General features: G+C 40.4%; 3 protein-coding genes and 1 long non-coding RNA gene across 12 annotated transcripts in view; 2 read left to right on the top strand and 2 right to left on the bottom strand.

Annotated features, from left to right (window-relative positions):
- LOC113151972 overlaps positions 1-1,607 on the bottom strand; it is a 1,747-nt gene extending 140 nt beyond the window's left edge. Inside the window, exons 1-4 of one of the 2 annotated variants that reach the window (XR_003297880.1) lie at positions 1,255-1,607; positions 867-957; positions 647-785; positions 1-557 (exon numbers count right to left, since the gene is read on the bottom strand). The exon at positions 1-557 is cut by the window's left edge and continues 140 nt beyond it. This is a non-coding gene — a long non-coding RNA (uncharacterized LOC113151972). Of the gene's footprint in view, positions 558-646; positions 786-866 lie in introns of both variants that reach the window. The other variant, XR_003297879.1, reaches the window with a different exon arrangement.
- Positions 1,608-59,544: 57,937 nt separating this feature from the next.
- Positions 59,545-253,857, top strand: ptprsa (protein tyrosine phosphatase receptor type Sa). 7 transcript variants are annotated; one of them, XM_026344822.1, is made up of 37 exons: positions 59,545-59,803; positions 92,247-92,334; positions 140,811-141,032; positions 152,839-152,984; positions 155,289-155,430; positions 172,815-173,003; positions 175,326-175,334; positions 180,052-180,069; positions 187,406-187,516; positions 189,855-189,866; positions 197,407-197,676; positions 197,889-198,470; positions 199,562-199,698; positions 199,795-199,939; positions 206,175-206,495; positions 208,872-209,065; positions 211,697-211,814; positions 217,867-218,460; positions 219,512-219,606; positions 220,332-220,582; positions 220,815-220,902; positions 221,510-221,722; positions 221,861-222,024; positions 223,932-224,047; positions 227,762-227,809; positions 231,527-231,624; positions 234,264-234,387; positions 236,552-236,727; positions 238,733-238,852; positions 240,983-241,137; positions 242,080-242,365; positions 245,802-245,980; positions 246,177-246,303; positions 246,447-246,572; positions 249,936-250,090; positions 252,858-252,993; positions 253,132-253,857. In XM_026344822.1, the coding sequence occupies exons 3-37, from the start codon at positions 140,936-140,938 to the stop codon at positions 253,198-253,200; spliced, it is 5,811 nt and encodes a 1,936-aa protein (XP_026200607.1). In that variant the 5' UTR covers positions 59,545-59,803; positions 92,247-92,334; positions 140,811-140,935; the 3' UTR covers positions 253,201-253,857. The 7 variants fall into 7 exon arrangements, with proteins under 7 accessions (XP_026200607.1, XP_026200609.1, XP_026200608.1 ...); XM_026344824.1 differs by lacking the exons at positions 59,545-59,803; positions 92,247-92,334; positions 227,762-227,809 and adding an exon at positions 101,445-101,861; XM_026344823.1 differs by lacking the exons at positions 59,545-59,803; positions 92,247-92,334; positions 175,326-175,334; positions 180,052-180,069; positions 189,855-189,866 and adding an exon at positions 101,445-101,861.
- Positions 253,858-269,214: 15,357 nt separating this feature from the next.
- On the top strand, positions 269,215-276,868 carry tbxa2r (thromboxane A2 receptor). Of its 2 annotated transcripts, XM_026346054.1 has the most exons (4): positions 269,215-269,453; positions 271,643-272,510; positions 273,823-273,956; positions 274,864-275,169. In XM_026346054.1, the coding sequence occupies exons 2-4, from the start codon at positions 271,704-271,706 to the stop codon at positions 275,039-275,041; spliced, it is 1,119 nt and encodes a 372-aa protein (XP_026201839.1). In that variant the 5' UTR covers positions 269,215-269,453; positions 271,643-271,703; the 3' UTR covers positions 275,042-275,169. The 2 variants fall into 2 exon arrangements, with proteins under 2 accessions (XP_026201839.1, XP_026201838.1); XM_026346053.1 differs by lacking the exon at positions 273,823-273,956 and having other exon boundaries at positions 274,864-276,868.
- A 422-nt stretch (positions 276,869-277,290) lies between these two features.
- Positions 277,291-285,882, bottom strand: gipc3 (GIPC PDZ domain containing family, member 3). Its single transcript, XM_026346020.1, has 6 exons — positions 285,464-285,882; positions 282,394-282,579; positions 281,980-282,160; positions 279,684-279,793; positions 279,067-279,145; positions 277,291-278,094 (listed from the first exon to the last, which is right to left on the bottom strand). Exons 1-6 carry the CDS (start codon positions 285,755-285,757, stop codon positions 277,943-277,945), a joined length of 1,002 nt encoding a protein of 333 aa, XP_026201805.1. The 5' UTR covers positions 285,758-285,882; the 3' UTR covers positions 277,291-277,942.
- Between the last annotated feature and the right edge of the window lie 2,476 nt (positions 285,883-288,358).

Here is a 288,358-nt window from a genome sequence, read left to right as displayed (position 1 = left end):
ATCATCATGATCAAACGGACAAGGATTGGGTTGGCTATGCTGCAGAGCTGGGGTTAAAGGTTGATATTCAACACTATTGTCCAAAGCAAGACTGTTTATCTCATCAAACAAGGCTTGATAAGCGTTTTGCTCAGAAGCTAACTCTGATTGAGAGCTACGGACAGCGAGTTGTTCTAATAGAGCGTCTATTTGACTGAGATTATGAGGGGTCACGTCATCATCATCATCGTCGTTGCTAGTGTGAAGGTTCAGGTTGTTAGGTTGCTCGTCAGTATGCTGAGGCGGCGTTGGCTGCGATAGAGCGCTGATAACTCGAGCCAAATATTCTCTCAGATTATTAAGCTCCATTCTCTTGACTATTCAATCTACATAAGCAACGGTAACATAAAACACATGAAACAGCTAACAACAGAATTCTTTGCCCACAACCAAACATAGGGCCTTCATTCTATACATTAAATCAATATTGTAACATAAACATTGATGAATTATACAGTCATGACACACTCCTGACAGTTTTTCAGTTGGGTGTACCCCGAGCTACACACCAGGAGAACCTAGAGTAGATGAACAGTCTAGAGTTTAGGATCTGATGACACTCTCGCTTTTTTTCATTATGGAAATGTGAGGGAAGACGCAGGCTTACATCACATGATCCTGTTTGCAGGCACCGGACTCATCCTTCGATCGTCATCCAGCGGGGGAGGAAGGAAGCTGGACTGAAGAAAATAAAGGCTTCTTTTCTTCAAAATAAAGCGCCGACCATAATACATGGGGATCCGTCCCTAAAATCATATACATTGCATCAGTTTTATGACCGAGATTTTTTAGTTTGTGATTTCTTAAAATAGACTGAGAGGACTTACAGCGTATGTTAGTTTTTTACACCCAGCGTTGTAGACTCTTAGGTTTTTTTTTTTTTTCTTTATCTGAAGTCAAGCACAGCGCCGCTGATTGCTAAAAATAAAAGAATGTGTGCATCGTCACAAAATTGTAGAACATTGTTAGCTAGAATTTGTACTCAAATTAAGGATAAAACTTTTTAAATGTTTTCATCAGACAATATAAATTATTGACTAACAGGCTCCTAACTCAAATGGTCAGTGGACGTTTGGCGTAGCGGTTAAGCATCAGACTTTTTAATTGGCGAGCTCAGGTTCGTATCCCACTAACTAATGACATCATTATATATTTATTATTTAATACATTAATTAAACCCTACATTTAGACTTAACAATAATTAAACAAACTTACCGTTTTTACAAAGTCAGCGTTGCACAGCATGGACCAGTCTCGTTAGACTCCACCAGACGGCTGCTTCTATGTCAGACGCTTGAACAGAACTGAGCTCCGATTTTTTGAAGCTTTGACCAAACTTCCAACTTTTATGGACTGGTGAAATTTTGGCGGGCGTAACGCTTGATGCAAATGTGTGTGTGTGTGTGTGGCACCGTTCTCACGGATTACCAGACAATCTTGAACTTCTAAGTTATTCCTTTGTATATTATCCCTGTCTTAGACGGGTCTGACGGATGTCTGAAAGTCAATAAAAGGTCATCTAGACGTAGTGAAAGGTCATCTAGACGCCATTACAATGACATCATTATACCCTTAATGGAAAGGGGGGGGGGGGGGGGGGGGGGGGGGGGGGTCCGTGGGAAAGTAAGTTCACAGTGACCTTTGACCTTAAGATCATCAATCATAATTAAACAATAGATCCTGACAGGAAGTGGTCAGGAGCATCTCTAACAGATGTAAGAGCTCATCATTCCTGTGTAAACACCTAGTGGAGAGGATGTTAATTTAACACCCTTTAGCAACACAAAACTGGAAATGTACCTAAACAATATTTCACCGAGGTCTCTGTTGGAAGCATGTGCTTGACATTATAAACAAGACTGTTTATTGATGGCACATCGAGACACATTACCCAGTGGACCTGTTTCACAGCCGATGTTTTGACTTGTCAAACAGGAAAAGCATAGCCGCAATATTTAACATTAATGATGGCTTCATTCCGTTTAAGTGCTTTACGCTCCCCAGCCACACAGTGAGCCAGCACTCACAACATCAGGGCTCAGAACCTGAAACCTAAAACAAATGCAGCCATTATTAATGTTATTAATTACACCTGTGCTTATCCTGCTGTTTAAATCTGTTGTGAAAAAGGACCGCAACGAGAGCAATGGATTATGAGTGTGTTTTGGATAAAGGGACCATTTGTTCTGCAGCCAAAATCCCCATACTATAAGTGTTTTAGAGGTATCATGCATGAGATTCATTATTTTACATGGGCGCAATTCATCACATTTTATGAAAGAAAAGAAAAACGCAAACACACTCACCCATGAGTATTTATCATAAATAGAAGATGGCTGTACTTAGCTGTGCTTTGTGTATTTGTGTATATGATGAACTGTCAGAATATCATTGGTTGGTCAAACTCGAACAGCTTTCTGTGCCCGTGCCTCAGGTAAAACTAAAGAAAAACTTGTGTACATTTACAATGAATAGTCTAATGATTTTCTGAACATCACGATTGAGATAAACTTGGGCCACTGTTTTTTCAAGAGGCAATAAATCACTTGGGTACTCTTTTACATTGATTTCCATATTATACATTCACGGCTGCCTTCTAGAGTGTCTCTTACTATTTCTATTGCAGTGATTAGGGTAAAACTAACATGTCTTACAACAGTCTAATCGCAGCTAATCGCCCTATTAGTGGGTGAACAATTCAAAACTTGGTAAATTCTATTCATATAGAAGAATCAAATAGTGGCATCACTTGTATTCCTCAATCCACTCTGCTCTGCCCATCCCAGCCCCACAGTACTGCTCAGTACAATCTACTACGACTCACGCTCTACACAGTAGCACGTATGTAGTGCAGTATACTAGTACATAAAGTGACAGCAATTATGTATTTTCATTTTTAGCCACATTTTCCCTCAGGGTTTGGAGAATTTTTGCATCACGTAATTAGACATTACATAACATGAAAAAGAGTAATTTGTCCTAAATAGTGTTTTCTGTCCAGCCCTGACGTACAGTGACTCTGTCCTACAGAGGTAGAGTGTGGTGCACTACCCTGCAGACAAATAGACTCACTGGTGGCAAAGTGACAGCAATTGTGTATGTGTCTGTGCCTGAAGAGTTATTCCTTTGTTAGTATTTGGACACCTGATTATGGCCCTTGTGGTTGGAGTGAGATGAACATGAATGATTCGCTGCGTCGCCCTCTAAAGGGAGCAGCTGAAAGAAGAATATATAGAGTATAAAGGAAAGTTAAGGTTTACCTCCTGATAATAAAGTGAAACATTTAAGTTATATTTCATGAAATATGTAGATTTCATAATGTAGTTTGGCTTGATAAATGTAAAGCTATCCATATGTGACAAGGAGCCAAACACAGGCTGCACATGTTAAGATTTTTAGATTTAAAACCATACAAAACCTTCTTTTATAGCCCCTGTTGATGTTTCTGCAAAATGGATTATGTTACCGCTTGAAATGCACGAGTTGATTTCAAGCTTCAAGCACTGCAAAGCTCTAGCATCTTTTATGAAAACCCGCCCTCTTTTGAAGTAAACTATGTCAAATCTCATGAAAACAGTCTTAGAAAGAGTTCTTATGGTAATGATTGAGTTGATCTGCTGCAAAGTGGCCGTGGTTTCTTTTGCTAGGCACATAAAACACCCAGTTTTAAGCCTTTTAAATAATGAATCAGTTTTTAAATTGAAATTGAAATCATGTTATACCAGGAAGTGGAAAAAATACCTTTATTCATATGAAAATTGTGTGTGTAATTGGTGTAATTTCTTTCTTAATGTAAAGGCAGTGAAAGTTACAACAACTTTGATGCAGGACTGAAAAAAGATGGAGAACTTGCCTTTGGGAAAGATGAAAACAAAAGGGAGTTGGGTTCATTGCATTGGCCACTTTTGGAGTTCCACTATCCAAAAACATGAAATGTGATCAAATGTTTTTGGACAAGAACACCTGCACACAAGTATCGTTGATGGAAAATGCCCCGTCCAGGTCAGAGATTCACACCAGTGACCTCATGGTAACAGATCAGTTCCTTTATAGCTCTTTATATATCAGGCTCATAAAAAGTTTTATACTCAATAGTCACGTATAAACCAATGCAGAATATATAACAGTTCATGTTTCTAATTCAAATTTACCTCTATAAATGTTCCTATAAAACCATCCTCTGAGTCTCTGAGTAATGGAGTAAGAACAGTGAAAAGGGAAGACAAAGGTTCAGGATTTGACTAACAGTGTCAGCAAGCTTCTGCCCTTTGCTCAGGTGTCCTTGAGAAGACACTGAACCTTACCCAAACCCAGATGATTTATTCTACTACTCTCTTCTGTGCATGTGGAAAAAATCCCAATGGGGCCAAATTGTGCTATTTTACTTCCAATTATCTGTCACATAACTCAAGTAGATATACTCTCCTGTAGTCAGTAAATATCAGAAATGGCTAAAAAATTGGTCTTATCATTCAAACTTGTGAACAGTTGTAGGTCCAGGAGTAACAACGTTTAATGAAGAGAAAAACGAACAAGTATGAGTCCAGACTCTGCTAGGTATTGTTGAATTGTACAGTCCGTAATATTATATTATGGTTGCTTACAAGAAAAGTAGTTTTTTTTTTCTGAAATAATAATAATTACCCTAATTACCAAATAGAAAGAACCAGTTTTGGTGAAATACATTAATAACAATCTTTAAAGAATGTGTCCATAAGGCCAACCAGTATATGAATAACATGTTTTTCCCTGTTTGTTCAGCTAATTGTATGAAGATAAATGAGCGCTTTTCTCTCCATGACTCCACATTTGCTGAAGACCATGAATGAATGATGAGCTGTGCAGACCCACTATGTCGAAACCTTCTGCTGCTCCCTGGGTGCGGTTGGTCTGTTATGGCTGAAGGATACAACAGTTCAGACTGTAGTTTCAGCATCCAGTCAGACCTCCTTTAGGATCCTCAGTGCTTTGTTGTTGACAGGTAACCACTGTGACTGATGTACTGTCCTATGGCTGTGTGTTGTTGATTTTACAGTTTTCGCTTAACATTGAAAGGTACAGTATGTATTTGAGTCTATGCCACACATATAATGAGGGTAACAAACATTTTAGCTTAGAAAATTCAGCAAACTTGGCTGAGTCTGGATTTGGCCAGAGGTCCATTTCTAAAGCTCATAAACCCCAAATGAGACCCATAATTAGAATATCAGGTCCTCTTTGTCAGCAGAAATATCCCGTGTCTGGCTTCCTGACAAAATCTGTATGTGTGTGTGGGCTAAAAAATAAAAACTAGAGATGAAGCCATGTTGATTACTAGATTTTTTTCTCTCTCAACCTTGATTGGTTTCTGCAATTCCAGTTGGATGTAAGTTTTGATCAGCCACAACATTAAAACCAGAATGGGCACTCTGAGTGTGCTGCAGCCACACAGCCCAGTGCACAGCGAGCTGTATTACATTGTGTGTTCTGAAACCTCCAGTTGCCAGTTCACCAATTGCCCTTCATTGGGCCACTTTTGTTAGGTATTAACCCGTGCATACAGGGAACTCCCCACAAGACCTGCTGTTGTGGATTTGCTGTGACCCACTCGTCAAGCCAGCACAATTTGGCCCTTGTCAAATTCATGCAGATCCTTATACTTGCCCATTTTTCCTGCTTCCAACACATCAGCTTCAAGACTGCTTTCTGCCTAATATATCCCACCCCTTGGCAGCTGTGATTGTAACTGAGGAGTGATTGAGATAATCAGTGTTATTCACTTTTCTTGTGAGTGGCTGGATGTTATGGCTGACATGAACATTTTAGAGCAAGCTGCGGTGCAACGGCGGTTCAGAATGGTGGCACAGAATGTAAAGTAGTTGTGTGCAAAATATATAAATGTCATTTTGGTTGGACATTGTAATCCAAGTCTCCAGGTGTGCTGCTTAGAAAGCAAAAAGCAGTATTGCTTTAAACATCTTCATTTTGACTCCACGGTGCTGGTTTATTTTGTTATACAATTCTCTCCAAAAATGAAAACATGACAATAGCTTTCCTATTAAACTGCGAAGCAATTTTCAGAGGCTTTTATAAAGTTAACCGGTGCCACCTGAGCTCAAATCGAAGTGAAATTAGGAACATGCATGCTCCACGTGCATGTATGTCTCTGCATCCTTCGGTGAGAAACAGGAGTCGTGTGAACATTATTGTAAAGGACAGCAGAGGCGAGATAAAAGATTATTCAAATATGGTGAAAGAATAAAAGTGGCTTTGTGAACCTGCTCATCAGCACTGGTAGCAGAGAGAATAATTTGTAGTTACGACACATTCTCTCCCATCACCGTCACTGAAGTTTGGCTTGAAAATGTCAAGAGTGGCCTTGTCCAATTAAAGAGCAGTCGTCTACGTTCTCTGTTAATTCTCATTTCAGGCATTGGCTGTCTGAATAGGCTGACAAATTACATTTTGTCCTCTCTGATTCATTCGCTTCCTTTTTTCTTTAGCTGCTCTCTCTCCTGCTCTCACAGTCCCCAGCACTCCCTCCCTGTCTCTGCCCCTCTCTCCTTGTCTCTCATTATTTCAAATGAAATGAGAAATGTGCATTGAATATTTGAATAAATTAAAGGGCTTATTTAAAAACATTTCTTAACCTGATTAGCTAGATCATTAAGGGATCCGGAGGGGGTTTGCGCTGCATGGCTTGATCTGAGCAAGTCTGTGGCCATTCTTTGAAGGTCAGCATGAAGAAAAGGAAGCACTAAGTCATCTGCTCAAGTCTTCAATAATTCATTCTTTTTTATATCCTATTTCCTTTCCATCTGGCCTCTTTCCTTTCTTTATATCATTCTATCTACTGAATACTGTATTTCTTTCTGTTCAATTAGTGGCCTTACTGTCAGGTTGAATGGATGTATTTACAGTACATAAGTCTTGAATTAAGTATTAAAGGTACCTTTGAATGCTTCAACCTTAGTCCTTCACTGGGTGTTTCATAGTCTTTTTTTCTAAAGAAATTAAAATGCAACAGGTAAATTGCAACGTCTATAACAAAGAAAGCTTTAGCGCCTTGTTGACACTTTTTCTTGAATATTTATGCTCAGTAACGTGCCTGCCCATGTAGCGTGCAACTCAGAAGGTTGTTTTGCATCAGAGTATATGAATAATGCCAGAAGTGATGACTGACCTCTTGTACGAAGCTCATATATCAAGTTCACCTGCTAAAAAAACATCCTTTGTTATGATTTTTATACATACAGGGCTGCACGGTGCCATGCGTGGCGCAGATATTTTGTTTACAATAGGAAATTATAGTGTTCTGTCAACGTGACTGCCCCGACCCGTAGGTGACGCGTGCATTCTTATGTGCTTGGTTCTCACCTGGAAAACGTACAAGATCAGCTGTTTAAATTTGTTGTTACATTTTCTAAAATCACTATATTATAACATGAACACCATACCTTTAGATAGTCATGAGCAAGACAAAGCATTTTCTGCTTTAATAATTTTCCTAATTTTACAGACCTGTGACTATATATAACTACTGTGCTGTCTTCTCTACCTAATAAGTTGAAAATACATGACTCCATCCTTCAGACTGGACTTCCCAGATCGTATTTTGTCGATGCATGAAACAAATCACCCTCACTAATGCAGCCTCTTTCATTGCTATAACCTAGAACAAATGTCTGTGTCTCAGGCCTTAAAGTTAATACTGTAATCTTTAAAAATAATCATAGTCTTCTTCATGTTAGTTACAATGTCCTTTTTTACAATTAAAAAATGTATTAAAATGTCACTGGATGCTTCTCAAACCACAACAGGCTGCATTTGGTCACTATCTTATTGTAAACAGTTACTGTATACAGTAGTTTTGTGTACACTACTCCAGCATACTTAATGAAGTTTCAAACACAATTCACACAAATTCATGCCTCCTCTGTGTGAATAAACCATCAACTCATGTGGAATTCTTCACAGAGCAGCCACCAGTGATCTGCAGTTGGTCTAATATATCACATAATTGACGGCACTGCCTTATGGGAAAGCGTCTCCATTTCCTTTTCTGGTTGATTGCCTCTATTTACATCTCTGAAGCAGTGTGGTAAAGTGTTTATGCAGTAATGTGTTTGACTGTTGTATATACAGTAGATTGTCATTTTTAGGCCTCATCCCACAGTGACCTTCTTCTTACATATGAAGTCCCAGTCCTGCTGTAATATATGGAAGAATGCAATATACCTCTATCAGATTAGAGGTCAATCCAAAACAAATTATTCACTGTAAAAGGGAAAACAGAAAATAAACCACTAAATTCAAAACATCTATATCTCAAGAAAATTATTTACAGTTAATATATATCACGTCATATGCATATTACACAGTAATAAGACACATACCTGAGCGCTCAGTGTTGTAGATTGGCCACAGTGCACCAGGATAAAATAATACAGTGTGCCACTTTCCCTCCCACACTAGATGTATAGTATCTCACTTTTCTTGTCATTCCTAAAGAAATAGTAGGAATGTCTCACTGCTTGAGGACCAGATGGACCAGACAACTGAACCTGTTATTTTCCACAAGAGCTCCAATTATAGGACAGATGGAGTCATACAGTACACCTATGCCAGATACCAATTAAACTAGGACTCTGTGTGATCCTTGGTTTGGATTGTTGCAGCATCCTTATGTACTATAGTGTCTTTGCAGAGATGCCTTGTCACTCAAAGACTACATTTTGCAATAAATGTAAAATGCGTCACAGCCTGTTGACTAGAAGTTCTACAATAATGAAGGAGCTCACTGTAGAAGCCAATGTGGAACCCAAAGTACAGTAAGTAGAGTGCACTTGCATAGCAATGTCTCATTTCACTCCATAAATCAAAATCAACAGGTGTAAAAACAAACAGGAGAAAAGAAAAGAAACTGCCGATGAAATTAGATTTAGAGGAGAAACGATGAAAGAATTACCTAAATTGATCTTAATGTGTGAAAATAGCTATTGTGACATTTTATTTAAATTAGTGCCAAATCCATCCACTTTTAGTTGGCAGGGCACAAGCTGACTCATATTTTAAGTTGGTATATGAAAAATGTATGTAAATGCAGGAGCAAATTATGCAGCGGGGATGTGGAGGTTGTTGCCTGTTTTCACATTGCCCTGTTGGATTCTCTTCCTGGAGAGATGCTAATGTGTGCTATGGTTCAGGTAAACAAAATAAACACACTCATACAAAATGCCACACACCCTTTACGGTATTGGTTTGTTAGTGTTTGTTATTTATTATTAAAAGCACAAATTTTAATCTCGTAAAACTGATCTATGTCAAAAAATGTACAGTATTTAGTGAATTAATGCATAAATAAAGTCTATGGAGCACTTACACTGGGTTTTTGGTGGGTTATAAGGAGATGGACACTGACACCTGATAATTATTCTGTGTGTTGTAGAGATGGAACAGCAAGCACAAGCAGCAGTGATCAGTAAGCAGACTGGCATGATGCTCATTATTCAGCAGTTTCTTCGTGTATTCTCATGGGGAAGAGTAAAACAAGCCAGCGATGTTTATCTAAACATATGGAGATGGGAAGTGTTTTTGATTTAACCAAACACCCCACTCTTGAGTTTCTCACAGCAATCTCTATTACATTTCATTCATTTGTCATTTCACATCAGCACTAAAGCTCACGACACATTTCACATACATTTTATACAGTATGCAGTAAAGTTTATGAAACGTTATGGTCACTATGACACTTTCGCTGCACTCTTGCTTTGTATTCACATACCTCGGTTTGAAACATGACTTCATGTCTTTTTCTTTAAAAACATCTTCTGTCATAACTATCACATATTCCTGTGCTAACACATGATTTAACACATCTGGCTGCTGGTGTGAAAGTAATCTCACAGTGTGAAATTAAAGGTTCAAAAATCAAAATCAAAATTAAAAGAACCCTTTTCTTCAATAGTCCAGGCTGAGGTAAAAGAAAATAAAGGTGTGAAAGCACCAATGGAGCGTAGTATGATGGTGATCACCTGCTAATTCTGAAAATGTCACTATGATTAAGAACAGTTGAATGTCAAAAATATATAGTCAACACTTCCTAAACCCTCCAGAATTACCAGGATTCATATTTGTTTAGCAGCTGACATTATGTAGCTCCATTTTCAATCCTTTACATTTCCATTGGTATGGGCACCAGTTTGAATTTGAACTGATGAACACACTTATAAAACCTGAATGCTAAAATGCAGAGTATTATGTTCACTTAGACTATTGCCATTAGAGAAATATGGTTCTGATCAAAACAGACATTTAAATGCACATGTGGATATTTCATTTTAAAGGCTATTTACACACAGTCGGAATGCAAGTAATTTAAAAGGAGACACTTTGCCCGGTCAGTTAACCTGTGTAAAGGAATTTAAAATACGAAACTGATTTGTAATTATTACTCCTGTTCACTTGTTATAAGTTGGATGGTTCAGGTATGTGTGGAATGCACAAACCATCCTAGGTGGCTAAGATGTAATGAGCCGACATGAGAACTAATCAGCTGCTTTACATACTGTAGGTCAACCAAGTAATGTGCAATTAAATGTTGATGATGACTCATTAAAACTCATTACAGACTGAAAATCCCTATAGATATTTGTTTTTATAGAAGTATTTCCTGCAGACCTTTTCAGGCTCTCTGATAATGTTGACTGTATCCTCGGGCACTAACGTCCTCTGTTCCACAGTAAAAGATGTTCTGACAGCAAATGGCCAGCTTCCTCCAGTTTAAAGCTGGAAGCAGGGACAGCTAGAAGGACACTGTTTGAGGGGTCCAGGGTATAACCAGGCTCAAACAGAGTCAAAGGGTCTAGGAGGCTTCTTAGTACTAGGCCTTTCTAGAGTTTTTCCAACAGTAACAGTCCTAAGTCCTAAGTAGAGTTTTGGGAGCCAGAGCTTGAACATTATAATGGAAAAAAAAACGCCATTTTATTCGAGCTGTAAATAGCTGGGGGAGTTCAACTTTAAGCAGGCAAAAAAGAAGAACTGTGATGGTTAAGTTGCTGTTCTGATGTAAAGTTATGATATACTTTTTTAAGATCATCTAAAAAGAGGAAAGGTCTCATTTTGGCAGCTGGCTTTAAGCTGCTGGAAATAACTGAACCTGAAAATCTTCAGTCGTGCACAACTGCCAGATTTCTAGCTGTGGTGATGTATGCTTCACAAAGAAATGGTTAAAAATTCAACCTTTTATGTATTTTTATTTTAAATAAAGGGCACATCTGAACTTCGAACACTTTGAACTGACAAGTGCCAAGACTCTAGACTCATCCTGTAATACAAAAGCTGTGTCCCAAGTATGTGCTAAGTGTTTGCCACTGTTAGCAGACCTTTACTACACTAGATATTTTCACTCCACAACGTGAAAAAACTGCATCACATTCAGATTATTACTCCAGCGTTTGCCCTCAGTGGCACACACTCTCCAGATGAGTTTTGCAGAGGTCTAATTACTTAAGTGCTTCAGATTTGACTTTTTCTTCTCTTCATTATCAAAACAAGGAATCTGAATTTTTTACTATAAATGAATAAATCGTTACAAAAACTAGTGGCAATTGGGGACAATTGTTTTGTTTAGGATATGCTTTGGCCCAACTAATGGGTATAATTATAAAATAACAAGAGAAATCACATTCATAAATAAATAATAATAATAAACAAAAAAAAAGAGTAGAAACTCTAGCTTTTCTAGCAGGTTACATTGCTGCTGTTGTTTAATTTCTTCGACTGCACTTTTAACATTTACCAGAAAAGAGATAGATGGCCTTAGCAGAGCCTGCACAAAGTTTCGAGATGCTCAGAGGAGGAAAAAACATGTTAGGGATTTTATTATTATATTTAGATAACCATTTATATCATGGTTATCTTAAATTTTCAGTTTGCATGTCACTGCATACTGAACCCACATGTATGCACCCAAATCTAAATCTTTGTGGCCTTTAGGCCCATTCGACAGGTCACCCATCTGCCAGACGAAGCCTTCTGCAGCACAGACCCGCTCGACCTGCACCCATGCTGCACTCAACAGGCAGCGCCTGTTAGCTGCAGTGACAAAAGACTTTGTTGGGTTTGTGTTTAATGAGGCGCTATTGTGTGTTCTTTCAATAATAGCAGCCATATGGTTGTCAGCACTGAACATGCCCCCCCACTTTGTTAGGAAGTTTGGTGGTGTCTCTAAGGGGAGGACAATTAGCATGGTGTTGTGCAGTACACTAGGGTGTGTGGGGGTTGCTTTTTTGCGACTTTAAATTATTGGTATGTAATGCAAAACCAGAAGACGGCTTGATATTCAATAAAGAAGGCAAAACATAAAGACAGTATGAAAAACATTTGGTTTAAAACAGGCATCTACTGAATGCTTTATTCAGTTTGTATCATAATGTCGGTTGCTGTTGTTGTTAGTTTGATAGAACTTCCCAGCTCATGATGAAGCCCACATTTGTGAAAATGTATTTAAGTAACTTGATATTGCAGTGAACCAGCAGTGTTTCAGTCAGCATGTTTAGTTTTCACTGCAGTGGCTAGTGGACTTTAGAATTAGCACTACCAACTTTTTATTTTCTCTGGAAGCCCTAACTCCTATTTTCCTCATAATCGTCTTCTTCTTCTTTCGGATGCTTCCATTAGGGGTCACCACAGTGGATCATCCATCTCCATTTCACTCTGTTGTGGTAGCGAATAAATAGATTACATTATAATGCTTTTCCTCTTGTCAGTCATCTGGAAATTCAGTTCAAATGTGTTCAACGTTTTAATTCAAATCACAGTATAGTGGTAAAACATTCTAATCGAAATACTCATTGCAAAACAAACCCTTTCCTTAAATATTCGAGCTATGTTTGAGTCACAAACCTGTAGAAAAGATTCAGGTGTCTGCTCCACAGACAGGGTGCAGTATATTCTAACATTACACCTCTCTTCTTTCTGTGTGTCTCAGGCCATAAAACATCCCCCTATTAGCATCCCACACACTTAGCTGAAGAGCAATTTTTCTCTTAATATGCAGGCTCAGGCACATGATCATTTCCATTACAATCATTTGGGTGAAAATATGCGGCAGACACAAACATGACATTAATTTTAATGTGGTGCCACAGCTCTGTTCAATTACATTCCATAAAATATTCACAGGGAATCTCACTCTGATTTAGGTAAAGGGGGTAAAGCACAGCTGGAATTTCATGGCAGTGCTAATGCAGAAGGTAATGTACAGTATAAAGCAAAACTGAGAACACTAATGGTCAAAATCACTAAATTGTTATAAGTCCTGTCCTTTTAATGCAATTTTATTTGTTTTTAGCCAAAGCCTAATAAGAATAAAGGCACATAATAGGTAGATAAACATATACAATTTACAAGGTGTGTCACAAAGCCACACTAAATGTCATCTCCCCTTCACCCTTTACACTTACACCACCAGCATATTAGCATGCTGCCACCTCTCAGTTGAGAACCGATACTATCTTTGCCATCTTAATGCCATCGCAGTCTGGTTTCTCACCTATTCAGCTAAGTCATATCAGAAACGTAGACACAGCCTGAGCCAAAATAGTTAAACTAGAAATATGAACTACAGTGCTCTTATTTTTTGGATTGAAGAAACATGCCATGCATTTATAACTGACCAGCTTGTACCAAGACTTACACATTACCACAGTTCCACCACCACTGTACCCCCATTATACATTGTACCACCCCCCGTCTCACAGCTCTCATTTAAGGGGTTGATGGGAAATAATTGTTTTTATACACGGTTGCACCTGTTTTGCAGTCAATGACTTCTTGAAGTGTGAAACCCATAAATTTCACCTAACACTTGGTTTCTCTTCCCCAGTGACGCTCTGCCAGGCCTTTACTGCATCTGTCTTCAGTTCCTTTTTTTTTTGTGTGTGTGTGTGTGTGTGTGTGTTTGTGTGTGTCTTCCATTTTGCAAGAGAAATGTAGAAATTGGATTTAGCTGATGTGAAAGACATTTCAAAATATTCCCCTTTTCTGCCTTGAAGAAAATGTCTTGGGTTACTTTCATAGTACGCTTCAGGCCATTGTCCATCTTCACTGTGATGCTGTCTATCGAGTTCTGAAGCATTCTATTTAATATTGTCCTCAATTCCTCAGAATTCTTACTTCTGCTTTTATCAGCAGTCACATCAAGTAATACAGAAGAAACTGTTCCTTTAGCAGCCAACACAACAACACCTTCACCCTAATTCACAGATTAGGTGGTGTACGTCAGATCATGAGCAGTCCCTTCCTTTTTCTCACGTCTCTTTGAATTTTTCTGGTTAAAGTTGATAATTTGTCCATCGGATGCTGTTCCCAAACTCAACATGCTTTTTGTCCCTCAAACTCTTTGAAGTAGTTTTTACAAATTTGGTACAAATGTCCAATTGGACTCAGTGATGAACTGAGTCTGTACAGACATATGTAAACTGCAATGTTACTGGCATAAAGCCACAATGTTGTATCTTGCAAACTCTAATCTGGCCTTCCTGTTTTTGAAATTTACCAATGCCGAGGTTTTCTTATTGCTGTGGCATCAAATGTTGGTGTACAGCCCAAAAATAATGAAAATAACGTCAAGATATATGCACCTGTAGTGGACTTCTACACCTGGATATCCACTATTGCTTAGTTACTGTGTGGAATGCCCTCATGTACACTGTAGTCACACAAGTATGTGTTTCAACAGTGCACATACAATATCAGTGTAACAAACAGCCGTTGTAAGCATCTCACAGCATCCCTCAGAGTATCTAAATCTGACGTGTCAATCAAATGGAATACTGTACATTATAAGATATATACAACATGTATTAGTAGTTTGACAATGATGGAGGTCTAGTCCTCTCCAATAGTTACATCAGCAGGTACTGTCTTTGCCATTTATTGCAAATAAGAATCTGTGACTGAGAGGGAAGGTTTTTTATCAGAGAGCATCACTGATCTACGCTTTTCGACACTTTCAAGAGTGTTTAGTGGGATTCTCAATTTGATCTGTCAACCACCAGCTCAGCAAAGTTAAGTGGAGTGAAATGGAGCTGAAAGAAAAGACAAAGGTTTGTTCACGAATGACAAACTCATCATAGAGTCTATTTTCTGAATGGGCTGATTCACACGTTTCACTTGTGGAAAGAGTCTTAGTGGCCAGAACAAGTGTTGCATGTGGTTATTGTTCGCAAACAAATTGCCTTGACTTTCTCTTGCCACTGGCATTTTACAGCTCAGACCAACTCAGCATCATTATTGTACCAGTTATTAATTTGGACGTCTAAGGTCAGTGATTATTTAGCTCATAGACCTACAAATAAAAAAATTGAAAAATATCATTAGAATGCTCTGCTGAATGGTGCAATTAAGAAAAATAACTGAATGAACTGAATAAAGTGCATAATATACTGAAACAAACTGTGATTAATAGATGCACCAAAGTGAAGTGTGCTATTTTCTACCGTGTTGAATACGGTTCATAATTTAGTCCCCTTCTGAAAAAAGGCTTTGAATTCTGAAATATCATATAATCACCTTCTTTAATTATGGCTCCATGCTGGCAATTGCCAGGACCAGAGGAATTATGTATCGGGTTGTCCTTCCGTCCATACGACCACCCGATTCTTGTAAACTCAATAATTCCTTCAAACTTGGCCAACTAGAATTTGGTTGCTATAGGTCAAAGGTCAAGGGCAAAGTCCCATCATGTTCATTCAGTTCTGGTGAACACTCTATGTAAAAAACACTTTGAAGGAACTTCTTCATATTTAGTACAACTGTCAAACAGGAGTTGGTGATTGACTGATTACTTTATGGTGGCCAAAGGTCAAAGGTCAAGGTCACAGGCAACTCATTTTCATTCAAATGCTGTTGTGAATGTGAAGTTTCAGGAACAGTTGGAGGGATACTGTGGTTATTTGCACTGTAACTATTTGGCTACCAAGGACCTCCAGGTGTTTTCCTTCCTTCCTTTATTCCTTTATTTACAGTACATCTGTACTTGTCTTTTGTTTTGTTCAGTTGACAGTTTAGCTTCCAGCTATCTCTTTACTTCTAGTCAGGACTTAGTTTGATAAATCCTAAATATTGCCATAAGACGGTTAAAACATTTTATTTTAACCACCAGTTCAGTGTCCGCCAGCACACATGTCCATCTGGTTTGTATTCTGCACATCTCTTTGTTGTGAGTGCATACACACACACACACATACTTGTGTAATTACATCGCAGCATTTTGCAGTTATATAATTACACTGGCTGACATTGCAATTGTGATTAGATTAATTGGGTAGCACTAGTTTTCTGGAGTATGTTCCCCACTAATGCAACTTTAAATAATCTAAATTGCCAAGACACCTAATGATGCTGCTGGAATTCAACAGAAGCACTTCACAGAGTATTCCACGAGTACACTAGGTTCAATAAACAACCGTGTTTCTCTCAGCAAAGACACTGACTCTCATCGCATTTATGGATTCAGTGTGAAGTCGCTTTACGCCTAAAACTCAATGTTACAATTTTAACAGAATAGTTCTGAACTGAGGAAATTCACTCAAGCAACCACGGTTACATGTGTAGCACACGTCTTTACAAGGGCAACGTTGAGGCTTTTTGTTCATAAGTTAGTATCATGAACAGTAATGAGAGCAAAAGAATAAAGTACCTGTGTGTAGTCCTGCTCAACTTGTTCTGAGTGAAACAAAACAAAACTCAGTAAAGATTTTAAAAGAAACGTTCATGATATGACACAGCACACATGCTGCTCTACAAGGACTACTCAATGCTGATGGGGAGAAGCTGAAAATAAACGTCCTGCTCCTCTGTCACACACGCAGGCTTTCAGCATAAATCATCGTATTCTGTTTATAAAGGTGTAAGGGTGAATGACTCTGCTTACTACATAGACTGTAATGTCAGCTAAATCTACCAATTCCCCAAAGTTCACCTGCGACAAACCTCTTCTATCAGTATTAGCAAGTGTCCTCTCCCTGCTAAAAACAGACCTGCTGTTAGTGTTGGCATTTGTGCCATCATTTTTGTTGAGTGGATGTGAGCGCGAGGGAAACAGGGTTGTTCTTTTCATGGGGACGTGATTCAGCATTTTCAGTAACCGTTGCGGTGAGGTCGGAGGAGTTGTTAAATTAGACGTCAAAGTGTAACTGAGATGTGAAACTTTTTCCTCTGGGAGACTGGTGGTCAGCAGTGGTCATTCCAATATATGTGACGCAGTGTTTTCACTGTAATATGTAGTGTAACATCACTGTTGGTGACAACTACTGTGCATACATCTGTCAAAAAGGGAACCTCTGGCTGTAGTGACAATCAAATTGTATTTGGATTATGCTTGCTAATGCTGATTTGCACAGTATACCCTATAACTGGTTAGCAAAAAGTTTCTAAGCAGGTGTAACAATCTCATTCCACATTTCTCTTTCCGAAATCTTAAAGCTCAATTTTCACATACATCAAAATTAAGAGCATTACATCTTTCATTAAATCTGTGCTCATATCAACATGTACAGTAATTACCACATGATTTACAAAGGCAGTAGCTGCTAAGTATTTTTATATTACTACAGGTGCACTCTACTGGTAAAGTCGTTGTCTTTATCTTTCTAAGAATCGTCTTTAACTATGTTTTTTTGTATTAGTTGATTTATTTGAAGTAACATACCTTTAGTTCCCTGGACATCGTGTCTCTGTCCTTCCTTTTAAACTTAGTCCTTGGTATTTTCGTAGAATGAGGGTTTATCAGCTCCTTATTTCTCAAAACAACTGGTTTCAAAGTGCCTCTAACTATGCGCACATGCTCTTCAGAAATGTGAAACTTCATTCGTTCGAAATGGCCTCTGGCAAATTCCACCGATTCCACTGATTCACTTTGAATGTGAATTGTTGTTATTAGATCTCGTACACTGATTGTACTTGTGCAGACATCACATACATATAGGAGTAATGCCACTTGTTGAACTGAGTGTACAAAAATCCAGGTACAGGCTGCATTCAGGATGAGAGCCAAAAAAGCAGCTAGCTGGCTTCTATAGTACATAATATACAAGACACCATCATATTTTGTCTATGGTGGCAAATGCAGTCATGATGTGACACGCCCAGGAAATCTGTGAATTTGTTGACTAACTGCAGCTAAACACATGCTTGACATACAGTGTATCCTTATGAGAAATACACTTTTTCTTTTTTATTTTTATTTTTGTCATAGTCTGCATCAGAGCATCTTATACGATGAGGTAATGCTGTGATGTTCTGCACCTTCTGACGTCAAGTGTGCATGCCCAGCTGACAGCTTGTCTTTCACCGTGGCTGACAGCCAAATGATGCCACTATGGTGATTGGCTCTTCAGCTACCCCAATCCATCTTGTTCCTGGCAAGAGGTTACTTAGAGGACACACCAGGTAGCCAGGCTAAGGGACACTGGCAAAGACCAAATGCCAGGTCATATCATGTGTACTCAGACCCTGAGACAGGCATCCCAACTGTCTGAGCAGCCAAGCATGTTTGTTTGCTCATGCAGGTCATCCTATCAGTGCTTGGCCTGCATGGTGCTGGGCGTAGTCAGAACACATCATGACACATTATAAGGCATGAATATCCCAAACAAAGACGTGAGTAATCTCAGTGCTCTGGACCCCACGACAACCAATTATCTTTGTCAACCTTGAACTCATTAACCCCTGGATCTGAGCCAGAAAATCATTTGTGTACCTTCAACGGCGAGACAACTCAAACTACCCATGCAAAGAAAACATACAAAAACTACCTGGTAATTTAAAAGTAAAGAGATTTTGTAACAACATATGTTAGAATATGAACAAACCAGAAATTACAACAAATTAAGTTACAAGGAGAGAAATATGACAGCTGTAGATCAGAGTCGCTAAAATCCAACCCAGTGACACAATAAACCTCTAACCTTTTAAAACATCCACTTTCTGAATCTGAGCTAATGTGAAGTGTGGATGTATCAACAACAACAGCTTTGCAGTATTTAACAGTCTTCACAGAGAGAATGTCAGTTAACATGCAGGGACACACAAAAACCGGTGATGAGCAGATAAGAAAAAGCAAGAGTATAAAAAGTACTCCATGAAGAATGTCATGGTGGACCCTGAAAATTCAGAATAAAAAGGATCTTGTGTATTCTTTTATAGCCTTCATGTAAACAAAAAACTGAATTTTGCAGAAGGACCTGACTCCCTCCTGTACTGACATAAAGAAAAAGAAGAATCTGGGCTACATGCAAACCAGCTTTTCATCCTGTCAGTGGAACGCAACCAGACAACCAGACCAGACAGGTGGAGCAACTCTAAAGTATTGTCTTAACAGGACAGACTGAAATACACACAAAACAGTGAGAAGCCAGTGTTACACGTGTTACAGCCCTTGCATTATGGACAATGAGCACAAAGGAAATATTTATACTAGCCTGACAAAGAGAATTTGGCAGTCTGCACATGAGGGATCCCAGAGGACGCCTTATAGCTGCCCTTCAGCATGTTGACAGATATCATAGCAGACAACGGCCCTGCTGAAAAGCTCCTCACTTGTTTGGGACTGTAAATATGCAGTTAGGACGCCTTTTAAGCAGCCTGACTACTTGTATTGGACAGAACCTAATATTTGCGCAAATCGCAAGTGGAGAGGTTCATGTCTACACACTAATTGTAACCTGTGTGACATCAAAAAATGCATGGTTCTCTTTTTCCAGCATTATTATCTTTATAGAATCTTTAGTATTCATTTACATGTCGGTGTGAGGCTGAAAGGTGAAAGGTGAAAAGAGGAAACCTTGCATAAATAGAGCAAATTTCATTCATCTCTTTTTACGTATTGAACATTTAGGTTTTACGTTGTGTTTGAGTAAACTGCAAATGTGATTATTTTTTAGTAGGAAACACAATGAATGCCACATATCTGTTGAATGAATGAATCACTGCATGTATTAATGAACAGTGAGCTGTGAGGTGGAGGTGGGTGTGCAATGTGCAGTACTGTCAAACAGCAGACCAGAGTCCTGTGTGTTTAGCGTTTTCGTTAAAGGTGAAAAAATACATTGCATGTGGAGAGATGTTGATGTTAAATGTTTCGAATTAAGCCAGACCACAACCTAATCATAACCATGACAACATTTAGTTCCACTCTTGTTCATCAAACTACTATTTTGGTTCAGAAAAGAAACCTGGATGTAGTATGATGAATTTTCTGGGAACATTTTATTAATATGTTCGTGTCCAACCATGTCCAACTGTCTGGACTGTGTTCAGAGACATTTTTTAAAATAGATTTTGAATCTATATATTTTGTAAAGGGATAGATGGCAGCCTAAGAGCTGCATGTTGACACAAGTGTCTAGAGTTCACGTCCGGATATCCAGATTGCTGCAGGCATCATGCTTGTTCATTTAGCTCTTGATGGGCTCTTAACACCAGGATCTTAAGAACATTGCAATCAAGATAATCCACTTATTTTATGGGAAACGTTGGCAGAGTGGCATGAGCAGAACGTTCGATTGGATCTGTATGAATAAAGGTGAGTAAAAAAATACATGCTGCCTTGTCAAACAGAGTTTTCATCAAGGTAGTGTGAGCAGAACACCTTGTACACTCCTGTTGTGACAGGACAGAGAGAATGAAATAGACAGCAAGTACTACAGAGCAGTAGCTTTAAGATCATATTCCAGTGGCTATTCTCTCTATTTTCATGGTTGTTGCAGACAGACTCCTGGAAATGTCAACCTACTTCACAGATGTCAAGTTCGATCCAGTCCCGCAGTTTGGAACAGAATATAATTGACTAGATATGGACAATGCATTTTGTAATGATTGATATGTTGACATGTGCGTCTGAAGAATATTTATAGGATGAAGAGTCTTTTAAGCGTAGAGCTCTCACTGGGTAAAGTGACTTCTTCCTAGTTGGAGTTCTGACGTCTTTAAAAAGTCAAAAGCCACTTTTTTCAGCTGTTGGTTACCTTTTAGATCTTTTTTTTATGTTTACCTTTGCTCCGATGCAGTTTGAAGAAAACACGGACACCGACTTGCACCAGTTTTTCACGATCCCACCAACACATATAATGTTTACATGCCAGATGTTTCACATGGTCACATCTGCACTGAGCATATGCACTAGCTTCCCAGGAGTGATAATGAGTTATATTGTTGGAATCACATTTTATATTTCTTGTGTCTGAGCATCTGCCCTGTGTACTTCAGGTGAAATTATGACTACCCATCGACAAAGTTTCACTTCTTGTTGACTGAGAAGTGTATAGAGTACATTAGACACCTGAGATGCACTTATACAAAGTGGGCTAATCTGCTGGGTGTCATTTTGCCATTTAGTGCATTGAATGGGTGTCCTTGCCTGCTTCAGGCTTACTTTGTGATTTGCTGCAGGACAATTTGCACATAAAATCTTGATTAGCGCAGCTGCAAGGTACATGACTTAAACAGTGCTTTGAGCTTAATTTTGTCAATTTAAGACAAAATATGAAATCAGGAATTCAAGAAATCAGCTAAAAATAACAGGACATCTGTCTTCTCCTGTCTTGTTTTTTCTCTTTTCTACCATGCAGCCATTCATTCATGCCTACTCTTGCATTTCACTTCTCACCCGCCTCCCATCCACCACCTATTTCTGTTCCTTCCTTTTAGTCATCCGTTTGTGACAACCTACACCTCTCTCTCACATTTTAAGTTTGTCCATTTGTTGCTCCCTCTCTCGCTCTCTCTCACACACACACACACACACACACACACCAGACATAAACCACCACTCACCAATTTTGTATGTCTGCCTGTTTGTGTCTGTTCAACCTACACACACTCACACTTTCCAGCCTCTCTCCTGACACCTCTCCACTGTCGTTCCTCCTGCACAGCATTTATTTTGTCTTCCCACGTTGTGGGTGGTATCAAATGTTTGTGTTAGAGCTATGAATGCATAATTTCTTAAATATTCCTTACACAGCTAAAGCCAGCCCAGTGTTTGTGTCTGTGGATGTGGTACATCTATATCAAAAGGAGGGTTTGTTTGTCTGTTGTAACATTATAGCCATAACATACTGCTGTCATTTGAAATGACATGAAACTAGCAGTTTAAAATACACGTCTGTGGTGCAAATTGTATCAATCATAATATTTATCAGCTATTTAGGGAAGCTGCCTTATTCTTAGAAACTCTTTCAAATTCTTTCCTTCTTGTGTCACTTGAGAGTATACTGTTGATTTACTTGTTTATCATGTTATTGTTTACGTAGATATCGTAGTATTATAATCTTCTGTTCATTGTAGAAAAATATTTATCATTGCATACTTTGCTTCTTAATCTCTGCCATCTTTTGCTGATAGCTTTGGGCCATACATTTATTTTGTTGTGTCATCTTGACTGCTTTATCTGCTCTCTCTTTCTTACTGAGGAGTTAGTTGTCACTTAGCTGTCACTCTGCTTCAGTGGAATCAGCAGAAAGTGACAGTGGCACAAAAAAACATTACATTTTTTAAGTACATTTTTTTTGTCTTCTAAATTTTCACTGACAACCTGAAAGAGAACCCCTATTTATGACTTACCTGTTGTCTTCTTGAATGTTAACAGTGACATACTTATGCATACAACATTAGTATAATACCTCAGATAAAAAAAACATCACAGCCATGAGCTACGAACAATAGCTATACAGTTGAAACCTGTAAACTGTACTGATGCACCAGGATGTAATCATAATGTCAGTCAGTCTTACCCTCAGTACTCATAATTACATGTATTCTCGATTTTTACACCAATATCCTTTTTTTTTTTTTTTTTTGTATTACAAATCATTTGTCAGATAAGTTAAAAATCATCCTGCACATGTATTGTATCTGTCTGCATATTAATGCTTTATGTCAAGGATGCAATGTGGTTTCATTTAGTTTAAAGGGCATACAGGGACACATGAGGGGCCCCATGGACCTCACAAAAGCAAGTTCTCTTAGAAATGAAAGATATGTGGAAATTGGGAGTAAAATGGAGGTGTACGAAAGTTATTTTCTGGCGAGATGAAAAGGAAGGCTTTATTTTTTTTCCTTTTTTTGAACTCAGTGTGGCTGGGGCGTGTTGGATTGAAAATATCTGGGTGTTATTCATTGGGTTTCTGGACACACTTGGGATAGATCAAGGCAGGGGGGCCATTGTAGTTACTTCAGAGAAGTAGAAAAAAAAATCTCCAATCTTTTTCTTTCAGTATTTTTATTCCTCTTCCAAACTTTATAGCTAGAACATAGCATCCATCCATCCAGAATACAAAATATCCAAATGTCTTCTTCCAGCTCAATAACAACAATGGAGTGTCATTCCTAAATGCTAAGTGACATAGGTGTATATAGACGGCATCTGGTGAAAGGAAATTTGGTTAAAACAGGTATTAAACACCAAGCAGCATTATGACGTCAGAAAATGTATCATAAGTCTCATTGATCGGCACTGCAGTGAGTCAGTTAGTCAGAAGCTCTAACTGCTCACCTACTGTAAGTCATTGAACATGAGCCTCTCAGCTTAATGCCTTCAATATTACAGTGGGACACATCCTCTTGAAATATAACAAAGAGATTAAACAAATAATGATCCACTGCAAATGCCCATGTGGGTCCAATAACAGTACAGTGATATAAATAATACCACTATGAAACCCTGTAAGAGTATGAAGCAAGTACGTTTGGTTGCTATTGGAAACTGCCTTGCAAGGGAGTGGTTGGTATTGTTCCTAACGCCTCTAAATGCTCAAACACAGACATGCCCAAAAACAGAAATATCCTCATTCCACCTGCACTATACACACGTGCAAACACCATACACACCTCAATACTCACCAGTAAATACAACCAAAGCTAAACCTACATGCTAAAAATCCACATCTAACTATTTAAATGATGATTTCCTTCTAAAACATTAAAACATTCCTCATACATAAACCTGATGTCTCAATCCAATTTCTCCAGCCAAATAATTAAAACTTCCACATACAGCAACACTTTCCTAACAGAAAATTAGTGTGCTTATTGACCTGCAGCAACCTTGGAACATTATTTTATTCTCGTCACATTTTATTCTCACCTTTATGATGATTGATAGATGCATCACTGGTAGCAGTCAGACAGTCCTTAACTCACCTTTCTCTGCATTGTGGTGAAGCAAGGCTCAATTTGTCCTGCAGAGCTGTTTAGTATAACCTATCCCACCACCACTACCACCCACCAGGAGCTGACTGGCCTTGACAGCCTCCCATTGTGGACGTCCAACCGTCACAGAGAGGGTTAAGCTGGGATAAGGAAATGGCTGAAAAAAAAATTGGTGAATGTTCAAAATAAGTATTAGTGAAGCAATGAACAATTGAATTAATTGTTTTATCCACACCACTTCACCATTTATTCTCCATGGGATTAAAAAGCTTTTTTGGCCAGTATGTGTGTCACTTGAGAAGTGGTTTGGCCTTCTTCACTGCCCAGCACGACAAGCTTTTTTGGGGTATAGCCTGATTCATCAAGAGTTCTTCTCCTCTTAATATCCACTTACACAGATTTTGCAAAGATTCTGACATCAGCCAGTATCTGCTTGTGTGAATCGATGCACATTCAAGAGCACATTTGTGTAAATACAGTACATGGCTATTGTTTTTGTCAATTCTATAGTTGTGCAATATTATAGCATTTAAATTCTTATGAGATTTAAGTGTGTACACCTGGCCTGCCAAACATATGAGGATATTAGGATTCATTAATGTAAGAAAAAAGGTACAAGTAAATTTGCAGTTCAAGACATCAATCCCATGTAAGACTGAACAAATTTCAGAAAAACTTAGGAAGACAGTGAGGCCCAATGTCTGTGTAAAATGTCAGTGTCAGACTGAAGACGTGCAGACAAATACACCCTTGTCTGCAGCAGGTTAGAGGTGAGAGATCAACGAAGGGTAAGAAAAAGACTAATGGGTGAGAAAGAAAGGTGAGTGGAGAGCAGAGGAATGGAAAGTAAGGGGGACTGACAGAGAGAGAAATGAGACAGGCGTGGGAGGCAGATGGATGGACAGATTGAGAAAGTGTGTAGCGTTAGCATGATTAACTGCCATGCCACACTAAGTTCCCTCACGCTCGCTTTTTCTTCTGTATTCTTGCACTACTTGTCCACCTTAACCATGCATTTCTCTGGAGGAAGGTCACATAGCTGGCCTAGTCACTGAGGAAAAACCTGCTGCACTCCGCTCAGGTGTCAGCTGGTAGGTCACAGTTACAATGTCTATATATTTTAACATGGGTAACCAGAGAGTCAGTATCGACTAACAGGGAACAGGAAACTCTGTTAAAATAAAGACTAATATTACTCAACTGTTGGCTAACATATTCTCTGCTAATATGTCATTTTTGAGTGGAAAACCATAAAACAATAGTGGCTAAACCGTGTTAGTGCAACTGTGTTTAGCTCTTAACACACAGTGGAGTGGTACTGTGGTACTGTAATACATTTTGTGAAATCTTGACTAGCTGTGAAATGATTTTACTTTAAATCATGTGGAACTCAAACAGAACCCACCCAGAAAGTCAGCTCTCTCTGCTCAATGCTCTACAGGCCAAGAAAAAAAAAAAACTAAATGGATGCAATCCAGAACCAGCTGGACAAGGGGGTAGGCAGCTCTCGTCCTAGACAGCCACAGTCCTGCTTGACTGGATAACCATGATGTCATTTCATCCACTGTCGATTGCCTCCCGCTGCCTACATGGCCAGACGGCACCCTACCTTGGCCTGTCTAGCAGCAGGCTTTTTCATAGATTACCTATCACATGCAATCACATCACACCTGACTGATCTCCTCAGCAGCACAAGATGTGTCATCCAGCAAAAGGGAAAACTTACAATTATGCTACTGTATGTGCGTTTTGTCTACAGCAGGTGTTATAATAAAATCATGTTAAAAATATGAAATCTCGTGTTGAAATGAAAGATTCTTACTAACATATCTGATCTAACATACTATTCTAAGAATATACCAATATCATTAGCAGAATTCTGACATTTTCACACAAGATTGGCTACATCTGGGACAAGGAGATGAAGGAAGGGGAAAACGTAACTGGGCGAAAACAACCATTTCATAACTGGATAGCAGCTTTGCCAGTATTTTTCCACATGAGCAGAGAGATGGTGAACGAGGAAAGAGACAAGGGATAGAGCTGCAGAGAAAGGGAGAGAGAGAGGAACATCTGGGTCTGCTGGAAACTGAAGAGGTTCCCAGCTGTCAGAGTTTCCCAGCTGCTCCGCTGACCTTTAGTGGGCCTAAGAGAGGACCATGGGAATGACTTTGCTGGATCTACATGCCCTATAATGACTGTTTCACCTCTTATTTCCATCATTTCTTAGTGTGTTTGAGAGAAGTGAAGTACTGTTCTCTCAGGATTTAAAATCATGATAGTTCTCTGTCATCAGTATTTTATCACCACATTAATGCATTAGGAACAGCGCAGACAATACTAACGCAAACCTGATGTGAGCAAAAGCAGCTTGTCATTGCACGTCCTGAACTCAGCAACCAATTGAAAAACTACGCACAGCAAGGTTAACAGAAGCAGCAGCTGATAACCCTGATCAATTAAGACACTTTTACAGTAGCAGTAAGTTCCTGCAAGCAGCTCCTTAACCTGCGAGCTTAAATTTCAGGGAATAACTCCTGAATCAGCACCATGGACAGCAGCCATGAAACTTTTAGGACTGGACTCCAATAACATCCCATTAAAGAGTAATTTAATGGATTCATATTAAGTTTTATGAGGAAGGATTCTTAGTGTTACCACTAGAACTGTCTATTTATTAAGCAACTGTTGCTGCTGTGTGTGTGTTCTCAGTCGCATTGTCCTGCTCATACATAACAAATGGGAAATGTCATGTAATTTATCGGTTGTGTTTGTTTGAATTAGACAAACAAAGAACAAAGATGTGTTGCCACATGTACATCTAAATGTTATGTGTAATTTTCATTGGAAAACTAAAGGACTTTGGGTTTAAAAAGCAATAATGATTTACTTTATGTTTTTTCAGTTTAAAAACACAGGAGTGTACAAATCTTTAAATGACATTTTAAATAAAACTGGACAATATGGACATATACTGAATTTTAACATAAAAAAATGGATTTACAACAGTTTACAAAGTCTCTGTCTTTCTTTCCCACAGCGGCCTCTGAGGGGTGTGTCTCATGCAAGTCCTAGTTTAAACATAAGCATCTGGCTCAATTGGCGAATGCCGTAGTTTTATCAATGTTGGAGATGATTCACTTAACAGGAAAAATTTAAAATGTCTCGCACTGTCATCAAGCTACAAATGCTTAAACCCTGTGTAGATTTTACTTATACCTGTATGGGAAACAGATTGGAAGCAGTCATAATAAGATTGGGAAATACCCATTAGCTCCCAAGGAGTCAGCACATTTATGCCAAATTAAATCAGAGACTTTTGTCGCAACGTTTCCAAATTGTCCAAGCTGCATGTACAAACAGTTGTCTTCCAGCACAGATTTCTGGCTCGATGTCACCTAACTTCGTCCCAATTTATAGGATGATTACTGGTGCTAGAGGCTGCCTTACTACATAATATGTTACTGTTGATGCTAATAACCTCCTGACGCAAACAAAGGTAATGCCACTTTCACAATTTCAGTCTTGGTAAAGGCTGTGTCACTACAAAGTAAGAACCTACGTGCTGGAATGAATGTGCGTGTATATGAGCGTGTCTGTATTAGCATTCATAAGCACACCATAGCGTGTTCCCTCAGTGTAACAGGCTGTCAGAGGGGAAAGCAGACGTATAGTACTCTCGCATTGTGGTTGGCAGCGGGGTGGGGTGGGGGGGGTCAGCTGGGTACAAGGCACCCAGTGGGAGAAGCTGGCACAGATGGAGCTCCAGACTCACTGAGCAGCACTCGATGTCAGCTGCACTGCTCAAGAGAGCCCTTGGGATCCGTGGGGCCTTTGGCAGACACGAGCACTCTCTGTTTTAGTCAGCAATTAGTCTAATGGAGCAAAATCTAAAATCACTTCAGACCAACACAGCTATAAAAAATGACAGGGGGAAACAGCTTTTGGTCATTACTCTGGTCTTAGTCTAATTCAGGTTAAGCTTTTCACATAGATGTAAAGACAAATTGGCCCTTTTGGGTCTCAGGAGTCTCTAAATACATTTTTGGCACCAGCACTTAAGTTGTGGCTGTTTGGTTCTGATACATTCAGGACAGCAATGCTGATTTTTTTTTTTCTACAATAGCAAAAAGTTTAAATATTGATCATGTACAGCGTGGTTTACCAGTGTGATCATCGTCAATCAACAAATGAGTCTAATCTGAGAAGAAATGTTTCAAATGGTGCAATATAGCTCCGTTTAAACTCAGCACTTCATGCCACATAGATTTCCATTCAAGTAGCATGTGCCTCACTTCTTTTAATAGGAATGTTTGTCAGGTTGTTCTCCTACTTGTCTCTCTCTGTGCACATCTAGTGCAGCTCAATACTCCTTATCCTTCATGGAACAAGATCGCTTGAATGACCATGAAAACACGGGAGCAGGCAATGCAGCCAATTAGACCTCATTCACATCCCTCTATAGAGGAGGGCTGCAGACAAGGGCCAAGTGTGTGTCTGCGCGGAGAGCGCGTGTGCTTATGTGTGCACACGGGGGACTGGGGTTCTCACTGTTCCACACAACACTGAATGGGATTTATTTCTTAGTAATTCATCTAGAAGACATATACATGGGAATAGCGTAGTGTAGCACTAAAAAGCAAGTTACAGATAAAAACAACTGGTGCTTTAATATACAAAAATACATTAGTGTTACAGTATCAGGATGCAGGTTACATGTGACAATGTGTATAGCTTTGTGACTTTCAAGGCAGTATTCTGTTCTTGACGTTATTTCAAATGTACTACATCAAAACTTTAAAAGTGATATACACTCCCAAAGTATAATCGTGCACTACATGCTAATCAAAAGCTTCTCACATTTATTTATATATTTTCTCACACAGGTTTAGTTTACAGTCTCTTACGCGGTCTTAAGAAGGGTTGTACTACCTTACCACTGAACGTTTTTAACCTGCAAGAGAATTTCTGCTGCAGTCTCAATTTGTCATCTTCTCCTACTTCAGCATCTGTGCCGCAACAGACATCACACAATTTCATTTCCGTTAATTGACTATTTTGAAGTGGATCGACGAGAGTTTTCCATCATCATATTGTCAGGAAGCAGCTGCCAGCTGCATAGCAAGCCCATAATGCAATCAGCTACTTTGTGGAGGTCTTCAGATTCTCATTGTGTTAGGCATTGCTTAGACTGCTAATATCCCTCCATTGGTCAAAACATGTATCATTTCTCTCAGATGGAATGATGCGTCTGCAATTCATCCTGCGCTTAATGTATAGTTTTATTTCATTGCTGCTTTGTTTTTTATGGGCTACATTTAAATCAATGCTTTGAAAGTGCATTGTAACATGTTTGCCTTAAATGATCAGCAGATGTAATGCACATTTTGCCTGAAATCAGATAACAAGCTGATTATTTGTGTTTTTAAAATAAAATTAATGAATAATGAATAAATAATCATGAGAAATTTTTTATGTAAAAAAAAAAAACTAATTTGAAAAATGATTCTGTGTTTTCCTTATTACTTTGTGGCCACACAACAACTTCCAACACTAACAACAACAACGACAAACACTATTAAGATTTTTCGTTGTTCTAAGGGCCTAGAGGCATGCAGGGGTTTCACAGCTATTAGTTCGAGTTTAATAGAACCACCATCCCTGGACATGTCTTTGCCTTCATAATATCATGACTGCCACAATAAATGTGTACAGCATCTTAACCCCTGACCTTGTCACACACTAAAATGCCTTTGCTGTATATATTCTTTGCCGCCATTTATTTATTTGTATCATCATGCTATACAATAATGAGTAATATTATAGATAGACAGATTTGTTATTATTATAATTTTTTTTTTAAGTTGAAACACATTAACACATCTTAAGTTGTCACACCATGAGTATCTGGCTCAGAGTAAAGAAGGAGGCAGCTTGTGGATGAATTGTACTGTAAGAGAAACTGTGGATAATTAGTAGAGGCATTAAAGCGAGAATTAATCGCTGCTGAAATGTACTGCTGCGATGGTAACATGGACAACACAATGAATTTTCCATGTCATTAGTAAAGTAAGGTGACACTGAAGAGCTTTTCAGTTAAAAATGCAGTATATCCCACCACAGCGGCATCGTTTCAATAAGCTTCTGCAATGTCACAATATTTATTCCCGTCCAGAGTTGCTCTAATTTTTCGTCAACTGCAGCATCCCCAGATCATAGCACTGCCCCCACAGGCTTGTACGGTAGGCACTAGGCATTATTGGTGCATTACTTCTCCCGACTCTCATCTTCTGCTGATGGACCCATCACTCGGAAACATGGTCAATCTGGACTCATCAGACCACATGAGCTTCTTCCACTGATAGTGATTTTGGCTGCCTGTGCTGGGTTGTGGCTATCGAGACTGGCAGCTGAGGCAGTCAAAGCGGCAACAACTGAAAATGATGTTAAATGTGCAGCAGACAAAATCTGCTGCAAAAACAGATTGGCTGCACTCCCCATCTGCTTTTTTTGGCACCTGTCGAGGTGGAGGATGCCAATTAACCTCGGCTTCATAGATGACAGCTCAGCAAGAGTGACGAGAAGTGTTAGGGTCAAACTTCACCAAATCAAGCGCAAGGAGCAAGAAACCTATAATAGACATACTGCTTTGAGATGGACAGATGCAGATTGCACCCTGATGGTGTGGTTATTGTATCCTGGAAACAATCTTTGGCTCTTGGGTCCAATCTTTTAGTCTGAACCTCTCTCAGCCCAGACTGTCTTGTTCCTTTGGTTGAATCCATTTTCTTCTCTGAATGCCCTCACGTTTCACTTATTCACCCGTACACTGCCCTTATTTACCAGGCTTGTTTCATCTTTTTTTTTCTTTTCATGATTTCCCCCTTTCTTTCTCCTCTCATATCCCCATTAAACCTTCTTTTATTTTTTTTCAGGCACATATTGCCTTCATCTCTAGAAGTCTTGTTACAGCAGGAAATTTAGAGCCAGTTTCTTGGCTGCACTATGACCAAATAGTCCGAGAAATGTTCTATTGACCAAAATGTTCAATCTCTGCAACACGTTAAGTTCTCAAAGAGCAGGTACTGTACTTGTGGTTTGTTTTAACAAGCGAATAAACCTAAAGTTGCGTGAGAGTGCACACAACTTCTTCTTGGCTTCACAGAGTTTTGCTCATCAACTGTCATACATATCCAAAATGTCAGAAAATAGGCATCAATAGTCAGGGGAGGGAGAGTGGTCCTGCAAGAACCATTGATCCAGAGTGACTGAAGAGTGAAAACATGATCTGACCCAGTGTTTGGCTACCAATTATCCATTACATCCGGAGTTTTTATTCTAAACAATTATTCTCCCAAGGAAATTTATTAAATCAATTAAATGCTGGTAATTATAATTCCGAGGTAATTACAAAATTACCAGCTTGTGTGTGATAGTGTGCAGACAGAATGATGAATAACATACATGGGATACCTGTAAATGGTGTTTACTCAACAAGGCTACAGTAAACACAATTTGCATCCTTTTTTCTCAGCAAGCAGGATTTGCCGGGGTAGTTTATAATTGAGTCTAGCGGTGCATGAACTTTCTAAGGCTGCAATCTGTCTAAGCGCAGCTATTTCTCCAGGCCCCAGCTTTCTTTTGTCAACTCTGCTTCACATTGCAACAGCTCCCAAATGTGAGAGATCTTGATGAAAGCAGAATGTAATTATTAGTGCGGTAGTTCTAGTATGGTGGCAGGATCTTTACACGGTTCAGCGAACAACACACTCCCCTTTCAAATGAAGAACATTCGCCTCCTTTCAAGGGCAATTATTTCAACCCTCAGTCACCCTCCTCCCTCTTCCCTTGAATGTCAATGAAATGAAATTGGAATGATGTAGAAGTTATCCAACAATCTCATACGAAATTGGGAGTTATTAAAGCTTTCTCCCACCCTACATCAACACTGGATTACTGAATATCTTTCATCATGTGGAGCAGAGAATATCTACATTAGATATATGTGCAGTAACATGCCATGTCTCTTTCCAGTCTATCTCACCACCTTCATAAAACTGTAAAACTGTCAAAAGAAAAAAAACAACGAACCAGCAACATGAACTATTGTGTGTCTTCAGTGGTTTAGTTACTCAACAAACCTTTCCAAAGCACTTTTTAACCTTCGGCAACACCACTTGATTGCCGTATGGATTCATGTTTGCCTTACTTGAAAAGGTCTGTGTGTGATGGATGATGCGATCTATAAGGTGCAGTAACATAGGCAGTGGCGTGCTGGTGGCAGGACTGAGGTGTTGGCACAATGGCTCTACAAGAGTGAAAATGTCTGACAGCCAACAGTGCCATACTCACCCAATAATGGGAAGCTGACTAACACAAAGTAGTTGAAATTCAGTGAACAGAGATTATGGCAGTGTCAGGCTTTTTCCCCCATTGGTAGATGGCATTGTTCTTTACTTGAAGGTACGCGTTTTTCCAGGTGAGAGGATTTTAACAGTCCTCTGAGAATGCAGTGGATGATGACAGACAAATATAAGTGCAAAAATAAAGGTAGTGGCAACAAAGGTCATTCTATAGGACTGGTGCAACATCTGCATTAGCTCAGTGAGTCTTCTTGTTTTCTGTTTTGCTATGATATTTTTATGGCTGCTATGCATAGCTTTGTAAACAAGCTAGCTGTCTGTTGTTCTATCTAACTAACTGAACACATGGAAACCCCAAAATAATTAAAATAATTAAATTACATATTTTATTGTGTACATACAGTATGATTGTGTATTGTGTACATATATATGTGACATTGTGCAGAAAGAGAATGCTAACTAACCCCATCAAGACTGCTAAGACACAGAAGTGCTGTCTTGCCAATAAAACTGCCAGTGATAGTGCTTTCTAGAAGTAATTCAGTATAACTCAGTCCTCTGGGAACTTGGGAGACAAGAGACAGCGAAGTGACAGAGCTCAGAGAATCCTTTCTATTCACTATCTAGGCAGAGCACCTCATCAGTCACTGTACGCAGTCAGAGACTTTTCAAAAACAACCAAAAATAATTAAATCGCTCCAACAGAAGAACCCACAACAACAGTTCTGCACCAAACTGGATGACCTACATCTTTTTGACTGTGGCTCAGGTAAAGTCAATCCCTGGCTCCTTCTGTCCATCCATTCCTTGGACAGGAAACTGCACTAATGTACAGAACTTACAATTTTTTAAAATTGGATCATGTTATTACCTTCACCAGGAATAACAATTCGAATTGTCTCTTCTCTTATCAAAAAGATATTTGAAATCTATTGGACTACTGGAAGGCCATATTGGTAGATTGACAGAAGACATTCATACAAAAACATATTTAATGGATCAAACTAAAAATGAAGAAATACCTAAACAAGTTTAGTTGACCACATCAGAATTCTTGAATTGTTCAATTATACTTTGCACTTAGTCCATCTTAAGTTACAATAAATAATTCACACGCTGCTAATCCATGTCTGGTCTGTGTCTAGTGTGAGGTCCAGCAGTGTTAAAAGGTCTGAAGGAGATGGGCTATTTCTGTCCGCGGCTTAACTCAAAGCCTTTCTTTGATTTAGCATGAAGCACAGGTAGATTAAAGATGAGTTTAACAAGAGCTGAAAAGACTTATCACCTCTTCTCATTGTTCTTGTCACCTTTCTCTTTCTCCATTAGATTACATCAAGATTGACAAGATGGTGATTTACCGAACTGTTAAAGTCAAGTTAAAGGAAATGGGTGGTGGGTTTTTCTCCATTGTCCTTTACCCCTGCTATTTCTGTTTAATTTATAAACCAATACTTTTCCTTCACATTGAGTTTGGAGCTTTTACCTTGTGGAAAAAAGACAAAAGAAAAAGAAGAAAAGAATATTCAGGGTAGCCCAGGGGTCCTTTGCCTCAGTAGCTTGCTCCAGCTCCTGACAGGACAGCTAAAATATATAATCCCTACAGCATGCCCTAAACCTGCACTGAAATATGTTCTCAATCAGTTGCACCCCTTCCAAAAGGCAAAAGGTTTCAGGGGGCTTACAAATAGGTGCCTGACAGCTATGTGTAATTCGGGGATGATAAGTAAAACATCCGATCTGTCCTTATATTGATTTAACTGTAAATTAATGTAGAACTATGCAGTCATTTTGTCAATAAAGGACTCGAGCACTTTAATGCAGAGTGATTATGTGCTCGTGATTGACTGATCAATTTGTGGTCTTCAAATAAAAACTGCTAAATTCAGAACATGTTATCAATGACCAGTCTCAGGACCAGGCAACATCTCAAACTTTCCACATTTGGATCTATATGCTACTCAGGTAGCAAAACATTATTATAATCACATAAAACACACAGGCTTGGTGTCTCAGCTCAGTTCCTACACTGACCCTTCTGACTTCCTTACTTTAAACTTGGAGTTATGTTCTTCACCCAGCCACCAGGTGTTTTCACACTTTCCTCCCCGTCACCTCAATCACCACGCCCACCTGCGCATCTGTCTCTCATTCCCCAAATCATTCGTTTCTTACTCCCACAGCCGTCACACCTGTTTCCATTTCCCTCATCAATTCTAAAGTAAATAGATCAGCCTTCCCTCCACAGCCATTTATCAATTCCTTTATTATACTCCGGACTTGCTCTTGCCAACCTGTTTCCTGTTTTCGTCTGCCTGCTCGTGACATTGTGCTACAGTGCCTTTTGCCTCTTCCATTTGGATAATCTGCCTACCCTGGACATCGGACATTAGCCACTTTTTTGATCTCAACCTTTTGTCCAGTTCCTGGACATATTGCCTTTTTATCTAGATTAATTGTCTGTGTTTCCCACCACTCCAACCCTATTAGCATTTATAGGTCTGTGTCATATGTCTGTGTATGGGTACAACAACAACTTGTTGGAGGACTTGGTCTTAGAAAATGGAACATGTTCCTATTTGCTCAACCACTGCTCACTACCCACCACTAAGCATGAGAAATCTAAGCCATGACAGATTTGTTTCTCGTATTACAAAACTCCCACCTTAGTTTGATGTTTAAAATAATTACACCCTAGTGAAAAGAAAGAAATGATCCACTACCGTTATATTATCACTTTAAATGAATCACTGGGGCAACATCTTCTTTTAGATTTATAGCTCAAAGCAAAACACTGAAAGCAGTTGTATTCAAATGACAAATTAGTTCCTAAGGGCTATTTGGCTAGAACGCCTTTATAATATGGTAACACAAATGGATTGCGCTTTAACATCACGCGCAATATACAGGATGACAGGAAAATGAGTCTAATGTCGAGGTTAATACTGCACATTACCTGTTCATTGCTGAGGCAGTTGTGAAAACCAAACAACCACTGTTGTTTATTATATAAACACATGCACACCTGAGACCACTGCTTGTCTTTACCTTCTTGACATTCTGTTTGATTGTATTGGGAGTAACAGTAGCAAGAATTACAACCAGACATGGAAATGTACCCAGATTTGGGTTTTAAATGGAATGTTTATTTTATGTAAATGATGTTTTAGAACCTGGTTAAAGAACTGCTCTAAACGTATTTTTAACATTGTAGTTGTGAAGAAACAAAAAACACTCAAGTTGAAAACTAAGCTTAAAAAAGTTCTGCACAGACAAAATGAGACTAATGAAAGTGGAGTGTTAATTTATTTTTTAATTGCCATGAGCATCACATATTATAAAAAGCCACTTAAACCGAAATGTAATGTGACTGAAAGAGTCGAGAACATGCACAAACATGCAGCACCTGTCTAGCCATCATTTTTTACAACAAACGATCCTGTAATTTTGATATAATAATGTCTGTCTAAAGTAAAGCTAGCTCCACTGGATCCTAGTGGTGCAGACCACCATAAACATTCAATCACTGTGACAATATACCAGGTCATTTCCCACTATGACCCATTGTTAAAATTTAGCTCCATGGTTTCTTCATCCTTGTACTTCTTCTATTTGTGCCACAGCAAAAATAACTAGTTTCTCCTGAAGTCAAGCCATTTTCTGCTACTGTTAATAAACACCACCAAAATTCTCTGAATGTATGCAAAGCTCCCTCATCTGATCCGATGCTTGAAATAGCTCCAAAGGCAGGGATGCCGGCAGAACTTGCTTGTTTTGTTCAACGACATTCCCCAAACAAAAGCTGAAAAAGAAGCCTGTCTACTTTAAGGGGGCAAACAAAAAATGAGGATATCTTCCAAGAGGTGCCAGAGGGATCTGTCTCTCTTTCCTTTCCATCTCCCTGCCGTGACCAGGGGGGTGTTTTCTGTGGAAAACAACGGTGCTGTCAACAGCTAGTGCGCCGAGCGCTACAGGCCAAACGGAGGAGGAAGCAGCACTTAATGTAAGGGAATGGATTAGAGAGGCTGATTATGCCTTGAAGGCGAGACAAAACAAAGTGAAATAAAGGAAAAGTTGGAGTGAGCTAAACGAGCTGAGTGAATTTGTCTGAATGTGAGCGTGCCTTCATTGGTTGCTGGGACTTGTTCTGTATGAATGCATGCGTTTGTAGGTTTGTGTGCACTCCTGTGTCTGGGTATATTAATATTTAAGTACACTGGTGAGTTTGGCTCATTTATACATTATGTATATGTTTATAAAAGTGTTTGTGTGTCCATTTTTGTGCTTATGGAAGTGTGCTCAAATGTAAACATAACTCATAGTATAGTATGAGTATGTGCATGTATGACACTGCATGTTTGCTTTCCAAGTCTGTGTGTGTGTGTGCATGATGTGCATGTGTGTAACTGTTAGCCAAGAAAGACCGAGCTGGTGGTAATCATGCTTGTATTCGCTTCTTCCATCATAACCTTTTATCTGTCTTGTGTAAAACTGAAGAGGCAGACACGTTCCTCCAGAGAGTCTCTGCAGACACACTTGCCCTAGGACGTAGCATGAAACGGCAGCACAACCAAACAATATTATGCAAAGCCAACAGTGCAATTGGAATTGACATCTACTGAGATGTTTGCTGAGATTGATGACAAAAACAATCCATGATTGTTGTGTTTGTTTGTCAGAATTATACTTGTGAGACGCACGTGTTACCTGATATGTCCCACCTGTTTACACTGCAAAAAATAGTCAATAATAAAAAAGTAGTGGAACTTTTTACAATATATGGATCCAAGTTGGATTAAAGTTTCAAATTTCAGTAAATCTCTCAATTCGAGTTAGTTTGCAGGTTTTAGGTGGGGGCTGTGGGTCAGCTGTTAGAGCATTTGTTTACAAACCCCAGGGTTGGTGGTTTGATTCCCAGTCCCAGTTCTACTACTGTAGCCTTGCATGTGATTTATACTGTAGTTATAAATACAACAAATGACTATAAACTAAATATACTATAGTGAAAACAAGCTTCTACTGCATCGCTTGCTGCTTCACCTGTTGTGTGGTAGAATTTCTCACATCGCACCCTTTAACTTCGTGTTTGACATCATCCTGCCGTTGCTGGTTTTTCCTATGCTGAAGAAGATAAATGTGTGAGCAATGACTTTCCTACTGGATTTTCATTCCTCTCACCATCTGCCATTGTGAGAAACTCTGAAAACTTTAGGTCCATTCAAGCTGGCCCTGGTGTAAGTAGCATGTCATAAATCAAAAAACTGAATTCCTGCCAAATGTGGCACACAGTGAACTGCACAGACTGGGAGAGGATACAAATCTCCTGGTGATGCTCTTTTTTTAGTGACAGTTTCTGTAAATCATCATTGCACTAACTCAAAAATCTATATGCCATTGACATATTGATGTTACCAAACGATTTACATAATGTATTAACAAAAGCTGATGCTAGACGTTTCACAAAATAAAGCTGAAAGACTAAAGGTTTGATTTCCCCTGGCTTTAGTTTTGCTGCATTAATGAGATTAGTAATCTTGGCTACGTGCACACAGTATCTTGTTGGACATGCAGACTCCATGTTCTGAGGACATGATCCTAACACCATCAAGGGATGAAGAGAGCTCCTTTAAGCATTCTGTCACCCGTATTTACATCAAATAATAGTTGCCAAAAATGCATTAGCAGGAACTGCCTGGCTCTCTGTGACATCCCCAAATGGTGCCTTAGGGTGCAATGTCATTACAGTGTGCGTCCTAAATTTGCACAACACATTTGTAATCCAAGCATCACGATTTACACTTTATCTCATTACACATTTCATCAAAGAAAAAAAAATATGTGTCCTCAAAGATAAAGGAGAAAGTGCTCCTGAGAAGTAATGATTTGGCAAAAGCTGCGTTACAGGGTTTACAGAAGTATCACAAACCCAGCCAAACCTGATGTGACTATGAAGTACGACTCATATTATGAAAGGGATGTTTTTTTGTGGTGACTCCAAAAATCATTTTCAATCCAACACTGCACGTGACAGCCTGCAAACCTGTTGTTCTCCTCACTATGCCAGGCATAAAACCACATTCATGGAGTGGATTGTTTGAACCACATCTATTTTTTTTCTCCTCACATGTTTCTAACACGTTAACTCTATTTAACACTTCATGAAATAACAGAAATTTAGCTGAATAGTTTATAAATATTGTAATATTGTCATTTTGATCATCTTTGTTCTTTTTAGGGTTACTTGGATTCTTTACATCCCTGTATGTATACGCATATGAACAAACAAACCATGGCCACTTATAAAAGATTCTCCATACTTTAATATGGAGGAAACCACTAGTGGTGAAAAGCTCCAGTTCCTCAAACACGAGGTAAGTCGGTGGTTAGAGAGGTCAAAAGAGAGGTGAAACCAGTGTTAAAGTGATTGTCAAAGCCCTGCTCCAATCAAACAATGAAAACTAGTTTTAGAAATATGTGAATGTTGCAGTTTGAACTCGCAGCTTTTAGCATATTATTGCTTGGATATGTGACAATTTAGATAAAAATAATGAGTTCCATGTTTACACTCTTTACCTCAAGTCAAAACACAGAGCAGTTGTTAAAGCAGAAGTGTTATTCATGGCAGTACTGTGGTTCTACAGGCTGTGCTGTTAATGTCACGTTGTGCAGTGTGTCAAATACAAATACGTTGGCCAGAACCAAGTTTTTAAAAACGTATATCATTGTAAGTAGATTTTAATAGATGTCATTATATGCAGTATATGTTACTCTTACTTTTTATGGAGAAAATGTCTTAACTGGACAAGGTGTTCAGTTATTATGGATTTTATATCCTTGGTAATCATATACACCTGTCACTGCCTATGTTTCTTTATGAAATCTATTATTGTTTGCAAGAAATACTGTATTGAGTTTCATTTACACTGATCTTACCTCTGTTTTTACATTGTCATTAAAATGCTACTTCTGATTGGAATAAAAATAATTTAATCGCCAAGGCAACAATATTTGCAAACGTCAGTGTTTATCGGTGTCAGAATAAACTTTACACAGCGTAATTAGACCTGTCGGACTTTGTGTATTACTTCTATAAGCATACAATAAAAGTGTTGTTCATCTTAGCAAATTACTGCACAAACATGGCTTTGTATATTTGCAGTCCTTGGTCTTCTTCTGCTTTTTAAAGCCAAATCCAGACTACTGCAACCTGCTGGTATTGTTTCCCAGTCAGTGTTTCCTAGTCCCACAGACAAAGTGACGTGAGGGGATATGATGCTCGGTCTAAGTCACTTCTAGTTCTACACTCAATAAGCATCTCCCCACTACAGGCCAACACACTGATATCTGTTTTGTCTGCTTTGGCCTAAAGGCAGCACAATTGTTCTTTGGTTAGTTTTGTCACCTTCAATCACAGAATCTGAACAAAAAACCCCCAGTAGCAATACGGAGCATCACTTTACAATAGAGGAGACACAGCAGGGCTTTTATTGAATGTAACCATCTCATTTGTTGTGTTGGTGTTTCCGTTGCTGAAATAAAGCAGATGCCAGGTGCAGATTCTATCTTTTATACTGAAGAAGGAATGGTTGGTCCATCCTGATTGGCTTAAACAGCACAAATGTCACTGAGGGTGTGTGAAACTGTGTGAAGCAGTCCTTTTCATCAGGAACATCATTATGTGAGGGCGTTCCTTTTTCCCAAAAAGTGGACACCTGCCTTCAGAACCGTTCACTACACCATAAAAGACTGTCCAGAGAATAACAGTATGTTAATCTTTATATATTTATTTGATTTACACAGTTAAATATACATTACAGTACATCAATATACCAGACACCATTTTGAGTTTTAAACCTACCGAGTTGGCATTTTAGGTAAGTGAGACTGTTTGAAGGTGAACACTTGCTTTTAGGGTTTAGGTTAAACACAGGAGTAGAGGGTGGTGTTCTTCTGTTGAGATGGTTGAGTTTGGAGTAGGGGGGCTATTGAGTGCATTACACTATATTATGAAATATTTATACAGGTAAAAATACAAAGGTTTGTGTGTGTGTGTGTGTGGCATAATCTAACTGAGCATTTGTTCCTTCTCAGTGTCAAAAAAAAAAAAACTAACCAACAGAAATATCAATGATTCAGTTTTATCTTCCACATTGAGACAGTGTGTTTGTTGGTGTCTCTGAACTCTACCAACGGGGTGGTCACTGTGCAGCCTCGCTGTGGTAATACTTCGAGTTTCCCTTTGGGAAAAAGTGGAAACAACATAGTAAACAGTCATGTATCTCAGAGGTGTAACTGCAGATTAGGTAATGTTGCATGTGAGGGAATCCTTTTTTTTTTTTTCTCCTGTATAGATCTTAAGGGGTTTTAAATACCACAAAAAAACAAAATCTAGTAGAATTGTAAATCATCCAAAAACATTTAAGTAAAGTCCCATAATAAAAATATAAATCTAAAGTGATGGGTAATATGGCCACTTTAAGTTCAGAGCTGTCCTCTTAGGCACATGTGAAGAGATCAAAACTAATCAAACTAAAACGCAGAGAGGTTACAAATGCTTTCTTCTCCCTGTGTCCTGACACCCCTGTGGCTTAAGCTGCAGGTTTCTTCCTCTCTTACATCTCCCTCGTCTTCCTCTCTTTCAATCACTGTATATTTTTCAATCACTCCTCCTCCACATACGTTCTTCTTGAATTTGCATAACTTACAATCTCATGTCATTCATTTTTTATAGCACACTCACGCTTTACACAAAAGATGGGGGGACAGACAGACAGAGTGTGTGTGTGTGTGTGTGTGTGTGTGTGTGTGTGTGCGTGCATGTATGTAGTGGGTGTTGGTGGTAGTGGGGTGCTTAGGGGGTGCCTGAGGCAAAACAGAATGTAAGCACAGCATGAGTAATGAAATAATGACTGAAATATAAAAGGACGAGACAGGCCGTGCTCTCTCTATCTAGGGGCCGACAGGTGTTTGCCGGAGTGCCGGTGCAGAATCCATTAGAAGGCTGTCAGAGGATGGTTGCCGAGAAATGAGGGTGCTGTAATTACAAGCAGATTCTGTCAAGACAATACCTCATCCCCCCCCCCTCCCCACCACTCACGTGCCACTAGGAAGAAATGGGCAGAGGGTGCCTGTGTGGTCTGTCAGCTGTCTTTCTGTCATGTCCTTTTATTCTTTACTGCTAAAGCACATAAAGTGCATACTCATGAACAAAGAAGTGAGGAACGGTGCATGAATTTAACGGTGGCACATGGTCACATTTAATTTTTAGAGAAGCAGGTCAAAAGGCCATACAGGAGTGATGATAACCATGGCACAGATTAATGAACAAATTAATTAGAAGTCATAAACATATTGGAAGTATGTCTACGTTTGTGAAGAGCTGAGATTCCCCTGTTAAAGTATTGACTGGTTACTAAATTGATGGCTATAATAATGGCTGGGATTCATAGTCATTTGTATTATCATTGAGTAAATGATGTCTATCGTTAAATGACTTGTACATGAGCTGGTACATCAGGACTAGTTAAGTGAACAATAAACTCTGCAAATGTCTGCTTCTCATAGTCACCATTTAAGCATTTTATTTTCCCTGTTCATTTTAGGATCTCTTGACTCAGGTAATTTATCAACAGAGATTCTAACCTGACACTACGCATGTGATAGTGCAAATTGTTTTTCCCACCAGCTATTCTTTTTCTCTTCAGTCTATTGCTCTTCAGTGTTCTTCTGTGTTAGGATGCTTTATTGGTGATTTCTTTGTAATGCTTCACAATATGACATTGGAATCAACCTTGATTAAACATTTACAAACACACACAGATTTCAAGAAGAAAAGGAAAGTTTCATTTTGGAAAAAGGTCCCTCCAACTAAGATCTCATCTCATATCACCCTAGTCCTAAAACTAGGAAATTAGTTTTGAGACTAACAATTGACAGAATTACTTTTATATCATGTCACATTAAGCATAAAGGCTTTTGTAGAAGAAGTAAACTCGCTAAATGAAATGACATCTTGCAAGAAGAAATGGCAAGAAAATGCAATGTGCCAGAGTGAAACTATTTGTTCAACTCCCATGATCCACAGGGAAAGCTATTGTGGTGGAAATGCCCTTTAAAATTCCACACACAGACTGACCATTGTCTGGTACAGTATACCAGAACCAGAGCTGCGAGCAGCAGTTCAAATCCACACAGTCCACAGGTTCCTCACCTCATTCTCCAAAGAGAATCGCAAACTCCAGTTCTAAGTTTAGGGGATGCTTGTGCATATGCAATTGTTTACTTTCCTTGCCCAAGGACATCTCAGGTGGCAAGTAAATGATGAGAGAAAATAGAGCTGCTAATTAGCATTGCATGCATAAATCAACTGTCTCTGATGTTCCCAGCTACCTTTCCATCCCACCTCTCACCACCTTCTTTGTGCCGTGTCCATCTAATTAGAAACATTATTAACAATGCCTCTTTTCAGCATATTTTCCTCATTCCATTCTTGCAAACAACTTCTTTTCTAATTTAAAATTTTTGTTGGCTAGCTACACCATGACCCATCAAAACACAATTTATATTTGCACTAAAGCTACTTAGGCTATGCTTCAGTTAAGTAAACTAAGATATGCGGGGTATCTCACTGATATGGCAACAGCAAGGTTCCTGTTTTTTTTTCATGACACAGACAGAAGAGAAGAAGTCATGAATTTATATGAGTTTCAACAGCAATGAAGCACTGGAGAGCATTGCCAGTGCCAGGTTTACCAGGCCCAGGCTCGACACAGTAATTTTATGGGTTCATCCAAAGCTAGTGAGGTGTAAAATAGACTGTGGTGATGGACCAAACATACTCAGTGGCAGCCCTTGTGTCTCCACTAGGCTCTGAAATCATATTCAGGGATAACAATGAGTTGTGCTGCGCCGAAAGTCATTGCAACCTGAGACATGAGAAGTGTCAAGAAAAATGTTTGCATTGCATAACAAGTTGTGGTGTCCTCAAAGAGGCAATGAGCAAACTCCTCAATAGAGATGAAGCAGTCTGTGAGGATGTAATAGTTAATGTAAAGGATGTACATTAAGCAAACATATATCGATTTATGGAAAACAGCATTTGTTTCATAATTGGTGGTGAGATTTATTTTTAAATTTTCTGAGATGTAACATCTTTGTGATTAGTTTGTAAAATACAAGGAATGGCAGCTGTACCATCACGCCTGTAGCCAGTGTGTAGGCGTCTTCTCACAGGGTCTTCTTCTCACTGTGACAACATTTTAAAATCTGATTAAGGCATATGAAATACACTTTAATCAGTTTTTCTAGCATTTCACCCGCTTGCATCATACACACCGCAGCTGTCAACAAGCGCATTTGGAACCAAAGTGGGTTTGAACATCATTGGCCATGGACTTAAAAGTTAGAAAAATCTGAGGTCAAAGAGCGTCACTTGGCAGGTGACTCTGCAGCAGCAAGTGAGCATCAAAACATTTGCAGCGTTCTAGTAGTTTTTGTTAAAAAGCGAAACCCCTACCTACTCTACTGGTCCATCAACAGTCATCCACAAACCTTAAGGCAATTCACAGGGTCCATGTTGAAGTAACTCTGAATTCAAATGGCTCCTGTGTCCCTGACATGGTTAAAAGTTTCTACCAAACTTCTTAATAAAAATAAAGGATTAATATTCACTATAGCATCCACCGTCATCTGACAAAGCTTTGGCTAGGCCATAATGAAACATACATTGCAGTTATTTTCCTCAGCAAGGCACACCCTATACAAGTTCACGACCCGGTAGGCAGGAGACATTCACCTTAGCCTCCCCTATCTGATCCACTGTGTGAAATACAGCGTTATGGTAATGCTACTTAGCTCTTGCGCTCAGGATGAAAGGATTCATTGCTGGCATCCAATATCAGAGGGAAAGCCAGAGCAAATCCACTGCCATGTCAGATATGTCTCAAAGAGTCTCAAAAAAAAAAAAAAAGAGTCGGGCTGTTTCACTTTTCAGGATTTTCTGCTTGCCCTCGTATTCTCTGGGAGATCTAGAAATGTAGGTAAACTGTTTCTAAGTACTTCACATGTGTGGACTAAAAATAACTGTTCCTGACCTTTGTGTGTAGGCAAGGACTACTGAACTGTAAAGATTTTGTTACACCGACCTTTCTATTATTGCTCTAATGTGTACCACAAGATATGTAACATACCCATGACAAAATCAGAAAGATTTCTTTTGTAAATATTCATTCTCACTGTTCTCCTGTGTCTTATTTTTTCTGTTTCCTCTTTGACCTCACCCCCCTCCTTTTTTTGTCCTCTCTCACCTTTTTCTGACCTGCTGTTGAAATGTTAATCCCTTCACTTGTGATTGGACTTCTAAACTTTCAAGGCAGTGTGTTTTCTCGCTGCTCTGTCATCTCTTGCATCCCAGGTGACGTCTCCTTTAGCCCTCTCCACCTGACTTTACCCAGAAGTAAAGTCAAACAGCACGTTCTTTTTCTCCATCCCGTGTTGTTTGAGAGGGAAATAAAGCTGATTTAGAGACAGCGCTGTTCTGATTTTATTGCTCTGTCTCCAGCATTCACAATGTATTTTCAGATTCGAGATAACTCGCATAATGTGCAGATCTATTCATTTTTTTCTCCACAGATTTATGAGGGTTTATTTTAAGGTGTGATACTTTCATAAACACCTTGAGTTTTATTGTCTAACCTGCACCATGGGATTTTTTGATGTGTTATTACTTTCTTGATTGCAAAACCTTAAAGTAATGTCATGGCATGAATAAATTACTCAAAAACTTATTCACAAGCAGTCCTATTCTGTTTCATCACAATAATATCAAGTGACAACAGCATATACTGCACATCTGATATGACATTCCGTGAAGTCTGTGTAGTATTTCAAAGCTTCTTGCTGTATTTAAGATTTTATTGGTTTGTTGACAGTAATTTTCCACTGTCTTGCTTATACGTTCATTTAATACACAATTTATTTGCTTATAAGCAAGCAAACAAACAAACAAAAAAACAAATCCTGGATAAAAAACTGTCATGAGCATTATGTATATTGTATTATATTTTTATTATATTATTGATTGTATTATTGATTGCACTACTTTACAGTAGAGTCATGAGGCTTCCCAGGCTCCACGTGACTAAGTATCACTTTATGCTTTCTTTGCCTCGGAGAGTGTATTTAAAGAAACTTGGCATGGTATAAAGAGTGGAGGAGTCACTCCTCTGCAACCTGTGGAATATTAAACTCCAGTAAATATCATGAATGATAAAACATATTAGTTTAACCGGACAGCTTCTCACATGTAGTGGATTCTGCAGATTAAATAGGATTAGGTAGACTGGAATAAGTGGCAAAGATAAAGTATGGATAGATCCATCTGGACATCAAATACAGACTATGTTAGACTACTGGAACCAGGTTGAGTCAGTGTTTGCATCAGATGTGTGACAACAATTGTAAGTCAGTAAAATCATAAGGGCATATAGCACAACTGGTTAAGACGGTGTTAGATGTATACCTATGTAAAATAAAGCAATTTAGTAGGGGGAAGATCTGTGAGCAGCAATGCTGCTCAAGCTATTATTAATATGAGATATTCAAATCCAAATGAGAAGCCAAATATTCAAAAAGACAACAAACCAAATCCCAAAACAAGTGCTTACATTTGCTGTCCACATGCTGCTTAGCTGCAAATCCAAGACCCCCACCTGTTACACTGGAACAACTCAGTGACCAGCAGTGGACTGTGGGTGGGCATCTAGCAGCTAACTTTAATGAATGTGCAGGCTGAAAGAACTGGACACAACTCAAACAAAAGTCAACATTAGATGAAGATATATATTTAAATACACACTGCTCTTTATACAAGGTACCATATACACGTTATTGTAGATTATCCTTCCAGAATAATGCATTCATATTCGTAAAGTACTAACTGTGGTTTCAAAAAATTAAGATTTTCTGATTCTGAATTCCTAGTCATTAAGACCCGCCCTAAGCTGCTTTGAAATTATAACCATCGAAACCAAAGAGGTCTCTTCTAACATATTTATTTCTGTGTTGTATAACAAACCAATAAACTGTGTGATGCCTGGAGCCAATTCAGAAAGCCACCTAGAACCAGGGTGCATGGTGCACATGATATTCTTTGCTGTCTAGTCATATCCAGTGATTCTATTTAAACTGTCAATCTCTGCTCATTCTTTTTTTTTTTTTTTTGCCATGCTTCTGCTACCACACTTGCTTCAATCTACTGCTGCTCACGTACAGCATTTTATGTAATCAACCTGACCTACACCCCGGCATGCACCTCTAGCCTCTTACTAAGCACTTGTTTTTCTTAGCAATAATGTGGGACCTCTGTGATTTCATCTTAGACTATATTCAGCATTTTAGTTTTGAAGTGTGGGTAATGCTGTGCTTTGATTAATGCGTTTCCCAGTCACCAAGCTCTGTGTCAAGTATAATATGCCCCTGCTCCATTTTCTTTATGACCATTGCACAACACATACACACTCACAGTCTATCAAACTCATTATATTTTTAACCTTGGACGTTAACACTGGGCATTGCACACTTTCTGTGTTAGACACACACACTCCACACTCCCTCTTTGAACTAGCCGCCAATTATACATTGTGATTAGGATTCAGTGACAGGCTCTCCTGCCACTTTCAGTTGGCACTAACATGGCAGTCCCCTAATAAGCTAGGTCTGCTGGGTCAGCAGTGAGACATGGGGTCACATCAGCCATCTGATGTGATGTCAGAAGTGCAGCCCCTGGGTTCAGCAGGCCTCACAGAGCAAGGTGGGGGCTTGGGAGGATGAAGAAGGGTTGGGTAGGATTAGAAAGTTTCATGTGGAATAGTATGATAAATGTTAGGTCATGCTACAAATGATGGCAAATATGGAGATGTGAGCAGATGTTTTTTATGGTGAGAAACTGAAGATAAGACACAGTAACTTATCTGACAACTATGAAATTCAGCAAAGACCACCCACGATCAGACCAAATCAATACACATATACAATGAAAGCTTTAAAACATACAGAGATATTTATCAATTAAGTACAACCACGACAGAGAAGGCAAGTACACCAAAGATCATTAGCCCAAAATAATGCAAAAATGTACAAACTGAGATTTGAAATAAATCTAATAACAGATTAAGTCAGGTTGAATGATTTATTTATTCATGATATACAAATATTTGCAGAGCATCAGTCACACACACATATATCTGATAACATGAGTATAATGATGCCCAAACTCTCGGTGTTTCTTTGTTTCCTGTAAAAAAAAGCAGCCGCTCATACATGATAGATTTCCTGCTGCTACAAGTTGAGCTAATACATCATAATGAGCGAACTAGTGAACTAGTGAAGCGTAAAAATTAAAACATAAACAGAAGTAATATTGTCTTCATCGCGCATTAGTAGTCAATCATCAAGTGCACAAAACCAACTTTTTCCCTCTGATGAAACACTCGTTAGAACCTGTCACAGTGGGATAGTTCCAACTTCTTCCTTTCACATTTTACTCCTAATATCCTCCACAAGAGACCAGCACACAGCTGAGTTGTTATCTTTAGCAGTAACTGGCCAGTGGAGAACGAGGGGCCCAATTTGGTGCATGTGAAATCTTAACGTTGTTGTTGTCATCAGTCACGTTGATGATTGATGATCCACGTTCACGTTCGATGCTGCTCGTCTCGACTTGTGCTGAGGTGACCGGGTCCCCAGGCTCGACACTTGTGCTGCGCGGCACAGAATATGGTTCCGTGCCATTGGTTACAATAAAGTGGTTTGTCACCACAAAGCTGTTCTCAAACCACAAGTGAGTTTTCATCTTCATGTGTGCCATTGCTAACCAACCGCTGTTGCCTAGCAACAACCATTTGCTGTTGTGTGACGTCTTGAGGTTATTTGCATTATTTATGTGGTCTTCTTGATTTAATTTACATAAAAATAGGACTTCCTCCATTCTCATTTACTGTATATACCTATTTAAACTAAAGTGGGGTTTTTTTCTGGCAATGATTTTATGTAACTTCACTTTATGTTACTATTATGTTCACAGGACATTATAAATAAATAATAAATCATTACATATTATAAATCTATAGATACACTTGAATAAAGTCTAGTGTCCGACCAAAGAGATACTTTTTGAAGGAAAACACAGAAGGTAACATCATTTGGTGACTTCCGCAGGCAAACATCAAACATTTCGGAGGTGATAACACCCTGATATTCTCACTTCACATGTAACAGTGTATGTGAGAAAGAGAGCCGTAAGGGAAAAACCATGGTTACATGGCAACTGCAGTGCATGTAGAGAACATACCCATATGGTCAGAAATGTACGTGTGTGTCTGAAATTAATTTGGATGAATGTCAATGTGTAAAAGTGCTCGGATTATTTACATCTGAGATAGAGCAAGCATTAGATCCCAGTGATGTATTTGTTTTGTATGTAAATGTTGTGCACGTGCTCTCGTGACGTATATTCTATTGTGTGCTTGTCAAAGCTGCACCTAAGTGAAACTGTCCCAGAGCACTTGTTGTATGGCTGGAGATGATTAATGATTGGTGACACAAACACAAACACGGGGAAGCACAGACAGAGTGAGACAGATGAAGACAGATAAAGGCAGAGGGAGAAGCTCAAGTTAAATATCCCCACATCAACATTGCAGATGCTGTGGATGATAGGCCTCTAATGCCACTTCTTTTTCACCACAACCACCTCCCTAAAGGGCTGGAAGACTACAATTTGTATAAGAGAGAAAGACAGAGAACTATTGCAGAGGAGAGAGAGCAGCGCTACAGATAATGCTGTTAACTCCTTACTCCAACACTTAGAATACATTTCACTTGTCAGTCCTTCAGCTTCTGCTCTTGTCTTTTTAGTTTTGTAATTTGTTGCTTCCAGTTGTCACTTGGATTCTTGCACTTTAAGCACAAACAAGAAAATCATTTTAAGCACCCTCTTTTTTATTATTCTCTTGTCATCCTTGTTTTCTTGATACATTCGTAAGTGGAGTGTATACATGTGTGTCAGGCTGACTGCAGCATGAGGGTTGAAGAGTTTAGGTATCAGTGCAACAGTAGTATCAGTGGCAAGGCCCTATCCTGCTGCTTATTCTACCAGAGTGAGCCAATAGATCCCATCCTAACTAGATAACTATGTTATTTAGCAATAGTTGTAAGGCTGTTGCATCTATTGTGCCAATTAAACAATATGTGTTCATGGTACATGGTTGATGTGTAACAATAAAGTATAGGCACATCTTAAAAGTGAAATAATTATATGTTCCAGATTCATTAAACTTAAATTGAGATGGGTTTTTTTTTAAACCTTTTTTTGTTTGTTTGTTTGTTTTAATTTCAAATTCAGCATCAAAATCCAGTCTCTCTAAACATTTCCTAAGATCATTCATAAAAGGATTTACAGTGCAAAAACGTGAAGCTTGTCAGGAGATGGAAGCACAGGGTGCTCTAAAATCTCTAACTTCGGACTACACCTGCAGATGACACAGCATCCCAGAGCATCACTGACTGTAAGAACTTTGAATTGGACATGCAGACTCTGAGACCTTGATTTTTAAATAAACTACAAACTTCATCTAACCATTGAACAACAGTGGCTCGATACTAGGAATGCAACACTTGTAGCTCCTTTCCTGAAGACATCTGTAAGTGGTGGTTCTTGCACTGGCTCCAGTTTCTCTCCACTCATTGTGAAGCTCTTCCATGACAATCTGCAGTCATCCCTGTAGCTTATGCACCTTTCCTTACCACCTTCTATGGTTTACCCTCACAGTGAAGACTGTCGATGATCATCTCCTGGACAGCTGTCAAGCCATGTCTTCCTAATGATTGTGGTTGTATGTACTGAACTAGATAGATAGGTATAGAGGATTTATACTGAATGAATAGTAATTTATTCAAACTCTAAATGAAATACTGAAATATTTTTTTTAGATGTTTTCTTTTCATGAGCTGCAAGTGAGTGAGAACTCATCTCACGAGCTTACAGCTCATAATCATGAGATGTAAGTGAGTGAGTGAATTTGTAAGAATATTTAAATATTGATTCATTTCAATATCTATTTTTATATATGCATGTGTGGTAATTCTTAACCACCTACATTCCCCTGAATGCACACAGCACAACACATTGTGTAATTTCTTTCCCTCTATTTGTCATTCTGTTTACACAAGGAGCTCTGTGTCTTTTTCATAAGAAAAAGCCATTTCCATCTTCATATGTTATCAGCAGCCCGGCCACTTTATCTGCTGCTATCATAGTTCTCTGCACATACACAGGCATCAGTTCCCATTCTTTTAAACAAAAAGTCCACATATCTCTTTGTCATCTTAACCTCAGTCACAACCGTTCAGCTAACAACAAAATAAGCAGCCACTGGCAAAGACTGGTAACTGACCTGTCTTTGCTTGTTTGGGGAAACAGAGCAGAAATAGCTGCTGAAAAAAAAAACAGTACACTCCTGTAGCTGTTTTATTTTCATCCTACTGTATCTTGTGAACTATGCAATGCAACATGACTAAATGGCAGAAGCTAAGCATTTATTCATGAATATCTGGCACCTGCTTACCTTTAACGTTGACTGCAGGTTTATCACTGGGTTATCAAGTGGCCACCACCCATCACAGATGTTTCATTGATTCAGAACCCGTGCATCTCCATAAGGCTCTACTGTGACCTCCGTCCCAAAGTGAATTATTATGTGTTGTAATGTATTCCATCTGACAGCTGCTGTCGTATCTGTACTCTCACAATTTTTCATTAACTTTTAATTACCATTCCAGCTAAAGGGGATCCATTTAATTTTAAATTCCTCAGGATTTCATCTGTTATTAAATCCTTGAATAATAGCACGTCTGCCTTCATCATTACTTGTCAGACCCAGGAATACAGAATTGTTAGTGAAGGCTGAGGGAGTTCTTTTAAGAAGGAATAATAGCTCATATTTATGATAAAACATGTGCAACACTTGTTAGCTTGAAGTATTATTCAAATCATATCTAGGTTTGCAACGAACAATTGCAAAACATCGAAATGTTGCTTTTATTGCTCTCATTGTTCCAATTTCATAAATGCTAAATGTGATACAGCAACAATGTGAAACATTTCATCAACCATCCTACATCCTGAGTAAACATTCAAGGTACAATGCATAAATGTCTCTCCATATATATAGAATATAGAAGAAGATAGAAATGTATAATGGATGATGTGTGTAATAGAAAATGTAACTAAACGGGAGACATTCTTTTTACAAGGTCACTCAGGCTTCTTTTAAACTTTCAAGTAAGTCAAATGACTCAAATCGAATGACCAGTGATTATACAGTAAAGAAAAAAACATTTTTTCATTCTGAAAATTGATGAGACCCAAGCTGGTGATTAGTCTGGACCAAAGAGGTGAGTCACTCAACAGAGGAGCTTCCCCAGAGCCACACTACAAGCGTAACTAAAAATGTACAAGCACACACTGACCACTTTCAGACATGCACTGGAACCGTGAACATACTCACATGTGCATGAGAACGCACACGTCAGTTTCATTCACTTTCATTCTAACAATTTCAACATCACCTATTTTAGCAAGTTAGCTAAGACTCACTGAAGTATTGTTTTAACATTTAAAAATAGATTATCCTCAATTAAATACTGCGTTCCCAAAACTGAAATGAAACTGTTGAGCGAAGCTCCTCTTCTAATAGTACTGTTACCTCCTGAAGGTGATGTTCTCTAGTTGTGACAAGGTAGTGTTATTGTTGGAGGTGATGCACTTCATCAAGGTTAAGTCAGATCTTATCACGGCGCTGGTGTGAGAAGGACGCTGTTTCGCAGGCAGTTGTAGTGGAGCGGACAGGGTAGGCAAAGGTTGGGTGACAATGTACTGACGAGCTGACTCACTCACTCGCCTGTTCTTTGTTTTTTTCCTGGTGGTCCTATATAAAGCTTGTCTATATAATGTAAAAGTAGGTCAGGGTGGCTCCTGAATTGTTTATTGGCACATGGAACTACAATTTCCAGGGTTAAAGGTTTCATTTTTAGTGCTTACAGTAAAGCTGCTGTGAGGCATTGCTAAAAAAACACCACTTGAATAGCAATTTTCTTTTTACAGCATATTTATTGTATTTGTCACATGGTCATTAAACGCTGACATCACCATTCTGTGGCACTGAGTGCAAAAAAAAAAAAAAAAAAAAAGCAACTGGCATGTTTAATGGTCTCGAACTTGGACTACTTGAGGAGGTGATTGATGAATGTCTCGTACCTGCTATTAAAATCGCCGTTTAACCGTGGGAGCATGTAACATCCTGCACTGAACTACACAGTTCTAAGATCTTGTTAAGTTGAAGCTGATGCTGTTGTGCGGATGTGGCTAAGTTTGATTGCCATGGTAACAAAGAATCTCCCCTCAAAAGCCATATTCCTGCTTTATCTCTCAAACTCCACTAACAGCCAATCCTCCAATGTATATTCAGGCCACACACAAACTTACAAAATGATGTGTTTTTTATTCTTCTCTCACAGGAATAAAGAAAATCACTCCACTACACTCTTTTTTTCTAGATGCGAGTCATTCACAAAGACCCATTTTTTTCGGTGAACTCAAAAGTTTTCATTCATACAGCATTTTTTTTTCATATGAAACACTGTTGACCAATCAAATAAACAAAAAAACACTATGTCATGTACAGTTTAAGGCTTAAGGTTCATTTCTTTACATATTCTGCAACAAGCATCCACAGAGTGCCAGTCTCCACTGGGCTGTTTTCTTGCCAACTCTTGCACAGTCCCACAAATAGTCTGATGATGACCACCTCCTGTGGATACACAATCACGCTCCAACAATGTTGTAAATCTGTCCAATCCTGTAAGAAAATAAGAAACATAGAACTATTTGGCTTTTGCTAAGGCCAGTAGTAACTAAAGCTTGGCTTTAAAAAGTGTTTTAAAAGTGCATCGCAAACAGAAATTTTAGATAACAGACAAAGTGGGAGACGCTCAAGTGAAACACTCCTATTAACGAAACTTAAGAAATCCCTCACTTTGACTATTCCCTCCAACCCTGCAATCTATTTATGTTCCTGGGTGATTGTAAAGGAGAGAATGATACAGGCATGAAGACAAGAATATAACCTGAAGATCATATCAGCATTTGTTGAATACATGCCCAACTGGTAGACCGGTCCAAATACAACAACCATCCTGTGGGCACAGATTTGTCATTCGCACTATTTTCCACTTGTTAGTGCACTTTCAATCCTAACAAGCTCACCCAGAACTATTTTAATCAGGTTATACTCTAAATATCTAAACTGCTATGATGACAAGCCAGCCTTGTGAAGAACCTGTTTTTATGTAGGTATAGCTCAGTTTTTTCTTACTTTTTTTTTTTTTTTTTCTGACGGATGTTCGCACCTTCGCCCACCTGAATGTCCTGTCAGGCTGTTGCTATAGATATCCACGCAGAGCACAACGAGAGGCAGAAGGCAACAACTGAGACAAAGTGAGACGAAAAAGCAAATAAGGAGGAAATGCAACAGAAAAGAGGCAAAGTCAGGAAACACGTAGAGAGCTTAGAGAGAGTGAAACGGTGAAGGGGGAACAATAATCCAGCTGGTAGTGAGTTTATTAAGAGAGACAGAATGTAAAAAAAAAAAAAGAGGGGGGAAAAAGAGCGAAAGATGACAGAGGAAGAGCAGGAGAATGAGCTCTCTACCTGTCAGTGCATCAAAGCCTTGTCATGTCGCATACTCACCCGCTCACACACCCACTCATCCACTGAATGCCTCAACCTAATGAGCCAAGTGTCTCTCAATGGCTTCTGTATACACCAGCACCTCACACAGCCATTATAAGTCTGTGTTATAGACGATTTATCGCCCTGTACAGCAGTGCTTCTATTTCCATTTGCCGTTGTCACGACTTGCAGCCTTCCTACTGTCATGTTACCTACCACCTGACTTTCTCCATAGGTGATGATAAAATCTTTACTTACATCTCAGCAGCCTAGATGCCAGCAGGTGGGTGGTTTCTATCCATTCCACCTTAAGCTAACATGAGTGAATATACTTGGGTGGATGTGTAGTTTTGATGGGAGGTGATATCTCTGTACTGCAATTGTTTTATAAATAAACTGGCCTTTCATATCTGTTTGTAGATTGTGAACTTGCTAGTTTTAATGGCAATAAAAGCATCAAGACCAGAGCAATGAAAGGATCATATAGTCGTAGTTAAAGGTCTAATGTCAGTCATATTAGTCGACTGCTCCACAGCTTCACTCAGCTGCTGCCCCTAGTGTGAGTCTAAGGCAACTTCAGTGCTCCTCACTGTAGGACGTTTGAGACTTTTGTTCAACTTTGAATCTACATATCACACGTATCATTCACAGAATTGGACCAATTTCTAGTAAAATGCATGAATTTGAACATTTTCCTTGCAACTGTGGAAAGAAGTTTTACTTTGAAATAAGCAACAAATAATGAGCTGGATTATGAATTTTAAAGGGAGTCGGTGTGGCTTTGAAGAAATGGTTGTTTGTATAGCGACTACATGGTGCCACAGTGTTGCTTCCTGTGTGAAATCTGAGTTAGAGCCATTCTCCTCTTGCTAAATGTCACAACAAATCAACCCCCATCCCCCCAACCCTGGTAGCATGCATGCCAAGCTGTACTAATTGAACTACACAGAACACATAGGAACTGTTAGGACTATTTTTTTGCCGCGTGGACAGGGATAGCTTAGCCTGCTGGTTTGCAGAATAACAAAGCTCAAGGTAAACAGCTAATGAGCTTCTGATTATTACGGCAAATTAATCATTTAAGCCCTCATCTAAGCCTGTATGCTTGTGACAATGTCCAAATGTAAATTGTAACTCTAAATTGATGTGTACAGAATAGATTTCTGTTTACTAAAGGAATTGAATGGAAATCCAATCCAATAAGTGAGTAATTGAAAGACTATTTCATTCAAAAATGCTATTTTGTCAATGCAATCATGTTTTCCACTTTCCAGCTCGCAGCTTGCTGCAATCACTTCTCTCTACAAAAAAAAAAACATTCTTGTTTACATTGCGTGTGTTGCATCAAAGCATCAAATAAAGTAACGTATAGCAGGATCAGAGTAATGATGGATGTGTCTTGGAAACTGTTCAAACAATATGCTCACACTGGTTATGTGAGCTGCCACTCATTCCCTCATGATCATTCTGATTTTCTTTTAAAAACACCTGCAGTTTTATCTTTGTGTGGTGCAAAGTTCTCCAAACCAAGAAACATCTTTAAATTTAAACATAGGACAAGAGGTTTGGAACCAAAAACAATACTAACAGATAGAAACAGTAGAAAAAAATAAGTTTGATGAATTCATACAGTACCACTAGTGACCTGTGGGGAACTCAGTCACTAACTCCTGAGCCTGAAGACTAATTATTCACTACCTTGCATGTCCGAGTGAGTAAATCTTTACAATAAGTTGTATTATATATATTTTGTGCACAATCTTTACTGTTAGTGTGATTTTTTATTGCACAGGCAGCAGACAGACATGTGTGTAGCTGCAGTAAAAGTGAACTGGAGTTGCACTGTGTCTCTCCTTAGTTACAGAACATTTTACTGTAGAGCTAAGTCCAAGCTCTTCCAGCGTATCATGTGGACTAAGTAACACTGAGAACGCCAATCAGAGAATAGCCTAGTCCGACTTTTCTTCAAGCCGGTGGCCCTTGATTACCAGTGTGCAGCACAAGGTGACAAGAGCACTACTTCTCCTCTAATTAAACCACTAATCCAGCCACTCTGATTGGCGTGTGTTTCCCACACACAGGCAAACATAATAAGGAACGAAAGAAAAAAAAAAAAGGGATTTAGGGAGAGGCAAGGTTATCTGAGCAGGGCGAGGTGGAAGAGGAAGGGGATCGATGGAAGGGATGCAGGTGATGGGAAAAGGAGAAGGAGTGAAATAAAAGGAGCAGAGAGATGCTGTGAGAAAATCAAAGACAACATGCGGTCTCTCTTGTTTTTAAAAGCAAGTGGGTGGACCACTTGTCTTTATTTAAACAGAAAGAAATCTGAGAAGAAGCAAACAGCAGAGAAAAGTCCAGCTATAGGTGTTATTGTATCAGGAAAAAGAGAGACACATGAGCTCCTGTAATTTAATTCGAATCGTGGGTCCCCAACTATCAAAGGCAATGTCAGCCCTCCAAAAATATATAAGTCACACTTAATTCACTTATTAATATTTGGCCATCTGACTTGTTGAAAGCCCATATTATTGTTAATCAGCCACTATAGCAGCCTGAATTGTCTGCAGTCAGGTCTTTTTAATTATTTCCTGCTTAAATAACTTTGGTTCTTTTGCATCATATTCCTGGTAGGTTCACTCTGGGTTCATACAGCTGGTGGAGAGAATGAGATAGCCTTTAATATGCTTTTAGATTGACAGGTTAATTGACTCAAAGCACAATACGAATGAAAGAATTTGGCTTCTCTCATTCAGAGATTAACTGTTTCCCTTTCATTGGTTAATGCTGCAACCCTGAAGAAAATCTGCTGCGGCTGAGACACACTGGCTTCTATTAATAGATTGTAGTAGGTGGCTTTTTGAGAGATAGATAGATAGATAGATAGATAGATAGATAGATAGATAGATAGATAGATAGATAGATAGATAGATAGATAGATAGATAGAATATTAACTGTTCAATTGATCAGTATCATGGATGTAAATGTAATGTATGAAATGTAGAAATCTACAGTAATGTCAATTGTAATAAAACTTAAACATCACTTATAAAATCCGAACTTTATTCCTTACCATGTTGACTTTAAAGACCCCTGATGTCCCCTTACTGACCTGAGCTCCCATTATCAAAGGCATGTCTAATTATCTGAAGTAAAGGCAAAGACATCAGGCAAAGCTCGATCAAATTATCAGTCCAGAGGACTTAAATGCTTTAGTTTGGCTGAAAGGTCACACGTGGTCCTGTCTACCGCTGTCGGTGGAGAATGGCTCGAGCACTTCCAAGGTTAGAAGTCTTATCCCTGCTGGGAACACAAAAGCTGAAATAGTTGGCTCTCTGTGTGGCTCTCTCCAGTACTTAATTTATGTACATCCTCACCTCTTTGTTCCACCAGCCCATGATACAGAAATCGATTGAGGCCTGCCATCCCTGAAGGACCCTGCACATATTTATTTAGCATGTTTCCACCAATTTTCTACAAATCAGACTTTTTGTTGTTACCAAAATATCAGCTCGTGTCAGCTAAAGACGACAATTACTTTCCTATAAACAGACAAACAATCACTTCAGTTTAATTTGACCCCTTTTTTTAAGCAGAAAATACCAAAGTACAATCTGCTGTATGTGATGTTCTGGTGACATGGGGCTTTCGCCTTTGATCGCAAAAAAATTCATCCAAGTGGACGTTTGTGTTACATTTGAAGAAACTACAAGGCGCAATATTGCATTCACAGAAATGGGACAGATGATAGGACAATAGTAGTGTCTCTGCTCATGGCTGCACCAGTGCAGTGGCACATCAAAAAATTGGCTTGGTTCATATGGTGGCTTGGTAGTTAGCAGCTGCCTCACAGGAGGATGATCACCAGAGTGCACTGAGTGAGTTATGAGTTAACCGTCTTATATTTTAGCAAATCAATGGCCTGTCCTCTGTCTTTGTCTTTTTTCTCTTTTCTATATAGCCACTTCTTTGTACTTCCCCTAAAAGAACAAGTCCATGCAGTGGGTTAAGCACGAATGGTCATTCTCCAGCAGTGCTTACATTTCAGCTTGTCCCTGTGAGAGCATGTGTGCACTGATATATGGAGCAAGGGAAAGCCGTACTGCCACTTTAAAGATTTGATTAAGTAAAACCTGCAGCTGAAGTTGATTGATTAAATGCCCTTGCAGTCTTTTTCTTTTTTCTTTTTTTTTTTTTTTTCCAGCAAGCAGCCAGCAGCAAAGTCAGGATGCAGAAAATAGTGTGTAACGTACTCAGTCATTGTGAGGAATTGAAATGCATATGATGATACTTTCAATGTGCCAGAATCAGACTCGAACATTTTCTTAAATGAAACACGTCGACATGTCAAAACCTCAAATATATTCTGCATTGGAACAATTACCAGGAGCTGCATATCCCAAATAACTGCACCTCCAATCATTATCAAGGGAGTTCATTAAAATGAATGTTTGTTTGCAGTGTAGTGAATGCACAATGCGCCTCACCTATGATTTCTGATGAGAAGATATGATGCTTTATCTTTAAGAAGCTCCCGCTGCACGGTGAGAGGGAGGCTGTCTTAGCACAGCGCGCAGCCTGCATTGGTCTGTTTTATGCAGCCTTACCTCCCCTCTTATCCCGGGTAAAGGCAGGCTGACGACGCTACTGGAGGATGGCTTGAGTGAAGCGTGGGGGGAGCGGTATGACTTCATCACGTCAAACGGAGCACTGCAAAAAAAAATATGCTTAAAGGAAAGTTGTCAGCATCATCTTATCTCTAAAACCTCTTTATATACGTGAAATGTTTTCACTGCTCAACAAACTAACACACGCTGTTGTGAAAATGGAAAACACTCCTCTCCATTCAGTTGTGGAAATGTTGTACCATTATTTCAGCAACTGATTTGAAGTCGCTCAAAATCAGCATCTGAATAATCACTAGATTAAATCCTTTTTCTGTCTTTTGTCAGTCTAAACGTCCAAACCACGTGCCATAACGAAAGAGGGGGACGATGAGGAGAAGGGGTAGAGATGATGGAGAGCGCGGTGAGATGAGGGGTGGCTGGAGAGGGAGGGCCGGACGCATGACATCATTCCCCCCAGCTTCCCTGCGCGGACAGAGCTCTGGTTTCTCCAAGTGCGCACGGCGGCTGCTGCGGAGGGAGCGACTCTTCCTGCCGTACCCAGACGCGTCCTGAGCAACCTGCGCTCTTGGGGTGGATTTAAAAAAAAAAAACACACAAAAAGAAAAACAAAACAACAAAAAAAAAAACATTATTTAACCTGGCAGAGGAGCCTGTGAACCGCTGCTCCCTGGACCTGCCGCAGGGACGCACAGATTGAACACAAACCGGGGGATTATTGGTTGTTTTAAATATGAAGATGTGAGGGTTTATAATCCGAAAAGAAAGAAAGAGGAACTCCGAGGCTGACAATAAGGTAAGCACACTTTTCTCTCTGTCTTTTCTGATGCAGCTACTTTTGCACGGTAGTTGTTCTCCTTTATTATTTTTTTTTAAACAACACATTAGATCTTAAATCAAAGACATTTTTATGTATTAAGTCCTGAAACATAAATTAGGCGTGTGGGCATTTGATGTTGGGGCGCACGCTATGTGCGTTATTCTGCCGTCTAAACACCCGCACAGAGACGCAGGCAAGTGGCCAAAGAGAAGAGAATACTGTGAAGAGGAGAGGTGCTCGATAGTTCCGGACTCAGCTGGAGACCCGACTCTGCCTCCGCGGAGCTGCTGCTGCTGCTGGTGCTGGTGGAGCACATCTAGTCTGAAACATGTCCATCATTCCGAAAGACGGTCGTAACAGGCACGACTGCCCCTTTTGAGTCCCCCAGTGATACTTATTTACAATTTGGATCTCCTAGAGAAAAGAAGCGTGGGTGGTTCTGTAGCGGAGTCCGGAACGAACAGATTCTCAAGGTGTGTGTGTGTGTGTGTGTGTGTGTGTGTGTGGGGGGGGGGGTTACGCTGCGCTGCTCAGCTTTAAAGCCTGATGTATATTTTCTGAATCACCTTTTTTTTCGGGCGGAGGTGTGTATGTTTGTGGTGGTGGTGTTGGTGGTGAAGGAGGGAGGGACGGGGTGTGTGTGTGTGTGTGGTGGGGGGGGGGGGGGGGGGGGGGGGGGATCCAGCAAGTGCATCTCCCCCCGTGTTTCATTAACCAAGTCAGCCGTGCCGTGTAGAATCCACTGATATGCCCGTTGATCCCCACACATTCAGTTCTTGTTGGCTTCGACTGGAAATGCCATTTTCGATATTTCAGTTCCCTCTTTTGCTTTCTGACCCCCCCCCCCCCACACACACCCACACACACACACACACACTCCCCTCTCTATGGTTCTCTGTCCGTATGCGTCTGTGGATGCGAACCGCTGATGTGCTGTTCAAGCCGGAGGTTTAGGCTGCACGCTGGACTTTTGAGAGTGTTGGTCTGGACTCTCTGCCTTTGCGCATCACGTTGCCAGATGCATTTAAAAGAAAATGAGCTGATTTCGACGTGCGCCACTCGAGCTCCACCGAGGTGGAGTGAACACAGCAGCGACACTGACTTTTTGTGATGCTCCTGGTGAATACTGGGAACTCTGACTCTGGTTAAACGCACTCCGTTGGATATGTTGGATATCTTTGAGGTCGTCTTTTGCTCGGAATCAGATTTGCTGCCACATAAGACTCCATTAGACTAATGTGGTGCAGCATCACATAATGATAAAGTTTGAAAAGACGCGCAGGAGCCCTGCTTGTGACTATTATTTCTAACAGAACCACACAGTTCTGCTGTTCTACTGTTCCAGGGAACTTGTGCGTTCTCCAACATGCACCGTCCCTCGTTTCGATGGCGATGAGCGCATCGCAGCGTTTGCAAAGCTCATAAAAGCCAGAGGAGAGAACAATATCTGCAGCGCCCGGGTTGTTAAAAGAAAATGGTTTTATTCATTTTTCTCTGTACCCGTGGTAACTTAGTTATAGCTTCTTTTTTTTTTTTTATGGTGCCTGGAAATGGCTTACAGGCTCGCAGCGCAATGTAATGTAATCAAATTTATGATGTTGTTGTGCATTACAATTCCCAGTTATGCTCTGTCAATGAGAAATTTGGAGTGACCCCCTCCTACCCCCACCTTCTACTGACATACACGCACATACACAGAGAATAATGCCCCTGGAGCATCAGCACAAAGCAGGTAGCATCCAACTGTGAACTCATTTGAAGAAGAAGCACACACCCCTCTCGTGCAACCGGCCTCCCTGGAAATAATCCACAGTCCTTTCTAAATTATATTCAAACTTATGCCACCACAGATTTATTCTGGCAACCAATCATATGCTTCTAAAAGTTTGCCTTTTCCATATTTCATGCTCATTTTTTCAGAAGCTGTAGGAAGTTTGGCCTCTTGCAGGCAAGAGTTGTACATATGTGGAGCAAAGCCACATAGGAATGATGCAATATATGTACTGCATGAGTTGTGTACACAAAACACACACAGAAGTGTACACTCCTTGCATTTGCAATGTTACATCTTCTTTTTATGTACAATAGCACTCGTGCATTTACGTTACTATTTATAAGCTGTTGATATTTTAGTTTAATTTACAGGCGTGATCCATCCCGCAGCACTGATTTGTCAGTTCTCCTCTTGGTGTTAAGATCAGAGCGACAGGATTGAGTCACTCGCCCTCTCTTTGCTGTCTTAAGAGGCATGCCTGTTCAAGGATAGCCAATACTGGAGTTCTTCCCTCAAATTTAATGAGCTGGACACATTTTATGAAGCATCTCCTCACTCAGTGTTTTTTTCACGAAGCAATCAGAAAGCCGTGTTAGACATGCACGGAAGCCGCACACTCTAAAAAGTGCACACACACTGTTGGTTCTTCAAAAAGCTGGATGCTGCCCTGAGGACCATAAGGTTAATCACAAATTAAAGGATTTCTATATGAAATTATATAAAATACACAATAAAAACATACATCTCAAATGATAAACCTTCCATTATGAAGCCAGTTTAATTTTTAGAGTGCAGAGCGCCGTAGGTCACCTTCTAGAGGGGGCCGTTGGTAATGGAGATGAGTCTGGTTAGCATTTCATTCTGTACATTTCTTAACCTGGCATCAATCAACCAGCCTCTCTTTTATGTATGAGATGCGTGATTGGATGGCAAGCTCAAGCATTCATAGTTTTCTCCTGCAAAAATGCACTTCAATCACTCTAACCTGTCACCAGCTGGACAGTGAAGAGAGAGCGGTGTGAGAGAGTCGCCCCTGTTAAAATATGGGCTGCACTTAGTGCAAATGCAAATACTAATGAACTATAAGTCAGGTTCTGCCCGGTCATTACAAGCCAACTGGCATACCTGTGTAGCTCTGCCTTTAAAGAAGTCAAAATGGAAATAAATGTGGATACCTGGCGTGTAAAGCAAGAAGAAACACTAGGGAGAGAGAAGAAATATTCAATCATAAGCACACTGTATGGACAGCTTCGCCCATGTGCACTGCCGCAGTCTAATTACCAGGAGAGTGCTTGGTAGTTGTTACGTCCACATAAATAGTGGGCATTTTTTTTCTTTCTTATGTTTTACACCTGCTTGTAGACGAAATCCCAGGATCCCATCTCATCCTGTCCTCATCTCCACCTCAGTTACATGAAAAAGCATAAACATAAATTGTTTTCAATCCATGTATCTGATCAGGAGAAATTAAGGCAGTAAATGATTTACAGTTATAACCTAAACTCCAGTACTGCAGAAATATTGGAGAGGGAGTAATCATTAAACGAGAGGTAGGATAATGCATATATGCCACATTGTACTGTAAGTCTTCATACATCCATTTATGAGTGTTGGAATAACAAGAAACAAGAAAGAAACTGGTTTCAAATGGCTTAGATATAAGCTCTTTAAAGGAAGTCTTGACTGCCAGAATGAGGGCAAAAAATGCACTGTTCATAAGTTTTCCATGGACACTTTGACCTGGTTTGAGCCCACCATGGAGCTTGACACTTTAATGGCTTTGATGTGTACACATTTTCCTGGTACACGTCAATATGTCAGGAAAGGAGAAGAGGAGCAGTGCTGGGGTAATGTAAGAGAGAGAAGATCGCTCACTCGGCCTCAGTGCCCCTCTGTCTCGCTGCAAATATCTTAAGCCTTATTTTGAACGTAAACCAATGTTAATTCATATTTGCCAGTCCTAATGCCAACCAAAACAATGTGAAATATGCTGAAGCTATATTTCCTTCTTATGAGGTGTTATTGTGTTGTTTTCATAATCACAAAGGTGTGTGCATAATGGAGGGAAAAAACTGTAACCTCGTCATGGCTCATTTTCACCGGTGAGGAGGACACATCATAATCACTGAGGGAGTCTTAGTTCAGGTTAAAGCAGTATGATAAATGTTCAAAGGCTCTTTGCTCAGGGATAATTGCAGTGGTAATGTGTGTGTTTAGCAAACCTGAGTATATTCACCAACAATTAATGTATTCAGATTTAGTCTAAAATACACCGTTAGCAGAGGAAAGGAGGAAACTGTGAGTCAACCAGTTAAATACATTCTCAATTTCGGTGTTCAGCATGGCCCAATATTTCGAATTCTGTGTCCCATAATGCTTTGGGAGCTTTAAAACAGGACGTATAATGTTGCACTGAAGTTTTTTACCCGTAGGGGACCAACCTTAGCCTGTTGGCAGTTTCTGTTTGAGCGTATCTATTGGTGTAAAAAGAAATATAACGGGATCACTGTGACACCGAAAGGAAAGCCAAACGTGATTATTCTCAAGCAAGTTTGAGTGTTGGAAAGATTTCTGATGGACATCAGAAATTGTAAGTCACATTGTCTCTAAAAATACATGTCTAATGTCTGTAGGTACAGATTTGCGTAAGTTAAACTTCAAGAAAGAGTAGGAAATTTGAGCAAATTGCAGCAATTGGTGGCTAAGGGTTTAAAAGTAGCAAGTTTAATTGCTTTTCAGCTCATGCAGTATCTTTCCCTCACATGTCACCTCCAATCCCAAAGCCTCTCAATTTGAAAACGTCTGGTTTACAATAATTGTGACTGAAGATATTTTTCAGCGTGTATAGGCCTTGAGCTGTTATTGTACGTCCAAAGATTGTGGAAAACCAAGGATATAAATGAATGATGGCTTTGATCTCTACTATAGCTGCACCCATTGGAAAAATCCATACTTTCCATTGAATGCTTGTAACTGTTAGTGTGTAAAAAAAAAAAAAAAAAGAAAGCAGAAACAACATGACATGACAATTACAGCAATTACAATAAATGGTTTGATGATTAAGTGGTTTAGAGACAATGTAGTTTGTTTGGGCCTGTTGAAATTAACCTTTAAATGTATTTTACCCTAATATTGAAAAATTAAGAATAATTTCCAGGATGCAAAACCCCGAAGCATTAACTCAGTTAAAGAATAAAGGGAAATTGTTTATTTCTTCTCTTTATTTAGCATTGGACCCCAGCAGATCCAAATCACTAACAAGCTGTCTGTGGTTGCCAGCTTGGCAGGATGTTTTCCGGAAAGCAGACAATTAGGAAACCTCTCAGTGGATGAGACAGATGTAAATCTCCTCAGGGAGAGAAGCTTGCAGAGGTTTATTTGCCATTGTAGCCACCACCCGCCCCCAAGGATTGTAACTCTTGAAGGTCACGATAGCATTTCACCTCCCCCTTTTTCTTGCCCATGACAACTCCAGTGGGTATTGCCGGATGTTTCCCGCCATGCTGGTGAGCGGGGGCTGATGATAGTGGGGGTCTGTGAGGATGATGCATCGTGACAACGGCAGGAATAACAAAACGCTGTCTCGCCTGTTTACTGCTAGTCTGCATCATAGTCAAAAGCATCATAAAGAATGAATGATTCATACGCTGTTTTGAATAGTTATGTATGTTTAATTCATAACTGTACTGCTGGGTGTTGGCCATGGTTATCATCATGTGGTGTGGTGGATTGTCGATGGGAGTGGGTGGATGGTTGAAGGTGCAGGCAGGGAGGAGGATGAAGGTGGGAGGGTGTCAGGCTGGAGCAGGAGAGAATTAAGACAGAGAGAGGAGAGCATTGGTGGTGGCCTTGTAACTTTCATCTGCAGGCCCTAATAAAACCCTCACAGGCCAGCATTGATTTCTCCCAGAATAATCCATTTAGACTGAGTGTGCCTGGCCATGTGGGGCGTCTTCAATTATTTATGGCAGAATGCTGCGCAAGCTTCCGTTGGGATGCAACAATGTGCCCTGGGAAACGTGGGAAACCTGTGAACTGCAGATTGCAGGACAGCAAGTGAGAAACTGTGGGTGGGTAAGGAGAAATGGCAGAAGGAAGGCGAGGACTAGCTGGAGAGAGATTGGAGGTGAGACAGAGGAAGTTAGGAACAAAAATGAGGTAACAGAGATGGCGATGAGATGGATAGCGTGGAGGGGAAGCAATGAGAATGGTGGGAAGCGCAGACTGCAGAGATTCATGAAAGAATGAGAAGCTTAGGAAGACAAAACTGAAACGGAACAGATCAGAGAGGAATTTATAAAATAATGCAAAGACTAAACTTGAAGATAAGGCAGTAATGGAGAGAGGACATGGAGTGGGAGACTGATGAAAGGGAGCACAGAGAGAAGGAGGAAGAGAGAACGAAAAGGTGGCATTAAGGAACAAGTTGTAGGGGCATGGAGGAGCAATAGTGATGAAATAATAATGAGGGAAAGAGAGAGAAGGCAAAAAATTAGCAGATGAAAGAAAATTGAGAAGCAATACTTTGGGAGATAAGGCTAAAAGACAGGATTAGAGTGAAGAAGATCGTAAAAATAGGCTAGATTGGGTGAGGAAGCAATGAGAAGAAAGAAGGTAGAATTATAAATGATGCAGGGAGGTGATATGACTGGAAATAAGGTAAGGATAGATGGACAGGAAGAGGGAGGAGGACGGGACCTTTTTAAAGCAAGTCATGAACATCTATTGATCATGGCAGCGTTACGGTTGCTACTGTGTTAAGTGGAGACATGTCGGCTTGACTGCCTTTACAGACAATCATTATTTCAGCTACACACTGGGTGTTTTCCGTGACAGAGTTTTGTGTTGTCTAGTGAGGCATGTTCGAAAAAGTTTTCCCTTCATTCAGTCCCACTTTCTGTGAAGTTTATACACTGAGCAATAAAGCGTATAAATTATGTAACTCCACCTGTTTCAAGATGTCAGAGGGAACATGATTACTATAGCAGGAGGATTTCATCCCACTGGCAAATTTCTTTCCGGATGTATCATGATTTCTTTGTAGCATGCTGAAACCGTACCGTCGGAGCTAAGTATCACGAACTCCTCTCTGTTTGCCTGGTCTTTATTTTGCTCTTAGCAGCTCACAAATAAATCCAGAGAGATTTGTCTTACCTGATTCCCCCAGCATTCACCCTCAAACTCTCCTCCTATTGCTGTAATTCCCCTATTTGGCTTTCCACCCATCGCTTGCTGCTGAATCCGGATATCAGATCTGTTAGAATACACCTGGAATTGAAATTTCCATCTCTACGGTTGAGTGATTATGTCTGGCATATACTGTACCTTTAATTCACAAGGGCTCTAACCCCTGTGACCTCTCTGAAGAGTCTGCTAAAATATAACAGGCCTTTTAAGTCGAATTTCACCAGTTTAGATGTGAGTTTCCCCCATCATGACATTTTTCAAGTACCTTTCTAATTTGTTTTGTCTTTTGTATTAATTGTCTACTTTAGAAAGCTCACCTCATTTATCTTTATTCTACCTCACATTAATTCTACAGACATTTAATATATTAAAACACTAATTCTTTAAGACAAACAGAGATTTGCAACAGTGAACAAAAGTAGAAACATTTCTCTTCTCCTTTCAAAGCCCTGAAAGGAATCGAGCTGTTAATCCACCTTTACCTCAGCATGCATGGAGTAAGAAAAAGGGGAAAAAGGACGTTGCATTGGCCTCTGTCGAGGGGCTGTGTAATCAGATGGGCTAAACGGTGTAGAGACATCGCTATTAGCTAACGATAGCATATCAGCAGGTTTCTGTTTAATTAGTAGGACCTCATTTCCCACTACTTGCCGTTCTGTGAAGCAGCCACCAAGGATTTACTGTTTGTCCACAGGCATTGATTATAGGATTCTAGTAATTGTTTTGCCTTCGCTACATTAACAAACCTGTGTTTTCTTTAGAGCATTGCTCAATAGCAGCTTTAATGGCAGGACCCCAGTCAAAGTGAATACTAACAGGGTTTTTGCTATGATTACAATAGAGGTGTGTGCATAGATATTCAAATCTTCTTGATCTAGATGGGTGAAGAGCAGAGGGTATCCCATCTGCAGCTGGCATTGTTTCAATATGAGACCACTTTCGTTCTGTATGTTAACCAGAGATATGGTTTAGGGAGGAAAATTGCTAAAATTTGCCACAAAATCACCTTATTTGAACTTTATGGATCAATGTTTTCTGTTTTTCTCTTATTTATTAATGTAAGAAACTAATCCTACTGTCTTACTCTTTTATATATTCTCCAATTAAAACTCTACGCAACGACTACATTTTCACTCAACAGTGTCCATCAATAGGGTAAATGCTGGAAGGGGGAACCTTCATGCTGGCTACCACTATGACAGCAAACTTAAGGTCCTTTACGGCTGCCTTGTGTTGTTGATTTTTACCTTTTCTGCTGTCTGTCAGTTTTACGCCGTTAGCTCAAACCAGTCAGTGAGGCAAGGACAGGATCCTGAGGGGCAGGAGGAATGAGGTCTACTTAAAGGTAATTTATTTCTGCTGTCGCTTTGTTGGGTGAAGAGGAAGTGACAAATGCGAGCTGGTTGTTTATGAGGCCTGGCTAAGTGCTGGCTGGGTTGCTTTCCTCTGAGGTAGCCGGCTCTCTGTTTAATTCATGTCCTTGGGAGGTGCATTGTTGCGTATTGTGTGGCAGGCCAGGTAATGAGAAGTGAACCTACCTGCTTCTTATTCTCCATCTGCCTCCTTTGCACTTTCTTCCCACCTTTTGCCCCTGTCCGCTTATGTTTCTTTCCTCAGTCTCTGTCTTTTGTACAACTCTGAGGAGTCAGAAAAGAAAGAAATCCACACATTTTCTTAAGGTTTCCTGCAGCTTGCCCTGCTTGTCTGGAGTGAAGATACAGCAAAGAGCCCTACGTCCCATCACTTCCTGCAAAATGAATCCATCAAACCTTTAACAAACGTCAAATAGTGCTGCCAATTTTTCAAAATTGGCCCATTCATCACTTTGATTCATGTTCCCAGAGATGGAAGTTTTCTTCGCATGGCATCCTTTTCCCTCTTTTCCATACATTTAGAGTCAGTTATCGAGTGAGGCTAGGCCATTGTTTTCAGTCTTCAGTGTTTGAAAAGTAAAGCAGTTCAGCGCAGCACCAGTGACCAGACGGTGAGCTCTAAAACACTTGGAAGGACAGACAGCGGAAGGACAGGGTGAGCTGAGAAGTCAACCTCTCTGCCACCTCAGCTCAACTGCATGCTCTGCCTCCTCCTCCTCCTCCTGTGTACCTTTGTAAAGTGCTGTTTTAATTGACACTTAGAAAAAAAGAGCTCTCTCGTTATCTGGCTGCCTGCTTCTGTTTCATGTCAATTGAATTGATTTTTTTCCCTCCTGTTCCTTGTCCATCATTTCTCTTCTTTGTGCTTTTGTGCCTCGTGAGGTGTTTCTTGCTCTTCTCGGTATTTCTCTTTTACTCAAGCTCTCTCTGCCTCTCCTCTTTCAGCTCAACAGCATCACATTCCCCACTGATTGTTTCTCCCTTTCTCTGTCCTCATTGTCTAGTTATTTACATCTCCTTGTTATCTCGCCCTCTCCCGGCTTGTCTCCCCTCACATGCTCTCGCGTCAGCTCTGACTTCTAAAGTTTTATGTTTGTTTTGTGAAATCTGAACTGAACATGTGAACTAAAGTATATGGATATAGTTTGGTAAACAAAACAGTGAGTTCATTAAAAGGCTGGTAAACTATTCCACAAATGAATAAAACTTGCAGACATTTGTACATACTGATAAATATGAATAAAAGAAACATGATCATAGTAATAAAGCCTTAAATCGTTATTTTGCTAACCCTAACCCTAATGTATTTTGCAATAAGATGTAAGTAATCATAATAGTTTGTCATAATAAGGTTTAAACACATCCTGACACCATCTAGCATGTATGCATTGTAATAATCGTCATACATTTTGTAAAAGTTAATAAATTACTTTAAACTGAGCACCAGGTAGTACCAGGTAGTAAATCATCATGGCCAGCTGTGAAACTCCTGACGTTCGCCAACTCGTCCTTTATTACTGAGCTATCTGTACATCCATCTCGCACCACGGAGGTACAGCCAGCTCGGCAGTGTAATGCATTCCCCTAACATCCTCTGCTCGGCCGTGCTTGAAGAGTTTTGTTTGACTGACATTCCTTGTATCCTAGGTTCAAGCCCTCCAGCTCTGAAAATTAAAGTGTTAGATTTTCAAATAGGTCTGTTAAGATAAGCACGGGAAACATATCCTTCTGCCTTAACACTCCGTGTTGTCATCCATTACAGTGTGGTCACGAGCAGGTGAATCTCGTTCATGACTGCAGGCGTACTTCGTCCTGCGACAGGAGACAAGACTGACAGGTGACAGACAGATGGGAAGCAGACTGTAGAAAATGGTTTTCAGTAAAAAACTGTTAACAACCGCGACTGTAGATCACTTTGAGTAAGTGTGGAACAGGTGTTTGTCAGGTGGATTTTTCGCGCATGTTTGAGTGCCACAAAATGTCACAGAGCTTGATTAGTATACGTGATGTCATGACATCTTTATGGCTGTTATTACACAACAACAGATACCACTCTGTTTCAAAATAAAGCCAATTCTTTTTCACACAGTAGCTTATTGTTGCATTAATGACTGATGCTACCATAATTCTACTTATACAGCACCTTTTAAAAATAGCTTCACAGTCTGTCATGGGATCCTATATACTGTCCCGGAGTCAAACACCAGTCCCGCTTAACACAAGCACCTGTCATGTATTTTTTATAGTTCTGTGAGCCCTGCTCTTTTTCTTTCATTCCCTTCTTCTCCTCCTCCCCTCGCAGCCTGCCCTGTCACTCCGAGACACGGCTTTAACCTCTGGTGCAGTTTTTCACCGACAGCCTTTGTTTTCATCCATTGTTCTTAAAAGCGATTATAACCACCAGGGCCATTAAATATTTAGCTCAGGATGCTGCTTTCACTGGCTTCACAGGAACACACGCCGCAGATGTTCAAAGGGTCTTTCTCTGCAGCGGGGATGAGCGCGGATATTCTGAGGGACATTTTCTCAATCCAAAAAAAAAAAACTAAAGAAGCTGCTGTTTTGACAGGAGGGCGTGTGCAGGGCATGTTTTTGTGTGTTTGCGTGCTTGTGGACAGAGCATACTGTATGTGCGATGTGAGTGTTAACACAGTTCAGGTAAAGCTAAGATATTATCCAACCGACTGGATTTCCAAATATTATTTCAACTTTGCTTCAATCTTGGCTCGTATTCGCTATCACATTGGCCGAGATTGTTTGTTTAAGGACTCCCTAAAATAGAAAGAAATTTCAGGTTGAAAGGTTGCAACTGAAAGGCTGATATATCATCATGTTCTTGCAGCCCAACAGAGCTTTGTTGTCTCAGCTGTTATCGTTCAGAAGGATTTGAACTGAGCGAGCAGCCAGGGGTTCAGTATCTGGCTCAAGGATGTTTTGGCTGCTCTAAAAATGAAATGCGATGTGACAGTTATGAGACTTCCAACCGCAAGTCCACCCTGCTAGTTTATACTCTTACTTACTCTTTTACGGCAAGAGATTTAAGAAATGCTTACTTCTGCCAGATAGCGTGTTTCCTGTTACATCTTAAAATATGGTGCTGCCTGCCTACATCAGCGCCTCACCTTCTTCAGACGCACTAATCGACTGGCTATATGTGTTTCCTCCCATAGTCCAAAGGCATTCAGGTTGGTTGAAAGGGGAGCTTTGTTTGTGTGTCTGTTTAGCAGTCTGTACAGGTGTGACATGTGTCTGCCTAAGTGCCTCCAACCAGACGTTTAGATAATGGATGGATTGTAGCGTGGAGGGATAGAGGAAATACAGTTTGACGGGAAACGAGAGGATAGAAATGTTCTCACGGCTCTTGCCCAAATGTCTTACTGGGTATAAAATCAATATGTTAAAGTAGTTTGACGTGCTTTTCAGACATTTTCCTACTGATCCATGATAAGGTCATAACCCTAACTGAACTACATACACAAATACACAAATTTCCCCTTCTTAGTGGTTGTTGTGGTGGAGACAGACGTTCGATCAGTCTAAGTCTCTCTGGCTTGGAGTGCCCATTCCCCAGTGGTGTCACTTCCTGCTTATGGATAAGATTTCCTGCGAGAAATTACCTGCAGCAAATTGAACACACATGGCAAATTTTTTAAAAATAAAATACAGAAATAAACACAAAGCAGACAAAGGTGTAGCTTAAAGGCTGAACTGTACAGGAACCTGTTGCAGCTAAGAGCCATTTGTCAGACTGTGAAGAGCAAATTCACAGTTACTGCATACCCAAGTGAGGTATGTTAATAGACGGAGTCCTTGGTTTTAATGGCTATCTAGTGGTGGATATTGAGAACAAAGTGACAAGCCATGATATGTACCTGTATGGGGCAGCCAGGTAACCTTCTTTTGATTTCTCTCTCTCTCTCTCAGTCTCTGCCTAATGGCTGATAATGAAGAGGGCATCTTTACAGGGATGACATGTGCATGTCCTCCACTGGACACACACACACACACACACACAAAGGCTGGGCTGACTGCCCTTCAGAATATTAGGCTTGGCATTAATCTTTAAATGACTGTTGCTTCTTCCTCAAGACTTTCAATCCATTAGTGACCACGTCTCGAGATGGAGAGAGATTGCAAGAGAGACAAAGACGGTGAGGATGCAGGCGGTGTCTCTGACTGTGTGTGTGTGTGTGTGTGTGTGTGTGTGTGTGTGTGTGTGTGTGTGTGTGTGTGTGTGTGTGTGTGACTGCGGGTGGGGTGAGACTGTGGAGAGAGTGCAGCGGAATGGATGATGTCAATGATAATGGAGTATGTGAGAGAGAGACAGAGGAAGGTTGAGGAAACACGGACATACTCCAGAGAGACAGAAAGGCAGACCAAGGCAGGACACAAGTCATTTTAAAATCCTGTGCACGTTTGCTCCTCCATGGACAATACAGGTTACAAAGCATCCCCCTCCCAATAAAAAGACACTGGCTTACTCTTCTGTGAGTTATGGTTCTTACTCTACTAACTATGAGCTGTGTGGTTGCAGCCACTTCTCATTTTCGCCGTCCTTATTTTTTAGTAATTTCCTTCGTTTTTGTCCTGTTTACTCTCTTTCTCTTGTCCCCTTCTACATTCCCCCCCTACCTCCTCCCTTAATTTCAACTCACTCTACTCCTCCCTCCTTCCCTCTCCTCGACCATCCTCATTCTTCTCCCACCCCGTCATCTTCCTCCCTCTGCTACTCCAGCGGTGAGCTATAGTGACTCTGACATCATTACCCTTGTTGTGACAGGTTTCATTTGTACCCTGTGGACCTATACATCAGTCTGACTGATAGTCCGGGGCCGAGGGCCAGTGGAACCCCCACCCAGGCTAGGACAGAGTAGCAGACAAAATTGTCTTTAAATCCACTCCGGCTTGTGTACCTTTTCCATTTTTCCATTACTCGTTCTGATGTGTCACACTTAATGCAAGATCAAAACATGCCCCAAACGTCGCCTTTCTCAAAGCCACAATTTGCAGCCGTTTCTTATAAATAAATATCCACTGTGGCTGGAAGAGAAACTGTAGAGGACACATGAAAAAGTAGCACTCGCACCGTTTGATTGACAGGTGATCTAGTGGTTTATGGCAAAAAAACAATCAGTGCGTAGGACCAAGGATAGATGCAAGCTATTATATGTGGCATTTACTCTTACATTCTTAGGAGTTTTTCATGATAGGTTTTTTTGGAAGTGATAACTTACTTATTTCTATTGAATGTGTCATGAAAAGAAACTTAGTTTTAACAAGTTCCTTTAATTCTATGGTGACTCTTGAAATGTCATCATATTGATTTGTATTGTTACAAAAGCAGTTTCAAGGTTGATCAATCAATCCATTTCTCTGAACCACCCCAGAGGTGTAGATTTCCTCTGCAACTGCAGCCTCTTTTCAACTCAGTCAATAGAGCGCAACTGTATAAATGTCCCAGATTATGTATGTACACTATGTACTTTATAGTATGATTTTAATTGCAAACACAGTGTTTTATGCCCCATTATTCTAAATAATGTGTTGAATTTATTTTCTTTTGTAGATGTACTAGCAGTTCTAAGTCAACTGTTTTATAGCTGGTAGTCTTGACAAGACCTTTGAGTCTTTTAATTATACGATATCCGCTCCCTTCAGTTTAGCTTTACTGTCCTGCAAGAAGACATTTGTTTTTGCATTATAGTAGCATTAAAACAACTCAATGAGACTATTAAATATGAAATCTATAATAAAAAGGTGAGTTTTTAATTTAAGGCTTAATAATAGGTCTGACTAAATAGGCTGCTCTTAAAACTACACGGCATTGAATATTACAGAAATTAAAAGTGAAGTAGCACAAGTTACAAGTAGCTGTAGTCAAAGTAAGATAACCAGACAACTGTATTATTTTACACTGATTATATAACAACTAACATTGATAACACAACATAGAATTATCTTTTTTTTTTAATAGAACATGAAAACAAAATTATTTTCTATATAAATATAACTATAACTATATTCTACTGATCAGTAAGACTGGTTAGTAGTGCTGAAGGACAGGAGGTCTTACAGTCAACCATATCCATCTGGGCAAGGTCATAAATCCAGCCAATAGATCAGCAATACCTTCAGACTGCTCACAGCCATTGATCTGTGGTCATAATAATGTGCGGCTTATGAGCTTGCCGGTATTGTTTGTGGTCAGACAAAAATGAGTCCACTTGATTGTAGAGCTTTTAATGGCCAAACTACCCTGTTCCTTCACTATGGAACAGATTCATAGTGTATTCATCCAGCAGTGCAGACTAGAAAGCTTGAAAAAAGGACCATCATGGAAGAATCTGAAGAGCTCTTCATTTTACAGGCGCCTGGGCCCTCGTCAGTTGTAAAATGGAAGTATTTAAGGGCTGGAATTGTGGAGAGTTTTGAACATAAAACTCAGTGGCATACGCAAGCTAAAATCCCGCGTCACAGTACTGTTGTCATGATGTATCATTATTGGATTTTTCAAATTTCTTGTTTTATTTTTCTCCTTTACAAATAATTACTATTTCTGTCAATAGTGAACATACCTATCACAGTGCAGCTTCACTTCAGGTCACAATTATGTTCAACTATAGGTTCCTGGGAGTTCAGTAATGGATTACCTGGTAATGGGTTTTGGATAGGTGCAGTCATTTTATTTGATTTGATTTTTATTTCTGGTGACTGTGTGTGCTCTTAGTATAGTCTAGCTTGCAGTTGGCTTATGAGGGGCATTTATAAATAAAGGTTAGCTGTCTCACTCTCTGGTCCAAACCCCTCCGTTCACCGCGGAGGTTGGCCAAAGGATGGAGTTGAGCTCAGACATTTTTCATCTGCTCTCCTCTGGAATATAGCCCCATGATGATGATGATGATGTGTGTGTTCATGTGCATGTTTGTACTCGTGTGCCAGCACCTGCGTATCCAGTACTTGTGAATGTCCACGCGTTTTTATGTGAGCACAAACACATCTGTGTCTCTTCTTGTGTGCATGTGCTGAAGAAACGGACTGACCACACAGAAGGCACATTAATCATCTTGTTCTTTCCCCCCCTCTGCCTCATGTAGTGTGAGTTGAATCCTGATGGATGGCTCGTCTCTCTGTCTGGATTGCAATAGAAAGGCTGTAACCTATCAACAGGTCAGAGACTCCTTGGGGAATCCCTAGTTTATCCTACAGCTCATACATCTCTGCACACTTAATGTGGATGCACTGTCCCTGTCTTAAAGTTGCAATGAGGGATCACAGTCATGATTTCTCACTGCAATCATATCATATGTCAGTTTGTCAATATACTGCACATTCATGCCACCATTTACCACCCCTGCCTGTCTGTGAACCATTTATTTTATAATACACACAAGTGATCGTTTATATAGAAGCTGTTGTACAAGTGAAAATAGATTTCTCTGGATTGAGTTCAGTGTTGTTTAGGATAAATTGGTGAGTGTATGACACCTGGACTATCTGATGCAGCTTTGGTTCGAAGCTGTTGAGTTGAAATAACTAATATACAATAGGTGCATTTTAAGTAACTGTAATTTGAAGGAGATAAAGATGGATACAGATTTATGGCACATGCTGAAGGTGCCCTTTGGCATCAATATTAAACTCTCTGGGAAAGATGGCTGCTGTGTGTCATGCCTGTCATCATATATTCTCAGTTGCAGTTAGAAATGTGGTTTGGTTCAGTTTAGCTGCAGCTGGGCTGGGGTTTGGCACACAACAAAACTGGGTTAAGTGAAAAGACAGTAAAATAAATAAAGTGAAAAGATAAAATATGTACTTTCTGGAATGGTCTTTGTTACAACATAATTTCTTGCGTTAAACTCAAACTTGTGTCCTGCATGTTGTTAACCCATCCAACAACTTCATCCTTCCCCCTACTGAAAATAAACATATTTACAATGTAAATGTGCAAAAAACTTAAGCAGGCTTGCTGTTTTAGGAACATTGGCAATAATGGAGGTTTTAAAGCCCAATATAAAAGTTACCATCCGACACTTTCCACACATTTAAAAAACTGTTTTGGTATGCGGGCACAGTGCAATAAGTCTGCCCACAATCCCTCATGAGAAACTAACCCAGATAACACATTTTGTCACATTTACCCCGTATTTTGTATTTATGTCAAAATTTATTTCTACAAGAACCTAAAGCAAGAAGAAATATACCCCCTCTATGATTTGTTGTAGTTTAAAAAGAAAATTGTTTAAGGACAGATGTGTATACTATATATATATTCACATATAATAGATATAGTATAATATAGTATAATAGCAAAGCATAATGGGAGTTAGAGTTGTGTTGAAGGCATTTGTGGCCAAAATGGTGCTGTGGTCAAAAGACGTTTCTCTGATTGTACAAAAGTCAGCTAATATTTGGAGAATCTCCTTCAGTTTACAGTGTTAGAATATGTTCTGTGTTTTCCAGGCGCTCTCTTCTGTGTCTCTACCAAATTACCCAAGTGAGAAGCAGTGAGGAGTGAATTAAAGAGAAAATAGAGAGCAGCTAGGTTGGCTTTCTGGCCCGACCAACACTCCTGTTTGACCTTTCTTTGGAATATTTGAAGCACCTGTTGCTGCTTGTTGTCTGATGATTAATAATGCACAGACAGCATTAGCTCACCTCTCACCTGGACCTAAGAGCAGGACAGACCGTGAGTGGGAAGGGGGGGGCACTGTCTTTGTATTTTTAAGTGGTTTGAAAGATACGTTGAGAGAAAAAAAAACTGTGGAAAAAAAAGCTAAGTGGTATTGCAGAGGCAAAAGAAGAGGCTAGTAATTCAAGAAAAACATGGAAGGCAAAGGGACAGGAAAGTCAGAAAGGACGTGATTGTAAACCTACTGTAACCTAGTGTTTTATTCCCTGTATAGCTGCATCCTGCCTCCTTTTGTGTCTCAGTAACTCAGTGTTGTCATTCACCTAACCTTGGTGGCAAAGTGGAAGGTTTCTTGGCGCCTGCCAGTTGTTCTTGGCATGGCAACACAAGGGAATAAACCTCGGTGCTTTCATGATGAGGCGCTTAGCAGATGTCTGATGAACAGCTCGACGAAACTTCGATCTCCCAAGGACACGGTACCTTAGGGATATGTGACGAGATGTGCATGCTTATGTGTGAATTTGAGGAATCAGACTTGACTGAAATATCAAATAAGAATCTTTGTTTACAGTTATTTGGCTGTGTGGCCTTGGTGCAGAGAGAGAAAAACACAGAACTTACAGTAAAGAAGTATACAATGCAATCACATTCACATCAGGACAGATAACTTGCAATGGTTTTAAGAATAAAACAAAAAAATCACAAAGGACAGTATTTTATGTCATCATACATGTCTGTAGTTGACTATTACCCCCAAAAGAACATCAGAGCAGTTTTGTGCATGAAAGCTCTGGAAAAAAAAACCTTCACGTACCACATGCATTTTTTTCAGTTAACTAGAAAAATCAGTTTGCAACAAAAGAATAAGAAGATGAGTGACGGTTTTAAAAGCTTTGTGTATTCTATGTATGTGCATCCCTAAACTTGGTTCATCCATGAGCTCTCCCTCGTCCCACGTCTAAATCACTGTGTGTATTTGCACAACACTGACGCTGATATTATAACCTTACTACAACCACATGGGGAAGTCTATTATTTACAGTAAATTGTGTCCTGTCTTCATTGTATATGTAAATGGTTGTTGACAGACGCTTGTGTCAATCTTAACTGACAGAACTGATGTTGATAGTATGGGTCAATGTGTCCTGAGAGCGAAAGGGAGGAAAAACCATCTAGATTTCCAGGTACATATGAAGAATTTTGCTTAGTGGCATATTTTAGTCCCTTCACTGCCAAGGTGGATGGACTGAGAGCTGAAACCGGCTTTGAATTGGTTCCAGCAATAACTGCAGACTATTGCTGAATATAGGTTTAAAAACAAAAGGGCAACAAAACTTTGATTTTGCCAACTAAATAATCCTAAATTGAACATTTTGGTATTTAAAATGTAAAAGTTCTTCTAATGGTTATCATTTAAGGGTGAGACACATCCTAATGCACTTACTTCCCCAAACTACCCATTAAACCCTAATGATCAGTGTAAAAGTCTTATAGCCTGTTGTTGCAGACTATTTTGTTACAAAATGGTCATATTATAAAAATCAATTGTATTGATTACTGCAGTTTCCAAATTACAGAATGCCAAGAGAATCTAGATATCTGATATCGTTACCTTCCCATGTGCAAAAATGATTTTCTTCCAAAATGTCTAAATAATTTTTCCCAAGAACACAGTGAAGTACAGCATATAAGAATATATATTTGAAGCTGAAAGAAACATCTGAACCTGTATCACAATCTATAACTGCTCTATTAAGTCATAATTTCTGAAACAGCCACTGAAGGAAACATTTTTCAAGTTGTTTGTTTTACATTTTGGAGTGTTTAGCAAGTTCCTCGCTCAGGTTAAATACCTTGTTCCTCTATTGATCCCTTTCCTGTTTCTCTGTCATCGGCGTGACCAGCGTATTAATTTGATTGAAATATTGTGACTGATATCAGGGGTTAGAAACAGAGGTTAACAGCTATTGGGATAAAGCCTCGTTTTCTTCCAGCAGGCCTCTCCATAAGAATCACACCAGCATTTCAGGTAGGAGGTGGTTTACAAAATGCTTAATGGGCTTCTTATACAGGCATTTCCAGTGTGACTCAGAATGCAAATTGGTCAGGCTCTCAAACCTATCTGAAATCAGCTAAATGACAGGGGCACACAGACGCATTCATACGCACACCCACACCTTGCTCTCGCTCAAGGTCGGGTAATATTTGCAAATAGTAAGCTAAAAGCACAGCATCACTTACAGCCATAAAGTATTCTGCGATAACATCACATTTAGCGCTAAATGAAACACAAATGTAGCTTCGTATTTAGGCTGTGTATTTATTTATTTATTTATTTATTTATTATGAGAGCCTGTCTTCTTTCCATGATATTAAGAAATACTGCAGCGTGGCCATGAAACTTACACTGCTGATAAACTCTTTGCGGATGGCTTTTTATCTGTTGGCATTTGATGTACGACATCTTTGTATGGGCAACGGTCGAATGCAATCACGGGCCCTTTCATTGCATGCACCCCCCCCTCAGATTGCTTGCAAGTTCTCGGGGGAGACCATCCTTCAGAAAATATTGACTGTCGGACAGTGAGCGCCTCTGTGTGTATTAGAAAGGCTGCTTTAGAGCGAAATTGCAAATGCATTAGTGTGTGTCTGTGTGTGTGTTGTGCCTGTCTGTCTCCTTGTACTCATGGAGAAATAGGGGGAGAGGGCCACCCAGAGGGCAAAGGTTTTTCCCCCTGTGCAAGGGAGAAGGGAAATTCCATTTTCCTCAACATTTGCTCCCAAATGCACCCGCTTTCCCATCTCTGTGTTTTCCTTTGCTGTTGATGGCCTGCACTCACACATACAGTATGTGTGGAGCTCATAAGCTTTCACCTGCTGCATTCACATCTTTCAGCAAGGCTGCCCACTACCAATCAGCAGGGTTTTCCTTTCCTTTTAACAAGTAAAAAGCCACACTTTTAACAAGCTTTTATCATTGTCTACATGTACTTTTCATCATGTTAGGAAATGCTGCAGGTTTTTTATAATATATGCCGTGATAGTGTGAAGAAAATGGGTGCACCCATTGTTTCTCAAATGGCAAATTGCATTTTTTTTATCACTTATATTCAGGACTTTGGAATGAAGATGTCCTAATTGTTTGATTACTTCAAAATGCGGAGACAAAAATGCTCCTGCAGCCACAAATGTGTGCCCACAGCAGGTAAATGCCTACATGCTTAATAGTTCAGGGGATAGTTATGAGCCGACACAACTGCTAATGTTCCGCCATCAACAACATGTGCTCTCTAATTGTCCTTGAGCCAAACTGTAAACCTGCTCTCCACTGTAAATTTATCCGATCAAGAAAACTAGCGAATTGCTAACGGCTTTGGCACGACTATGGCTAAAAGGTAAATACAGCTGAACCGGAGTGAAAAGACAGTTTGCAGTTTCCGAGATGAAGCCTCAGACAGCTGGTGTGCAAGTTCATCTTACAACGACACAGTCACTAGCTTACACACATTAATTCCCACGTGTGCTGTGCAGCTTTTTGCTTGAATGACAGTAATTATCACTTCACTCTTGACACGTAGACACCAACACTCTTGACGTCTTTGTTTAAAGCAAAGTGAGAACCATGCCTTGATCGCCCACACACACGTAATTCTAGTCGGATGGCTTGTCTGGCTTCTTTTGTGTGTGTCTGTGTGTGTATAATCTTGACATTAATGAGAGGGAATCTTTGGGAGTTCCCTAATGAATTTCAGTTGACAATATTCACCTTTTGGGATCATTTGCACTTCTTGTGAGGCACGTTTCAGTTCTGTTTTGACCTAATTATACAACATTTGTCCCCCAAAATCATATTTCTAGAAATCCCCAGTTGTGAAACTATACTTAACCACAAATTCCAAGCCAGATATCAGTTCCATTCATCTGGTGTCTCTGGAGGAAGGTTAGATGAAGGCTGGGCAGTAGAGCAAGGTCACACCTCAGGATGCTGCATTTGAGCATGGGCTAAAAACATGTCTTTGCCCTGTGCAGAGAGGTATAGTATGTCATGTAGTGAAGCTCCCTCGCTCAAATGATGAGAGTATGTCACGGGGAAAATATCAAGGTCTTGCCCTTTTTGACCATATCCCTCTGCTCTAGGTAACAGCCCCCAGGGTAGATAATAATGGAGTAATCCTCTTATATGTTGCTGCTTCCCTCAACCTCACAGATCATTTTTCTTCTGCTTTAGTGTGTCATTCCATACTGAGCTGGGACAGTGGCGAATGTTTTCCCATTTGAGATTTGTGCACAGTTTAGCTCGGTTCAGATTACATTGAAGAGAAATGCTACTGAAATGCAAAGGTACAGAACAATTTCCAATGATAAGACAGACGTGTACTGTATTCATATCACTAAGACTCTTCCCTCCTACTAAAACAACTTAATACTCAGAGGAGACAATTTTAGTCCTCTTAATGTAAAGATGATGCCAAACAGAGAAACTAAGGGCTGTTTCTCAAATGATGATATTTTGGTAAATTTGTTGTTGATAACACTTAATCACAAAATTGCAGCGAGCGCAGACATGCACTCAGTCGTTTACAATACCCTGCAAAGCTGCACACGTTGGCACATACATATTGGCGCCTCCATCCAGGCGTGTTGGACATGGTGTGTGAAAGGTGCCCTGCTGTGTGGTTGGTGACAAAGACTATTTCTGTACTCGCTCTCAGACAGAGAGACAAGCAGGATGTGAAGGAGATGAACTCTCATCACACTGTGCTAAATAGCACCAAGGGGCACAAACCACACCTAACATTAGCATGTGCCTTTCTAAAGCTGTCATGCCTTTGGGCCACCAGTCTGCAGCTACTGAAAGGTCATATGAGACCCACAAACACGTGCAAATCTTAGTAGCTGGCTGTAGTTGCATAAGATTTTTGTTTTATCACTTTTATGTGAAAATGCACAAGAATTTTTTCATTTTTTATTCAGGGAAGGTTGATTTACTATAGATAGTTGCATGTGTGTACCTAAACACAGTACACTGTAATGCAAGTGTTTGCATTTCATTTAAAGGTTTGATGTTTTTTTTACTAATTATTAGAAGAACTGTGCTCCAGAATTTAGCATGGTGTTGAGAGGTGCTGTGAAACGGGTCTGTATCTCATCCCAGTTTATCGAGGTCAGCTGGATTTATTTGTTATCATTATTGACAAATGATAAAGGTGACTTAAAGGGTTGGGCAGAGTGTAGCACAACACATTGGAGCAGGGAGCAGGAAGGCTCATTCGACTGCTAAACTGATTTAATAAAACCTACATGTAATATATTCATTCCAGCTGCTACTATTAGTACTTACTTGTTGAACCTAAAAGTGTTAAATTAATTTGTCAGTTAGCCAGCCGACTATGAGAGTAGTTGTTTGCCTGTGCAACATGGACTTCTTCCCTCTCTATGGAAACACGTGTTTATATTACCCCACTGTGATGATGGGTTGCAAAGAAAACTACCTTGGTGTGATGATAGCTTTCAACTAAATAGCAGCATCAACTCTGCATGCGTATGTTTCTATGATAAGTGTTTCTGAAAAGTTTTTGAAGAGGTGTCTCCCAGAGGGCTTCACTTTAAACGAACACGCATTCTGTGTCGTACTGTGGCAATGAAATTTATGCATAAATGTCAGGGATGATAGCTAACCCCCTTTAGATTTGACCTGGAGAGTCTGGATCTCTCTGTGCTCCTGGCTGGAGCACAACATTGTCATATCATACCCACAATGCCTTTGTGTTTGCCCCAGCACTTCCTGGTTGTAGTCAGGCAGGGTGTGATATCATATCACATAATAGAATCTAATAGAGGTGGGCGACAGGGGGACATAGGGAGATGTATTGGTTGTTAGAGGAGTAAGAGCGGGACCCATTTGTCAAGCCGTTATCAGCAGCATCCTGGAATTTGTCAGCATCAATAACAAGACTTGGCTGCGCATTGACAGACAAGCCTCTAACATACAGTGAAACTGTAATTTTTCGGCAGACGTCAATGTCTCTGCATTAACTTTATATATATCATGGCTTGTTTTGGCATTGAGGAGCTACGGAGGGGACACCAGCAGCAGGAGTGGAATACCAACTAAGTGTGGCCTGGATGCGTAAATAGCAGGAGAGCAGTTCAGTTTAGACACAGCAGCCCCTTCTCTTCTCAGCTTTTTGAAGAGCCAATATTGAATTTAGACATAATGTGGCGAAGATGAAACACTGCCCGATCAGACAACTAGTAGCTGCATCCTGCCACTACTTGATTTAAGTGTTTTTTTCTCTCTTCTCCTCTTATGTATGCACTTTGAGGAGTGTATTCCTATTGAATGTTGGGAGAAACTAATCTTTAAATAGAACAGTGTATGTAGGAAGGGCACACGGGGTGGAGTGGTGCAACGAAAGACAAGCTGCGCTTTGATGTCTGTGTTTTACTTAACCCTCCAAAATAAGCCTTGATGAGATTCCACGATCGATAAAGCTCCGGGGAGTGCTTTTTTCCTCTTATTCCCAGTTGCATCGATGGCTCTCCCATATGTCTGCACCTACGCACCCAAAGGAGTGTATGCATTTGCTCTTTGGATCCAGTTGTATTTTCAACCCTTTCTTGCAGCCACATCCAGAACATAATGATTACTGGTTGGGAAAGGTCTCCAAGAGACATAGTTGAAAAATGATTTCCCCAAACAATTACGAAAAGGATATGTTTCCTGCATCTTTGGGTCAACTGACAGAAAGAAGGAGAAAGATGCTCCCCGTAGGCTGAAGATCTGAGGTTGTAGTTGGAGTCAGCAAGGTGTGCCAAGTATCACAGCTGTATACTGCAATCGATGACCTGGCTACCAGAGAGCTGAGATCAATGCCGCCCTCCCTGTTCACACTGCAGGTTTCTCGTTTTTCCTCATGGGCATGTGCTACTTCTGTTTTTCCCCCCTTTCCTGAGCCTAGGTGGGGAGATTAGTTGGAGTAGTAGCAGCATAATTTAAGGTAGACAGATGGAGACCGATAAGTACTTACTGGGATTTACTTATTTATTTATTTATTCAATGCAGATTTACTGAAAATACCTTTTTTTCCCTCTGCCAAATTTTCGAGGGCTGCTCATCAACATGTGGTCACCGGCTTAAAAATAGAAAGTGCCTGGCCATTCTCTCAGATTTGATCCTTTATTACAGGGTTAGGCAAACATGCTTGGCAAGAGCTAATTTCTGCCGGTTTCGAGGGCAATCGGCTTAAATCGCTGTGAGGAAGGAGGATTGCACTTTAATAGCGGCTGATACCCTGATACCTGTTGTGTTGAAGGGGTAGAGATCACAGATGAGTGCTGCCCTTTAAGATTTTGCATGCAAGTAAACTATTGTGGGCATGTATCCACTGAGTGGGACCTGTTCCTTAGATCAGTTTGAAATGAGTGCAGTTCATTGGCTTTAGACTGCGTTTAACTGTGTCTTCTATGATCTATCAGTTCATCTATGAACCTTCACATGAACCAGGGGACATAAGATTCAGAAAAGTAAAAGGTCACTATAGGAACTTTTCTTGACAAATTCTTCAGGCAGGTAAACATGGTTCCTGCTGACTTCAGAATGTTTATGCCACGAGTTTCTACAAGATGATTTTGATAATGCCTACACTCAGTCATACCCTTACCTTGCATAAAATGCTGGCAGTGGAGCTTAAATATTGAACTGGTAAGTTCTTGTCTGAATGATAAGAACATTTTTGCAGGAGGGACCCAGTTCCAAAAAAAAAAAAAAATAAATAAAGCGATGGAGGCTAACTGGGATCTTCTAATTCCCCCTCTGCCTCTGAGGTCTTTTGGCAAGCAGAAAACTCTAGAGAGAGAGGTTGTGGGAATGACATCTCCCTCCTCTCTATCCTAATTCTGCTGCCGTCGGATAAAGAGGCCACCGGCACAGCCTCCAGTGTTTCAAGTCTGATTAATCTTTTGATTGGGTTAATCCAGCTATGCTTCTATGGAGGCAACCCGTTCCACTGTGGAAAGTCTCCTTTGTGCGAAAAAACTATCCTTTTCCTATTCTCTTCTTCTTCAGATCGTTATTCTTGGGCTAAAGGTGTTGTTTTATATCATATGCCGCAGCTTGCGTTGCCGTTTTTAGGGTAAACTTTACATGAAGAATGCACTTCGTCTCAGGATCTTTGCTGAATTGCCTCTTATTTGAGTTTTATTTCTCTGCAGTAAAGTCTCCCCAAGACAAATACGTAAAACCTGTGTTTGAATGAGGCTCGGGTTATTGTTTAAAGAGGCAAAAGCTAATGAAAGTCTGGTAGGGGAGAATGCTTTACTACACACCACAGGAAGATACAATAGGAGCCATTTCTTGATTTATCACCAGAGTCAGAGCAATGAATAGAAGATGTTAATAAAGGTCAAATGACAGAACGATCTCTCTGGGTTCATAGTGAGGTTCGGTCTATTAAATGGTTCCCCCCCCTCTTCCACATGCACGCTTTTCTCACACACACACACACTCACAAACACACAAACTCATTTATTTAGCTCTCCGCTGCTTAATGATTGGAGGACATTTACTTCACACAGTGTCTTCTGTTTTACTGGTTAATGTTTGTTTTAAAGAGTTCCCACCTAATTAGCCTTTTTGGTCTTTACCCATCTCTAAATAAATAGGATGTGCTTTGCTGATGTGCAAGCCTCCCAGGGAACCCTCTGGTGTATTTAATTTATTTTTAATAATTAAGCGTTAGGGATTGCTGGTAATCCTGTTTCTCTTGGCATGCCGCCTTTGTCTTCAGAAGGACAAATGCTTTGTTTAATTTATATATTTAAATGTATTTAGTTTATTAATTGATTCGAATGATTCACATTACTGTGGTTATTTGCGTTCATTTTGGGGATGATTTCTGTACTTCAATTGATTGTTCGCTGCTGATTTGATCCTTTAATTCTGGATATTTGAAATGTTCAGACATTTCACTTTTCGTTTTTTAAACGTGAAGTCAGTCAACGAGTTACTGCTGTATGTTTGACTTATTTTGGAAGCATTGCTCACAGATTTGAACTTTAAAGGGTCAGAAAAGGAGTCCACTGTTTGCAGTGAGAGACGGAGGCAGACATCTCACAAAGCAAAGTGTCTAAAAAAGAAAATCCAATGAAAAGTAACTTTAGACTTCTCTATGACACTTACATTGTTGTGGTCTTAGCCACACTATGGGTGGACTTGATGTAAAAATGAGGAGACTTTGCTCCCTGTAATTATCTCTCCTTTCATCTAGCCACTCCTTGCCCCTCTGCAGCCTTTTGCCATGCATATGCACTCATGTAAAAAGCTGATTAGACACCTTGTGCATATACCTGGCAGACAGATCTGCTTTCTCCACCTGGGGGAAATCGTTTCCCTTGAATCCTCTGCCTCCATTAACCAGGTTCTGTGTTTACATACAGTAGTTAAGAAATCAGCTTGCTCAGGAAAGTTGCATGTGCATATAAATGCGCTGTCTTAGACGTGGCATGTACATGTAGCTGTAGGTAGTAAAAGCCTTGCTGCGACATCAACCCTGCGACCTTTTAGCTACACTGCATTCTCTCTAACATCAAGGCCACCTCGCTTCCTCTCCCGGATACAGGCCCCAGAGCAACAAGCATCACTACTAAGTACTGCTGTGACACAACTCTGGTTGGATATCACCCCTTGCAACCACACTGCTTCAAGTTACACAGGGCACCAACCTAAATGGGCTTAAATTTTTAATTTGCGCTGGAGAACAGAGATCACATCTTGGGAGGATAGCATATCTGTAATTTATTTAAGAACCCCACAGAGGGAGAGTTGTTTTGGAGGCAGGGAGCTGGAAAGGAAGTATCTGCGTGGCATTTTTTGTTCAGCCCAAGGGGCCTGTAGGTAGACTCCACTCCGCAGTGACCTTCTCAGCGACGTAGATGCACATTCTATTTATGTTCCAATCCTTGGGTAAAAACTGTTGAGTGCAGAGTATTTTCTTCCATGCAGCGGAACAATGGAAGCGGTTGAATAATTGATTTGAAGTTTTGCAAAAACTCTGAATCCTTTTACATTTTTTTCAGAGGAAAGTGACGGCTCTGTCACCACACAGACGGTGTCCTCTCGAATTGCTCTCGTGTTTGATGGCGCTATTCTCTAAAGAGAGGAGTGAATGGTGCTCCACATCGCTTGGTCAAATGCTTATCACCTTCGCTAGTGTGAAATAAAAGCTTTGTCACTCTTGATTAAACCAGACCTGATTATCTGGTGTGGCAAGTGTTCTGTTTACTCAAATAGCAGCCGAACAGGCATGCAACAATCTGCAGTAATTTATTAAAATCACCATCAAAGCTGCCACTTATCGATGGCGGTGGGGTGAGTGTGTACGCATGTCAGCGTTGGGGTGAAGTGGGTGGATGGGCTGTTGGTGATGACATGCTATCATGCGCCCCTTAATGAGCGAGGATTAGCGGGGATGATCCAGGCTTTGCAAAACCCCTGGTCCAGGGACGGTGGAGGTTGTGTGTGTGTGTGTGGTGAGAAGGAGATGACATCATAGCACACGCAAAAGTCAGTTTGGAAATCATTCCCAGAATTCTCCGCAATGGTAGACGACTGTTATAATGCAAAGCATGGCCGTGTGTGTGTGTGTGTGTCTGTCTGTGTGTGACACCCATCCTTTTTCATACAGTGCATCAGCCACCCCCCTCTCTCACAGATGTGCATAAGAGCTGCTTAACATTTTCTCTGCAGTAATTTATTAATTCATTTAATTATTTGTGAGCTGTTGCCTTTGAGGGGAAAACAAAAACATTTGTGTCTGTTTTTTTTTTTTTCTTAAATTTTCCAACATTGCATAAAGAAAAAGTACCAGACATGGGAATTGGGAATACGAATCTTATGATTATTTCATGATTGGACTGTGCTGTGTTTTTGGATGCTTTGTTAATAATCCTACCCCCTTAAGGCATGAATTGTTGAGTGTGCTACTGCCCAGAGCACAGGATATGCCACCGCTAGTTCAGGGATTTGTGACCATAACATCACCAGTTTGAATTTGCATGCTGGAAACTCACTGATTGGGTAAAACTCCATCCCTAGGCAGGTGTTGATGAACCAGTGAAGTTATTGAAAATTCAAATTTGGTGTCACAGTGGACTCACAGACACTCACAGTTTTGCTATGATGTCAGGTTAACAAGCTGACCTTTCAAACACTCTGTTTTCCCAGTTTGATGACAGCCATCTTTATCCAGCCAATGGCTAATCTAAAGATTTGCAGCGACCATATAAAGACGCTGCAGTGATATGTTTGCCGTCAGAATGAAATATGGACCATTGTCACAAAACAGCACAGACATTCTTCTACTCAACCCGAGACCTCTCCTGTCATAGACACACACACACACACACACACCTACACACACAGTGTATACGCTGCAGTGTACAAGATGGAAATTGGATAGTCACACAACAGTTTTAGTAGCGGCCATAAACATGTGGCCTGGGAGATGATTTATAATAATTAATCCAGGCTGTCCAGACTGAACAGCCTCTCGTTCTAACCCTCCACCAATCCACCACACACACACACACACACACACACACACACACTCAGAAGCTCTAGATCCCCCAGCTAGTCAGGCTTGGGAACACAGCTGTGATCACCTTGGTGCCTTTCCAACCCCATGTCACCAACGTCCCTATCGAAGGACACAACATAGAAGTGACTGTAGTGTGTTTCTCCCTCTCTCCCTGCACCTGCACAATAGAGCATTCACTCCATCATGCCCATCATATCTTGAACCATTAACACGAGGGCCTACAATAACATTATTTATGGAGGCGTTAATATTAACATCGACCTGTGTTCTGTCAGGTGAACTGATTTACTAAGCGCTGGAATGCTGGGACGTGTAGAGGTGCCAGGTGGACTAATTGAGTATCAGTCACTGCACACAGCATGCTGATAGACACCAACTTGCCATTGAACAAGCACACACGTGCATTTTAGATCCAGAAATGCAAAACAACACAAAAAAAAAAAGACTCACATGACCTAGCTTCCAGCTCAAGTAGGCTCTACAAACTACATTCGTAGAGACACAAGTCTCCCAATAGTCTTTTTAACCATTTTTGCATGGTAGTAATTATGACTGGAGCTTTGCAGAGCGTAGGTTAGTATAATGGATGCTGTGGCACTTATCTGCACAAAACAGGCCCCACTAATGAAACTTCAGTCAGAGTGGCTCATTGCCAGAGTGTTTCATCTTTGAATGGCGTTGTTAGTGTGTTTGGAGTTTCTCTGACAGAGCACAAAGGTACAGGATTAGTTAGCAGCCGCAAGGAATAATGAGGTTGCTGGACAAAATGTGCACCGGTTGAGAGTGGAGTTTATTCTGAAGGCAACTCATGCCAATTTCAGTGAATGCGAATGCTCTTGAGCAGATTATAGTGAATGATTAGGTGGAAACTTGGTCAAGGACACTACAACAGAAGAGCACACATGGCAATTACTGCGAGAATCCTACCTCTAATATTTGAGTTACAGTTTTACATTTAGTGCCACCCTAGCAGTGAAGTGCTTCTAAAGGAAAATCTGTTACCACAATAAAGGTAGCAAAACCCAGTGCATTGTATCTGTAACAGGAGTGAGGTGGGTTTATTATGACTTAAGTGATTTCCAGGTGCATCTGTCTTTGCATTGTCAAAGGCCATGAGAAAGGAATGTTTAGTATCAGCAGTACAAGTAAATTTGAATAAAGGCACACCGCTCGGCTTCTCTGAATAACTTTTTAATATACTGTGTGGATTCATTGCAGCACTAAGCAGTATTTGTATCATAGATTCAGGCATAGGTGGATCAGTAGCATGATAATGACATCCCATTGTGAGACCACTTAAAGGTAAATGGTGTCATGGGAACAGTAACAGAAGCCAAGTTTGTAATATAACCACTTCCTCCTGATGTTTTGACAAATTGTGATTTTTCAGGAAGGATGAAATGATAGGTACGTCGCCTGTCCATATCGGTTACATGGGAATTTAGTACAGGATCCAGCGCATAAAAGTCAACCAAGGATTTACATTACCTAGTCATTTTTCAAGAATTATGATTTGTATCATAATTGATTTGCATTTACTCTTCTCTCCCCCGTCCACTTCTTCTGTCTCTTCCTTTGGCTTGTGTTAACCTGTCGTCTCCTCACTGCTTCACTATCACTCAACACATCTCGTCTTGCTTCCTCCCTTCTCCTCCTGACTTATCTGCTCCTCCTCTGTCACTGTCTCTTCTCCTTACTGAGAACTCATCCTCCTCTTACTTCCGTCGTTTTTCTCCCTCCACACATCCCAATCTATCGATTAAATGAACTTCATGTTTTTCTCTTTTTTTTATGTTATGCTGGGTGGACGGGGATAAGGTTAGGGCAAGACAAGACTACATCAGGTGCAACCATGGCAACATTTTTTTTTTACATTCGGAACAAGACTCTTTACTTTTGTCACACCAAGGTAGAAACTGTGCTGACATTCAATCAACTGAGTTTGAAAGGTGCATTTTTTTTTTCAGGGAGCAGACCTGTTGACATTTGCACAGAATAGGTCAGCAGGGTGTTTGTGCTCAGTGTGTCTCAGTTCCCTGTACTTCTATTCTGAATATACCCTATGTGGTCCTGTTACATAGACCCATTTCTGAGCATGCATGTTTTCATTTCCCAATTTGCCATGCGCCATGACGTTCAGCCATCTGTCTCAGCACAGTGACTAAACTCAATGCCAATATGTTAGAGGGTCATGAGAAAACAAACCTGAGCGCCTTTTTTCACATGAGCGGATGAAGCAAAACTTAACCCATGTTCTGCGTCGTAAAAACACGCGCGAGGTGTGAGTGTCCACTCTCACCTGCGTGCGCTATTGTGATGACGCTGGGTGAGGTTTCCAGCATCACAGAAGTTGGTCTGGAATGATTTTTTTTTTTTTTTTCCGTGCTGTTCGGCTAACCCTTCATTCCGGCTGATTAATGGCAGCTCGCCCAGTCAAGGGAGTGTCTCATGCGACGGAGGAAGCGGTAGTGCAACAGCGTGTGTGCAGTGAATAAATGCTGTACATTAAACAAATTCCCCCGCGCTCGTCTTGGCAGCCAGGCATGTGGGAGGAGGGTGTATTGCAGAATTGGCCTCACTTCTTTTGCATCTCTGTTTGACACACGCATGCATGCTCGTAGATATTAAAAGTGGAATGACTAAACCAGTGCTGCTTGTTTTCAAACCCATCTCATAAAAATACATACCCTACCAAACCCTGTCTAACCTGTTCATAGACCCACTTTGTTACATTCAAGCAGCTGGTACACAGTACCAGGTACCTTCTGCAGTCAGCCTGTTAGTTGACAGTGATTGGCCAGTGAGAGCTAAGCTGACCCCAGTGGCCTGACAGAATAAAAGATCATGGTGACTGTTGGTTGTCGAGGTAATAATGTCCACAGAGGATGCTGGGACACTCTGTACAAGCAGGACCCAATTCATGAGCCAAAGATGGAGGAGGAGAAGTGGAAAGAGCAGAATATTTGACCGCACCAGTAGTTATCATATCTCAAAGATCAAATTCCTGAAAACGAGAAGCAGTCAACATAAACTTAAGATTGAACAAAGATTTTGTAAAGGTGTTTTTTCGACAGCAAACCATGTTGTGCATAGGAGCCTTAATGTCCATGTTAATCGATCGTGCCCCTTTTGAGCATTTCAGTAAAGATATTCATATTGTTATCTTGACTCGGGCTCCTCTGACCTTACACTCAAGATAACCTTCCTCATCTGCTCAGTGGAAACTCCTTAGGGTGGATTCATCGCCGCACACAGTGGCAAAAACCTGAGTGAGAGTATCGACTTAATATTGAGTTAGTCTTAAGATGCAGTAGACATGCGACGTGGCCTGCAGGGTATGAAAACTCCCATAAACTCATATACAGTTACATGTGCAAGTACACAGAAAATACACTCACACATTTATAGTGTACACGCACAAATATGGACGCATCCCTCCACAAACCTATAACCTTACAGATCTGTACATACAGGGCACAGGTGAACATCCACACACGCATCAACCATGATCATGCACATGCCCACACACACGTAGACTCACACTCATTAGAGATGTGAAGGAGAAAATGATAAAAAAAAAAAAAAAAAAAAAAATCCAGGAGGGATTTCATGCAGATTTGCACTCCACCGCTCTCAGGCAATCAGTGGCAAGCCTCCACTTCGCCCGAGAACTGTCATCCTGTGGTCACAAAGGGCAAAACGAGAGAGGGAGGGAGAGAAACTCATCTCAGCGTTTGTCAAATTCCCCCACCTACCACTTGAGGAGGCAGTTCATTTAGTAGTCCCTTTCATTAATGTTTCTCTTTCATTTTCCCCCCTTTTTTCTCCATGTCCCCCTTTTTTTCTAACTGCTTTAAAGGTACGAGTGAGCGAGTAATAAGAAGAACAAGAAGCCACTGGAGCAGCTGAAGATATGAAGCTAAAGAGATTTTGAAAACAACCAAGTGGTAAGTGAGTTCTTCAGTTTTTGCACGGTGCACCACAATTTCAGGAGTATAATTTGGTTCTCAACATCTCAGTCTCACGCCCTGCGTAATAACTGATTTTACTTTGTAGGACACAGATTTATGGTTTCTTAATCCATCCCCGTCTGCTTTTCAGTCCATCTATGGTCCTTCATTTATCTGTTTTGCCTCCCTTTTATCACCTTTCGGTTTTAAACAGTGTCAATGTAAATGAGGTGATTGTTCCTTCATATGTTGCACGCTCAACACAAAGAAAAATACAATGTACATAATGACCATATCTAAAAATAGGTCCTGTTGCTTGATCAAAATGGTTACTTCCTTGCATTCATAAATCAGTACAATGTCCTTATTTCTCCTTACTAATGATCAGTAACACATGATACTTTACCTGGGAAAAAGTCATTTTCCTTCAAGCATTTCATTGGTCCCAGTACTTAACAGATGAGAGACCTATCATCGACACCTGTCACAGCAGGCTGCCACTGAGGGGCCCCCCTGTGCTTCTGCGACACTTCTATTCAACACCTGCATTGGTGTGTTTCAGATCTGGAATCTGTCACACATCCGTTTAGAAGTGTCATGTCGCCCAACTTTTAAGGTTTAGTCACATTTATCACTCCACTCTGGTGCATATCACTAAGTGCAGGATACATTTGAATAATTTTTGCTCTGTATGCAGCATAGACATGACATACAAGTGAGATTTAAAACCTTAATTGTAAAACATTCAACTTTGTATCTTTATACACTCCTTGTTTTTATACATTGCAATCTCACCGTTTCTGAATTGTGATAAAAAAAAATCTCCAGAGCTTCAGTTAACATTATCCAGAAGTTTTTACTTCAGTTGACTCAACTGTAATTACATACTCTGCACACCCCATCCATATTTCCATATCATCACTTGATTTTTAGTGCTGCTGGCAGAGGGACAGGCATGCAGAAACTGTAGATGAGTATGAGCAAATGGGTGTCACAGCAGATGCAGGACCATGCACAACAGGTTGCTGTATGCAGAGGGTCAACTGCATCTCATTAGCTCCCCGCAGGGGCCATGAGCACCGTAACAGCTGTATACGGCATATTGGGACACAATGATAGCGAGGCCTCGGTAACCTGCTTGATTTGACTGCTGGAATGGTTAAGAGGCATGATGGCACATCTGGACCCCCCACCGCAGCCTCAACCAGCTGAAAACTGCGAGTGCACGGAGAGGAGACCATTCGCATTGCTGCCTGACTCTGTGTCATTTATGCATCAGCAAACAAATTCTAGAGAAGATTTAAAGCTTTCAATTTGATGGCTTTTTTCTATACTTGTGTTTCATGATTTATTCATCAGTACCCTAAAGTTTTAAACAAAGCATGACATAAGGTGGTCTCCTGAGCAATTTAAAAGAAACATAGGTGGCAGTTGAGTCATGGAAACAGTTTTTTCTTTATTTGTTGGGTCAAAACATTTCACTGCTCAGCTACTTGGGTGGGTGGTGGAACATTTGGACCCAAAAAGAAGCCGAAAGGTCTGGTTGCCATGATTCCGCTTCCACGTAACTGTACCTGGATGACTAAGAATTGGGTGAAAAAATGTACTATGCACTAAAAAGCACATAAAAACGACATTTCACGGTATCACAAGCAGAAACACACATGATAAATAAAATTGGCATCACACTATATTAAAATATCACCGGTGCCTCACACTTTTTTACACCTTATGTGTTGATGAGAATTGCCTGCAGCCACAGATAAAACATGTAGTGTGAGCCTTGATATGGCAATAATGTGTTTCACATTGTAATAATGCAAACAGATTATGAACTCAGTGGCTGTTATCATGAAGACTAATACCGTATACCTTATCACAGTAGATATTCTCTGTTAGATTTAGTCTTGGATTGCATGTTGTTTTTAAATTTTACCTTTAGGGCTCCATTTCAGTTTGATGTCTACCTGTTGGGGCACTGCTTCCGCCGTATTGCTGATTCAGGCACCTTCCACAGCGGGAGGGAGGAGTTTCTCTGAATGCACCCGACTCTGGCAAATCCCCGAGGCCTTTGCACCTGAATGAACAGGCAGCAGCAACTGTTGGCTGAGTTTTAAAGACAGTTTCTGAGGAAAAGGGAGCAGTATCTTTTAAGTGGCTCCTAGGATGTTAGCAGCACAATTAAACAAAGCTCAGCTAATCTGTACAGCTGGCGTCAAGAGGCACTGTGTTCTTGCAGAGCAGGGTTATCCGTAGCATGGCACTGAGAGTCTGACAGGCTGGATAATGTGCCCTGCAAGCCGCCACCACCCACAGCTGTGCCTTCACTGCACACATACTGTACAAGCAACAGCCCTAATGTACTGTACATCAGAAAGAGTGAAGACAAAAGCACAGCAGTGAATTAGCATTATTCAATTAAATACGCTCCATTTATTAGTGGTGGAATTATAAGAAACTTAAACTGACTAAACCGACCTCAGGTTGGGAGATAATGAATTTCATTATACCAAAGCAAGTAATTTCATGGTATTTGGGAATGATAGATGTTTTGCTTATTACACCTTCCACACACTGATGGTTTAATGCTATAGACTGTGCTGCATTGTTCAGGTCTCCTTTTTGCGTGTTCTGTCTTTTTTTGTTTCTTATAAAGTGACTTGGAACTCACTCAAGCCTAATTTCTTCCAGGACTTGTTCAGTTCAGCTCAAACATTAATGCTGTCAAACCTCTTACAATGAGCTTGAACTCATTTTTATACAGTATAGCACCTGAGGAGCTTTGGCTGACCCTTCAAACACTCATAATTTCCACGCTGAAGTTCTTCCAGTAGTTTCTATAACTATCTAGCCAAACTTTAGGAAGGCTGATGGATGAAAATAAACAACCTGCTGATGTGTCCTAATATAAAAGGCTTGGATATATATTTTAGGGTGGGGTGGAGAGATGCTAACTTAGGTCTATTAATGCAGTCATTGCTGTGTTGCCCCAGGCCATAGGACCTAATCCAGAGGAGTGAGAGTGAATGCAACTGTGGCTCGAGCTTGCCAGACCTACTTAGGTTCTGGTTGAGAGCACAGTGCTGTGTGGGCGAATCTATTCTGTCCTGCACAGGGCACAGCATAAACATTGCCCAGGGAACACAGGCAGGCAACCAGGCAGGCATGCAGGCAGTCAAGCGGACAAGAGCAAAACTATAAGGATGGTTGCCTTTAATTTCCTTTCTACTGACTCCCTTCAACTGTCCAGGGCCCGAGAGCAAAAGAGGGGAAAGGGAGAGCGTTGCGTGTACATGTGTAGAAATTATCTGTAGACTTTTTTTTTGGAGCTTGACCAAACTATGTAGTGTTCATCCTACTTTCTCTAACACACACACACACACACACAGATGCTCTCACACACACAGACACATTCCATCACACTCTTTCACAGCGAATCGGCCCCCGATCCATCCAGTTGATGTCTGTGAAGCGATTGCTCGCTCGCTCTCTTACTGTCTTTAAGTGATCTGTGTTTGCTCCATGGCACTCTGGCACTCCGACCTCCTGACCCTGCTTGTAAACAGAGCACTGCTGCTCCCACATCAACTTCCCTGCCGTCAACACCCCCCCCCCCCCCCCCCAACCCACCCGCTACTACCAAATAAGGAAAACAGAGCCACTGAGAGACAGCAACCCACTGCGGAGGCTATTAGAGAGCCAGCAAGCCAATGGAGAGGTTGGTAGAAAACCACCTCTGGCATCACTCATCACTCCTGGCCTCTCTGGACCTACCCCCCCTCTCCACAGTGAAGAAATGCCCATGTACTCACACCATGCGCACAAACACTCGCTGAAAGGCACACTTATGTCAGCACAAAAAACCACGCGCACAGTGACCCGAAAGCATTAACGGCACTCACACAGAGTAGACTGTATACAATGGCACACATTGAGAGGCCCATGTGCTTGAACATACTGTACGCACAGTTAAAGAAACATATGCATGTACAGAACGTTAAAAATCCCTCAAAGGCACATTTATGTACAAAGGACATATTCAAAGCATACTACAAATACACAGGACATGTATGCAGAGTAAATATATATTACCTCATAAAAGATCCCGCCATGCAACATGAGCTTACTCACTGTAGGCTCAGTAAAGGCCTTCAAATGGTCAAAGGTGTGTTTCTAAGTTTGCAGAAAGCTGGATTTATATGGTGCTACATAATTACTAATATATATTTACATTTAGTCGTTTATCCAAAGTGAGTTACACGTGAGATACAAGGTACCGGCACCCCTACTAGAGGTAGACCACAGCCAGGATTTGAACCCTGGTTTGGATCTGCTATGGGTGAGGTATAGGTGAGGTTTTACTCAAGTACACTAAATACAGGGAGGGGAAAATGCAAATATATATACTGAGCACACATAATGTGATTTATGAAGACATGAGTCAATTTGCACTGGATATGTAGTACCTTTGAAAATCAGGTGCAATCTGTGCACAGTTGACTGATGTTATTCAGGTGAAGAAGAGGCATGGGAGAAATGAAAGGATATATCAAAAACCCATAATTACCTGTGTTAATATGTTTGGAACGACAGAGGAAAAAATAATACAAACATATCGTCTGTCCGGCGATCCAATTTTAAATGCTTATTTAGAACCACTCAAAGGAAGGAGCCACACTATACCCGTCATGCCAGAGCTTCTCTTTCTTGCATCTGTGTCACTCCAGTGTACTGTAGATATGGCTGCTGCAATCTCCCAGATTTAAATGTGTGTTTCCACCCAGTCAGGATGTGCTCAATGAGGTGACGAGTATGGAGATGGCTGGAATCAGGAATTGCAATAATGAAAGGAACATGTATGTATGGTCATTCTCAAACTGACCATGAGGCACGAGTGAAACATGCAAAACTCTCTTTAAATACAACCACCTCCACCATGTTTGCATCAAACTTGCATACACAATGTAGTACTCACTATTTTGCATTTAAGTACATCAGGCTGTTTACCTTTAATATAAAAATCTGTTTACACCAGTAGTTGTATCACAATGAAAATATTCCCTTCAATACACAAACTGAATTAGACAAATCCAGTTTACTACAGATCCTATGTCAGTTTACCAGGATTCACAGGACACAGTAATATGAAATGCTCCCTCCCGGTCTGTGCCTTTGTCTCTTCTTTTCTTTTTGCTTCCTCTGGAATACTTTGGTTTATTTGGCTGCACTCTTTTACCTGCATCCAAATGTCAGCTGGGTTCAACAGAGCTAGAGGGAAAAACACTCTGAGAGAGCGAGCCATATCGAGAGCGAGTCGGTTAAAAGAAATGCACGAGAGATGAAGGCGAAAGAGTGAGTGCACTGGGTAGCTCTCTGAGACGGTTGCATTGATTCTTGTGCATTGTGCAAACAAACACAAACACAGACGCTATAATTTAGGCTGTTATCTCCACTGTTGGTCATTGTTAGATTAGTTAAGTGAGACTCATATCACTTAATCATACCAGGATGCATTAAATGACAGAATGGATTTTTTCAGATGCATGCAGACTCACTAACATTCCAGTTAATGTCCCTACTGAGCTGCAATGAAACCTGTCCAGGGGCACATCATTGCACTCTAATAGGCGTCAACCTGTGTGTGTGTGTGTGTGTGTGTGTGTGTGTGTGTGTGTGTGTGTGTGTGTGTGTGTGTTTATGTGTGTGCATTTTGTGAACATATTAAGCAAACATCTATGCACCATTTTGGTATTTAGGGAGAGAAACCTGACTCTTACCCAGAGCACGAGCCACTCATCAGCTAAATGTTGAAGCTGCATGTCCACCAAAGACAGCAAATGTCTCAGACAGAGGAGCGTTAAGCACTGGTCACTTTGTCCGAGTGTCTTGCTTGCACTAAAACACCACATAGCAATTTCCAATGTAACTTACTGACAAACACTCAATCACAGGAAGAGTAAATATCCAAGAGGGTGGGGTAGCCGCAAAGTAACTAAACGGGTGATGGGGGGGTGGTGGCACTCGAGGACGGCAGACTGACGCGTGTTTTTAATTGTGTTTTCGGTGGGGTGATGAAATGTCCTCTATTTCAGCGCGAGCTGGCAGTAAGTGGGCTGTCGCCTCCAGGGACAGAGTGAGCGATGGCCCGCTGCTGTTGGAGGTGATTGTGCCTCAACCCCTAGGGGTGACATAGATGAACAGAAGGAAGCAGCGAGACAATAAGGAAAGATGTAACAAGCAGGACAGGGGGCACGGAATAATTACAAGTATGGCTGAAAATATGGACTGGACGAATTAAAAAAAAAATTTGGGTGTGTTTACAAGTTTGTTACTGTTTTATTGTTGCCGGTTAAGCTAAACTCTATTTTTCTCAACTTTTTTCTAACGAGGCTCCTCTGACCCTCTTTTATTGTGGCATAGTTCTTTTTTTAAGTATTTGCATAAAAAAGCTAATTGTGTACTCCATGTTTTGTGGCTTTTTGTGGAAAAACTATAAAGTAAAGCAATTGTTCTATAGTGTGGCTACGTGATTTACTTAGATTATAACTCCAGCTGGCAGAATATACTGCATATGTTTTTCTAACTAGTGTAAAAACCCTTAATGATACCAGCAGATCTCCATTCTGAATATGTTTCATGTGCATTTGCACTATATTGTTATTTAAATGATCCCGATGCTAAGTGAGTTTCATGTCATTTAAAAATCAACTACTGAATTTCACTTCTGTATGAAGTGAAATTCTTTCATATTAGTGTTTCCCGTTAGACAACGGTGATACGGAGAGAGTAAGGAGGAGATCACCTTCACTTGAAAGCACAACAGCTGACAGAAGGAGGCCAGTAGTTTCAACAAGGTTCACTGGTCGTTTGGAGTGTCTTTGCACAGTACATGCTGTTACACGATTCAGGAACGATTAAACTCGTTTCCTCGAGCACTCGCCACATCTTCTGCTCTCTGACTTTACATGGCGTTTATGAACACTCACAAGGAAAACAAAAAGTGGAGAGGGAGAGGAGGGGAAGAGAGCTCCTAGCGTGGAGAAGTCTCATTATTCCGTTATGGATTGCACATGTCAGGCAGTAAGTGCTCTTTTTATCCTTCCAAAGCACTAGCCTCTGCCACTGAGAGCATTTCCCTACCCGAGTGAAATTTACCATGTTAAGGCTCACGCCACCAGGGGAATCGTGGTGAGAGCTCTCTGTTGCTGCAAAGATTTACCGGCTTGATTAAATAAGAGGCTGTAGTGTGAATAAGAGGCCAAGGAAAAAAAAAAAAATCTACGTAACATAAACGCGTGTTTTTCACTCAGCAGCTAAATTGATTATACCACCCCCCGCACCCCTTTACACTTCTTCTACACGTCACGCTGGGTTTTAAACAAAGAGCAGAGAGAGGGCAGTGGAGGATTGCTTGTGGCTCAGGGTGGCTCTCTGCCAAAGACACAGCAAAGATGGGTCTTTTTTTTAAACGTGCCTGTTCCCAGCCAATGCTGCCTGCATGGCTTGAAAAGTTACACCAAATATATATTTCTACTCTTTCTCCATTTGTTGCTACGCTCCTCACAAACTGTGAGCACATTGCTACGAATGGCTAATTCAGTCTCATTTCCTTCAATTTTCCATCATACACCTTGGTCCATAACACTCCAGGAAGTTGATGTACCCAGCATTTTTCAGCTGAGCACTTGTAACTGAGCTGGAGGACAGAGTTTTATTTTATTTTTTTAGTGGCATGTAGGTAATTCCCAATTCACTTTCACTCCTGCCTGAGACGGAGTCGAGATTTGAATATAATCTCAAAAAGCAAAGCAAACTGTGCTCAGTGCTGCCCGGTGGTGACCGACTGTCGGGTCAGTCGATTGATGTGTTTCTGGTCTGTGTCTCACCTCCCTGCTGGACAGAGTGGACGCCAGCTGCCTCTATTCAAATTCAAATCCCGTAAGCCAATGAAAATAGCTTTGCCAGCTCAAACCCAGCGTGATTGGCTAAACTCACGTTCAGATCCCACCTCAAGTGAAAGCCGTACGGTGAAGGGTGAAGACTCTCACTGAAAGTTGTTGAATAAATAATAGTTTATTTGATTGTGACGTATGAGCGAGCGATCACTAGAGCAAGACCTGTTTTTATTAGAGTTGATTGTTTTGTTTTGTTCTTGTTGCTTTTTGTAGCACATTAACTTTTTTTTTTTATTATCACTTAAATTTTGTTTTTAAATGAACATTTATGTTCATTTAATTTATAAAAACATATTTAAATAATAACAAGGACAAACGTGACAGCTTATGGAAGAGTGGCCACTGAAATTAAAATCATTTATTCATTAAAGTGAAGTCATTTTCTAAATTGTGATAATGCCACACAGAAGAATGCTTGTTTGTTCCAGCAGAGGATTCAGGATTTACACTTTATTCTGTTGATGAGTTTAATCACGATGCCACCTAATCTGCACTAAACATAATTAAGTTATCTAAAAGTATGTCTAAGTTATCTGAGCATGTGAAGAGATGATTTAATACATACATAGCATCAGTTTTCATACTATATTCCAATTTGCAATTGAACATTGTCTCCCAACAATTCTTCTTGATTCTTATTCTTATATTATAAACTTAGTTTTACTTGCATCATGTATCTCATGCAAAATATGTTTTCATAGATTAAATGTTTTACCACTGATTTGTTTTGAAATAGGTCTGTTTTTAGCTTTTAAAATGCAATTTTAAACAACTGCTTGGTCTCAACAGTGGTGAGTAAAAGTGCACAAACTTAAGAAGACACTGAAAAAAGAAGAAATACATCCCCAATCAGTGAAATATCACACAGTTCTGTGCACCAATGTATATTTTCACATCATCCTTTCGCAGCAGTAAAGATTTATAAAACAATAAAGCGCTACAGGCCACGTTGTGCTGTGATTTCCGACCAAACGCGCTTGAACGCACCAAGTAGCACGATTTACGATTCACGAGAAACTGAGAGGCGGAATTTATGAGGCGACAGTGAACGCAGCAGAGGGTTCCGTATTTTTCTCCTGCTATAGAAGGAGGGAGAAAAGAGGGGGGGGGGGGTATGTGACTCCTGTCTCCTGTCTCCCCACCCCCCAGTCAGTACGAGGTGGGTTTAGAAGAAAGGAATCCAAACCTGGGACGCGGAGATAACGAGCGTCACCAGCGAGCAGAGGGAGGCAACATTTGGAGATCCGGATTATTAGAGTCGATTTTATTTCTCTTCCACGGCGGAGATCCCGCTTTTGGAGCGACTGGGAATAAGGACGCACGGGGAATAATGGGGTTTTATTATCCGCGCTCCCTCCGTTAACAAGTGAGTTCCCTTCCAGATCTGTGGAATACGGCGTTTTATTTGTTTGTTTCTTTGTTTGTTTGTTTGTTTGTTTTTTTCCTGGTGCTGTCGGGGATGCAAAGTTACAGTTTTTCTGAGGAGCTTCGACTGCTCAGCTCTAAGAATACGGATTTTAAGAGCTGTCCCTCGTAAGCCAAGCAGGGGGTTAGACTCACGTTGGGAAAGTAAGTGCGTAAAAGTTGTATTTTTTATTATTTTTATTATTGCAAACTGCAAAAAACGCGTGAGAAAAGCGCACAGGGCAGGTTAATTCTATCATGAAGTGAGTACGAGTGTTGTCTGAACTGTGTTATAATGCTGCATCGTTTTGTTTAACGTTAACTTGCTACTGCAGTGTGCTTGGAGGGGGAAAGTGTATTGTGTGTGTTTGTGTGTGTGTGTGTTTTAAGGTGTTTTCTGTGTTTATAAAAGGATCCATAGCCATTGATCCTTAATGCACAAACTTTGTCATGCTGGACCCCCCGTGGAGACAACCTCAGATTTTTCCTATTCCATTTCAAAAGCTTCACTCTTATCTGGTGGCCACATTCAGCTGTGATGTGCAAACCTTCATATGAATGTTAAAATAGGAAATAACTTAAAAAAAAAAAAAGTAATTAATATCTGGGGGGTTGTCTGTACTGTGTGCGTGTACATCACAGATAGTAAATACAAGTGTTTCTGTAGTATGTAGTAGTAGTAGTATTAGTATTAGTAGTAGGCTTTGTGTCTCGAATATCAAAGTTGAATGGAGCTCTTTTGTTATCCGTGTGCTACAAAGAGCGTCTGCAAGTTATTTCAATATCCTTTTGAATATTTTAGCAGTGCTTCTTTTTTCTTAAGGGTAGCCTTCTGCCTTGAGAAGTAAGTTTTGTCTGATTGTGTTGGAAAGTTTAGACGTAGCCCCAGGCTGTGGTTCTGCTTTTTCCCCCCGCTTCTTCTTCTTCTTCTGCTTCTTTGTTAAGGCAGGCTACAGTAAGTCAAGTGAGTCCAATCTGAATTGTAATGGGTCTTAATTTTATCAGAACATTTAAGGCTAAATCTTCCCCAGGCAACTTACACCCCGCTACCACCCCCCACCTCCATCCTCCCGCCCCAACAGCAACTGCAAGCCAAAAAAAGATTAGTGATGCATTTCATTTGCTGTGGCTTGGTGTTCAGACGAGTTCAAACGCTGCTGTTTTTGTCTTGAATTAGGGAAAAAACACAGGAATATCTTGACATTAAGAGAGTTCAGAGGTCATGACCAGAGACGTAAGGATGAGGAATTCAGTTTGAGTTACCTGTTTAGTTTTATTTGTTGTTCTTGGTCAGTGTTTTCCAACCTGGTGGTGGATGAATATGTTTGGAGTTGCATGTTGCTAAAGCCCCCTTTACTGACATCTTCTCAATGTTTCCATTTGTAAAGGAAATTCACGTTTTACCTATTTTGTAACTCCAGCTCATCCGTCTTCCAGTATTCAGTCGCTCCAGTGTTCAATCAGCCTGCTAGCTTGTATAAATAAACTCATTTGTCTTCCGATGAGAGTCACATGTTGATTGTCAGTAGCAAGAAGGAGTCTTGTCCTTCAGAGTAATTGGACAACACATATACCAAGAGGCTGTGCATTCTGGATTCTTAATGAGGCTTTAATTGAACAATTTATCACCCCTGATCACTGTCAAATAAGTGGGCAAGAAAGACGAAAGGAATTGAAAATGCCAAGGATAAGCTGCTGGGCACAGTCGGCTAAGCGTGACCGGCATGTCTGTGATGACGGCATCAGCAAGGTGTTTTATTCGGTTTTCCTTATTTATTTATTTGTTTGTTTGTTTTTGGAGCATGCAGATCGATGCATTTGTGAGTGGCAAGCTTGTAAACAGTGGTAATGAATAGTTGGAGGCGGAGAGGGCAGTGAGAGCATTACATCGTCGGAAACTTCTTTTATTGGGCAAAACTTTTGATTTCTCCCTGGAGCTTCTTTCTGTAGACTTCGGAGAAAAGCTAATTGAATTGTGCCCCGGATATGATGTTTTTCCCCCAAGTATGGGGGTCTTGGAGATGTGTCCTCCTCAGGGTTTTGAAATTCATTTCCTTTTCAATTATTATTTTCTGAGCTGTTTTCTTTTATTTCCCCTACCTCGACAGTAGGGTGTATTCTCTCTATTTTTGACAAGATCAAAGCAAAGAGGAGAGGGAGATTCTAGGTGGCTACGGGCCTAGCAGACTGAAAGCGATTCAAAATCGTGTATTTTACTTGTGAGTGTTTAAAAGAGTTCAGAGGTTGTCATCTTTCCTACTGTGTCATGTAGTGTTTGTGCTTTGGGCTACTGGGTGATAATAGATTTTTATTGAGGCAAAGCAAACAGATCTGTTGATACTTTAAGAGCTTTTTGCTGTTAGAGATTTGCCAGATGCTGCTCTGAAACTGACAGTGAGACATTTCTCTGCCGTTTGCAGAGATAAACTCTTGAAGTCTGATTTTTTTTTTTTACTTTTCAATCACTGTTCGTCATGGTCCAACTAAAGGATATAAAATGTTTACTAATTATAATGAGACTAAAACATGAAACAACCAACAAACCATTTACTGGACGTATATGCCTGCCCATTTGTTCAAGGCTTTTAGGCCTAAAATTTCACATTGACGCATATTTTTATGCGTCAACTTATTATACCACCCTGTGCCATGTTCATTTCATTCAGTTTGAAATTACGAGCATTTCGGTGGCATCAAGTGCTTTGCAATTAGTCACATCGCCCTTGATGCAACCACACAGTTAATAACAGCTGCTCTGAAGTGACTATCGTTGCAGAGAGAAATGTTCGCTGTGCAGCGGCGCTGTTGCACTCACAGCTAATTGTGTTTATTCATTTTAATTTGCTCCAAGTGCTAAATCAGTGCTCTTCCAGCGACACGAGGTGCAATTAGTCTGGCTGTGAAAACAGGAGGCAGTGTATCTTGTAAAGCGTTCCCTCCTCTACTCTTTGATTTGTGGATTAGCCATTTATTGTCATTCACATTTCTTTTATTGCTACATAGCCAGGTTAAGGAAACACTCAATGGAAGTAGCATGTGACAACTTAATAGAATAAAAGTCAACATGATGACTTTATTTGCATTAACCTCATAGATCAGGCAGCTAGTGTTACACAGTTAAATAATATTAAATATATTTCATGCTTCAGAGTAGCTCTTTTATTAGTTCACCACATTTCCACATATCCCGCATGTCCCTTTGTGTCTGAGAGTATGTATGCTGTATGGCGTTGTTATTACCATACCAGTCTTTAGAGCAGCAAAATTTCAATTGAACGCCTTGATGGAAAGCTTCTCATCTTGGTGCTTATGTCATTTTATTAGCTTTGTCCTGTGCAGCGAATTGCACTGTATGTATTTCATAGCTCCATGTTCTGGGCATTTGTTGTTTGCATAGGATTGCAGATAGGGTGGATATCTGTTTTTGAATTTGGAAACTAGTCATATTTTGACCTTTGTCAGTGCAAGCCTCTGCAAGTTGGATTTACCCAGAAACATTTCTGCCTTCCTTCAGTTTTTGTTTACCTTCACATTCTGGCTTTCTGTATGAAAACACAAAACGTCTTGTGCTGTGTTGAGTACTGTGCTGTGTTGAGTACTGTGATTTAGAGGAAGCCATGAGAGATAATTAAAGTTTCTTGTTGTCTGGTTCATTTAGGAGTGCTAACCACTGCATGATTTAAAACAGGGTTGGGCGATCCTGGTCCTTGAGGGCCACTATCCTACATGTTTTCCAACTATCCCTGCCCTACCCATGGCTGATGACCTGCATCAGGTGTGGTCAGTGAAGCAGAAGTTCAGGGATGGTTGGGAAACAAGAAGGGCAGTGGCCATTGAGGACCCCTCCAGTTTAGGGAGTTAATTTGTAGTCTCCTTTTTGAATTTACACCCCCAGGGCCTTTAATCCCAGAATTCTTACACTTGTCAGGAAGTTGCTTAATTGGCCAAAGAGGAAAACCAGAATAGAAGTCATTACCATTTAAAACATCATCAAGGTTAAACTTCCAAGGGCCGATGTGTCCTTTTCACTCTACAGACCTAGATTTTCACTCTGGTCATAGGGGGAGAAACACGAAACTGGTGGCTGGCAGAGGAATTATTGACCACTCACTCAAACTCCCCTGCTGGTTGCCTTGGGTCTAAAATAGGTATCTCTGTCCTCAGCAGACTTTGTTGGAGTTGAGAAACAGCCAAGACCCTCCTAGCAGCATCCAAAAGTCATATTTGCACACAAACTCCCCTGAACTCAAAAGGTCAGTGCTCCAGAACAAACGAGCAATGGTTTGGGCATAAATGGAGCAGGTTGAGATGCAGTGACCAGATAGGACAGGGCAGTGAACTCTGCAGATTGATCTATTGCTGGATGAGTATCCACATTGCAACTTGGCTAACTGTCATACCCCTTCAGTGTTTTTCTGTCTGTTTGTCTTTATCATTAAGTTTAACTTTGTTTTATAGTTTATTAACGTTCTGCTTGTTTTCTCTCTTGTCCACCCCTCTGTCTGTACTTTCTCCGTCTACCTATCTTTGACACTAACTGGATCCTGACATTTATATAGACACTTGTGCGAGACAGCGGAGCAGTAGCAGCTCACCTGAGAGTGTGGGGGAGATAGCGTACTCGGTCTGTGTAGAAGTGCGTAGGAAGAGATGACCAGTTACGTTAAGTTCTACAGCGCCTGATATCAGTTGGTTTAGCATTGAAAAGAAACTCTGGAGAATGAAGCAGATTTGTGAGACTAAAACCTGGACATTTCACTGCCAGCCAGCATGCAAAGCCACGTTCACTTCAAGTGTTGGGTCTCTGACTATATATGACATGGGCACCTAACTTCACCATTGTACATCTGTAACATTAAAACATGTTGTTACATACAGTGGTAATCACTGATCAGAAAAATAAAACAATCCCTGCCAGAATATCTGGTAAAACCATGGTGGATACATCGACACACTGTCAGCTCCCCAGCCTACTATCTATTCCCTTGGTACCTCCAGGCTTTACAAAAATGATTCGCACCACCTCCTTCTGATGAAATGACAGTAATCTGCTTTTGACGATGAGCAGGCGCAGATCTTCTGTTGATGCCTGGTACTCCCTCATTCACTCTAGTCTGCCTCCCTCAAGATATAACACACATGAACAAACATAGTTCATAGTTTGTTAAAGCCAGAGAGGAAACTATTCTAAACACAGAGTATTCACACAAACAACCATTCACTCTCCTTTCCCTGTGGCCCTGATCCTATCTGCTTTATGGTTATGGAGTTAATGTGAGCTGGTATTTCATGATAGGAAGTAATTAACACTTAACACTTGTCCACGAGGACAAGAATCAAATGGGCGAGTCTGTTCCTGTCTGGATGTCTGCATCTCCATTGGACGTCTCCTGATGCTTGCTCTTGGGCTGTTCCTATGTTAAGTGTGATTACCAGCTGGCCCCCACAGATTGATGCACAGAGGTTCCCCTTGGGGCGTCTGCCTCCTCCTCTTTTTTTGTAATATAGGTCTGGTAGGAAGGGCTGCACTCCGTTGTGGCAGCTTGACCCCTGTGCGGACCCAGACACGTGGGTGTGGTGGCGTGGGGATAAAGACCCCCATTCTCACGCTTGAAGGGTTCGAACAGGTTGCAATGCCGTTCTTGCAGTCTGTTAGATGGTCAACACCAGCCTGTTGAACAATCTGTATGAAGTGAAGGAGGATGCAAAGATTTTTTTTTTTTTTGTACATGCACAATTTCTTAGTCTTGGTGATTAACTTTTAAACACTACAACAAACAAGTGGCTATTTACAGCATTTATTTATTTATTTTATGAAAAGATAATGTGACACTAGCAATTCCAGAATCTGTCATGAAAAAAATGAATTTAACTTTAAAGGTACCCATTAAAGGTACCCATGTATATGAACTACTACTTAAAACAAAGATAGTTCAATAGTTACTATGAAGTAGAAGCACATAGTAATATTTTTATACAGAGCAGTGTGTAACCTTCATAATATCCTCAAAATATCACAGTCCAGTAACCAATTCTAATTAATTAATTAATTAACATAGACTTTCCCAGGTTGTTGCCTTAGAGTGAAATTGTTATTTTTAAAAGAGGTGAGGGGCTTTTTGTGATGCTACCTATTGTGTGCACACAGAAAGCCTAGGGCAAGATTGCTCAGCCCATTCTGATCATCCCCCACTCACACCCATTCACTTTGCCCCAGCCCACCACCCTATTCTTTTTTCCACCCCTCTCCACACATGAAAACCCTCACCCAAACTTTAGGGACATCTGGTATGAGAGAGAGCTACAGGAGGGGTGAGCTTTGGGCTAAGAGAAAAGGGAAGAAGGGGAAAGAGGACAAGAGTGTGGGGAGGTAGACTCAGCTGCCCCAAGGGGTGGGAGGTGAGACATGGGGGTGGCAAAGAAAGATGTGTATGCAGGATAGTGGGGGTTGTTGTCATAGAGCAGAGAGAGGGAAGTGGGTTAGCTAAAGAGGAGTAGGCATATAATTGATGGATGGAAGTAATTGTGTGTAATGCAAGAAAGGAAACATGGGCCTCTGGGTAGGAGAGATATTGAGAGGGTGAAAGAGAGGGAGCCAGTGAATAGGAGTACAGAAACGAGATGGAGAGGATAAAGAGAGGGAAGAGAATAATGAAGACAGGGAGTGTGCAAGAAATAGGAGCCTTGGGAGAGGAAGGGTGCAGAGATGAGAGGAGACTGTAAGAGAAGGAAATAGGAGAAGGAGGAATGGGAGGGGGCCTGCTGTTCTGTTGCATCACTCACCGTTAGCTGGGGTTAAGAAGGAGTAACTACCTGCCTGTCAGGCTGATTGTTCATCCCTATGCATCAGGGGATACACGTCCTGGTTTATGAGAGATGGTGCGGATTCACTATGTGGGGCATTTAACTACAGAAAATGGCTGCCTGTGAATCTCTGGGAATATAAGCAGCATTACCCATTTGGACTTTGTGAGTCATTGATGGCTGTTTTTATGCAGATGACACTATCATCTCTGCTACTTCTAGATTCTCGTCACATAATTTTTTTTGTGTTATTGTCAGTTTTCCTTCTATGTTTACACACTGGCCCACTGAAATAGTCAGTTTTGTATTAATAATTTCCCCTCCACAACACAAATCCACTATTGAAAAACCCAATCACAAGGCCTCCTCAGTAATTAACTCCGGCAGCCTGAGCGCCTTTTTAAACAGCACACTGCCTCATCTTTCAGTGAAATGGAAACAAAGCCTATGTACTCCAGTCTGGAGACACAAATTACAGCGTATCAGTGGCGCGTAAAAGAGAAAGAATACAGAGAGAAGGGACCAGGGGCAAAATGCATTGAGTTTCCTCTCACTTTCTTACTGCGCATCACAAGTTTGTCTCGCAGTGGGAAAGAAAGGTTTGTCAAGCGCATCACAATGAAGAGAGTAAAACCTTCCCCAGTCCCTGGGAAGATAGAAGGTGACATTTGTATGTAAATGGAGACAGTCACTCTCCACTGTATTCCAGCTGATGTAAAGCAGAGTGGGCAGTTGAAGATGTAGTTGTTTCTCTGACATTTGTTTTTTTGGATGAAAATGCACATAAAACTGCTGTACAATATGTGGTTGTGTGTATACATTATACTACAAAGGACTGAACTGCAGCTAAGACCCCATCCCACACACAGGGCCAGACTATTTATTTTTTCTCTTTTTCTCGGTTTTTAATTTTTTATTTACTGAGATCAAAATAATCTAAAGCAGAAGAAGAATATAAATAATCAGAACAATTTCAAATGCACTGTAGCACAGTGGCTGGCCCCTAAATAACTATTTTGTCTCTGTATTAGAGAAGATAATCCTGACATAAAGATTTTGGGGGCTGGTTAAAGAATGACAACAGCAATCAGAGATATCAGCTATGGTTGGTGAGATTAGCACCAGAAGTAGGGTGGCTACCCCCTTTTCTGTTTTCCCCCTTTTGTTTATACATATATTAAATCCATGGCATAATAATACTTTAGAAGTCTGCATTTACTTTTATTTTGGACAAGAGGAGGACACTTGTGTCTAAGTCAATTGCTTTACAAGATATAGACACCTTTCAAGTTATTTAAATAGTGACTGATTTACCAGTTGTTTGACCAGTTGGTCACTAGACAGTAGGTCAGCTAATTGGATGTCTCAGACTAGTTTTCCAGAACAGCATGTCAGCAGGGTTATTATGGACTCTCATCAACCCCCTGCTGTGAGAGTGTCACTGTTACCCAGTTAAATCAGTATTTCATGTTCTTGGACTAATTTGACATGTGCCAATTGATTTAAAGTATTTTTGAAATTCTCTCAACTGTCTCACGTAGTTGATCATTCTGGCCAAAAAAAAAAAAAAAAGACAGAAATCCAATTCAACAACACATGGGAAGAAATTGAGAACTTGTCTTTAAACTATTTAGTCTTAATTATCTTTGCAAAAGCAAATTCTGAGCCAATATCTGCACATTTTGACAGTGTTGTTTAAATCCATTCTGTATGAAGTTTAAACTGTGAGAAGTCACCTGTTTTTCCGATGAAAGAGGGAAATGGCCAAGCAGAATAGAGCAAAGTAGGAGGATTTTTATAAGGAAAATAAATAAGGTTGTTAGGTTGTCTTTTTGCCGTTGATCTAGGGAGATAGTGTTGACACAAACGGAAGTGGGGGGCCACCACTGCTCCAATTATGCTTGTAGCCTAATGGCACCAACTAGAAGAGAATAATGTCAATAATCAGAGAGAGAATCTTATTTGACTGAACCAAGTACCATTGCAAAATGCACAGTATATAATACAATTAAATGTTTTTGTTTCTCAGACAAACGGGGTAACTGGTGGTAAGAATTAATATATTTCAGTGTTTGACCACAGCAATGCACAGTGAGTGTCCTTGACTAAAAAGCACCATCTGCAGTATTTGCATGCTCATTATAAGTTAGTCTACTGTACATAGATGTGTCACAAAGTAAAAATGGGACCACAAAGCTGAAGTCTTGAAACCTGGCAAGACTGTGTCTACTGCTGTGTTTTAGTCTTTTTTGTTACTGGAACGGGTGGGTGTGTGGAGATAAATTCATCCTCCCCCCTCAAGGCAGCCCCTGTGACATTTGTCGTTTTACAGCCCCCAATCTGTAGTCTCAACAGGGTGGAGTTAGGACTTAAAACACAGGGACAGAAGGGAAGACAAAAGCTGGTCTGGCATGGAAACAGGGGTTGCTGTTCATAGTTGCACCATACTTGCCCTTGAATTAGTGTAGTGGAAAATGAGTGAGAGGCAGAAACAATGTAACGAGGAAGGACAGTGAGACGGTAAGAGATGGAAGTAGTAAGAGAGAAGAGATATAGGGGGTAGGATGGGGGTGGGGAGTGGGTAGGGGTGCTGCTGGCAAGAGGGAAATGGAGACTGCAGCTTAGAAACAGGAGGTAGATGAAGAGCAGAGGGTCTCCCATTTTCATGGAGATAAAGGAGCGCTAATGAATTTGAACCAGTGCCCTCCTGGGATATAACATAAGGCCAAAAATAGGGTGGGGCAGATTGGGGTTTAGTGGATTTTTAAACTATATCCAAGCTGACTTTTAGATGCACAGGGGTGCTCCCAATTCTGCAAGCACTAAGATGGCCGTTACCTCGCTTGCCAACTGCCATGGGTGAGGCCTGTGCCAGGACTCAGAGAGGATTTGATGCCAGTGGAGATGTGCCTAACTGGCCAGGCTAGAACCACTCATCCAGCCAACGAGATAATTTATCTGCCCACATAACTGGGTTTTAGTTACCTTGTTTGCACAGCTCTGGGTGTGCTCAAGTGCTGTTTGCAGTTTCTGAACCTAAATGTAAATCAGCTAGAATCCTGCCACATACATTACCAGAATGTAAACATAGACAAATTTTTTGCATTACAAAAGTTGTCAAACTATTAACACAAAGCTAATGTTTATCAGTATGTTTAGAACACCAGTGACTCTTGCCTGGAGCCTCCACCTACATACCACTTCTATCATTTTTACAATGTGTTGTTTTACTACATGGACAGACCAACCGCTGCCTGTGGCATCTACACCCATGTGGAGATAATGGTCTGGCCCCAAAGCTGTGAACTTACACAGTTAATAATGAAATGGTTCCATTGTAAATCACATGGGTTCACGCCTTTAGGAGAAGTGCATGGGAATAACTTGTGAGCAGCCTGGCTTTAGTGTAGTCAAACACTTGGTGAAATTACAAAGATGGCTTTGGACATGATGGATGGTGGTTTGTCCCTCCCATTGTATGTTCTATATCTTAATCTAATCCTAAATTGCTAAAAAGAAACTGAGGCAATGAGACATTGCCTAAAATGCTATTTATAGTCGGATTCAGTTTTTAATGTTTGCTATGTTTTATCTTTTGGTGGTATTGGCATTTTCACTCAAAATGGCACTTGTGTGAGAAACGTTGTGGCCTTTTACAACTTTTGCTTTTTAAAAGACTGGTATTTGGCAGATGTGCTTATCTAGAGTGCCTTACATTTACATTTGTCAGAAGCAAGAAAAGCATAACTTCAGATCATTAACACAAGCAATCAAGTAATAATTGGAGTGTCATTTTCATATTTGGTAGGCCTTAGAGTTATGATGTATTATGGTGGGGTGTGCTCAGGAAAGAGGTGAGAATGCCTTTTTTTTTTCTCTGCACCAGGCAATGACTTTACCTATTTGGATGAAATTTCAAGAGCAGCAACTTTACTAAATTGCCTCTTGCACACTGACAGCCAACCATAAGCCTCTCAGGCAGAGTGGAGTTGAACATAGTATGTTTATAAAAAGAAGCCAGGAGGAATCTTGAGGAACCTGGGCCATTTCTTTGAAGTCAGCTATTTTCTTTCACTTCAAGTGCGTCACTCACTTCAAAGCAGGAATTTCACACAAAATGTACTGATCCACCACCCCCTCCTTTGTGTAGAATTTACAGCACATAAACGGGTCTGGGGAAGACTTTGTCAGAAAGTATATGTAACCTGAGATGACTCCATCTTTGTGTATGGGTATGAGCGTGTTTGTGTGCCTCTGACAGCTTGCAGAACCCACATAACTCCGTGTGATCTTGTCCATATCCATGTAAAGAGACCTGCAGACGAAGCATGGTGGTGGTCCAAGGCTTTTCTTTCATTAATGAGATGGAATCCAGAGTGCATGAGCTGCATGTGGAGTCTTGGTTAGACAGGTTTGACCCCTGAGGTTTATGGTTAAATGGGGAATTGGTTGGCTGTGTGTGTGTGTGAGACTCTCCACTAGTTAAAGTTGGCAGCCTTTCTGAAAAAGTTATCAAAGCCGCCATATCTTCAAAGTCAAGTTCCAACTAAATGACATGTAATATGAAACATGCACCTATTCAAAGATAACTTCCTATGTGCTAATGAATTTGATGTCAATGAGATTAAAGTCATGCACAAAGAAAATGTCTGGCATACCATGAGGAATCAGCTAGTTTGTAATCGTCACATCATTTTTAACAGCATGTACACTTTACAGCTGCAACTCTGTGTGTGTGTGTGTGTGTGTCCGGCTGGGCAGTGAGGTGTCATCACTTGCCAAACATGAATGATGAACAATGGAGAATTGTGCCATATTCATCTTTGCGATTAGAGAGTAAGGGCAAACTATCTATCAGCTTTCTGCACTGTCTCGCATGCTATCCCCCCACAGTCCATCACCTCCCCCATTTTCACCTACGACTACGAAGCACAAACAGCTGCACATCTAACACAAGTCTTATTCCAAAGGTGACATTGGCCCCTAGCTCTCCTGGCTTCAGTTTATCTGCTGGCCAAACAACACTGTAATTGACTCTTGAATAACAAACAGAAGGATACTTCGTCCTTCACAAACCACGCAAGACAGAACACAATTTAAAATCTTCTTTTCTTCACTTTTAACACTGCAGATTGAACCTGATGCATGTAAGTTGTTTTGTAAGAATTCAAATCCTTGTCCAGCAGCAGTCAGTGTACTCCAAAGTAACCCCTTCCCCACCCATGAAGCCAATTTGCACTTTGGCTTTGAATAGCAGGCAAATGTTCGAGATATTTTTACCCAGACTTCATGATCTTGTTTGATCTAAGTCTGCGAAGGTTGTTAGCTGAGGTGATTGCATGCACTTGACCTGCTGGCATGGGTGGAGTGGGCGCACAACACTGGCTGCTGAGACAGGAGGGAAGAGATGAAGGGAGGGAGAAGAATGCAGTGTGTGTGTGTGTGTGTGTGTGTGCATGTGCGCGCTGTACAGGCGGGCTCTTTTTCTATTAGGAATGAAGGCGAGGGAGATGGAGGCAGGGAGTAGAAGGAAAAGGCAGGGGAGGAGGAGGGTTAGATGCAAGGATTCCTTTGAGACCAAGGCTGCCAGCCCTGTCAAGGCGAAGACTGGAGAGGGAGGAATAGAGTGCATGAAAACTAGAGAGGAGGAAGCATGTGAGCGAGAAACAAGAGCGAAAGGAAATTAGAAAGTGTGAGAGAAAGAGGAGGAAAAATGACAAGGAGGCATTATTACAGTGATGCTGAGCATTTAACCGAAAAAAAGGCAACTGCAACCAGTTTGATGGACTTAATAATTTGACCTTGTCGTTTGATGTGGTCATCATCAGATTTTAATGATGCTCCACTTTGCCGGTAGGCAACTGTGTACCTTTCTTATATTAGCATGTCAGCATATTGCAGAGCAGGGGAGCAAAGGCATTGGAAGGACATGGGTAGATACCCCACAAGAGAAGCCCCCATCCCCCAAACAGTCCCCATTTCCTCCCCTGATTATCCCATTCTTTCTCCTGCCTCACCGCTGATGGATGTGAAACAATGAGAGTGAAAAGCCGTATTGCTCTAATCTTCCCAATTCAATGACAAAGTCTTCCCCCCTCATTTCAGGACTAATGTATTACATCCACTTGTTCTTACCTCAGCACCCCCATTACTGCTCACTTTGACTCAATTGCAGTTGCTGCCTTTGGAAGATACCTGTGTGAAAAATGTCACAAATGGAAAAGCATCAACTGATTTAGGTAACTGATGATTTGATTCCTTCCTGTCTGCACCTTCAGAGGTTGCATTTGGACTATTATGGGCCTATTTGATTCAGTTTAAACTCTTCTCTCAAGTAAACATTTCAACATGGTGCAGTATCATTTGCTTTGTCAGGACATGTTTTTTTATCATGTTTTGGGATGATGTCAGGCCGGGTTGCAGTGTTGTTGACACCAGGTGAATTATCTTCTCCTCCTGCCTTCATCTTTTTAGCAGCGCTCGACTCATCAACTGGCACTCCACAAGAAATCAGATGACACCTCTTGATATTATCTTTGGTTTCTGCAGTCCTGTCAACGAATGTCAGCCCAGCTTTCATTGGACATGATGTGCCACCACCAAGCTCCTTCTCCCCCCTCTCTTTACTTTCTTAAATTGGCCTGTGCTTGTTCCTAGCAAGTTAGGCATGATGGGTATTGTAGTTTGCACATTCTCACTGCTCATATCACACAGAATTGACAATCCATAATGGTACACTGGCAGTCACTGTCACCTGATGCTGTCATCTTGTCCTTCACACGTCAGCTCTGATTTCACAGCAGGCTGCAGTTTTGACAAACAGGGACTTTACACTGTCGAACAAGTCAGTCCCTCAGAGAAGGCTGTTGATTGGATTAACATTGTGACATTGGCGTTGATGTCTTGGAGAAGAAGATAGAACCCCAATAAAGATATTCAGTGCAAACTGCTGTTGATGATTTCTGGGTTGTTTGTGACACAAATGTGCTTTGGTGTGGCTGCATTTTTTGAAGCTAACCTTGCTATACACACACCCTGGCCCCTTATGCCTTTAGCTTACTGCGTCTCTGAAAGCCTTGCAACATGGAATGCCACTACGACCCTTCATGTGGCCAGGTTGTTTTTTTTTTTTGTGGGGGGGTTTGGTACCCCATCTGCTGCACTGAGCCTAGAACCACTAGCAAGCAAGATGCAGAAATTTTTTTTTGTTCTATTGTGATTTGAAGGTGTCTAAACTTGGGACGTTCGAATCTTAAATGTAAAGCACTCTGTACATATAGTTCCTTCACAGCTACTTACAGTCTGACAGCTATTGTAATACCAGTCCCCATGGGCTGTGGTATTGTGAAAGGCTTCTGTCTCTATTTCTTTTATTTAGCTAGGGGGATCTGCGATTGCAGGGGAAAATGACTGATTTTTAAGCCTTGTCTGACTTTACATTTATCCAGTTCCACACATTGCCTCCTGGGAGCTGCCTGTTAGATACACAGATACTCCTTTTTATCCAAAAGAAAATGCACCTTTATTCCAAGTCTTCACAAGGAGATGTGAAAGAATAGTTGCAACAGAATATGGTAATCAAAAAGAAGAGCAACTCAGGACATAAACACACCACAGTCTGAGATAGTGGAGCACTGAACACTTTACTGGAGCAGCTTGGGGTTGATCATCTTGCCAGATCTCCATCCTAGAGTTACTCCAGCTCATCTCTAAACAGAGCCATGTATTCTGTTACACGTAGAGGGAAAACCTGTGCCTTAACATATGATAAAAAAAAAAAAACAGATGGACACAAGACACTGTAGGATAACACGCATAACTCCTGCACCACACTATCAGATTGTTTGAGAGATCCTAGTTTGGACCATGTAAAGGAGGCGGGCACTTCTATGGAGAAATTACGTTATATTTTGGACCAATAACTGCTTAAAGGGTCGTGAAGAGAAAAGCAGCTTTAACGTTGAGGCCTTTGTTGCCCTTAATGCCATGTTGTGTTCCTAAAACAGTGCAAACAAATGTGAGGCAGAATAGCATGCTCTGGATAAATTTGTTTGGAGTTTTTATACCCTGGAGTCACAATGTTTTAATTTGGCTTCGGCCCCCCCGGTTGTGAAATTTCCGTAGCCTGCTGCCGTGTAAACAAAACACATTTAGCATAATTGCACCTTTGGTGTAGGCCTCTCTTCAAGGCAAGGTATTGATTTTCTCTCTCTCCCTCGGTCTGTCTCCTGCTCCGCTCTTTGTTTTTCTTCTCCTCAGTTTTATTTTCCCTTTTGCATTCCTCTGTCAGAGACCTCCCTTGTTCACTCCTCTCTCCATCCCTTTTTGCCCTCCCCCATCACTCGCTCTGTCTTTCATGGGTGCAGCTAAAGATGAGACTTAATGGTAACAAGAATGCATTAGATTACACTAGCTAAAATAATGCTCATCTTACTGACATGAAAGCCTGGCTTACAACCAGCTGTACTCTCAGTTACATGTTGAAGTTGCAGTTGCAGAACCCAGTGCCAATTAAACGTCTGGAATCAAAGAGAGCATCAAGCACAAAAGAAAAACTTTCATCATGTTGATTTTTATAAAAAGGGTGCTCTAGCAACTCTGCACCACATGGAAGGAATTCTGGAGATGGCATCCTCTAAAACTGGAGACGAGCGCTATGGGGCTGTTTAGAGCTTTGGAGCGTCTGGCCCACAGGCACGTGTTGTTTTTAGACATACTTGCAATTGTTCATACTATATACTGTCTACATTTTAAATATCCATGTTTATATGATGTGTGCAGTAATTATACATCATTTTAATTTAGGTGCATTGGCTAAAACTCTTAAAAGTATTCTCCACTATGCAGCACTGCTGTGGTATTAGAAGTCTGAACATATTTAGACAAATTATATATCTGAGTTGCATGTGACAAGACAACAACACAAATGTCCAAGTCAGATGGCCCAGAGATTAGCCGGGGCCCCCATGCTTCACTGAAATCAAGCTGAGTTTCTCCACATTAGTGTAAGAACAGTGTCCCGCTGTACTTTACACATATGAATGCACTGCCCCACACAATGTCCGGCCATGATTTTCCCAACTGCTCTATGTGCTTCTTGTGCTTCCCCCCTCCAGCTCACCAACTGCAGTCTCATTGTCTTATCATTCTCCGAAGATCAGATCATTTTCCTCCAACAGTTCTGCACTGTTTAAAAAGCTCAATGGTGTTTCCTATACACTAAAGGCTTTTTTCCAGCCTCTGTTTGATAGCTCTTTTTCTGTCTTTATACATTTTCCAACTTGATTGACTCTCTCTTTGCTTTGTTGCATCATCCTATGTCTGAACGTGGTGAAACCTTTTTTCTAAAGTGAACCAGGATGTAAATAACAGAAAGGAAAGAGTTTCTAGGTGATGGAAGTGTGCCGCCTTATTGTGCAAGTTAATGGAAAAGTCAGGGAAATTTGCATCAGTGCTACAATGGAAACTATGCTTTAACTTTTTTGCAAACAGATAAATTAATAAATCTGAAATAGATTTTTTATTTTTCTTCACATGCAGCTTTAACTGAGAACCAGTGTGGCAGATGATTTTGGATGAGGACCACAGGGCAGTTTCTGTTCTTTTCTTGAAATTTTCAAGGTCTGAAATAGACTTATTCCAATCCATTTTCAGTGCTGGGGGGAAACATTACCTGTAGCATGTATATTCTTGTTACTGATTTTCATAGTGTACCTATCATTCCCCTACCTCTTGAATGTCAAGTGGGTGTTGAGTGGTGCCAGTGGAGGTAGAACATTGGTTGTGTAGTCTTTTCTATAAATTGTCAGCTTCTCATGACTTTTTTATTTGCAGAGAGAGATTGAGGCAAAGAGAGAAATATGAAATATTGATATATTGCTGTGTACAGTGCCTGTGCTTGTGTTGATCCATCCATGGTGCCTCTGTGTCAGTTTTCATCTTTTTCTCCCTGTTACAGTTTGAATTTTAAGATTTCAAAAGAGATTTCCAAATACGTCAAAAGATCTGTAATAGTAGCCCCTTTCTCTCTCTACATCTCACTTTTTCTTGCCCTCAGCTACATTTTTAGATTCACTGAAAAAATAAAGAAGAGAACCTTTTTCAAATATTTAAATACATCCCAGACCAAAGCCATGATATGAAAGGTGAATTGAGCAGGTTTTACTATTAAAAAACAGAAATTATCTGTCTTTCTCTTCTTTTATGCAGTGTGTGTGTGTGTGTGTGTGTGTGTGTGTGTGTGTGTGTGTGTGTGTGTGTGTGTGTGTGTGTGTGTGTGTGTGTGTGTGTGTGTGTGTGTGAGTGATTCCTGATTTCTTGTCTGGTTGCTATTCAAGACCCCCTGCCAGGATTAACCTCCAAACAATGTAACAGAGAGTCTAGCTCTTCTCCCCTCCGGACACACTTACAGAGTCTCACGTGCATATGGCCAATTATCCCCAGTCTATTAGAACAAATTATATCCCTCCTGTGTCTTATACCCCTTTTAAACATGGTACGAGTCCAACGAATGAGCGTCCGTCCCACAGCTCTTCTAATCTGACTTCTGTCACAGGCTTATTTCTGGTCACAAAGCCTCAAGTTGTGTAATGTAGAACCACAGAATAACATAATTTCTCATTGCCCATTTATAATTTCCAGCAACGCATTTTTTGCTAGGTGTACACAATCACACGATATTATCTTTGATTTGATACTAGATGATGCCACATGGGTCATCTAACGCAGGCTAAAACTGTTTCATTCACTGTTTTTGGGTGTAAACCGCTTGAAGGTTGACCACAAGTTAAGTACGCACGTAAAAGTCAATGCATGGTCCCCGTCATCTGATTGAATGCAACTGTGCACCTCTCAGCGTCAGCACATCATCTAATTTACGCCATGTGTAATAACATACATAGTACATACTTGCAAGAACGGTGTAGATAAAACCGTCTAATGACTATGTCTGCATACTCAAAGTGCTGTGTTCCTCTCTGCTTCTACTTTTCTATAAATACACCAATTTGCACACTCAGTATGTGTGTATATGTAGTACATGTTCGAGAGTGTGTGTGTGTGTGTGTGTGTGTGTGTGTGTGTGTGTGTGTGTGTGTGTGTGTGTGTGTGTGTGTGTGTGTGTGTGAGAGAGAGAAAACGAGGGGAGCAGCCAGGAAGTCATTGAGGGGCCCTCAAGTCGTCTAGTGGAATGTAGAATGAGGGGGATGGGTGAACATGGTTTGGTCTAACACACACAGAGAGAGAGAGAGAGAGAGTCAAGCTGCATTTACACAGACATTGTCTTTGCATTGAAATACAATTTTGTTTCATGTGAGACAATGAAATATCCTTCTGCAAGTCCAGAGTGTATCTGTTTTAAAGCAAATCAGAGCAAATAAACCGAATCACACTATAATTATGATTTAGCTGTTTTGTGTTTCACTGTTTTCACAGAAACATTATGTGTGATTGATACAAATTATTCATTGGGAATGCACTTTTGTATTTGGTGTGTTTGGCCACCACAACATCTTGTGACATCACAGAAAAAGTGAAGCTGATTGAAAAAAGCTGCATCACTTTGAAAAAAAAAAAAAAGCCACCCCTCGAGGTCCTTTCAGCAAACGTCTCCATTTTTTTTTTCCATGCAGAGTAAAAGTCTGTCTGAACACAGCCTGAGAGAGACTTACAAAGTGGGGCGTGGTTCTCCAAACACACACACACACACACACACATACTACAGTCTACTATAATTTTACAGTATGAATAGGCTCTCACAGATGTTCTCTGTTTATATGGCCCTCATCAGCTGCGATTCAACCCTCCCTCTGAGCAACTGCGGCAAGCACACACACACACACACACACACATTGGTCTTTCTGTGGTTGTGAGCATTCGTAGCCCCCAACCCTGACTTTTAAGACCCTTAGTATAACCTAAACCTTACTCCTCAGTTACCTATTGAAGTTGCAAGGATCAGCCAAAACGTTCTCACAGGGAAATAAGATTTGTACAAAGACATGTACCCACGCACACATACGCTTAACAGGCTGGAACTTGCTATTTTTAGTCATAACCTTGGGTGATGAAAAAGCAAAGAGTGCAGCAACAGGCAGAATCTTTTATTGGAAGAAAAAAAAAAAAACCTCATTTGCAGTTTTCTCTATTCATCTTACACCTTCCCTTTGTTCCTTTACTGTGCCTCACTGGATAAAACATTCACCCCACGAGCAGATGGAGTTTCAAAATGACCCCTTCCTCTCCTCATTTGCTTTGGACAACACAGAGAAAACATTCGATTTAGATTTAGATTTAGATGTTTTTCCTGCCAAAGAGAGGGGAAAAAAAGGATTTTGAAACTTTTCGGTGAGTCAGAAGATGGTGGTGAAAACAAAAAGTGGATGATATTATGTGTTAATAAATTTAAACTTCAGCTCATAAAAACACTTCAGTCTAATGACGCTGTCTGTTCCTTTGCATGCTTGAAGGGGTTACTCAAAATTCAGAGGTAGTTGATATGAACTGTATTGTAGGTGTAAGCTTTGTATTTATGAGGGAGCGTGGTAGATGTGCTACTTGTCAGGAGACGCCACAGTCAACGAAATCCTTAAATCTTGTCATGAAATCAAAGTAAAGTATGTAAAAAGTGTAAAATAGTGCATGTGAAGGAAACTCATCTCATGTTGCAAAGTCTTGTGTTGCATAGAGAACTTGATGGTTAATGCAAAGTATCAGAGTGCTGGGATGCCTTTGAAGCGACGTGCTGCTGGTCTCTTAGCATTTCCACCTGTGTCCAGTTATTTAGCTCAGCAGCACAAAAGTAATAAAGAAATGTGTGTTTTGAGTGTTTTGAATTTAAATGAGGCTCAGATGCGAACTGATCACAGGGAGGAGGGGGGATTAGGTAAAATTGATTTTCAGCTGAGCGAAAGCAGATGCATGTGAGCCGCACGCAAACACACACACACACACACACACACACACACAGTAAGAATATGTCATCGCATATGCACAATCACACACGCTCATCCAAGCTGCTGCTACTCTCAGGAGGAAGGTTGAGGAGGAAGGTTAATTGAAGGTTATAACTGCGTAGCTGAAGACGAGAGGCTTTCAGCACGAATGTGTGTGTGTTTTAGGCTCTTTGCTTGTCCTGACCTCCCCACTCCCCATCTTCTTCTCCCTTTCTCTCTGCCTCTGTCCTCATCCAAAGCCGAGTCAGAATGTGCAGCCATGCAGATACCTACAATCTCATTAATTCAACCCACCAGCTATACTGCAGTGCTCGCTCTCCCTCTCTCTCTTTCTCTCTCTCTCTCTCTCTCTCCCTCCCCCTTCTCTCTTTTCCCCCGTATGCAGACGCTTCTTCTAAAAGGTTAATATAATCTGCTCTGACTGGGGTTAACTATCTGTGGATACACTTTAAGACATTCTGTGTCAACCCATCTGTCCATGAATCTATGAATCTGTTTACATTTGAAAAAAGTATTGTTTTAGCTCGATATGTAAAATATCATTGATAACATTATTTAAAACTGTTTCACAAAGATTATAATTAAAAAAAAAAAAAAAAGGGGGAATGGAACTGATTAAACATGGAATTCAGTCAGTGATGTGATGTGATGTGACTCAAAGCAGCTGAATAATAGTTAGTTAACACCATCTTAAAAAAGTAGTGCTGCTCTGCAACTGACCTTGACCTCTGACCCCCTCCTGGGGAGCAGAAAGGGGATACTTTTCCGTAAGCATCAAAACAAGACAACGTTTTCATTATTAAATCTTCTCTAAGTAGTGTACACAGTGACTTCCTGTTAGATGTTCACAGTGAAAATGGTTCCAGGAAAATGCTAATGCACTGTAGTTAGGTGTCACATTATATTCCTAACTCTGTCATCTAGTGACAAAACATGTTAATAGAGCAATACTGGCTAAAAACCCGTAAGCACTGGCTAGTTGTTTGCAGTGATTATTAAATAATTGGTATGTGGAGGAGACTCGTGTCATTGAGGATAAAGCCCTTTCCTCCGTGTCAAGGATTGGCTTTACGTGATAGGAGGCTTGGATGACTGTGTGTGTGTCTGCTAATGTGCATATGCGCATAATAGCACTTTGTATTCATGTGTGTTTGTCTCTGCATGCATTCAAATACGCGCGCGCCAGCGTGTGTGTGTGTGCCTGCGCACTTGTGAGTGACACTTGTGCACAGTAACTCTTTGTATCAGTGTGTACTTTTCCTCGTGTACCTCGGCGCTCATGTGCATATGTGCGCCCTTCTATCGTCGCCCTCTTAGAACCCCTCTCCCACACACACTCATTAAAATGTCATGCTAAGCAGGGCCATCTATTCTATCTGTGGAATGCAGTGCGCTGGGAGGGAGCGAGGCAGCAGCCATATTGAGTTTCTGGAAAAATGGAGCGGCTGTGAGGCTTCGCAAGGTATAATGTACTTTTTCCCCCAATGTGTGTGTGTGTGTGTGTGTGTGTGTGTGTGTGTGTGTGTGTGTGTAATTAAGTCTGTGTGTGGTTAAAGTTATTGAAATCAATCAAATCATTCCCAAAGCTAAGCAGTAATTTAGTTTAGTCATTTAATTTAGTATTTATTAAATATACAATAAGGTATGATGATGAAATTACATTATACTATATATATATAAAAAAAAAAGGGAAAAACAAACAAACTAAGGTTCTGGTCATTTTAAATCAGTTTGGTTTGGATTTCTTTCTTTCTTCATCTACGATTCTAAAGTTCCCACAACTCAAATTGGTGTAAAACAGCTTTTTTTACTCAACCATTAGTTACAAAAGCCAAATACATTCACTTTACTCTATACATATAACAAAGAAAGGCTTTTTTTTTTTTTTTTTTTTTTTTTTACCTTTTACAAGTTAAAACAAACAAGATCGATCATAAATGTAACATTCGGCTGCATTTTATGCAACAGTGAATTGAAAATGTTTCTTTAGGGAAGTTGAAGGAGTTTTACAGTTGTGGGTCAGGCTGTAGAGTCTCTGTGCATCGAGCTACGCTGTAGGCGATGCAGTAGCTGACGTGTGCTGCCTCAAAAATGTGTCTACATGTTGGGGCCATGCTAACATAGATTCCATGTGGAGAATGTGTGGGATTTTACTGGTCAGCTTTTACTTTGGTTTTCTCCCAAGTTTGTGGCGCCAGTGAAAAGTTGTTGATGTTGAAAGCAACATAAAACAAGCGGTAACGATAACGTTGGAGACAAAGTGCTGCAAACTAGAAGGACGCTGCACAGATTAATTATGGAATAATACTGTTGTGGTAACACAGGACATGAGAACCTCTGCTGCTGCAAACTCTGCTCAGTACCTCTTGTTATTATATCATTACTGTAGAAACTTCAAATCAGAGCTTTTATCAGCTTTTTCACTCTCCTTCACTGCGTCTTTATAACACTCCATCCCATTTCCCTAAAACCCTTCCATTTCCATTGTAAACAGACAGATGAATAATTTAATCATGATTGATTCGTTTGTTTCTGGCTCAAATGTCAGGGTGTCATTTGATCCCCCCCCCACAATCCCCACCCTTCCCACCTACTCATTACTCCACGGGGCCAAACAACAGGCTTTCCTCCTTGATGATGTGAAGGACGTTTCTCTGGCATCAAAACGTGTTTATTGAAGAAACTACTCTTTGGTTTCAGCTCTGTTTCACAATTGTTTGCCATCTGTGTGGGTGTCTTTGTTTCTGCAGTGTTTTACCTAGCCAGAAATATACGACTTTGGTGTGTGTGTGTGTGTCTGTTCTGACCCCTTCACTGTTAGCACTGCTGTGTGAAGTTCAGTCACCATGTTATTTTCTTCCCTTCCTCTGCTCACAGAGGAGTGAAAGCCTGGCAGACAGGGGGTGGACTGAGGGAAAGAAGTAAAACAAACAAGGAAAAAAAAAAAAAAGCAGGCAGACGAGTGATGTTGAGATGAGATGGAGGGGAGAGAAGGATGGATCGAGAGCAGCAGGGGAAGTTTGGGAGAAACTAAAGAAAACAAGTGATTGTCAAAGGAATTAAGAGACGGCGTGCAGAGCAGGAGAAGAGATTGAATGACAACAGTGATAGGAAAAACAGAAAAGAGCAGAAGCGTACACATGACATAGAAAAATCTGAGATGTACTTTCTGCAGCATTACGGCAGAAAAAACCTTAACCCAGTTGGAGAAAATCAAATACATTAACCAGTCTTTGATTAAACTGTGGATAAAACCGAATTCATTTAGAATATCACACGATTGGTTGTTGTCCCGGTTTCTTTGTGGTGAAGACGCTGATGTTTACATCCAAGGCTGCAGCAAATATTCACACAAAGTTTGATCAGGAGCTAATAAATATTTGTTGAATGCCAAGTTAAAAACTACAGTTAAAAAAAAGTAGTTATTATTTATTTATTATTGATTAAATAATGTGAATATCGCACATCCATAAGAACAGCGCAGCAACAGAGCTAGGCGCTCGCTCCACTAGTCGTGTCGACAACCCGGGGAGCTTCTCCAGGACAGAGCTACCAGAGAACAGCAAATGTCAGACTGAAGGGTGAGAGTGGAGGTGGACTGAAAGAAGAAGTAAGGAAAACAAACGGCAGTAAACCAAAAAGGGCAAGGGAGAAAGGTGAAGTGTGTGTGTGTGTGTGTGTGTGTGTGTGTGTATTGGGGGTACAATAGCTCCTGTGTTATTTGCTGCAGATGATGAGGGAAGAAGGGAGAAGGGGCAGCTGGTTCACATTTCCATGGTGCAGGGAGATGGCACCCAGCTGCACTACTGCTCAGGAGTAGCCTGCCACTCTCTCTCTCTTTTTCTCGCACGCACACACACAAACACGCACGCACACACACACACACACTGTCACTCTGGTGGAAAATGCTGGATATTTCTGTTGTTGCTCCGGGTTCATTCATGAGTCGACCTGGCTACGAGCTATGCTGCAGTGCCCAGGTGACTGTGGAAGCCTCATGGGATCTTGTTAGTGACAAACACACATGCACACACACACACACACAGACAGACACACACTCCCCATACACTTAATACATGCCTTCATTTAACATCTGGGGCACAGAGCATCCACTAAATGAAATCTAGTTGCACAACTCTATAAAGATAATTTATTTATGTGAAATAACTTCCTGAACTTTATTGTTTGGCATCTCTAAAATAATGAGGATCCTCACTGATGCTGCCTTTCCATTAATAAAGTTATGCACTGTGCTTTTAAAAGCCTTAATTGGCTTAAGGTGAATGAAACTTGCAACAAAAGCACCCACTTTTATATACTGTATCTTGGCATTTTGGCAGCCTCTAGAGAGTGAGATAATTGTGATAGCAATAACGGAGTCATCATCACAATGATTGGAGGAAAACATAATTTAGAATCATGAATTTTTTGTTTTGGTTGCCCTTGTTGTCTGTCTCCTTGGCTCCTACTCTTCTATTTCTCTCTCGCGTTCTCTCATTTGCTTTTCTTTGCCCTTTCTTTCTCGCTCACTTTGTCACTCTGTTTCAATAGCAATTGGGGCTTTTACTTTGTTCATGTAAATAAGCATGTTACTCATCATTTGTAATACAGTGGTGTAAGGGGTTAGCGCTGTCACACCACAGCAAGAAGGACCCGGGTTTGAATGCACAAGTTGGGTGCCTCTCTGTGTCTACATCGGTTTTGACCTGCCACCATCCAAACACGTGCATGTTGGGGTTAATTGGTGACTCTTAATTGCCCATAGGTGTGAATGTGAGTGTGAATGGTGTCAGCTCTCTGATAGACTGGTGACCTGTCCAGAGTGTACCCCGCCTCTCGCCCAATGACGGCAAGGATTGGCCCCAGCATCTTCAGACTTTAAAAAGGAAAAGCGGTTAGGATAATGTCTGGATAGATGCTTAAATGCTCCATAATGTTTAGTTAATGTTAAAGCTATTACAAACAACTACACCGGTTTCTCTATATATTCAATAATCCTTATCACCCATTTCTGCTGCACACAAATTATGCTTCACTGAGCTGGGAATGAGCCACTGTGTTAATCATATACAAGTGTGCCGAGCCCTGGGTGGGTTTGAGGCTTTGTCTTGTTGACTCTCCATCCTCTCATTTTGTGTCATTGTCTCTAATTTACCTCAGAGGCTGTCCTGCTATCACGCCAGCAAACACTGGGCTGAAATGAGGGATGAAGGGGTAATAGAATACTGATTAATTTTACAGTACCTGTTAAGCTGTTGTGTATGTGTGTGTGTGTGTGTACAAGGGATAAGTGGATATGTAGTATGTACTCAGGCACATTGCATAACCCAGATAATGTACACCCAATTGTGCATGTGCGGACGTGCACATTAGTGCACGTGATTGTTAAAAAAACATGCTCGTGCACACACCCACACACTCGTACGCGCCGCGTCTCTAGAGGCGACAGAGAAAGGGTGGGTTGACCAGATGGAGCAGCCTGCTTCTGAGCGAGCTTGACGACAGCTGAACAGCTTGAGGTGTACTGGAGTGGCAGGCCACTAACACACACTCACTGTACATGCAAATGCTTCGACACACACCTCACGCGTTCAGTTTCTATAGGTCTTGTCGCACACAGAGACACATGCACTCATTTGAATGTGCTCCGAGAGAAAAAAAAGCTGAAGTATAGACGGTGCACTCTCCGTAACACGTTCCATGAGACGAGGCCTTCAATCACGCCCTACTTGTTTATAATCACAGCAATAGTGTCGCTGTTATTAATCACTTATTGGATAATGCTTTGTCTAGCCAACTGCCTAAGAACACATTGTTTCGATATGATAGCCGCTTCCTTCCTTCTCTCACTCTGTCTCTCTTCATTTTCATCCCTTCTCCCTCCTTGCCTCCTCTCTCTTCCTCTCTTCCTCTCTCTCCCTCTGCACTCTTTCCTTGCTACGAATCGTGACTCTCCAGTCAGCCTATTCCCTTAGCTGTGATTAGGGGCTTTGGATTCCAGCCTGCATGCATTTCAAGGCCCGGAGGCTTTGGAAAAACCAGCCGTATTTTTCAATCCAATAAAGAACGACGAGTGAGCGTGCTCCAAATATGCGACGCGAGCAAGCGAACGAGTTGTACACAACTCTTATGGTGAATAAGCAAAACAAAAAGAAACATAAAAAGCGAGGAAAAAGGGCCTCCTGGTTGAACGAAAGCCAGCATTCCTTTTGGCGCCAAGACGATGAGCAGCTTGGTGGTACAGCCGCCTGGCTTGGATGTCATCTTTTAATGCTACTTCTCAGTTTTTGTTCACTCTATCACTTTTTACCCCACAATTAATTGCCCTTGGGTTCTTGAGTTGTTGGAACATGCTGACATTTTCCTACATCTGCCTCCCTGATGTTGTGATTAGTGCTGTCGATGAGCCTTTAGTAGCAAGTTGTCACTTTGTTGCAGAGCTTACATCATGTACTTCAGAAGCCTTAGAGGGTATGTATGCATCTACTGATTTTTTTTTTTTTCTGTGTTCCTGACCCTGAATGAGGGAGCAGGGAGTGTGTTCAACAAGTTCGAGCTCGATGTAGTACAAAACGATGCTCGCAGTAATGGCATGTTAGAGAGACGAGAGCACACCAATCTTAATGCACTTTGTTGTTCATTGTGTTTTCCTTTAACTCTCTTTGATTGTTTTTCTAAAGCAGTGAGTATACTGACAAAATCCATCTTGTAATTTAGTTCTAATTGCACAAAAAGGTAAAGGGCTAAATTAGTAGATATTAGCCACAATAGTATAAGCCATAAAGGAGTGTGTTCATAAATGGCAAACCATACTAGAGACAAGAAGGACATGTGGATGTATACTGGGGACATCTGGGCCAAAAACAAAAGACATAATGGCTGTCACCAGTGGCCAAAACCTAGAGAAGAAAGTCAGAACACTGTCAGACATGTCCAAAAACTGAAAATCTGTCTCAAGAATTGATGCAAAGAGAGTGAGATTAGACTTCAGCCTGGTTACAGATTTCATTGTCATAAATATGGCATTACCTTCTGGATTACAGTAGTAAAACATCTCTGCTCTAGCTCAGGGGGCTTCTTCCATGCAGAAACGGGCAGATTTGGTCGGTTTTCCTCTGGCTGGGGTAATGTAAATCACTGAAACTGAAAGGTTTCTGGTTTAATCCTGAGACAGGATGGTCTGTTTGAGCTGTGAGCTGCTGATTCAAGGGCAGCAGGAATTACAGTACCCACCAGCACTGCCAAAGTTCTCTTGAGCTAAGTGCACAGTGTCCAAACTGCTGCTTGAAGCACTGACTCTGCAGTCTGAGCTCTCCTAAGACTTCCCTCTCTCACAGTCTCTCCCTCTCACTGGTCACCGGTGCTTGCACTAGCTCCACATCCTTGTTTGGGGCCAGTATGATGCATTCATCTGTCTCCATTAAGTCTGCTCCCTACCCCTCCAATCACAGACCCCAACAGCTCCCACATTTCTCCCATGGCTTCATCATCAGCCTGTCACACTAATCTGTCAATCAGACTCATCTGCTCTGTATGTGGCTGACTGGTGTTATCCTCTTACTTTGTGATTATGTATGCAAACAACCTTTCTCTTGTTTTCTTTTTTCTTCGTTGCTGTGTCTTTTCTCTTCTCTGGCCACTGCCACTCCGTGTATTATAAGTGTAGGTATATATACATATACTGTGTATGTATGTGTGCTTTCGTTCTCTTTTCTACACCCAGTGTGGCGCACAGCACAACAATAAACAGCATGGGGGTGCAAAGTGGTAAAATGACAAACACACAGAGGAAATAAAAGACAAAGAGAGGGAGAGAAAGGGGTCTTGTTTATGCATTAGTTGCAGGACTTAAAAGTCCCCCACCCACTCTACCACCACTTAAAATCAGCGTGGGTACTGCAGGCAGACAAACAAACAAACTCAGTACCCCCCACCCTTCTCACTGCTCCTAGGGTTTTGAATACTGCAGAATAAATTTGCTTTTGTGTTCTGCAGTGTCAGACATTTTATATGCATCCCATAAAATGAGTCTGACTCATACACTCACTCACACATAAGGTACCCAAAACTTGTGCATACTTCACACACAAGTATAGTGTTAAATCAGGCAGGGATAGATGACTGTGCAGCGGTAGCCTGCTGTGAAGAAATGTGTGGTGTAAAAAAAAAGTAGTAAACTAGTATTTAAATAGGTTTACCAGCTGTCTGACCTCTCACCTTTGACCTCAACACCCATCCTTCCCATTCATTTCAATTCATTCTCAGGCACACAAAGTGATGGGGCATTCTTGGGGTTTAAAAGCCTGGTGGTAGCAGTTGAGGGTTACTGGTTGGAGTGAAAGGATGAGAGGGTGGAGGGGGTGCTCAAAGTAGACAAACTGAAGTCAGTGCTTGAAAGAGAAAACCACTGAACATCCGTGTGCGAAGCTATGCACGTGTACCCTCTGTATGCACCTCCTTTTAAATACTGGGGTAGCAGATTTGGTGGAAACTCTATTGTGTTATCATCACAGCCTTTCTCCTGGAGTTCTCCCTCGTGCATGCTCGCTCGTCCACAATAACCTTTTGTCTGCCACACAAGCAAACTCTTTATTCCAATGGGTGGGAGGAAAGTAAGGCCGCTGGATAACACTGGCTCTGTGTTTCAATAATTTATAGTGGAGGAATACATTAATATGGGCCATGCCACATTAGTACCTCCCACTGAATCCCCCCACTCATACAGGTCACATGAGGGGAGCGTCAGTGTTCAGCCTAAAGACACAGGACCTTGTACTTGCAGCTCTCTGGTTGTTTTCTAGAAACAGTGAGGGGATATTTGTGGGGCCCTTTTCCAGTCTTGGGCTCCCAAAAAATGCAGTAGCTGGAAATGTAGTTTTTCTGGTCTATTCGAGCTCATTTACAGTGTTTTAAAATACATACACGTAAAAATTACTCTGTGCTGAACATGGTGACTTGCTTTTTCTTTTTTGCATTGTAGAACTGCCACCATCACATCACCATAAAATGTAATGAGCACAGTCAGGAAGGGTTTTATGATTTGTTTTCATGTATGTAAGTGCAAACATTAGGTTTTACCCTAAAATGTGCTTCTCATATTCTTTGGTTTGTAAGGGCGTGTTCTGTTGACCTCCGCTTTTACTTTGTCTTGTTTTTTCTTTCTTTCTTTGTCTTTGTTTGATACTTTGGTTTCCTCTACAAGGCCATACTGGAAAGCAAGTGGTTTTTTTTTTTTTTTAGTAGAAAGTCCCGAGTTAAAGTGTCACATTTGCTGCTGTCTGTTCCTCAAGCCTTTTTTAAAGTGGCTGTAAAAACCAGTTGTCTCTCCGAGGCTTTCAGTGGTGGTGCTGTGTGGGACTGTGATGAGTAGACTGACAGGCAGAAAGACAGAGTATGGGTCAACCTCGCCATCTGTCTCTGATCTTTACAGTGCTGCATGATTGACAGGGGTACAGGCACTCCCCTAACCTCCTGCCCAAGCGGGGTCTAACCACAGCCTGCTACACATGGAGTTACACAACACTAATTGCTATAGTAGCATGTTTATCTTCCTTCTTGTACATCGAACCATACAATCAGATTGAGAGTCACGTTACTCAAGTAAAAAGAAAATGTAGGAATTTAGTTTAGTGTTGAAGACTCTACAGAGAGATGCTAACTAAAATATTTTGATGGAGCAACTTAGTCCCAAGTGGCAGCAATGGAAGAATCTGTAGCATGTTGAGTGATGTCCGCTGGAATATCTAGTGCAGAGCAGTATTTCCTTCCTATTACTTTATAAAGTAATGCAAATTAAAATACACCTTTTCTAATTACATATGGATATAGCTCAATGTATGACTATTAAAATGAAGTTACTAAATACTACTTAGCCCGCTGATGGGCTTTGGCCTGCTTTCAGAAGCAAATTACAAGGATTAGCTTTATTTTCAATTAATTCTCCACAAAAAGCTATGTGCTTTGGAAAAGATGACAGCTCTTGATGAACAGAAGGTTTGTTATCAATAGAGTAAATAGAGTTTGTTCCAGTGTGTTCCTGCATCAGTGCGTGTATGGAGATGTGCAAGTTTATATGCGCCTTTCTCTCCTTCCCACACAGGGATTAATCAAAAGCTGGACAAAGAGAGCCCTGAAAATCAGCCTTACTTCAGCAAAGGTTGCAGCCTCATATTGTACTTATCTGAATGATCATTGCCGAAGAACAAAATGGAAATCTTTGCAAAAGGTGCTGCTTAATGAGGGCACTATCTTATAATGTGTTTTTTAATAACTGTAAAACATCTAAAATTAAAAGTATATCAAGAGATGATTGCTCATTTTCAACAAAATGTTGAATTAATTGATCAGTCACACACAGACTGAATGACCAGTCCATATAGTTTGAGCAAGTTAAAACAAGAAAATCTGAATAATCTTAGGTTGATTTGTGGCATATGTATAAGAATTTGTTCAACTTCAGTCATGTTAAGTAGGAGAGTAAATACCCAACTTCTGTCACATGCCCTTGCTAGCTCTGTTAGGATATTCTTCTCTAATAATCTGCTATGTTCAATATGTAGGGCAAAGGTTGTTACACTATATTGAAATGAAAAACACCTTGTAAAGATTCAAACTTGATATTCTGTTTCTGCATAAAATAGGAGATTGTATCAATTTAAATGTTAACCTTTTTCAGCAAAGTGGCAAAGAGCTCTATTTTCAGTCAGTTGTGAATTTTGTTAACAGGCCAGCAGTCGTTTTGTTGTGTAGGTGTTATGCTTTTTCAAATGGTATGCATCTCTGTTTGGAAATGAAACTTCTCAAACCACACAGCAAATGTTACACGGTGAGTTCTGCCAATTACACAGATGAATCTCAGAGACATCTTTCAAGCTCCTTGGTCTGCCAGTCTTGCCATCCTCCGCCTTCCTTCTCGATCACTTAGTATAATCTCATTGCGGCCCGTCCACATCCTGTCTCCAGAATGAATATGGAACGTGCTTCCCCAGCTGTTCTTTTGCACCGCCCTTCAAAAATGTCTTTCCCCCTCCTATGACAATTCTTAAAGGGCGTTTGATCCTCTGGCCAGTTGGTATGATGCTTGTCTGACTCGGTTGGCAGAGTACCAAGAACTGATGTCACCCCTCCAACCCCTCCTTTCCCTTCTTCCCCACCACACTCATTCTTTATTGTCAAGGTCTACCTCACACCCCCTGTCTCACCTCCCTTCTCCAGCTTCCAACTGGGACCTGTACTGTGTCTTATAATTAAATGCCTCCCTATATATCCATTAATGTACTGTGCCCTTTGTTCCTAGAGTCTTCCTAGCCAAGGTGATGGCCATCACCAGCAGTGCCACCTGTAACCTTTGGCCTTCATGCTTGTTGGCAGCCAGTGAAACAGAAATAAAAAAAAAATAATCACATACTTCATTGATCCCCTTGGGGAATCTGTGGTTGGTCAACTGCCAGACAGTGCTTATTGGCACTACTGTGTGGAATTAGCATCTTGTCTAAGGACACCTGGACAAGTAGTAGCTAAGAGTAGCCAGGAATCGAACCACTAACCCTGGGGTTTGTAGACAACCGCTCTACAAAGTGAGCTATTCCGCAGATAAAATGCAGTTTCTCTCTGTGTGTGATGTGTGTGTCCATTTCGCCTGCCAACTTGTGGCATCACAGTATTGCGAGGTTACACAGGAGACAGATAGTGTGTCACCCCTCAGTGGTAAACAAAATGGCTGTGCAATAAAGTCCGCATTTAGGAGGTCAGCTTGTTGCCCAAGCCTCCCAGCTGCCAATCCATTCGCCCTCGCTGCATGACCCTGACGCTTGCTGTTGTGCACTCAGCCTCAGCCGAGGTGGATTTCAGCTAAATGCCTCACAGCCCACAGGGTGTTTATTGGAAGGACAGTGCAGTCCCATAATGTTCAGAATATAACTATTTCTTGCAGGTGCAATAACTGGAGAAAAACAAAAGTTAGATCTCAAGTCCTGTTTGAAATCTTTTACTCTTCCAGGAAATAGCCAGGCACACAGTCTGTTTTTTTTTCCTCCCCAACATCTCGAGAATGGAGCAAGCAGAACACTGATCAGACAAAATCACACTAATGATTTGGAACATTAAAAAGAACATATTTTAAAAGTCTAAGAGTGACTTAAAACTTCACGAGTAGCATATAATTTACTACCCTTTGAAGTCAACAGTGATTTTGCAAGTTAACAAGTTCTCATTTACCAAAAAACTGTAGATTTTCAGTAGCGTTTTACTGCAGAAACTTCAGAAGTCAAAATGGAATTTGGAAAATATCTCAGAGAAAGGTTATGGTGCTCCCAATTGGACAGCAGATGGCTAATACAAGGTGCCTCTGAGTCTCATTTTTCGACCTGGTATGTTGGGAACAGACGAGGACAAAGGCTCATGGGAAAGCTACTCCAAGGAGAGGTTGCTAGGGCAGGGCATTCGGCAATGTCTTAACGAGGTCACAACAGTGCAGTTCTCCCTACCTATGCAAACAGCCTTTACTTCAAACAAAAAAGGCAGCTCTGTTACAGTGACTCATGTGTCACTGTAACAGAAAATATAGCTCACTTTAAATATCCTCTGGAGTTTATTTTGTTTATATAACTACGTATCAGTCAAAGTTGTCCTCAGGGTAGCACGGTGTTATATCTTTAGAATTGTTCTCCCTGGGCGCTTTTGTATCCTCCAAAGACATGTTAGTCACATGCACTGAAGACTTTGGAGCTTGAATTGCACACGCCACCAACTGAGCCATTGATTGATGATTATGTTGAGTGTGATTCATTTTATACAGCTATTTACTGTTGTGAAACCAAGATGTTTAAAATGTTAATGTTACTGACACAGTCCTGCAACATGCATGACCACGTTTTCCCTGCGTAGGCCCTTCTCCCTCCACTGGGGCTTCCCTGCACATGCTGGTTAATGGCAGGTGCAACATGTTTCAAATTCTTCTAACACAGATCTTTCAGGATGGAAACGAAAGAGTGAAGCTGGGCGGTAGATACACACTGGGACATTTACATAATAGTCCTGCAGTTCCATGCAAATTCATGTGATTCCCTACCAAACATCTGCAATGCAAGCATAGTTTAGTATGCATGAGTTCGAGGAGGGAAGGGAGGGAGAGAGGAAATGAGGAAGAGGCCGGGAGGGGGTTAGATGGAGAAAAAGGAAAACAGAGATGGAGAATCTGAAGGACGAGTCTGATCTGGTTGATATATTTAGAAGTCAAACAAACCTTCCTTTACCCAGGCGCACTCACACACACATACACACACACACACACACACACACACACACACACACACACACACACAGACCCTCTTTTTCTTATAGTTTGCATATTTCTCACCATTTAGATGTTTTTTTTTTTTTTTTTGGGTATCACGGGACTGTGTGCAGTGTAAGGGGTTGGCTTTTTGCTTTTTTTTTTTTTTTTCATTGTAGATTTTGCTTTGAGATTTAGCCATTGTTCTGATGTAGAAAATAGTGAGGGAGAGAAAGAAAATACTCTTTTACACTGCACCTACAAAGCATGTTGAATGCACCTAGCCATGCTGTGGAAAAGGTTGACCAGTTTGGTTCAAATCATGTCTTAAACGTGCAGCACTAGTAGAAACCTATCACGGTTCATTCCCAAGTGATGTTTTGAAATATACACATAGCCGACGTGCATGTTATATGTCATGTCAGATGTCACGTTAAACTTCACGCCACTAAAGCCAGCGTGTGTGTAAAATGAGCACTGCAGCACCTTTACTGCCACTTTTTAAAGTTCAGTGTAAATGGGCAAAGGCACCTTCAAGAAGGGGCCACCTTCTCACCAATATGGCTGGGTCTCTGTAAAAAGGGCTGAGGAGAGAGAGGGAAATAGGTCATGGGAACCCTTACCAATGACACATGGAATCAATACTGTTGGGATTTCAGCATAGTGGAAAACAGATGGTTGATATAGACTGACTTTATAGCTGAGGTTGGGGTGTGTGGATGTGGGGTATACCTCTGTTGCTCACAAAAAAACACACAGATACAGAAGCAAATAAATATATGGGCACACATAAATGAGTTCAGGCTAAATTATTGCATGCTGTCATAGAAAATGCACACATAAAAGTACAAATCCAGAGCAATATGAAATCATATGCACACATAAGAAAGCATAGCCTAAGACAAGAAACAGTGTGTGCTAAAAATGCATACTGTTTATGCACACATAAATATATATATGTAGGCACAAATGCAAAAGAACAAAACAGTACAAAACATACAAAGAGCTTATTCTTAATACACTAAAACAGACTATATAAACACACCAATACAAAAAAATGAATGGACCTGCATTTTACATCTTGGTGTTGTTTGTCTTCTGGAGGGTATAAATCAATGAAAGGCAGTAAACTGGTTGAGGTAAAAGCCTCGGGACTGACACATTACAACTTCATCTAAGGTGAACAACAGCAGAGGGAAAGACAGTGGCTGAAGGCTGAACATAAACCTACAGTGGCAAGAAAACATGTGAACCTGTGAATTTGTCAGAAAATGTGATCTGATATTCATCTAAGTCAAGATTATTAACAAACATAGTACAGCTAACATAATAACACAAAAAAAATCAGATTTTCATGTCTATGTTGAGAACAACCATAAATGCCTCATGGTGGAAAAAGTATGTGAACTCTCAAAATGACCTCAAAAAAGCGAATGCCTCGCCAAAAGGAGCTTTCAGAGAATCTATGAAAAAGAATAGTTGATTTACAAAAAGCTGAAACGGGAAAAAAAACATCAAATTAACCAGTCTACAGTTTGGCAAACAATTTACAAATGGAGACACTTTGGGACTGCAGCTACTCTACCAAGAAGTGGGTGGCGATTAATTAATGGTTGACCCCCTCTTGGCAGGAATAACCTCAACCAACTGCTTCCTGTAGCTGTGGATCAGGCCTGTACTTTGTTCCGGTACACTTAATCTAGTGTAATTTTGCCAGACAGCATTCATAAACATCACTCAGTGTTGATGAACACTGACTGCTGCGGACTGCCTTTATCCTTTGCCCTTTTCATGAACGGAAGCATTCACACACCTTCCTTCAAATAATTAAAACCTGATACATTTTAAAGAGATAAAAAATTACCAGTGATGCTAACAAATAAGTGGTATTAGAGGTTTTGTAAACTAATTAAAAACCTTCTCTGTCTCAGGCTTTTGCTGTACGTGGGAAGCATTGAACAAGAATACTAATGTTATGTCATTAGTGGGCCTTGTTGCATACAATGTCCCAAACGGAAGAAAATTAACCTGTGTAGACCTGCATGCCCTTTATCAAGATATAATAAGGTGCCCTTTGCTGGACATAACATTCACATTAGCTGCTAAGGTTCCTGAGAAGGTGAATCCAACTTTTGCAGTTTTATCAAATAGCCTAGATAATAAATGGTTTATTATCATCATTAAAATGTGTGGTAGTTTGCAAGATCCTTATGTAAGGTGTGAATAAATATGTTGTGAAATCAGTGACAAGTGCACCTTGGATTTTCTAAAAATGAAACCTGTATTTATCCAGTGACATTTGGACCCATTTGAAGGCAGTTGGCTGCAACCTCTTCAAAGTTCCTCTCAGAGTTGAGGGGATAATATCTATACCTGGGGAATCAACAACATCCCTAAAAGGCTGCATCGGGGAATCACTGTAGACAGGGCCTGTCAGATTCCTGGACACAAACACACCAAACAATGCATGAAAAACATAGTTATTTGGAAAGTCCAGCATTTTTTTTGGCCTACCAAAACAGAGAAAATGTTATTCTTTTGAAGCTCTAGACATCAAACACTCAGTTTTGATCATCAAGACCAACCAAACTAGAGTCTTTTTAACTGTGTGTGCGAAGTGAGTTTACTGTTCACCTCATTAAAAGGATTTTTAATGTGGTCCCTCAGGTGATAAGTAGTTATTTGCTTCTTGTGAATGCAACTTCACATATTTATGGTGTGTGTGTGATGGAACGGAAAAGGATTGGGCTCTTGAAGTTACTGATTTCAGGTTCTCCGATCAAGAAATGCGTGTGTGCACTTACCTGTCCTTTCATTCACCTTTTTTCTGGTTGGATGTGTGTAGGTTTTACATGTGCACGCACTCATTTCATGCTTATGGCGCAAATTCTCATCTCCCTTCCCATCGCTGCCTTTCTCAGTCTCAGTAATCAAATGCATTAGTATCAATATTGCATGGGGAAATGAGCTAAATTTAAAGCTTGACCACGTCAAAGTGAGAGTCCCTGATCACCGATGACTGCCACCACTCTGTAGAAACTGTGCCGGCGTTTTGGCTGTAATTACTGAAGCCTGAGACTGGTTAATATCTGCGGGGTTGAGCTTCACAGTCATTACCCAGTGGTGTGTTAATAGCCTAGAGTTCAATCAATAGACTTTGGCTTTAATGTCTTAATTTTGAATCAAAATAGTAGTTAAATAGCAGCACTATTTCAATGCACTTCTTTGCATTATTGCATAATAAACAAACTGCAAACATAACAATTAGAAGCTATTGCTAATTATCTTGAGTTCCCTCAGAAATATTTGTAGTCATCTTAGTCGCAATACATCTGCAAAATTGCCCCAAAAAACCCCACTCCACTAGCAAGTCTGTCTTGATCACGACCTGTAATGTGGAGACAGCTGAGGTACTGTAATGGTGGGGGCTTATCAATTTGTTGGCCTCTATGCTACCATTTCCACAAAGTTAAATGCTCAGTTTTTCTCTGCCCTCGGCCCTGGCTAAGTGATGAATGCTTTCAGCAAAAGTTGACTGGTTTTCCCATGGAGGAGGAGAAATGCTGTGCTTTCCGTTCCATGATGGACTGCTCAGAGCTGCATTTGCTAAGGTTTAAATTTTGCTATGGTTTAGATTTTACTTTAATAAAGCATGTGTGTTGAAATATCTTTTTATCTGAGGTTCGAGTTATATTTGCTCTGGCTTCTATTTACTGTTCAGAAAAGACAGGAGCGTTTAGCTGCCTAGAAACAGTCTATGGTTAAACTGGAGCCCGCGCTTGGCCTTAGGTTATGTTTGACAAGGTCGTTCAACAACAATAGATGTTGTAATTGTGTTGTGAAGTTTGTATAGCAACCAGAGGTGGAGATAGAAAGCCATGCCCTAAGGGGAGGGCCATAAATCAAAACCTAGGCATCTTGTGAGCATAGATAGAGCAATTCCCTACAGGCATGGTAAGATTCCCACCACCTACACCAGTGTTTACAGTCGAAACAATAGGGGCATCACTCAGAAGACTACTAGACAATTTGATACCCTTTATTCTGTCTATTCATGTTTCTGCATTAACCGCAGCTCTCACCAACGAGATCACCTCCACTTCACACCAAGGGAAAAAAAGACACATGTTAGACGTGTGCGTATAGTGCTGTGCTGAAAGATGAGCCGAGCTTCGGAAAGATGCCCACTCTTCTGTAACATAAAGACCCTTTGTGTTTTTGAAAGTGTGCACGTGTCACGTGTTGGATCTCTCTGTTTGAATTAGGCATGGGAAGAGTTCCTGTCATAAGTATATTGGTGCCTTTAACCGTGAGCTAAAGAGCCTGTTCCAGTAGCTGTGGAGGGTGCGACGCCTGTGTATTTGTCTAAAGAACATGAACACACTGCAGTTAGTTTAGTTTTTTTCTGCCTCTCTCAAGTTCACAGTCATAGTGTAGCCCAGTCACAGCTTTATACTGCCTCTTGACCTTTCAGCTATTTTTAGCAGCTTGACATGGATAATCACTCGTTTTTTTGTAATATGTAATGTGATTTGTTTCTTTGTTTATGTTATTTGTTAAAGTAAGGTAATATAAGCTGTTGTAGACTAAGATAGTGGGTTAGTAAATGTTACCCCCCATTTTTACACCTCATACAAGCTGTCAAAGATAAGTGAGAACCATGTTCTCATGTTAAATACTTTCATATTTCATTAATAATTGTTTAAGGGAGTTCGTTAATATGCGGTATTCGTATCCGTTTAGTTGGTATAGTTGACCTCTAAAGTTGTCTGTCACTTTGTCTTAGGCAATGTGCTTCTGATCCTGATTGTATGTGAATGATAGAGATTATAACTGTCACTCAGTTATGCTATTTTTGAAGTATATTCTGTTCACATCTCAGTCACTGACAACCTTGTCAAAAGCAACTCGCGGTGAGTTTGCAGGTAAGGATTTGATGAAGTGTTCAGGGAACACTTTGAACGTGGCTGTTTCACAAAGCAAAACTGTAAACCTGTGCTGAGTGTTATCTTAAATGTCTAGGTTATCTGGGAACAAAACGTCACCTTAGGGCGTCCATGCCTTAATGCACACTGTCTGCACAGTTTGACCAGTGTGTGGGTAATTAATCTCACTTCTAGAGTCGCCCTCACACTAGGTCCAGCTGAGCAGTAGGGAGACGTTCAGTGTCGTGCTTGCCGACACAGGGGCTTGAACTCAGGTCCTGTGATGTTGCTGCTTCACAAGTCGACGTTTTTATGTTTGCGTATTCTCAGCGTTATAGCAAAGGCAAACATTGATTTCAGTTGAAGTGTGCTTAAGGAAGGACCCTGACCTGTTTTTTTTCTACATGTAAGATGCTCTGACAGTGAGTGTCAGCCAAATGTCACGTGTCATAACAAAAAAAAAGTAGGAAATTAACTAACTCATTACTTTGGTGGCATGAATGTCTCTCTTTCCTTTTCTCTTTATTCATGTCTTTTTAATTAAAGACTATGTAAAACCACTTGGTGGTGGCTCGGCGCTGCATCAGACATATCAATGAGAGAAATGGTGTGTTTGTGTGCGTGGTGGAAGGCATCCCTGGCCCCTCTGTGTAACTAGGGGGATTAATGGCAATTTGACTAAAACAAAGAGATGGTGCCTGGAATATCTTTGGGTGCAAGTGTAATTACAAGGCTATGAGATAAGCAAACAACGACAATATCAGGAGATTAGGAAAGAGAAGAGAAGGAAAACGGCGACTCCCCTGCTAATTAAGAAATGTGAGAAGTCAGGCAGGTTACAGTATTTGGGGTGGTGGTGTGACACTTTCCCAGCAGCAGTAGCCTAGTCTGCATGTTTGTCAATTAGGGCAGAACTGCTAACTTTTCACTGCAAGTGGCTCTGGCTTCCTGTGAAATACTCAAAAGTAACACATATATTTAGTTATTTAGTATTTTTCTGTGATCTAGAAACACTGCAATGATTAAACTGTTATGTTACGTCATTGTCACAGTACGTGAGTGGGAAGTAGTAGCTTAAACAGATGTTGGTAGACGTGGGTGAATGCAAATGTAAGATTATGAGAAATCAAATGTGTCTGTCGTTTGTGTCTTTTTGCAGAGTGCCAAGCTGTCCTGCGTGAAGACCCCAACCTTCCCTGCGCAGTCGGGCCTCGGCTCTCCGGCCAGGTCGAAGATCGGTCCCATCCCACCCCTTCCTGCCCCCCGTTCCCAACTGGAGCCAAGATGGCCACCGGTGGTGCCCCTCACTTCTCCTTGCCACTTCTGCTGCCTGTCACCACTTTGCTGCTATCACTGCTGCTCACCAGCTCCCACGCCTTATGTAAGTCTAACGACAGTGTGTTGATACAGATAACTTCTGATAATGCCGTTAGAAAGACATTCATTCATTCATATCCGATACAAAGTTTGGGTGAACATGTCCTCCCTGTAGCCTTCCATAGACATATTATCCCTGCTGTACTTTTAAGGTTTATTATTAGTGATTGTGTAGATTCACACATTACTATCTCATATTGTTGATTCATGTTCCTCATTTGGAAAAGGCTGTCATTAACTAGAAGATGTGTCGAAGTTAAATAGATTTAATATGTGGCTTATCACATATCCGATTTTTCTGGGATGCTGATAATCTCCACCCAGCAAAGTATAAATCATGGTATATATCTTAAAATATGAACATTAGACACACAGACACATTGTAAGATAGTATAAATCATCCTCCATAACCTCCCGTGTTGGTAACTGAGGAACGTCAGTAGTCTCTTATCCTTATCCTGCTTTGGATTTGTTCTGCACCATTTCCCCATTAAGATGGACTTAGAGCAGCATTAAGGAGACAAAACAAAAAAGGAGGCTCTGCAGAGAAAGAGAACAAGAGTGGTGCTGAGGTGGGGGCTCCCTCTTGGGTTTGATTGTGTGCAAATCCTATATGTGTATAGCGTGTGTGTGTGTGTGTGTGTCAGTGAGCGTATAGAAGAGCTGTATAAACACTGGATAAAGTGGTAAATGTGTGTACATCTGGAGGTTATTGTGACACGTGGGTGGTTGGCTGTTAGTGATGAGGCTAGTCTAATGTTAGGTGAATGACTGTGTGTACCTATTCTGCCTCTAACATGTGCATCATGTGTTTCTATTTGTGGGCAAGGAGAACAACATTTTTCATCCTTTTCTTCTTCTCGGTTTCTTACGTCCAGTGAGTGTATTCTCAGCGATTCAGGACAGGACCAAGAGGACTTGATTCTTCTCATGTTGTAACAGAGCTGTCTACTTTTGATTGCATGGTGGTTTGAGAGTCTGGTAGCATAATTTGAGTGTCTTTCAGCTCAGCTGGCTGAAAACATCAGAAATTGCACTCGGGCAGATGTCAAACAGATGTCTTTGTTATCTTCCCTTTTGCCTTTTTACTCATTTGTAATGAGTAAAGACAAAGCAAAGGTGCAGAAGCTCTTCCCTCTTAACATGTTGCGTGTTGAGGCGGTAATGTTAGGAACCAGGTTTCCTCTCCCACTTATTAATGCACAGCCTCTGTTTGTTCACCCTGGTTTAAATAACACCCAGTGCAGTCTGCTTCATATTTGATAGAGATTAGCTCTCTCTCCCACTCTCTCTCTCTCTCACACACACACACACAGACACACACACACACAGAGAGACAAATACACTAACAGCAGGGCTCTCTCCCCATCTGTCAGTATCTGTCAGTCTTTGTCTGCTCTGCCTGTGGATCTGATCACTGTTTTTGTCGAGCTCTCTCACTCTGTCTTATTCTCCCCTGTTCATGTTCACACCTTGTATTTCGTTGTTTTTTTCTCGCTTCCTCCAACACTCCTCACTCTCCGGAAACACACACACAGACACAGATGTGCACACACACACTCTCCTTCTCATCTTTTTTTTTTTTTTGAGGCCACACAGCGTTGCCCAACTAGAAGTATATGCACACACTCACCGACTACTGATTATCTTTCACACCCCACGCACACAACCACACACAGCGTAGTGGTGCAGTTGTCTAATTATATTCACTCCCACCTGGTGGGCGGAGGGGGACACCAACCCTCCCACCGCCTATCAACACTTTCTTTCTCTCTCTCCCAAACACCGTTTTGAAGACGAGCCCAGCTGAACGCATGATGTCATCTCTTCCTCTCACAGCCCTCTCTCTCTCTCTCTCTCTCTCTCTCTGTGTGTCTGTGTGCCCACTTCCATTTTCACTCATAAATCACAGTGACGACACATTTTTAATCAAACGAGAGAGAAAGAGATGGCTCAATGTATTCTTCCACCCCAACCTTAGTAATCCCTGTTTCGAGTTTTCTGCATGTTTGAATGAATTTGTGTGCGGGTGCACAAAACTGTGTGTATGGGTATAAAGCCTGTATGTGTGTGGACGGTCACCTGAGCTTATAGGCAGCTGAAGCATATTGAGTCAGTATTGCTATGTTTGTTGTACCAGAGCTAGATTTGACCAAAAAACTATGAAAATGTTAAATGTATAAACTACAGCATTAGTAAAAACTGGTTAGGAGAACGGAGTGAAACACAGCAGTCTAAAAGTGCATGTTCCTGACATCATCAGGAAGGCTGATTATAATTTCTCAGCGACCATTGAAACTGTAGTAAATTGCTGAAGTTATTAGATGTGTGAATACCATCTTGTAATATTAGTTTTTTGATTGATGAGGTGTGGGGTGATAAAGATGGCATCTTGGTGTTCAGTGTCCACACACACACACACACACACACACACACACACACACACACACACACACACACACACACACACACACACACCAGCAGACTAAACCTAAGCTAACTTTAGCTCTAACAGCTCTGGCAGTATTAACAATTGCAATTTTCAGTCGTGCTCTGTTGTTTTTGTTGTTGCTGGAGTTGATAAAGGCGTATCAAGAAACATCTTTTCCTGGAGGAGGGGAAGTAAATATTTTTATTTTAACTATTTCTTCTCATACTTCATGCTTAAAGTCTAAAAAGTAAATGTTTCAAAACAGAAAAGGTAAATTTCCACCCATTCCAGTGTTTACTTTCTTTACTTTCCTTGAATTCCACACAGTCTTGCAATATTTGTTTCTATCTCGGTCGGTGTTTTTGGATAGAGATGCAGGGTTATTGGTGAGCATTTCTTTCTGTTCCCTCCTTTTGGCCTGTCAGTGTCGACGACAGTAGCATTCTTGGCAAAGCACTTCTAATAGTAATTGGCCAGAACTTGCAGCGATGGGGTGAGAGGGTGTTTGATTATTTATATTCTTTTGAAGCTGCCAATTGGAAAAAAAAAAGAATCCCCTTAGTGACTAGCTCTTATTTTCTTGTTCTTGTTTCCTGTAGTATATTTCTTTGTGTCTTTTCTTTCTTCCTCACTCACATTTTATCTTTTCTACTCAAACTATGTTTAAGTCAATGCTGTCAAGTTAGTTCTGTCAAATTTTATTTCATCTTCACCCTGCTGTTGCGTGCTTGGCCCCGATGCTTTTCTCTATTAACAGTTTTTCTCTCAGATGAGAAGAAAACAAATCAATTTTTAAGTGAGTTACTGTCCTTTGGTGGTTTATGGGTTGATATAGGTTGGTTTGTCAGAGCTAGATAGAAATAGTTGAAAGAAACAGAAACTATTTTGCAATAAAAGTACAAGAAACTGTCTCACCTTCCTCTTAATTGGCCTTTAGAATACTTCAATCAACATTAAAATAGATAATCTTTCTCTGGCTATATAGGCGATTGCCAGCAAAGACACACATCCAAGAGTTTGCTACATTTACATTTAGTTCTTTGGAAAGTGCTTTTATCCAAAGCATCAAGTAGGGTACAAAGCAAGCAAAATATCTAAGCCAAGGAGAAGAACTATAAAGTAAAGTGCTCTGGGAAGAGCTGCTTCAGTTACATAGGGTATAAGTTGCATAAGTTTTTAAGGCTTTAAGTGCCGAGAAAGGTTCAGATGAGTTCCCTTTTCAGAGGAGGCAGGACGACCTTAAACCACATTGCTGATCACCAAGAGGTCACAGGACAGCACACGGTGGGAGACATCAGATTGGTAGAGAAAGAAAGTTGAGTGGGAAAGAATCAGAAGAAAATCCATCAAGTGTCCTTTATTTTATTGAAGTGTGTCTCAAAAAGCCATTTTGGTCAACACAAAGGTTCAAAAAGCTACTCTCAAAACTTATATAACTGCTCGTATCTCTTCTTTTATGTCATCATCTCTGTTTCCCAGTCTCTCCTCAGTAACATGCTCCAGTAGTTTGAACGTTGTTATATGAACACAGTTTGACAGAACAATGCAAGTGATTGAAGTGCTATTTTTTCCAGTAAAATGTAATTCAACACATCACCAAAGAGCAAGTTTGGATCTTCAAAGGTTTTTGAATCCTCTCCAAAGAAGGATTTTCCTCGATGAATGACCTGGCAGTCTGACGAACCTTCTTGCTTCTTTGTCAGACTTTTTTTGTGTGTATAGCATCACGTGGGCTTTAAATATAGAAATAGATACAATATTCGACTTTCCGTTTTATTTTCAATCGAGAGATAAACGATTTTGTCTCCATTTTCTTTATTTTCCTCCCTTTGTTTTGATTAGACCTAAAACACCTTTGGCAATTGGAGGTGTCCTCTTCATTTAATGAGCCAACAAGTGTCAATTGCCTCAAGTGAGTCTCCAAATGACACAAAATTGTTCCCATCTCACCTCCTCTGTGTGTGCTCTGTGAAATCAGACGCACTCCCCTCGATTTCTGAGGAATCAAGCTTGTTTATTTCCATTGTGCTGAAGGATACTTAGTGTCTTGTGCTTTTTACTTTAGCCTTCAACAATGGTTTCATTGGGACCAATTTGTGCATATTACAACTACGCCATTCTTTCAGAAATTAGGCTTTGCTGTGACAACGGTCTCGTTGAGCAAAGATTTTCACCTCCAGGTGCTAACATATACTGAGTTCTGGCCTGTAAAGCCTGTGCCCTGTGAGTTTTTTTGGGAATGCAATCAACATAAATGGCACACTGTATGATGTAATGGAAAAGAGTTTGCAGAAAAACATCCCCTCTTTACTCATTTCATGTACAACTGAGCCTTGAAATCTTGTTTTTTGTTGTTGTCTTTGAGCAAGTGAAAACTTTGCTGTGCTTTGAGAATTGTCTTGAAAGATGTCGTATTGCTTTTCAAGTAAGGTCTTTCTTCTCAGTTGTATTAGAATAATTTCATTTGTTACATGGAATTTCTTCAAAAAAAAAGGTCACGAGTATCCAAACAAGTAAAACTATTTTATCACCACTCCTTTCAATCATTTGATGAAAGGAAAGTGAGGGTTTAAGATCACGTTTTAAGGTTAGAAAATGTTCAGTTTTTAGTTGTGGGAACTGACTACTCAGTCCAGACAGCACAATTTCACTTTGTGAGTCACCCTAGCTGCCCCAAGAGCAAATCCCAATTAGCCTTCCTTCCTTATACTTTAATTGGGAAAGCAACTGTTTCATTAACCCTTAAGCTTGCACAGCGAAGGTGAAGGTTGCATAGGGAATGGAGCCTGAGCCAAATGTGGTCCGTGAAATACGGACGCAGCTTAGATTAGTTACGTTTTTTAAATTTGTTTTTAATTTTTTGGGCTGTTTGGCAGAGCTTGCATTCGTATTTCAAGCTCATTCAGACAGTTTCATACAGTAACACCCCAATATTGCAGTTTTTCCGCATTATTATGAGTAAAGTGTAATGTTCAAACACCTTCTCAGAGGGAAAGTGCTTATCTCCTAATCTGCATATTTACTTTATAGCAGTTTCTACAATATTCCACAATATTATGTTGCTAGATGTAGATGATATTATTTCATGTCAATTTAGGCCCCTGTTACAAATTAAGCCAAATATCAAAGATGATCTGATAACTGCACTTCTGACTGAATCACTGAAAAATTGTAAGCTTTCTTGCTCAAGATCAAAATCCTCATCTCTTTGAATTCAATGTTGGCTTATGTTGATGCCACCAAATTGTGTATCAGAGCTCAGCAACAGACGAACCATCTACTTTCTGTCTGTTCGCTCTTTCTTGTCTGGTTCAAGTTCTAGCAGCAGTTTGTGGGTCTTTGTTGGCAGTGGCTGTGTGTGAAAACCTCCAGACAAGACAAAGCAAGGCGGGTTTAGAGTAAAGGCTTGGTTTCCATAGCGATGGCGCTTGCCCAGGCAGCCTTTGAGAATTAGTCCTGATTGATGGGGCTTGGTTGTTTGGGCCTGGAGGGTGTGTGGTGTGTGCGCGACTAGAAGCGAGTGAGAGTTTGTGTCTATGCGTATGGTTGTTTGTGTGTGTGCCTGTTCATTCATCCACTTGAATGTGCATTTGGCTGTCTATGTATCTGTCTGTCTGTCCCTCCATCCCCTCATCTTCCCATTAGTCCATCGCCATGCAGGCTGGTACAGTTTAAAGTTAGGTCCAGGACTGACAGACAGGCGACCATAGCCGCTTGGTGGCCTGCTGAGTCCTATGAATACAGTAGCTGTTAGCTGGATACCGTAAATCTTAAATTTCAGAGGTCCACATGGGTACAATTAAACGTCAGCGCCATCTCTGTGAACTGATGGTTCTTAAACCTGAGACCTCAGGAGTGTAGAAATGCCTCAGAAGGTCACATTTAGTTTAAAAAAAGTTGGGAATGTTCAAAGTTTAGATTAGACATATTACAACATGATGTAAAGAAGTGAACAAATGCATAAAAAGATAAATTGCTTGACAATACAAAGTTGTGCCACTCTCTATTCATCATTTGTTTATTCCTAGGCAGTTAGCCTTGATAGTGCCCGTACAGTATGCGTGTCATGTGTCTGTTGTTTGGCTGATATGAAAATTAAATTTAATCTGGGTCAGGATTAGATTCACTCTGTCAACTGTTTTAAATTAGTAACACACAGTGGTTCATACTGCTCTCTTCTACGTTGTAAACATACCAAATAAGATTTTATCAGTCAGTATATATAGGCATTCGAGTGTTTATTGAGATAAAGTGGCGGTGAGGAAGGAAAAAGTTTAAATTGATGTCATTCTCATCTGTATCCTCCCTGTAATGACACTCTTTTCCCCAACTGCCATATGAGAGAAAGGACTAAGTGGAATCAGTTTGCTTATATGAGTACCACTAATAGTACCAAATGTTCTTTGTAGACATTGTTGGTTTAAAAAAATAAGGTCTCTCCGTGTTGTGAAAGATACCTATTTGTAGCAAGATGGATAACAAGTGCTCTTTTCCCAGTTCTCTGCCTTTCTGCAAACCACTGAATGGCTCTGCGTCATTTTGTCTCCCACTTTGCTAATTCAGTGGATAATGGCTCCTATTTATGAACTGAGAAGCTTTTCTCCATCAATTACTGTATTAGTCATAAAGGCAGACCCATCCCTCCTCTAACACCCCAAACGACAACATTAAAGTACTGTAAATGGAGCCATCTCATATTCACATACCCACCTACCACTCTCCACCACTTTATAATCACGATGATGGTGTATACCGCCTTATCAGGTCCAACAGAGGTAGCGGCCAGTAGCAGGTGGCTGCTGTATTAGCTAAACAAGCGTCTGTGGGCACAGTGTGATTTTATTTATTTATTTATTTCCCTGCTAGCCTGTCATATTTGCGTGGTTCTGTTCTATTCTCGGGTCCTTGTGAAGATAGCCGGGCCCCTGTTGCTGGTTATTTTAGCTTAGGCTATGTCCCCCTGCCAGGCAGATAAAGACGAGCCTTGTGTCCTTATCTGGGTAGTGCTGTACCTCAGTCTGTCCGAGGGAAGCTTGGGGAATAAAGGGAGACTTTGGTAGAATGGCCAAATGGTCACTGTAGGTGCAGTGTCCTTTCAATGTCATCTTTGGTAAAGCAACATCGGCCAATTTTGTGGAGACTTTACAACATACCTTACAGCAATAGGAGTTTATGCATTTTTAGAAAAGGTGACACCAGTGGCAGTCAAACCCCAAATGGCCTGTGCTCTCTGAAATACAGAGAGGGATAGCAAAGGACATTCTATATATTTTATAGTCTAAAAAAAAGATATATCCAAGCTTTATCCGCATTAAATATTTAGTGTACTGTAGAAATGTGTTAATCTTTATTCATTCTGCTTCAATCTAATAGTGTTGGGGGAGCTTTTATGAGATAAAGCTTGCAAACTGTAATAACAGGTATCACTGAACAGTAGTTTACATTAATAGGAAACTGACGCTAATACAGCATTGAAGTGACAAATAATATGACTTTAATGATGTTTAAAGATACTGATCCAAGTCAATACACGAAACACTGTGAATAGGCTTTTCTGTTGATAACATGGTGTCGTCTATGCCATCACTCATTATTTAGAATCGTTTAAGTAGTTTATGCCCTGATACCACTCAACCTTTTCTACCCTGCAATTACTGGTTGTATCGCAAAGTTCAGATTCCAAAAAAAAAAAAAGAAAGGCTTAAAGTCAATGGTAACTGGTAGCAGAAGGCCAGAGGCGCATAGCTGAGGAAAACTGGGAAAAAAAGGTTAATTACACTCATCAGAGTTCACCCAGTCACACGCTGCATACCTGTAATTGCACTATAATAGACATTCATAGCCCCGCAGCCAGTGGTGGGGGTGTTTGAACAAACATTCAGACACATCCACACCCAGTCATATTATACCACGTTAACCATACACACAGAGACGCATTCTAGTAACATTTTTACAACCATTCACTGTATCACCTTGAACACACGTTGAACACAATTTGCCTTTGATATCCCATACAGACTGACTCAATGAAGTGGATTGTTGATGTTGATGTTCATAGAAGATTTGTATGAATAAAAATGGAATCTGTGCTTGTACCTAACATGGGTTGGTTGGAAGTGAACCAATGCCAAAGATGTTGAAGTTGAATTTAATCATTACTGGATAATAGAATAACTGGATCATTCTAATAAAAGAGCAAGAGACGTATAAGTGGGGAAAAAAGCATGAGCTGAAGTAGAAACATGTCTAAATGTTATGGTAATTAATGGTGGTAATTATGCAATAAAATCATGCAGAATTTTATGGTTTATAGTGATGTGTATGAAACTTCACTTTAAGACATTTACGTGAGCAGTGAAGGCCAGAAATGAATCCAGTCGCAATTGAATTTGTCAAATATGAGCTTCACTACACACTTCTTATACACACTTAAACCTGTTTTCCTTTAATAGACAGTTTAAGTGGAGACGTAATACACAGCTGACAGTATCGGTATCATATTAACAGCCACTATAGTTGTGTGACTAAGTGTGGTTAAGTGTTCGGTGGCTTAGAAAGAAGATGTAGGAGAAGAGATTTGATGAGCTTAAACTACAAGTTAAGAATGAAAAATGAGAGAAATTTGATGAAATTTGATGAAATATTGAGCAATTTCTGTGCTGCTTTCCCTCTTTACATCATCTTTTTTTGTCCCTGGACCTCCTGCCACCTTCTCTTTTCTCCTCTTCCAGTCTTCGCTTTAGCACTGACCTCACTGCCGCCCCCCCCCGCCCTCCTCTTCTTGCCAGTCCCCTTTGTGTCGTGCTTTTTCATTTCATACGTTTTTCTTTCCAGCTGTTTTTGTTCTCTCTGTTTTTATATACTTCTAAAGGAATGCTGAAAACTATGTAGAGTACATTATAAGAACATTCTTATTCTGTCAGTAGTTAAATTCAGCTTGACATGCAGACAGGCACATTTATTGTTCGTCTCTCATTATATGAAGCAGGAGCAAAAGGGAGGCGAAGGTGACTGGGTGGAAATGTCGAGCGGTCCTGGGGAAAACTAATCAAAGAGTGCTGGCCTTCAGCAAAACCACTGCCACAGGCCTGCTCTCTGTAAATCCCCCTTCTTTCTCCACAGAGGGCACGTTGTAAGGAGAGGTCAAATGCAGAGGAGCTGTGTTGTGTAAAACTGTTTTGTGTAGGTTCAGAATGGAAATTGAGACTAAGTAAAACCCCAAAAGGGATCATTGTGTACAGAGGACAAAAAGAAGTAGGCCTACTTCTTGAAGCTAGAGGTGTACATGTATGTAAAGGGTTTAAAGACAAGATAAAAGCGGGATAAACATATTATATATGAGCAACCTGCACATTTCATTCTGCTATAACTCTCTCATCACTTCCAAACATGTGGCAGTACTGCTACATACATACTACTTCACCAGGGGTTAGTTTAGTTGGGTGTGAAGTCATATTTAAATACATGCTTTTATTGGGCTAGGAGGACAGGAATCAATTTATCCAACATTAAAGTGAGTGTCACCAAGTGTGACCTTTAATACTTATGAAAAGTGAAAGAGTTTCATTCCTTCAGTTTGGCTGACTCTGTGTGTTTTTTGTCAATGGCCGCCTCTCCAAGCCGTTCAGAATCCTGCTTTATTGTGTATGCCAATTTTACTTAAACCCATCATCAAGTTGAGGAAGATTCTCAGTCAGCTGGGGGAGGTTATCTGGAGGTTGACATATGGCAACTGGACACATTCACATTGCACTGCTTATCTAAAAAACCCTCTTCAGTCTGAGAATAGTTGGTTAGGGGACCCAAAATCAATCCTCCAGCGTAGTTTCATCACCTTTCCTTCAGTGTCATGACGCTCTCAGCTGCATAGTAGGCATCAAATTATCCAAGAACAAAGACAGAATCAAAGGAGGAGGACGAGTACCTTCTCTCATCTGCGCAAGGATATGGCATACTAAACATAGATGTTTTCTTTTTCTGCAATAATCCTGCATTCTTAACTTGTAAAATCAAGGTTAAGTGTGACCCACACAGCGAAACACACTTCAGCAGGGCAGGAGCATGTTTTGGTGTTATGCTAGGTTCAAGTGCAAATCCTTCAGAGAGCACACTAGTTAAGTTAGTTTGTGTATGCTGTAATATTTACATCAGCAATCAGAGATATTTAGAGCGTTAGTTGGGGGTGGTGAGATGAACTTTGTGCATGTGCTGCTGCTTTCCTCAGGCAGTACACTCACTCTTCTTTTCCTTTCCCTCATCTTACACTATTTCTCTTTGCCTCGTCCTCTCAACTACACTCACTTTCGATCTTACTTTCCCCAATAATGAATGCAGGAACTCTCCTTCATGTGTGTTTAGCAGTGCCTGGAGACTGGTGTCGGCCCATGGTCCCTTAATTATTAATTTGATGTTATACGCTAGCCGTTTGATCATCCCCACATATATGTATGATTCTGATTTAACGAGTTCCCCAGGAGTTTCTGTTTTCTTTCTTTCCTTTTTTCTTTCTTTCTTTCTACTGAGCTTGTTGTCTTGAACCTACTGCAACCAGCACGTGAACTAAAACTCCCAGCACAAAAATGGCTAACATTTCAAAATCAGAACGTTATGTTCCTTAAAAAAAAAAGTATAATCATTCTTGCAGGCAACAGTTGTTAGATGCACAGTGTCTCCCATCTGAGCTGCTGAAGTAATTTGTAGTGTTTTTGTGAAACATGGACTTTTAACAGTTGAATATCTGCTGCTGCTGTATGGGAAGTAACGTAAATTGGGATGCTATATGAGGAGAGACACAGAAATTTAAATCAACTTGGGTTGATTCTGCAAGAGTCGGACTAAGGACATGGCCCAGTAGCTAAAGGGGCTGCCCTGTAACAAAACATGTCAGCCACCACAATGGCCACCAGACCTCAGTGAGTTTGGTGTAAAATGTTCACCATCTATCTTTCGTGAGTTATCCGTTCATGCAGCATATGTCTATCTGATTGTCTCACTGTCCTGTCCATCATACTGCGTATTCTGCCCCTCTCCAAAGCTCAAGCTGGCCGTCTCCCTTACTTATCCAAGTCTGTCTTCTGCTGCAGAACACTGTGTGTGGGTGTGTGATACGGAGTGAGAATGAGATACAGAAGTGGTTGCAATAAGAGGCTAGTGTGGGTTTGTATGACATTAGAGCTGTTTGTCTGTGTGTGAATACGCACACACACACACTCAAGTAGGCATTTGGAAGTCTGTCCTTTCACAAATGTAATTATACTTATTTAATAGGAGCAGTGTCAGCTCCAGTAGAGCATCATTCATCTTGTGGTTTGTACTAATGTTGGTTTTCTCTCTGTCTCCTTCCATTTCTCCCTCGTCCCTCGTCTCGCTCTCTCCTCAGCACCACCACGGTTCACTAAAGTTCCAGTCGACCAAATTGGCGTCTCAGGGGGCGTGGTCTCATTTGTCTGCCAGGCGACGGGTGACCCCAAGCCGAGGGTTAGCTGGAACAAGAAAGGCAAGAAGGTCAACTCGCAGCGTATAGAGGTGAGTCCATGAGCACTGCTGCTCGGTGCCGCACTCTGCAGGTATTGGAGTCAACTTTATGCTTAGCATCAGGCCCTTCATGTCATCCTACTGCTGTGTAATGCTAAACTTAAAATGGGATCAATCCAGTAAAGCATAAGACAAAGTTGTTAAGGAGTCTAAATATGGATTTAGTTATTCTAAAGGGTTGTTTTTATGTCAAATCATAATAAAGTTTGGAAATTGTTTCTGAATTTCACAAGCCAACATTTTGCTCTTGCAACTTGTAGTAAATAGATATTAATACCCGCGTTCCACTGTTTTTAGCCTTTATTTGGCCACATGTGCTCTTTTTTTCATCATTCTACTACACAACATTCACATTACAAGCACGCTCTCGTGTTGCAGTTGGGTTCCCACACAGCCTTTTTGAAAAGGGTGTTTTCATATTCTTTCTTTACCCACACGTCTCTCAGATAGTTCCAGGCTATAACTGCCAATCTTTTCACCGACTGGCATCTCTAACTACTGAGTGATGTGCAGGTCCGCCCTTAGCTACAGTTACCCAGTAATGCAATAAAGACCCTCCTTGTCCTCCGACCTTGTCCTCTTTGCACTTGACAGACTCTGCCATTGTCACGGCCTTGTTTCCAGTGCTGCGTTTTTTTTTTTTTTGTTTTTTGTTTTTTTTTTCCTGCATGCAGCCCTGTCTGAGTGAATGTGTCTGTGTGTTATTCATGATGTTTGTTGTTCAGTTCTCAGCAGGCATCCCAGATGGCATCTCTAAAAGTCTTGATTGATGCTCAGTGTCTCTTAATTAAAAAGTTGCTTTCGTTAAAGATGAGTGCAGTGCGCGGAGATAGACACAAACACACTGCAGCGTGAAGACAACCACAGGGGAGGTGGCTAAAAAGCAAAAAATGACAACAACATCAACAGGGGAGACGCAGCATCTCAACGGAGCACAGAATAAAAAGACATTTAGTGTTTGTACGTTCTCTTCTTCTGCATGCTAAATGGAAAACAAAGCCAAGGGCATGAAGCAACTCGCCAGAACGGACGCTTCTTTTCCTCCGTTTAGCATGAAATAAAAAATTTGTGAAGGGGTTTTGAAGTAGTTATGATTTTTTCCTGTTCTCCCCTCTAGACAGCCGCTTTGATATTGATCACGACGCTGTGCTCTGCAGTGTTTTTAGCCTAATTAGCAGCTCAGCCCTGAGATGTGCAGCAGTGGAGCAGCGGGGCTGCAGAAGCCTCATTCTTGGATCTCAAAGTCGTGCTTTGCTCGGAGATCTCAGCTGTGAACCTTTTGTTCAGATGGTGTAAGGTCCTCTGTGGAAAGATAGATCTTGGAAGAGTATGTTTGCTGTGAGACAGGCTGGCCATCTCCTCTTAACACTCCATCCAAAATTAGAACACAAGAGATAAGCCTGGGTAACAACTGTTGTATGTTAAAAACAAGGGGTTTGTGAGGTTGAGATTCGTGCCGGAGGATACGTGGCTGCTGATGTTTAGGCAGATAAATCTTTTGGTTCTTGGAGTAGGCTCTCTACATTCAAACCATTATGGAGCTAAGGCCAGTTACTCTGAATGATTTCAACATGGTTTAAAGCAAAGGACTTTATGGAGAACAAAGGGCATGGTTACAAATAAATAAACATAAAAATGTGTGTGTGTGTGTGTGTGTGTGTGTGAGAGAGGATGTATGTTTCCTTATGATACTGTATTTATTAGGTCCAATGACTGCAGGAGAATAACATGATACCTTTATATGCAGCTATGTCCTGTAGCAGCTGCCTTCCTTTGTCTTTGGTTTTGGGTTTAGGATGGATATAGAGGGATCAACACAATAACCTTATACGTTAAACAATGAGAAGTCCAAATTAATTGTAAATCATTTAAACCTTATGTTTCATTAATAGTACAAAAATATGGTATTAATTATTACTGTGTTGCATCACTTTTTCTTTTAACAATACTTTTCCTTCACAGAACTGAGGAGAGCATTTGCTTTAGTTTTAAAAGCATCATTATGTATTTGATATTGCATTTTCGCTGTGCCAAATGTGTTTTCAGTGGGTGACAGGTCTGGACTGCAGAAAGTTGGCGGAAAGCCATTTAAACTGTTAGGTATCGTAGATAATGGCATTCCCAAGTCCTTTGCAAAATGTTATTCTTGTTGTTGGAATATTAGCCCACTCAGTCTATTACAGATTGGTTTTAATATAATATGCTAATACATGGCTTCAATTGGCTACTTATGGTGCAAGGTTCTCGTTTTTCCGTTACATCTGTCTAACCTAACTCTATCCCTTTACCCCACAGACCATTGAGTTTGATGAGGGTGCCGGCGCTGTACTGAGAATCCAGCCTCTTCGAGCGCCACGTGACGAGAACATCTACGAATGCGTGGCTGAGAACAGCGAGGGTGAAATCACCGTCAATGCCAAGCTGTCCATCATCCGAGGTGAGTCTTGCATTATGAAACGGTGTGCAGAGGGGTAACTACAAAATAAATCATTAAAGTGGACATCCGTGAGCTCCTCAGACTTTTTTTTTATGACGGCATCTTGCCTTGGAGTTTTTTGAACTGCACTTGCCAGCGAGTAAAGGCTGTACTTTGAAGTCTTTTCATTTGGAACTTCTCGAGGTAGTGCCCCATAATTTCTCTGGTAAGCCATTTCGACTTCAGCTGTGAGAGCTGATTAGCTGGGTTGTTCTGGATTTATCCGTTTGCTGTCTTACATATTAAACAATATTTCAGATTCATGCGTGTTTCAAATTGTACAATATGGATTTAGCTTCTTTCATCTTACATGCTCCCTTTTATCTGATCTTCACATACGATTTTCCTATATAGAAACTAATAAAACAAGAACAACTACCTTCTTGAGCTTCATTGGTACAGACTTATTTAGAAACATTTGCATTCATGCCATTGTATACTATGTAAGATAAGGTATTAGTGTTACAGGAATCCTCAGTAGAGAAGTCAAATTAACATGTGAACAAGTCTCTTCTTCTGCATCTGAGATTGTTTTTTTCAAAGCTTTCATGCAGCCACACACCACAGCCTGAAATAGATTCAGATTTACAGAAACAGTGTGTGTGTGTCTGTGTGTGTGTCTGTGTGTGTGTGTCTGTGTGGAGGCCGTTCACCCATAGACAGGACACAACAACTGGCCGATGTGTCTGGAGACATACACACATTCATGCACATGGGAAATAAAAATGACTGTAAGAGGTGTAGATACAATTCAGTATAGCCGAACTTTGTGGACCTCTTTTGAGTGGCTCCAAGAGGGCAAGACGGAGCAAGCATGTGGTCATACACTGTTTTCCTCTCATTCTACCTGTCTCTGTCTGCCTCACAAACATAGAAACACACACACACACACAGTGCCTTCTCTCTTCTCTGTTCTCTCCTGCCACCATCTGCCATGTTTCCAGGGCTGGATGAAGCTGAGCTATTGCTGGCTGACTGGCTAGCCCCTCCTGGCTGGAGGTGGGGGTGGTGTGTGGTGGTGGTGGCATTGGACCAGGAACTGGAAGCCTGGTCCAGCATCCTGGGTTGGTTATTGTTAGCAACAAACCCCCCCCACCCACCCTGGATGGATAGTGCTGGGTTATATGAGAATGTGAGTTCCTTTAGTGCCATTCAAAATGTTTCTGCAATTAGGTCCTGAAGCTTTGAAATTGCAAGTTAGGTTCATATTTGTGACAGTTTTACTCATTCCATTGCCTGGAGTCATGTACATGAGGTAATTATGTGAGACACTCCACTTTTGTGTTCTGTCATTTGGCACTTTAGTAATGTTTACTGTTTATATAGTATTTAAGAATCTAATAGGAATTAAACATCATTAGTTCCATACTTAAAATAATTACATTTAACTTTTTCTTAAATACTAGGCCAATTAATAACCAACAACCAACAAGTAATTAAAAAAGCTCACCAAAATTTAAATCTACGAGCCGAGGCATGCACGCAATGTAATGTGTGCAGTAGTGTGTGGATTTGACTATGTAAAAGGGCACAGGGCAACCCCAGGGCAGTCCACAGGAGCAGAAGGAAAATGAAAAGTTATTGGAATCAGCCTGACGAGGTTTTCTCTAGAGCCCCGAGGAAGACAGCAGCGCTGCTGCCTAGGCAAGAGCCAGCACCCAGGGATGAGAGTGTGATGATGGAGGGTGAAGGTGCAAGATGAGCAGTAGAGAAAGAAGAGAGAAGTACATTCTGTCTGTTTTCCATCGTTAATGAGGTCTGGCCTATGCATTAACCCATCAGCATGAGGAAGGAGACAGGAAAAGATATAGGAAGAAAATGGGGAGTGAAGAGACTGCATAATTTGAAATTTATAAAAGGAAATGTGAGGATGGAAAAAAGTGATTACTGTGAAGTAAAAATGAGAAAATTCAGGTGGAAATGAGGAAAGAGAATGCAAGTAGCGACGGAAGTGGAGGAAACGAAAGGAGCAAAAAAAAAAAAGGATAAGAGTTGGCCTAAGATGAAGGTAGACAACAGGGGGCGGCGGATGATTGGCAACGTAGCACAGGTGAGGAAGACAATAGGCGAACATGGGTTGTTGGAACAGGGGCAAAGGATTATGGGATATGGAACAAGGCACAAGAGACACATCGGCAGTAAACAGATGGGTTGTGGTCTGGGATCGAGAGAGGGAGAATATAGGTCGTCACGATGGGTGACTTGGCCGGAGAGCCGTGGCACACATTTGAGAGAAAATACAGCTGCACACACACACACACACACACACACACACACACCCAACTATGTGCGTTAACAAACACAAATTCAAACAAACACGCGTCTTATAAAGTAGTGGGCGAGTCATTCTCGCACACAACCCACTGAACACACACACATACACACAAAAAAAAATCACCATGACTGTCAGAGTAAGAGCAAGAAAGATTCCATGTGGACGTGTATAATGACTGTGGACACCGGCTTTCTCTGCCATAGTGTGATCTCAGATTTCATCTGTCATGACAGCAGGTGGGCTTTGTTTAGAGTATGAAAAGAATAAGACCACAGAGTCTTCACCACACACACACACACACACACACACACACACACCTTTTACTTTACTTTACACTACTACTACTGCTACATTCACTAACTTACATATTCTAAAACAATCAAATATGTGACAAAAATACACATTCATACAGTACGGACATGCAGACCAGCCCTAAACTCCATCTCTGTAGTCTTTTTTTTTATACTATATTTTGACAATGACAGAACACTGCCTTCTCCCCCGTTGACTCTCTGGTGTTTGTGTGTGTGTGTGTGTGTGTGCGCGCGCCTGGGTGCGTGTGTTAGTAGTAATGGCAGTGTGCGTTTAGCATCGGCTGTGACACCTCCTTGGCTGTTGCTCCACCGCCTCAGCTGAATACCTAAGATGGGGGCCATCTGGCTCTACTAAGATTTGCACACAGTCCTCTGGGAGTCCTTGGAAAAGGACCGACAAGCATATGAAGCACACTCTTGAGACCTGCCACAAGTTGCAGCGTGCTCTTTTTTTTAAAGCAATGGTACTTTTTTTTTATGTTTTTAAGATTTTCTTGTGGTTTTTTTTTGTTGTTGTTGTTTGTTTGTTTTTTGTTTGTCAGGCAAATGTTTTACAGTGTCAAAGGGAACGTAGGTTGCCACTGGTTTTCAGTGGAGTACTGTCAGCTCATGCTGTTGTGAGGAGATCATGTGGAGTCCTGCTGCTTTGTGTGCTTGTCTTGTTGACTGCTGCAGTTTTTAGCCTTCTGATTACGGTTGCAAATAGATTCTCCCCCGAGGCATCCCAAGGAGCCAAAACTGTGATTGACGATATTTGATCTGATATTCAATGTTTTTTTTTTTTTTTTCATTTAAGAAAAAGTTGTAAATATGATGTGTCTATTCCTCTGTGGGGAGATTCCATTGAACAGATCATAGGGGAGGCAGAGCTGCTCTTAAAACAAAAATAATCATGTCGGTTGAGTAAAGCTTTAGTGGTGAAGCCATAGGGTTTACGGTGTTCTGCTGAAGGAACATTCAAATAAGCTCTGGGCTGTTTGAACCAGCATGCCCCAGAGACCTCTGATATAGAAACACACTAACAGTCCGGCTTAGCGGTCTTTATATATGTGCTTGGCATAACTCTCCAGACCTAGCCGTGACCTTTATTTGCAGCTGTGCACCTGTGTGCATGCACATACGGTATAGAACAAGTAAGTATGAGCTTGGTTAACGCATATGTGTAAAAGGAGTCTGTCGTGATGACTTTGATTTTAGATTATCAGGCATTTTGTTGTCATACTACACACAGATCCAGACATGTGCTGTTTCATTTGCTGGTTTTAAATAGACTGGAAATTCCAACCATCTGCTGCAGAGCAACTCTGTGCTGGTCATGGCCAGGTTTTGGAGTGTACCCACTATTACCCATAGGCAAGTGGAGCATAGTGTGCCTACTGTTTGATCAGGGTGTCTGCTAATTGGCTGCTGCCTTTGCTGAAGGAGCAGGTAATGGTGAATTTTAATATGTGTTAATACATGCACACTCAGTTCACAGATAAAGCTTGGGGAGTTCTCGGTGCCTTTTTTTTTTTTTACGGTAGATGGGTGAAGAAATGGTGAAGCAAAGGTGCAATAATGAGATTGAACAGTGCATGGCAGCAAGAGGGGAAAGAGAAGTGAAGTGAAAGAATCTGAATTGAACAGACGGTTAAGGAAACGGAGACCAATCAACCTCTCGAACCAACAGAGACTTCGGATCAAGCCTTGTGACATTCTATTTCCTAATTTTACCTTCGCTTTCTGTGCGACATCCACCTTTTTTCAGTCTCTCGCAAGCAATATATCGTGTTTTAGGCTGGGATCCATATTCAGATACTTTAATCTAGGTTGGGCTAGAGCACATACAGCAGATTGTTCCTCTGAATGGGCAACAAATAGTTAAATTGAAGACGATCCTATACTGCAGACTAATTTACTTTATGACTTCTTTATTGACATAATATTTCACCTAATTCTAAAAAGTATTTTTCCCCAGTGAGAAATGCCTTGAATACCTGTGATTAAAATGACTGGAATGGGAAAATACTAGGAACTCTTTCTCTCTGTATAATAAGAGAAAGAGAGCAACAAAATTGAATAAAGTTAAACTCACATTCTATTAGGTAATGTTATGAACCGTTCCATCTTCACAGTTTGTGAGATTGTTTGCGGCAGACGTGCGTGTGATGCAATCTGATTTCGAAAATTGTTTTGTGTTTTAAAAGCCTGCATTTGGGCTAAAACAGAGGAACCGTTTGAGAACAGACAGACGTGATAGAAAGAGAGGGGGTGAGAAATGAATTTCTCCTCCTTGCTATTCATTTCATCAGGGCTCCCTGTACATATCTAACTAGCACAAACACATTTGAATATCCCCCTTGAGTTCATTCATGACCCCTTGGGTTTTTGTAACTTCTTAAAGCTGCATTTCACTCGGTAAATGGTTGTTAGAGTGAAGGAAATACAAGAACTTATTTCTCCACAAACGTACAAAGCTTATTTACTTATTCATTTACTCTTGTTTTGTTTTTTTGGCATTTACATATTTTCGACACTGATTTGCTCCTGGTCAGTTTTCCTTCTGCCTTTTCCTCTTTGTAGTGCTAATGTTGTGGTGTAGAAGGGTGGAGTGCTTATTCTATGTTCTGTTTATTTTAGCGGGAGAGGTGAGTCCAGGGCATCGGACAGGCTGGATGAAAAATTAATAAGACACATAGTGAAACACGAGCAGGTGTGTGTGCATGGATATGAGAGACGGGGAGAAAGAGTTTGTTGCCGATGTCAGTGTAAGTATGCATGGCTGACAGCTGGTGTGCGACAGTGTTTGTGTTGTGTTTAAGTTCATTTTTTTAAATGTATTTTTTGAGTGTGTGTGTGGAGGAAAGAAAGGGGGCAAACATAGAGGGAGAGAGCCAGCAGACAGGCAGGCTGTGGCCACCCCGTAATGAGATAGTGAAGAATCAGCTTGGCAGTATCGGCAACAGATCTGGCTGTTCTTCGTCTTCCTGTCTGCTTGCCTCTGAGGTGACCCTTTGCCCTCTTTCGCTAGTCTCCAAACACCTGTAGTGAGAGCAAGTACGATAGCAGAAAGAAATGCAGCCAAAGAGTGGCGGGAAGGTGAGCAACTTTTGGTGCACTAGTGAGCTCAAGACAATGACAGCAGTGTTACTAGCAATGGAGACCTTGCATAAAAGCGTACTGTGTATTCGCTACGTTCTCGATTCATCAATCCCTTGTTAGGTTTTTAACATGCATGTGGATGAAACCACCAAAGAGTGGCGCCTGGACTGGCCTGGACCTATCTCGCGTCAATAAGACCACACTGAGCTCCTGTGCGTGCTAAGGTTACTGCCAACTGCATTTTCTCTAGCATGTCCCTGACAAACAAGTCAATTCTCATTCCCAAGCGGCGCTCACCGCCTCCACCAGTAAGTAATACATCTGTTGAGTGATGTTAAGATCTACGCCCATCAGTGGAGGTTACCTGCTCACACTTAACCCGTTTTTGCATGAGGCGCCTGTTATCGGTCAGTCGGTGCAAGCAGTGATTTTACTTGCAAATGGTAAACGGTACACTCTCCCTTTGTGTGCACAACCACACTGTATATAAACTGTTTGTATTGATATTTCATTCTTACATTTGTGCAGCTTATTTATTTATATATATATTTTTGTGTGTGTGTGTGTGTGTGTGTGTGTGATGGTGCTCTTGAGGTGCTACTTGTTGATTGTTTACCTGTTAGTGGTGATGCATTAAACACAGGTAGGCTCGGAATAAATCAATAGGTGAATGTTCACTATGGAGAAGCCCCTGATTTTTTTTATTTTTATGGAAAGTTGAGACATTTCTTTTGTTTTACCTCAGAAATATTCCCTTTTCAGTGCTTCACTGACTCCAGCACATCATCTCCACTCATGGAAGATATCGCTTTACTGACCTTTCACCTTTTTCCTTCCTTTGTTCTGCTTCATACCTCCATATTGGTATTTCTTTACCTGCCAGATTACTACCAGCTTTCTATGTTTCTCAGTCCTTGTAAGAAAAAAAAAAAGTTCTATCCGGAGGAAATTCACTTAGATGAGAATTTATGGCCTTTGAATCCTTTGATCCTGAGAAGCTGTAATGCAGTAATCATGTGTGATTGGAGGATGAAGAATGGGGAACAAAAGCTGAGTGGTAGTAAGAATGATAAAAGAAAAAACAAAAAACAGAAAGAGCGAGAGAAAAAATAGGTAGTCCTGACGGAGCAGGATAAGTGGAAGGAGCTAGCCTCCAGCCAGAGGTGACTGGCTCCTGAACTCTCACCATCAATTTCATATATTTACTGCGCAAGTAGAACCACCCTGGTCACCCTGGACATCTGGCCGCAGAGATTATAAGACAGTGGGGTAGAGATGAAGAGAGAAGGAAATGGACAGCAAGTGGGAAAAGAGAAGCAGGGTCTGGCTGATTGGTTTATTACTTCCTAGAAGGTTTAGATAAATGGATCCTTTGTCACAGCAACGAGTCGGCCAGCAGACTAAATTGAAAGATCAGTGTCTCTAAGACGCTTTTTTAAGGATAAGCGTTCACCGGTTTGATAGTCTCAGTGATTCAGCCTGTGGCAGAAGATACCGCTATCAGGTAATTTTCATAATCTGCTCCTTAATGAGAAACCAACAGTGGGAAAGCAGAATTCTTTCTTCTCTTTTTCTTTAAAACAGTCGTCTTCCATGTGGAAAAGCATGTGTGATTTAAATTTGTAGTTTGATCTGTGGCGCTGAAGGTGTTGGAAAACAGCACTACTTTCCTATACTTCTTGATGCTGTTATATTTTATCAAAGCTGTGCTACAGTAGTAATTCAGTATATATATATATTTTTTTTTACATAATTGACAAAATGTAAATGAGCTCTCTGCAATTCTGGAGTTAATAGTTAATAAGTAGAGTTGAACAAACAGGGCAGTTGGACAGGGAATTTACTTTTCCTGCAGCAGTTTAAAATATATATATATATATGTATAATTTGAAAAGACCACAGAGCAAAAACACCCATACCAATAATAGTTATTGGATTTTGAGGCTATGCAAAGTTTACAATATAAAAGGAACATGTAGAATCAAATAAAAGTGTCAGTATGAATCCAGTAATAGTGTGCAGACATCAGGACAGCTATGCAAAGTATACTAGGATCGCAGTTTAGCACTACATCAAAGCAGTGAATGACAGCTGGGAGAAAGAAGTGGTTCCTGTGGAAATGGTGTGAATGACGACCTTTGGAGTGGCTCAACTCATGCATAAAGACAAGCAAGGGGTTATGGCCTGGGCCACCAGCTCCATGCATATACATGAGCCAACAGCCCAGGTGACTAAAGTCGTACAACGCAGAGGTCATGCTGTGGGCCCTGTAGGATTGACAGAGTTAATAAGACTGAAAGCCCTGCATGCTTCGCAAGTGTAGTGTGTACGCCACCTGTGGTAAAAGTTGGATGCAAAGCCTAACATCTCGATTATCAGTATTTCTTCTGTCACTGTTGAGGATACACGTCACAGTACAGGGACGAGAAGATTGATGTTTCAAGCATGCCATGTATCACAGTGTGTGAGCAAAAGAAATCTTCTTCTAAAACCCAAGACTTTATTTTATGACTGTCGTTAGGCTATCGACCTTCTTAGTGAGATGTGAGGTGAACTCATCAGAGGGACAAATAAAGAATAAGTATGTGAAGGAAATGGCAATCAGAGAGAAGCCAGTTGGAAGATGCTATCCAGGACTTCTTTGTGATTATAAAGCTTGTGTTCTGGAGTGAAGCCCGGATCCTACTGGCTTCAACAGCAGCTTTTCATATTTAAAGAACATTGTGCTTCTTGGCCCTTAAAGGGCAACGCTGCATCCAACATGTGTTGTGTTGCCCACAAACCCATACACCCAAATTTTCTCTGTTGAAATACATGGAGTTTAAGCATCACATCTCCATGGGAATAGGGATATCACTGGGTTGTTGACTGACAGGATATTTCTTTGCCTTTGGCACTCTATGCTCTGTATGTTATTATTATTTTCAATGTTTGCTTTCAGTGACAGAGGAGAAAGTTTGACCACACACCAATTTCTTTGTCAGACGCTACTTTACGGCTCGAAATGATGGTGAAATTGCAGCTGTGGTCCTCTGACCACTCTTCATCCCAACAATCCTGCCTGCAAACCCGCTTATCAGCATTCTACCCACAACCTCTCATGCTAAGTGACTTATTTATCCAACCCTCCAAGTGTTCTTGCCCTGATGGTGGCCCCCAGCCTTTGTGACCCTTATTGCCATGTCTGCTTGTCGTCTCTACATTTAACAGTGACATTAAGCAAGCATGCGCTGAGCTAATGTCCCAGCAAGTCGGTAATCTCACACACCCCGTCCTCACCTATCCTCTTCCTCTAAATCCTCTTGCAATTATTGTCAGTCTTTGCTTTGAGGCTTTCGGTTAGATTTGTCGCTTTGGCAGGAACGGCACAGTGCAGCAGCTCAGGCCTCCCGATCCGTTGTTGTTTTGGCCTCTAGTTGCTTGGCCAGCGTAGAGAGGCCTTTGCTGCACGTCAGGAGTTCCATGTCTTGATTTTCCAAAACACATAAACACTGTTCACAAATGGAACCTGCAGTTCTGCAGATGTCTGTGTAGAGCAGTGGCCTTGTCATTTTGGTCTTTCATTTTAAATAAATCTATGCTATCAGGACAATATTATTCCTCATAGCATAACATTTATGCTATTTACCGCAGACTTGGCACTGAGTTTCACCAGATGGTGTTGAAAAAACTTGACTTCTGTGAATTTGCATACTCACAGTTATTACATATGCATATCACAGCATCCACTGGTCCACCTTCTCTAAGTTTAACTGTTAATAAGCTAAGACAAGTTGACTTTACACATGCTTATAACATTTTTATCACTTTAAACAGAGATTTAAAATGTTACTAGGTTACTAACCGATTTCATGAAAACCCCCTTTGATGACGACACCTTTTCAAATTGCACGTTACACATGCTATTACTCACAGCATGTTTCAGTCTACGTGGATCAAAGGTTGAATTTTAGAAACCTGAGCTGAGCTACAATTGAATGAAATGTTATATTGTACATTACAATGTATACAACACATTCAACAGTTAAACAACATAAGGCATATGGCAGGCCTGACACTCTACACTACATGGTTGCAAAGTGCCCCCCCCCCCCCCCCACACACACACACACACACATACACACACACAGAGTCGCCCTCTCCCGAACACAAGCCCACACACACTGACAGAGACACACATGCACACACAAAGCCACCCACCACTAAACCAGACCTGACTGGTTGATGTTTCTCTACAGTGAGGCACTTCCTTTAATGGCCCCGGCCTCATCTCTTGTCTCTCCTGGAGTTTGCCTGTCTTACCCCAGACGCCTCGGGAGCCTGACAAGAAAAAGAGAGAAAGAGAGAGAGAGAGAGAGAGACAAAGATAGAGGTTGAGGAAACTCGATAAACTTCCATTGGCTGAGGCGGATAAACAAAATATTTTTTTCCCTTTTATGTTTTTTTTTTTATTTAATCCACCTCTTCCCTTTGCAGGTGGGGGATCTTTGGAGCTGCCCCAGACAATTACTCCTCTCTCTTGTCTGAGCCTTGTCTATCAGGGCGGCTTACCACATCACCTATATAGTACGTTTTACTTTCTAAGGCACGACTCTGGGTTCCAGCAGTTAAAACCATAAACAGACAAAGACAGCATGTCGTTATTGAAGAGAAACATGTTAGAAATCTTTTTCATCAGCTGAAAAACATGCCTACAAAGATATTAAAATATCACTGTAAATAAAGAATGATGCAATTTTTACTTGCATTAAAATAGAGTTAAGTGAGAGCAAACACTTGCATTAAAGTTGTCTTCTGTTCATGATTCAGCAGTTAAGAAGTAAAGGAGATAGTTGGTGTTCTGATTTAGTTGGTGCTTTCAGATTATTATTACTTTTTTTGCTTCTATTTTTATCTGTAAGCTTCTGCTATAAGCCAATGATACACTTCAACCACAAGCTACAAATGAAGAAAAGCAAATGGGACAAATAATATGAAGATAATTTAAGAGAGCAGGTATTGGTTATTATGTTAAAACATTTACAAGTAACTAAAAAAAAGTACCATCTACTTTGATGAGTGAGCCTTGTGTTCCCAGAGTATAGCAGCTTTTGACATTGTGTGGACAAAGAGCTTATTTGTCTTCTTTGCTTATAATGGACAGGAAATGATCCTCTAATGCTACTTGTTATAATCCTGCTCAGACTGTAGGTTTCCTGACAATCTCTATCTATAATCATTGATTCAGTTCTAGGTATTTGCCATTAATTCTTGTCTTTCTTTATTTTTTACTTTTCACGTTTGATCAAACACGATTCGAGCATTTACCTGTGCTGGTTCCTAACCCTTTATTCCACAGAATAAACCTTCTTTTGGCTGGTACTGCTGTGTTCTCTGGCAAACACACTGTCTACTTGTTGTTTAGTTAAGTGCTGGTGATAGCTTTATGAACGTAGCCTAATATGGACTGTGTTCAGACTTCAGAGGTGGTGTGGAAAGTGTTTGCAAGCTGCAACAGTCAGTCAGTTTGAATGCCAGACTAAAGTTATTGTCACGCTCACATACTGTATTTACATTTTAGCCATCTATCCATTTAGCCACATAAAATGTAGGGCAAACAGCAAGGCACGAAGACAGTGTAATGGAACGCCAGCTGCCTCATAAACAAAACAAAAAACCTTTTTACAACATATTTGTGCTATCTGCATATATAAATCATGAACCCCCCACTTTGTACAACAATTGCTTCTTTATCGGTCTGAGAAACCTACAGGGCACACGTTATTTACCTTAAATTCTGAGGAAAACTGCTTGCCTACAATGTATGTGAACCGCTAACAAGAAAAAGCAAATAGATGCGTTATTTGTAGTCAGAAAGCTGATCCAACAAACTAATTTGCTGTGCAATATGCAATCCTGCGAGCTTCTGCCTCACTTGCAGCATCTCTCTCTCTCTCGCCCTCTCTCTTCTCTCTCTCGTGATTTGTCACCTCTCTGTCCCTCTTCCTCTTTCTCTCATCTGGTTTCTGTTCTGTTTCTCTCAGGTTGTATTTCTGGAGATGTGGATGTAAATGTTGCCCTTGGTGGCTGGTTGTACAAGGTGTGTAGAATACCAATGTGATGTTGGACGTCTTTTCGGGAACAGAGCAGAGGGGAAGAGGTTGAGTGCTGGCTGTATAATAACCATTATTCAGCTGAGATGGCTATCCGGAGAGGGCTATCGGTGCTGGGGACAGAGACACTGTGATTAGATTTCCCCTGTGTTGCTATTCTTCTCTGTCCCTGGATCTCTCTGTGTCACTGTTCCCGTCTTCCTTTTTATATTCCTCAAGAAATTCAACAAGGATCTTACTGGTTATAGAATTCACTGAATGTCACAGAACCTCTTGGCTTTGTTGGAAGATGTACAGTACGTTTTGCTGTATAATAATCATCATAGAGTTCGGCAACCACAGAAAAGCAAATGAAAAGTGAGTCAGGCTCTTCTGTGGTTTAGTTGTAATAAAGACCAAAAGTTTACACCTGGTTTTATGTTATTTTCTGCAACTGATGGACTTAAGCTTTTCTTCACAGCAAAACAAAATGCAGAAAGGGGAAACAGTATTACCTGTTTTACAGCATAAAGAATATATGTTCATGGTTTTGAAAGCACCCTAATTTAGTAGGCATTTATTTGCATTGTTACTTTTTTGTTTAAAGCAGTTGGTTCACATTTGTGCTGGTCACTTGTAGGCATCATTATAATTCATGATCATTCTACCTTAATACAAAACTTGAGCAACAATGGTGCCTATTTGAGAAACTGTGTTTGGATTAGGATCTCAGCCGACTAGTGCTTAACACGCGTGCATGTATAAAATAATCATACAGATATTTGCGAATCAGACCAGTTTTGCCCTATACACATATTAAAAGATTGTTTAAAGACACAGTCCCTGAAGAAGATAGACTTTCCAAAATATCCCAGTTGGAGCTCAGCTGCATCCTTTCTCTTACAGGCAGTGTAAGAGTGTGTGCACTATAGCAATGAAACTACATTGTGTAGAGTCTGAGCAGCTGCTTCTGTCCATTAGTTAAAACATCTATTTATTCAGTCCATGTTTATGTGTGTGGAAATTCACTCAGTATTTTTCCTTCTCTTGATCATCCTCTCTTAACCTGTTCACTTTCTCCCTCTCTCTCTTTCTATTTCTCTCTTTCTTCCTCTCACTCTCCCAGCATTCCCCCTGTGGTATTAATGCCCAGACCTGCTTTAAGGCTGTGTCTCTATGCTGTGGCGCTGGGTAATCAGTTAACCTGATTACGCAGCTGATGAAATTAAATCATTTCAGTAAGTGAAAATAATAATATGAGTAATAGGTGCGGGGGACGGTGGTGAACCCCACAGCATTTACTGCCGTTCCAGCCGGTTGGATTTTACCTCTCTTCTTTCTCTCTAGCTACTGTAGCTCTCTTCTCTTTGTGAGATAATTGAGGGCTTAAAATCAAGCAGCACTGAAACCATGATGTCAAAGATTTTTTTACACTAGATGATGGGATGTGGTACATTAATGGAAAAAATCAATATGCAGTATAACATCCTGACCAATGTTAAGGACTAATATTGTCAAGATCATTGAGTTAGTTACCTGTGTGGCCTGGTGGAGCAGAGAGCTAATTGGATTAAGTGCCATACCTCCATCATAAAAGTCACAGATTTTATGTTTTGTGTAGGTCAGTGGGTAGACAAAAGCCTAGATTGGTCAGTAGGTCACTATAGATGTTCTGTGTGCCCATGAATATTTTAATCACTATACTATTTAAGTTAATTCGTATATCACTGTAGGAATCTAGGACACTCATGACTGTACAAGTCTTGGATTTGTTTAAAAAAATGTGGTTTGGTGGCAGTGAATCACTGGACATGGGATTAGTCAGGAGAGTTAAATTAGTCTAAAGGACAGACCTTTTAAGAGGGTCACACTTAGCATTATAGAAAGCAGAACGCAACAGCAGGCATAATTTGGCAGATTAACAGGCGGGCAGTGGCTAAGCTAACCACAGGCTGATTAAAGGCTTTGCACCTGTCACTTGTGTAATGATATTAAATGGCACAGCAAAATGAAAGACAATTATGGATAATGATGGCACTCATCCCAACACACACACACACAAAAAAAAAAAGCTAAAGGGAACGGCAAAACTCAAAATCTGGAAAAGGTCAATGACAGCCTATAGGAGGCTTATCTTTGGAGCCATGCTGATTGAGCCAGCTGTTTGCGAGGACTGCATGGATATGTACTGTTTGCCATTGCAGTAATCCTAGGTTACTGATCTTCCTCTTGCATTACATAAAAACCTATGCTAATTAGCATATGCATTGAGCAAGTTGCAATCTTTGAGACTGAGATTATGCTGGATCTTTCCCCATGTATGCTTATCTTGTAATAAAATATGTATGTATTCAAATGTTTTGTGCAGATAAGTGATAAGTGATTTTTGATCTGATTTACTACAAAATGGCCTCAGTGGTGTTTTGGCAAGGGCTTTGTCATTGCTGCGTGACTGCAGCAGAGGAGCAGCAAGCTGAGCTGCCAAGATGCCAGTCATCATCAATTTCCAAATCAGTGTGATACATCAAAAAGGCCTTTGTAGCACTCAAAACAAAAGAGATGGGTTTCGTCCTGGGAAGGAGATTTTTTTATAAGCATCCCACCTTTACTACTGAAAGAATTTTACCTGTGGAGTAGTGGGAGATTTCCTTTTTTTTTTTTTTTTTTGAGACTTGTTATATCCCTAAAACTGGGAAGATGATCATTGAAAAACACTGAGTTACATCCTCGTACATTATATTGTGTTCACATATAATTTTACGTGTTGATATTTAAAAATTTTGCATTTGCACTATTATAAAGGTGAATGCATGTGAAAACAAATGATATATGTGATATATTAAAATGGCAGTTGGTACAATGCATTGTGTAGCTGCAGCATTTAGTCCTTCTCAGAACTGTATTGTGTGTTTGTTGTTGACCAAGGTGTCAAGGCTGCTACGAGCAAAGTAAACAGCAAAGTTGCACACACGACTGCAAAGATTTGTAATCACAGAGAACCCCCAGTACAAGCCATAGAAATGCAATTCCTGTGCCATTATGGTAGACTGGCCCTTTGGGAATTCTAGGATACTATCGGCATGTCATTGTTTGCCTTCTCCCCTTCACAGTCATGCTGGCTAACCCTGAAGTAACAGTCCTTCAGTGAGTGATCTATTTATTTTTGCATGGGCGCCTTTATCGACAGAGCCTGTAAGCTTCAGGGGGAAAGATGGTATCAGACTCTATTCCTGGGGAAGTAAGTAACCAGCATACATGCCAGTTATTCAAGAAAGGCTGCCGGTGCTGTATCAGGTCAGAGCAGCTGGAACGAGAGCACAATCTATCCACGAATCCATCCCTGCTTTTTGTTTACTTCCGTTTAGGTTGGTAGGTTTGTTCTGCCCTCCCTTGCTCCTTCAGGCAGATTCCCTCTGTCACTTGCCTAATTTCATTAGTCTCAAATTCACTTGCGCAGGCTTCTGTCTACTGTTTTCAAACCGTGCAGGCAGAGTTAATGTGATGCAAAACACTGATAGGCCGCTGCAACATCAAATACATCGGATAACAATCAAAGAGCGAGCCAGTACCGAATTTTGCAGATATCCTTCTGCGACAGACAGAGGTAGCTAGAGGGCTTTGAGAGCGTAGCACCTTTTATGGCCTCTTATACATAGATCATTGATGACACAGAAGAGGGAGTTTATGAGAACATATTGCGCTGTCTTGTTCTGAAGTTTCTAGAGTGAAATGTAGGCTTGCCATTGCTTTTCTGAGCTTCAGGGGGAACCTGGTATAAAGAGATTATACAGGGGTGATCATTAATAATCAATGGAGAGGATACAGCACTGAGCCTAAAACAGTGTAAATGCCTGTACTTCTTTGAACCTAGCATTGAAATATTTATAATGCTCTGCTGATGTCAGCCTTAGTTAGAGGTAACCTGTCTGAACTTAGTTTTGAGACCCTCTGGTTCTTCCTTCTATTCTCCCATATGTCTTTTTTGTCTTTCAAGATTCATAATTTCAAAATATAAATACATGTGACTGTGCTGCATCTGTTTTCTACCCAGTCCTGGTGCATAAATCAACGCAAAGTTTCTTTTTCTTGATGACTGAAGAATAAAACGTTGTTTTTTTTATGTCTAATGCCTGAGTGAGAGCTACGTTAATCAGTCCTAATTGTTTTGAAATTCTTGCAGTTTCGCTTCCTTTTAATTAGAAATACTGTTGTGATTTTAAATTAGACGGTCTTGACCAAAATAGAGGATTCTGAAATAATTATCACTTTAATCCATCACGTTATTATTTATTGTTGTAAAGTAGAAAATGGCATGTGTAATAGATCAACTTTTTTTGTCCATTAAAAGGCAGACAGGCTGAGCAACCCTCCTTAAAGTGTGTGCAACTACAATTATTTGAAGTGCTCCTCGGGTGTCTACAACACAACAGTGATGTCTGCAGAGTGGTTATAAGGTCATTGGCTTTCCAGATGAACAGTAGCCTTTGTGCCACTGGCCAGCGTCTTAGTCAGTCAATCTTTGCCGAGTTGCCTTGGGCTTCTCATTCACATCACAGCTCTAGATACTTCCCCCCTGACTCTCATCATCTGAGAATGACTCAGTGTTCTGGCTGTTTGACCCATGGGATTAATTGCCCAAAGAGGGCAGGGGATCTGCAAAAGGAGAACAATGAGCATATTGCACAGTTCACTAAAATCGATCAATCGTGGGTGATTATTAGCTGCAAGGGTACAAAAAAAAATTAAAATAGAAATTAGCTAGTGTGTTAGTGAATTAGTGTTGCTGAAATGATAGTCAAAGGCTTAAGTTCTACTCTTATACAGGAAACTTATGCCTTTAAACAAGGTGAATTCTGATTATTTACATCTATCTGCTGGTGTTCAGTGGATCATTAAGGGCTATTGTGTGTCTCAACCAAGTGTGACTTATCTAAGTTGCAGTTTTGTAGAATAGTCAAATTAAGTTGGTAGACTTTTCAGTCTATTACCTTTCTCACTGAGCTTTTATTTGCATTTAAAACAATTTATTTACCACTTGGTATGTCAAGAATACATGCATGGGGGACAGCGTTTTCCATAATGACATTTAAACAAGACATGCATAATGGTTCCTAAATGGACAAGCAAGATATTAGTGGGAATGAGAGCATCTGCTTACATGTTTTCTCGAACAATTAGAAAGCCATCTCATTATCCGAGAAAGAAAGTCGAAGAAAGCTTCCTTCTTGTTAAACCTCTTCAATGCCTCAACACAGCCCCATGGGACAGGCAGATTGGAATGCACTGAAATGTTTATCCAAACCTTATTATCTCAGTTGCTTTATTTATGTGTCTACTACCTATAGCTACTATAAAATGTTGCTTTCCCAAGGTGCATTTTGTCTCATTGGTCATGGGTGAATTCTGATGAGGAAGTCTTCAGAGTTAAAACAAAATGTCTAATACAAATGCATTATTTGTCTTTGTGCTCAGACTAGACTAGACTAGAGCTAAATCACTGCTGTGTTAAACCTCTCAATCATAGCACTAATACAAATGTATCAGTCAGTGCTGACTTTTCAAGCCGGGGGACTCATGCGCGATCTTTTTCTGTTCTTTTCACAGAGGACCTGCTCCCACCGGGCTTCCCTAACATTGACATGGGCCCTCAACTGAAAGTGGTGGAGCGCACTCGAACAGCTACAATGCTCTGTGCTGCCAGTGGCAACCCTGACCCAGAAATCACCTGGTACAAAGACTTCTTGCCCATCGACCCCAGTGCAAGTAATGGGCGAATCAAACAGCTACGCTCAGGTAAGAAAAGCCTGTGCTTTACGTTGCAGTTTCCTCGACCGCTTGTTTGATTTCCTGGGACATTTCTGTGAAAACCTAATGTTGCTGTATTTGTGATTTGCACCTAAAGTGCCTGCAGTGCCCAGTAATTTTCTTTTTTTACAAGTAATGAGACTGAGAACATTTTTTTAAGCTTTTCAGCAGATCTGCAGCTTGGGATCACGTAATTTAGCAGTAAAAACATCAGTTACAGAAACACTCTCTAAAACAAGATAACTAAATTAAAATATATAACCAAAAAATGCACTTGGCTTCAGGTTAACAGTGACGTAATGTAGAGTAATCCAACTGATCTGGATAAAAACACACTTTATTGTAAGACACGTGAATATGAATCCAACTCCTACAGAAGTGTGTAATGCTTATCCTTCTAACTATTGCTATTGTGCTCTGACCATGTCTGTATCCACATATATTATCATGCAAAAGATGTGTTGACAAAAATGATCTTTTAAAGTGTGATATTACTGAATGAGGACAAGTGATTCACAACATCCCATAAGTGTGTCATAGTAGACAATGAGAGCAAAGTCCACTTTCTACTGACATAACTCAGTGGTGGATATGTTGTCTTGTTCCCAATGATTAAACCCCACTGAGAGACCTAGTAAAGCAAAGTCTAATTATATAGCTAATTAAGTGTAGGCCCTGGAGTGGCCCGGGGCAATACGGGGTAGATATTTTAGGTCGATGATTTGTCACCATTCGAAAAATTCAATGACTCCTATTTGATTTGTTGCTACAAACGTAAATCAGGGGAGACACCACTAAATAAAGAGTCTGTTGCCATTGAGTTCCTGCCCCAATTGTGGCCCTTATGAGCTGCACATTCAAGGACGCAATTTCTTGCCTTTCCACAGGAAGCTTTTAATTTTAAACGTCTTTCTTTAACTTTCTGATATGTTTTCTTTGTCGTTTTATTTCACTTCACAAACCGGAATCTCTGACCGTTTGCTCTCTCTGGGATGATGCACAACTTGCTAAGAAATATGCTTCTTGGTTGAAAGTCAAGTCAAATCAACACCCTCTGTTCCTAGATCCTCAAATTGAATGAGGAAAACTGCCAAAAAAGTCTTTAACAGGAAACAAAGATACTTCAGGAAGAGCAACAGAGGGGGGATCCCTCTTCCAGGACGAACAGACTGATACAAGATGTTCAGAATGTGATTTGTCCTAGAAAGCAAGATCATGTAGCTAATTATTATACAACAGAAAGTGTATATATACACACATACACATACGCACAATACATTTATTCACCGGTCACCCACTAAACCACAAAATGCTTTAACCAAAAGGCAGGCTAAAAAGGTAGGTTTTAAGTTTGCGTTTGAAGATACTGCTATTTTCAGTAGTTCTTAGATCCTCGGGCAGCCTGTTCCAACGTCTCAGAGCATAAAGACTAAAAGCTGTGTCACCATGTGTTTTAGTCCTGCACCTTGGAACAATTAAAAGACTTGGGCCAGACGTGGCCGAGGGATCTCCTCTGGGGATGTCAGGTTGTCCTGAGGTGCTTGGGTGAAGTCTGCCAGCCAGTGCAGAACAATAAAAAGAACAAAAAGCCTCTAGAAGGGAACCCTGCACATTGGATCCCTTCAGATTTGATAAATTGACCTTTTTTTGTACAGACCTTCACCTGTCTCTTTTAGAACTTAAACATTAATGGTCTTATAAACTAAGCATTTTGTTTCTCGTTTACAACTATATTTGCTTGTTAGCAATCTTCTATCATCATCTTCATTTATTGGTGCCGTATCTCTAATTCCTTGAACGTCAACATGGGTATGTGGATGATGGATAAAGAAATTCAGCTGTGTTGTCTAACCTCTGTACCATGTCTTTATCTGTTTCATGCCTTTTGAATTGGCTTCGTATGTCCTGTCTAACTGAAATAGATTGCTGTTGTGTCTCTCTTTTCTCGCTATGTGTTTTGTCTATACTTGTGTCTGAAGCTCAGATGTGTCTCAGTGCACATTGCAGAGTCTTCAACACATTTCATTTGGCTGTGACCCATAACACAAGTTAAGACTGAAAAGCAATAAAATAAATCAAGCAATAAAATGCAACTTAAATATAAAGATAAATGTTTGATATTTTATAACTGACATCAAATAAGTTAATGTGATTTACAGAAAAAAAGCAGATAAAAAAAAAATGTAAACATAATCCATGTTGAGCAGTTAAAATACTGAATTCAATTCTTGGGTGGCAGTCGCCTAAAATGAACCATCTTGTTCTTCTCTTTTTTTTCTATTTACCTTCTTTTTGTTCAATCATTTTCAGAAACCTTTGGTAAGTGTCTTGTAAAGTCCAGCAAGCCCACCCACTCTCCTTGAAAGCAAAGGCATAATTAAACTAGTTTCTAAAATGCATGCATCCCCTGCTCTCCCTCGCCCTGGTCCTCTTCTGCTACTTATTTATGTTGTGTTTCTATTAATCGTTAACTTTTACTTTTATCACCCACACTCTTTCATTTGTTGACTTTTTTCTTCTCTCATCTTTAAACTTTAGAACTTATAGCAGAAAGGCAAATCAAGGACAAGCAGCAGCACAAGTTGTGGAAGTGGTCGGCCATCACAGTTCACTCTTTAAGCAGCACAGCTTTTACTTTACACAGTTTAAATGGGGAAGTCTTGCTGAGTTAGTCTTTCAGGCAATAAATTACTTCACATTAATGCTAATATGCATAAGACTCATGAACTGTCCAGTTTGACCACATTAATATTATTTTAGCAAGTTTAATGGATTGTTATGGGTCTTGAGGACCATCTGCAAGGTTACTTTGGATGTAGCTGTGTACTTTTCCATGACCATATTAAAAGATGTGCCCCCCTGTCACGTTTACTTCTTTCTCTCTGCTGTGTTGCAAAACAGCGGGCTTTGAGAAAATAATTGGACTCTGTTTGAATTCTAGATAATTATTCATGTGCAGCCATGGCCAAGAGTATTTTAGGATTCTTGGTTAGATACTGTATATAGCAAAGACTTTTCTTCACCAATGCACAAAGGCTGTTTTTTATACTCAGATGTAAGTGGCTGAACCTCGGGTTTCACAATAACAGTTTTGCTTTCCAAAAATATCCTTGGAATTCGTAACAAGTACTGATAGGGCCTGAAAGAATTTTGGGTTCTTTCCAGGTAAAGGCCACTACAGGACCACTGTACCCCTCCAATCCCACAGTTGGGCTGGACCGACCCACTGGTCTAGGGCAAATATTTTCTCAGGAGCATTTTTGTTCTTTTGCCAAATTGGCACAAATGCTTACTGACTTACAAATCTCCAGCTAAGGCTATTTTTCCCATGTTAGAGAGTGAGGGCTCGAGTGAGGCCACATTTTGCACTTCGTCTGACTTTCTGAGCTACTTGCAAACATATACCCAGCCACAATACGCAGATGTTTTTTTCTCACTGTTCAAGCTGTATGTGTGTAAAGGAGGGCAAGGAAATTACTTTCTCTTGTTTCAATACCAAGGCTTTCATAAGGTAATGTTAGCTTTGGGGCCTTGCCTTTTCTGTGTAGTGCTTTTGCTGTAAAACTTATTCAGCAGCCAAGCTGCTGATGCTGATGAGGAAAAAGCCTGCACTCGCAAGCCCTTAAGGCTGCCATCTTCACATGTCCTCATCACTTCAAGTAGCCATCTTGGCTGTCCAGGTTCTAGTTTTAGCATCTGTTCAATTTTTATTTTTATTATTATTATAAATGCACAGAAATCTAAAATCCTGTTTAAATGGTTTTCAGATTCTGCTGTTGACAATTCTGGAGACTACTTAGGACTCATAGATGATAATAAAATAGCGACTCCTGTGAAGAAATGGGTGGAGAAAAGTAACATGGGAAGTGGGCTAGCAAACAAGGGTTCAAAGCTCTTGTTTGCTCAATAGCTACCTAACTGGCTGACTGGTTCCTTATGTGCCAGATCATGCTGTGTTGGCAGGGCGGTGATATTTGCGACACAGTCCCCTGAGGAGTTACTCTAGAGGTGTGGAGGGAGTCTGACATTTCTACCTAAGTCCCTGTGGCTGCAGATCCCAGGCCCTTGCTGGCCTTGTCAGCCAGAATAGATTAACCAGAGGCCAAAGAGACAGTGAGAGGAACTAAAGGAGTGCATATCCATAAAGATTAAAGTCCCTTTTAAATGTTTATAAAGATTTAAAAGTCATGACCCAACATTATGGCTTCCTTACACACAGCGATTTATGCACATTCAAGTCTGAATTGAGTTCAGTTGCATGTAATCTGCAACTGAAGTGCACGAAAATGTTCATATTTGTTTGCATTAAAGCTGCTCTGCAGGAATTGCCAAGAACCTCTGCAGATGCTGTGACAGGTCAGGCTTTCCTGAATCCCTGAATTCGCCACCAGGATACCAGACAAGTGTCTGTAATGGTGATAAGAAGGTCAGCCACACGCCCTCTGGAGGGTGGTCAGTCTCAGTCAGCCAATCTCACAACTCTATCAGGCTCACATGCAGATGGATAACATCTCTGGCCAGATTGCCTCTGGCCAGACTACATCCTTCAATAAAATTTTAATATATTTGGAGGGTTGTTTAACAAAACAGTTGGGGTGTTCTGTAGAGCAAATAATGCCGCATTTGATAATGCGAGGAGGTCAGTAGTCTATTGGGGTATATTTAGGTCATTGTCATCCTAAGCTGATCAACCTCTGGCTGACCAAAGCTTAGAAGGGGGAAAGAGCTTATGGCCATTAGGTTGCATGTCCATTATACAGGTAGATTTGTCAGTGTAATTGAATACTGGTTGGCCACTGCACTTTTAGTGTTATTTTTATATGCTGCTTTATTATTTAAAAAAATATATAAGTTTAATTGACCTAGACAACACACTTCTCTTTTTCTTTTTTTTAAATCAATTTTTATTTATTACCAATACTTTTGAACTGAACCACCTCTTTTGATGATCCCTCATTCTATTTATTACCCTTCTGTCTTCATGAAGCTTTCTTTTGTCACATCATGCCCTTCCCCTTTACAAACCTGCTTTATTAACCCAAACCTAAACCTAACATTGACCTTAACCTCACCTAACCTCTAACTAGTTACCTTTCAACTCCCAACTAAAATTCATCTCAGCTAAAGCAAAATAAACCAGCTTCCTGCAGCCTTTAATCAAACTCTAACTCTATAACAACATAACCTTCCCAGAGCCCTATTGTCCTTTGTCTTGTGATTACCTATGATTATGTGGTCTCCAAAATCATTGCAGAAATGATTAAAATGTCACTGTTGTTTTGCCTGGTTTTTCAATGTGTAAGCTATTGTTCTACTATTTAACTCCTGTTCATGAATACTATAATGATCAGTTTCTGAGTGCAAAAATATTTAAAGAAACAAGAAACAGTCAAGAATAAATTACATTTTCCAAAAAGTTTCATAGAAAATACTGATAGAATGATTCTCTAATTTAACAACACAACATTGACATTAGTAAATAATAAATGTAATAGTCAGTATGACATAAATAGGCCCATATAATACACATTATCCACTCCTCCAAAGCATAGTGCAACCCACTACACATCAACTGTAGAGAAAGGAAAAATCCAGGTGCATTGCAGCCAGGCAGAACTTCAAACTCAATGATTGCCTCCAACTGGCTGGTATCACAAAGGACACCTCTTTATACTGAGCTTCAACAACAGTTTGGCCAGAAGGTGTTGAAAATTTCATCCCCAGTACCACCCAGAGTCTTTAATGTACTGTGTAGGAGTACCGGTTTGCATCTTTAACATCAGGTTCTCTTGATTTAATTTTAAACTGACAAGACCTGTAGTATTACATCAGGGAGGCTAGGGTATATAATAAAAAGAACCTCTATAATGCAGTACATTTGTATTAGACTGCATTTGTTTTATTATTCTGCCTGAAGTGCAAACTGAGTCTGCTTCTTACTCTAACATAGTACACAACAGAGTATGCATACGAACAGATGTCCTGGCGTCAAAATGTGAATATATTAGCTATAATGAGGTTTTGTAAATATTACTCTGTGGGGATTTTTTTTTTTTTAAATGACTAAATTATAATCCTACAGTGTACTTTAAAACATAACATGTTAGTTTGATAGTTTTATGTGATATATCATGATTTATGTGAAAACCCCCAGATACTCCCATCCCAATCCACCACTTCCCTTGACCTTAAGCTCAGTGTGATACTTGGTAAGAGGCGGTTGAAGTTAAGCTGGCTCTCAGACCTACACCCAAAGCTCTGCCCCCAAGGGCTACCTTATATATCGCATTAATAACTTGGGCTACATTTAAAACGCCTACCAGCAACTATAAAATGATAGAGAAACATACAACTCTAAGTAAAATGGGAGGAGCCAGGACATGGGAAGACCAGGGAGAAGAGATGAAGCTTGAGATGAAGACTCTATCTGTCACAGTTAAGTAGGTTTACGACTTGTGGAATAAATAAGAACTTCAATCCATTTGATTTAACCTGATGTTCCCCAAAGGTAAAGCACGAAATTCTAGTTCAGTGGAGACTCATTCATTCCTCTTCCAGCGAGTTTGTCTCATACTATTATAGATACTCAGTACAGAATGGTGGCGCCCTTAACCGTTGTACTGACCTCTTACTGTAGGTCAACTGGCTTGGAAGGGGCTTGTGCCACTGGAGTGATCCGTGTCGACTTAAGGTCAAACCTCTCATGCTTTATCACCCCAAGCGGCAGCCATTATAAAAAGGATGCCAAGACCTCAAGCTTCTTCTGCTCTGCCAATGAAGCATAGTGTTTTCTTCCTTAATATGCCTTGGGCAAGTAGGGAGAATAAAGCAGTAAGGCAAACAATTCCTTTGTGATACCAGCAATCCGAGGTATTGATTTCTTTTTTTTTTCCTCTCTCTTTGTAAGAGATTACCCAGTGGTTTGATAATCCAGTTCAAATGATCCACCTTCCAACCTAAATAACTCCTCTAACTATTACTAACATTAACCTTGAACTAAACTGATGTTGTGTCTTCATTTTTGTGTCTCCTCCAGAGGGTACCCCAATTCGAGGTAAGACATTTAACCACCACAATAAAAGAGGGAAAAAACAGACAGAGATAACTGAGACATAATCAGACATAACTGCTCCTAACTCCACCCAATCCGAACTATGGGGGATATCAAGTGGAATTCAAGTGAAAAATAATTTAATTTTAATTTCCACTACATATGTATCTCATCTGTGTTTGTGTTCTGTGTGATCAGTAATCACTGTTTGTGAGCGTAATCATATGTGTGTCACCCCCCCCATGTCACCATTAATGTGCTGTTTTCCCACTTCCGGGGGGCATTCTGTGTTTATGTCATCTTACTATCTCTGCCACGTCGCCAGTGCCCGGAAACCACAGAGCAAATAAGATTTTGTTGCCGAGTGGTTGTGATACAGGATTGGGAAAGTTAAAAAAAAAAAGATGGAAGGATAGAGGATGGTTATTTGGGCCAGTTTGTTTGTAGTTTGTAATAGTGTGGACATGGAAATGGGGCTATAGAGTGTGGGAAAGCTGGGGGCAGGAAATGGGGCTGATATTGCTGATAAGACCAAGCTATTGAACACGGTAAACTGTTCAACACAGACTTACCAGTCTTCTTTTTTTCTTATCTACTTTGATATCCTCCTTATCTTTTTGTTCACCACCAGACCAATACCCATATTGTGTATGTTAATATACCCTCCCTAACATGTGCCCTACACTGGCATGAATTACATTTGAAAAACTGTTATCAAGGCAAAACTAGACAAGCCTCCCTGTGAAATGGTTGCCTTTTGCTAAAGGGCAACATGTACATGTTTTACCATACCAAAACAGCTTTTATACTGTCATACTGGATGAACAGGAGGATATCAAAGTGGATGGGAATGGCACCAATAAAGCAGCACAATCCCAGTGAAATATACAAAAGCTTTGTTCATTTTTTTCCCTGTCCCCTATTTTATTTTTCATTTCCCCAGACAATTTAACTTTAACTTGTAATTATTCTCCAGTCTTTGCTGCTGTGTCATTCTGTCTCCGTTAATTCATTGTAATTCGGTGTAAAACAGTAGTTTTAAAGTGCTTTTGTTTTACAGGGTAAGCAGGTAAGTGAATATCACAGTTTGTCCCCATTTTCATGGGATGGAATAAATTATTTTGATTTTATGATTACTGTTTGTTACAACAGATGGTGATTCATTTAGACAATAGCGTAGGGCTCTCATCCTCACTCATTTCACACAACCCATACATGGCATGAATGAAAAAAAGTATGATCTTATCAAACATATTCATGAATATCTATATATATTTTACACACAATCCTTTAAAGCCCTCACTTCTAACAACATAGCAAAGCCCAAGCCTCCCAGTAATCTCCTCTCTTTGAGTTAGTTCTCATAAATCATATTGTGTTGAACAAAAGCAACCGTGACTTTTGAACTCTGCATGTGCATAATGAGATAAGTGGCCTGCAAAGGCAATTTCTCCCCACCACGTTACTGCATGCCGGCGCTGGCTCGTCGTCAGGATTATATGACGCTTATGTAGAGAGAAAATAAATTGCATAGGACCTGGAGAGAGATTAAAAATGTAACTGAGATCAAGGTGTTTGAAAAGGACGCAAATGGTTTGTTTGCATAGCTGCATGTTAACACTAATGCAGACTTTCATTCAGCTGACTCTCCCGTTGCACCGTTGCTCTCCAACTGCTGAGTCATTCACTCCATGTGAGAACTGATTCCCATAATGTAAAATGTGCATTAATTTTTCTTCTATACAACCCTGACCAGGTGCTACCCTAGAGGTAAGCAGTAAGGTATAAAAGTAGCTTCACTCCCTGCCTGCTTCATTACTGATTTCATGGGAGCGTTACAAGGCACCAGATGGGCGCTGACAACAATGGCAACACACGCGGGACCTCATGCTGGTGCGATCACTGTATAATGACCTTGGGGCAGTGGCAGAGCGTGCCCGAGTGACAGTCAGGATGCAGACAGAAGGAGAGAGACTGAGAGATAAGGGCAAGTCCAACCCTGGCTGCCATGTGGCCACACTGGCTGCCTTCTTATTTGTATGATTATTAGAACCGCAGCCTCTGAAATCAGGGAACTGTGAGAAGTGGAAGTAGCCGCATGCTATCGCCCTCTATACTTGCAAAAGGTGAATTCAATATGAAAACTAGAGAGTTGTTGTGGAAGACTGTATGAAGCCCTGCTGTTCTTTTGAACCAGCTGTTGGAAAACTTGGAAATGCACCAGCCAGCGAGGCTGACATTCTGCTGGGCTTTTGATATTTATACACGATTCAAGAAAATACAAACACTGTGTGAAACATGTTACTTAGAGTTTGCTTGCAGTTTTCATTCTTCTGTCAGCCAAGACGGATGTGGCTTGACAATATAATCATCTGTTTGTGATTTTTTTTACACTATGTAGTTCTGTTCTAGTGAATATGAATATAATGAAAGAGTAAAACAGTTCAATTATAATTCAAGAGGAGTTGTAAGCACATTAAAACGTTCCAGTTCTATAGGTGAGGTATCTGGTAATATTCGAAAGAAAAGAAAAACTGAGCTTTAGTGAGTAGTTAGGAGGAGTGGACAGAGAAGAAATGGCAGGAGAGGGGAAATGAGAGACTAAAGAGAGACGTAAAATGAAAAAATAAAATGAGGAAAAGAACAGTGCACCACCAGCAGGCGTGAGTGGGCTGCAGAAGGAGCAGGAGAGAGGGAAAGAAAGAGTGAAACGTGGCCATCCATTTTGTTGATCGCCTAAACAAATCAATCAAAGCCCGCAGGAGCACACTAATTGAATTATACAAATGGGACTGGGGGGGCACACATGGCAAAGCTGCTACAAAGCAACAACAGGGGTGGGCAGACCATGGTTTCAGGCACTTTCTGAAATTAATCACCATGCTGGCCCCTCCTCGCTTTTCTTTATCCTCTCATCTGTCCTTCTGTTTTTCCTCTGCTTGTCTCGCTCTTCAGCTCTTCTTCCTACCCCACTGTCATGATTTTGTTCTCTTGTTCTGTTTTGTATGCTGCACCTGTCACAAATACCACTCTCTTTGTACTTTATTCCCCATAATTCCCCATCACTAGTCTGCCTTCTCCTTGCTTTCTCTCTTTCCACCATACCCTAAAACTTTCTCTCTTGCATGTGGGTTTGCCTGTACTGATGTTTCATTAAAAATAAGAAATGTCTGAGATATAATTTCCTGATAGTCTACAGCTACAGACAGGACACTGAAAACCTGCAAGGAAATGATTTTGTTTAACTGTAGTGAAACAGTTCGACCAGTGACTAGATATGTGAGTAGCCTTGCCCTGTTTGGTAAGAAAATGTTGACATTTTAATATACTGAAGACTGCTGTAAATAGCCCCTGTACAATAATATGAATTGGTCTTTAAAGTTATGTTTTTCCTCAGTTCTGTTCAGGCGGTCTTCCTTGTTATCACTCTGTGGCACCTTAACACTTTTCACCAGATCAGCCTTCATAATATGGCTCTGTTAACCAGGGCAGCTGTCACTGGTGGGATAAATGTCCCACACCCACTGCCCATTACAGCCTACATCACTGAATGGAAGAAGGGAGAGAGGCAGTCAGGAGTGGGTAGCAGTGGAAATTGAAGGTTGTGAGTAAAGGAAAGGGTCCCTTTGACTGAGGTGGAGACTGATTGGTCCACATGGAAGTTATGTTAATACTATGAAGGACAGTCTTTGCAGGCATTGTAGCCATTGTTGTCTTCTTTTGGCTTCAAATTGTTTAGCATACATCATGAAACATGAATTATTACACAACAGGGGCAATATTTCCTGCAGTCTACTGATAGTCGGGGTAACTTGTAAGTGGGTTGATGTCCCAGGACATTCTCAGGTCTTAGGTTGAGTTCTTACAACCGCTTCAACATTCAAGTGTCCTTGAACAAGATATTGAGTCAGCTAGTACTCACTCGATAATTGCAGGTCATGTGAAGGAGATTTCAACAATCATTAAATGTAACTAAAACTGAAGAATGAATAGTGCAATGCTCTTTGTACCTTACCTGCAAAAGTCATATTTGTACCCTCAGTTTTGTTGTTCTCCCATTGTCAGTAAAACAAGCTATGCATATAATTTAAAACGCCATCGTTTGGCAAGTAGAAGAGTCGGCTTTGATGAACTGTTTTTCATGTTTGCTAATGAAATCAAGCAACAGGGTTTCTGTGGTAGTTGTTGCAATTGTTGTGTTTGTGATAAGACTTCATAGCTGGAATAAACCATTAGGGCCGTGTAGGACTCCCGTCATAAGCCCAGTTGGCTATTTTGTCAGCAATATTGTAAATTGCTATTTGTCAGTAGGCATATCTTTATCAGTAAATGCACATTGTATGAACAGACTGAGACCATGGTTTTTATTGTGCTTGTGAAAGATAATTTTCGGCATTTATTTCATTACTTGTGCTTCCTCTTTTCCTGATAAAAGAAAAATGCCAATGGCCACTCGCACCCTGGTGAGTCACAGGCAGTCAGGGTATACAGAGCGCAATTATGCAAAACACAGAGAGTGCAGGGTTTTTTTTTTTTTGTTTGTTTTTTTTTTCTGTTTTTTAAAGGACAAAAGGAAATAGTAGGAAAGAGATACATGCTGGTGACAGTGGTTTTCAAAGGGTGAAACACATGCACATGCCTGCTGCTTCCAGAGATAGGACATCAAAAAGGGTCCATTTTGATTTGTATGTGTAAAGCTCTTTGAGGTCAGTAATTTTTGAATGCTAATTCCATCAGACATTGACTGTCTGGTCACGAAAATAAATAAATTTTACTTATGGTTACAGAGATATTACATCTATCTATCTTACATCTATCATTCCATTAATAAGGTAGACTGATTTAAACATGTTTGTGGAAGTCAAACATAGGGTTTTTATTATTTTCTCCAAATTTTAGACAGGAAAAAGAAGACCACACAAAAAATAGTAAACAAGGTTAGGACCTTAACTAAAATACATAAGAAATGTGATATGGTTTAGAAAAATTCTCCAATCTTTCTCTCCTTTCTGTTTCTCCTTTTTGATTTCTTTTTTTTTTTTTCTCACTTTTGTCTACCTCCGTTGTTCTCCTACCCTCTGTGTTTGGCAAGTCGATAGAGTCTGTGTGTTCTTCACAGCTCCACTTTGAAATAATAGCTAGAATATGTAATGAAGCCAGTAGGGGCTTGGAAACAATACGTAATACCAGCTAGCAAGGAGCCTCCACGAAAGATGGCGAAAAAGAGATGAAACTCCTTTTATCCCCACAAAGACTTCACTATCTTTCTCTCCTTCTTACACTGTCTAGTTTATTAGGTACAATTTGCAGCAACTACTGTTGGTTGTTTGGTTTTGTTTGGCTCATTATCTGTCTCCCATCTGCATATTGGTGCTTGTGTATTGTCGCCCTTCAGATGATATTTGTTAAGTATTATTTTTAGATAAAGACAGTTGTATTCATGGCAAGTGTATTCAAGGTTGTGCACCCTGTGCAGCTGGCAGATCTAGGATAGAAACATATGAAAAATAAATTTTCCCCCTTACCATTTATGAAGTATTGAAATACTGCATCAACTTCAACTTCAGAGTTCCAATGGTTTTATAATTTAGAACGAAAGCTGATGAGCCGCTGGCAGAGCTTTCTGGAACTGTCCACCTGGAGTTGAACTTCACACAGTCCTTACTTTGTGGTCTCCCTAGTGTTGAGGCACCAGGCTTCTGAGCACATTCCAACCCACCTGCCACCAGGCTGGCATTTGCTGTTCCAAGTGCACATCAAACAAATCCAAATAAGATCCCTGCATAAGCACAGAGCAAAGACTCCACCACCTGCACTCTGCAGGTAGACATTTTCATTTGGTTCGTGAGCTTTGTGCCAGGAACAGCCCCCTCCAGGGGATGAGGATGATTGGAGCTCTAGAGTTCTAAATGAACAGAAAGAAAGAAAAAAAAATAGAGGAGTATAGATTGTTGTAGCTTCAGGTCTGTTGTCTTTTAAAAGTAGATATTTTTGTACTGACTCCAAGGTGTAAAAAACTCTTTGAGCATTAGGCCAATGCCAGGGTGGAAGCATGACTAATCTTTATAATTAAGCAGGATCGATGGTCACATTTGTGGCACAGCTGAAAAGCATTATTAGACCAACGTTCCAGAATAGTAGCCTTGTACAACATTGTGTTCACACCGCTTGCTGATGTGATAGAGTGGGTTATGGTATATTACAAAGAATCCTGGGCAGCGGCTGGCATATTGATGCTTCCTGGCTAAACGCTAATGAGCGATGGTGCTGTGTTTGTCAGGGAGGCCTGGGCTGCAATCTGTCTGCTGAGCCAGCCAGAAGCCCTAATGATATCATCAGGAAGTGCCGTCAACAGCGCTCTAACGAGGAATGATCTGACGCCCATTGTTTCACCTCCTCCCTCCACCTCCCCCCCCGCCCCATCTCTACTGTTGTTGCCAAGCATTTAGGTTGAGTTTTCTTAAACATACAAGATAAAATCTAAAAAAAAGAGATAAGAAAATCAATCTCTTGAAATATATAATCCCTAAAGGATATATATAAAAAAAACATCTTCTTAACACACTGGAGAAAAGTAATTAAAGCAAAACCCATGAATAACAAACAAATATGAACAAATTAACTTTTTTAGCTCCCTACATATACAACATATAATGTAAAGTCTGAGGTCTTTGATGATGATAGTATGACCATGATGATGATATAGCCATGGGCAAAAGTCGGACCCTAAAGAAATGCTCCACAGGCTGCCATTGGGGGATCATTGCTTCAAGCTATTCAATTGCGCAAGGGCTGGTGAATTATCTATATGCCCGGGTATGTTCACATGACCTCTCTTCATCTGGAATAAACAGACTCACCCCTCTCTTTTTGGTGAATGTTACAGTATGATATTTTCAGTTTACAGGTCCATATCATCACCCCTCTGCCATTACTTTTCATCACACTTACATCATTACTGAGTCTCTACCACACTTTGTTTTAAAGGACCCTCACATATTACATAAGCTGCATACTGTAGGACAACATAACAAGATTCGGTCTAACTGATTGTGTAACTGATTCAGTCCACATTTTTAATTATTAAATTCCTCTGCGGATGGCTGAGACCGGAGCGCAAGCCAGTTGGTCATGGCAATCTGCATTATCATTGCAAAAAGATACGGTTCTTGACGAAATGGTTCAGAGAAATTCAAGATACCCTCCATTAAGATTGTCTGACTCCTTAATGCATTGACAGATCGACTAATCATTTCCTCTCTGTTTTCTTTCTGTCTTTTCTCTTTTTTCTCTTTACCCCCTTCCCTTTTTGTCTTTGCTGAATATTGTCATTTCCCAGGTGCCTTGCAGATCGAGAACAGCGAGGAGACAGACCAGGGGAAGTACGAGTGCGTGGCGTCTAATGTGGAAGGCGTGCGCTACTCGTCCCCTGCTAACCTTTATGTGCGAGGTAGGGAGCAACCCGGCCCCATAGCCAGGCCACAAAAATAAAAAATGAAAACATCCGTCCATTCTAACTAAAATGTCTGCCCAGTGCAGCACAGCTTTAAGTGGCATTACTGTTGAGCTTAACAAATGATAATTGCTTCCATTCTAGCCCAGCTGTATTTGCACAAAATGTATTTTGGAAAATAGCATTATCCGAGTGACATAAATCTTTAAGCATTGATAGTATTGCCTGCCCGTAAATGTAATTTCATATGCACTGAAAATTCCAAACTAATGTTCTTCTCTGTTATGATGTTATGCTCCATTTTGTCTTTCAATGCCCTCCCCTACTCACTTGGAAGGAAATGTGTAGCACTACAAGCCGTATGTCTTTACCTTATCGGTTGTAAGAAGCCTTTTACTTGTAATTGTGTGCCCGATAAAATGTTTCCCCTTCGTCAAAGTTATGGAAACCAAAAAAAAAAAGTTGGGAAAGACACATTTTTGATTAGTTTTTTTCAGATACAGGAGCACAACGGTAAGTCTTGATTTTGATTGAGTGGCAAGGTATTAATGCACACCAATCAAAATCTCTACCCCTTAGCCTTCTCCAGATTTGCGGGTAAAAAAGGATTTCCTTGTTGTGAATTAATAGAAAAGGACTGTTAACACAGTCAGTTGCTCTGCATTTAAAAAAAAAAAAATCTCTATCGCAAAAATTATAAATAGTACACTTCATCTACTTTTTCTTCATGGTGTTCTGGAGCATAAATCCATTGTATTCCCCTGTTTCTTCTTTGGGGTATTATCTTTAAAGGCTTTTACAGTCAGTAGTCATTTTGGCTGGCATGTTCCAGCAAAGTGAAGATATGAAAAACAATCAGTCACAGGGAACATTGACTTTCATAGGAAACAGGCAATGAAGACAAAAGCCTACCATCTACCACTAATGCTAAATGACACTGAATCCCTGTTGAGGGAGCTTTAATAAATTGAAGCAGATGCATTTTCGACATGTATTATTTATATTGTGCATATTAAATAAAGATGCTTTGGTATCTACTCAGTTTGTTCCCTCTGCTGTGTACCAAATAACATTGTTCCCAATAAATAATTCACTACTCTGACATTATAAAATGGGTCAGGGAGCTGCTTTTTCATTATTATTGCTATTATCATACTGTATCCTGTGAAGTAGCAGAGCAGGGGGAAAAAAATTCACACTGTGAAGAGCAGAAAGGAAAAAATGGTTCATCAAGATTAGTGTCTCTTCTAGCCAGCATTCGTCCTGCAGGATCATGCTGTCTGCATTGATGTAGTGACATTTAATGTCAAGTGGCTATCCACCCTGTTCACGTACAGAGTAGTAGAAATTAAAAGCCTTGCGGCAAATCACATTCAAAAGCTCTACAGGAAACATTAAATAACAATAATGGGAACACTTTGTTGACACAGCACCGGGATGTTTAGTAATATCTTTGGTCAAAAGCACAGAGCGATACCCTTATATCATTTCCAACAATTCATGCAATCTCCATGAACACTGGCTCCATCAGCATGCTTTTAAAAGAGAACACAAGGGTCATAATTACTCAGGTACTTTCACAATATGTAACACACTTGTTATGCCTTGATGGTGTCAATCTTTGTCTGTTTTCAGTTAACTTTTGTCAATCAATTCTGATACTTGATGTTGACTATGTTTTGTTCACGAAGCGAAATGCACTTGAGATTAGCAGCTGTGGTAGGGATCCCTTTTCAGGAGATAAATGGAAACATTTCTAAATTGTATCGGGGACGAATTAAGTTCTAAATAAAACCATTATGACAGCATTACTGATTAGCTTGTAACAATACTCTGTGACCGTCTTGAACTGCAGCTGCTAATTTCAGCCCAAACTGTGTCTTTTTTCTTTTCTATCTCTCATTAGTTTTTTTTATTTTTTATTTTGCCTTTATTTGGTTTCCCTCTCTAACAAAAGCAAATACAGCCACCACAGGAGCCTCTCCTTGTGGCTATAAGGAGCTTGTGAAATTTTGAAGAATGAATATGGTACGCTTGATTTGACTCCAGTGGCGCTTCACTATTTTTTTCTTACCAGGCGACAGAGTGGCCACTGGGGTGAATCTAATTGTTTTGGTTCAAAGTTTATTTAAGGGGAGGGGGGCAGGCCAAGTGTACTTTCAAGACGGGTGTCACTGATAGCAGGGACAAGGACAAAAAAAAAGATTAAAGAAAAGGGAAATGTAGCTGCAGCTAAACACCTTGAGGTGGCTTTTTTTACTCTCTCTGTGTTTCCCCTATTTTTCTCTTCTCCTCATGTCATTGTGTTCTGCATCAACCCCTTTACATCCCTCAGAGCTTCGAGAAGGTTGGTGTGTTTTTTCTTTTTTACTTTTTTTAACCCACACTTGAAAAAAAAAAAGAAATTCAACATGTTGAAAAATTTTTAGCTGTATTTGCCTATTGCAGAGCTCAATTGATTACTAATTTGAAAGAAACAACTAATCAATGAATCCAAACTGCTTAATGATTATGAAAGAGATTTTTCTTTATTTCAAAGGAAGAAATGATGAAAGCAAACCCGATTAGCTCGGGTCTTGTTAATTTACTTTTATGTTTGCATTGTGGGGCCTTTTCTCGTTTTGCATCCTTTGGTATTGCTTCTGCACCTAAAAGCTTTCTTGCACATGTTGTCATGGAAACCCAGCACGTGGAAATAACAGGATCTGTTGCATGATGGGAGAATGTAACTGCGCTTGCATGCCTGTACAGAATCCCTTTGGCCGTGATGGTCTTTTTTTTTTTTCCCTTCTGCATTCCCTGTGTTGGTTCAACTGTTTCTTTCCATTTCATTGATTTCTCTACAAGTTTTTCCCCCGATAAACTCCTTTTTGCTTTCCTTCTTCTAGTTTATTTTTTGTATTGTGATTATGGTGTTGTGTTTATGTGTTCTTTCCTTTTGTTTTGGTTCTTTTTCTGACCTTACGTTGCTGTTAAACACATTTGTCTTTTTGTGGTTCATTTGTTGTGTGAGGTTTGTGTTTCTTTTTCAAAATGATGCTGCTCTGCTTCTTGAGTCTCGGAGTGCAAATGCAAATGCTGAATGAAATAATAACTGTGTATACAGCCAGTGTTTCTGTCATCTTGTTTATAGCAATCCATTACTGAAAAAAAAAAAAATACCTGATTGGCCCTGATTGGATTCCATGGTGATTCAGACAGCCATTAAGAGATGCCATTTACAGTGTCATGCGGATCAATAACAATATAATGACATCACATTTACTGTTGCTTAGCGAGTGTTCAGAGATACTTTTTCTTTTTCAAATGGTGGCAGCTTGATGTGATTGGTTTTGTTGGGTGACTGCTGTGTGCTGTGTGTGTCCTTGCAGTCATGACATGCAATCAAATTATAATTCATTATTCAAAAGCTCTCCTTCCTAAACTAATGGAGATACTCAAACAAACCCAAGACAAAGGGATTTGCTATTAGGCATTTCCATTATCTCCTAAGATGTGTGAGCTAAATGTTAGCACCAGAATGTACACCAGGTTTCCTAAGACATGTCAAACAGAATGAGATCTATTTTGAATTTCATGTGACCTGTTGCAGTAAACATGCCTCGCATTTTACAACCTCACCAGTCTGCCTAAAATACCGATTTTATTTGTTAGGAACCTTGGTTCTTTGTTGTGTTGTTACATTTGGCTCAACAAGTCTGGGTAGATCAGGTATATCATTATTTTAGGTAAAAGAGATAACAGACTTTTACTGTCACTTAATTTCTGTCAGTCTGAGAGTTAGAGTATGTGTTCCTGTCAAAGTGTTGATCTCTAGAGGATTAGACGGATCTCTGTAAAGTATTAGTATAGCACAACAACAACACAAATTAGCTATTTCCATTCTTTCATAACACTAATTAATCTACAGGAGTGCATATATTACATTTGTATCCCTCTAAAACACTTTGACAATGGCCAATTTCAACCAGTCTTCTGATATTGGTAATTAAAAGCCCAAGCACATTTCGCTTGTACAGTACCTCGACAGTTTCTATTCACCCATATATGCTTGCGCTTTGAGAGTTTACTCTGGTTTATTAAACCATGCAGACAGCTGCTGAGTTTTTTGCTTGTCAAAAGTTTCTGAGAGCCACACTAAGCCCGAAAAAGGTAGCAAAAGTCAGTTTCATTCATCTCATTACACGGATATTATGTCAACTTACACAGATATTGTGTCTGGGATAACCTTAACAGTCATCACAGACACAATCAGAAGTTTCATTTCTAACACCTCTTTGTACCAAATGGCTGTCATAAGACTGTCTGTCAGTAATTGTGACAGTAGAGGCTGGAAAAACCACCAGTCAATAATCTGTCATTGCTTCTGTCCATAAAATGGTGTCCACAAAGTATGACACAATCCCACTCGGAGAAAGAGAGAATGATGGGAACTGGATAATGTCTGCATTGTTCCTCATCTATGAATAACAGTGATGCAGAAAGACTGTGCTGTGTCGTGTGCATGTGCATGTTTGCCCTCCTACAGTGATTTTTTGCCTGACTTTGAATGTGCTTGCATGTCCTGCTATGCATTCGTGTGTAACGTTGGGAAAGAAAGCTAGATTACACCTTAAGTTCTCACTGGCCAAGCAAAATTCTGCCATCTCTATTAGATGTTTGTCCTAAACACTCCTTAAATTTAATAGCCACCCCTAAAAACATTATATTGGTAGTAAATCAGAGGAAGTATCATTACCTCTTATTCTATTGCAAATACCCGAATACACCCCTTTCCCAGCCTGACTGATAATGTTCTGTGATCACCATAGTAAGGGGTACATTCATGTAGTGTCTTTTGCCTGCTTGTCATCTACCTGTAAGATAATAGAAAAACTGATACACTCTGAAATCCCCTCAAATCACTGCTTGCTGTTATTAGATACCCCTGCCATGATCCCTGTCAGTTTCCTTTAGGTAATAATTTCCATTTTGATGAGCCACCCATAGCGACTGTTTAGCATTGGCGCAGCCAGGGTATGTTAATACAGACTGACCCCTGCGGCTTATATGTAAATGCCGTAGGCCTCATCCAGCAAGTGTGACTAAAGGATCACCATACTGCGTCTGTGTCCTCAGGCAGCAAGAGGGTGTAATCTCAGCTTCAAGGTGACACTAAAGGCTGCACATTATTTTGGCTTCCCCCTTCATTTTGGGGCAGCAAAAACTGCCTCACCAAAATGGCCGATAATGTCCACCTTCTGACCTCTGTTTTTTATTTTTTTATTTTTTGGCACAAACCCCTCCACAACACCGCCAACTATTACAGTTAGTGCAGTACTCTGGCGTTCTCTCTCGACTGCTTTTCACCTCGTCCACTGTAAGGCTTCTTGTCTTTCTCTCCACAATGGGGCTTGAAACAAGATTATATGTTGTTAGTAGTCCAAATGAAAGGTATATGTGTGTTTTATTTTCTCTCAATTCCAAATGGGCCGGCTGGGCTCCTGGTCTCTGTGAATGAGGAGCCTGTCCATGCAATTGGGATTCTTTATTGTCTTTCACTGGCACTATAATATAAAGGTAGGATAGAAAAAGGTGCCACAGACACTTATACACAACTTGTGAGAGCTTATCAGACCATCGACGTGGCAGAGTTATGTGGTCCACTTGATTATTTAGTTAGATCATACAGGCCTGTGTCTAGTCAATGATAATGGTTTTTAGATTCATACATTTCTCTCCCAAGATAGTGCAGTTGTGATATCAACTGACCTTTAGCTCTTGACCTTCTGTTGTAATTAAAACCAAATTTACCTATGTGTTTCATAGAGAGTGCGTGCTGTTGACAGGTAAACTCTCCCCTGGATCTCCAAACTATAGTTTGATTATCTTTTACTCATTGTACACCAGTATCCTGAAGCCTTTATTCAAGTTTTGTGTGAATTGGCTCAGGAATTCTGGATATTTCAAGGTTTACTGACCAGCCACAAATTACTAGAATTTGAAGGATGGTTGGTCTTAGTTCTCACATTGGCTTGGTAGTGTAGGTACTCAAAGGTGAACAGAGATATCCTTCTGTGGGGAAACCTCATTCACTCAGCCATCACAGCTCCCGGTCCATTGGCTGACCTGAGCCCCAGGGAGAGAAGAGCACAACAATCAGACACACTTATATTGAATGTTTCCCCTACCTAAAAATAACAAAAAACAAAACAGACCCTGTTCGCCCTATTCAGTTTTTCACTATTCTTTTGGATTGGAAGTAAATTTCAAAGCAGAGATAAATTATAGCTGAAAAACATCTAATAGTCTTCATGCATACGTATTTGTTGAACACAGCTGCACTCTGGTACTGTCTATGCTGTTTGGACTTACTTCTTTTTGTGGATTTGTTCACTTTGATTTGTTTCCTTTGATTTAATTTCGTGAGTGTGTGTGTCTGGAACAATGCTATATTTGGTAATGAATGGCATGCTTGGACGGGCTTGGGTGACATCCTTGGATTGTATTGGTTTTCTGGTGTCTGCCCAAGTGGATGTGGGCGCACCTCTATATGTCACTCATGCCATAGCCACACCCATGCATGTCCGTGTAAGGAATGGGCTGCCCTTTCACCTTTGTTGTTTAGTAAGACATTTTTTGACTAATTAGGTTAAAGAGATACATTTTCACGTCCTATATGATGGGCTCTTCTTCTTCTTTTTTAACAAATCAACATGTTTCTCCCATTTGGAATTCATGACGATAAAAAAATTGACAAAGCATTCTATCCCAACCAAAAGGTCACGTGCCCCATTGTTTAATTCAATTTTTAGCCAGGTCAGGAAAGTTCTTTGCTATTTTTAGATTTTTTTCATTTCTTTTTGCACAGGAGTACATTTTAGTTGGATTTTTGTAATATTCTGTTGAAATTGACATTTTTAAAAATAGATTTTTCTTTAATGTTGCGATAGATTTTTCTTGGTATGTTTCTGGTGTGTCACTTTGTCCACCACAAAGATGCACTTCTTCAAAGGTCATCAATTAACCCTTTGCTCTCAAGATGAGGTCAGATCTTGCCCACAGTAGCAATGAAGTTAACATTAACAGTGAATTACAGGACTGAGAGGATGCATGTAAAGTATTTCAGGAGGACAGATCAAAAGCCCAACACTGACTTCAAAAGGTCTCCATTTGGGTTTATAATCTGTAATTTGTAATTCACCATCTTTTCTTTTTCAATTTTTTTTATTAGTATATACAGTATGTGGACATAACACATAGCGCTAGCTTGCTTTTATGTACCAGAAAGCTTTACCCCTGAAGTCTACATGTCAACATACCGTATGTACATTTTAGTGTTCATTTCGGTGCTCAGGTCAGTACATGTCAGCTCTCAGGTGAGATACCCTCACAGTGTGTGTAGGTGATATTTGTGCTCCTAGTTTGTTTGGAAAAGTCAAACTGTCTCATGCAACGATCATATGAATCCCATTTGGATCGACACGGTGTACTTTGGAATGCTACCTATCCCTAATGCCCCTCTCACTTACCCCACCCCCGTGAATCTTACTGTTACCACCACCCGTCCCCCCCGTCCCCCAAAACACACACACACACACACACACACACAAGTCACTCCACCTAGCCAGAGACTTCCCAGGTTTGCATTGAGTTGCTGGTGTCCAAGGCGGGGAGGAGGGGATGTGTAGTTGATTCTTGATTTTAAGCCCCAGTGTGTGAGACCTCCAAACTCACTTTGAGCTATGGTCTTTTTTTTTTGTTGTTTGTTTGTTTTTTATCTTGATTTAGAATCACAGTCTCCTTATTCTATCCCCCTCCTCCTTCCCTTTCTTCAACAATCCAAACCCCTCCCCTTCCCTTTACGTACCGTACAGTATGTCAGCGTGCCCATCCGTCATTTTCTGTCTGCTCGTCTCCCTCTGTTTGTCTTCTTGTCTGCTGTATTGCTGCTTGAGTCTGTTTTGTTCTGCCTGTCTTGTATCTCGTCCCTGTCTTTTCTGTCTTGTCTATCTGTCTCTAAGTCATCTCTTCCATTCAGTTCATCATTTTTCTTCTGCATCTGCTTACACTACCTTCCTTTTCTCGCTTTGACCTTTTTTGCATCCCAACAAACATTTTGACATTGAAAAGATACAGATACTGATATTAAAAAGCTAGTTTCTTAGCAAGCTGATGATGATTAGTATATTTAATGTTTGGTGTTCAGCCCAATAGCAATTTTACAATTCAGCTTGATGTAGTCTTTCAAAACACATACTAATGTTGCTCACCTTATTTAAATAGGGAAGGGAAGCTGAACACTTTATGCTGACTTAGTGTTAAACTTGGCCATTTGTTACATGCCATTATCTGCCAAGTGCTTGCTGGGATGCTTTTCATGAACACAGTGTTTTTGCTAGCTCATACTCTTATACTCTATCCCTTGCATACTGTATACATGCACACTGATGCCTATACCAAATGTAATACATCTACTGTATGTATATACAGATACAGACAAGCAAGTACACAGTACCTTTCACACACATCTCAGACTCATTATCAACCATTTTTACACTCACATTTCAACTTATATCCATGAGTTTTGAGGACCTCCCTGTCTTAATCTTAGCTGCCATACTGCCCTTATTCACCTACTTCTCTCAGTCCCTTTCCTTCTGTCTCTCTTTCTTGTTCTCTGGATTTCTGCTCCCTGTTGATCCAGTTCTGTTTCTTGATTCCAACACTTTGTGATAGTAGACTCTCAAGCTATACAACTCCTATAGTTTTTCTTTCTATGTATTTTTAGGCACACACCTTGTTCCTCAATACTTATTTTGTGTTAACTGGGACTGCGATGTGACAATGTGCCACCATCACATTTTGTCACATTAGCTGAAGAAAAATAAAGTTTACACAGCATTGAAGTGGGTTTCCCCCCCTTTACCCTCCTCCAACCTTCCCCTATCTTCTTCTTCCTCTGTCTCTCTTTGCTTTCTATCCTTTCCTCAAATGCTCTACCCTCTACCTTGTATTTCTTCTTTTCTCTCCAGTCGTCTTTTGTCTGGGCATGCCAGCGACCCTTCAGTTATATTCCTCTATGCATTTTATCTCAACTTTTATATCTGATTTTGTTATCATTTACTCCTTAATTTACCTCGGTCTATTTATGCATGCTGTCTGTGAAACTGATAGCTGCATCTATCAATGGAACCGTGTCAGATCTTAATAAGGCTTTGTCCAGTGGATCTACCCTAAACCACAAAAATCTGATTAAAGTTTCTCATCTTTAAGATACCTAGGTAGCAGAGCTAGGTGTAAAGTACAAACTTGTGCTAGAATGTGTTTAGAGACCTTGTAGAGGTGATCAATAGCCCTGTAACCCTACACTTCCTATGCTGTGGGAGAGGCCTGTATGGCCTACTTCCTGTTTGGCATGAGTGCCTGAGAGGACAGGAAGTTCCAAGTTGCCACACAGGCCTTATGTGATAGCATTATCACATGGCCATTACTACACACCTTCATACTTTGTGATCAGGTTATGCCTTAGTTGTATATATGTCAGCAGTTCAGTTTCAAAGATGAGAAACTCGTAATAGATTTTTGTGTCTTTAATTGTGCTGTGATGGGTCAAATTTTGGTCAATGGAACCTTGTTGCTATGAATCGTTGCTTTATTGTTAATATATATTGTTGTTGAAGCAGTTATGTTAGTTTAGTTCTTTCTCATTATTTGTATATTTTTTATGTTTTGAATAGTTTATTTTGTATTTTAGTTCACATTTACCACGTTGAATCTTTTGTGTTAAGTATTTCCTTGAGAAGGGTCGATTTTCATCGTGCTCTCTTGTTACCTCTCTTTCTCTTTTTTTTTGACTCCCTTGCCCTCTTTTGTCATCCTCTCCCCTTCCTCATGCCTTCTCCCAGTCCGGCGGGTGCCTCCTCGTTTCTCCATTCCACCAACCAGTCAGGAAATTATGCCCGGTGGAAGTGTGAACATAACGTGTGTGGCGGTGGGGTCGCCCATGCCTTACGTCAAGTGGATGCTGAACTCAGAGGACTTGACACCTGAGGATGAGATGCCAGTGGGTAGAAATGTTCTCGAACTGAGCGGTGTCCGTGAGTCAGCCAACTACACCTGCGTGGCCATGAGCAGCCTTGGCATCATTGAAGCAGTGGCACAGATTACTGTCAAATGTAAGAGATAACTGTGTTTGTGAATAAGCTTAAAAGAAGGAGAAGCTTCAGTTAGCAGCAAACTGCAATAGCAAAATGTAATGTTGTAATTTTTTGAGTCATTATGCAGGAATTGTCATGTTTTTGTTTTTGTCACAAACATCCTTAAATATTCTTGACTTTCATGATAAAAAACAGCTTCTATTCTCATTCCTGTTTTGTCACCATACCAGCTCTCCCCAAGCCTCCAGGTACCCCTGTGGTTACTGAAACCACTGCCACCAGTGTGACTATCACTTGGGACTCAGGCAACCCAGACCCAGTGACCTACTATATCATCCAGTATAGGGCAAAGTCCCCAGACAGCAAATATGAGACAGTGGATGACATCACTACTACACGTTACAGCATTGGTGGCCTCTACCCTAACACAGAGTATGAGATCCGTGTCTCAGCCGTCAACACAATTGGCCAAGGTCCTCCTAGTGAGCCAGTAGAAACCAGGACTGGAGAACAAGCTCCTGCCAGTCCACCACGAAATGTTGAGGCTAAGATCATTTCCTCAAACACGATGATGGTACGCTGGGAAGAGCCAGAGGAACCCAATGGGCAGATCAAGGGCTACCGTGTATATTACACCATGGACAACTCCCAGCCCATGAGCCTCTGGCAGATCCATAATGTCCAGGACAGCATCATCACTACTATCCAGAGCTTGGTCCCTCAAGAGACATACACAATCAAAGTCCTAGCATTCACCTCTGTAGGAGATGGGCCCTTCTCAGAAGCCATCCATGTTAAAGTACAGCAAGGAGGTAAGGATATGAAAGCTGATTCAGCCGTGTAGTCACATATCATTGAAACTAAGCTGCTAAGTATGTTTATAGTAGGTTATACAGAAATTCAGTGAATGCTGCATCTGTTCAAGGAGAAGACTTTGATTACCAACAAAGAACATCTTCAGCTGTTTTTCTGCATTAACAGCACATTTTCTGGAACTTTAAACAGAATGTGACTGCTGTCAAAGAGAGAAGTTATTTCTCCTGCTGTGCAAGGTTCACCTGCACATCTGCACCGTCTACAAACGATGACTGTTCAAAGACTGTTTAATCATGGCACTCCGAAATAAACATTAAAACTCAGAAAGAGCAAACATGTGAGAACTCACTATGATTAGTTTATAGGATGAGTTGAATCATTCCATCCGTCCTGGAGCAAGGCCCCACATTCAACTTAAGGAGACAGTGTAAATTCAGGTTCATATTTTTATAATATGTATATGTAATATTTATATATATTTATATAATATAATGGGTCTTTTTGGGCAGTACCTATTCTGACTCTCTGAAATGGTTAGTTTTATCTACTGCCAACAAATTATAGGCACTGTTGTCTTACTTTTTTTTCTTTGGCAAAGAATTTCTTTTACAATCCAAAAATACTTTTTGCAAAACCCACCGGCTAAACACACAAAGTTTGGCTAGCCCTGAGCAGAACATGTTGATGGAAAAATGTTGCCGCTAACCTTAGGAGGTCTGTTTATGGGCTGATGATGGTCTTGTGTTTAACTGTGGTGAGGATTTTTGGGAGGATCCAGAGAAAGTATTGCAGACCGTGAAGTTACATCAAAAAATATGAAAAAACATAAAATGGCCCCTTTATTTTTTTGTCTTAGTTCAATAAAATGCAGTTGTCTTTGTTTTATGCCAAATATCATAATTTTTGTGTGTAAATAACAAGTATGCCCCTTTACTGATAAATCTCTGAACAGGAGAAAAATTATCTTTAACACTTTCTTTTCAATGGAAATTGAACACTGCTCAAATGTGTATAATATTAATTTCCCTGTCTTGTCTAGACTTTAACTAGCATGTCCTGCAATAATTACCTGTGTTGTGGTTTTCAGTTCCAGGTCAGCCATCCAAATTCCAGGTTGGTGCTGTATCAGACACCAGCATTGAACTGACTTGGGAACCTGCTTATGAAAAGGAAGGAATTATAAATTATGAACTCCGTTACAAGGAAAGCGGTTTTGGCACCCAGGTTCGAATTTTTGGGTTTCATTCTGTTTCCTGATTTTTTTCGTGATCCAACATTAAAGCTATTTTAAACCAGAAATAACTATTTTTTCCTCAACAGATGAAGAAAACATTTGGACCTACATCTTCATATGTTGTGGAAGGTCTCCGCCCAAACACAGAGTACCACTTCTCCTTGGCCGCCATCTCTAACAAAGGCATTGGAGCCTTTACAAATGACATATTGCAGAAGACCTTACAAGCCAGTATGTAGCCTTTTATTCAGTCTTCTCTCCTGTTGTGGTAGACTAGCAAAGGGATCTTCTTCAGAAAAGCAGTTAAATAATTCTCTGTGTTTTTTGGATCTTTACTAAAGTTAATTCTTTTGCAGTTATGTGTTTTTTCCCTTTTCACTGGAGCTCTTAACCCTTTTTATCTGTAGTGTCAACTGAATCATTGCCTTTGAACAATGACTGTGTTGTCGTCTGACATAATCAAGGTTCAAAGCTCATTCAGAAATAATCAACATGACTGACTTCACTGATGTGTTTTTAATGTTTTGCCGAAACATGTGGTTTGACTTTTTTTACATTTTCAATGACTATGACTATGACGATGGTATTTTCTACCTTATTAAATGTGGAATTTACACTGTAAGCAGATTAATTTGTCCAGGGCTAAGCTAATTTGGCTCTGGTGCTAAATGTGTATGACGATACCCAACACTGTCAAACACATTAAGTCTACATGAACTGACAATGTGGCGGTTTCAATTTTAGAAATTTCTTTGTACTTTTGTTCATAAGTTCTTTTTCTTTCTCTTTTTCCACATGACAGAGACACAAAAATTGTCTGTTCTGCTCTAAGATCGCCAAGGCTCTCATATGAACTGTATAGAGATTGGGAAATTTTAAAAAGCCTACCAACCCAGCCCTTCAATTTATTCAAGTATATCAGTTGTGTTGTGTGTCTTTTAGTTTACGGATGGCAGAAACACAACTGAATTATTTAACCCAGCCAGCTAAAAATAACAGGAATGATAAACAGGAGTGAAATCATAGCGCACAGTGGTTCAAGCTGAAGAGAAAAAAAAATACACGTAGCTTATCCCATCAAATATCCAATAACAGCTAAAGGACTGTTGGGATTGCACGGTTTGAGAGTCATATTGTTTGGGTTTACACATCCCACAAAGACTAACAACAATGATGTGTACTCACAAATATTTCATTAAGGGTAAAGAACCTGGAACATGGAGCTGGATTTATAGAAATATAGGTAAAGGTGAACTAGTCATTGTGGATCCTGATTCTACAAGCAAAGATGTATCTATACATATAACCTTTGCATACTGGGATGGACTTATGGATGCAAACTAGAGAATTTTACTGTGGGCATAAGAGAGCCATGGCAACTGGAGCAGACTTCTTTTAACACATTTTCTGTTTCTACCAGTGCAACTTGTTGGCTGTACCCCACCACTGGGCTGTGGGGGCTTTGGAATAACCACTTCACAGTTCTTTTTGTTATTGCTGGGCAGCAGAGCTACACAGACAGTGCAGAGTCACTAAGGAGAGTGCCAGTTGCATGCTACACTCACTCCTGGGGGTGCTGTTGAGAGCCTATCACTGCACTGTTGATCTTTGATCAGTCCAGGCATGAAAACACTTTATGTTCATCTGATCCCACTTTTGTCTTGGCGTCTCTCGAGTGTCTGTCCACATCTTCACCTGTCTATGTGTGTTTGTGACTTCCTTACCTCTGTTTTTGCATTTGTTCTTAACCAGTAAACTGCAAGCTGATTGGATTGGATACACTCCTCTCTTCCTCTTACATCATCCTGTTCTCTCTTTTGCACTTGTTCCCCTGTGTAATGGAACAAAAGCTCTCCTTTGAATGGCTTGACATCACCTTGCGCACTTTGTGTCCTTTTCCTTTTATTTTGAGTCTTTTGAAAAAGGAAATGTTTTAAGTCAGAGATTTTGATTTATTTATTAATTTCTATTGCTTTCTGGGTTATTCAAAAGGATATTGGAGTGACATCACTCCAAACAGTAGCTTGCTGCTGTAGTCATATTTCTGTTGGGTTCTTTCACCACAGCCACAAGCAACTACTATGCAGCAGGCAAAACAGTGCATACAGACAACAGAGATACATTTAACTAGTGGTTTCTCTCAAGTTTCTGCTCGAGACAAGGGACTCTCACTTTTCACCTGCCTAATCCATACAGTCACTGTGGATAGAAAGAATAATGGTTGACAGTGGTATCTGCCCGCCAACCATAGAACCATATTTGATACTGCTGACGTTTCATGACAACATTATCAAATATTCTTTGATAAGATTTTCATTTATTTAATTTATTGTTAAACAGCTATCTTTACATTTTTCTATCCACTCTACTTCTATGGTTTCCCTTTGGTGTCTCATCATTCCTTACTCTTAATAAAGGACAGCGATTTTGATGCCTTCATTATGAGTCCCTTCTCAAGCAAATGTGAGATACAGCCATTGGTTTCTTGCTGCTGAGGTCAGAAAAATCACAGAATAAGTCAATCAAAGTGAAAGATATACCACAACACAATAAATAACTTGATCTTTTGGATGCACTGAGGTAAGTGATTGAGTGGTTTAGGGATTCAGTCTGTCAAAACCTTGTGCATGATATTCACACATTTTTATCCAATTTTGTTCGTTTTCTGTTTTGTTTTTGAAACACAAGCGGAGAATTGAATAGATCAAGTAAACAGCACTTCTGCATGACACGGTTAAATATTAAGCTGACACGTCTGCAGCTTGGCTGACCTTAGAGGTCCAGAATAGCAGCAGTGACATATATTTAGCTTACATCAAGTGCCTTCGCCACTTCGTGAAGCATAAACAGTTGAAATTCAGAGAACAAACCAGCACAGCTTGTTGTATATGTATAGCCCAGACATTAACATTAAGGTCATGTTAAGAATCAGGAAGAAAAAACGTTGTCTATGTCAGTTGAACTCTACTTACCAAAACACACGACAGATAATTTTACTATTGTCACTTTTGGCATTCTTGGTGCCACGCTCTATTCCTAATCTTGATTTGGTAGACTGAAACCCTTTGCCACTAAGTGAAAGGAAAGACGTTCAACATGTTTCTTGTTTGCTTTGTTGTCCATTATCTGTGGTACAAAATGTTTACAGATTGTTAAAGTTTGTGCTCAGTTCAAGTAGCATTACCAGGGGCTGTTGTCATGGGGATCTCTCTGTCAAGAACTTGTGAAAAATCACTGCAAAAAAAAAGAAAAAAACAAATTTTCCAGCAACTCAGTCCTATTGTGGCTGATGTCAAAATAAATAAATCACAAATCAATAGATCAGCAGACTGAAATAAATACACAAGCTGTTACTGGCAAGAGTTTTCCCTATTCAGAAGCAAGGCCTCTTTGGATATGCTGCCAATCAGATCAGGTTGAGAGACCTTTTTTGTGACATCGTTCAGACGTGGCTGGAGTTGGTCCACAACCCGAGAGCAGGGAGGGCTCCCATCGTTTCTATAGCTAGCTTTAAGACATAGTAGGAGGGCAAAAGATGGACCCTGAGAGTGGGTGTTAGTGGACTGTAGGGCCCCGGAGTGACAGATAAGAATCCCATTTCATAGCGTCAGAATTAATTTCATGCTTTGCAATGAGGTACAAGGCAGTGCGCTGGATTGTCAGGCTTTGTTACACATTTAGATTATACCTAGAACCTGCCAGTAGCCAGTCAAGTGCTATCTTTCAAATTAAAGTGGCAGATTCTAAATCCTCTTTATTTAGCCAAACAAGCAGTTTAGCCCCCCCACTTACAGTAATTGCAGGAGGTTTTTAGATATATTGGAATATTTGTGTGAGCCACAGCACAGCCATTTGGCATCAGGGGATTAATTTTATAATGATCTACAAATACGAACATCCTGTCATTTGAGGCTTCTGGTGGGAAAAAAAAAACATCTCAAATACAGACATGCTTATGCTCTGATAGCAAAAGCTTTGGCAATCTGTGTCGCTTTAGGAGTTGACAAAAGGCACTGACAAATGGCCTGTGTAGCTAAACTGTGAGCATAAATGTGTGTAATTTTTACCCATTGACGATGTCACACTAAAAGCACTTTTAATCTGAAGGTCGTCATAATGATTAGGTATGCTACCAGTACTTGACATTGCAGACTTTGTACCCAGACCTCCGAGTCATATCACAACAGACATAAAAGTCATAGTGAAGGATATGAATACAGACATGACTAATTATTTGTCAAGTAGCATTTCGGGAACTCTTTGAGTGAAGCTTCAAAAGAACCTCAAGTGAAGCATTAGCTGATTTTTATTTTATTTTTTTATTTTTTGTGGTTTTACTTTTGTGGTTTGTATAGTTCTAGTATCCATAATCCTACCACTGGCCTTCATGGGATATGCACTTTATTAAAGCTGTGCCCTAGTGAGTCTTAAACTGTTATCAGGCCTGAGGATGCCTGTGCACTGTGATAGCCTGGCCCTGTCAGATTCACAGCCCCTTTTTCCACACCACAAAGATTGAGAACTGAGCAATCATTCTTGACGTGGAGAGTTTGCAAATACAATATGAGCAGAGGAAAGAAGCTGAAAGGCTCAAAATCCAGTAAGACCGTAAGTAAATAAGCCCATTGGACACAGGGAAGGGCTCGGGAACTGTGTCGGAGGTCCTGTCCTATTTGTTGTATGCTGGAACATTCAGTCTTCACCAGGATGAGGTCTTTCAGATAGTTTTATTTATTTTGTTTTTAAGCTGTTCTACCCAAAGTGACACTGCAGTCAGAAAACCGCCATTAAACTTTTATGAATTCAGCAATGCAAGCTTTCCGTCTTGCTTTTTCTTCTCTTGTGTCTCGGCGCTCTCAAAATGGCAGTAAGCTTTAAGAAGATATATAGGCGCAGGGCTATGAAATGGGATTTATTTGAGCAAATTGTTAACAAGGAAGGAGGTTCCTTCCTAACAAGCCTTCCACTCTCACAGTCTTGTGGACCCTCCAGCCCAAAGATACATGAGTATTAAACAGCTCTGGCTACAGCACAGTGCCAACTCTGTCCCTCCCAACAACCAAAAAAATGTGTCCAAAACTGATTGCCGATTACAAACGTGACCAGATCCCTAAAATAAATTCACACTTGCGGGGAGGAAGAAGTGTTGGACTTCTCTGACACAAGAGTAAGCACGTTCTGTAGTGAGGTGCTGGTGGTAAGAAAGTCTATCAAATGTAGTATTTGTGGGAGTCAGGTACGTATGATGCAGATGATGCCTGTGATTTTATTTTGTTTTGTTGTTGATTTTTTTTTTTTTTTTTTAAAGTTCAATGTTTGTTTGTTTTTTTATATTATTTTCTATTTATACTGAGTATTCAGTTCTTTCATGTTTTTTCATGAGTTGTCATTTTGAACCTTAACTGTTGTTGTGGTTCTTTCTTTTGAGTCACCTGGGTTACAGAGAAATTCATTTCCCAGTACCCTCCTTCAGCTCATAATTTATTTCTTCAGCCTTTTTATTTTGGAACGAGAACATGTGGCTTGTTTCCATGGATTTAATTTGCGTGCATCTTTTAAGTTGCTGTGTGTGGAATGCCTTTTTTTTTTTTTTTTTTTTTTTTCTGACTGTATTTCATTTAGTTTTTGATTATTGTGCTGTTTTTATTTTACACAACAGACAAACATGTAATAATGAATTGCGTTTGTCACACCAAGATGGAGGCAATACATTCTTACACAAAGCCATTTTACTGGATGGACTAAACCAAACTTGGGACAGAAATGTTTTCACATGAGCCCTCATATTCGCACAATGCCGAGCTCTGCGTGAGAAGTGAAACATTTTATCAAACCATTGCACAGCACAGGCTGTGGACAAGCACATGCTGTGTAGGAGCCTGGCACAGATTAGAAGTGAGAGGGACCGAGTTTGATTCAGAAGGTTCACACATGTGCAGTTTCAGAAGAACACTTCAGACACAAACAACAGCCGCTGTACAGGGAAGATTTGATGCTGTTACAAATTAACAAGCATAGACGACCTCCATGCTAGATTACACTTGGGAAAATTAGTCTATTTTAGTGTATGTGGATTTGACTAAAGGTTCTGATACAACATTACAAATACTTTTCAGCGGTCTCCTTTATTGTGGCCAGGACTGCCAGACAGTTGTCCCCAAGTACCACCATTGGGTCGCCATCTTGATTCATTATTACACAAGCTTATGCCATTGTCCATTTATGAGTCTTCTGTTGACATTTGCCTGATTTAATTTTTATTTTCAACATATTTTGCCTCTGTATTTGTTTGGCAATTTCAGTTTGAATTATTTTGATTTTATTTGAGTTTTGAATTTTCCTTTTAGCATTTTCTTTATCTCTCCCATCTTTTTATTTTTTTGTTTTTCACCCCTCCCTTCCTCCTTCCCCTTCCCAACCTCCTCGTCCTCGATTCCCTTCCTTCCTGTCCTTTCCACCTCACCAGAGCCCTCAGCCCCCCCTCAAGACATTAAGTGCAGCAGCACCAGCTCCACCACCCTGCTGGTAAGTTGGCGCCCCCCGCCTTTGGAGAGTCAGAACGGTGTCCTGTCGGGATATAGGGTGCGCTACCAAGTGGCGGTCCCCTCAGAAGTAGGCAGTGATGACGGGGAGCCAATGGAGGAGCCAACGGTGCCTGCCACTGAGGAGCAGGTGCTGCTGCAGCGATTAGAGAAGTGGACCCAGTACCGCATCATTGTGACGGCCTTCACCGCGATTGGGCCAGGTCCTGAGAGTGAGCCCCTGATCTGCCGGACAGATGAAGACGGTACATGAATCACGAAACATGTAGAAGCAAAAAAGTTATTGTTTGTTTGATGGTGAATGTGCCCTTAGGTTGTTATTTGTGTATGCGAGCTTCCAATACTTCCATAATACAGGCTTCTCGTAGAAAAACACTACTATTCCAAAAATACATCAATTTATCTTTTTACATGGTTTCAAAAGCATATCAACATATTTGTCTTTAGATAATAGGACCATAAACAGCTGAGTGAAGCTTATGCAAGGGCCACACTTAAGATGTATAATACACTTGGGAAATCAAACGTGTTGCTATTAAAACAAAACTAACCAAATGTAATTCATAATAGCTACCACATCCCGTCTGTAGGCTTTTAACAGTATCCCTTTGCTCAGCTGAGAGCCATTATCATTTAAGAGTGCTGTGGACTGGAAGGCCATCCTGTCTCTGCGTTTATAGTATACTGTAAAAGTTGAGGTCAAGTAATATTTCATTACAAGAAAAACAAACATTTTCCACCAAAAGGTGCAGCAAGTTTGAAATAACATTAAGTTTAATTCAACACATTTGAGTGAATAATTCATATTTTTTAACTATATGCTCTTTATTCATAATATATTTTGATATAAACTATCCCAAAATAGCTTTAGTAGTAGTTGATGCACACTAGCACTACACCTCTTCCAGACTTTCCGAATGATGTTGAAACAAAGGACTAAAATTCTCATTGTAAAAACAGTCAGTTTGCAGGGTTTGATGCCACAAGACCTCTGAAGGTGTTCCCTGGTATCTGGCACCAAGACAACAGCAGCATAGTCCTGTAAGCTGCAAGTTTGGGCCTCTGTGTATAAACTTTGTTAGGCAACACCTTGAACTCTTTATTATGTTCCTCAAACCATTCCTGAACAATCTTTGGCATCAGGAAACATCGTGGTCATGAAAGGGTTCTTGTTCTTCTACTCGCTGTGGCAGCTCTTCTTCGTCCATGGCTCTGCCAAATTCTAAATGAAGGGATTGTGGTGCTTATTTAGGTGATGATGAAAACATCAACAGTTGTTGAGCAGCATCATGAATAAGTTATGGAATAAATAATGGCCCCCAGAGAATGCCATGCATTGTTGTTGAATAGATTTAGTCTTGAAAATGCACTGCTGATATAAATTATTTTAGTAAACTCAGGTAATTTATTAACATACATATATGTATATATACAAACATATTTCATTTTTAATAAATGGAAATTATACCCAGCTAAATGTGTGTGACATAAACAAGCGTCAGCTTATGTCTAAAAACTTTTAGCACTTGAATCTACTCAATTATCTTGTGCGTAACATCTCAGTTAGTCAGAGATCACATACAAAAGAGCACATACAATTTTATAATTTTGCATGAAAAATACAAAAAAGCTCAAATGTGTGCAAAACATTTTATCTGCAAAAAAAAAACTAAACACATAAATTATGCATATGCAATGAATATTATATAGGTAAGTTGAATAGCAGATGCTAAATAGAGAAAAGCAGCTGAACAATAAAATATATCAACTGAAAAGTGAAGATGTGAACATGTCACAACATATCTGATTCATTTCACATCCACAACCACAGCAATTTAAGCATTTTCTAACACTGGTGTATAACCACCAACAGGAAAGACAAGCTTAAACATTTCCTATACCTATTTTCAAGTCACTAGTAACGGGGATTGCACAGGTGAAAATCACAAGGCTATAACAAATATCTGGTGTTATCACAATAATAATGTGAAATAGAAGTGCCAGATAAAGAAATAAGAGCCAGGACTAAAAGGTACAAAGAATTTTTGCAGTAAACAAGATTTGTGCATGATCCCAGGGAAGATGGGGGGAAATGAGGTTGTGATTTAGGGCACTTGACGTGTTTGTGGAGGAGCAAATGGAAGCAGTTTGAGTGGAGGAGTTTTATTAATGGCATATCCATCTCAGCAAAGGCCAGTCTATGGCACACTGAAGCAAGGTCTCCCATAAAGACCTGTCATTATGACTGAGAGACAAGGCTTCCCATTGATAGGAGACATCTCGCACACACACATACACACACACACACATTGAAAATATGGGGGAGACAGAGGAAAGTAGTACTGGTGTGACTGTTGTGTATTGTGGAGAGACAGACGCTGAAGTATTTGTTGTTTTCTAATGTCTCTGTCTATCATTCCTGCCAGTCGTCTGTGTTTTATGGATATTAGTGTGTGCCAGGGGGCTGTTAATGTCATGATACAGTTGTATGTGCGACTATCTTCCTGCATTGTTCTAATATTGTGAATGATTCCTGTGTTTTGAATCTACTGAATCTACTAAGAGCAATGTCCACGTATAACACAGTGATTCATTTTTTTTTTTTTTCTTTATACCCATAGTTCCTGGGGCTCCTCCAAGGCGAGTGGAGGTGGAGGTCCTCAACTCCACCGCGCTTAAAGTGATGTGGCGTTCCTTGATGCCAGGCAAGCAGCACGGTCAGATCCGTGGCTACCAGGTTCACTATGTACGTGTGGAAAATGGCGAGTCAAGGGGCCTGCCCCTCATCAAGGACGTAATGCTGGCTGATGCCCAGGTATGATCATGTCACAGCTTCCTCAGTACAAATCAGTTCTGTCATTAACAGATACAGTGCATCAATGCAGTGTTTGCTTAGAAGAAATAGCTAATGTGCTCATGTCTGCCTTTAAATCTGTTTTTCAATCATGATATAAATACACTTCACCAATTAAACAGCTTAAACAACAGCTTCACGCTGATGTAATGATTCAAACCTCAGTGGAGATTTCAGTGAAACTTTGCACAACTTTTTTTTTGTTTTTTTTGTCCTCCCACTTTTTTCTCGCCTGTTGTGGCTGTGGCTAGAGTATGGGAAATGATGTGGGTGCTCCTCTTTCTTGGATTTCATTTCCTATTGCTGTAATATTCTTTTGCCCTCAGCCCACAACAAGAACTGTAATCAAAGCTTCACTCATCTTGTCCTCCCTCTTCTGCCTCCATGGCTTTTATTAGGAATGTCTAGACCTCTGCTTTGTGGCAACATCTGCCATGAAATGTTTGTTTGCTTGTATGAAATGCAAAGACTCAAAGAAAATGCTGATTATACTATTCTGTGCCTTAGAGGGAAAAGTAAAATTGGCATGAAAACATTTCACCAAAAATCAGCTGCCACTGACAGCTAGAATTGTAATGGAGCCCTGTGCAGTGGCAGTTTTTCTCTCTCTCTCTTGTTTTTTTATTTTTTTATTTTACAAAACTTCTGTCAACACAATGTTGGATGAATTCTGCCACATCGAGACTGTTGTGCACACTAGTAATCATCCAAATGGAAATTACAGCCTCAAAGCAATAGGGTAAACAACATAGAAAAGAATAGTGGTACGCATGCTACATGAATATTTTGGGAATAAATGAATCAAGCTCTATTTTTACACGTGAATGAAGGGTCCATTCAGGCAAAATGCCACCAGCATCGCTTTTTTTTTATTTTTGGCATTTAGCTGACCCTCAAAAAGTCTAAGAGTAGAAAGAGGCTTAAATAACTTTAATTATATGATTCAAGGCGTATGTATGTATGTATGTTCCCAGCAGTCAGCAAAGAATGTCAGTCAAAAATATATAATCAGTTGCCTGGTTTTTATTAATTTGTATATTATTTAACATTGCTAGTATAATGTTAAAGTATCAGTGTAAGTATCAGTGATTTACCATTAAACTAGCCATCATTACACGTACAGTGTCATTAAACATCTCCAGGCCGCACAGGCAGACCTATACTGTACAACCTCAGCCTTGTTTCAGCTGCTGCTCCTCATAACATTAGATTAAAACTGCTTCTCTTTCTTCTGACCTCGCAAAAAAAGCAGTGACCTATTTCTGATACCAGCCCTCTGCTCTCTAAAAACCACTAATGCCCCCGTCTCTCATAATCCTATTTCTTCCCTTTCTTTTCTCCTTCTTTCTTAAAAAAAAAAAAAAAAAAAAAATGCTCTCTCTCCTGCACTCTCCTCTTTGGCGGGGGGGGGGTTAGTGGGAAACGGACGATACAGCTGAATATGTGAGTACGAAGTTTCGCCTGAGTGCTTTGTGTTGCTGAAAGGGTATACAGTGGGTATTGCATCAACCTGGTTGGATTCGCAGTTTACATGACCCCCCTCCGATCTTTTTTTCAGTAAGTTTGGATAACAAAGTGGCTCAAAGGTTCCACCTCAGCCATCTGGCCAGCCAACTCCCACACTATCTCTATACAGCACTAAAGAAATAATAGACTTCTACTGCCGGCTAGCCTCTACCAAATTGTGGCTGATGCAATATCCACTGTTCAATGTGCCTGGAATACTAATGCTATGGTGTCGTGTTATGTGTCGATACGGTACGTTTTCGTCTTGTGCTCCGGTGGTGTGTTTTTTTTCCTTTCTCTATTCTTTCTTTATTTTTTTGTGTGCGTGTGATTTTTAAATCATGTTATTATTTTCTGTGTGGCCCCTTATTGTGTCAAGTTCACACACTTTTTTCTGTCTCTCCCTTGTTAAAAATAGTGTAACAGAATAACATCCATGTATGATCCTTTTAAATGTACTGTAAAATTGTCTCTGATCATTCACAACTCCATTTTTTTTTTTTATCAATCGCCAATAGATTTGAAATCCCTTTCCCGCATTACGTGAACACCATCTCAAGTGCAACACAGTACTTATAGCTGATTTTCCTTCATTGACCATCCCTCTGCCAAGCAGCCAGTTAAAAACCTCATTCTGAATTCGTTCAAACCCACTCCCTTTAAAGATTCATTAGAATTGATCGGAAGCCTCTCTTTGAAGAGGAGTCAAGGAAACTTAATGGCTGAGGTAAAAACTGCCAGAGAATAACGAGGATGTAGTCAGCATGCGTGTATTACAAAGTGAAGTTGTTGATTGGAATATTGCTAAAAGAATAAGGGGGGTACTCAGATTTACATATCTAATGTCCTTCCTCCACCCAAGCAACTCTAAGAATTTACTTAATGGAATAGTTTTCCATTACAAGTGGAAAACGTTACTTTTAATGCATGCCTTGTGAAGATTAATGAAAAGGACCAGGAGACACTTTGCTCAGATTAACATTCTGCATACAGCAGTTAGAGCCGCATGGAGTGGGGTCAAATCATCGAAATTCAAGACACATTCTGACATCTTTTCCCCACATTCTCTCGCCTTTGTTTCTTAAGGAAATGGTCATTGGAGGACTCAAGCCAGACACCACTTACTCCATCACAGTGGCAGCATACACCACCAAGGGTGATGGAGCCCGGAGCAAACCCAAACTGGTGGTGACCAAAGGGGCAGGTCAGCACAAGGATAAATCATTTTTACTTTGATTGACTATAGCTTGTTTTTTCCTTCTTCATACAGCAGTAAAGATAGCATTTTCCTTTTTTGGGGCTGTTGCTGAAAAGTATTTAGCTCTGGAGGTGGTTCCACATTTTTCTTATCCAGCTGTTACAGCTAGGATATCTCATCATCTCTTGATTTAACAGCATTGAATTGCCCTCATTTACAATGTGGTGACTTTAAGTGATTCAGACGTTGTCAGACGAAAAGCAAACTGGTGAAGAAAATCCTGACGTTTAATTAAGTTCATTAGGCACTTTTTTACATTTATCTCTCAAGTTATGATTTACTTAAAAACTTTTTTCCCATCTCAATCACTAAATTTTATACTTTTCCCCCCAGTCTGTGGAATATACAGTATATCTGGATTCAAGAAGCAGAGTTGGTGTTTGCTTCTATCAAGGCAGCATTTACTATTTGACTCATGTTCAGAAGACTATCCAAAGAATTTAAGAGATCAAGGCAGTGGTGTGAGGCACTTGGAGATTTTTTAGACAGATTATGACGGCTTGAAAACCCCTGTTGGGGGTTTGGTTTGAGCTTTAAGGATAAAATACTGGAGGCTAATGCCTGCACACTACAAAGCCTTGTCTTCTTCAGTTTTTTCCCTTGTTACCACTGTTTGACACCAGTTTAACTGTACCTCTTGAGCCTGAGGCTTAAGAAAGCCAATGGACACAAAAATAGCACCCAATCTGGCATACATCAATTAACAGATAGTAGAATTATCACTTCATGTATAATTATAATTTGGTCAAAGTGAATGTGTGCCAGAGGTGTTGTATTTGATGGCATTAGATTGTACAGGTGACCTGTGTGTGTACACAAACACACACCTGCATAAACCCCTTGTCACTCACACTTAAACATGAACATATATACTATATGCAGGCCTACACTGATGTTGTACCTGCCCACAATAAAACGCACCAACATACACAACACATTCTGGCTGACACACACACACACTCACACAACACACACACACACAGTCGTATGTGTTACAGGTGTCGTGGGGTGCGACGCTCCCACAAGGCTCGAGTGAGTGCTGTCACTCTCCATCCACCTGTCAAGGCCGGCTGACTGAAATGCCAGTCTCGCGCACTCTGTCTGTCCCTCAGAGGGAAAGCTTCTCCTTTTTTTTATTATTGAAATGCAAGAAATGGGTTATACCAGGGGCCTAAAATAAATAGAGTGGTGGAAGGGGTGAGGGCTGGTGGGAAGATGAGGCTCAGAGCAGCTTTTTAAAGCGGTTGTCCCCCTTGTGATGAGGAATGTTAGGATGGGCTGGTGAATAGCTGGGTGCCCACTGGCTTTGGAATCTCTTAAATATCATATAATTTCTTGATACCTGTACCAGGCAAAAAAATTATATAATTTAATAGTACAGCTGTATAATTATAAAGAACAGGTTTCATATTGGTGACTTATATTACTTAGTCAATGTTATGTGTAATGTATTGTGCTACGATACAACAGTGCTTTCAATTTTTTGTGTATACACAAAAAGATATAGTAAAGTGTCTAATTAAATGCTTTAATAATTCTAAACAAAGTTAAATTATTAACTCAGTTATACTGTATCATGTCTCTGTTGTCTTTTTCAACACACAAGCTGATCTTCAAATGTCCTCTAGCAAAGCATCGTTATACGTGGTTTACTATTGGGTACAGGCACTTACCAACTGGAACACATTAAGAGTGTGGTGCAAATGATGAGATGCTTTTGCGTGTATTCACTCTTAAAACACACATAACTTATCTAACATCCCCTAACATCTTGGTAAAGTCAAGTCTGCACCTAATGAAAGCAGTTACCTTTAGAAACTACAGTGTAACATCATACTCTTGTTCTTTTTGGAAACATAAAGGCCTAAAAAAAAGGAACATCAGTCTGGGACATCATGACAAAGAGAGAATTGTTTTTTTTTTGTGCCACTTGTATTCGATTCACATCAATGTATTTTAGTATTCCAGACATTCCAACCAGCCTCTCTGGTAGTTCGGTGTATCTGAACATAGCCAAAAGAGTCCATCTCAGGGTTTTGTAGAATATAAAAAGAAGCAGAACTGTGCACCTATTTGTGAGTCACAGACAAACAACATTTATTCTGTTGCTGGAACTGCCTTTGTTTGCTGAGTGAAAGCCAAGTTTGAAAAGTGAGTTTTCGTGATTCATACTTTCCAAACTCTTATTGAGAATTTGAGAAACAAACTTAACCACGGAGAGAAATTTTCTCAGAGGGCCGAAAAAACCTTCTTTGACAAAAGGCTTAAATGTTAGCATCTAAAATGCGTTATTCCGCCGTCCCATCAGCACACTGCAAGTTTTTTTCCATTGGGCTGAATGGCGCGGCAATCAATGACCATTCTTCCTAGTCAGTTTTCATGTACAGGCTCAAGTGGAAAAAATATTTTGGTGCTCTATTGTGAGAAAGTTGGAATAACCAATCAACAAACTCAACAAAAACATAACTTTTCATGGGTACTCTATGCCATCCGAGCTCGCAGCACAATAAAAACAGTTGAGGGCATGACCCAGGATGTTGGCCTTAACATGGTACATGTACCGCATGTGCGTGTGGATGGGTGTTATTTTGGTCCCGTGAGAAAACACGAGTGTAATGGCCTCTCCTCATCCTCGTCTGTCACTATTTCATTCCTGCTTCTTTAATAGCTCCTGCTCTTCAAATGGGCCATGTGAAATTTGTTGCAGATTTCACTCCATGACATTTCATACTCCACCAATTACTCCCTTCCATGAGTCCTTGCCACACACACACACACACACACTCACACAGGAGGCGCCTAAATTAAAAGCAAATGGAAATGAAGATGGGAGAGTGATGAATTTGCTATGACCTTTAAAGTTAAAGAAAGGACCTCTTACCCCCACGTCATTAAATATGTGGCATCTCTATACATATTAATTAGTGAGAGATGTTTTTTCTGTTGTTTATTAGTGGATTTTAAAGTAGAGAGCCTAATAGTGCAGGAAAGAAATGTTTTAAAAATACCATATATATTTACTTTGTCCTTGTCTGGCAGTAATATAGCTAATATGTGTGTTGTATGCGTATGTTGGTATGTGGACACACGTGGTGTGCACAAAGGAGAAGAAGACATGAGAAGGAGATCTTATTGCCCCTTCCTCAATCAGGCAGAGTGAGTGTCAACAGCAGGCTCAATACTGTGGCCTGATGGGAAACGTGCTAGGAGGCCCACAAGGAGGGATTGAACCAGAGTCGATCCTGAAATGGACATAGAGTGTGGTGGTGGTGGGTGGGTGGGGGCTGACTGTGGGCCTGAAGGAGGAGGTTAGGAAATGAAAAGAGGGGATTGGGCAATGTGAAAGAGGAGAAGTGGAGAAGCGGAGGAAAGAACAGGGAGTGAGTGGAGAGGGTGGTGGTGAGAGATGAACACTGAGGAGAGGAAGAAGGGAACAATCAAGGTGTCCAAGAACCCCAGAATCACTCATGTACACACACACACACACACACACACACACTTCTGCCTCCTCATATGCCTGCTGGCCGTCTTTGCAGCAGATTGCTCCTTGTCCCCAGTCACCTTCATCATCCCTCATTCACTCATCTTTCATCCCCTCACCATGCCCTCGTTCTCTCATCACACTATACCACCACCACCACACACACATATGTCGTACACACTGCTAACAGCCCCCCTGTGCCACTTGTCCTTCCAGTACCAATCTCCTGGCTCAGTACCTGTGATCCCTCTCTCCAGTGGGCAATATGTAGTAATAATACACACTTTTAAATGTACAAATTTCAGGGCTACAAAGGTTGTAATAACGTAATGCATGAACTGGTATTCCGTTGGGGTTCGATGTATAGCACAGAAATCTATAATGGGATACACACAAAGTCATCACAGGACCATTACCTCTGGTTCTATTTCCGTGATTAGCAGGGAACAAGAAGGCAGAGTGGGCTTTTAAATGACACCAAGCTGTACGATGTAGCCAAGGGGTATTAGGAGCATTCGTTTCACCCAGCCCTCAGCGTCTCTGCTTTTCCATCACTGGCAAAGGCTCCGCTGACTAGTCAACATCTACCCACCCACCCCCATCTTCCTCTAGCAACAGTCTTCAGAAAGTAGACCATTAGCAAGCGGAAATGAATAATATGAGCAGAGGGTGGGGATTCTGTATAGACGATTGCTTTTGTGTGTGTGTGTGTGTGTGTGTGTGTGTGTACACAATAAACCTTGCATCCCAGCACAGGAATATATATGATATGTAGGCACGTGTACATGGACACACAAACACACATGAGGCTGTTCCACCGAGAGAGAGAGAACTGTTGCCTCAGACTAATGTTAGCTTCTCCAAATTACTTTAACTCCATACTGGGCAGCAAGCCAAACATCTCTATGCGCTGCTGGAATAGTGATATAGGGGCTGGAACTCGCTCCCAATCAGTGCCTATACATGTATCATCATATTCATAAACATATACAACACACATGCATACACACGGTCCATTGTACACAAAGATACACTCAAAAAGATGCATATAAGATGTAAATTGTGAGGGGGAAAAAGGCTCAAATGCATGCAATTTCTAATCATAAAGTGTATCAGCTAACAGTTTGATGATGAATAAGGCAGACATATACATAGTTGGTACTCTTCAGGATGATTATGTCATATGTGTTGCATTAAATTAGAGTTAAAACTTAGCATTGAGCTCATTCAGCAATTTGCATTCGTGTTGAGATGACTCTTACTGCCAGGACCAACTACAGCAGTTTGCCATTATCCCAGTTTAGAATCAGAAGTATGCAGATCTTGAATATTCAATTCAATTTAGTTCAATTCAAAACACTTTATTTGTTGCCTAGGAGCAATTTAAGTCAGAGTTGTACAGTAAGACAAGAAAATATAGCAGCAAAATTTGTAAACAAAGACTGTGTGAATAAATGAGTCAGAGAGAATAAGATATGATAAGTTGAGAAGTTAAACAGCCTTGGGAACAAAGGGTCACTATTTTCACTAGTTTCAGAATCTCATAAAGTGACATCAAAAGAAATGTAGATGTCACTTATATATACATGTATATACAGTATTAACTGCTTATATTATTTCAGTTTTGTTATAAAACAAATTGCCAGTTATCTGTGCTGAGACTACCTTGTTTTTCTGATAAACTAGGGACATAGATGAGTGAGCCAAGATAGAATCTATTTACAGAGAGATGGGCCTCAAGTACAAATCAGCCGCATTCATCTCACAAAGCTTTGACCACAACTTGAGAACTGAAGCCTTCCCATAACTGCTGCTGCCTCTATCTCACTGATGGGGTCTTAAAAGGAGTGTTAAGATGAGACATGTGTCATCTATAAGAGCAGGAAAACTGGGCCACTCTGAAGAATGGTGTCTAGACCCTAAGCGCAGATCATCCATTTTGCAAGAAGCGATGACTCTAACCGCTGAAAGAACCACTATTCTTTGCTTAAAGTTTTAGTGATGCTCTGCGCTACTGAAATGATTTTGGCTGGAGCTTACGTGTATCATGAAATGATAATGGACAGAGTGATGACTCAAGAATTGACTCAATTTGTAAATGTTCATGGCAGGCCGAAATTGAAACAGTTATTTTTAGTGTAGTTTCTATAATCTGTTAATATTCACCTTAGAGAGTTTACAATTCTTACTGGTTGGCAGTTTTTTTATTGTACCATACAGTATAGCTGCTCTGATGTAGGTTTGATGTAAGTTTGCTTTGCACTTAATTTGATGTGTAGTATTCTGTTTGTATGTATGAAATGCTGAAATGGTGCTTATACTTATTAATGGTGAAGCCATGACTATTAGCTATTCTGGATAAATAAATATAAATAAATAAATCATTGTTTTATTTCCTTACATTGCTGGTGGCGGACAGAAATCCATAATATGAGTAGAATAACAAGTGGTTCAATTTGTGACTAACATGTTAATGTTAACATGTTAATAAGTTCTGTTATTTCTTTGTTTGCACAGTGCCTGGTCCTCCCTATCTGTCAGTGGCTCAGGAGTCTGAGACATCAGCTATTGCTCACTGGGACCCTCCAGACCTGACCAACGGCATGGACCTGCAGGGTTACCGGCTCCAGTTTGGCCGGAAAGATGTCTCCCCTTTGGCCACGCTGGAATTTGCTCCCCAAGAACGACAGTATTCTGTGGGCAAAATCCACCGAGGGGCCACTTATCTCTTTAAAATCTCAGCCAAGAGCAGGGGGGGCTTTGGGGAAGAGGCGGTGGTGGAACTCAGTGTGCCCGAAAATACCCCAGGGGGATACCCTCAAATTAACGAGGACTCCAATGTGACATGCTGCTCAGTGCAGCTGTCCTGGTCTCCGCCAGTGCTGGCAGAGAGGAATGGGGTAATCACAGAGTACACGTTGGCCTATAAAGAAGCCGGTACAGGAGGAGAACTGCGGGAGCTCCACTTGCCTCCCAGCCTGTCCAGCTATGTGCTCAACAGCCTCAAACCGAACTCGGTGTACGATGTGAAAATACGTGCACACACCAGTGTAGGTCCAGGGCCCTACAGCCCATCTATCCAGTATCGGACGGTGACCTTTGATCCAACAGGTAGGGCTTGTCTGTTACTTTCCCAGCCTGGTTTAGCAGGGGAATGGAAATTGGCTAAAAATAATCTGCAGCAACACAAACATTAAAAGTGCCACTCCCTGCCCTGCTTCAACCACCTCCACTTCTCAAGAAAGAGAAAACACTGATATTTAAATTGTTTGCTGTGGGATACTCACCTCACTAACCCAAACAAGGTAAAAAAAGGAAAGTCAGTAAGTTATAGCCAGTCATTTTAAGTAAAAGGAGACCAACCTAGAATTGCAAGGTAAGTGCTGTCAGTCATCCTTGCAGCCCTTTGCCAAGCACACTCACGCAGCTAATGTCATCTCACATCCCCAGTTTTTAAACAAGGTAGGACTTCAGTTAAACCCAGTCACTCTAAATGTATGTTTCGACTATTTTAAAATGACAGAGAGCTGATTTTAGTTCTTTATTTTATTTTTTGGGGTTTGTTTTAAGATATCTCTCCCTTCCCAGCGCCCTTTCCACCCCTTAATTCCTTCTTCCCCGTTTCTCCTGTCCATAAACGGGACAGCTTGTCGCATGGCGTCCCCCAGATGCACTGCAGAGGACTGTTAGCATGCTGTGTTTTAGATCTGTCTCTGTGTCCCAACTGGCAGCATGTTGGCAGTGCCACCCCACACTCAGTAGAGGTGTAGGAAAAGTTGGCATTGGGACCACATTGGTTGGTTGTTAATCCTCAGTTGGTCTTGGGTTCAAAGACAATAATGAGATGGGTTGGCACTACTTATGATGACTAGCCAGTGGGAATACCCTTGTGCTCCGTGGGTTTGTCATCCATGAGTCTTATGTGCTGTGTGTCTTAACCAATGGTGTTGCCCTTCTCACAGCCAATCACAGCTCACCGTTACACTCACTCTCCAACCCAGAGGAACGCAGCAGGGAACAGCATCTTTTGGCTTTTCAAATCAAGAGTTGCTCATTTGTTTTTTTCTTTTCTTGATCTCTCTCTAAATGTTCATATCACTGAAACTGTTCTTTTTGTTGTTTTGTTTTGTTTTTTTCCTATTTTTTTATTTTGCATGAACAGATGTTCCAAAGAATTTCACTGTCAAGTGGGCCACCAAGAGCTCAGTGGTCCTTGCATGGAAGTTTTCTGAAAGCAGGTCTCCATACAAATGCACGGTGAGTTGAATGTTCAGCTGCATTTCTCACAATCAATCTCAATGAGAGAGATCTCATTCATATGTATTTTATAACATTAAATTGAAATTATTTTACAGTGTTGTAGATTTAATACCTTTGTCTTTTGTACAAACCCCATATCTAGAAAACTTTCTCTAAAAGGTGATTTGTTAATTAGCTTGAGCCTTCATGGTCTTTAGTGTTTTCACTGATGAAACTTTATGGCTGCACCACATTTAAAGTTTGGTCAGTGGCAATTTAGGTTTATAAAATATGCAACTAACACAATTCTGGTTGATTTCAGAATTATCAAGTTAATTGATAGCAGGTGAGGGTATCATGATGGGAGCATTCACCAGTGCATGTGCTTACTGTAGTCCAGATCTGTCTACTATTGAAAATGTAATGGCACACAACAAAGACAAGAATCAGACAATGGCTGAAGAATGTGTAAATATTATATTTGCCAAATGATACTAGTTAATATTCTTAGTTCCCAAAAGATTAAACAGTGCAATTCAAATTTTTAAACAACAAAATAAACTATAAATAATTCAGCTCCCTATTACACTCATTTTCAATATTTCCTTTCCCTCACTCATGGAATAATCCAAATGCATATCTATTCTTGCATCTCTTCTTTACCTGTCTGTCCAAGTCTATTCAACCACCACTCTATTTACCTACGAGAATAATCAACTTCTGAACTATCTATGGAACTCTAGATCGAATATAACCGTCAGAAGATGGATGTGGATGCCAGACAGTTGAGGGTGCTCATCACTGGGCTAAGGCACAACACCACCTACGAGTTCAGGGTGACCTGCCAAGAAAGCATGGACAGTGGGCCAAGACACCGTGTGGTAGCCAGGACCGCACCACTTATCCTAGTCAAGAAACCCAAGCTGGATATCTATGCTGAGCCTGACAACATGCTCACTATGTCCTTCCCACCAGTTGATACCAAGGATGTCAAGTGAGTATAGCTTGTTGAAAGATGGGCTCCGCAAGTATGGTCCAGACTTCCTGTGAGGGTTATTTGGGTTACAGTCTTGACGTGATTGATCTAGTATGATACAGATTGAGAGCTCAAAATCCGTTGAAATGGGATTTTAGCTTATCTTAGTATTTCTATGACATGCTGACTACCACTTTTCTCTTTGTTTGTGTTTTGTTTTTTGTAATTTTCATTGGTTCTGTGATTTCAGGAACTTCTACGTTGTAGTGGTGCCACTTAAGAGGACCTCAGCAACTGTTAAAAACCTGAAGAACCCTGATGAGATGGACATTGAAGAGGTGAGGTCTTTATGAGAGCAGGCGTGTTGGAGTCTCTGACACACAAAATGAATTAAGCACACAGTATGCATCTAACACATAGAGACATTTACGTCAGCCACACTTTATTTTTTAATGAGATTGTCCGCTTAACTCTTTGCTGGCAAAACTGCAGCGGCTGCATGTGTTGGGCAGATTAAGAACTGTATAGACCATGTACCAGACAGTCAGTCAGTACGTCTCAGCCATGCTAATTTATCCTTCCAAGCATGCAGCAGAGATAATTACTCAGTGGTTTTCTTCTCTTCCTATAGCTCAGGGTCACCTTGAGCACTAGATCAACAGTGACTATCCCTGTTGGATTTGGGATTACACACATTCCTTCTGCCTCCCACCTCTGTCTGCAGTTTGAAATGAATGAGAGGGATCCAAAGCTTGGAGGAGTGGCTTTAATTCAAGACACTGGAAATTAAAAACAAAGCTTTGACAGCAACAAAGTGGTTGTTTCCTAGTTTTAGTTCCTGTAAAAGCTCAAACATTAAATTTGAGAGTGATGTTGTCATAACTGGCAACAAAAAGACGCACATACGAAAGCAGACGTAAACTGATATCCTTCTCCGTCATTCAGCTGTTGCGGGAGGTGACCCCAAAGCGTCGTTCACGCCGTCAGCTGGCTCAGCTGGACCAGAGGAAGCCCTACATCACAGCCTGCTTCAGGCAGCTGCCCTCCACCTTCACAGTGGGATCTGACCACCGCCACAGCAGCTGTGAGAACAAGTCTCTTGAACCTGGTCAGGAGTATGTCTTCTTCCTGCTGGCTGAACTAAATGTGACTGCTGGGGTGAGTCGCTAGTTTTTTACAGTTCAGATGACTTTTAATTTAATAATGAATTTCTATTTCTTTAATCATAATTTAGTTCATTCATGTTTTGTATTTTCCAATCCTGTAACCTCACATCTGCTTGATTTTTCTGTTCAGAAAATGTTTGCTACCAGCCCCTACACCGATACAGTGATGACCCCTGAGACGGTGGTGGAAACCCTGCAATTTGAGCCTAGTGATGGACTCATATGGGTGGTGGGCCCAGTGCTGGCTGTGGTCTTCATCATCTGCATTGTCATTGCCATTCTCCTGTATAAAAAGTGAGTTGGCTTGGGAATTATTAGGTGTTGTGGTGAAGGTAAAACTAGCATTGTTCAACCTCAAATGATGAATGAAAACACTGAGGTCAGGGTTAGTAAAAAAGAGTGGCCGGAAATATAAACCAGCCGTTCCAACCATACGCCCATCTTCATATCATTATAGTACACAGGCAAATTGAAACGCTTGGCTTTGAATTGTTAGTGCCTTCTTTTATGTTTTACTGAATTTGGGTAAATGTGCAATTGAGCAACACAAAGCAAATATTTTCCTGTCATTTGATGTTGAACCAGTTACTTGCAGTGTGACTGGGGAACTGGGCTTTTGGGAAATAATTGCATGTTAGGGAGCATGTCGAAAAAGGGGCTTATTTTGTATTCATAGCTGCATGATACTGAAACAACCCAACAACATTTTTGCATGTAAATATGAATTTTTTTTTCTCTCGTAAAAAAGATGGTTGTGGGAAGTGAGGGGGGGGGTTGGAGAAGGAATAAAAGAGGAGATTCCTCGAGATGGTGCTCAATAACGGGACTACACTGTAATCTAACAATCAATGGAGATGTCACGCACACAGAACGAGATCTATATTTCAATACTTATTCATTTGTGAAGGAGTACTCCTTGACGGTGTTATTCCAGCGTTGCCCAAGTTACTTAGTAGTTGTTTTATTTCGCTATGAAAAACTACACAGGAGTGAGTGCGCCTGTTTTTTTTTTTTAGTGGTGCATATCAGACGCTTTCTGAATTTGTTAAATGCTTGATCAACCTTACAGGAGGCAGCTATCACAAGTCTAAGCAAAGCTACTGTTCTTCAGCATCCTGGGGCGTTGTAACATGCACATGCAGTCAATATTTACTCTAGTTTTACAGTCCGTTGTAGCTTTTAGCCTCAGTGACTGCAGGTCCCAACAGAAAAGTGCTGTACATACCAGGGAGGATCCCTGAATAATTTTAAGGAGGGCTGGGCTGGTTTGAGCAACACAAGTACAGCTTGCTACTGTCAGATGATCCCTGACTGTCTGACCTTGCCTTACCTCCATCTTGGTGGTTAGGGAGAGTAACATCTCTCCTTGGATCTCTCTTTTTTCTCTCTTCTCTTTCTCTCCACCTCACTATCCCTTCCCCCCCCCCCCACCCTTCCTCTCCATCTCTCCCTGGTGAATAGTGTTTCCTGGGTCTGCCCTTGGCCCTGACATTCCCCTTCCCTGTCTGTATCTGCACCTTTGTGCACTCACGAAAGCACACACACATTCACATAAACAGACACTGGCTCACAAATGTATGCACCTACTTTCACATTTCATTGAATCCTCACCTGTCCTCGCACTGACACGTGCACACATGTGTACACCGACACACACACACACACACTCACCTCCTCCAAATGCTGATGGGCTTTATCTCAAGTTTTGCGAGCCCAGCAGCGACCCCTGTGAATTTTAAACTGCTCTCTATTGATTTATCTCTCTTCTTGCCTCTCCCTCTCCCTTTCTCCTTGTGTCTTGTGTTTTCACCATCTTTATATATTTATTTGACTCCTATTGCTTTCTCTGGAAACAGCAAACCTGACAGGTAAGGCTTAGCCATACTTCATTGCATTTTACAGGGGAAGACAAAATAGCCTTCCTCAGCAAAAAAAGATGCCTTTAATTAGTGAGCGTGAAGGAGAGTTGTGCGTACTTGATACGCGCTCTCGGCTCTCCAATTGTTGATTTGGTTTCACTTGAGCTTTCTCATCCCGCTGAGTCACCAGTGAGTTGGAGTTGTGTAGCTGGTTAGGAATTGTCATTAGTGAGCTTGGTGACAGTTTTTCTTGTATGCTGCGCTCTCTAAAAGTTACTTGTTTTTGTGTTTTTGTTGTTCGTCTTCTTTCTCTGCTATCTATCTGTTTGTCTCACTCTCCAGCCGCAAAAGGAAAGAGTCAGAGCCGCGCACGAAATGTCTGCTGAACAACGCAGACATCACACCCCACCACCCTACAGACCCCGTGGAGATGAGACGCATTAACTTCCAAACTCCAGGTACAGGAATAACACACAACGCAGCATAACAAAAAGTTTCACTTTCAAAGTGAACAGCAAATTGAAGATAGATATAGATAACATAGTTCCCATATTTCCATTTTCATGCTTCACTGTGGAATACAACATTGGGCTCGTCTATGGGTTGGATTGGGAAAGAGATCACAGTTGTAGAAAAGCAAAATTTTGACAAGTCTCTGTTACCTAAAACATGATGGAGGCTGTAATGAAGGTGAAGATGAAGGAAAAAGGTGCTTATTAGCAGCAGCTCTAATCCCAAAATACCATGGCTGCATTTATATATATTGTTATGTTGGTAGCACACATAGAGAGAGATGCACACTGCAGAAAGTTTTTATTCATGACGAACAGTATGTGCAGCTACAGTATGTGTATAACAAATACTGACTTAGCCCATGCAGAGATTTAACTATACACAAATTCATGCCACATAAAGTTACATGTAAACATAATGTCCATGAAGCACTTTCATGTCATTCTATTTGGCTCCATAACTACCAGCTAAATTTGTCTGTGTCTATGTCACCATATAACAATTGGCTATTAATGAACAACACAGACACAGTTAAATGTCTTGTTTTAAAGTTTCTCTTGGTTTTTAACTACTTCAACTTTTGTCTCTGTTTCTCTGTGGCATCCATCTAAGCAAAAGCCTGGTGTTAACAACAGAGCACATTTAATCCTGTACTTATTCTCGAAGGGTTTCACCAACGAAAGCTCGTCTGACATCTTCCTCCTACCTCCTTTTATGGACCAGTTGTCAATTGGTCTGACATCCCCTTATCCAGCATCCTGTAATATAGGCTACGGTGGCGTCTGCGCTTTGTTGTCTTTGGTTGATCCACTGTAGTGGAAACAAGATTGTTTTTGTGTGTGTGCGTGTGGCAAGAGCATGTCTATTGGTCACTAATGGACACCTGCTATAGCAGCCGTCACACTTTCAGTCAAATGCTATACAAACATTTTTTCAGTTTTCCAGCAGATGGTCATGATAATATTCTTCAGGAGTTGTTGCCCACTTGAAATATCATCGTTCTCAACTGCTTAACCAAACTGCTAAAGAGGAGTAAATCCCCCAGAAGTGGAACAAACACACCCTCCGTTCTTCTGTGCCCCATTATTCCTCTTCTGCCTCCCACCTTACCATCTCCTAGTTTAGTTATCTTTCAACCATCCGACTGTCATACACTGCCAGTCTCGGCTCCATCAAAAGGCTCGGATTTCAAATGGAGAATTACTCTTGAGCTTATTTAGGAGTCCAAGCACGTTGCCTTGAGTTTATGTCTTGGGGAAAAACACTAATTTCTTTACATTACATCAGAGAAGAGCGATATTCGGATGAAAAAAGATGCATAATGCACAGAAACGTGGAAGTTCAGTTTACTGTCCTCACCTTTATCTTGCTTGTTATTCACAGCCATCTGCAATAAGGTTGTAATTGTTAGAGTCTCTTTTATACAACATTTATCAATGCTGAGATTTATCTTTGCCTATGACAAGCATTCTCATTCGACAGCCCTGCCATTATTACGCAGAATTGGGCGATGTTGTTATCTCGACACCCGGGAAATTTAATTTGAATGGACATTTTAGCCTAATTAAGTGGGCCGGTGAGCATTTGTGAACATCCCCATTAGCTAATAGCAACCATTGTTCAAATGAGCATACTCTCATTGCACTTATCTAAGGCTCCTCCAATCCAACAGAGCATACGCCACATCGGCAATGTGTGCTCAGTGACCCCGAGCACGGGGGAACAAAAATATGTTTTTGATTAAACCCTCTATAGGCTAAGCATAGCTAATGCATGAGAGTGTGTGTGTGTGTGTGTGTGTGTGTGTGTGTGTGTGTGTGTGTGCGCATGCATTTGTGCTTTAAAGTCTGCAGGTCATGTGACAGCCTCACAGTGACATCCCATATCTCCTTGGGCACCGAGTGACTCATTTTGTCATTATCTTCATTGGTGCCTGGGGTTTAATTGGCAAATGGGGCTAAAGTAATGAAGCAGCACGATTCAGTGGATATCTACTGTCTATCTCCAACCATACCCCCCAAAACCACGGTCACTAATGCTCCCTCTGTTCTCTTAGTCTTTTTTTTTCCAAGTCTTTTCAATTTTCTCTGCTTTTCTTTATTTTTCCTTTTCATATTTGCAGTTATATAGCTGCTATATGCTATAAATCTTATCATGCACATCATGCCCAGATACTTGTCAGAAGAAGCGACTTCCATGTTTAAGCCTGTAAAAATTAAATAGTTTCAGTGTCAGACACTTGCAGGAGCCACGGACGCCAGCCAAGTGCTCCCATCACCAGCCTACTTGCTCCTCCAGATTACGGCGGCGACGGCGACAAACACTTGTATCACAACGCACGCACATGCGGCACACGCTTAGACATAAACATAATCAGACATGCCTGCACCTCCCTCCCGCTGTGTTGAATGACATGCGGAGATTGTGGATCAGAGCACCGCCCGCTAGGTTTAATTAGTCATTGTAACAAATCAATTAGTGAGAGGGGGAGGTTTGATGTCTTCATCTCTCTGCGCTCATTTGGAACCACTGGCATGACGTCCTCTCACCAAGGCTTCAGTGAAAGGTAAACTTACCTAAACAGAGTGGAGCAACTTTTAATTTGCAGTAATAAATTTGAGGAAAAAACTGAATACATGAAGACCTGAACAAGAATCAAATGAAAGATAACCCAGCTGCCTCTTTTCTATATTAGCAAACTTGTTTTTTTCTTCTTTTACTCGCTGCTAACTCTGGAGGAAACATTGTGTTTCTATGGATCAAACTCACCATCTTTGGGTGGTGCCACCCTTTCGTATCACAGAGTGACTCCTGTGATCTGATTTCAGCTTTTAGCGCTGGCAAAATGAATTTCCCTTCACTTGATGTGTAGGTTGGCAGCATACCATCAAACTGCATCTCTTAGCCTCATGTCCAGTTGTTGTCACAGATGGACTCTTTCTGCATGAGCAGCTGAGGAGACCTGAGTCTTCCCGGACATAACATCGACTGGCCGCGGCCTCAGAGGACTTCTCTTCTGAAACAGATAAGACTTTGAACTATCACCGCGCTTCTCAGAGCTCTGACTCCCATCAGCTCCGGCTCCACAGCTGTCAACCAAGAATGCAGATACTTTTCCGCACCTTTCACTTGGAGCGCCTGAGCACCAAACCACGGACAAAGGAAATCTTTCAGAGTCAGTTTTCACCAGGAAACATAAGCTGGTTTTCCTTTCGCTATCTCTTTTTCCTGTCAGTGGTGTTTATGAAAGCTTAGAGATATCAAATCAGTCTTATCCTGATCACTATAAGCATTGATATGGGGCTTAGCAGAGGGGAGTTCTCAGCAGTGCAGCAGAGGCTAATGCCCATGTCTGCTCCTGAGGAGGACTGCAGCGCTGATTGGGATTTGCTAGTAAAAGGGAGGGTCTGGGCTCATCGGAAATGTGTGCCCTACTTTCTCATGTCAGTGTGGCAGCCTGGTCTCCAATCTGTCATTCCAGCTACCCTGAGAGGGGCCTGAGTTTACTGATGGTAAAACATTTGGTATTTCCCATTGTTTTTATATTTCATGGCTTTTTATCATTGTATGTCTTGTTTTTTTTTTTACAGTGCACAGCCTTTTCTGTTGCATTACAGCCTTTTTGAAACCATTTCCCTTCTGTTTGCTGTTCTTTGCAGATTCTGGTCTAAGCAGTCCTCAGAGCGAAGCAGATTTTGACTATGAAAGTTAGTCTCTGTGCTTTTAGCATTTGCGTACCAACTTTCTTTATCTTTCTTATGTTTTTTTTTTTTCCAAGCACCGCTTGCCTCCATTTACAAACACATAATTTGCATTCGTTTGTTTTTTCACATGACGCAGCAAAAATTTTAGCACTAATTAATTTGATGTTAGTTTCTGTTTGTATATCGGGCTGTTTTTTTTTTTTCTTTTACTTTAATTAGATGTCAGTTACAATATTCACTTGGGCTGTTGGCTGTGCATTAATCCACCATGCATAAATAACCTGCGCGATCACTTGTGATGATGTAGAGATGGTTGAGAGGTGTTTTTTTTACAGGATTACAATCGCTTTTACCCCCCACGCCTCCACCTCCTTGTTGTTGTTCTCCCTCATCCCTCCTCCTCTTCCTCCTCCTCCTTCACCACCTCTGCTCCATTTCCATTCTGAACTAACAGGATCTTTTCTGTGCGCAGAGATAACGAGCAGAATTAATTAAAGCAGTGGCAAACAATGGCTCGACATTTGATCACCCCCTCTGTCTGCTCACTGCAAAAGGATCATCCAAGAGAAAAAGCAGAGTTTCTAGTTTTCCTCTTTCCCCTTTTCTCCCCCTTTATTTTCTTTGCTTACCCACAGAGAGGCTCCATCTCTTTTATATGGAAATAGGCAACATCCCAAATAGGCTTTTAGAGAAAGACTGGTTTGGCTTATAAAAAAACAATCATTACATTTTCCAGACGTATAGGCTGCAGATTGGAAATGTGCAATTAGATGCTAGTTTGTTTTTCTGTGTTCATTGATCATGCTGTTGATTGTGGCGGAGAAATGGAAGAATCTGTACATTGATAGGGAAAAGCTGTGAGTTTGGGCGGCCACGTTGAAGAGAGGTACACAGCTTTTGAAGTGGGGTTAGGGAATAAAAACAATTTGTCCTTGAGTGACTTTGCTTGACTATGGGTCACAGCAAAGCCTAGTTTTGAAAGCAAATCTTTGCTTGAAAAACACTGCAGTGTGCAGCGTATGAATGACAAAACGAGCAAAAGAACAAATGAGGTATGATTGGCTTTAGAAAATTGTCTGTATAAATATTCATAAATGGGTAATGTCAGTACAAGTACAAGTGAGAAGGAGAAACACAGTTTAGTTTGGCAGCATATAGCAATTGGTTATGTAGGCAAAGGGCAAGGAGGGAGAAATGTAAAATAATAGATATGTATTAGATATTATAAGTTATAATTATAATTTTTAAAAATGTTTCCTATGACATTCTGGAAATGAACACTAGGATATATAACCTTCAGCCTCTAGCAGGTCTGGTATACTGTCACATACCAAGCACTTATACATGCCTACAGTAATGTGGTCAGTAAACACACACACAAAAAAAAAAAACACAGAAATTAATGGAATTTGAGCATGTGTGTCAAGTCATGCACGCTCACAAAAACACACAGAGACATACACAGAGTAAAGCACACAACCACGCTACACAAATCCAACACAAACAGTCTTTGATCTCCCCTCAAACAAGCCGCTCTTGTTCGCTCAAGGAGAATCAGGGCCCCTCATTTACATACACACGCACTTATTTCACTTTTGATAGTTACTGATACCTTTTCCCTTTGAATTTGAGGCAGGTAAACTGACTTAATTTGAACCATTTGCGCTTTTTCTCATTGCTCATATCAACGGATTCCCATACCTACCAGAAGTGATTAATAACCCTGTCACCTTCTCAAACGGTGCATCTGCATCAGCATCCTCTGTTAGCTCATTGAGAAATTCCCCTATGAATAAATGAACACGCTGCTTTGTACAAATACATTAATATAATCTGACTTCTCGGATTACCTTGAGAGCTAATGTTTATTAAGCTACTGAATCAAAAAAAAAAAAAAATTTAATACATAAGCTTTAAAAACACTATTTGTGTAGTAAAATAATTGAAATGATCCATTTAGAAGGGCACGGGTGTTTCTTGCCCAACTCTCAACAAGTAGTCGGTTAATGCAGTGTGTCCATTCGTTTTCCAGAGGATGTAATGTCATCTCCATTTCTCTCATAAATGCATTGTAATCTTTGTTAATCGTCATGTAATTGATGCCGCCACGTTGTTCTCTCTGCGTAAAATAAATTACCATTACTAATGAAGACTGCTGGCGCACAGAGTTGATATCCACCTCTTAAGTGCAACAAAAGCAGCTGAAACATCAGTGAACCCCTCGACATCGCAGGGATAGCAAGCATTGTTATAAACAGAAAATTAAGAAAGGTTAATGCGATTGTGCCTATTTGCATGCCCAGTTAAGCAGGGTAATGTTTTTGTGAAGTGATGTCAACATTTTCTTGACTTTTGACCTCATCACTCGAGAGGAAAAGAGGCCTCTTACTAAAAATACAAGCAGTGCCAGAACGCATGCAGGGACAGAGGCACAATCCATGGCTACTGCATATTCCATTACATGGCCTCAGCATTATGCTCCTAAATGGATTAGTGACTGGAGTGCACAGCAGTGCTGATAATATTGTAGCAGCAGCAACACATTATTGAATGGATATTGGTGTGAGCAAGTAAAAAAGAAAATAAAAAAAGTTCTCTAACCCAACTCAAATGCTTTTTTTTTTTCTGGGAATTCATTTGGGTGGAGAACATATCGGACATGGAACTGAGAATGCTTTTTGTGATTTTGGGGAAGTAATGTGTGTTTATTGTAAAGCCAGTGTAGACCGGGTTGAGGGAAGCAGCAGATTAAGGAAAGGGTAGGAACGGCAGCTTGCTTGCTTTGCACTCGCTGACTGGAATGGAGCAGCTCACTGTGTCACTCAGCATCATTCACACTCCTAAGCCCCTGTTCCCCCCCACCCTCCCACCTCCCTTCCTGTGAGCCCCCAGGTCAGAACTCCACACTAGAATAAGCTCATTTTTGTAGGGGCAACAGTCAAAAATTGGCCACCATGCTACTGTAGCAACACAGCACAACAAAAGGATTTCAGGTTAGAGATACAATGGAAGCAAGCCTGTGGGATATGTTGGGACTGATGTAGATTGAGAGAAGCTATGAGTGGTTCATAGCTTCTCTCTCATCTTTCTTTTTGATTAAGGATGTTGCTGAAAGAAATAAAGTTTAAATGTTAAAAATAACAATAAACCATATTCAATATGCAGCAGACAAAGATACCCAAGTCTACTTGAAACCATCCTTAAATACTTATTTCCACTACAAAGATGTACAAAGACTACTGTAGTGATCAAATATTGAATTTTTCCTTTTTGTTTCTTTTTTATTATTTTTGCTGATAGCAGTGATGCTAAAGGAAAATGACTTTTGATTATCATCGATGAGTAGTACAAGGGATTTTTGTCAACATAAGCGCTCCACTGACTCTGAGAGTTAATAGAGCTGTTGTGTTTCTTGTCTCTGGTTTTAACCCATCCAATTTGGTCTGTGGGTGTATGCAGCTAGCTTTTTTATCAAATAATCAGCCAGCTTGCTTGACAATCTTAGCTATTTTTGAGCTCTGGCCTGGTCCAATCAAGTTCCTTTAACATCACCACACAAATTTTTACTGTGTTTGTGTCACTATGTTCTGCACAAGCTTTCTGACCACTAAAACCCATCTTCCATTGTTGCATAAGCAAAAACAGTTCTTGTTGGACTAATTAACTTTCTTTCTTTTCTTTCCCTGGGTGGAATTTTCTCTCCCCTTTTCTGGCGAGCAGGTATGATGAATCATCCTCCCATCCCTATCTCAGAGCTGGCCGAACACACGGAGCTTCTCAAGGCCAACGACAACCTCAAGCTCTCACAGGAATATGAGGTGAGTGGGCCAAAGATTAAAAGGTCAAAATTTGACTTGAGTATTGACTTCTGTCTGGATGTGTTTTCATTGTACAAGGAACACAAAAATCCCTTTTTTCCCTATAGAAATAAATCTTCTTCAAAGTCTTTTTCCCTCCTTGTTGACAATACTGTAGTAGATGTTGCTTGAGCTATATATTAATTGTATATATATTATATGAAACATTAATTGTATGCTGCCTCTTTTTTCCTCCAATACATCTAAAGCCTTGACATGGCAAAGCAAGGCAATTGTTGTATTCAATTATATAAAATTTCCCTCAACCGGTTATTGCAACTCCTAAACTCCCAAATGCAATTTTCTCATATTCTCGGCTAAATAAAAGAATCACTCGACTGAAATGCATCCTGTACTACATCAGAAAACATGGATAAAAACGGTACTGAACATCCTTCTGCGACACCCGTAGTGTGTGTACTAATTTACCGGAGGAAAATAGAAACGCTTGTAAATTGGGGACTTGACAAAATTAAAATCTAATTTTCAAAACAATGCCCAAATTGAACCAGAAACAAAAGATTGAACACTTCGCCTAGTGAAAACATTTACATAGGAAAATGTGATTAATGTTTCAATTAGGGGATAAATGAGTGTTAAAATTCAAGCACAACAATGACTTTAGACTTTTACAATGGAGATATGCTCTAGTATTTTTGGAGAAAGACACACTGGCAGTCAAGGTTTTACCACAGGATATGTATGTGTGTGTATAGAGGGGGTAACTGAGCTGTCTGGGCTCTGAGACCATGGTTATAAATGACACCGGAGTTGATTAGAAATCAGGACCGCTGAATCAGCTCTCGTTTGCATACAAGCAATATCCCCTCCTCGCCATCCCTAAATCACTGTGCCTGTCGCTTCGCTGCACGCCGGGCTAAGGTGGGAAGCGGGTACACCAGTTATCATGCCTGCCAGTGGATGTTGGTGGATAATGACTTCTCATAGCGATCCAGTATTTCTTGGGTATCTATTATTCATAAATCCACATCCGGGCCGTGTACCAAATGGACAAACTTGTTCCATTTGGGAGTAAGAGAGTCGAGAGACGTGATGCCAAAGTTGATGCTTTGCTACAACTACAACTTCTAATTACTTGGCTTTGAGAGAACATTAAACCGCCCTCTCGTCTTTTTTCCCAGTCTGTCTTTTTCTCTGCCCCCACACCCCCCCACCCCACCGCCCCCCTGCCCCTTCACACAGCCACCCCCAGGAAAAATAAATGACCAAATTAAATAGAGAAGTGTAATTTTAATTTTGTTATTTTCTTGATGAATGGCTGCTCGTCCGGGCGCCCCGGCTTGCCAAGTGCAGCTCTACGGGGCTTTGACTGATTGGTTTACAGCCAGGCAGGATGTGAGGGAGGAGGAAAAATAGAGGGAAGAGAGGAGAGGGAAGGGAGAGATGAGGTGGGGAGGCTCGGTTAATGATGAGGATTCGGTGAGGAGAGAGGGAGCAGTGCATTACAGCTGGAGAGCGGCGATGAAGACGAGATAATCTGACATACAAACGGTGATGATAAGGTAGACTTTTACCTGACAATGCTGAAGCCGTGGAGTTTATCTACCATCTGACAGTTACCAGTCGTGTGCTATAAACCCTGTCTTCTTGACTTGCCATTCATCTTCAAACATGCCATCATTAATCATAAAGAGAAGCAGGAGAAGTCAGGAGAAAATCATTTTTGGTTTGTAGATGCAAAATTCATGGAATGGACTGTTGCCATACATGAAAATAAAATATTAGGCTCTGGACTGCATAGATGTGATTGTAATTTTTTTTTTTTCAAAGGAACGGCATTTCTGGGAAGTGACCCCAATCGTTATATGCGTAGTCAGCCTTAAGGTAACCTAAAAAGAAATGGAAAATAGCTGGAAAGTAACTGCTGTATAGAGAGGGAGTGTAAACATCAAAGAGGAGAAGGAGATGGAGAACGAGATAAAGACTTTGAAGATGGAGAGCTGCAGATAAGGAAACCAAGAGAAAGAAAGATGGATGGAGAAAAGAGGGCAGAAAGAAGAAAGACAAAAACAGAGGGATCCTCTGATTGCTGTTATGATTACATGCAAATTGTTAGATCAGGTTTCCAGTTGGACTTCATTTAGCTCGAGTCTCTTTCTCCAGCCCCCTACCCTACATGCTGAAGCCCCAATTGCAAATATCCCTCAATCCTCCGTTCCCACACCGGCAGAGCATCAGGCATCGATGAATCATAATGTAATGATAATTATCCTGACAAAGCAACAGAATATTTATGGAGAATTCTTGTATTTTAAAGAGGCAGCTGGATTTGTCAGGCCTCACCCACTCTCCTCCCTCAACGGGGGAGAGTCGCTACCTTCATCAATATTTTTGTTTGTCATTATGTATCCGCTACATTAATGATCTTGATAAAGTGCTGTGAATATTTAAACTAGTCAGCAAGCAGAATTTCATGCAGCTGTTTTGTTTTTTTCCTTTGGGGAAATTACACTCTCAATCTCTCCCTCTCCCTCTGTACTCTGTACGAGAACATTCAGGTCATATTGTTGTTGCTCAGCTCATCTCGCAGCTCTTCTGATTCACTCTCTCTCTCTCTGTGTGTGTGCATGTTCTGCCAGTCTATCGATCCAGGCCAGCAGTTCACCTGGGAACACTCCAACCTGGAGGTGAACAAGCCCAAAAATCGTTACGCCAACGTCATCGCCTACGACCACTCCCGCGTCATCCTGGCTCCCATCGAGGGTAAGGCTCACGCTCTTCACCACCTTCAGCACCTCGGAGTTGGGCTCCGCTCATTGCCGATCATTTGGGAAATCACCATAATTACAGACTCGGTTTCAAATTACAAATTTGTACTCAACAGATCTACGCTAGACCAGATAGGAGGAGACGGTGGAGGCCTAATTAGAACAGAGCAAAACAGTGCAAAATACAATGTGTTGAATCCAGTCATCACAGCAGAGTCCTGATCTTTATTGTACTGTAGAAACAAATAGGATAAGATTGCAATTCAAAACTGTATGGACTGGACTTGTTTTCAGCAACTTAATCTGGAGCAGTTTATGGAATTATATTATTTGGGGGCAGGAGGTTGGTGCAGGGACTTTTTTCAGCTCATCTTTAGAGTTCCCGGTGATTTGACCAGTGTTTTCACCGTCCTATTTGTCTCATCAGGTCTGCCTTTCTCTCATGACGTCCCTCTAACTGCTCAAAGACACAGTACTGAGAATCTCAGAGCTAGAGAAACTCCTCTCCCAACTCTCAAATCTCAAGGGACATTGTCAGACGTAGTCACCCTTCACCGCTGACATTGTTCTGTCGTTGCATCACCAGAAGAGCCCTCGACTCCTCATAGCCGTGGCAAACTTCCTGCTCCACAGTGCTCTTCTTTTGTGCGAGCTAACTGCTCTGACTTGATTTCAGCGTCTCGCAATAGTCAGGCCAATTTGAGGGTGCAACAACATGCATAACAAAATCAACCCAGGGAGAGAAAAAAAAAACCCTCGTCCATAAATACATAAATTAATCAAGTCTGAAATTTCTATTTTACACTGCAGTGATTTTGCCATTAGTCGCAGCAGTAGAACAATTCATGCACGCCGCCATTCTCTGTTCACTTAGCTATGACTAAAACCAAGGCACCACAGTCGGATTGTGCAACGTGGTATCCGTTTTAATGACATTTGCCTTTTTTCTTCCTTATTTCCATTCGTTTTTTAAATTATTTATATTCTTTTTTTTTCCGTTTTCTTCATTGTACCTCCCCCACTGAATTGTCTCTCTCACTCTCACTCCACCCTGGTTGTTGTCCTCACTGCCTCTCGCCTGTCTTAAATTAGCCCAGTCGTGTGTTTCATTGTTTGTCGCTTGAATGAGGAGACGTCAGTCAAAGAGACGTGACTCTCCAACACAGAGGCCGTCAGACTGGAGTCTCTTTGCAACTGACAGGATTGTAGAAGTGGGTTTAATGAAGATGGGTGATGTTGTGTCTTACCACAGATGCTCACTGTTAGACATATTCTAATTGCAAGATTATCTTGTCTCCTTTTTTAACTTAATGGCTTAAAACTTTTTTCTAGAACAACTTAAAATTACAGAGTTTGTACCGTCCTTGCAGTGAGCTTGAGAGTATAGTCTGCATTTCCGCAACACAGTGATTCCCCTTGATCGGAGCGTGATGACAGCTTTGTAGCACACAGGATACGAGCAGAGGCTTGTTGCTTACTTGATATCATGAGCAATACTGAAGAAGCCTTGCAGTGAACTACATTTTTTACCTTTGAAGCGTTCTTTTACTGCCGTGGATGCATTAACGGTGCCACAGAATAATTTGATACTGTAGCTGCAGTCAACGCAGTCAGTGGAGGCAACATTTTACGATAGATCTCCCAAGTGTTGCATGCACCACCCTTCCCATTGAAATGTTTCCAGTTCACATCCGTCTCTCCAGAAGTGCAGAGGACCAGATTTAGTGGAACTGCTGTGAAGCAGAGCATGGTGGTGGCCTTAAAGGGATGGTGGCTAGATCTTCCTCTGAGGTGGCCGAGCGGTTGATTTATTTTATGCTATCGTCCATCTTCACACACACACTCCAGCAGTGGTGGTAGTAAATCAGATGGAGGCTAATCCACATCTATAGTAGCCTAAGTAGAACCACAGAGGTAGAAAAAAGAAAACGATAAAAGTGCTGTGTCAGAAGTTGGGGAAGTTGCAGGTTGTTGAGGATTCTCTTTACAGTAGCAGAGAGGAAAAACAGGGTTTAAAAATTCATTTAATTTTAGATTGAAAGTTTAAATATTGTCATTTCAAATACTATATACTATAATATTAAAGACTCTGATACATGTTGGCCCAGAAATACCATGTTCCATCTTTTAATCTCATATTCCTATGGCTCTTCATCTAGGTATCACAGGGAGCGACTATATCAACGCCAACTACATTGATGGCTACAGGAAGCAGAATGCCTACATCGCCACCCAGGGTCCATTACCAGAAACGTTTGGGGACTTCTGGAGGATGGTGTGGGAGCAGAGAGCAGCCACTGTGGTGATGATGACGAGACTGGAGGAGAAGTCACGAGTAAGACTGCTCAAGCTGTTTTTTGGGGCGGATGCTGGGTACTGCTCCTCTGAGGTTTTCATGTTGAGGCTTCGCTCTAGTGACCTCACAACCTATTTCAAAATGTTTTTTAAATAAATCTCAAAATCAAATATGTGATTTAATGAACCCTCCTCATGCTCACCCTGCCTTGGCCTTGTACATTGAGCGTCTTGTAAGTCGCTTTGGATAAAAGCGTCTGTCAACTGACTAAATGTAGAAAACTGCACAGCTTTACACTGATTTCCCAGTTGCACACCTGAACTTCATTGGTAGGTAATCAGATTTCAATTTCCTGAGATGGGATGCTTTCAGAGAAGTGATGAAATTTGAATGTGCTGGCAAAAACGGCAGCGGAGGCTGATAAAACAGATTTTAGTCAACTACCGTCTGATAAGTTAGGCTACGTATCCACTGAGACTCTCCATCACAGACGTGGCTGTGTTTTATCTTATTTGCTGTAGAAACATCAAGCTGTTGCGTGTCCTTTAAAACACTGAGCGCTTAGCACGTTTTAGCTTTCAGACTAAACAGTGAGAGGACCTAAAATTTTATTTTAAGCAACAGAGCACCATGGAGGCTTTGCAGCTTTTGACCAGTACCTCCCACAGCCATCTGTTGAAAGTGGAAGTTGGGAAGTTTACTTTCAGCGTGGATGGATGTGATGTCAGAGTGTAACCACTCTCTTCCTTTTTTGCATTTTGTCTTTTTATACATTTTTAGTCCATGGGAAGTGACCACAGAGTGTGCAGAAAATATATTCACGACTCACACAGGTTCTTAAGAAGGAAAGTAACACTTTCCATAGACAAGAATGTCCAACTTTTTTGAGTTATTTATGGTTGTCACACTTTTTATTAGCCAACTAACTGCAGAAAAGAACAGAGTCTACAGAAATCAGGCATCAGCAGCACATTACAACCACACAGTATCAAAATAGAAAATGTACAATAGGAGAAGTAATGGCAACTCCTGCTGTGATCATAGTGACTAGACTGAGTGAGTAGAAAAGACCTAAAAAAGTGTAGTTATTTAAGCAAAGTGTGTGTTGTATGACCCTTTTCAGTGAAATATGAGCTAAATGCAGGTAATATCACAAGAAATAAAAATAAAAAAGTAAAATGGACCTATACCGCTATTTTTTGCTATCAAGGAATAGAGTAAAATGTCAAAAAGCAAACTGCAATGTTTCATCCTGTCAACTCCAACCTGTGTCAACATCAGGCTCACTCACCCCAGGTGTCTCCTCTCCCTCCCTCCATCCATTTTCATTGTTTACCTATCCTCCGCCCTGACATGCGCGTTCCCCTCTTGTCAAACGTGATCAGGATTAGCGGGAGGTAGAGCCTAAGTGTCAGCTTGAGCAGGAAATGGGAGAGAAAGTTGCAGAGCAGCACATCTCCCTCACTAGCTGTCACATCTCATCAGATGTCCACTGGCACATCACACCCCATATTGAATGAATCTGTATTAAGAGGGAGGCTAACAGGGGAGAGATGTGAGAAGCAGGTGTTTGGTTTTAACCACTGGACAGGAAACGGCTACAAAAAACACAGAAGTATCAAAGGTTGTTTGAGTGAAAATCCTAAATTGTTTTATTTTTATATGTACTGAATTAAGAATTAGAGTGTGCACTGATGATCGCCAAGCTTCATTTTCGTTTTAAGACTTAGGGAAGACTGCAGACTGGATTTGTGTAAGGTTGGTGTGCAAGTGTGCATGGTGTTGTTTCCAAGTTGCAAAACAGAGAGGCGCTACACTGGCCTTTCTGTCAACACCTCCTGGTGTTTTAATCCAGATGAAGTCATGGTTTATGAGTGGAACATGTATTTATGTGAGAGTAGGTATAGTTTTTTTTTTTTTTTCTTCACCCCTCCATCTATGTGCGTGATCTCATCCATTGACGAAAACACTATTTAACAGAATGTGACACAGACTGCAACTGACACATCTGTCTCTCCCCCCCCCCTCTCTCTCTCTTCTCCAGATTAAGTGTGACCAGTACTGGCCTAGTCGTGGCACAGAAACCTATGGTATGACCCAAGTGACTCTGTTGGACACGATAGAGTTGGCCACTTTCTGTGTCCGCACTTTCTCCTTGCACAAGGTAGGTTCACTTCTCTGTCTCTCTTTCTCCAACACACACTTACACAAACGCATACATGTCATAAACAAATAATTTTAAATTAGGCAGCGCACAAAAATGTCTCAGAAATATAATTATAGCCATTATAACCGTGAATAACACTTCTCTTATTCATTGTCTACCCAGTAAACGGAGCTATTTAATGGGACACACACATAAAATTGACATAAGCAACAAAAAATATACATAAACTTTTTGCTGTTTTCCTATTTTATGTAAAGATGGACAGTACACGCTAAACTAAACATTACAAAAAATGACTTAAAATATAAAACCCTTTGTCCCCATTGTCCTTCCACTCCACCTCTCGTACCTTGTTCAGTTCTCCCTCCTCAATAGATCATCTGTTTATGTGCGTCTGCCAAATTGGAGCACTTAGGTAAAGTGAGCAGAAGAGAAACTCAATATACATAATTGGCAGACTGCTCTCGTCCTTCTGTGCGCACACACACACACATACATCCAAGCACATACAAATGAAAGCATTCTTAAGAGGAAGGATTTGCACATGCATTCTCATTCTCACAGCCAGCCGTGCACAGTAGTGAGACTAAATAAATGGACTAACATACGGTGAAACACACACCAGCACATCCGCATGCAAATACGCTGTCATTACAGTCTCATACATCCCACAGTCATACAAACATAGCTGAGCTGTTGGATACATATAGCAGAAAAGCTGTCATGGATAGGATTAGACATTTCAAGAATGTTCTTCTTAACCAGACGGCACCACGTTAAAGTCATTACTGAGTTTTTAGCCGGAGTGTCAGTGAAACAAGCATTGGAGCAAACCAGTGGCAGTAAAGATGGCAAGATATCAACAGCCACGGTGCTTTAAAGGCAGCTGGTTGACATTCAGGGCCATTTACATTCTGCTGCTCTCCATCTCATCAAAACCAGCGATAGGATTCTGTTGCTATCTATACTACTCTCCCTCCTCCTTATAACTGCAGCCACTGCTGTGATTTCTTACTGAGCTGTTTTCACTTTTTTTTTTTTTTTTATCTCTGAGCAAAATATTTTGTTGGATTTGTGTGAAGTATAAGGTAGCAGAAGCTCACACACACACACACATATACACGCAGTGCATTTACAAAACAGCTACCATGGCACCTATCCATATGTGCGTGTAAATCCTTTACAAAAAATATGAAATTAAAGGAAAACCAGCAGCCAAGCACTGATCGCATCCATGCAGCCCGCCTCAATCACAGAAACAGGGAATTTCTAAAAAAAAAAAAAAAAAACTAGATAAGAACTGGGTCAGTTTGCTTTTAATTACCACATTCATTTATTCATTTATTCAGCAAGGAAAAAAAATCTTCTGTCAGGGAAGCAAAAGCACTGCATTGAAATGCAAACAGTACCTCCATTAGAGGATCTTCTGAGAGAAGAGGAGGACAGAAAGATGCAAGGGAGATGTTTTTTTTTCTCTCTCTTTCTTTCTTCTTATCCTCAAAAATCTTCCTCTGGATCTTAGCTTGTATCTTTGATGCATTGAGAGTTGAGTCTGAGACGGGAGCTGACAGGCAGCTGTGTAAAGTGGGTGTTTGCTGCGTGTATCTGTAGATGTTCTGAGCAGCAGCAACATGAGAATATGAAGCTATAAGCACCTGTACTGCCTGGTTTAAAATTATCTTACCTATTGCATTACGTTGAATTCGTCCTATGAGTGTCAGCATTACAATCCCCACACCCCTTGGAGGTTTCTGTTCGGAGTTATGTTTTTATCTTCAGGGTACAGCAGCAGTTGCTTAGTTTTTACTCATGTACACTACATTACAATTTGAATGTTTGCACAGCGAAGGAAAAGAAATCAATTGGAGAGATTCAAACACTGAAATTGAATTAAAATAGCTTGAACATCAGTTGCACATATCAATACTTGTGCAAACCACCAAGGCTCAGTATTCATACTGTACATGCCTGAAGTTTTAGGTTGTTTCTGGTTTCAGTGTTTGTTCATGCTTGAGCATGTATGACATCCCATGCATCACTGTAGCTTGATGATATAGTACTGCCCACAGTATAACTCCATCAACACGTCCAACCCACCTCTCTCTCTCTCTTTCTGTTTGTTTCCAGAATGGCTCTAGCGAGAAGCGGGAGGTTCGTCAGTTCCAGTTCACGGCGTGGCCTGACCACGGCGTGCCAGAGTACCCAACCCCTTTCCTGGCCTTCCTCCGTAGGGTGAAGACCTGCAACCCGCCTGATGCCGGACCCATCATCGCCCACTGCAGGTCAGTCGCACATTTATGTTGTCAAGTAAAACACATGCCCTGCCTTTACATTTTGATGCAACTGGATTATCTGCACCCACAGGAGACGGTTTGCTTTAAGGGCACTTAAAGCCCTTAATTTCCTATTGTGACCCTGTTTCTTTCTTCCCCTTGCCTATAGAGTGAAGAGTGTAAATGTATACCCATGAGCAAACACAATAGCAGAGCTCCTTTCTGTGCGTCTGCTCTCCTACATTACATAACGCACATTATACAAACACATGCTCTCTTTCTTACCAGACCTCCAGTCTTTTTTTTTTTCTCTCCATTGGTCACATCATCTTTCTCTTTGAAGCATTCTTTTTTCATTGCTTTCATTCTCTCCACCTCTGTCTCCTTTTTTCTCCCCCCTCTGTGTGAAAAGCCTCACAGTAATCCCATCCCATCTTTCCTTTTTGCTACTTAGCCCTTCCTCCTTTTACAAGCTTATTCTATGGCTTATTCAAATTGAAGCCTTCCTCTTTGTCAAGATAAGAAGACATCAGTGAGTCCACAGCACGACACAATAAAACTGAAATTTGACAGCTTGCTTCTCTCAGTCTCCATCTCTGTCCTCGTGTTGTTCTATCTGTCATTTAGTTGTTTGTGTGCTTGCTCTCCAGCTCTATCACCATAGCTCTCTGTTTTCCTCACCTACTCAATTATTTAAACTCTAATGCCACAACAAATCTACAACCATTACTGGACATACATAATCACCTAACAGTTTAATATTTTAGCAGTGAGAATAACAATAAATTGCAATTAAATTCGTACTACACAAATGTGACAGGTAGTTAGTATCAGAAAAATAAATATTCAACGCCACGCCACTGGGATAAGGAAAGGAAGGAGGAATTGATTTCTATGAACAAATCTCCTAACCTCAAACTTTCTCGCTCTTTTCTTTCCCTCCTCCTGCAGCGCGGGTGTTGGCCGGACAGGCTGCTTCATCGTCATCGATGCCATGCTTGAGCGTATCAAGCACGAGAAGACGGTCGACATTTACGGCCACGTGACGCTGATGCGCTCACAGCGGAACTATATGGTGCAGACAGAGGACCAGTACAGCTTTATTCACGATGCACTGCTGGAGGCGGTGGCCTGCGGCAACACTGAAGTGGCCGCCCGGAGCCTCTATTCCTACATCCAGAAGCTTGCACAGGTGGAGAGTGGCGAGCATGTCACTGGCATGGAGCTAGAATTTAAGGTACAGGAAATGGAACAATTTCCTTATTAATGTGGAGGTCCTTTTGTAGTACATTGAAATAATGCACATTAGTGTTTGGCATAGAGTTTAAGCTCTGTTTCTTTCTTCACTCCCTAATTAATCATAACTGCAAATTAGATCATAAATAATGTACACGTTAGACCAGCGTCTGTATTAACTTTTCACTCTTTGCTTATAAATGCTAATTCAAGCGAGTTCTGTCGCCTGTTCTTCAACAACTGTAAGCCTTTACAATGAGATTCATTTCCAGCTTTGATCCATCAGACAGTATTTAATTGTGGGTTCCAATAATTGCTTTTTGATTTGTGATCATACATTTGTTTGCATTTTTTTTATATACTTCACCAAAGCATACAGTTGTTGAGCAACAACAGTTGAACAGTTTCTGGGGAGAAACTGGGGAATGCACCAAATGGATTATTGCAGAAGCTTATTGGGGGAAATGGGAGAAGAACATTTTAGTGAGAATGCATTTTACAGAAAATCCTTCTGCCTCTGACAAATTGAGTTTGGCATTAGACAAGAAGCAAATCTGATGTTTCTTTCAGCGTGTTGCTTGTAGAGACGTAATGGAAACACTGACATCGTGTGCTTAAAGAGTTCAGCATTTCAGATAAAGACACTTGTCTTGAAGATTTAATACATTTCAGCCCCAGGTGCCATCAATAGAATATATACTAAACTGGCATGGCAGCAATTTGTCAGTTTACACACACTGTCCAAGTAGGAGAGCCCCAGATGGACTAGAATTCAAATTCCCTTTAGCTTTTGAGCCTCACATCAACGTTTTAAGTTACATACACACTATTTGAATTATTGTCGCATTTCTTTTTTCAAAGCTAGATAATGAAAACAGCTGAAGCCCTTCAATATTTGGCCACAAAGTTCATTTCGAAGGATTTGCAATAATATGCTTAAGCAAAGAAGCTGGGTTTAATCTAGCAGGCGAAAGACAAAGGTTTCTTGGCTGAAAGCAGCATGGATTTGAGTTTAGGTTCAACAGAGTGTATGTTTCCTGAGAAAAATTCATGACAAAGCACTAGGTGAGGGTAGACGGCCAGCTACAGTGTTTACATAGATCTCCATTAAAGATCTCAGCATTATCAACATCACCTCAGCTTTGGCGCTCTATTCCGTATCTGCTGACCTTACACTGCACACAAGCTGACTCTCAAATCATCCGTCATCTTTCCATCGCCATTCATCAACACCACCCACCTGCCAAGAAACAATAATAGTGCTGGTGTGGTTCGACCTTCTTTTTACTAACTGGTGCACAACGATGATGGAATCTCCATTGCCATCTATAATGCTGAGCTGGCGTCAGGAGTCGAAGGGGATTAATAACGTCTACGCTCGGGATAGGAGAAAGAGGTGTATGTGAGAAGAGGGGAGAGGGAGCTAAGCAATTAATATTTGATGATGACAAATGGAGGTGGATGGCAGGGCAAGTGGAGGGAGGAATGTTTGGCTAATGAACAAAGGGATAACTGTATGCTAACATGGCACTAAGGAAGTGATTTGACAGAATGCTGCACTATAGGGACAGGTGAAAGGCCATTGTCGTTCTCAGGCGGGAAACAGTGTGGACTGGTGGGATTCACAGAAGTTCGGCCCGGAGAATGAACCGAGAAGAGGGACTTGTCATGAAGTTGTCAAGACTGGAGCTTTATGTGCATGAATAACAAGCATGCTCATTGACAGACTGATGTACGGATAAAAAGATTGTGCAAGTAACCCGCGTGCAGATGGCTTTCAGCAACATACAGGACACATAAGCTGCTGGGTTCCAGTTGAAAGGAAATGGCAAAGGATGAATTTGTAATTCAACTGAGGAGTTTAGTCTGAGATCCAAATGCAAACAAAGTGACAAAAATGCTTTTCGGTTTTAATTAAAAGTGGTGGCAACAGTTTACAAGGCATTGTATTGCCTTGTAGTCGCACTATAAATATAATTAATATACCGGTACTCAAATATTATGTGGTGCACACAACGGACTGGACAGTTAATGTAACTAATTATGTATGATTCATTGCTGTTTTGATAGAGGATATTTGTTTGAACATATAGCTATATTTATTAGTTATTATTATTGTTATTATTATTATTAGTTATTTGTTTATTAATGTTATGGTTGATGTACATTGAGATTAAGATAAACACAACGTTTGTCTCTTTTTGTGAACTTGGCAACTCTTTCTCCCATAAAATATCAAATAAGATTATCATTGTTGTGGAGCAGCATGTCTAATGTCCATCATGCACCTTCCAAATACATACACTGTACTATAAATGGGAATTAGCTGGCAACCCGGAGTAGAGGTACCCTAGATTTTTCTCTGCCCTGTTGTATGACAGGTTGCCAGGTTTGGTTTGGCGTCTGGTGTTTGGTGGTGTAGCTGAGGGCCTCTTTAGTGCTGCCAGGCTACCTCAAGCCTTGCTAGGTGCCTTTGTGAAACACGGATCAAAGGAAGGACAGCAGTGAGGGAAGAAGAGAAAGGATGAAGAGAAGGTCTGGACAAACTCCACGCGGCCAGTAACACAGAGATACTGGAGCTACATGGCAATCACAGAGAAAAAGAATAGAATACTCTAATTGGAAAAGGGTAAAATGGAAAGTTAGACCCTGTTCACACAGTGCAGAATCATTTTTCACTTGGTGTATTTTGACAACCACTGAGAGGCAGCTGCTACTTTTTCATTGGGGTCAGTTGCAGCTCATCTCGCTCTCGTTCCTCCTACAATGCTGCTGTCTGAAATTGGCCCCAAACATTCTGACAAGGGTGTCTTTCATTTGCAGGCAAACGCTAACAAGCAAGCACACAAACCCAAACAAGTAAGACTGACCCACAAAACTCAAACGGAGGCCCTTATGACAATGATGATGTAGCAAGACAGCTTTTCAATTTTATCACGTGTGTGTGTGCGCGCGTCTACATGTTTGTCTTTGTGGATATCCCTATGTGAGTCTGGGTTTTATGCACACATAGCACACTGTCGTTATCAAAGGCGCTGGTGACCCACTTTCAGGCGAGTTTTCTGTTTTCTGCACAGACTTGATCTAGAGGCTTGTTAGTCTGGGCGTGTGGCATATTTTCCATCGTTGTATCTGACCCTACAGGACCGCACCAGTTGCAAAAGGGGCTAAAGTTTCAGATAAAGTGAATTTCTTTCCATTAAATATATTCTTGATGAATAGTGTCCCCTCGAAGCTGTGCCATCATTGGTAAAGTTGGGTGAAGGATCAGATTGGATTGGGGTGTGCTTTATTACTTTCTGTCAGTGATATTCCCCTCTGTTTATCTGTCTCACGCCCGTCCTCCACTCTCTTCTTCTTTTTATCGTCCTCTCATTTGCTTCCTTCTGTGCCTCCCTTCTTTCCCTTCATCTATCCCTCTGTTGTTCTCCCTTCAGCGCTTGGCCAACTCGAAAGCCCACACGTCGCGCTTCATTAGTGCCAACCTCCCCTGCAACAAGTTCAAGAATCGTCTGGTGAACATCATGCCCTACGAGACCACTCGTGTCTGTCTACAGCCAATCAGAGGCCTGGAAGGATCTGACTACATCAATGCCAGCTTCATTGATGGATACAGGTAGGCATGTGTAAGGTGTGCGTGAACTGAGGATGTTTCTGTTGCTAGGTAGAATCTTTAATGACCTGATACATAATAGTTTAACAGAGAGGTTAAGCAAATTTCTATTCTACCTCGTCACAGTAAAGTGTATTACTCAATAAGGCTCTTCATTTAAGACTGAATATTGTTTAATATTCTTTTATTCTATTTACAGGCAACAAAAAGCCTACATCGCCACGCAGGGCCCTCTGGCAGAGACTACAGAAGACTTCTGGAGAATGCTTTGGGAGAACAACTCTACTATTGTAGTCATGTTGACCAAGCTGAGAGAGATGGGACGGGTAGGACTCAAACCCACACGCATAAATCCACTTTTTGATTTTTGTTGTGTCTTAGAGATTAAATGAAAATATACATTTACAAACACGTGTCCTCACTTCCACCCCTCCCCAAACTCTCTTGATCTCTCTCTCTGCTCAAACAGGAAAAGTGTCACCAGTACTGGCCAGCAGAGCGCTCTGCCAGGTATCAGTACTTTGTGGTGGATCCCATGGCTGAGTACAACATGCCTCAGTACATCCTCCGAGAGTTCAAGGTCACAGACGCCAGGGTAAGACGACAAGGGGTGTGGTGTTTATAGATTAGGCAGTTTGCGAGACAGAACATGCAAGATATTGAGAGTAACCTATATTTATGAATGACTTTATCATAGTATTTTAGCATTTATTTCACAAAAAATAGTAGTGTAAAAATAAAAACAATGTAACAATGTAATTTTCACAAATAATTGTGCAACAGGCAGAGACACCACTCTCAATAGCTTCACAACATGAGCGTGCGATGCAGTACCAAATCATGCTGCAATTTCTACATTTGCACCAGCGACCCACCCTTGACTGGGGGTTTGGAAAATGTAAGCAATAAAGAAAAGTAGGTCACATAAACACTGAAACATCCAAAGTAGCTCATATTTTTTCCTCAAAAGTCCCTAAAAATGGCTTTGAAATTGACATTTTCCTGCATAGTTGCATTGGTTCCCACTCAAAACAAGAATCACAGAGAGTTAATATTAACTCCAGTCAAATATTAGTGAGAGTTTGCAACCAAAGTGACTTTTCTTGGCCTGAACTGTTTATAACCCACGCTACACCACTGTATCTTTTCACCTCAGGATTTCTTTTTCGGGTCCAATTAGGTCGGACGCTTTGAAGCAGCAGAACTATTGCACAGAAATAAAACTGCTTCCTCTCTTTGCCAAAGAGGCTGACATATGCAGTGATTTCCCAGGCAGTGACCCAGCTAGTTAGCAGTCATCCTCTTGGTATTAAAATATATTAATTCACACACACACGTTTTTGTATAGCAGTCATTGTGAGGACACTCATTGACATAAAACATTCCCAACGCCCCTATTGTTGCGTAGGACGTGCTAATCTTCTCTGTTTCAACTTTTTGCCTTTCCCTAACCCTAACCAAAACCTAACGCTAACCAAAAAACCAAGTCTTAAGCCCCGAAATTGCTCTTTAAACACCCTTCTCAGTGGAAGAATGTTGAAATTAAATAATAATTAATTAATATAGTGTCCTCACTGTAAAAATGTCCTCAGTCCAGTGATTAAAAATTTATGCTGGTCCTTACAAGGATATAGTAGCATTTCCATAGTGGACAGGATCATAGCAGACATAAATACAGTACTCTTTAAACTGGTATAGAATTGCATACATGCACATACATAAATATATACAGCCACTTTCTAAAAAGGTTTATAACCTGGTGCATTGTGCACAAACCATTTCTTATACACACACCTGTGCAAACAGACTCAGTTTCTGCCTATGTCCATGCTGATTTTCTATTCTCAGGACAAATATACACACACAAACAATGTCTTGTGCATATTTCTGTGTTTTATATAATATACAATCACACATGCAGAGACATACATAAAACACATATATATTCCACCTCTGCCCTCTATGAAAAACTAACATATACAGCATTATGTCCAGAGCGCAAAAGAAGGCCTGCATGTGTGTGTGTGTGTGTGAGTGAATGCTACATGCCACTGTGCAGTAATAGCATAGACTCCATGCCTCAACACTCACATCTAGCGAGCCAGTCACGTATTTAATCACACAATTTGACACGCCGCGTGGGCCCTCAGGTTGTGTGTTAAATTTCTCTCTCTCTCTCTCTCTTTTTCCTCCCCTTTCTTCAGAATGCTTGGTTTATTGTGTTGTTGTGCTTGCCCCTCTTTTTATTTTTAATCCCCCTGCTGAGGCAAGATGTTTCTGAGGTGGAAAAAACAAAGGCGACGAATAAAAGAAAACATGCAATGCGTCATAAAACAGGGGAAGAGACATGCAATGTACAAAGAGAGTGCGTATGGAGCTTAGCTTATTAGTGCCTTGATCACTGTATTTGTCAAGTGCAATAAATGCACAGTGCAGAAACACATCAACAGTCGAGACAGCGACGCATGCACACAGTGGTACACATGCAAACAGGACTTCACATTAAATGTATATTTGGTCAATCCACTTGTTAACACTAGAGGGGGACGACTAACTCATTACTACTCACTATTTAATTCTTCTCAATATAAGGAAAGTCATGTTTTACACAGAGCAAAAGATGGAGAAAATGCACCTCTACAAGGTCATTTACTAAAATAATAATTTAAAAAAGTGATCATTATCTTATGGTCACTGCCAAATTAAATGTGTGTAGAGATTTTTAATCTTTTGTATCCTGCATGCACTATCTTTAGCAGGAAGGTTTGTTTAATGCCAGTGTTTCACAGTGTGAGTTCACATCCTTGCCTATTGTCTTGATTCTGAAAAGCAGCTTAGTTAAAAAATACTCTTTTAAAAACATAATTTAAAAATCTATAATTCTATTAGCAGCATTTACAGAAAAGAGCGAAAAACTTCCCAGTTTACCCACCAGCTGAGAATTCATTGAATTGTGCCTCTCCAGTGTGAACAAGTGGGAAGAGAGTGAGAATGAGCATGAAAGGAGTGTGAGATTGAGACATCATGCCTCAACTAAAGTCTGTTACACAAACAAGTGAGAAACAGCTGGAGAAACGAGCACCTGGTTGTCTTAATTACCGGCAGCATTGAGCGGACAGACTGTGTCAAAATGCAGAAGAAAATGCTTCTCTGCTCGCTTTTTTCGAGAAATTCGTTCTCTCTGAGACAACTTGAAAAGAACTTTCCTTACAAGGACACGGATATTGACTATGCTTCCCCAGACTTGATAATCAGCTCTCAGAACGAAGCAGATCACTTCACTTGTCCTAGCGTGATGCCACCTGATTGTAAAAGTGTTCTCTTTTTTGTTTGTGTTGGAAGCGAGTTCAATTATCTTACTACTTAAAACTCTCACCTCTAAAACAAGATTATAAGAATCAATGTAAGACTAAATTATTAAGTCTGACATTTCAGGTAGAGGGCCTGTCAGTGTCTCCGTTTTCTTTTTTTACTTGAAGTTTTCATTGCTCAATCCTCTGTTCTTGCTTCTTAGCTCGCTCACTCTGCTCATCCATCAGGTCACTCTATTGATCGCATTGCAGGATTATCCTATTCAACATGGTGTCTGGGAGAAGACGCTTGTCATGGCAGATACACTATTGATTAGCTTTAACTAGGACCCACTTGTGCCACATACACACACACACTAAAAATAATGTGAGAAAATAGAGACAGTTGGGTTGGAGGTAGGGAAGAGGACACACTATCTCCGTGTGTGTCACTGTACATTTAATAATTTGGCATCTACAGTATGGGAATTGTGCAGCCAGCACCAGTAGATACAGTTTGATTTAAAGGAGCAATTAGAATGAGTCGTATTTCCTGACAGACCTTTTATCAGTGCTGTTTAATTTGCATTATGTTCTCATTAGAATCCAGTGACGTTGCCTTTGCTTTTTCACTCTTTGTTCTTACCTTCTTTTCTCTGTATGTGCAGGATGGCCAGTCCAGAACAGTAAGGCAGTTCCAGTTTACTGATTGGCCAGAGCAAGGCGTGCCCAAATCTGGGGAGGGATTCATTGATTTCATTGGCCAGGTGCATAAAACCAAGGAGCAGTTTGGACAGGATGGACCGATCTCTGTCCACTGCAGGTAAGTTGCCACAGTGTTGTGTTGCACCACATTCCTTTATACTGCAATAAACATTTTCTCTGTAAAGTGTCAGGTTTTCTTAAAAAGAGATGCCTCATGCTGCTTGATTCACCTCAAACTGCACTCCAAAGGCACCCCTTCCCTTCCTGAAAGAGATGTAAGGCTTTAAACACTGAGACGAGATTAAATCACTTCTTAAGGTGGCTATTGTTTTGCAGCGCCGCACCTCCCGTGGTGCAGTTCAGCATTAGCAGATAGGATCCCTCCTCTGCTTTTTTGCCACCACAGTACCTACCTACGCTACCTCTGCACCTCCACAGGCCCACCTCTTCCATAATTGATAAGGCTGAGATGCAGCTTGGCATTTTCAAAGAGGAGGCGCATGAAATGATACAGCCATTCTTTTTGGTTTTTATGATCGTTCCGTGATGCATTTTTATCTCCTCGGGTCCAGTTTCCAAGGTAACCTTCATCATTAACTTTACAGGTAGACACCAGTTTTCGGTAGTGGTCACCATGAAGAGTCCGATTATTCTTATTCATCAATAGACCTCGACCGGGATCCATTTGAATTGGTTACCTTTTCCAGCCAGGAAACCCACATCTTTTGCTTTTGTATGCACTGCAACAACAGATGCCTAGAAATGGCTTTAACACAGACTTTTACCTGTAGGTGATTCATTCTACGTGGTTTGATTGGCATTCAGAAAAACCTTTAAGCATACAGTTGTTCCTTTGGCCGTGATTATCTGTGACGTGACAGTGTTAACAAACAAAATGTGTTGGCGCTGACCAAAAATGTCCTTGCTGTCTCATAAAGATGTTTTACTTCAGGGACAGAGTAGGTGTCACTTTTTCCCTTCGCCTTTCCGCTTGGCGCCATTACATCATCGAACGTGACATCGCCTACCGTGTATTAACACCAAATGATGTCACCAGCCAAATGGCCGTCTGGGAGTTGTAAGATGTGTCAGGGAAGCTCCAATAAGACTGAGTTATTCATCCCTTTCTATGAGCCTGTTATTAGAGGGGGAGAGCAGTCTTAAAGCGAAAGGATCGGTTATTGCAGGAGGAATTATAGGAGTGGAGTAATGGACAAAAAGGCACGTAGCCTATTAAACTGAACTGCAGCAGTCACATGACGGCCGTTTATTAGGCGACCAAATGTACAATTAGTCATGTTTGACACATCACAGTGAAACTGGTTTGATTCTTGGAGCATCATAAAGGGGATTACCACAGTCGTCAGCCTGCTGTAGAGTAAATCATTACAGTTTTGTGCTGCTAATGAGGTTTTTGCACTACCTGCAGTTTGTCTAAATAGTCCGTGTTCATTTTGTGCTTTTATGAAGTCATTTTTCAGGAATAGGTTCATCACTACCGTAACTACATCCTGCCACCCCCTATCATCACCCTCCTCTTCCTCCTTCCCTCCTCCTTCAGACTTTGTCATCTCCAAGTGGAGAGCTTATGCCGTACTTTCTCTTACTCTTTCGTCTTCTGTCACCGGCCCTTCCCGTCTGTCATCCCTCTGTCTATGTTTTAATCCCCTCCCTCTTCCTCTCTCTCTCTCTCTCTCTCTATCTCTCTGTCGCTCTTTTCCTCTCCAGCTATCCATGAATTCATTCTCCCAGGCCTCCCACCCTCTTTTCTTCTTTCTCCTCCTCTCCTCTCCTCAGCCACTATCTAATAGACCCACATGCGTTTTGTCATTAATTGCCTGATTACTTCCTGTGAATGGGGACACCAAATCCTCTCAGTCTGCAGCGGCTCGGCGAGCCTTCAGATTTGGAGAGTGGATCTTCCTGGAGAAGAGGAGAGAGAGAGAGGAGCTCTAAGGGAGTTTAAGAGTCCATGTGACAAACTGTGACCGACTCACAGGAAGAAGCTTTGGGTGGGCAAAGATATACTGCAGCATGGGGGTTGGTAGCGGTTTACCGGATATCGGTGTACGTGTGTTTGGGGTGGTCGTAGGTTTTGGTTGATTAGCTCAATAACAACTATGTTCAATCGTTTAATTTATTCTAAAACGATCCAAGTCACCTTTTCTCCTAAGTATAGCTCTATCCTTCAACACTTGGAGCCATACACTCACACTCGAAGCGTCTGCTAGCAGCCATCACTTTCACTCTTCCTTCAACCAAATAACATCGGAGGCTGGAAGAAGCCCAAATAAATCTGTTGTCATATCAATTATTGTTTCATTGGTGAAGTGGAAGTCATTTCACAGCAAAGCAGCTTAGAGAAGCAGCTCTCAAGTATTTCAGGATCTGAGTTAAGACCCAGGCTGTATTTCTGGAGAGCAGCAGCAGGCTTTTTCTCCAACACACAGGAGGAGGGGCTTAATGAGACACAATGTTTGCTCGGTTGTTTGTGTGTGCACGATTTGGAGTGCGCCCGAGCGTCCTTGAGGGCTCATTTTCTGTTCGGCAAGAATGTGGTCGCACATCACAGTAGATTCATAGCGGTTCATTCAGATTGTGCCCTTGTCATTGTTGCATTGCCCTACCGCAATACTTCTGGCTCTCAGAGTTTTCGAGCAGCTGTAGGTATAGTAAGCATGAGGGAGGACATTTAGGATCGTGATTAAGAAAAGATTACTGTTGTTTCTCAGATTTTCATTAGACTGATATAGATCATTTAAAAGCAGAGCACATACTATATGTGGTTAGGCTCTAGATACAACAACAAGTCTCAGATTGCCTCATTATGAATAAATATAAATGTTTTTTTCTTACTAATTCACCGCGTGATGATGTGTTTCTAGTGCCGGTGTGGGCAGGACCGGTGTCTTCATCACCCTCAGTATCGTCCTGGAGAGAATGCGTTATGAAGGCGTGGTTGATATCTTCCAGACAGTGAAGATGCTCCGGACACAAAGGCCAGCGATGGTCCAGACTGAGGTCAGAGGTCACACAGACACACTTGCAAGAAAACAAATATGCATGACTTCATGTAATCTAAAGGTTATAGTTTGGGGAAAACTACAGATGTATGAAAAAAAAAAAACTGCAACAACAACTCTGTTCTTTCCTCTACAGGATGAGTACCAGTTCTGCTATCACGCAGCCCTGGAGTACTTAGGAAGCTTTGATCACTATGCAACGTAAAAAGCCATCTCTTCCCCCAGAATCTTGTCGCCCCTCCCCCCCCTCAACAGTCTCCTGAGCCATAGAAACTTGAAATTTGAAACGACAACAGCAGACAAACGATGACACCGCTGCTAATTCAGACACGCCAAACACAATCCCATTGTAGATTTGTACAAAACTCCCAACAGGCCAATTTAGATTTTAATTCCAATTTGACGAAGAGACCATTCTCAAGGAAGCGAGGAAAAATTGCCCATCATGAAGAAAGGAAAATCCTCATCAGGGGAGGAACCGGAAGTTTTGGCTCAAGCTGTGGGGTGGGATTCGATCAAAGTGTCAGACTGCTTACCTTACCTCAAGTGTTTCAATGTGGAGGACATTGTAAACATTCGTGGACATTTCTCTTCTCAAAAATATCTTCGTGATACAACAGTAACAAGCTACAGATAATGAAAGAGAAGGCAACAGCAAAAATCAATGAGTGGCAGATGGATGTAGCCAAGACGGGGTGACTTTCTTGTTTTTTTTTTTTTTTGTTTTTTTTTATATGGGTGTGAAAGGAGTTCCCGTATTTCTATCCACATATTTTGTGAGTGATATCCAGAGAAAGTGACCAAATAGTGGTTGCCAGAATGAACACAAATGGCTTTCCCCAAGGTCTGGTCACACAAACAAGACAAGACAAAAAAAAATCGAAATAAGAAATGAAAATAGTGGTAATGAGACAGCAAGATAACGCTCACATCTGGCATCAAATGAAACTTCAGTTTTACACTGTTCCACTAATGATATACATTAAAACTCTCAACTATTAAAGTATGCATCCTAAAACTGGCTGTTCTAGAGCTTAGAGAAAGCACTGTCGGGGGGTTGTAAGGAAGCCACATATATCTTTTGATGAGTTAGTTTCATCAAATGTGTACACGTGCAAAATCAGTATCTCAAGCCAGGTAATCACAGCGATGTTGAAACGTACCACGACGTATTTACGGTTCAGAGTGCCCCAGGAGGTTTGCGTCTCAGTCATAAGGATTCGGGGAAAACCTTGGCTGTTATAGAGAAGCGCCAGCTGGATCGCTTGCAGATGATCAAGATGGGAGAGATGGCAACGGCGTCCCATGATTTTTTACAATCACCGCTCTCTTCGGAAACCATCGCATCATGGAGATTGGGCGTCGATGTCCACCATTTTGAACCAGTGAGGAATCTGATGGGCAAGAAGCTTTGGAACAAATGGAGCAACCAAACAAGGATTGCCACATACTCTGGGCTTTCTTTGTGTACAGTGACCAACGCTCATCATCAATGTTTTGAACATTTTTGTCTTATGAGGAACTATCTTTTTCTTTTTCTTTTTTTTTTTATCTTTCTTCTGTCAAAACCAAACATGCTGCTTATCTTGTGTATGCTGTACGTGTGACTCTTGAGAGAGATGAAACTGACAAACAGAAGATGCCAGCTCTGCTAACCGCTCGCGCCCAGGCGGGCATGATCGATGGTGCATCCACATTACAAATGGTTCACAGGTTGTTGTTTTGTTTTGTTTCTTTTCCTCCTCTGTTTTCAGCCTCCTTTTATAATCATCTGTTTCATTATATAAAACACTCAAGAGTGGCAAAGGCCAGTGTGATCATGTGATTTGAAAAGTTGGCCTTTAGTTCCGCTGCACGAGTGTGGGGCAACAGATGGAGAAGCAAAGTAGACGCTTTAGTTTTTGTTTATAGACGATGTTCCCTGCGGGTGACACAGCTAAACCAGGCAGCCATGTTGAATCTCAATGCCATGATTTGATAATGGTATCGGTACAAAATACTTTACTTGCACATCCCTAAGAAAAAAAAAAAAAAAGAAAAGAAACTTGAAATCAAATGCCCCGAAAACAACTGCAGGTTAACGCACTAATGTACACGTGTCTGATAAAAGTCACCGGGTTTTCATTTTGAGACGAGTGCTTTGGTATACATGAGTGCGCGGATCCTGCAAAGGTTTGTGGATGTGCACAAAAACCGGAGCAATGGACAGAACTGTGTGTAATCTTTTCTTATTTCCAAAAAAGCCTTATTGTTATTGTAACATTATGAAAACATTAATGTTGTATTATGACGACTTATTTTACATGACATAGTTAACTTTTTATTTTCCTTTTGGTTTAGTTTTTTTTTTAACAGAGACGTATTGCATTTTTTAAAATTAGCAGGAAAAGACAAATGCTTATTTGTTCATATTATGTTAAAAGACATTCTATTTTTTCACTGTAGAAATGGTAAGTATAACATGTCTGTGTGTACGTGTGCATATATGTATGTATGTATATATACTGCACACTCACACATGCATATATATTTAAAAGCAGAATATAAAGATATATCCAAACACTTAGAATGAATTCAGTTTTTCTCCTCATGTTTTTTTTTTTTTTATACCAACCAGTGCTCATGTTTGAAATTTATTTTCTTTTGTGTTTTTTTTTTTTTTTTGTCATCTTAGAAACCTTATGAAAAAGCAGAGGTTATGTCAGCGCTGCCTGAATCCTCTGCCTCCACTCACCAATTTTTAATCTCTACCCCTGGGTAGATCCTGTGCCGATGAGGAGATGCCATTTTTAAACCCTTTGAAATTCTTTATTCTTATTAACTGGTAGGCATTAGCATTTTTTTTTTTGTTTGTTTGAGGGGGGGGCAACTGTTGATGGACTGGTCTCAAAATATCTAATCAATCAAAAATGTCATAGTTGATTTTTTTTTTTTTTGTTTTCTGTACCTTGTATAATCATGTACAGACTCTGACCATCAGTTTTTAAGGAAGTTCTTTCTCATTTTTTTTTTTTTTTATTATTATTATTTTCAGACATAATGTGGTCATTCATTTTGTTAGATATCCACTATGACCTAGAATATAACTGTAAATAAACAAATATATAGATTATATGTATTTGTATCATTTGACCCTCAAGATTCTCATACTTTACACGGGGACAGAATTACGAAGAGGTTCTGCTCATATCCGACTTCCTGGTGTTTGTAAAGTCTGTTTTCTCTCCTTCTTTCTCTAGCCCTGCTCCCTGGTCTTTAATTACCACATGTTTTTTCTACCTTTAATTTCCCCTGCTAGCAGTTAAACTGGGAAACACGCCAGCTTCTGTTCTCACACCTATAGCCTCAACGAAGGCATGAAATCAGCATCAGTTATCTGCTGGTATAATTTAGCCAAGGCTGGGAGGTTAGACCACTAACTACCCATCTGAAATTGGTAATGAGCTGTAAAGTTAAGGATCTGTTACATTTGCATTCTTCAAGTGGACAACAGTTGTCCCTGCTCCAGCATCGGCACGAGTCTGTTAGTGATAAGATGAACTTACTTTTACAAGCAGGTAACCATGTTTCAGTTAGACCTCCGAAGTCTCAACTACCAACAAAAAGGCAATACACATTTGGAGATTAATTAATTCCTCTGCTGCTTCAGGAAACCATAGCTCCCAAAGGTTCTATTCATTCCTTAAAAGTTTCCCACAAATCCTTTATGGGTTTATAGTCCTCAGCTGTTTCAACTTGCCCATGTGTTAACCACCAATTTATAATTGGCTTGTGGACAGATGCAGCTCCGTTAAAGGCCATACATAGTTCAATTGCAACATGACATATTGATTTATTTTCCTCCTAGTGCATTTCTTAAGCCTTGTATTGATCCATATTGTTTTTGTTTGACCATGTTTCATCATGGGATGCAGAAAGAAAAAAGGACTCAGTGAAACAGAGCAGTACGATACATCCAGGGGAAGACCACGATAACCAAAAACTTGCTGCAATTTCACATTTCCAGCACATCATTTCTGAACAGTGGGAACATTGTGATTTTACATAACGAACTAAAATCCTGAACTGAAGACCTTTGGAACTCAGAAAGACTGATTTAAAAAAAAGGGCCCATGCCAAGACTGAAACCCTGGAAGTCTTTGGAAGCTTGTGCAATGTGTTACTCTTTTGACTTCATGTAAAGATGCTAGACTTTTGAAAACAGCCGCCAAACTTACTGGAATATGTTGCTGAATATCTGTGGGGGAGGGACTAACAAAAAAAACAAAACAAAAAACAAACAAAAAAAAAAAACAACACTAACAAAAAATGACATCACAAAGAAACATATACAGTACATACTGACAAAATGAAAAAGAACCCAAACTCAGCAAAATAGTTTTTCCTTTGTATGAGAGCCAAGTGCTATCACTTTCAAACTGTTACTTCTAACTGAAACAATAATTGGTTTAAAGCCACTGTGTATGTAGATATGTTGACTTTGTATTAAAGAAATGTTGTCTGAAAACCATGTTACCCGTCATTCTTTTCTTCTTCTTCTTTCCTCCAACATCCCTGAGTGTATTTAATACGCAATAGCCGGTGCGAGGTCTTTAATCGTGACTCTGTGATTGTGCCATTCATTCCTGCGACCCGTACTGAAAAAGTCTTTATTGCAGGACAAGCGATGAAGCACGCAGATGATGCATTCTGTTCTTGATAGGTGGCTTGATTAACGTCCTCCTGTATTTATCCACCAGCTTCTTCGCAAACATATCCCAAACTTTAAGCCCGTGCTTGATAAATGCCGCCCAGACAGGCTGATATTGGTGCAGAGGTAAACTTTCACCTGGTGGTATTTGCTCTGTCAATGCTCGAGTGAAGCCCGTCAGATATCTAAAAACAGGCAATTTCAGTTGCACGTTTGTAAATGAAATATGCCTTGCATGGAGTATATATTACAGTCTAATTATCTAATCTAATTGCCTATACCAACACAAAAAAAGGTATGAGACATTGTTCAAGAAGAAAATGAATTTAAATTAATCGTTTACATTTTTTTGCCACCTTGAAAATTCGCAAGAATTTCATCATGACTGTAAAAGTTCCTGATGTAGAGGCTGTAAAGTAAAGTTGTTCCTTGCTCATGTCTTTTGCACTGTACCTGCTCGATAGCATTTCACATTTACCTTTTGTTTTTCAGTGTAGTCACAAAGTATGTGTTCAGTATGTATTTTATTTAGGCACATTTCCCCCTTTATTCGCTGTACATCTTCCCATGGTGGCTCTAATCCAAGTATTACTTGAACTTTGATTATAAACAGAATCTAGATAAGGAGACGATTCTAGTTGTATGGGAATATAGGTTGTAGGACTTGTTGGAGATATCCCGACATTCCCCAACACTTGGCTGTTCATGAACATTTCACTCGCAGATAAGTCTGCTGCAGATGACTTGGTACAAAGCTCATCATCACCTGAATCCGAAACATTCTGCAAAGCTGCAAGAGGACTGTCATTGATTAAAGGCTAATACAAGCAGAATGACTCCCTGTTTCAAGGATGATGTTACTAATTGTCTGCTCAGAGAGAAGTGTTTCAGTCCATTCTTTTGCAATAGTGGCGAGCCAACAGACCGAGTGTAAGGGTAGGCGAGGAAGTGAATTAGGGCGGTGATTATGCAGTGATTCAGACAGCAGCTCATTAGGACCCAGCTAAGCAAGCAATCAAGGAATCGATGTGACAGTGGACCCAAAAGCCACAGAAATTTGTAATAAATGGCAAAGCGATAAATTGGATTATCCACAGCCCAGTGGCCAAGCTCTTTCTGTTGCAAATGACAAATCAATCCAATCATGCCACAAAAAAGCCAAAGGAACCAGAAAAGTGAGCCTCGTGTTGCACCAGCTGTAGAGGTTATCTGTCTGAGCGGTGCCTTGTTTTCCAGAGGTCATTTCTGTATGATATTCAGGGATCTAAAATATTCATGACTGACTATTAGGTGTTTATGGCCACCTTTTATAACAAGAGATTTACTGACATTTGAACTGGAGCCAGAACAGTAAAGGTGCCAGTAGAGGTACCGGGGCACATGCCTACTGATTCACAGAGGAGAAAGCCGCTCTATCTTGAGACCCTGATGATGTAAATGCGCAGCCAAAGAGCAGTAATGCATACATAAAATGCAGACACAGAAGGGCCGCTACTTCCCTCTGAGTATTTTCCAAGTAAAAGTGATGGATCTACTCCATCTAGCTGTCAAATCCTTATCACTGACTGTCGTGGCTCGAAAGCAAAGGTGATGAAACACGATAAACACGTGAGAGGTAGATACATGCACACAGGAATAGATCACATAATTAAACGCATTCAAAATGTAAAAGTCCATTTTGTAATTAGATTGTACCTTAAATAGCTACTTTCTAAACAGCGTTTTGACTAAATACTGCTTCTCTCAAATGCCTTTGCTGCCATCTGCAGGACGTTGTGTAGTATTTCATAATTCGCTTCACATTGAAGAGCTGAAGAGCAAATGTCTTTCAATTAAAAAGGAGATTAACATAGATGATCTATTGAAAGGTATTGTCTTCTCCAGAGGCTCTTGCTTTCTCTAGGATAATTAGACCATTGTGATTTTATTCTTGGTAATTACACATCTCTGAATTAGGGCTGTCACGTAACAGAATGTGGAAAAAGTAAAGAGCGGCGAATATTTTCTGGATGTACTGTACATATATTGGTATATGTATGTGTGTATATATATTTATATATACATATATATTACTATACATTCTTATATATATATCATTTCTTTTCCTGCTGGAGACCGGCTGTCCTGCCACCAGTAAACTGTGGCATTTTAAAATTGCACTGTGACATGACTCTTGTGTTTATGCCCTTGTACCGTTATTTCCTATAATCTGTCTTATGTTCCTTCCTCTCCACGCTTTCTGTCCAAGCACAGCTCTACCGCTGACTGATTGCTGCTATTAACACAGGTTCCCTTTGCTGAGGGAAGAAATGCTTCTCTCTCTCATTTTACCTCACTATGACCTCTCTACCCACCCTTTCTATTTTTCCTTCTCACTGTGATGTTGCTTCTACACTAACTGCTCTTCTGAACGTCTGGTGCACCACTGGTCAACAGTGAATTATGTCCATAAATATTTGATGGGCTGCCGTGACAGACACTTATGGTTCGCTAGGATTTAGATCTTTTTATATTTTGCCCCACCAACATATGTTACAAACTAATATACAGTCACAATTACTTTCAGTTTTTGAAAACCTTAAAATTATAACAACGCAGCATGTCTAAAATGTGTTTACAAGACCAGCAAAACTATTGGAAACCCTAACCTTAAACTTAAGCTTCAGTTTCCTATGACTATCATAGTTTTGATTATTAACAGAATGATCTCTCATCATCATCATCATGTAGTCATCAAAGCATTCATAGATGTCATCTGAAGGTTTGAGTGGGAAGTCGTTTTGGCTCGGTGGCTGAGAAGAAAGCCACATCTTCCTTATTAAGTTTTTTTTCTACATGCAGCCATAGAAGGACAAGAAATGTCTGTGGAAAGAATTATTGTTAGATAAGTTTGTGGGTCATGCTTAAGCCATTAGGACGTTGGGCTCAAATGCCAGTTAAAATATTGAGTTTGTTAGAAAATGGGCTTCTGAAATGGGAAAAAGCATAAGAATGACGGCACAGAATAAAATCATCGGTACACAGTGCCTGTTTGAACACACGGTTCTGCTTCTATGATCCCAAAACCCTCTGTTTGGGTTCTAGATGTTCATCCCTGCAGCCTGGTGAAAATTCAGTGTTCAGTATGAGCTGTGTAAAAAGAGGGCGTTCACTAGCCGCCACATCCACTGAAGTTCACCATGTAATAAACAAGACTGTCTCCCTCTCTCTCCCTCTCTCTCTCTCTCTGTCTCTCTCTCTGTGTCTTGGTTCTTTGTGAAATTTATGTAGGTTTTAGGACCAAACTGAGAAAATGTCTCTGGCCATGAGAACAAGGTCCACAGGGTTTTTGTTTGGTTTGGTTTGGTCGCAGTGGCTACCATTTTATTTAAATATAAAAACAAAAGTATTGTAAACACATTTATAACGCTGATAATAACTCGTTGGAGCGCAGAAAAGTAGGTCATGACGTGTTAAACCGAGAAGTCAGCCTGTAAATTGCCGTGGATGTTTGTCAGAGACAATTATGGACGTGACTTTATGGTTTGCCTTCGACTTGTTTTTGCAGGCTCCGTGCCGTCTGTCTTTTTGTTTAGTTATTTGTGTTGGCTGATATGTTTTTAATTGGCATAATTAGATTGTCTGCAACACTGTGAGATAGAGCAAGCCCAGCTTGGCCGTGTCTCATGCGAGGGCTTCCCCTTAAAAAAAAAAAAGAACACAATATTTTCCATTACAGTGACCACTGTGACACGTTTAGTGCTGGTGGCCTTTGTGCATCTGTGAAAGCGTGGGATACTGTTAGGGAGAAGAGAGCATAATGATCAGCTCTCCTCTGGGCCCCTAAAGTTATTTTTAAAGCATTTTAACTTTATATACGTGTAAATTCCAGTTAAGCAGTGGAAGAAGTTGAACTGTTGGATTACTGTGAATGTAATAATGACTTTTTTTGTGTGTGGGAGTTGTTTTGCTACAGGATCTCATGCTATATAAACCTCAGGCTAATATTGTAGAAAAGATTTTCTATATTACAGGTGTTTATATTTAATTGACTCTGAGGGGTAAAATCTTAATTACTTAATTACTTTTACTCATTTATTCATTTCCAAAGTACACTACAAGTCAAAAGTTGATGTTTGTTCTTATTTTTTCTTATCTTTAACATACATATATGTATTATACAGAGTGCCTCATCAGTAGTTAATTTGTGACATGTCTTGCGTTTTAATGCGCTTTAAAGCATCAGTTGTCTTGTGCAGAAGAAGGGTTGGTACAATCTATTGGTGTCACTACAACCACTGTACAAATTCTTAATATGCCAACAAACGCTCGGTTAAGTAAAGAGAAACCACAGTCCATCATTACTTTAACAAATGAAGGTCAGTCAATGTCCCTGAGTGCAGTTGTCAAGACCATCAAATGTTCTGATGGCACTGGTTCTCATGAGAAAAGGGAGACCAAGAGCTAACGCTGCTGCAGAGGAGACGTTTATCAGAATTACCAGCCTCAGAAACCGACAATTTACAGCACCTCAGATTGGAGCCAACATAAACGCTTCTCTGAGTTCAAGTGGCAGACACGCAGCATATAGATGACTACCTCATGAGGGGGACTGAGACAATGCCAGGAGTGTGCAAAGCTGTCATCAAAGCTAAAGGTGGTTACTTGAAATTGAATTGGATTATTTAACATAATTCCATACATGTTCTTTTCTAACTGAGCCTGCTGGTTCAGTGGGTAGAGCATCAGCTTAGGATGTTCCTGGTCATTCATTGTAATATGTGACAAATAAAGGCAGCTTCTTGATAGTTTGGAAATGGACAATGTTGAAAATAATACAAATAAAGTATTTTAATGGCAAAAGGTTTCCCAGTTCAATTAGTCAAACCCTCATCACCATGCACTAGCCACATGACTCCTGCAGTTCACCTGCAGTAATTAGGCTTTGACGCATGTGCTCCAATATGCCAACAGAGAAGGATGAGAACGAAATGAGACGAGACCTTCTTTTGCAGCCGTTTCAAAGTTTTTGACTTCTCAAAGTGCAGATATGTCTGCAAGGAGACTGAAAGAAGTCAATTCTCTCCGGCATTTACCATCGAATGTGTTTGTATTGTCACCTTGCTTCTGGTTTTTAGCGGTAGAACAAAACACATTTGTTGTGTCTGTGCAGCATCCACGAAGACACTTGCCACAGGTATGACCCTCAGACGGAGTTCATGCAAAGTTCAGTTAGTTGTTTCTTCAGTAAAGTCTGGCTCTGTGCATTTTCTTCCCGACTTTTACAGCCCATCAAAGTGGAAACATAACTGCATACTTGGGACCGTTGTATATGTAAGCCACAGAAATGGATGATAGATTGACTAGATTGACTGGAGTGAGTGAGTGAGTGAGTGAGTGAGTGAGTGCAGGGCTCCTCACAACCCTCTGGGCCTTAGGATTGACATTTAGTTTTAGGCTTAAAGATAGTGTAGGAGTTAGCGAATGATCGAGTGAGTGAAAGATAGAAAGCGTTTGTGTGTGTGTGTGTGTGTGTGTGTGTGTGTTGTTGTTGGTTCCTGAAGCCTCTGTGAGTTTGTTTATTTGAGACTAAGTTTCATCCAAAGACAGCTGAGCATGAATCACTTTCCTCTGTTGTTTGCTAACTTGTTGGGGCCCAGGGGCCGAGTTTCATTTCCAACAGTCGAGAATCTGTCTTGATGAACAGCTTCTCGAAATCAAGTCTTAGGTTAAAGTCCTTGGCTTTTTAAAGGCGCTGTAATCTGCATGACCTTACTGCAGCAGCAGCTAGGCGACTAACTTCTTGTATCTTGCCAGTGGCTGTTAAGTAACACACGAGAATAAAAGGAAAGGTTTCTCAACTTCCTCTCTCCAACAAACGGTTAACGACTGCATTAAATCATCCTTTGATTACAGTGTTAGAAATTACATGGTTATGTAGGTGGGAGATAAAATAAATGAATAATCTAAATTTGGTCCGCTGGCACCCTCAGTCATATGTTAAATATCAACTATCACCACATTGATGGTAATTACTCAACCATGAAAGTCTGTAATGAAAAATTAGTGATATTTGCTCATGGATTTAAATGTTCACGCCTCTCAGCCTGGAATTGAATTTAATGAAATATTTGTGGGGTATGAGTCAGAAAGATTAGTCTCTTGTAGACAAATATCATATTCCAATTTGATTCAAAGATTTAATCTGCTTCATTCTATTATACTCATGTGCGGTGGAATATTAAATATCATTAAAATACTGGATACTGTATGAATTTCATGAAGGTACATACACAATAAAGAGTGTGTTAGGACACGTGTGAGTGTAAAATGAATACAAATCAGACAGAGTGTGTGTCTGTGGGAGAGAAGGAGAGAAGGCGTGTTGCTGTTTATGTGAGAATAGAAAAAAAATAGTGTTAGGAGAGACATGAGTTTAGGTGCCAGTAGTCCTACTATGGTCTGGCCTGAGTTTGCATAATGTTAGGAAACCACTCAGAATCCTTTTAAGGTGTTAGCCAGAGTGGAGTGTAATATAATGCACTAGAATACGCTCAGAGGCTGAGAGAATGGGTTTGAGCAGGTAAGAAACAACAAGAACAATGAGAACAGAGCTGCTTATCATTTATACTGCAAACAGCAGTGGGAGGCAGAGGAAGGTAGTGAGATAGAAACAGAAAAAAACAATCACTGCTGTCTGTTTAGATGTACGGTAAGTTATTCTTACAGAAACGCCATCCTGACTTTGTAAAAAATACATCTATTTACAATTACCGGTACTTACTGTTAGAATCACATCACGCCACAGCACAGATAAGACAAATCTCGTGTGATTTCCCTAAATCTAATGTTTTTTCTCCGTTAGATTCTGTTACGGTTTGAGTCATTCTTGGCTGAGATGGAGCCTGATCTTCCAAAGAGAGGGAGGTGTCTGTGTATGGCTCTGTAAAATGCAATTCTGGAATCACAAGTGGAAAGTTTTACATCTGTGGACAGATTTTATTGAGATGTTATTTCAGGAAAGATGGTTGCTTGGACTTTGTTCAGTTCATGCTACGAGTGTGAGTACCTGTGGGTCTGTTGGTGTGTAGCTTCAAGTTGTAAAGTTGGGTTTGGACGAGTTTGATGTGGAATAGGGTGTCACTGACTGAGATCAGCTGCAAACAATGTAAAGTGTAGTTTGCCACAGTGAAGGAGATTCTGGGATTTATAGTTCCAGGCCAATGTGTAAATAAATGTAAAATAAGTCCATTTGAGATAACTTAACTGTCTCCTGGAGTTTTCCAAAAAAACTGAGGTCTCTGTTTTTTACCTGTTATAATGAGAAATAAAAAAATAGCTTTTAGTGACACTAGCATGCAAAGCACAGTGACAACAATGTAGTTAAACCTATACTATGAGATGAGATGATACGTAAGTATTAACACAATGGTATGTAATGAACATCTTTTCAAACTGTTGCTGAGTTATGTATAATATGTGATCTGATGAAACCACTTTGAATGTAGATGCTGTCTATCTCTTTGTCTTGACAACAATAATTTGAGGTGTGAACGTCCAGTAGAATTAAATGAGGTCCTAACCCAATATGAAGCTGTAAAAGCACTTTAGTGGTTTGTGTGATCACAGCTGCATAGTTTCATGTTGTTCATTTCTGGAGTTACAGTCTTGTTGCATTTGGTGGGTGATGTGAGCACATCTCTATCTCATCATCTGGTCCTCTGCTTAAGAAAGTGTCTTACAATACATTTTGCTTTCTTGACTAAGATGTAACCTTAACTTTGAAGGGTAAATTCTTACTAAACGTCATAATTCAAAGATTTTACTTAGATTTTTGTGGACTTGTGTGCTCAGGAAGCTTTGTAAACACAGCCCCAGATGTTTGATAGACCGTACAACCTATTTTTATGTAAATGTGTACAATTCTATCTGGGGTTTTGTGATGTGCATTGCTGTGAGAGGTGGATGTGACCAAAGTAACCCACAGCTGACTGAGATCAGCTATCTGTGTGAATGGTTGATTGAAGACTGGCTGCATAAGCTTTGTGTACACTGTCGTCTCAGAAATTCATGAGGCTAGCTCGTGTGGTACAATGGTTCAACTAACTGCATTGAATCCTTGAATCTGAAGCCTCTTTTTAGTTTTATTTATTCTGTAACTTTAAAGGTCAACGTGCCTGCATCTCAAAAGTCCACTTTTAATGTTATTTTGTTGTTGATATGTAACTATGATTTAAACTAAATATGGACAAAAACATCCAAGAAAGCTCTGTCTCACAAAGAGCTGTTTTAAGTTCAGTTTATCTTCATTAAAATCTACCACCTATGACCTCCACATTATGTGTTTCAAGGACCACGTCTTGCTTCATCCGAAGAAATAGTGGCAACCTGAGGACATTAGCACCTGACCCGTAATGCAATTACCTGCCAAATGGACCAGTCTGGAGTCCAACTAAGCAGAACCTGTTTGTTTGTTCTAAGCAGCTGGGCGCTTGATTTTAGAGGCAGCAGGACACATTAAGGCTATTAGAAACTCTTTGCCTGTGTTGACATGTGTTTATTTTTGTGTGCCTTTCGTCTCTGTCCTCCACTAAGTTTTTTATGTTTTAATATACATGTAAAAAAAAAATAAGGTATATGGATATATATTATAGTATATAACATATAAATATGGTCTCAGAAAGATTATTAATTTACTTTGTCACTTTGACAAATTAAGGAAACAGTGCTCTTACATGGTAAAACCTGATTTTTTGTTTCCCCTGTGTGAACTTTATTACTATATCTCTCTGTGATCTCATCTTTTCCTTTGCTCCCATCCACAGCTACTGAAGTGTTTTGTCATTCAAACATAAACATGGATGCTGTGATGTCGCTTATCAGTAAAACATAAGTGTCGGCCATAATAAGCTGCTTGCACACATGACCCATAGAGATTTTTTTCTTTTTTTAAAATCTTCTTTAACTGTAATAGGCTGCCACTGAATGAAAAATATAAGTAGCTCATTTTCTAGCACCGCTGATGGATGGTTGACTTCAGACTTCATGAACCACAAACCACTGCAACAAATAGCATATCTCCCTTGCCGTGGTGTGCTCATTATTTTTTAATAGCACTTGGAAACTTGCCTCTGCCACGCTGGAAACACTGTGAAACTGCCAGCTTGTTTCTGTACTTCAGCGTGTCACGGTTTGCTTTGTACAGCACATTCCTGGATATTGTTAGTGTTTTGAATTTTACAGATTTGTACATGTGTTGTGATATTAGCGTGTTTAGTCTTTGACTGGGTCCGAATGGGTTTTTTTAAATGAAATTTCTCATGAGATGTTGAAGAAAATGTATAAACCATTGAGATTTGCCCAGCTTATCACGAACATGTGGCAATGAGGAGACTTAGACGTCTTCACACAGAAAACAGCAAAACACTACACTGTGAGTCACCTGAGCAAAGTTGCTGGTTGTTTCATGTCTGTATCTCTGATTCTTGTACACCGCACTGCATCTGTTTTCCCTCAAGTCTCCACTCACATACCCAGTATATAACCCCAAAGGACTGTTTAACTATCATAAATTGCAGTTACACTGACACACACAATTTCGTTCCTTATCTCAAACCCTTTCATCTACCACATGAGGAGTGGATGAGGGAATAACAACTTTCCTCTTTTAGAAGCTAAACATCCACACTATCCAAAAAAGAGGCCGGTACTTTATAAACTCAACGGTGCTGTACGTAAGAGCTTGAAGCTGTGTGCTCTACTTAAACTGCTGCTTGTGTAATTAACTTTATTAAATGATAAATGTATACAAACCACAACCAAAATAAACAATACGCACATGTAAATGATACAAAAACAATACACACGTGTGAACAATAAATGTCAAAAAACATTGCTAAAATAATTTCGTCTCTTTGTTTCCTTGTTATCTGCCCATAAAGAATGTAGACACAAATAAGCATCACCAGCTGCTATGACATCATTGAGGTCAAGATGTTAATGGCTTCAGCCCAGACAGCGCCATGTTGTTGAGTGAAAAGCTTTCACAAACAGTAGGTTTGTAGGAGAATGGATTCAGAGGTAAATGCTGCTACAGCTAAACATGTACTGTGCTGTATCAAAGACTTCAACATACTATTTCAAGGTTACTTGAACTGCATGTAAATGTAAGAAATACTTCTACTGGTAGCCGTCAAGCTGCAAAGCAGTGATGTCATACATTTATGGATCTCAGTCCAGATTTCTCAGCTATCCAAGGTCAGTGGTGTCCACTGAGTGATGCATGTTGGTCCTAATTTTAGCAAAGAAGCAGAGGAATTTGACCCTAGCCCTGATTGTAGTCTTGAATCTTCATCCTGTCCCAGAATCCCCCTAATTTAGATCTGCTGCTGATGTCTAAAAACAGGAAGTCGGGGTAACTGAGCCTGGAAGGAACAAAAGCATAAAGCACCAGGTCTGCAAATAACAAGATTTTCATAATGTAATTCAGCTGAGGTCTACTGCCCCACTGTTGCTACTTGAGCATCAAATGGCAGAACTGTATCACCCCCCTGTGTCATTAGAGACACTGACTTCAAATATGCAAAGGTCTGGTCAAACTCAACGCAAGACCACTTAGACTAATGATAAACCACTGATTTAAATGATTGGAATTCATACAGTCTGTCATGTTGTCCCTATGGCTCTTAGCAAATACAGTGATGAAGATGCACCGTTGTGGTTAATCTCATTCCACACTTTATTTTTGCCACAGTTAACAAAATGGAAGCCACTTACAATAATAGTTCATTTACATCCATTTGTTTCTTAGTACTTAAAGTCTTCATGCTAAGTTAAGCTTATTGCTTTGCAGATCACTCACAGTGTACTTAATGTACAGCCGTGAGAGTGGCATCAATCCTCTCATCTTAAAGCATTTTTTTACTTATACGATGAAGCAGAACAGTTGGGAGACGATTTTTCTCGCATTCAATACACATTTGTGAACTGTGCTACGCCGCGAAATGAAAATACAGCTTCATATCTTCAGCTCTCTTTCACCTTCATTCCTTCAGGATCCTCCTCATAACAGATTTACAAGTCTGTGCTTAGCTGAAGGTACGTGCAGCCAAGAGCCGCATCTGCATCACATGTGTCTTTCTGAGTTATCCACATATGTAAACAGTTAAAATTGAAAACATGTCACTGTTGGTGTCATTAATAGCCCTATTTACTATATTAATATGCCCATACTGAAGCACTTCACCTTCCACCATCAGCATCTATCAACTTTTTATTGGGATTTTAAGGACTGTAGCATATTTTTTTAATCTTAACTCAGTTCAGTGCAAAAGCAAATCCCATAAATGTAAAGAACCTTAGTGGACAAAAGTGCCATTCACGCATGCTCCGTCCCCTCACTGTGCTTCACTTGCTTCCTTCAGTCTGAGGATAAGTGATACTCTCCTACTGCCTAAAATGCATTGTAGTGTCCTTCCAGAGCCCTTCCTCTTGGTCTTACGGGGAGGGGCGAACTGAACAAATAGCAAACGCAGCTGGTGGAGGGGAGATGGGTATCTGAGCTGCTGTGGGAGAGGACACAGCTGGGGGAAGTGAAGGGAGATGAGCAAAAGTTACAGCCTTCAACGGGACTTTCTTTTTTTTTTTTCCATCTGATGGTACTTGCTGTATGTGACCCGTGTCCCATTTGATCCTGTGATTGTTGTTTCACTTTTCATTATTAATCTAACAAGTGTGGAGAGGTGGTTTGGATAAGAGTCATCTTGGGCTTTGCAAGAGCTTCAGTGGTGGTAAGACATGCCTTAATGACTTCATGAACCTACACACTATTTGTCTAGAGCGAAAATGTTTATAATCCTCCAAATCCACACAGGGAACATGACTGATGAGGAAAATGAAAGTGGTGAAGGTTAAATTATATTTTAAAGGTATCATTTTGAAAGCTGGAGAGGAACCCAAACATTTGGAATGAGGGATTGGTTTTCATAGTGGGGACTGGGGCTTTGATATTTGTACATTAGACTACCTTAAAAATGTTCTAACCATGTTTCATGAAATATTCGTAACTATTTTATCTTATATTTATTTCGGCTCGTTTTTCAGGGCTCCCAGTAGAAGTTGCATTTTGTTAAGTTTCATTTTAGCTTTATTTTGTCTCTGTGCATTAGCAAATAAACCCCAGTTCTCATCTCCATAATTCGCTCATGTCACTTGTATGAACTCATATTTCATTTCATGTCATTATTTTATTTTTATGACTTTCTGTAGCCAACCACTTAGAGAAATTTGATTGATTAAGTGTGACGATAATGTAATAACAGAACCATGCTTTACCAGTGTCGAAGACTACAAAGCATTTTACTGTGCTAGACCGGGGTGGCGCTGTGTATCGTGACAGTAGCGATGTCTGTGCTGCTGTTGTTATGATTCTGTCTGTATACATTAATTCATAATAGGTTAAAATGCTACTTGCTGCTGAGCAGCCACAGCTGATGCAGATCCCACTTGCTCTCTGGCCACAACCAGCAGTGGTCCACAACATCACACAGGCTGCTACCACAGAGCTCTTTCCATTATAGATTAGAGTGAGTGCAAATGTATGCAAGATAATGCAAAAGTTTTGTGAGTTAATGCAAAAGTACCTCAGAAGAAAACTGTATATTTGATGCAGAGTATAAGTTTTCATTTCAGACAGGCACATGTGCAGGAATGTAAGCTCTACATAACAAAGTCTATATGAGAAGATAGCGCCTTGTGGTAGACAATCTGTTTTGTATTTGGGGAAAAAATGTTAGTCGCTTGGGGCAAAACGTTACTCACCCTCAGTTCAGGAACCCAACACTCAGCATTCTCCATGCCACACAACTCTTTAACTGCATTAGTGAGCGGTTCAATTTTTAATATGACTTATTGATTGTGAATTCTAATGTGTACTTTTGGTTGATGGCGCTTTTAAAAAGGCTTTCAGGGTCCCACAGGAGATGGAGTCAAGCATCAAGTGTCTCATGCTGGTGTTCTCTAAGAAATGTGAGGATCCGCTAATAGTGTAGTTAGTGTTGCAACTGAACAACACCCTCTATAGAAATGAAAAGACATGTCCTCTCCCCAGAATGGGCACATTCATAGGCAATTTTTTTTTGGCTCATTTAGTCAGTTCTCTGGAAATTGTTCATCAATCATGTAGTAATTTACAGCCTTCATGTTCTGCAGTAAGAGTGTGAACCACTCCTCCGCCGTGCCGCCCTACAACTCGCTGTGTCTAATTGTAAAATTGTTTTGCAATGAAATCATTCAATCCTTGCACATATTTTTACAGTTTCTGTTTAGCTCATGTTGGGGGGGTATTGTACAGGCTGGATTTTTAACATGGGATTGTATATTCATATATCTCAAACAATTCTTTTATCAGAGCTCTTGAAGATGTGTAATCTCTCACTTGAAAGGCTTCATAACTTATGTTTAGCTCCACTTTGTTATAGTTACACTGAGTACTTTCCAGTCCATATATTACAAAACCACTAAAGACAACATCATAGACTAATTATGACACAGTGTTTATTTCCTGACAGTGTTTGTGTCAGTGCTGTTCCCAAAGCTGCATTTCCTGACAAGATATGGCTCCTCTTGTTCTCTGTGTCTATTTCAGTCTCTATTTGACTGTCTCCACTTGTGTCCCATGCCATCGCTGTCTGCATGTGTTCGTATGGGTGTTATTAACAGATCACATCCAATCTTGACCTAATATGGTTTTGGGTCATCCAATCCAGCCATCCAGTTGGATCTTATTGTTGTATCTACAGTAATTTTATTGGCAACAATACTAGTAGTTATGAAACAATCTATCATTAACAATAAAAATAAAATGCCTCATGTTTGTGTGCTTCTTTTTCTTTTTGTTCATTTCATTAGTTTCGTACGTTTCTCTACATTATTTATATTTTAAGTCTCTTAAAGTGAACTTTTCTCTTCTTTTTTTGAGGTTGAAGAACAACATGAGCTTCCTTTGACTGATAACCTTTCATCTCCGAAGTCCGAAATAAATGAATCTTCACCAACTGAGCACAATGAACGCCTCAGCCAGCAACCACACCCCACTCTGCTACTCCATCAGAAGTCCTCCATTTAACCGCACCACCACCACAATCGAGTATTCATCCGTCTTCAGCACTTTGGGTCTCGTCTCCAATCTTATTGCTTTTATCGTTCTCCTAAAGTCTTTCCAGCGGACACAAAGCCGCTCACGCTCCTTCTTTCTCATCTTCCTTGGTGGCCTGGTGGTCACTGACTTCATGGGTCTTCTGGTCACAGGCTCCATCGTGGTCTCCTACTATGTTACCCTCTTTAATTGGCGTAAATTAGACCCTCACTGCCACTTTTGCAACTTCATGGGCATGTCCATGGTCTTCTATGGACTGTGTCCACTTCTGCTTGGTGCTGCCATGGCTGTGGAGCGCTTCATAGGCATCAACTGTCCATTTGCACACTCCTCCAGCATGCCCAAGAGCCGGACAATCTTCATGGTGTTGATGGTGTGGTTTCTCGCTGGCTGCATTGCATTGCTGCCTCTAACGGGCATTGGGAGTTACCACATACAGTTGCCGGGCTCCTGGTGTTTTTTCAACATCAGCCATAAGGGAAATGACTTGGCTTTCTCCCTGCTCTTCTCTGTGGTTGGGTTGACATGCATCTCTGTGTCATTTTTGTTAAACACGGTGAGTGTGGTGACGCTGATCAAGGTGTGCTGTGGACACCACAGGAACCAACGACGTCGGGACCATGAAGTGGAGATGATGGTTCAGCTTATTTTGATAATGGCCATCGCTTCTATCTGCTGGTGCCCCCTTCTGGTGAGTTTACAGTGTGTGTGTGTGTGTGTGTGTGTGTGTGTGTGTGTGTGTGTGTGTGCGTGTGCGTGTAATACTGTATGCTTAGAGCTGTAATAATTGCAAATGATAAAACCACAATTAAAAGGTCATTCCTGTTGAGGCAGTATACTGTAAAAGCAAAGTAAAGGTTTGTAAATCTGAATTTCATGTTTTCCTGAGTTGATTTACTCATTGAAGAAGATTTAAAGAACTTCATTACTCTGAATGCCAATCTACCAGAAAAAAACCCACAAAAACATCATAGTTTTATCATCTCCATATGTCTCTTTATCATAAAACACATTCAGTCCTTATGATGCAAAGTACTTTGAGTGATGATGTCCACCACATTTTGGCTTTCTCAGGTACCTGGAAGCACTCAACCCAGATCCCAATCTATCCAACTCCTGCCCTTTAAAACATTTGGGCCATAATGAGGCCCTAAGCTTCTTTTCTCTTTATCCCCCACATGCTTGATTTCTCCTTAGCAATGTAGCCTGTTAACCAGCTGACCTGAAAGCCTTCAGGTCTAACCTTAAATCAAAGGGCTTCTTTATACACCAGCTGAGATGAAACGTTTCATGAGTGAAACAGCGCCTTTAAAGGAGAACTGCTGCAAGATGACTTTTACTTTTGTAGCTCTGGCATTTAGTTGTGTTGGTTGTGATACTGTAACGTTGCAAGAAACAAAGCTTCCTCCTACTTATTTTACATGCAGGCTATTTAAAATAAATCATGCTTGTTTAGAAACTGTACTGAATATTGTTGTGCTTGTTGAATTGCTGTACCTATTTTTAGTGATGTTATTAAATTCCAAAATCCCAGCAGTTATGGTTAACTTGACTATTACAACAAGTTCCACTTTCTATCCATTCACCATCCCTTCTTCCACTGGGACAAATCATATAAACAAGAGTGATAGGGAGAAGAGTCCTTCCATAACTTGCAAAGAGTTGATAATATATACTGTAGGTCTGTGGTGAGAACAATGTAAGTGATGACGTCTTTCATGATTGTAACACTTTTCAATTTTCTTAAGTTCGCATGTGTATAAAATTAGCAAGTCTTGGGGCGAACTCACATAGTCCTTATGTTGCTCTCAGCACAGCAGAATATACCGTCTACCATAAAGTGATTTTGACAGCACCACTTGGAGTTGGCAGAACACCAATTGTAGACACAGAGACTTTAAATTTATCGCACCAGAGTAACAAACTGAAAAGGTCAAAGTGCCGACGAGAGCACACATTTTTCTGCAATCCTATCTAACCTCAGTTTGTGACACCCTGCACAGATATATATTCTGGTGAGCGTGGTGACTGCTTCCGATGTAGAAGATGAAATTGTTTTGTCCTACATAAGAATGGCCACCTGCAATCAGATATTTGATCCCTGGATTTACATCACGTTTCAAGTATCCCAACTAAGGCGAGTAAAAAGTAAAAAGTAAATAAATACACAGCTTCCCCATAGTAACTCACCCCATCAGATTGTAACCATGACCAGCTGCATATGCATGTCCTAGACATGTGATCTGTTGGATGTGATCTGACAGTTTACTTGATGTCTTGAAGCTTCTAATTCATTACCCATAAGCTCGCAGTATCGTTGGGTTACATACATTTATAGTCTGGTTTCTGCCGCTTCTGTTCCCTTCCCACATCAATAATAAACATTTCACTAAAATATTTTCAGCCCTTTGTCATGTTTATTGTTGTTGTGCCCGCTTTCATTCTCTGAAACTAACACACATGGTTTCCCACCAAAAGCCTGATAACATTCTGCAGATTGCAGGTTTTTATAGTTCACAAACATTTCTTGAGGACAGAGCTGCAGAAATTAATCAAGAAATATGTTAATAGTATTACAGTTGTCCTGAGAAATGCAACTACAGTAGAGTTAGCTACAGTATATTCAGTTCTTGTTGGTGCACAGAGCTTGAAATAGCCTCGTTTCCAGAGAACAAGACCACCATGACATTGCTTTCCTTCTTTGAAAGTGTAAGTTGGGTACCCTGGAAAACTGTGGTCTTCGTGTTATTTCTGTTTCTGAAGTACCTCTGCCTCTGGGACATGTTTGTTTAACTATAAATTTGGTTCTTTATTAATTTATTTGCCACCGGTTGCTTTCAGAATGATTCTCATTTCCCAGCGTAGACACCGATGTGTGTTGATGTGCATTAACAATACTAATCAATTTACCCACTTCCACCTCTGCTTCTTTGTTTATTTTCTCTCTGTTTAACTTCCCACCTCCCTACAAACCACTCATTCCATCGCCCTGTTTTTTCCTTTTTCCTTCCCCCCCTGTCTTTATCTTATCCCTCCACCATCAGATCTTTATTGCAAAGACTGCGCTGTCCGGAGCTGATGTCCAGGTCAAATACCTGCTGCTATGGATACGCTTCGCCACCTGGAACCAGATCCTGGATCCGTGGGTCTACATCTTGTTCCGCAGAGCAGTTCTTAGGAGAATCTTCCCCCGCCTCAACTGGTCTCGAAATTCCATCATGACATTGTACCCATCATTCAGCGACACCATCCGCAGATTCACGCGCTCCTCCATCGGGACCACAGACTCCGATAAAACAGGAGACACAGGAAAATCTAATGTAACACCTCCATCTACCTTGAAGCCACCACCTCCTTCACCGTGATTAGTTGGATTTCAGGGATAGAGTGCTTTCAAACATTTTGTTAGTAGAGGAATCTGTAATGAGTCAGTTTTGATGTGATGTTACATTGTGATGGGGCATGATGCCTAAGCATGTGTTATCACAATACACCCAGAAAAAAATATTTACTCTAATTATGTTTTAATGATAATTTATCTACATGTATCGTAACTTTTGTACAAGTATTTATACTGTGTACAGTGTTTTATTGTGGCATGTTTCAGGTAACAGTGGACCTGTGAATCCCACTGATCAAATTGCATTCAATTAATTGTATCAAACACTGAAAACTGACTTTGTAGAGAGCTTGGTAGTCTTGTTTTTACCACTTTGCTGTGTCAGGCAACAACTTCACAGGTTTGTGTGAAAATGTTTAAGAACAATTTCTTGCATTTTTCTTCTTTAATAATCCCCAAGTGGGATCTTTTGCTTCGTTCATTATGTTTTTCTGTCTTATGTGAATTTGTTGCCAAGTTTGTCGGGTGTTTGCAGGGATTTGAGATACCTTTGTTTGAGGTTTATAAAATGGAAGCGATTGTAAATCAAATGAATGAAAAATTGAATTATGAAAATATGGTCAGAATGTATTTTATGTAAGTGAGTAAAACTGAATGTAAGAGTATACAAGAGTAAGTGGGAAATACTTGTACATATGTAATATATCTTTTGTTATTTGGGCAAATCAACTTTTATTATCTATTCAAACAGGTTTTCTTGTATTCTTGTTACTACTGACCAAGTGAATGATCAGGCATGCTGTAGTCAAGGTCTGCAATAGTTAAAAGTGCAAGTACTTAGCCCGGAAAATACTTCACTATAAGTGAAGTAGAATTGAATTTTAACTTTTCAAATTTTGAGGTAAAAATTTATGCTCTAAAATTTTACTTAAAGTCCAAAAGTAAAAGTATTCCACTAAGAAAAAAGTGTATTTTAATCCAGTGGGGGTCCTCAGGTAAGACCTCCTTACGCTCATCCTGCCGTGTCCTTGCATCTCACTTGTAAGATGTAAAAATGTAAAACGTAAGTTAGAAGACTCAGAGTCACTAATCTCTCTGCCTCCCAGACATGTTTAACTAACCTGAACTACAGAAGATGAAGAAGGTGAGAGGCTGAGAAGGTGTTTCTAATAACAGTGTACGGTGATTGTGCTGGGATTGTTGGATCATTTTAAATACTGAAAACTGGTCAGTGTCAAGGCAAATTTTCAGTTAAGCAGTTGGATTTTGTTGAAAAATAATTTATTACACCACTTTACCCAGAGCTATTCAGACACATCCTGCACATTCAGTGGTCTAAACATTGTGTTATCTTTTAGTCTCTTGAAATCATTAGCAGGATCACATGATGAAAAAGAAGTGTATGTGATGTTCTTTACAGAAACAACATGAGACTGTAGATCAGTAAAATGCAGAGGATCAAAAGTTGAAGTGGACTATTCTTTTAAATGCACACAGACTTGACAATTAGAATGAGCTGTTTTACTTACAATTAGAAATAAATTGTAAATAAAATGTGCCATACATGTTCCAGGTCTTCATAGAGAGGTGCAGTCATACACAGTGCAAAGTGTGTATGACATCACAATAAGTTAAATACCAATGTTTCTGAAATATTGTAATGTTTACATGCTTATATGTATGGAAATAAATAATCAAATCCTTTTTCACATTGTTTGATGAGCCAAAACATATATACCTCTGTATCTGTGATGGGTTCTTTCTTTTCTATATAGTAGAAGTGATCAACAAGAGAGATACATAGAAAAAGCAACACAACACAACTTAAAACAGAAATCCAGAAATAGAAAGACTGAGACAAACTGGTGTAGCATATTTACATTTTCTCTTTGAAACAAATACACGGTGTGATGTTTTTTTAATATAAATTATCACAAATTACTTCATTTTTCAGATAAAATCATTATAATTATTCTAAGAGCTCTTAGACGAGTCCATTTTCAGATGACAGATATGTTTAAAAGTCTTATCCTCAGGTCAGTCACCTACTTCAATTATTTGCAATCATTTTCTGACGTTTTCATTTATGTAATTTCAGAAGGTATATAACATAAATCATACATAGATACAGTTTTTTTTTTAACTCATATAGGTTGTTGTTAAGTAGACACATTCTTATTTTGTTTCTTTCTTGTTGTTCCCACTGGGTTTTCATTAGAGAAAATGAGTTTACTGTAGCTTATCGAACTTCCTGGAATCCTCAGATTGCTGACTAATTTACCACTGTTTTGCAGACATGTTTCTCAGGACATGGTTTGCATTTCCTTTAGACAATGATCTAAACGTCTGGGGTGGAGCTCTTAGAACATATGTGATTTCAGTACAAATGCGTTTAAAAGCTATAATGCTACCGTATATTGTAAAGATTAGTCAAAAGTCAAGAAAACATTAAGGGCCTGGAAAGAGAAGAAAAGATTGGTCACATTTTGGGTGCTTTATTTATGTATTCCCTTCATCTCCTCACTGTATTTTGCGCACTTGGGCAAAAACACCCCGCTTTGCATTTTAATTAAAGCAGAGGTGCTAATGGTATCAAGTTTGCACACGTTTTTGTGTGTGCAAACCTTTATTATATCAGGACCGAAGACTGGTAATCTGCTTGTGGCATTTGATTGTTAATGCTGAGAGGGCAACATTAAAAGCTTCTACATAATTCCTTTTATTAAGTTGGATTTACCAGAGCATGGGGCTTCTAACTTTCTTTTTGTCTGTACAGCACATTTCTACAGTCGCCCATTTTTTACATCTGCGATAGCCCCCCATACATCAAACAAAAACACATCAGGAAACGCAAAATCTCCCAGCACCGAGTCCAAGGCCTCTGCAAAGTCGTCTGGATTCTTCTTGTCTTTTCCCGCTTCAACGATGGTGGTTGCTATAGAGATGCAAATGAAAACATTTTCAGTCATCCCAAGCTCACTTCTAATTAAGTTAAATGCTGTTTTTGGCTGTTTTTCCTTCTCAGCGGGCATCAACCAGATTCGTTTGAGAAGGGAATCTTGAGCACACTTCTACACCTCTTCTTTTACTACTACTACTAATAATAATAATAACAAACACTTTGGTTCCCATGAGATTGGGGTATAACCTTTGTAAAGTCCAAGTGTGTTATGAATCTCTTTAAAATAGGTCAGCAAAATAGTTTAAAGGTTGAAGTCAGATTACTTAAATCTGTTCCTAAATCATTATTAGCAAAATATACATATTATTTTTGCCTGAACTTGCTCAAGTGGGACTGGCATTCCTTAGCGCTGTCCAACAATTTCAAGTATTTGTCTTGTCACAATTTTGCTTTTTTATGGCCAAATATGTTTTAATAGGACCAATTCCAAGAAAACAACTGGATGATGACAAATCACTTGTTCATTTTACATATGGTCATTGGCCTTGGAGGCCTGGGAAAGGGCAAAGTGAAAGTATGTGACACTAAAACCCTCTTCATATTTCATGTTGTGAAGCTGATATAATATTAGTTAGGATGAAGTAAAAGTTCATTTTTACAAGCTTCTTATGAAGGTTTCAAACTGTTTGTACAGTTTTCATCAGAAAGTGTGTATTTACAAATTTAAAAGTCAGAATTAGGCAAATACAGTATATAAATATAAATAAATATGTATAAATATATTCATTTAAATTATATATATATATATATATATATATATATATATATATATATATATATATATATATATATATATATATATATATATATATATATATATATATATATATATATATATATATATTCATCTGAGGGTGTGAAATGACTGGTCTAGTCCAGCATGACAGAGACACACTGAAGCAAGGTAACATCTATTTTCCAGCTGCATGTGGATGATGGTCTTACCCAGCTCCAGGTCTCTGATACCCATATAGCTCTCTAGCAGATCGTCCACTTTCTTGGTCGCCCGTTCTTCAAACTCATTCTGACAGGAAAATGCAGAGACATTACTGGATATTAGATTTTCACTTGACTCAAATGGGGTGATACAAAGTCTGTGAGACCAGTGGTCTCCCATGCCAAAACATGTAGATGTGTAGAATAACCTTTTACGGTGTCATTGTGTTTTATAGTTGATTCCACACAGTTTAGAAAGACCCACACTTGTGTTTGGTTGTCAAGATCTCAGTTCTGGTCAGTTCTCGGAAACCAGAGAACATTTTCACCCTCCAAACATTTTCCATAAAACAGATAAGCGTATTGTGATTACATCCTGTAAGTTTTAGTTTATATCTGATTGGAGTGAATCTGGGAGAGTCAGTTTAGTTCAGGTCTTCACTGTCCAGCAGGGGGCAGTAGGTTTTTAGTGGATTAGTCCTTGATTTGGCACATCAAACAACGGCAAAACAAGGAATGATATGAACATCAACCTGGCATTGAAATGGAAGTCAACTTTGTGCATCTGTATATATGTCACTACATCTGAGAACACTGGGAAGCTAAAGTAGTCACGTGACACTCACCACTTCCTGGACTGTGGCAGCGCCCTTCGAGCGAAGACGAAGCGTTTCCCTCCCGTTCACCATCTTGCCCTCATTAGATTTTGGCGCTCTCGTTCTCATTCCAATCATGTCTAATCACATACCCACAAACAGGAAGACAACTATTAATAATGTATTCCCAAGATACTGCTATGCTGCTAAGAACCAAAACTTTTTTCTACTGTGCTGTATTTTTCATGGGAAAAACTAACAATATAACTATTAAACAAATTGATACAGAATAATTCATATAACCTGGTTCTGCTCACACAAGACAAACTATATTCGGCAATCGTTAACTGGACCAGCGTTTGTGATGCTTGATAAATTGGGTGTACAATAAAAGGAAGCATTTTCTAAGTCAGGGCGTAGTTGATTATAATGTTGACGATGATGACACAGAAAACAAAAAGTGTTGCAGTCCATAATGTTTACATGATTTCATTAGCATCTTCTTTGATCTGTTAACTTCCAGACCACGTATGACTAATGGAAGTCTGGTCTGTCTGTTGCCCATTTGACTTTGTTTGTATTATCAGTATAGTGCTGAATGTGAATCAGTGGCTGACATCCACAGGAAATTATTACCACATCATCACTGGCAGCCAGTTGGTTCACAACTTTGATGTAGAAAATATCTAAACTCCTTTTTTTACACATATCCATGTTCCTAAGAACATACAGTATTTCTGAGACTCTGTGGAGACCTAGCAGATGATGTGTGATGTGATAATGCCCACACTCACATTTTTTTAAGGTCCATTGGATATAAATGTTCACTTAATGGTGTACAATATGTGATTTTTAATCTGCTCTAGATTTCTGTTGTGTTTGATATTTGATATTTCTTTCTTGAACAGCAGGTCTTGAGTTAAGATAGTTTTTGTCACTTACTGTTTCTCAGCACTTGGTGTGGCAACAATATACTAACAGATAGTCATTGCTAACAGGAAGTCAGCCCATTGACCATGGCTTTGGTTTCCTGTCTGATAAGCAAAACAGCTGATCTCTAGCCAAGACCCAGGACTTTGCTCTTTCCTCTCCATGTTCTGAATCACATTGTATATTTGACAGGAAAAGTGTTTCTCAGAAGAGCAAAGGAAATGATGATGACCTTATGGTGCAAAAGACATAAGAGAGGTCAGGGGTCCATAGGGCACAAACACTTGTTTTGAATAAAAGGGGATTTTGGTCATCAACCAGAAATCTGCCTCAACTGAACAACTGTATCCCTTAATTTTGAGCGAGGTATTTCTGTGCTATATTTGAAGACAGGTTTGAGTTGAATAAATCGAGAGGGAAGAGATTTCAACACCCTGTTGGGTTGGGATGATTTTGGTATTAAATTGAGACTGGAGTGAAATAATACGAAAATTAATGAAATCTGAACATTCACTTAGTTGAATTCAACATGTTTTTAATTTAAATTAATGCATTTTAGAGGAAAATCTAACGAAATTATTAGAATTTATTACTATGAAGAAAACCTAAGAGAGGGCAAATTAATCATCAAAAATCATGGGCTTGAAACTCTCCCAGAACTTGCCTATCCTTAAGTGAGAGTCCACAGTTGGAGGCTAAAACAACACAATCTCCAGCTGGTTTAATATGATAATTATCATTAATGTGATAATATGATGATTTGACGATACGATATGACTTGATGATGGGTCTTTATCTTTTATCTGACTGGAATAAAAACATTTGTAAAATCCCTGGCTCTGGCCACGGTTCTAAATTAATGTATCAGCAGTTGTGTTGCTTAAATATCAGCAGGTTGCTGTTTAATAAAAAACCCACACGGCACAATAAGCACCCCTCACTGTAAGTACGCATTTGTCTCCATTCCATCTGCCTAAGTTTCCCCTTGGATCCATCTTGCATGTCCACACAGTTCATAAGGGCCCTCTACAGATCCTCACCCCTTCTGCAATGAGCCATCAGCTCCACCACTGACTGCCACAGTTTAATAACTTCCGTATGCTGCGGAGATAGCTAGTACTCCCTTCCCATGTTTCTGTATCCGCTTCCTGTGAGGCCAAATGAGGACAACAAATTGGGAATCAGCTGGTGGTGCTACAACTTCCATGGACAGCACCACCATAATTAAAACATCCTGGAGGAGCTTTTGAGCTTCTGACACTGAAAAGCTTTACATAATGAGGTCTATTTGATCTCAATCATCTTTGAGTCAGAGGTCTGTGTTTATGATGGCTAGTCTCCATCTGTTTTGCACACAACTGTAAATTTCATACAGCACAAAACATTTTCCACTCACCAAAGGCTTTTTTGGGCTCCACCAGGCGGAGAGTGAAGGGTACGCCTCTTCGTTGCTCTTTTAGCATCTTGGCCACCTCATAGTGTCGACACCCTACAATGCTCTGGTCATTGATGGCCTCGATGTGGTCACCAATGCAAACAGTTTTTAGCCGATCTATGGTGCTGCCTTCTTTGATCCTCTGAAAAAATGGAAATTTTACACAAGCAGCCATGTGTCGTTTGGAGCCTAAAACTTAAAATGTTCTATATGACAATACATTATCTACCTTATTGCAAAAATAGTTAACATTTTAAACACATAGCTGTGAATTGACATTTTTGCCTGATCAAATGAAGATACAAAGCTACAACATAGTTATAATAAGACATTTTCTGCATGTTTACTGCCAATTATGCTCTAAGACTCATTCACCTTAATGAAAGCATATCCAGCGCCATTGTCTGTGATGGTTAGGCCCAATGCATCTTCTGTCTTTGTTACCTCTACCTCTTTGGTTTCTCCTCTAACATGAGCAAAGATGAAGTCTTCCAGTCCGATCTGTCCCCCCAGTAACTTCTGCATGTCCACTTTATGAGAGTTGAGGGTGCAGAACAAGATCTGATGTAAAAACAATTGGCAAAACAGTTAAATTTTTCCATAGTATGCAAAAGAAAAATACAATGACATTAAGCTATAGAACAATAGAAAACAGCAATAAGACCTAAAACATAAGGTCACATCTCCACTGTTTCTATATTTAGTAGTATTAGATCAATTATTTTGGTACCCAAATGGGCACAGAAAGCAAGCTGGCTGCAAGTTAGTTCAAAGTACAACTTCTTCAGGTGATTTTGACCAGTAGTTGTCATGAACACACAAGACAGTCTTAGCATGTGTTTCAGTCATTGACACATTTAACTTTGATGACAGCTTTTTGGCATGATATGAGTTTATCAGCCCTGGTGAAGTACATTATCTTCTTCCTATTTTACTACAAAGCAAATTGTGGCCTTTATAATTTCTTTAGCTATGCTTAAATTATGATGGCCACAATTTGCTGTATAGAGATTAAACAGCAGAGGGCAGCAGAGCCAAACTATTTGATTTTGCTACTGTGGCCATTTTGTTAGGAGCCTTTAGTTTGAGACCTCTTTTAAAGTCTTTGAGTATTTCAAGCTTGTTGTTCAAGCAAAAATAAGTTACAGCTACCTAGTTTGGTTTCCCTTCTTTTACAATGTCGAATTAAAAGGTTAGTGGTTAAATTAAGAGTCACAAAATAATAATGAGTAGTTGTAATATACACTGAAATGTATTTCAGCAAATGTGTCATAAAGAGCAGCTATTGCAGGACTGAACCTAGTGATCTCCTTCAGCTACGGTCTATCACAGTGTGGGAAACAATAAAAATACAATAACTTTGCTGAGCCTTCCAAGTCACGAGTTGATATTCACAAACCAAAGTTAAAGTTTAGCTTTATAATCCATAACGGAAATTCAAGATAACCTGAACAAACTGTTATCTCACTTGAGGTTGTTCCTGTTAGATATTGCTTCTAGCTATTCCCTCGACAGGTGGGAACAGCCTGTCAGCAGTCCAATGTCTTCTCTGGCATCTAGCTGAGCTGTAACCTTACACTGTTCCTTGGGAGTCCACAGCAGGTCAAGGAAACTGCTGCACTTCTCACTATCACTAACTAATTGCCTGATAGTTCTAACAGAAGGTCTTTACTCTATATGTCTGACTGTAGTTCAAGGTCTTGTATGTGCAGGATATACAGTTGGTAAAAGAAACTCTTCAAATAACATCTAATTTTGAAATTAACATTTATTATTATTAACAATTATTAACAATGGATTATTGCATGATTATCTGATTAACTTAAGCCGAGACACCTCTGAGATGACTGGGTGTAAATGTATCATTAGAACTGAACTGTTGCTGAAAATATATTTCACACACACTTTGATACTTTTACTGTGACAAAGGTGACCTCCACCATGGTGCCCTATTAATAATTTAACAATAGCAGAAGATTTCTCTGTGATGCTCTTAAGTCAACTAAGCTACATGGTATATGTATGAATATGACATTAATAAAAATATAGAGGGGATAAAGAAGAGATTTAAAGGAAGAGGATTAATGTACTGTAATTTAACTTGTTTGACATTTTCCCTACAACAGATATTAAGCATTTAGCATTTTGTGATTGGAAAGTTGCATAACACACAGAAACGAGCCAGCCCATAAGACATAACCATGTCTGGCCTGGTTACCTGATAAGATCATCAAGGTTACATTCTGTGGAATGTACATCGGCCCATGTCTATATCACCTCATATCTCGTTATTTATGTCCAACAGGTAGCAACAGGCAGATAGGGAAGCCTTCGTACTGGCCTTCATAACACTACTGATAAGCGTTAGATAAAGCCAATGTCAAATGTTTATTGCTCTATTGTTGAGTTTGTTACTGTGATGTGACAGAGAATGCTGCCGAATAGCAGCTTCACTCTCACCATGAGATTAAAATCTTTTTACTGTTTATCATTGAATACACAGTACTCAGTGATGTTTCATGATTTCCCTGCAAGTTGCCACAGCTTGGTTCAGTAAAACGATTTCAGCAGAAAAAACTGAAGAGCTTGTGGTTGTTTGTTGTTAACGCCATCAGAAGAGTGCAATGTGGTCTGGTCACCCCTGATCTCCCAAATGTTTAATAAGTAGACTTCTTGTCAATGATTCTGACCTTGGGTTTTATCCTGACTGCAAACCACATTTTGACCCACTACAGTGCTATGAGTTGACTGTGTAGTCCCATAAAGTATTTTAGAAATAGTCTCTTTTTACATATAGAATTTGGTGTAAAACAAACACTCAAAGAAAATAACCTAAATCTTTAATCAAGGTTCCATGTAGCTTTATGCTTGGATGCTACAACATTGTAGAAAGTCTATGGTTCAAACTGAGTTGGAAAGGTTTGGCCATTTATACGGCTGAAATGGAATAACACTGCTGCTTCTATACTGAGTCACTGCTCATTTAATATAATATAATACAGTTTTTATTTGATCATCTGACCAAGTGCCTTTGTGTTTGTACCAGCTGATATGAAATACAGCTGGACATAACAGTGATAAACATAGCTAGAAAGATGAGTCTTTATTGAGCCAGTGGAAGTTTTGTTTTTCTATAATCAGCAACATTACTTCCAATGAATTAGGCAAGATAGGTAAACTTTTCATTTTCATTACTGTATCTTGTGGCATCCAGTCTGTGTAGTGTTTCCTCACTGCAGATCATTATCTGGTTATTTGTTTCCCATATTGATTCTGGTCAAGGCACCGATGAGTATAAAGTCTGGCAGACTAGTGAGGCCAAATGATCTTCAATAGTGCATCATGGAAAAAGCCTAGAATGGAAACTTAACACGTGTTCGCAGCTAGCCTGCCAGACAAGAAATGCAAGAAGGGGTTACGCAAACATGTGTTGTTTCTTTTGTACCTCTGATGGGGAGATGTTGAAAACTTCTGCAATCTTGGCGTACAGCTCCTTGACATTGGTAAATCCATGGATGCGGCCTGTGGGACTCCCATGAGCCAGCTGGGTGTGGAAGATGAGCTTAGGTCTTGGGTATTCAGGTGGCCCGGGAGGTGGTGGAGAAGGAGGAGGAAGTAGAGGTGCTGAGGGCTCCACACACCCATGATTCTGGTTCTGGGTCTGAGCCTTCTTCTCCTCCATGTCCTCGGCCCCTGTAGCCTTGGAATCCTGCGGGCTCATAGCCTCCCCGTTGTGCATCAGGTCCAGCTTAGGTGGGGACCTCCTCAGAAAGTCCTTGTGGTACTCTGCTCCTGCAGAGAGAGACACACTCTCTTTCCCCTGGCTTAGCCGACCAACCACCAAACCACCCAGAGGTATGAGGTGAAGAGCACAGATAAATTAGTGATGAGAGCAGCCTGGTAACAGTAGCTGAGAAAGGCCAGCCAGGCCCTACCAGGTAGAAACCCAACACCCTTTGAGCTGAAGATTGTATGTGTTACACCTGAGCCTCTGGCTGCTCACGCATAGAGAACACAAACAATGCACACTGGGTAAAGGTTTCTTCATAAACATGACATGGTTAAGACTCTAATTCCCCACATCAGTCTGGCTGTGAGACATGTTGCACACACGATACTGAACGTGTGAGTCTTTTGCAGAAGTGTGAACATTTCTGCAAAAGAACGTAAAATGGAGTGAGCCAGAGACAGCCACAGACAATGTCTCAGTGTTAGAGGTAAGATGATATCAGAGGGAGTGAGGTGTCCCCCTTCGCTGGTCTCATTAAATTAAACAGGCTGCTGCTGCGGTGGATCTTTGGTGATGTGCTGACCTTTCTGACCCCACAAACAGCCCACAGTTATACAAGACAGTGCGTTAAGCAGATGTTTAAGTCACATAGATAGTTGGTACTTCTCATACAGGAACTGTTTTTAAATGTCACTTCTCTTCCTTACTTGACTGAAATGTTTACACATGACTGGAAAACCCTTGAGATAATAAATACTACAAGATACATTATGACTTTCTGTAAAGTGTATAAACAGTGTATTACATATAGTTGGTGTATTGTATAGATCCTCACAGGTATTTAAGAAGTTGTGCACTGAGTCATGTGTGAATACACCACAAAAAATAAATAGAAAAGTGATTCTGTATTGTAAACTAAGTATAATTTTATATGTCTCTGTTTGTCCTACTTTGTGATTTTTACTGGCGCAAATCAGGGAAATTTTTACTGGTATTGCTGTTCCATGTTAATTCCCCTTCAAGTGGGATTTTCCCAAATCGTTTCCCAAATGATTCAAACTGAATCATACATGTCGGCTATTTGTCAGCTATTTCAGTAACTCCAGTAGCTGACAGGTTTAAATACCTAAAGTTTAACATCTTTACAGTTTGAGTGATAATCACTTTGTGAGTTCGTATACATAAAGGTACTGTTATGCCATATTATATTTTTGTATTACATTTGCTGATTTCTTTCAAACTCAGAATATTTATTTGTGATTTGTATGATATCTAACATAGCTGTCATTTATACCTAATATAGCACTTTTTTTAAATAGAAAACATATTTTCATATGTATATTCCATATAAATATAAGCTTATGATAAAACTGTATGTGTTCCTTTATTATATAGTATATGTAGGTGCAATGCCCTTTATTATCCTGCTTCATAAGCATTTCTATACACCTGTGCTGCATACAGTATGCGTGCTGCAGCTCTCTGTGCGTCATAGTCTAGCTTTCCAGGCCAAGGTGCTGCAGCCCTTCCAAGGTTGGAATATTTACTCTGGCAACTGATAATAAGGATCCTTCTGGTGTGACACACCTGCTGAAAAAGATAAAAGTCACTCCTCCCTATAAAAGGCATTTTTCTTTCTTTTCTTGGTGCGACATATGTGATCATGCTCATCTACATTGTTAAAGCACACAGATGATTGGCTTATGCAACATCAGAGATAACAGGCTGGATCTGGTTTCCCACATGTGTCAGTGGCAGCACAAGAACAAATATTTTGTTCAAAATCAGCTGTCATCAGATTTTTTAGAACAGTATGTCTGAACACAGAGTCAGCCACAACACTAAAACTACCTGTGATGCACTGTGTGTTGTAAAACCTGTTGATCATGACCAGCATTACAGTTTTCAGTAAATTCCTGTATTACCGTTGCGGAGCCCTGTCCACCTGAGTCCACCAGGTAGTTTTAATGTTGTGGCTGACTTGTGTATTTTGCAGCTACTGGTTCAATATACAGTAAGTTCATGTAAATCTAAGTGAGGTTATCTGGATGTTCTCCAGAGTCTTGTTAATTTGAAATGTTTGGATGACGAGTGAACCATTTGGAAGTAATGAGAAAGAAGTCCAGTTGACTCGTCATTTAGGTGATCTGTAGATGACTGAAAGACCATCATTTGTGAGAATGTGTGTGCAAAACTGAAACTTTATTAACACTTCAGCAACTAATTCACAGTGACAAACACAATTTAATGCTACAACCATCAGAAAAAGTGATATGATAAAGCCCAAAAGAAAGTGAGACCCAGCAAATAAAGGCGTTTGCAAAAGCACATGTTAAATATTCCGTTCTTACCTGTCTCATTGGCTCTTAGCATATGGTGTACGTGTGTTTTTTCTTTTCAATAATGCTGTCATTTACAAATATTGACAAGATCAAGGACAAGTCACTCAGGGTTTCATGACTCAGACAGTAAATATTAAGAAATGATGTGGTCTTACATAACTTAAACATTAACTGTTGTGAACAAGTGTGTATTTTTTGTATTCTCTTCTTTCTTTCTTTTTTGCTGGTTAAAGATTTTATTGCAATCGTATTCTGTGTTGAATGGGAA

This window comes from Anabas testudineus, chromosome 4, assembly GCF_900324465.2.
Source record: "Anabas testudineus chromosome 4, fAnaTes1.2, whole genome shotgun sequence".
NCBI lineage: Eukaryota > Metazoa > Chordata > Actinopteri > Anabantiformes > Anabantidae > Anabas > Anabas testudineus.
Note: the sequence above shows the minus strand (reverse complement) of the source record. Positions and strands in the feature narration are given on the sequence as shown.

Bases quoted from the DNA above. Each gene is read 5' to 3' on its own strand.
- gipc3 (XM_026346020.1), bottom strand. From the start codon at position 285,757: ATGCACAACGGGGAGGCTATGAGCCCGCAGGATTCCAAGGCTACAGGG. The intron at 279,794-281,979 runs GTGAGTGGAAAA...GTATGTGATTAG, and splicing joins GGAGCCCAAAAAAGCCTTTG to ACATGATTGGAATGAGAACG. The intron at 278,095-279,066 runs GTAAGACCATCA...GCATCTCTATAG, and splicing joins TATCAGAGACCTGGAGCTGG to CAACCACCATCGTTGAAGCG.
- tbxa2r (XM_026346053.1), top strand. From the start codon at position 271,704: ATGAATCTTCACCAACTGAGCACAATGAACGCCTCAGCCAGCAACCAC. The intron at 272,511-274,863 runs GTGAGTTTACAG...CTCCACCATCAG, and splicing joins TCTGCTGGTGCCCCCTTCTG to ATCTTTATTGCAAAGACTGC.
- ptprsa (XM_026344822.1), top strand. From the start codon at position 140,936: ATGGCCACCGGTGGTGCCCCTCACTTCTCCTTGCCACTTCTGCTGCCT. The intron at 206,496-208,871 runs GTACATGAATCA...TTATACCCATAG, and splicing joins CTGCCGGACAGATGAAGACG to TTCCTGGGGCTCCTCCAAGG. The intron at 218,461-219,511 runs GTAGGGCTTGTC...TTGCATGAACAG, and splicing joins GGTGACCTTTGATCCAACAG to ATGTTCCAAAGAATTTCACT.